The sequence below is a fragment of the Ostrea edulis genome, chromosome 1 (assembly GCF_947568905.1).
Source record: "Ostrea edulis chromosome 1, xbOstEdul1.1, whole genome shotgun sequence".
Classification (NCBI taxonomy): Eukaryota; Metazoa; Mollusca; class Bivalvia; order Ostreida; family Ostreidae; genus Ostrea; species Ostrea edulis.
Window position 1 is genome coordinate 8,416,874 of NC_079164.1, and position 288,358 is coordinate 8,705,231.

At 36.8% G+C, this 288,358-nt stretch overlaps 4 protein-coding genes and 5 long non-coding RNA genes across 23 annotated transcripts in view; 7 read left to right on the forward strand and 2 right to left on the reverse strand.

Moving 5' to 3' along the window:
- The window catches only part of LOC125664200 (uncharacterized), a 92,396-nt gene extending 82,054 nt beyond the window's left edge, over positions 1-10,342 (forward strand). For all 6 annotated transcript variants that reach the window (XM_048896805.2, XM_048896804.2, XM_056152573.1 and 3 more), the window contains 3 exons: positions 813-1,009; positions 4,916-5,131; positions 5,236-10,342. In XM_048896805.2, the coding sequence (XP_048752762.2) occupies positions 813-1,009; positions 4,916-5,131; positions 5,236-6,070 (1,248 nt within the window). In that variant the 3' untranslated portion in view covers positions 6,071-10,342. The remainder of the gene's footprint in view (positions 1-812; positions 1,010-4,915; positions 5,132-5,235) is intronic.
- Positions 10,343-25,080: 14,738 nt separating this feature from the next.
- Positions 25,081-117,805, forward strand: LOC125664204 (arginine-glutamic acid dipeptide repeats protein-like). 8 transcript variants are annotated; one of them, XM_056152575.1, is made up of 26 exons: positions 25,081-25,232; positions 31,400-31,480; positions 37,945-38,073; positions 39,042-39,252; positions 41,829-41,899; positions 50,876-50,981; positions 76,737-76,833; positions 77,689-77,842; positions 81,223-81,356; positions 81,757-81,856; positions 82,193-82,291; positions 87,736-87,816; positions 100,334-100,463; positions 103,654-103,752; positions 106,526-106,722; positions 107,366-107,500; positions 108,461-108,634; positions 110,629-111,692; positions 111,902-112,061; positions 112,184-112,352; positions 113,283-113,394; positions 113,481-113,608; positions 113,889-114,092; positions 114,377-114,709; positions 116,144-116,322; positions 116,523-117,805. In XM_056152575.1, exons 3-26 carry the CDS (start codon positions 37,957-37,959, stop codon positions 116,607-116,609), a joined length of 4,341 nt encoding a protein of 1,446 aa, XP_056008550.1. In that variant the 5' UTR covers positions 25,081-25,232; positions 31,400-31,480; positions 37,945-37,956; the 3' UTR covers positions 116,610-117,805. The 8 variants fall into 8 exon arrangements, with proteins under 8 accessions (XP_056008550.1, XP_056008555.1, XP_056008556.1 ...); XM_056152580.1 differs by having other exon boundaries at positions 116,144-116,316; XM_056152581.1 differs by lacking the exon at positions 114,377-114,709 and adding an exon at positions 114,758-114,940.
- A 3,859-nt stretch (positions 117,806-121,664) lies between these two features.
- LOC130051189 (uncharacterized) lies at positions 121,665-127,455 on the forward strand. Its single transcript, XR_008799555.1, has 3 exons — positions 121,665-123,105; positions 126,481-126,607; positions 127,260-127,455. It is a non-coding gene; the product is annotated as an uncharacterized LOC130051189 (long non-coding RNA).
- Positions 127,456-127,992: 537 nt separating this feature from the next.
- LOC125664239 (uncharacterized) lies at positions 127,993-142,682 on the reverse strand. 3 transcript variants are annotated; one of them, XR_008799554.1, is made up of 5 exons: positions 142,541-142,676; positions 140,286-140,535; positions 135,343-139,973; positions 132,350-134,852; positions 127,993-128,170 (listed from the first exon to the last, which is right to left on the reverse strand). It is a non-coding gene; the product is annotated as an uncharacterized LOC125664239 (long non-coding RNA). The 3 variants fall into 3 exon arrangements; XR_008799553.1 differs by having other exon boundaries at positions 132,350-132,447; positions 134,748-134,852; positions 135,343-140,535; XR_008799552.1 differs by having other exon boundaries at positions 135,343-140,535; positions 142,541-142,682.
- A 23,665-nt stretch (positions 142,683-166,347) lies between these two features.
- On the forward strand, positions 166,348-206,206 carry LOC125664210 (neprilysin-1-like). Its single transcript, XM_048896888.2, has 21 exons — positions 166,348-167,429; positions 181,832-181,876; positions 184,246-184,407; positions 184,788-184,871; positions 185,703-185,908; positions 187,862-188,041; positions 188,357-188,443; positions 189,972-190,096; positions 190,195-190,297; positions 190,772-190,891; positions 193,745-193,843; positions 194,004-194,081; positions 194,942-195,042; positions 195,742-195,800; positions 196,864-196,915; positions 197,149-197,216; positions 197,590-197,720; positions 202,877-202,942; positions 203,058-203,153; positions 203,989-204,065; positions 205,095-206,206. The coding sequence occupies exons 1-21, from the start codon at positions 167,174-167,176 to the stop codon at positions 205,192-205,194; spliced, it is 2,295 nt and encodes a 764-aa protein (XP_048752845.1). The 5' UTR covers positions 166,348-167,173; the 3' UTR covers positions 205,195-206,206.
- A 28,369-nt stretch (positions 206,207-234,575) lies between these two features.
- On the forward strand, positions 234,576-249,397 carry LOC130051188 (uncharacterized). Its single transcript, XR_008799551.1, has 3 exons — positions 234,576-235,137; positions 243,232-243,280; positions 248,245-249,397. It is a non-coding gene; the product is annotated as an uncharacterized LOC130051188 (long non-coding RNA).
- Positions 249,398-256,778: 7,381 nt separating this feature from the next.
- LOC125664234 (uncharacterized) lies at positions 256,779-260,558 on the forward strand. Its single transcript, XR_008799561.1, has 2 exons — positions 256,779-256,930; positions 257,256-260,558. It is a non-coding gene; the product is annotated as an uncharacterized LOC125664234 (long non-coding RNA).
- A 14,915-nt stretch (positions 260,559-275,473) lies between these two features.
- On the forward strand, positions 275,474-279,161 carry LOC125664226 (E3 ubiquitin-protein ligase TRIM71-like). Its single transcript, XM_056152589.1, has 2 exons — positions 275,474-275,703; positions 276,010-279,161. Exon 2 carries the CDS (start codon positions 276,039-276,041, stop codon positions 277,692-277,694), a length of 1,656 nt encoding a protein of 551 aa, XP_056008564.1. The 5' UTR covers positions 275,474-275,703; positions 276,010-276,038; the 3' UTR covers positions 277,695-279,161.
- Positions 279,162-279,489: 328 nt separating this feature from the next.
- Positions 279,490-288,358, reverse strand: part of LOC125664232 (uncharacterized) — a 14,021-nt gene continuing 5,152 nt past the window's right edge. Inside the window, exons 3-5 of the long non-coding RNA XR_008799560.1 lie at positions 287,048-287,225; positions 285,751-285,913; positions 279,490-283,432 (exon numbers count right to left, since the gene is read on the reverse strand). This is a non-coding gene — a long non-coding RNA (uncharacterized LOC125664232). The remainder of the gene's footprint in view (positions 283,433-285,750; positions 285,914-287,047; positions 287,226-288,358) is intronic.

Here is a 288,358-nt window from a genome sequence, read left to right on the forward strand (position 1 = left end):
GGGGGGTCAACGTTTTATATGGAGATATATAGGATAAATCTGGAATAATCTACTTCTCAAAAACAGCTGGGCCATGATATCTCCACCTCCAGGTAGCTCAGATTCAAGTCTGTTAATATTGTGGCACCAAAGGATAGGATGGGGCCACAATCGGGATCAGAGCTTTCCATGGGAATATAGAGGAAAAATCTTATTAAGATATTTTCCTCTCCATGAGAGCAGGGCCATGATTACTCATACATGTATTAAAATGCAAATATCCCCAGACAGTTTCAGATTCAAGTTTGTTGAAATTGTGGGTAGGATTGAGCCACAATAAGGGATCAAAGTTGTACATGGAAATATATAGGAAAAAGTATTTAAAGTCGTCTTAACAACATCAGGCCCATAATTAGTCGTATAAAGCATCCCATCCACAGGTAGTGCAGATTCATGTTTGTTCAAATCATGACCCCATGGGGGTAGGGTGGGGCCACAAGGGGATCAAAGTTTTATTTGAGCTGAACAGCAGAGCCTATGTGAATCAGGTGAGCGATGTGCTCCATGGGCCTCTTGCAATTACATCCGATTGTAAAGGCATACTATAAGGAATCTACTGGCATACTATAAGGAATCTACTGGCATACTATAAGGAATTCTACTGGCATACTATAAGGAATCTATTGGCATACTATAAGGAATCTATTGGCATACTATAAGGAATTCTACTGGAATACTATAAGGAATTCTGCTGAATGTGGTGCTTTTGATTTATTCAACAATTGTAGATATCTTTTTTTAAAAAATGAAATCATGCCATGTTTTCATTTCAGGATAGCCTGCAGTGCACTTTGGAGAAGAAATTCATCATGGAACAAAAGTGCTACCTATTCACCCGAAAAAGTTACAAATATAAATATAGAATCGAGTTTGCTTGTTGGCAACAGGTAAACATGGAAACGGCTAAAGTTCGCAGAATTCTCCGAAGGCCATTGTTTGTGTCTCTCTCTGATGTGGAATTAAAGTCATTGTGAGTTACTGTTCTAATTTACTTTCCTATAAATAGACTCACTAGACAATCATTGTGAGTTGCTGTTCTAATTTACTTTCCTATAAATAGACAATCATTGTGAGTTACTGTTCTAATTTACTTTCCTATAAAGACAATCATTGTGAGTTACTGTTATAATTATCTCGCCTATAGACAAACTCACTAGACAATCATTGTGAGTTATTTCTTCTAATTCACACTCCTATAAATAGACAATCATTGTGAGTTACTGTTCTAATTTACTTTCCTATAAATAGACAATCATTATGAGTTACTGTTCTAATTCACACTCCTATAAATAGACAATCATTGTGAGTTACTCTTCTAGTTTACTTTCCTATAAATAGACAATCATTGTGAGTTACTGTTCTAATTTACTTTCCTATAAATAGACAATCATTGTGAGTTACTCTTCTAGTTTACTTTCCTATAAATAGACAATCATTGTGAGTTACTCTTCTAATTTACTTTCCTATAAATAGACAATCATTGTGAGTTACTCTTCTAATTTACACTCCTATAAATAGACTCACTAGACAATCATTGTGAGTTATTTCTTCTAATTTACACTCCTATGAATAGACAATCATTGTGAGTTACTGTTATAATTCTCTCTCCTATAGACAAATTCACTTGACAATCATTATGAGTGTCTTGTTATACACTCGTCAATAGACAGGGTATATTATGGTACAGCGATGTCTGTCCGTCCGTGTATTTTGGGTTTTCTGTTTCTAATTTCATTTCTGTGTCATATATCAAGCTGAAACTTGTTGTTTAGCTTCTTTTGGATCACTCTAGATCATGTTGCAATTTTTATCTATTTTTCGACCTCTTTTAGGAGTTTTACTCCTTTATTAGGGCCCCGCATGAAATGCGGGAAGCCCTATAGTAATCACATTATCCGTCCGTCCGTCTGTCCGTCAACACTTTCTTTGTGACACGATAACTCAAACAGTTTTTATCGTACAGTTTTCAAATTTTGTACAGAAATAATGTACAATAAGAGGAAGAAGCCTATAGATTTTGGGGTCATGTCACTTTGTCTGTCTGTATATGTGTCATTATCTTTGATATTATGAACACTTTCTTTGTGAAACGATAACTCAAACAGTTTTCATTGTACAGTTTTCAAATTTTGTACAGAAATACTTTACAATAAGAGGAAGACACCTATAGATTTTGGGGTCATGTCACTTTGTCTGTCTGTATGTGTGTCATTATCTTTGTTATTATGAACACTTTCTTTGTGAAACGATAACTCAAACAGTTTTCATTGTACAGTTTTCAAATTTTGTACAGAAATACTTTACAATAAGAGGAAGATACCTATAGATTTTGAAGTCATGTCACTTTGTCTGTCTGTTTGAATGTCATCATCTTTCTTATTATGACCGTATTTATTTACCACTGTCTAAGGGAGATAATTCAATTTGAATTATGATATGCATTGTATTGATATATAGAAAATTTTCAAGAAATAACTCTACAACAATGTGTATGTGTATATATTTGGTTTTTTTAATGTGATATAAAAAATGCTTGATGTTACATGTATATTGAATTAAAACACGTCATTCCCAGTCAACAACTTTCGATCGGGATCGGAATGCGAAATAAAATTTCTTATACCCGGTTGCAAAGTGAAACTGCTTCATGCTTCAAGTTATTGAATTATGTAGTAATTGCACGTTACACATTAGAGAACTGTTCCTTTTAATAAAGAAAGTCACAAAATAGATACAAAATGAGTGTACTTTATTCATTACTGTTACCAAGCTTTCGTCGGCGAAAATCTCGAAATGGCGTGTTTCACTGCGCTTGTTGACGGTAAGCACAGGGGCATCTTATCCGCTCTGTTCTCTATCACACATATATAAATACATTTGAGTGTATTTATATATGTGTGATAGAGAACAGAGCGGATAAGATGCCCCTGTGCGGTAAGGTCCACATTTTCTACGCGAGTATTTTGATATTTGCTCATGAATTTTTTGCGCATACATGGTATGTCTCGGCTAGGAATAATGGAAACTTTCTCACTTATGTATGTAAAGACATATTAATCTCTATTTTTAAAAATGTAGAACACTTTTATCAAATGACAATGTGTTTGAAAACGCTTAGAGCCCCGATGTCAGAATTTCCTTTTCCAAGACATCAATATGTCAAATTCATAATCCTTTTCGAATAGGATGTACCATATTTTGCACCAGTTATCCATTTTGAATCCTCTATTAGAATGGGATTTTGTTACACTCTGTTGTGTTTGAGTGGATGTCATGAGTGTGTGTCAAACAGAAGTAATTTAAATTGCATAAGTCTCTCATAAATATGCTTCAGCATCATGATGCCTTTTTCACAAATTGGCATTCCAATGTATCTTTATATATTATTAATTCTAACATATATACCAGCTCCATCTGTCTGTCTTTCTGTAAACTTTTCACAATTTCGACTTCTTCTCCAGAGCCAATGGGCCAATTTCAACAAACTTGGCCAAAAGCATCCTAGGGTGAAGGGCTTTCAAGTTTGTTCAAATAAAGGGCCATTGCCCCCTTCAAAGGGGAGATAATCGCAAAAATAGGGTGGGGTCATTTAAAAATCTTCTCAAGAACCACTAAGCAAGAAGAGCTGAAATTTACATGAAATCTTCCTTACATAGTGCAGATTCAAGGGTAGGATGGGGCCACAATAGGGGATCAAAGGTTTACATACTAATATTTTAAGGAAAATCTTCTTCTTAAGAACCACTGGGCTAGGAAAGTACAAATTTACATGAAAGCTTCCTGATATAGTACAGATTTAAGTTTGTTTAAATCATGGTCCCGGGGGTAGGATGGGACCACAATAGGGGATCAAAGTTTTACATGCAAATATATAGGGAGAAAATCTTTAAAAATCTTCTTCTCAAGAACCACTTGACTAGGAAAGTACAAATTGACATGAAAGGTTCCTGACATAGTGCAGATTCAAGTTTGTTAAAATCATGGTGTCCAGGGGTAGGATGGGGCCACAATAGGGGATCAAAATTTTACATACAAATATATAGGGAAAATCATTAAAAATCTTCTGAGGATTCACTGGGCCAGAAAAGTTTACATTTACATGAAAGCTTCTTGACATGATGCAGATTCAAGTTTGTTCAAATCATTGCCCCCAGGGGTAGGATGGGACCACAGTAGGGAATCAAAGTTTTACATTCTAATATATAGGGAAAATCTTTGAAAATCTTCTTCCCAAGAGCTAATGGACCAAAGAAGTTTACATTTACATGAAAGTTTCCTGACATAGTGCAGATTCAAGTTTGTAAAAATCATGTCCCCCAGGGGTAGGTTGGGGCCACAATAGGGACCAAAGTTTTAAATGCGAATGTATATGGAAAATCTTTAGATATTGGCCAAGGTGACTCAGGTGAGCTATGTGGCCCATGGGCCTCTTGTTAGGATATTTTATATTAAATAAAGAACAGTTCAGAAGATAGGGTATTTTTAGATAACTTGAAGATATGCATAGTGTAACAATTTTGAATTTTCTATACTGAGAGGTTGTTGAACTTGGTGAAAGTTGGGGAAATATTTTACTCACAGAACTGTTTGGTTTGTCTATATCTACCTTCTGTCACAGATTTTAAACTAGGACCTTTTATTCATACAATGTCACAGCCTGATGACTGATACTACCAGAAGCAAAGTTCTACAAATTATCGCTTCAGAAAAATGTCCTATGAATGCATTATCAGGGGCGTATTCTGTACCATTTCCAGTACTCTTATTTATATCATGTAGCAAGTTCAAATTCTTCAGATGCACAATTTAAAGGTAAAAATAGAATGACAAACGAGCTTTAAATCTTCTCTTGATTGTTGTTGTACTCATCTTCCAGTCCCCCAATCCTAGAAGTGCCTGGAACAAGCGCGACTCCCCCTGCCTGGGCTCCGTGGGACTTGGCACATGACTTTGAGTTGGTGGATCTGGAGGAGGCTAGTAAGGAATATGGAGAGGTGAAGACCTCATTCTTTGCGACACTTAGAGAGGACAATTTCCAGATCTGCAACATTTATCGTATTCAGAATCTGGCTCTCTGGAATGAATATAAAATGTAAGTGCACTTCAACATCAGGAACTGTCCAAATAGTCACTTTGAAGTTACTTTTCCTTGATTTGGGGATTTTCATAATTGTACTTATTGTTTTTTGATTGAAGGAAGAAGTCGAACATGGAGAGAGTTGGGAATGTTAATGAGAGATGTCTCTTTCATGGCACGGACTCCATTGATACATGTTATGGTATATGTACCAACAATTTCGACTTTCGTTTGAGTGGGAAGAATGCGACTATGTACGGCAAAGGGTCGTACTTTGCCGTCACTTCAAAATACAGCAATTGCTACACCAGAGGGCCAATGCGCTTGATGTTGAAAGCCAAAGTTTTGATTGGTTGCTCTACGAAAGGAGAGAAGGACTTTGTGTGTCCCCCCAACATACCCGGGGAAGGTCACAAGCGATACGATTCCTGTGTAGATGACACTATCGATCCTAAAGTATTTGTCGTGTTTGACAGAAACCAGAGTTATCCCGAGCATTTGATAGCTTATAGGGAGAGGGATGATGAGCTTCTAAACTCTGCTCCCGATCATGCACCTGTTGCACAACCTATGAGCAGGCCGGTTTCTTTGGGTGCGACTGCTGGGAGTTCAAAGCCAGTGTCTGCTAATGCACATCCTGGTAATGTCCAGGCATTTTCTAGTAGTGCCCAGGCTTATCCCAGCTACCCTCAGACTAGCAGAACTCACAGTAGTGCCCAGGCTTCTCCCAGCTACCCTCAGACTAGCAGGACTCACAGTAGTGCTGCTGCTGCAGATTTGTCCAGTGTACAACAGGTGTACAACAATCCTTACCTGTCCTCACCCACAACTCCTCCGTCAGACTTACCTGCTCCACCGGAATCTCGGGGTTTGTCTTACCGGACCTCCTCTGGACGTGTGCAGAGAATGTCCTATCCAGAAAGGAAGAAGGAGGAATCCTGCAGCATCCAATAGACACGTTTCTGATGCAGGAAATCATATTGTCTGCAAAATATTAACAATCAAATTCCATTTCCGATCAGCAGGTCACCTCACTTTGCAGAAGTCCTCTGTGGAATAACTTTGAGTGTGGGATGGGTTTTTTTCTGTAGCAGCTGGTTTTTTTTTACTGGTTACAGCTGAATGGTTTGTGTGATTTTGTCCCTGAATTTGCGAATCATAGATGTTTACAGCTTTTTCAAAAAAAAAATTCATCATTGATTTTTGCAATCCAATCCCTAAAAGATAGCTATTTATAATCTGTGTTTCCAATTCTGCGTTTGCATTATACATATCTATACCTATATGTATCGATATATATATTTTGTGATTGTAATTTTTGTGGATTATTCCTATCCACAAAATTACACAAAAATGGACAACCACAGAAAATAGCCATTATACGGTATACCAATATCAGCAAACTTCCAACACTAATCAAATAGGCTCTGCTGATTCTGCTGAAACAAATCATTTGTGGGTGATTGGTCATTTACTCCATATAGTCAAACAAAGGGATAAGAGTGCACCAGGCACAGAAAAATTTGTTTGGTTATAATTGTAATTCATTATGCAAACCATGGTGAATGAAAGTTAATTTGCTATAAACAGTTGATTCACTATGAGAGTGTGTACTGTAACTGTGTTTGACTGTATTCTCTATTTAATTTTGCTTCTTGTAATCTGGCAATGAAATATTTTTGCTTTGTATCACATTTTTGGTTGGATTGGCTGGAGAGGGTTTCCGGTTCATTTTCTGATTTTGTGATTCATGAATTGGTTTGCTGATCAGAATCTAAAACACACTGTTGAAATATATTCACAGGATACTTGTATGTGTAATTCTCTGCCTATATGTTACATAGATACAGGGAACTGGTGAAGAAGTCTCTGTGCTGTGGATAGAGAGATATATGATAAGACAGACCCCCAAAAAGCTGTTGTTGGTTTTTTTAAAAATCAATCAGAGCTTCGCAAAGTCAATGTCGACAGAGACTGAGGTGGTCTATTGCATTTGTACATGTAGTTGTCCTTTGTCAACATTTAAACATAAGCAACTTCTCAGCAAGTACATGGCCATGTTTTCAATAAGGTATGAAACATCTTTAGGTAATGGGAAACTAAAAGTTTTGAATGTCATTGTCACTACACCCCTGGGGCCAGAGGAGTTGGGATAAAACCTTAGATAAACCTGCACTTGGGGACATCAGGAAGACAGACTGTGTAAATAGTCATAATGAGAAAGAATTCCTCTACCAATATTGTGAGATTCAGGTTCCTGGGTCAGGGGTTCTAGTGCTAGGGTTGTGCATTATGGCTAACATTCTGAAAATTTGTTTTTTCATAAAAAATATCTCGCTCCTGACTCCTGGAAATTAGGTACATAATGATAGGGAAGAGAGGAGCCGTTTCCAAAATTGGAAATTCATTACCTTCGGGGCCAGGGTGCTAGGGCAGGGCAGGGGTCAAAATCTGAAAAAGATTGTATGTACCTGTCTACCAAAATTGTGAAATCCCCTACCCCTGGGCAAAGAGTTCAGGCTTAAGAGCAGGGCTCAAATGGGTATATAGTGAAAATGCATTTAATTTTCAATGTAGGGTTTAGTTTTAATAACTTGCACATTGTGTAATGTATATCTTGTGTCCATGGTAATGAGAAGCATGTAGCTGTCCACCAAATTTATAAAATTCCATTCCCCTGGGCAAGGGGTTCATAGTAAGGGTTGGTCTTAAATGGGTATATAGGGAATATTACTGTGTATTGTGAATAAATACATCATGCATGGTTATGAAGTTTTTAAAATTCTCACGAACCCTGGACTAATTCCTGAGGCCTCGGAGAGTGGCAGTGAAAATACAGTACATGATTTTCAAAATAGTCTTTTACTCTTGGACATTGAAAAACCAGAATCTGGAAGGCTAAGGATAATTTATTTTCATTTTTTAAAAGTAATTAAGACCTTTGATTAAGCTGGCTATTGAGGAGTTATTGCATGTTACTTAGATGAGTGTTACGGTCCTTCAACCTCAAGTATTGTGTCTGGTTACTACGGACTGGCAGTGGAGGGTCGGATCGGATTGTAGTTTGTTTCAATTTTTCCTGAATTGTATACATGCTTTGAATATGACGGAGACTATTGTTTTGGTCCTATAGGTACTATTGACCACTTACATTTCACGATACCTTGTGATCGCGTGGATACAATGATGCATATATTCGCGAGACGTAACTTCCAAAAATCATTATTAATTGCTGAACTCTTCTATATGTAAGAGTTCATTTGCAAGAACTAAATTTTCACAAATGGCTAGTTCTGCGAAGTAAATAATGTTCTTGCGAAGAAAATGACTGTGATATACTGCATGAAATGATTCGTATTTGGGCAGCAGGTTTTCATTTGCAGACTTGAATTACTAGAGTATTTGACCAGTATTTCAGTCTGACATAGCGTACAGTATTTACCCTCTGACCCTCTGATGTGTGACTTAATAATGTTACTAATCTGATGAACTGTTAATTCCTGATAGGATTAAATGTGACACTGATTTCCAGTGATGTTGATGAGGTCATTTTGTTATACCGGTAAATTAGAATTTGTCATTAATTGATATGGAAGTGGGAGTTAATGGTGTTTTAACCTCCCAGAGAAAGACGTGAGTCTGTAAATAGACTTCTGTCATGCTGGGGTAGACTCCTCCCACACCGGGGTAGACTCCTCCCACACTGGGGTAGACTCCTCCCACACTGAGGTAGACTCCTCCCACACTGAGGTAGATTCCTCCCACGCTAGGGTAGACTCCTCCCACGCTGGGGTAGACTCTTCCCACACTGGGGCAGACTCTTGTGATGCAAGGGTATCGCAGACACGGCAGATATAGAAAATGATAACCATGAAAGAGTATGTCAGTATTCACAAATGAATCAACCAATTAAAAGCTGTGTTCTTTGGATATGGGAACCTTTGCTTTTATATCACCCTGTGACCTAGTTAATCAACCAATGAAAAACTGTTCTTATAATGGATATTGGAACTACCTAATGAATCAACCAATTAAAAGCTCTGTTTAAATATTGAATTCCAAGAGCTGGTTTGTCTGATCAGGGACTATGGGTGTGGTACCTTGTCTTCTATCTGACTACTGGGAATTTTTTTAATTGTAGTGTACATTTTTTTACATATTGGATTTTTCCCCGGATGGGTCCTGTGTGGAACTTTATGGTTTGGAAAGTATTGACAGAGATATTAATACTCCAAATAGGAAGTGAAATGCAGGTAATTTAACTTGTCGGGATTTAGCATTACAACTTCACCTGTAGGAATTAATATCAAAGTGCTGTTACAACTTCACCTATAGGAATTAATATCAAAGTGCTGTTACATTTGGTGCTTATTTCTCTTTGCTTGCTGTAAAACTATAGCATGTGCTGGGTGCTGGTAAATCATGATTTTACTTTTAACCAAGTAATATTGCATGTTCAGTAACGCTGATTTCACTAAACGTGCAAGATTTTTTTTCTCCTTCTTTCTTAAAGATGGAATATCTTAACAGAACAATTATCAAAAGTTTACCTTTTGTCATAGGTGATTTTTAGAATATTAAGAATTTATGGAAATTAGTGTTTGGTTTTTTAAAAAATACAAGCAAAAAATATTTTTTCTAAGAAAGTTTTTAAAGAATGCAAAAAATTCTTTTTGAATCTTAATAATCTTATAGTTTTAGTCCTAGCTGTTAGAAGAAAATTTTAAAACTCATATATGAGTAAGTTTCAGTGCATTGAATTTTTTTTTAAAGAATTTAGATTTAGGGGCCGAGTGCATTGTATATGCTTGACTTATTTAGATTAGGGGCCCTGAGTGCATTGTATATGCTTGACTTATTTAGATTAGGGGCCCTGTGTGCATTGTATATGCTTGACTTATTTCTTTGAGATCAATGCGTTGTAGGAGGTGGGTTTTATTTTAATCAGACTGAGAGCTGTGGTAACCTGGTGAAGAAATTAAAGTTTTACACGTATTATGTACTGTAAAAGTGGTTATTCACACACACACACACAGACACCCCACCCCCCCACCCCCCACCCCCCCACGCATGTAGATAACCACTATAAATTTACAGTATTGCTGTTAACAACACTCCTTTAGTCCTTACCATTGTTTTGATTTTTTGTTTAATTTGGTGTTGCTTTTTATTGTAATGCATTTAAAATTCATTGTTTGATTCAATAAAAACTTAATTCCAAATCAATTGTCTTCTACTAATTCTTGTGTACTGGTCCTGAGTTCTTGTGACCATATAAAAAAGTTTTCTGCAGAATACTAAAAGTCTGTCTCGCATCAGGTTGTAATGGAGTGCACAGTTGTTGCTTCACTTCAGGACTCGCAGGGTCGCTCAAAGCCTTGGTTGAATTTAACCACTGGTGTTTCCCTAACCATTGCTGTACTTTAGGAACAGAATGGTTTCACTTTATTTTTTATATGCGGGTCAAAGAGGGCATGTATTACGATATGGCTATGTCCGTTCATCTGTCCGGACCTTGTAGACAAAATGAACTGTAAGCTCCAGGATCTTACAACTTGGTACATTTGATCAAAGTTCAAGGTCGTAGTATCACTTAACAGAAAAACCTTATAGGCAGGATACTGTGGACCAAACCATAAGGTCCAGGATTTACAACTTGATACATTTGATCACTGTGATGAGAGAAAGATGTACTATTGTTTCTCAAGGTTGTAGTTTCACTTATTAAGAAAACCTTGTGAGTAGGATACAGACCGAACTGAAAGCTCCAGGATCTTACAACTTGGTACATTTGATCACCATGATAAGAGGAAGATGAAGTTTGTCACGGTCATAGTATCAGTTAATAGGAAAACGGACCAATTTATTGGGGCTGGGACCGTCAAACTTGGTACACATACTCCTCATGCCAATTGGAGGATGTCTTTTGTTCTTCCGAGGTCAAAGTCATAGTATCGTGTAGTAGGACAGACCGAACCGTTGGGGCTAGGATCGTCAAACTTGGTACACATACACCTTATGAAAAGTGGAGGATGCCTATCTTGGTATCACTTGGTTGGAATTTTAAACCCCGTTTTCGTTACATATACAGATATTGCCCTAAAATTTAGTCACAAGCTTCCTTTTGGAGGAATATAAGAACAGTTTGCATTTCAGCTGGATTGGTGCAACATGACCTACTTTAGTGGTAAAAGTAGGTCGACTACTTTTCCAGATTTTTTCGTTAAGAATGCAGGTATTGTCCTTAAAATTTTGTCACAGCCTCCTTCTCGGAGAAATATATAATCAGTTCACATATCAACTCGATTGGTGCATAATGACCTACTCTTGGGCTTAAAGTAGGTCAAATAGTTGTCTGGACTTTTTCTCATCATGGATACAGATATTGCACTGAAGGTCTAAAGGACCTATGTTGTACCATTTGCTGAAGGACTAACATATGTACACTGTATATTGTACCATTTGCGGTCAAAGCCTATTGGCTGCCCTAAGTTATATTATTTTTGGCTGTAAAGCCTATTGGCTGCCCTAAGTTATATTATTTTTGGAATTAAAGCCTATTGGCTGCCCTAAGTTAATATATTATTTTTGAAGTTATTTTCTTTCATTTAGATAAGAATTGTTGCACTGATGTAAAATATGAGACGAATTGAAAAGATGACATATTTATCTACCTCCCTGTCTTCATCAAATGTTTAACAATTAACTGAAGAACACATTCTTAAAATCAGTAAAACAGAATGTCGTATCTCGAGTTGGAACTTCATGAACACTGGATTTTTGGTACTATAACTTTGGAATTAGGCTTAATTGTTTTTGCTCCTGAAAATAAAGTCGTCATGTCTGTCTGTCCATCCTAGCTTATACCTCCTAAGCCTTTCATCAGAAATTGATCACAAATGTTCTTTAAGACAAGGACTTGTGGACCAAGGTTATTTTGGAAAGGTCAAGGTCACTCAACCTTATAAAAGTTCCTTATTTCAAGTTTTTGATAATAAAATGTCTCCATCTCCTAAACCCCTTATCAGATTATGATCACAAATATTTCTTGGGACAGGGGACTTTTGTACCAATGTCATTTTGGAAAGGTCAAGGTCACTCTGAAGATAAAGCTTATAGAAGGAACAAGTTCCTAAAACAATTCAACAGTTTTTAAACAGGCATTGATCATATATCACACAAATAGGTAATAGGTTAATGGCTTTCAGACAAAGGTCACTCAAGGTCATGTTCTCAAGGTCACTCACAACATACCTTGTATATCAAAAAACCTTCATTTCAACAATTGATCTCTTGTTGACCAATGTTTCTAAAGGATATTTTGGAAAGGTCAAAATGAATCGGAACATATACCTTGCATGAGAAAAAATTCCTTTATTTCAACATTTGAACCCGGGCCCCTGTAATTTCTAGTCAGTTGCTCTACCAACTGAGCTATCTGGCCACTGGTAATCGAACCCTGCTGACTGCTACATTCCTCCCTCTTTAATATCTTCATACCTTTGAGGATATAAACCCTTGGACTGTTACACACTACCCAGCATGCAGATGCATGTGAGCTTCATTTTTAGCCGAGTTGCAAAGAAGTTGAACTCGGCTATTGGTTTGGTGATGCGGGCGGTTGGGCGTCAACAATTGGTTTCCGGATGATAACTCAACAAGTTTACAATCTAATCAAATGAAACTTTGATATATTGTTGGGTACCGGGTAAGGACGATCCCTATTGATTTTGGAGGAAATTGGTCAAAGGTCAAGGTCACAGTGACCGAAAATAGAATGAAAATTTCAGAAAAATTTGGTTTCCGGATAATAACTCAGAAAGTTTAAATCCGAATCAAATGAAACTTTGATATATTGATAGGTACCAGGTAAGGAAGACCCCTATTGATTTTGGAGAAAAAAAAGGTCAAGGTCACAGTGACCGAAAATAGAATGAAAATTTCAGAAAAATTTGGTTTCTGGATGATAACTCAGGAAGTTTAAATCCGAATCAAATGAAACTTTGATATATTGTTGGATACCAGGTAAGGAAGATCCCTATTGATTTTGGAGGAAAATGGTCAAAGGTCAAGGTCACAGTGATCGAAAATAGAATGAAACTTTCAGAAAAATTTGGTTTCCGGATGATAACTAAGTTTAAATCTGAATCAAATGATACTTAACGATATTGTTATGTACCAGGTAAGGAAGACCCCTTTTGATTTTGGAGAAAATAAATCAAAGTTTAAGGTCATAGTGACCGAAAATAGATTTAAAATTACAAAAAAATTGGTTTCAGGAGGATAACTCAAAAAAAAAATTAATTTAAATCAAATGAAACTTGGATATATTGTTGGATACCAGCAAACCAAGGCCCCTATTTAATTTTGGAGAAAAAAGGTCAAGGTCACAGTGACCGAAAATAGATTGAAAACAAATATGGTTTCTGGACAGTAACTCGAAAAGTTTAAAACTGAAATTAGTTCTTCACAATTATAAATATGCCACATCATTCCCAACTTTACAATGTATCCCATGCAGCTCGGCTCATACACCCCTGGGTGCATATATTGATTTTTCAATTACCCCATCCCTGTTTCTGATCTACGGAAGCTGATAAGTGCCAGGTTATAGAATTGATATTCATTTATCTGGTGGCCGCCACTTAATCTATGTGGCAGCCGCCACTTAATTTAACTGGCAGACGCCACTTAATTTACACATAGTGGCTCCCAAGATTTAGAATGTATTGTATTGTTTATTGGCTTTAAGCCTTACGGCTCATCAGCATAATACATATTCAATTACAAAGTATAAACAAAAAAGATGTATACAGTGTGAAAAGTGGAGGGAATGTTAGAGGATGGACATACATGAAGAGAGTTATAAGTCAAGTTTACATAAAAAAGAAACCAACAAAAACCAGCATATACATTAAACATATAAAAATAACAGAAAATTAATGTATCAAAAAACCTTCATTTCAACAAAGTCATGTCAAAAAAGTGGAGGGTCAGCTCCCTGGTTCTACATGCCTAATATGTTGGTATATTAAGTATAAACATGAAGATTTGCTCTTGCACGAAACTGTCAACATTTGATATTTTGAACATTTATATAACTTTGTAAATTAACAGCACAATCGAAAAACAACAATGCTCTTAATTGTATATCACATATTTACTATGTATTGGAGAGGGAGATTACAGGGATTGCACCCCTTTCATTTTGAGATAGAGGATTTGAATAACTGGAGGCCGCCAGTAAAATTAAGTGGCGGCCGCTACATGAATTAAGTAGCGACCACAGATAATAAGTGGTGACCGCCAATTAAATCAAGTGGCGGCCGCCACATAAATTAAGTGGCAGCCGCCAGTTAAATGAATATTAATTCTATGTACCCTGGCACCTATCAGCTTCCGTACTGATCACTGTCCAGCCGTAAACTTTTACCGTTCTCGACTTCTCCAGAACTACAGGGCCACATGCAGTACACACAAACTTGCCACAAAGCATGCTGGATAAAGAGGATTCAGGTTTCTTCAAATGAAGTGCCACACCCTGTTTGAAGTAATTTCAATCAATCTTGACACAAATCATTCTGGAGTAATTCAAAAAGAGATTCAAGTTTGTCAAAGAAGGGCCATGCCTGCTTCAAGGGGGAGATAATCAAGAAAAGGCAAAAATAGGATGAGTTCATTTAAAATCTTCTCAAGAACAACTGCATGCATGGGCCAGAAAAGCTGAAATCTATTTGTAAACTATGAACATAGAGTAGACTGAAGTTTCTTCAATCATGTCCCCTGGGGGTAGGGTGGGGCCACAATAGAGATTCAAAGTTTTATATGCTGATATATTGGAGAATCTTCAAAAATCTTCTCAAGAACCACTGGGCCAGAAAAGTTTAAAATTACACAAGATATATAAATATTATGAATTCTGTCAAAGCTTACACCAGACAATGGGCTAAATATGAAATAGAAGAACTCGATACATTGTCAGTATAAGAGGAATAATACAATCCCATAGACACATCAAAACAAAAGTATGTACCATCTATACTTCTGTGAGTAGTAAACCAGAATTTTTAAAAGAAACCTCGTTATCACAAACTGGATGGGACAGAGAAAAAACTTTGAGATATCTGAGAATTGAAATATCAAAGGTAAAATACTGAAAGAATAAGTGGTTGGGACTTCCGAATCACTTCGACATATTCACGGTATTCGATATATTAGTGGTCGAGATACCAAACTAGCGTATTTTTACTATTATCAGTATTCTCTTACCTTTTCATGCAGCTATAATGGTATTCAGAAACCTTGTCTCGGGTTTTTTCGTGACAGAAATATATCAACATCCCACCTTCCGTTTGTTGTAGGTGTTGAGGTTAAAATGATGCAGTTGAACGGCGAGAAGAAACTGAGCACCAAATAGCGATGCATTTAATCCAAGAATCATCAGTAGACTTAGAATGACCGTTCTTTTCAGTTGGTAGTTGCTCTTTCAATAAGATTTCTCAGCGGAGTGCAAATTTTTTCAAAGTGTTGCCGGCTGAATTTTACACCGTATTCATCTCTTATGATCAGTGATATGACATTTTAAAAAAGACGGTTTCGAAATTTGTTTATTTAGTTTAATAATTTATCAAAAATACACCTGAAATACATGTATCATTAAAAATACAAGGAAGGGGAATGGGACTTAAAGTCCTGTACACATGCACCTATGCATTTTTAAAATAGATCAAGATATAAGGCTCACGGCGGGTGTGACCGGTCGACAGGGGATGCTTACTCCTCCTAGGTGCCTGATCCAACCTCTGATATGTACAGGACACCGTGCTTACCCAACTCTTAATTTTGTATTCTTTTTAAGAGTTATGAAATTGGTCACTGTTTGTTATCTTCACCCTTTCACATGTGCAAAATTAAGACCACGTGGCTTTTTTGTAGATTGAATAAATTGCAGTTATTTTACTGTCATTTGTTGATGCTTACAAGGTTATGTACCTCGATATTTTCCTAATTGATTTGTATATAAAGCTAGAGAAATTGGATTTCAAATTTTAAGTAAGATCATAAACAATTTTAAAGATAAAGGATAAATAAATGTTTGAGGTTTAAGTACAAATTCTTGCACTTTAAGCAATGAGAAATTGTTTAGTTGTGTAAGTCATGTCATCTTTAAGAGGAATTGTAGAAAATATTAAAAAAATTAGCATAAAACCCAAGAATTATAAAGTTATGTGTGAAGTTTTTCAAACATGATCTTGTGCTAGAATATTTTTGTAGTGACCTATGTTGACAAAAATGAGCAATTTTAAGAGCATATAATATGTTGGAGTTGTAAAATACAATCCAAACAAGGTGTTAACTTACCAGTGTTTATATAGAAGTTATGAGATTGATCACTATATTCGTTATCTTTCACACGTATGTAGACATAAATATGCACGTTGATTGTTATAGAGACACAACATATGTTTATGCATAAGGTTTTTGTTTTACTTTTGAGTGTACCTCTGTGGGTTTTTTTTATTTTGAATAATTCTTAATCCCAGAAGCATCTGGTGCAAATCTACATAAAATCAACTCCCATCAGTACTTTCAGTTCTTTGATATTCTTACGAAGCAGAATTTATGCAAAAGCGTCTGCATGAGTGGAAAATATCTCTTACTTTGGCCTTCAGCTCAACATTTAGGTATATTTACAACGATTCTGTTAACAATAATCATTTTCATTCATTTGTTGATTAGATATATCCCAGTAAACTCGAAATATTTTAGACACTGAGTCTTCCGCATCTGCTTCGTACTATGGTATTTTATTGAACGGTAAACTCACAACTCATTCTTATGACAAACGGGATGACTTCATCTTCCCCATCAATTTTTCCTATTTGTATAGCAATATTCTATTATCGCCTGTGTATGGCGTTTTTGTCTCTCAATGATTCGATACACAAGAGGTTGTTCTGCGTATGATCAGTTTTTCAATCGAGGCAGGCTACTGACAAGTATGTGTTACAGGGGTTTCAACAGTCTCGTTCAAGGTCAGCATTTCGCAAATTCTATGGTCGTTATAACGACCTAGTTTGCCGATTTAACCTGCCATTGGGTCGCTGTCTAACGTGCTTCATACCGATTGTTATCTTCACTTTTCATGTTCGAACTTGTTGCCAGCGACAAATGAGAAAATAATTGCTAAGCAGCTTTTTGCATCAGAAGGGGGGGGGGGTTGCACACATGGGCATAACTGTTCGTTATCTTCACTTTTCATGTTAGAACTTGATGCATAGCTGCTTATATACGAGGGATGTTCGATATGTAATGTGTATTGTACGATATCTCAAAAGCATTCGACTCAAATAGTGAAATGAACATTACATCCCTTCAAAGTATTCTCCGCGGTTTGAAATACATAATTTCAATGTCTGAATCCATTTCTAAAATGTGTCACGGTACGCTGATTTAGGTATACCCCTGAGGCACTGACTGGTGGCTGAGCCAAGGGCTTGTCGGAACTTGTAAGGACAACCAGATAAGAACTTTTTAAGTTTTGGAAAAAGAAAAAGTCGCATGTGGCTAGATCTGGAGAGTTTGGTGGGTGTGGCAAGACGGTAACCTTCTCCGACATCAAAAATTGCTTCACAATCTCAGATGTATGTAATGGAGCATTATCATGCAGTAGACGAACGCGCCTAAATCCTGACACAGGGCGTCGTTTATGATAATATTTCTTTCAGAGCTTTTTTAGTATAATATCTCGGTAATACCAACCTGTAACACTTTTGCCATTCGGCACCAGAATTTGTACTGCTATACCATCACATGAGAAGAATATGCAATAAAGAACCTTCTTTGTGCTTATGGTTCCTTTGGCAACTACAGGCCTTCTACTGTGTTTAATATAGCCATACTTTTTTCCAATTTTTCTTACTGGTTCGAAATAGTGAACCCATGTTTTGTCACCTGTAACAATGTTTGCAAATTGTCTTTGATTTGAATGTGGGAAACATTTTGAGCAATTGCTTAGCGGTTTGTACTCGTACCCGTTTTTGGTCTTTTGTCAATAAATGCGGTATCCACCTGACAGAAATCTTTCGTACTTTCAAAATACGCTTCAAAATGAAATGCACCCGCGATAGCGATATGCCAACAGCTTTGGCAATATCACGAATCGTGTATCTGCCATCACTTTCAATTATTTCCCTGACTTTTGAGACATTTGCCTTGCCTGTTACAGTCGCAAGTCTGCCAGATTTTGCTGCATCTTTGACGGACTCTGTCAGTCAGAAATTTCTTTCTCCACATAAGAACTGTCTCATATGATACATTATCAGACCCATAAACTTCCCCCAATTCAGTAAAAATCTACATTACCAAACGACCGAGTTTTGTGTGAACTTTTATATAATATTCTCATCCGTTTCCCAACCATTTTTACAACAGTGGTCAAAGACTGGCTCTATTGAAATGACTATAAGTCTAACACTATGTGGAGCTGAAGGCTCTTGTTTACCATTCGAAAGGCATTGAATAGAGCTATTCAAGAGTATCATCATCCATGAAATCGTGCAGAGCATTATCGCGATGTGGTACAATCCAGCACGCCATGGTGTGCACTAGTGTTTTACCGGTAATCAGAAGACGTCGATCGTTGACCCAAAAAGCTACCGATTTTGATCATCGATTATTTTTTCCATAATCGATCATCGGATGTATATACACTTCTTATAGAGTGCATCCTGGAATTAGCCTGTTTCTGCTTCTCTGAAGCTTGCAATCTAAACCTGAACAAGTTAAAAATCATACATAGGCGTGACCCTCACAGGGAAATTCAAACTGTTTTTAGTGAGTTTATGTTTGGTTCAAAGAAACCCAGAATTATAAATCCTCAGAAAAGCATCACCAAAGATGTTGAATATTTGAACTCTTCTTCACAAGTACTGTCAAGAAACAAATTATTTGTACTTGAGCTGTAGTTGCTAGAATCTACACATATGTTACACTATATTTATTTTTTCTATAAATATGAGATAGCATGTATGTATTTTTATGTATGATATGGTTAATAGCCCAAAAAAAAGAATAACACACACACACACACACACACACAAATTGTGAGAAAAAGGAAGGAGTGGGAGTGTCCCCCCCCCCCCCCCCCCCACTTAAATTCAAAAATGGGGGTTTACGTATATTCAAGAGACAATTTTGCAAAATATCTCTGGTCAACTATGATAAAATATGGGTTTTTTGTTGTTGTTAACTTTAGATATAATTCTAAATGTTTTTAAAGAAAAACTGGCATGTAAACAATTTAGATTTTGAGAATTTTTCAATATTGCGATATTCTGTGATTTTTTTCTGAAGGATGTGAGCAGATTAAACAGCAATTGTGTATGTTTTCAATTGAATATCTTTAAATATTCTCTCAGTAAATGAATAGCAATTGGTTTTTATATATTATAAGCTTAATATGATGTGCTTTGGTGCATATTTTTAATAAAACATGAGATCATGTATTCTTGTGTTAAAATTTGGCTTTTGCATTTGGGGGTATATGTGCTCTGTAGCACATAGTATAAAAATAAACCCGCAAAGATATGTCTAATATTGGTTTTTTAGCTAGTTTATGAGTTGTTAAAGTTATTGAAATGAAATTTTTTTTTGATTGACAGAAATTTCTAATCGTATTCACCTACCATGTGTAAATCTATACATATGTAAATGAAAACAAAGATAAAAAAAAAACCTCATGAAATACTTTGTTAAGATTATGCTTTTTGAAATGAAAACATGTATTCTGATTATAATCGGTAAAATCGCATTGAAATCCGCAACCGATGATCGATTATGAAAATTATCCGATGTCCCATCATTCGGTCAAGAAAGAAGAAAGAAAAGAAAAATACACGAAGGAACTGATTAATTAAGCAGTTTGTGACTAATATCCACTAAATAATTAAATTATTGAATGATTGAACTTGCCTAACAGCATAAGTTTATTCAAACTGGCATTTGTCGACTCTACGCGTAGACTTTATCCACATAAAACGCTTAAACCCTGAGACCCTGTCCCCGTTTTCCCCTGGACTCACGGGAGCTTCAGACGGACACAGACCCTCTGCCCTTTTGTGTGTATTTCGTTCTAGTAGCCCCTGACATGGAGAGGTATTTATGTAGGTTGAAAAAAGAGGCTCAAAAGTTGGAGAAGGCAGCGGCCTCCTCCGCCTCCATGTAATTTACGGCCCTGCATTTTGGCAACAAGATAAATTGACAACTCTTTGGGGGATTTTCTGCGGGATCCGCATCTACGTAGCGTATGTGGTGGACAGATTACATCCATTTAATACATTGGTCATTATAGTCTATCAGATGTTGGTTTGATTCTTAAAGGACACATCTCGTGTTTTCAAAGTATACAGAATTATATGCATTTTGTCTTCCTTATGCTTATAAAAATTAATTGTAATAGTTTGTTCACTGAAGTATTGCGATAATTAGCCACAATATGGACTTAAATCTAAGCCCCGATTTCAAAAAGCCTAGTTAATTAGATAGGTAGTCACGTGGTACAGTGACGTCATATGCGACCTTCGTCGATCAACTTGTTGTAATAGTAGTGTTAGATATTTTTTAAAACTCGGGTTTTAGGGGCCTAATTTATTTACCATGGATAACATTTATTTCGATGTTGACAAAGAACAAGGTACGGTTGTATACATAAAAAGGCCCAAAAAATTTCTCTCTATAAAATGTGTCTGGAATTAACCTTAATCAGCGTTTTAAGAAAGTAAAATAAATGCCAGGTATACTATGTCAACAAAATCAGAATGATAGTTTTAAATGGATAGCATTATGACATCATGAATAAGACATTTCCCGCCTTTTTCTCAAAATAAGCCCGAAAACTGTCAAATGTCATACAAATTATTGCTCAGGAAAAGATGTGCGCATTTGTCGAGCAAAATGAAAATGATATATATTGTGTATTATTTTGAGATGAAAAACATGCTTCAATATGAATTTGCTCGACGCATGCGCTGTATGTTTTCTAAAAGGAAAACCACCTGAATTTGTGGATATTTTCATTGAAAATGGCATTTTTGCAATTTTATGCCAACTTCAAGCTCTCGTCATATGACACAAGTCATTTTGCTGATCAAACTGAGTGAATTTTGGGTTTGCTAAACTACTCCTTAATTGAATGCCAGGATTTGAGCTCCAAGTCAAATCATCAATATTTTGGGCCAGATGACTGTAGAAACTGTACCTACTTCTTTCCCGAGTCTTATATCTTTTAGCCACCAGTGCATACAAATAGCGACCCAAATGTAGCGAGGAAAGCGAGTATGAAATCTGCATAAATTTGCGAGTAAATATAATGTTTACATGGGATCACTGTCTAAACACTATTTGGTAATGCCATTTCTGTAAACAACTGTAATTAGCGTTGTTGCTTTTCTAAAATAAACAGAGCAATTATTATTAAATTTATTTTTGGAGAAGTTAGATAGGCCTAAATTATAATACGATTACGTAGGGCCTACATGTAGCATTGACAACTAGGCCTACCGTCAAGGGTGCATTTCGGGGAAAAAAATATAATAAAAATGATCAAAGTTATTGTGAAAATCACAATACTTTTAAATTATTTTATTCAAGCTCAATTTTATTAATCATTATTTTTTGTTATCTACACATTGTTACTTAGGAAGTGGGAGCGCGGGGTGCTGTTGTTGTAAACACGTACGCGTTCCTTTAAAAAAAAAAATGAAAGCATTATAATTCAATTCAAAGTTGGGAAATATCATATTTTATTATTTATAATTGAAAGTTCTATTATCTTTTATCTTTAAATTTCTTTTTTAAAACTACCAGTTGGTAGACACTGCTAGCAAAGTTTTGCCTATATGGTGTTACAAGGTGAAGGTCAGTTGGTGCGAGTGTGTATTGAACTTGAGAGCAGAACGGAAAGCATATGCGGTAGGCCTATATGTAACAGTGCGAAGCTTCGATAGAACCATTTTCTCGCAGTTTATATACGTCTTTGTCCAAGAGCTTGTTTGAAAAAGTATAGGGACAAATTCTACTGGGTTTTTTTTTATGGCAAAGTCGTTGTGCCAACAAAAAATATTCACGTCTTGTCCCTCATACCTTCCTTCGAAAATTGAAAAAAACACAGTCCAAATCATCTCTACTGACAGCAAGTACACCCTTAAACGGCACACAACACCCCAATGCAGTGTTATTTACAAGCCGTTAATGTGATAATTGTTTGTTTGTCAATTAAATCTAATCTGTTTATGAAATGACTAACAAATGTTTTCAAATCTTCTCGCTCGAGGTCGCATATGACGTCACAGATAATGGCGCGTAAAATATCGAAGAAAATATGCATATCGCAAGATTTGAATTTCATCGCAATCAAACTCGAAAACTACGCAAACTGTTTCTTTTAAAACACATGTAAAGTAGTTTTAGGCATGAAATGAATTAATTTTGCTGAAAAAATTAAAAAGTTTAAAAACACGAGATGTGTCCTTTAATGAAAGTCCTAATTACATCCCGTGGGGATCCGGGTTAAATTAGAATAGATCCTCAGTACCCCACCCCGGGGATCCAGGTTAGAATAGATCCTCAGTACCCCACCCCCGGGGATCCAGGTTTGAATAGATTCTCAGTACCCCACCCCCGGGGATCCAGGTTAGAATAGATTGATCCTCAGTACCCCTTGCTTGTCGTAAGAGGCGACTAAATGGGACGGTCCCTCGGATGAGACCGCAAAAACCGTGGTCCCGTGTCACAGCAGGTGTGGCACGATAAAGATCCCTCCCCGCTCAAAAGCCGTAAGCGTCGAGCATAGGACTAAATTTTGCGTCCCTTCACCGGCAATAGGTGACGTCTTCATATGAGTGAAATATTCTCGAGAGGGACGTTAAACGATATTCAATCAATCAATCCTAATTTCATCTCTCCATAACACTTTATGTCGACTATGGCATGTCAAACGTTGCAATATTTGATCTTTTCCAATATTTGTATTGCATGTTTTCTGTTTGCATTATATAATTCTTCATTTGTGTTGTATAATTTCAGTTTGTATTGTATAATTTCAGTTTGTATTGTATAATTTCAATTTGTATTGTATAATTTTCCATTTGTGTTATATACGTTTTCATTTGTATTCTATATTTTTGATTTGTGTTGTATATTTTTTCATCCATATTGTACATGGAAAAATGGAAAAGATCAAATGTTGCAACGTTTGACATGCCATAGTCGAGAACATGCCTGCTATTTCTCTGTTTTGTGAATTGCTTTTATGCCTAAAATGAGGAGTTGCAATATACAAAACAAAAACGAAATATCATTCACTGATATCTGAAATTAGTCATTATGTAAAGTTCTAAGTCTACACGATAAACGTGCACGTGTAATAAACGGCTGCATGTATGTACTTACTGCAATCCTTGAATTATAACAACTTTTTATTATTATATGGATGGAGCGACAGCATGATCCATGCGTAGAACATTAATTAGCGCTTCATGAAAAGTATACTGGCGCGAATAATTGCAGTCCATACTCTCATGTATTTTCAAAAACGATGAAATCTATATTTTATATACATGTATGTATTTACTTTCTTTTCTGTCAAAATTTCTATCCATTAAAACAGACTTACTATATCTATCAAAATCCAGTGTCCAGCTAATCAGTATAAAGATACTGAGGACAAAAAGATTGTAAATACTGCAGTTTGTTAGCAATCATGGGCACTGGGGGGTAGGGCGGAGCCACAATAGGGAAATAATGTTTATAGAGTTCTACTAGGGTCTTAAGATAGATGCCCCAGTTCTAATAGATTATGCATTCGTTCTGTTAGGCCTAATATTCCTTACACAGGGCCGTAAATTACATGGAGGCGGAGGAGGCAGCTGCCTCCTCCAACTTTTGAGCCAAAAAAAAATTAAAATTTAAAGTTCATTAGAATTTATGTTGTTTCCAATAACTAAGAACATGATACCTCCCTTAAAAAGCATTCCAAATCTTTCTTTTAGAATGAGTTAGTCAAGTAACATCTTAGAAGGCCCTAGAATCAAGGATTTTGCACGAAACGTGTTCAGTGTGCACAAAATGTGCTCAGCGTCTGGGGGCCTGGGCGGCCCCCAGACACCCGCCTAATTTCCTTCCTCCTCCAAATTGAAGGTTAATTTACGGCCCTGAAAATGATCATGATCTCAGGCGCTTATGTCCTAATGTGAACAGTGGGTAAATAAACTGACCATGGGGTAGATCTAGTTGGTTTATATATGGCCCGTAATTTTTACCCGCGAGTTGCAGCGTAAAAAAAAGTTTATTTTCATTTCGTATCTAGTTCGCTATATCTATTTATGAATCTACATGCATCAAACTCATTTGCATGCGCCTGTAGCCATATATAATGTGATTTATTCTTTATTTTTGTTTCATTTTTTACCCACATAGGACAAGGGGCACTGTACAAGTAAACATGAAAGGTAAAAGAAAATACTGTTCTTCTGTAGGTCCATTGCATTTTGAACATGTAGCTTTGATGGAAACTCAGAAAGTAATGTGGTGGAAAGTTTTCATCACGGCCATAAATTGACATTCAGCGATTACTTTAATTCGTTGTCCGGTATTGACATGAAAACTACAAAAAAAAATATGTTCCAATGAGAAATTGTGGGATATTAAATATTTGTAAAATACAAGTTTACACGAACTTGATCCAGATGTTGAGTTCGGACCGTGATGTTCTCTACAATTTGAGAAATCCTTCTTTTTGTTGTAATTGTACAAACATTGTGAAATTGTGCTATATTGCATCTTTCTTAGGGAGAAACCTCACAGGGAGCAGGGAATGGACTACCCCTTACAAAAAGTTCTGGATCCGCGCATGGAAGATAATTTTCTTCGTTCCTATGAATTTCCATAGTACGAGTTATCGCACTTGGCGCTCTCGCTCCCCACCGGTTTCATGACAGGAAGCTGACACAAATGGCGGAAATTTAAATTCGAGAATTTCTTTGTTTGTATTTCACCACTTTTAGTATCACAGTGTCTGAAGTAGAAAATATCCCGGATGTCAAAAGGGGAGAAATAGGTAACTATTCTACACCAAATCTTTTGTGTATTTGTGCAGTAGTATTTTGTTGTGTTTCCCGTAATATTTTTATCTGACGACTTCCGACATGCTTGGTTGAAGAGGGTGCATTTTGACACGACCTCGTAACGCCACGTGCGTATTGACTCGTGAACAGGCTCTTTTTTTAATAGGGTTTGTTTACAAGCGTTTAGGAATTACTATCTATTAAATTACAGGTAGGTGGTTTACAATTTGGAGTATGGAAATGAACGATAGATCTGATACACAAACCTGTTTACATTTTACAAACAACGACTCACTGGTTAGTTCCAACTAGCCATTTTTACTAACCCCAGAATGTATACTATAACAGGCCTTTCATGAGTCATATCTGGATGGAATTTTTAGCCAGGTTTGAGGAAAAGTTTATTTGATATTTGTAATTGGTTAAGTTGATCTTGTTCTGGTGCTTTCAATACTAGTATCTAACAGTGAGCTAATTATAAATGGTTGCACGGACCTTTGACTTGCCTGTCCTCCCACTCCTAGGATAACCATGCGTGTTTATTAGTCTATGTTTATCATTGTGTGTTTAAACACATAGTTCTAGGGTCAGTAGGAAAGATATCTGCCCGATCTCCACTAATATAAAATTCAAGTAGCTACATTCAGAGAGGCACTAGGCAAAGTCATGTTGTTTTTTCTCTCTCATATGAATTCCATTGTTTCTCCAAATGAACTCATATGGAGGAAGCGATGACTGGAATACCTGCACTTGTGAATTATGGATAAGATATGCTTAAAAGGCATTTAAAAAAAACTGTTGAATCAGGGATATTTATTTTGAGTTGGTTGAGTGAGGGCAAACAAATAACTTTTTTGATCTGAACTTGGGGTATAACACTAATTTTATGTGTCGGAGTTCTGCAGCTGTTAGTTCTGGCCCAAGGTATGGGACCTGCTCAGTTTAATGTAACAATGGTAGACCAGCTTGTAGGTTGAAATTTTAAAAAATGAAATAATCTCTGAAGTGTCTATAATCAGGATGTCACCTTTTCATATAATTTAATTTCAGTTTTAATGCATGCATTTGACTTGTTGTCATCAATTTGGATCCTGCAATGTGGAATATTCCAAATTTTTCACTTGATATAAATCCATACCCATCACCACATGATGTTCGAAGCTGTGTTATTGATATATTCATCTGAAAGATTTCAGGAAATTTCAGTTTTGTTTCACCTCCCCAACCCCTCTTTTCTTTGGTTCCAAACAAAATTTCTTGACCTTGTTTTTTATTCCTCCTTGTGAAACACAATAACTTGGACTTTATCTGGGAAGGATGTATACAGTGTGTTTGTGTTATGGGGGTATTACAGAAGTATGGGATAATTTACATTATCTGCTCAGCTGGTTACAAGCTGATCACACATGTGTCCCTGTTTTGATCAAGAAATAAATTAATTGCCGGCAAGCCAAAATAATGTCTGATATTTTAAGCCATGTACTAAAATTTACTTGGTCGAAGTTGAAAGAATTGCAGCTTATCAGTCAAGGTGAGAAATAATGAGGAATTGGTATTGATTGACATAATCACCCGAGTGCAACTGACTATGAAGTGGTTGCCTTGTGTGTTTCGACTTAACATGACCTCTTGGCTATGTGCAGGTTTTGAAAATTGGTCAGATATTAAATTTTTTTAAAAGAAACATGAAAGGTTTCAACACAAAGCTCAAAATCTCCTAAATCATAAGGATATGTATGTGTCCTTTAGTACATGAACTCAATTCATCAGTTGCGCTACTCTTTACTGTTTCCATATAAGGAGAAGGGGGAGGAGGCGCAATATACCAGTGAATTAAACTTTGGATGTTAAAATAAACTCTACTTGTAAAAAGCACTTGATAATGACTACAGTACCCGCAACGTTATTCTTGACATGATAAACGATAGAACACGATACATGCACGATAGGATAGGATACACGCACGATACGATAGGATACACGCACGATACGATAGGATACACGATAAACCTGATAAACGCAAAACCTGATAAACGATCTTCACGATAGACCTGATAAACGCAAAACACGATAAACGATCTTCACGATAAACGGAAAACCTGATAGAAATGTTGTAAATTTAGAAACGGTTTAGACGGAACGAAATTTTGATACCTACAACATAATTACATTATGTTTACATTATGTTGATAATAATATTGAAGGATTTCAATGTTCATTATATACCTACATTACGGACAACGCGGATTTCTTGTTTCCCGCGTTCTCGCGATGGGAAAAAATCTAACGCGGTAATCTATAGGTAACTCCGCATAAAACCGCATTCTCATCGTGGGATGACTATCAGCTACCTGTCCCCGTCGCGGTAACATTTGTTTAAAACATTGATCGGTTTTGTACCATATAATTTCTTTAATCCATGGTCGTACGTTTTTTTTTTTTTTTGTTTTTTTTTTTTCTAATGCCATCACAGCTAAAATTTAAAAAAAAATAATAAAATATATACGGCATTGAATTCATTATTTGATATCTATATGAATTTTATCAGCCAATGATTCTAAAACTTATATTGTCACCTAATGTTTAATATATAGATTATACAGGGAATTAACTAAATGTAATATAATGTAGTGATATCATGCTTCAGTAGCTCTCTTATGCTAATGTATATTACCTTGAGTATGAAATAAAACCAAGTAATATTGTGTGTGTAGCGAGGAGGGGGTTATTTTGCATCAAGCTCTAAGTTCACGGCTCATTCAACATCTCAAGTTATTTTCATAACGACCGCTTTAAAAAAAAAATCAACCGCACTACACCTGTTAGATATTTTTACACTATGATTGATAATTGATAGTCATAAGTAATTGGAACATATTTATTTGAATTGATATTTTGTTAACAAAACATAAATAAACTGTTTAAAAAACATAAACAAAACCCGGCTTGTTTTAAATTCGCAATTTTGAAACGCTTAGTGTGTAAAAAAAAATTCAAGTAATCATCAAAACCAACATAAATTTCCAGTATCTAACCGTACGAGTATTGGTACATGTGTACATGTACAAGGTATAAAAAAAAAAAAAAAAACAACGATGACAGCGGAATCGTGCCCAGTTGAGCAGAATTTTGGGGGATGCAACACCCTTGCCCCCTTTTAAAACTTAATCTTCTAAATGTGTGAAATACAATGTCCCTGAGAATGTTAGCTGTCAAAACACGGGTGGTACACAAAGTCAGATATAAGGACGCGCACAAGTTCAGCAGTTGCTATGTAAGTAGCATACACGTGAAGAAGAAAAATCGGAAGAAAAAGAACCATTATCAAAATATACATGTATGTGATAAACAATGTAATTTACTGATTTTTCCTTTCAAATCGGAACTCCCTATTTTTCTGTTAGTGTTAATTACAAATAACTGTTTCTAGACAAACAAATGTTTATGAACTTCAGAAGAAGGAGCTTTCAGATTTACTGTGCTCGGTTTACTGTCCTACTTTCCAGACTACTTAGAATTAAATTGTGATAAATTTTCACTCTCTCTGGACAGACAAATAGCTCTTCTTCTGCCTTAAAATCGACAACTTTATGTTCTCCTTCAAATATACCGTCTTTCCTCGATTCCTAAAAATAGCTTCTTTAACAAAACGAATAAAGGTTTCGGAAAGTATCGTACTTTTTCATTAGATTTTATATACGATCCCGATAATTTCCGAAGCTACACGATAAACGATTTTCACGATAAACGGAAAACCTGATACACGCAAAACACGATACACGATAGACCTGATAAACGCAAAACACGATAGAAAACGGAAAACCTGATACACGATAGGATAGGATACACGCACGATACGATAGGATACACGCACGATACGATAGGATACACGCACGATATAGCACGATAGGAATGTCAAGAATAACGTTGCGGGTAGCTGGTTACAAGCTGATCACACATGTGTCCCTGTTTTGATCAAGAAATAAATTAATTGCCGGCAAGCCAAAATAATGTCTGATATTTTAAGCCATGTACTAAAATTTACTTGGTCGAAGTTGAAAGAATTGCAGCTTATCAGTCAAGGTGAGAAATAATGAGGAATTGGTATTGATTGACATAATCACCCGAGTGCAACTGACTATGAAGTGGTTGCCTTGTGTGTTTCGACTTAACATGACCTCTTGGCTATGTGCAGGTTTTGAAAATTGGTCAGATATTAAATTTTTTTAAAAGAAACATGAAAGGTTTCAACACAAAGCTCAAAATCTCCTAAATCATAAGGATATGTATGTGTCCTTTAGTACATGAACTCAATTCATCAGTTGCGCTACTCTTTACTGTTTCCATATAAGGAGAAGGGGGAGGAGGCGCAATATACCAGTGAATTAAACTTTGGATGTTAAAATAAACTCTACTTGTAAAAAGCACTTGATAATGACTAACAGGATATAGCACAGAATTTACGTGAGGAATGATTAATGGTGATAACGGCAGTTTTAGTGTATGATAACTGTTGGGACTGGGATCCAAAGGAAACGGAAAATTTCAAATTGTCTGTGAGCATCAAGAAGCAGCGGTTTTATAAACTTATTTTAGTACGTTAAAGATGGTCAATAATCGACTGATGAAATGAATTTCTGAATTTTATCTCTTTAAATCTCTCACTCCATATTAGATATATTATGTAAAACGGATTCAGTTCGTAAGCTTAAGTTTATCATTCTGATGGTTCACTGAGAACACTAACAGTATTCGGAGCAGCGGGCTGCATGGCCATCTTCGATCAGGGCACCATGTCTGTAAAAATAAGTTTCGTCCCTTACCGGAAGTTTTTCCCGGCTGGTATAAAAATCTATTGTGTATCTCTGGGTCTTCAGTGACTGATATTCGATGGTCAGTAATAATCGGCCCATCACTAGTATTATGGAAAAGTAGCATATTGGAATAAAATTTAAAGAATTTCAGGATTATTCATGATCACGACTTAACAATTAGAATACTATGACTATGTCTACATACAACTCGTAAAATATTCATTAATTTTAATTGTGCACAATAGGGCTGGGACGATTCAGGGTTAGCTCGATTAGGTTCGGTTTCGATTCAGAACAGCACGGTTCAGTTATTTTCGATTCTGTTCATGTTAGGTCCAATTTATCTACTGACAGCACAAAAATTAACAATTTTAATGAGTAGCATATTTGATTTGATTTTATTCAAGTTATATAACTTTATGTCGTCATTTGTAAACATCATATATATCTATTTATAATGACATTTTATAACTTTGATAGAAAAAAGAAAACATTGACAGTCTATTAAAATTTGTTACATTAATGTGCTGGATAAGTTTTGGATTATTAAACAAATCTATAGTGAATCTAAAATGTATATGATATTGTTTTCATTGATATGTAAAAATTCAACAATTCTATCAATTGAGTCTTTTGAAATCTTTCCTTTATTGATTTACTTCTCTCATATTAACTGTCAAATCTGTGTCATTACTTACGGTGTTGATTTCACTCCACCACTGACAGAAATGCTAAATGACATGTAAAGATTAACTGCAATGATCTTACGGACCATATTCTGTTGGTATCTGAGTGGTGAAAATGCTAACTTTCAACACAGTAATGATTTAAATCTCTGATGCATAAAAAAACACATGTTCTGCACATCACTTGGACGCCATATTTGTTGTTTTGGTGTATGTAAAATCTAAACCGAACCGAAATCCGGAATTTGTCATCGGTGCATCGAATCGAATGGTATGAATCGTGGTGCACCGCACAGCCCTAGTGCACAAACATTTCATAGCGAGCTTGCTCAAATTTATAGATGTAAAACTTTTTGTATTTTGTGGGGCAGGTTTTTATAATCTGTTCTTTTACTGGAAAATAAAGTTTGACAGTCTAATTTTTAACATCAGCAGTCCTTTACAACATGATGGTGGATGAGTAAAAATTACAGGTCTATTAATTTTTTTCATAGAAAAACTTAGCTGTGCCACACCTTAACAAGATGTGCAATAAGACAAGCATTAATTTGTGTGAGACAAGGCATAGGAATGACTTTATTGATCATTATGCATGTAGAAAAGCTTGTAGATTTGTTTAACTGTTATTTACGGGCATGATGAGTTTGAATCTCCTTTCAGTAATGATACAGAAAAGAGGAGGAGGTTTCGTACAGTTAGCCATATAGAAAGCTATCGGGAACCAAACCCAGTTTTTAAAAGGTAAGATTAAAGAATCGGTGAGACCAAGAATAAAAGTATCGATATTAAAGAATCGGTAAGACCAAGCAGGGCTTGAAACTAACTTTTTATGTCACAAGTCCAGCCGGACTGATGGGGTATAATTTCAACCAGTCCGCAGAAAAATTTACCAGTCCAACAGTTTTCCAGAAATAATTAAACATATTTCGTTAATGTTATTAAAATGAAATTTAACTCAATATGCCTCAGACAGTATTGTAACATTTAAAGTTGGGATTTATATTTACGAACCAGATTCGTCTAAATATTTACAGATCGAAGAATGCCAAATGTGTGTATAAAATTTCATAAGTATATTTTCCAATATGATGCTTTAGAAAATTAACCAGTCCCATTGGACTGAATAAAACAAATGTATGTCAGTCCGCCAGACTTTTAACCAGTAACAGACTGACGGGCATATATTAATTTCGAGCCCTGCCAAGAATAAAAGTATCGACATTAAAGAATCGGTGAGACCAAGAATAAAAGTATCGACATTAAAGAATCGGTGAGACCAAGAATAAAAGTATCGACATTAAAGAATCGGTGAGACCAAGAATAAAAGTATCGACGTTAAAGAATCGGTGAGACCAAGAATAAAAGTATCGACATTAAAGAATCGGTGAGACCAAGAATAAAAGTATCGACATTAAAGAATCGGTGAGACCAAGAATAAAAATATCAACAATGTCATTACTTTAGTTGTCTTTAGTTTGCGTACACCTGGTGATAGTTAATGCATCAGCGTGTGCAGGTGTTGTATCTGTGCTGCTTTGTTTGAGAATGGAGATGCAGGTATCTCATCATAGTGTTTCAGGACTTCCAGCAGGGCTTGTACTCTCAAAAAGTCAAGTAACATGAATTCCAAAGCAAGCTTTAGAAACTAGGGGTTTTACTTCAAAATGTCAAGAAATATGAAATCCAAAACAGGCATTAAAAACTCTATGAAATTTTGAACTTTGATAAAAAAAAAAATTGCGAGCTCTGTTCTGTGGTGTTTATTATTTTACATGAACAAGTTTAGTGATAAAGCTTATTTGTGACATTGGTGGTTGTATGCTGTCTGTGAAAATTAGCCCGGGCAAAGGCTTTCGAGCAGGGAGGGATCTTTATCGTGCCACACCTGCTGTGACACTGGATTTCGGTTTTTGCAGTCTCATCCGAAGGACCGTCCCATTTAGTCGCCCCTCTTACGACAAGCAAGGGGTACTGAGGACCTAGTCTACCTGATGTGCTGTAGTTGTGAACAGTTCTTACATGAATCTTGATAAATATTGTTAAGGCTTAGAATTCTGACAGAAATAAAAGTAGAATGTAAATATAAGAAATAAATTTCATTTTTGAAAATTTATTCATGAGAGTATAAACTGTGATGTCTCACGCTCCCATACTTTATGAAGCACTTTAACCAACTCAAACATGCTTCACAAAGTACATGTATCTCAGCATGAAGCGTCACAATTCATACCCTCATGTATTTCAAAAATGAAAATTTCTTTCTTTAATTTCATCTAAATAGGTTGGATATACAGTTTGATTTAGCACTTGTCATGTATATCCAGTGTATTTATGCCCTTGTAATTGGAAATTCGGGGGGGGGGGGGGGGGGGATATAGGTTTTGGTCCATTTGTGTTTCTGTCCGCAAAAACTTCAACCTTAGTCATGGAATGGTTTGTGATATAGCTTTCAGATCCAGTGTATTCCCTTTTTGTGATTGCTTTGCTGCCATGCGGTGGCATCAGTGTTTTACAAACACTTCTTGTTTTTGATCTGATGCTTTGTATTTGTTTCATGTCCACAGGAAGCTATCAATACAAACGTCTGTCACCCTTATTATTTCATAGGTAGACAGTTCTTATTGAGAGCATCCTGTTTACAGGGAAGAAACAAAACACTTATTCCGATCTTTACGAAACAATTCTTGCACAATATCATATATACTCATCACACATAGACGTAAATTTTACTTGCTAATCCACAGAACCTGATGGAGAGTGTTGGCCACGACTCAGATTTATGTATATGATGACACTCATTTATAAAACACGATAGATAATGGTTCAATTCCACAAAACTATGTACTTGTTTTTATATTGATTTTTTGATGGAGTTTTCTCCTCGGTAGAATAGAAAAATCCATGAAAAAAATCACCAATATTCTGAACATCAACAAGTTCCTAGTTTTTTCATTAAGTTGTGACAAATCCTCAGAATCGTCTAAGAATCACATAAAAGATCTACTTTTAAATTTGTTTTATTCACTACGCGTAATGCACACCCTGTGACATATTTATGGACAATGCGATGGACGAACTATCAACATTTTGCACGGTTCTACATTATTGAAACTGAAAATCATTTTCTCATATACAGTTGAACTTTGTTATCTGGAACACTGATATCTCAAATACCATGGATATGTCGAAGTGATTCAGAAGTCCCAACCACTTCTTCTTTAAGTATTTTACCCTTGATATCTCAAATCCTTGTATATCTCAGAAGTTTTTTCTCGACCCTATTGAGTTTGAGACAACAAAGGTTTATTTTTCTTTCATTTTAGCGTAGATATTTAAAATACTAGCAGCCTGGGATATCCGAATGAAAGCTCGGTATTTTCACTGTCATTGATTGTTACGTCACAGTGGAAAATGTCAAAAACCGATGCTTGTTGTTTTTCAAATGTTGAATAACAAAACAAAGTGCTGTCACTAAAACAAGATAACATTGTATTTGACAAGGTAAATACTATAGAAAATGTAAATAGAACAAATGTGTAACAAGATCCATTCAATATGCCGGTGTGAACAGAGTCGAGGTATATATCATCTCATAAACTTTTCAAAAAATTTAAACTTAATTTTCCTCATAGTAATTAACATACTATCAAAGGAATGGGCGTGATGTCACACTCGATGCAGACCACACCCACTCCTTGGGTAGGAGCCTTGAAGCGTACTACGACTATACTACACCAAATGAACTATTCCGTTCTCAACTAGAATCATTTCATTCCCACACCAAACCGTATTCCATTTTCAGACCAAACAGTTCCATTCTCAACTAAAATCGTTTATTCTCGATAAAGCATTTGCACCCTCAAACTTTTTGTTCCCTCATGGTCATTCGGAACTCACCTAGTATTATTAAGTCATTATAGATCAACATAGTTTTTTGGAAGAAGACAAAATAAATTGCTTTGATGAAAAGAACAGAAAAATTAGTTCGGTGTAAAAAAAATTCTGAATCAGTCATAAAAGGGTTTTGAAACAAATAGAATTAAAATTTTATGCTTAGTAGGGCTGAAACGATTCACCGAAATATCAAATGAATGTGCATGTACATCGGGCTCGACTTGTATGTATCATTTTTACATGCATGAAGGACAAAATATCATTTATCGTTACACTTGCAGTGCTCGAAATTAACATATGCCCATCAGTCTGTGACTGGTTAAAAGTTTGGCAGACTGACAGACATTTGTTTTAGTCTGTCCGATGGTACTGGTCAATTTTCTAAAATGTCATACTGGAAAATATACTTATGAATCTTAAACAAGCATTTGGCACTCCTCTGTAGATATCAGGCAAAACCAATTAGTAAACATAAATCTCACATAAGTGTTACAATATTGTATGAGGCATATTGAGTTAAATTACATATTTCATTTTGATAACATTAACGAAAAATGTTAAATTACTTCTGGAAAACTCTGGTGGACTGGTAAAATTTTCAGTGTACTGGTTGAAATTATACCCCATCAGTCTTACCGGACTGGTGACATAAGACCAAATGAAATATGTGTAGTTCTAGTTACACTCCATGAAAATTAGGGTAGGTAAGTAGGGATTTTATTTCATTTTTATGCCCCCCAGATCGAAGATCGGGGGGCATATTGTTTTTGTCCTGTCTGTCATTCTGTAAATCTGTAATTCTGTCATTCTGTCTGAAACTTTAACCTTGCTAATAACTTTTGAACAATAAGTGATAGAGCTTTGATATTTCACATGAGTATTCCTTGTGACAAGACCTTTCCTTGGGTACCAACATTTTTGACCCCTTGACCTTGGAGTTTGACCTACTTTTTGAAAACTTTAACCTTGCTAATAACTTTTGAACAATAAGTGATAGAGCTTTGATATTTCACATGAGTATTCCTTGTGACAAGACTTTTCCGTGGGTACCAACAATTTTGACCCCGTGACCTTGACCTTGGAGTTTGACTTACTTTTTGAAAACTTTAACCTTGCTAATAACTTTTGAACAGTAAGTGATAAAGCTTTGATATTTCACACAAGTGTTCCATGTGACAAGACCTTTCCGTGGGTACCAATATTTTTGACCATGTGACCTTGACCTTGGAGTATTACCTACTTTTTATGCCTCCGAGATCGAAGATCGGGGGGCATATTGTTTTTGTCCTGTCTGTAATTCTGTCATTCTGTCTGAAACTTTAACCTTGCTAATAACTTTTGAATAATAAGTGATAGAGCTTTGATAGTTCACATGAGTATTCCTTGTGACAAGACCTTTCCATGGGTACGAACATTTTTGACCCTGTGACCTTGACATTGGAATTTGGCCTACTTTTTGAAAACTTTAACCTTGCTAAGAACTTTTGAGTGATAGAGCTTTGATATTTCACATGAATGTTCCTTGTGACAAGACCTTTCCGTTGGTATTAAACCTTTTGACCTTGACATTTAACTTACTTTTAATTTTTTTTTTACATTGGTCATAACTTCTAAATGGTAAATATTGGAGTTTTCATATTATACATGAGCATTTCTTTTGACAAGATCTTTCTACTGGTACCAAGATATTTGTCATTGTGACCTTGGCCATCTTTGGAATTGGCCATTATCGGGGGCATTTGTGTTTCATAAACACATCTTGTTTTAATTTATTTTTTTAATGATAGATTTTAGATGGAAACACAATTTTCTTTTACTTTCACTTCTTTGCATGTACCATTTATATATACATGTATAGTGTGATATATACCTATCCAAATGGTAGGGATCACCCTAGTTTTGACAATTCCTATATACTATATATATTTCAAATAAATAAATAAGTACAGAAAAAAAAAATTGGTGCATTTGCCAAAGTCATGTTTTTTTAACATGAAAGTAGAAAATGATATTTCAACCAGAGTACCAAGCCTTTCCAAGTTTTTAAATCTATCCAACTTTTTTAAAAATAAGGAGGTTGATCGCTCAGTATATTCAAACAACCTGAAATTTGCACTATTGTTTATGTAAACACTCTTTAGTTCTAGCTAAGTCACTTTCTGTCTAATGTTAGGTGGCCTGTAGTAAGTGTTTACAGCTTAGCATTTTAGCGGTATCTATTTGGCTATGAATGAACTTACAGTCAAGCTTCACATGAAGGAAAATGGGTCAAAAACCTGTATGTTTAGTGGTTTATATTATGCACCCCTTCTCATAAAAGAAAATCTTGAAAAAAGTGTGCATTATATTCAGCAAAATACGGTAACTGATTTTTGAAATAGTCAAAAAAAAAGTTTAGGATCGGGGGTAAAAACTAGAGACGGTCAGGTAACTAGAACCACACATATTTTTTTATTTGGCCTAAAATGTTAGTTTCAAGCCCTGAGTCTTGTGTAGTAGTATGCTTCAGGGTCAGAAATGTGATTAGTACTCAGAATATTAGGAAATAACCCATTACTAATTAACTTAGCTATGCAAATGAATCATATTATTTATAGATAAATCACAAAAAACATTGATAGGAACACCTCATAGCCAAGTAATAGCAAACTGGTGTTGTCTTCTTCATGTTTAAATAGTATCACTTGATGTATATTGACTCGCTCAATCATAAACTTCACAGGAGATGATTTAAGCTGATAAACACTGGTAGAATGATAAAGTGAAGTCAGTATTATGTGTTGTAATCAGTAGTGTTGTCCACAGACAGACAGACTGAGGGAGATATCACATGACATAATTTTGTTTAGCTTTTCTATCGTGTAGAGATTTCTCGTTATTTTTCTTTTTACATCGGATTAGATTGCACAGATATGATTCAGAATATGTGGTAATTGTTTAAGCCAAATACACAGGGACAATGACTACTAAACAAACTGAATTATTCATTATATTACCTTGATAGACCTGACCTGTGCATTGTCGTTCTTTTTCGTTTTTCAGGTAAGCTTATTGTTGACTATTTTCAGATTTGTAAAAACTTATATTTTGTGGTAACTAACATCCTTCATGTGTTTTACATGTAACTACATCTATAACACATCATTTAAAGAGAAGCAGGAAGTAGGATCATTGCCAACATTAAAATCATAACTGTTTAATCTGAAGCAGATATTGGATGTGACATTAATATTGAATGTGGAAAATATAATTATTTGACTGTTTTTTATAGAAGTATTCTTTGTGAGAGACAAACTATTATCGATTTGTAGTGCCTGAAGAAGATGAAGGAAAAACTGGAACGAATTGGCATTGGCAAATGCAGGGGACGAACCCACAGTCCTAAACCACGCAAACCGGCAACAAACTTCAGTGTCAGTCCAACTGTCAAGGAGTTTCAGGTAGTGTATTTCTAGTCATGTTTAGCAATCCTGCAACCCTAGTCATGTTTAGCAATCCGGCAACCCTAGTTATGTTAAACAAACTGGCAACCCAAGTGATGTTTAGCAAACCAGCAACCCTGCAACCCTAATCATGTTTAGCAATCCGGCAACCCTAGTCATGTTTATCAAACCGGCAACCCTGCAACCTAGTCGTGTTTAGTAAACTGGCAACCCTGCAACCTAGTCATGTTTAATAAACTGGCAACCCAAATCATGTTTAGCAAACTGGCAACACTAGTCATGTTTAGCAAACCATTGAGCCTAGTCATGTTTAGCAAACTGGCAATCCTAATCATGTTTAGCAAACTGGCAACCGTACATACATGTTTAGCAAACAGGTAACCCAAATCATGTTTAGCAAACTGGCAACCCTAATCATGTTTAGCAAACCAGCTATCCTAGTCATGTTTAGTAAACTGGCAACCCTATTGTAGTAGTCATGTTTAGCAAACAGAATGTAAAATAATGAATGAGAATGGTGCTCCATGATTGGTGCTGTTGTGAGGGAATTAATCAGTTTACGGTGGCCATTTTGTTGTTTGTTACGTATTTGAAAACAGGTAGGTGTTTAATACATGTACATCGGTCTCTGAGAAAACCGCGATACCTAGGTTTGTCATGGAATATCTTGTACGTGTACCAATTAGTGATAAAAAGCATGAATTATTATGGAGATGTTAGAGTACAGAATAATGAACAATTTAATTATGCTAATGATATTGTCTAATTAAAAGAGGTATTATAATGAAGATGCTTTGCATTAATTAATATTCTAGTAAGTCTTATTGTCAGTTTATCATGTGCTGTGTATTGATAAAGCGATCTGTCACACCTGATTTATCACCAAGGTATATTCTGCTAATTGTGACATTTCCACTAGGCTATCTGATCTGACATTTTTAACTATTGTACTTATAACAATGAAGGAGATGAAAATCAAAAGTGAAGAGGAAGAGGAGATAGAAGAGAGGAAGAGCGATGATGCAGCTCCTTCACTGCCTCAACCCTCCCCAGTAGTGATCCCCATCAGAAAGGGCCGCAAAGGATCCAAGTGGCAGGCTTCGGGGTTCATCACCAAAGTGGGGGACCAGATCTCCTCCTACACTGCAGAGAGTGGAGTTACATACAGACATGGAGGTTGGTATCTGTTGTTTTTAGAATGATGGGCAGTTTTCCCACAATTAAGGTCTTATTCCCACAGTTTAATGTTATACACGGACACGGAGGTGGATGTCTGTTGTCTTAAGGAATGAAATAAATTTTACTTATTTTATACAAAATTAAGCCCGAAAGCTTAATTCCAATGGGATCCTTTGATGCACAAATGTTGGCACTGATGGGGGGGGGGGGGGGGGGGGGGTGTCGGTATGTGGGAGGAAACTGGAGCACCCGGAGGAAACCCATGTCTCTGAGCTGGCAAGTACCATACCCTCTCACATACAACCACTGCCAATCATGGGAAGTGTACTCGGGTCGCAGTAGTGAGAAGCAAGAGCGCTACCCAGGCAACCATAAGCTAACATAAACTGTGTTTGATATTATTTGATGAATAATTCTAGAGAAAATATGAATATGACGTTGACCAATATTGCTGTAGTAAAAAAATGGAAACAGAACAGTCGAATTTATTGTGACATCATTCCTAGGACGTCATATAGCGGGACTAAACGGCAACTTTGTACGATATGAAGATAAAGGGAAATGAACCAATAAAATTGTGTGTTACAAGTAAAATTAAATCATTTTAATATGGAGACAGTGATTGGGAAGGCCAATATGGCCTATGGGACTATGGACCCACGGTTCAAGTTTTCAATGGGCCATTTTCAGATTTAATGGGCCATCAACATCAACAAAATATGAATGACCATTTTCAATAAATAGCAAATGTGCAGTGGAACATTATTGTTTTAATTGAAACTCTGAACCATGACCACAATCTTTTACATGGCCCTTGAAAATGATTCTACTTTTTTTCAATGTCCCCTTCTCAACCGTATCATTGCTTTTCTTGGCATTGGTTTTTGAAGACGGTCTCTCGTTTGTTTTTTTTTCATTATTTTTTTTTTTTTCACTTTCTGTCAATTCTATATCTGTCCTTGGACTTTCGAAGCTTAAACGCTAAAGTATAAGCATGAGAAGACGTGATGAGATGTGATGTAAGAGGAAATAGTTTATTGGTTATCTATTTTGATTTGTATTGCTTCAACCAATGAGATTCGGTGTATCAGAATACGTAGGAATTAAAAATGAAAATACAAAAAATAAGTAAGTCGTACTCAATTCATTCTAGAGAGAAAAAAGCGTAAGTTACAATCGATAATGAATGCGCACTTTGGTGCATTGATTAGATAATTTAATGCGCCAATTTTCACCTGAATGGAACTATGGCGCAGGGCGCATGGCCTTCCCAATCACTGTGGAGAGCAGTTTTTCCCACAATTAAGGATCTTGTTACCATAGTTCATTGCATTAGAAGGATGGCACTGAACGTAAGCCAGTATAGATATTTTGTAGGGCTGAAACGATACGCCCCCTTCACGATACAGTACATATTGCAATACTTTCAATACAATACAATTTACAGAAGAAACCAATAATAACATTGAAGAAAAATTTAATTACCAAGATTAACAATCATAATTTCAAAAGCAAAATGTTTCCAAATTGCCAACGCCTGTTGGCTCCGTAGTTTTAACTGATAAAGTACATTATTATTCTCGTAGGACTCAAGGCAAACAAGTCTGAACGTTATTCGACGCTATTTTGTCCCTCATGCAGATAGAAGTAATAAGTATAGGCCGAGCCTGATGTGTTTTACTGAACCAGATTGTAATAAACGTATCGAACCGAAAATCGAGGCAATGATTGGAACATTGAATTGAGCATTTATATTGAACAGTATCGATATTTCGATGAATTGTTTCAGCCCTAATATTTTGTGCATCAGAATCTCGCTTTAAAGTCTATTAAATTCATAGATAATCATAAAGACACATATTAATGCAGAATGGTGGTCGGCTTCTTCGTTAAATCGTAAGAGGTGCACGTCTTCAGCTTTAACAATTATTGTGTTGTATGTTGTGTTTTAAAGTATTTTGTAAAAGTCATTGTTACCATGATTACAAGATTTTATATATTACATATTTAACTTAGTCTACAGGGTTATTTTCGCCCCTTGTTATACCCCCCCGCAACAAGTCCGTCCGTCTGTAGACGCAATGGTTTCCGGACTCTAAAGCATTATCCTTTCCACCTACAGTCACCATATCATACATATGGACTACCCATGGGATGAAGATGTTCCCTATCGATTTTGGGGTCAAAAGGTCAAAGGTCACGCGCACTGGACATCGAAGTAGCAATATGGTTCGGTTTGTCATGCCACTTGTTTTTTACACTCAGAAAAGAGGTAGTTTATACCTATTACCAACACCCTTTGGGAGATTGGGGTAAGCGGGGGGTATTCTTAGTGAGCATTGCTCACAGTACCTCTTGTTTTTTTTACCCTTCTACACTGGCAAACTGTCTCACCCTATTTTGAATTTACATAGACAGTTGTGTGACAAGATGGGGAACTGTCTGGTATATATTCGTAAGATTTTAGATTTACCCACTGACAACAAAGGCGAAAATAAAATGGTGTCAAATATTTCCCTGTGTCTTGCAATATAAAGCTATTTATGTACACTGACTGTGTGTCACTTTTGCAGACACGGTGTACTTGGAGAATCCCAGGATTGACAACCCGTATTATGTGTGCAGCATCAAGGAGTTCAGACTGGTAGGTAGAAGTTGGAAAACAGAAATGAAATACTCGGGAAATGCTCATTCTTTCTGAGGTCAGTTTTACCTGATGCAGTGTGATCTTTTTTCACCAAACAACGAGAACTTCCAGTCGGAGTTTACCCCAGAACAATAGGTGTGATTAAATTTACACCCATGGATAACTGTGTGGCATTGATCCAACAACAAAATATTATTTTGTTGTTCATGTAGTTTTTGAATTGCAGTCAAAATAAGTACCTAATAATCATTAGACTTCTCGTGAACCTAGTTTTTTGTTTGTCGTCTTTGTTCCGGCTGTAAACTTTTCATGTTTTTTTCAGCTTCTTCCCATAGAGCCATTTTTAACTAGACTTACGCAAAGTATCCTTGCAATGTTTTGGTTTTTTTTTGTACCTGTGGGAATTGTACCATTGCCCATTACTTTCTATTTAGAGGATGTGTAGAAATTAGTTTCATATTATGAGCCCTGAATTACGATTTCATAGTGGTTTGTTTTTTGGCATTTGTAAGCCTCAAATTTTTGAAAAAATGGTTGTATTGGGAATGGCACTGTTTATCAGAAAAAAGTCGCTGCCTTAGGAAAAGGGAAGTCAGGTTTGTGCCAATGAAAGGCCATGTCCAAAGTAAAAATGAGGTGGTGTTTTGAAAGTACCACTGAGCCAGAGCAGCCAAATTTGTATGAAAGCTTGTGTGAGCCATGTGGCTTTTGTGGGCCACAGGAGTTTAAAGATTATATAAGACAAGAACCTGCTCCTGAGAACCACAAGTATGAAGTTTGTCTAATTAAGGTGTCCTCATGTGGTGTAGATTCATGTCTGTTTACATCTCACTCCCGGGATCAGGAAGGGTTTCTTAATACCATCACCCCTGGACTTGCTCAATCCATCACCCCAGGGATAGGATAAGCTTGCTCATACCGTTACTCCCAGGGCCAGGATGGGGTTTCATTTTTACATAGAAATATAAAATTTGTCTGTTTGACCTCTCCTAACCGACTGACAAAAAAAAAAGAAAAAGAGCCAGGCTGAAAATTTTTTAGCCTCCGAGAAACAATAAATATTTTTAACATTTAGCCTCCGAGAAACAATAAATATTTTTAACATTTAGCCTCCGAGAAACAATAAATATTTTTAACATTCTGGAATCTTTTAATCCCTTTGACACCAGTTTTAATCTCACATCTGCCGCTACTTAATCATTAATACGCTTAACTTGTATGAGACTGCATAATGAGAGATGTCTTGGTGATTGACACTCTAAATACAAAATGGTTGATGATCACAACAAGCCCTATGCCAGCAAAACAATGCTGGATTCAATAAAGTTTGAAAGTGTAGCATTATTAAAAAGTTAATTTTAAAAAAAGATTTTCTTCTACCTATCCATACTTTGTTGGGAGAAAGCAAGCAAAAAAGTTTTTTAAAGGTGGCCCAGTAATTTTTTTTTGAAAATCTTTATTCTCAAGAACCACAAAGATACAATTCGCTAATTCGTTAGTTTGTTAATTGTATATACAGACATCCTCATGTAGTGTAAATTCCAATTTGTTGACACCATGACGTTTGGTGGCTAGGCATGGGACACCAGAGGGGTTTAAACTTCATATAAGGAATATGTATAGTAAAAGAACCACAGGGAATAATAAATCGTATTAATATAGTATACTCATGCAGTCTAGAATCAAGTGCTGTCCACACCATTGCCCATGGGGCCAGGATTGTGTCAGAATGAGTTTCAATTTTTAGGTAGGAATATGATTATATTGATTTTGTTCACTCCATGATCATGACCCTTGAGGTCTGGAAGGGGGTCAGAAGAGGAGTTTAAAGAACTGTACATACATGTACTGTCAACCACTTTTATTTGGAAAGACTTTATTTTGTGATTTACAAATGATGAATTAGTTTGCGGTGAGAAATTTTCATGTGGAAGGCATGAAAGGACTGTTTCATGGTGAGAAATATTCACAACAACAAGGTTCTTGTAATTGTCACGAAAATTTCTTGCATGCGAATAAATGTTGTTTACAGTTTAGAAAAATTCTTCTTAAGAACAATAAGAAAATAATCTGTCAAATTCTGAACGCATCACCAAGTAGTGTGGATGATGTTTGCTTCATCGGGGGCCAGGGTTGGTCCACAATACACTTCTACAGTTCCATATTCACAAAGGAAAATAAAGTAAAATTACAAAATGTATGCAAGCAACCATGTGTATATCTTCATAAGTCATAGTCCGGGGTTCACTCTATTCTGTAATGAATTACCTTCTCCTGTATTAAAAAAATCCGGGGTCACCTTTCAGCCAATGAAGTGGGTTGTTTTTAGGTCACCTGAGTCACTCAAGTGACCTATTGCTATATGTTTTTATCCATCGTTGTTTGTCATGCATTAGTCATAGACATTTAAACATTTTCAGTTTCTCTTTTTGGAATCATTGAACCAATCTCATCCAATTTTGGTATACAAGATTTATGGAAGAAGGGAAACAAAAATTCTGAATTCCCTGTTGCCTTCCACCCTGGAGAATGATGGGTTTGACCAAAACCATCAAAATTAATGTCATCTTCAAAAATATTCCTTACTCCTGGACATCAAGCAGTCAAATTGTTAGCATAATTATAATGAGCAATGAGCCCTTTTACCAAACAGTGAAATTCATGGGTTCAGGGTTCACGCCCTGGGGTACAACTAAGTTGGTCATATATTAAATATGCTTTGCATTTTAAAAATCTTTTTCTTTTCTTTTGGCCATCTAGGAGGCAAACTGTTGGCATGAATATAATGGGCATTGAGCTTGTACCATGACTGAAATTCACGACCCCAGGGTTCAGGTACCAAAGTGGTGCTAGAGTGGTTATGTACATTATGTATTAAGAATGTAAGAGAAAATCTTCTTTACTGCTGAACATCAAGTAGATAAACTATTTGTATAATGAGCAGTGTGAACTTTGCTACCCCAGGGTTTAGGGTTCAGGTCCCAGGGTGGGGCTTAACTGATCATATGTTGAAAAGGTAGTCTATTTTAGAAAATCTTTACTCCCAAACATCAATCAGACAAACAGTTTGCATGATTATCTATAGTAAGCAATAGCCATCTATGAAAACCATTAAAATTCATTTGCCCTTTTAGAACTCATATAGAAAATTAGCATTTCACTGATTAGGGTGGGGCTGTATGGATTGTATCATTAGGGTGGGGCTGTATGGATTGTATCATTAGGGTGGTGGGGCTGTATGAATTGTGTCATTAGGGTGGGACTGTATGGATTGTATCATTAGGGTGGTGGGGCTGTATGAATTGTATCATTAGGGTGGGGCTGTATGGATTGTATCATTAGGGTGGGGCTGTATGGATTGTATCATTAGGGTGGGGGGATGTATGGATTGTATCATTAGGGTGGGGCTGTATGAATTGTATCATTAGGGTGGGGCTGTATGGATTGTATCATTAGGGTGGTGGGGCTGTATGGATTGTATCATTAGGGTGGTGGGGCTGTATGGATTGCATCATTAGGGTGGGGCTGTATGGATTGCATCATTAGGGTGGGGCTGTATGGATTGCATCATTAGGGTGGTGGGGCAGTATGGATTGCATCATTAGGGTGGGGCTGTATGGATTGCATCATTAGGGTGGGGCTGTATGGATTGCATCATTAGGGTGGTGGGGCTGTATGGATTGCATCATTAGGGTGGTGGGGCTGTATGGATTGCATCATTAGGGTGGTGGGGCTGTATGGATTGTATCATTAGGGTTGTGGGTCTGTATGAATTGTATCATTAGGGTGGGGCTGTATGGATTGCATCATTAGGGTGGGGCTATATGGATTGTATCATTAGGGTGTTGGGGCTGTATGGATTGTATCATTAGGGTGGGGCTGTATGGATTGTATCATTAGGGTGGGATTGTATCATTAGGATGGTGGGGCTGTATGGATTGTATCATTAGGGTGGGGCTGTATGGATTGTATCATTAGGGTGGGGCTGTATGGATTGTATCATTAGGGTGGTGGGGCTGTATGGATTGTATCATTAGGGTGGTGGGGCTGTATGGATTGTATCATTAGGGTGGGGCTGTATGGATTGTATCATTAGGGTGGTGGGGCTGTATGGATTGTATCATTAGGGTGGGACTGTATGGATTGAATATCACATACGTGATACTGTATTGGGCATGCTCTCTTTTATGAAATGAAAGTAGATTTAGTCTTCTATAGTTTTTAAATTCTGAGTTTTATGTTATTATACACAGTCCTGAGGACATGCAGTTTAAAAGATGCACCATCGATAGACTCCACTTGTGATAGTCAGGTGACTGTTAAGGGGTTATTGTTACATAGTATGATTTTTCAAGAAAGTAATTTTCCCCAAGATCCATGAGGGGTTCAGTATATACAATGAATAGCATATATATATATGTCTGTCTGTTTACATGGTTATAGATCTTAATATGGCTTAAAGTTTACATATTAAGATAGATAGGACATTTTTCTTTTTAAAAATCTTCTTATAGACAACCACTAGGATTAAATTTCACAAAATATGTAAGGTTAAATTTTTTTAAAAAAAAGAATCGATAACTCTTTAATAATTATGTTTGAACCAGAAAGACAGAAGATGTCATATTGTATGTATTCATTTTCTACTGTAGATTTAAGATAAGGTTAACAGCATGGCCTGTGTTCCCACCCACCCACCCTTCCATTGCCACCACTACACACAACCACCACCACTACACACACAGACACACACACACACACAACTGCCACCCCCACTATACACACACCCCCACCCTACTGCCACCACTACACACACCCACCCTACCGCCACCACTACACACACACCCTACCGCCACCACTACACACACAGAGAGACACACACAACCACCACCACCACTACACACACACACACAGACACACACACACATACACACAACTACCACCACCACTACACACAGACACACACACATACACACAACTACCACCACCACTACACACACACACCCTACCGCCACCACTACACACAGAGAGACACAACCACCACTACACACACACACCCTACCACCACCACTACACACACACGGACATACACACAACCACCACCACCACTACACACATACAGACACACACACACACACAACCACCACTACACACACAGACACACACACAAACACCACCACCACTACACACATACAGACACAGACACAACTGCCACCACCACTACACACACACACACCCACCCTACTGCCACCACTACACACACCCACCCTACCGCCACCACTACACACACACCCTACCGCCACCACTACACACACAGAGAGACACACACACACACAACCACCACCACCACTACACACAGACACACACACACACACACATACACACACATACACAAAATTACCACCACCACTACACACACAGACACACACACATACACACAACTACCACCACCACTACACACACACACCCTACCGCCACCACTACACACACAGACACAACCACCACCACCACTACACACACACACCCTACCACCACCACTACACACACACGGACATACACACAACCACCACCACCACTACACACATACAGACACACACACACACAACCACCACTACACACACAGACACACACTCACACACACAAACACCACCACCACTACACACATACAGACACAGACACACACACAACTGCCACCACCACTACACACACACACACCCACCCTACTGCCACCACTACACACACCCACCCTACTGCCACCACTACACACACCCACCCTACCGCCACCACTACACACACACCCTACCGCCACCACTACACGCACACACACACACACACAACCACTACACAGACACGCACACACACACACAACCACCACTACACACACAGAGAGACACACTCGCACACACAACCGCCACCACCACTACACACACACACAGAGACACACACACAAGCACACATGCACACCTCTTTGGGCCCGGGAGGGTATATAATGTATATGATTTAGTGAGCAATGTGGACCGTGATCTTCTTGGTTTTTACTACCTAGATAAAGGTAATGCAGTTCTGGAAAACTTGTCCGATGTGATAAAATGCAGGGGCATGAGAAGTGTCTTCTATACATGACTAAATGGAGTTTGCTTCAACTTCACTGTTTACTTAATGTGTAATACTTTCTACACTCCATCCATGCCCAGAGCATGATATATATATATATATATATACCAGATTTTTTTTATTTTGGTTAGCTTTTTTTGTTAAATTGTCAGAATTGTTTGGAATTTGTCGAGATTAGACTTTTAATGTCTTTTGTGAATACCTGGAGTGGTGTAAAGCACGACAAAACAACTCATACATCACACAATATAGATAATCAATACACCGCTCTGACACACTTTATTAAATCGTGTGATTTATGGCCCAAAAATCAGGCTGAATTAATACTGAACATTGTTAGGGAATGAATGTGTGATGAGAGAGGAAAAAATTATGCTTTTAAATACGTTGTGGTTGAAACAGTTTTAAATGCAAAATCAGAGACCTTGTTATGATAAGCAGAGAGCATATGTGTAGTAGGTGATTTGAAAGAATCTAGAATTCAATTTTTGAGGTTAAGAAAAACGAGGCAAAGTGAGGGTGTTTGAATTCTGCGTTATAAATTTTGTCGATAATCTTACTTCTAGTAATCTACTGATACTTATAAAATTAGCACAGTTACCCCCCTTTTGACACTGATGGCTTGAAGGGATTATCTTCTTGTTATTAGCTTAGATAAAAAAAATTCTAGCAGTCTGTATTCTGTATTGCTTGAATTAAATCGTGGTCTGTTAGAGGTGACTCTATCCAGCACTTAACAATCTACATGGCTGGGATATAAATTGTGGTCAGGAAGACTCCATTTTATCCAGCACCAGTCTGTCAGGGTGAAGTGATGATCAGAGCTTTCTATCCAGCACCAGTCTGTCAGGGTGAAGTGATGATCAGAGCTTTCTATCCAGCACCAGTCTGTCAGGGTGAAGTGATGATCAGAGCTTTCTATCCAGCACCAGTCTGTCAGGGTGAAGTGATGATCAGAGCTTTCTATCCAGCACCTGTCTGTCAGGGTGGAGTGATGATCAGAGCTTTCTATTTACCATGATTTTGCATCGTATCTTCACCATGGTGAAATGCAACAGCTAATGAAATTCAAGGTCATATATAATGTCAATGTCAATCACAGGTGACATATTAATCGCTGTAATGTATATTTTTGTTGTTTTTCATTTGTCACATTTGATTTGAAAACAACATCAAATTATGTAGATGTGGAAGGCAGTGGGAGTGTGTCATGGCTTTTCTGTGTTTAAGTAGTATAGAGGCCAGAACTCACATGTCGCCCTAGTAGTACAGACCAGAAATCACATGTCGCCCTAGTAGTGCAGAGACCAGAAATCACGTCGCCCTAGTAGTAGAGACCAGAAATCACATGTCGCCCAAGTAGTAGAGACCAGAAATCACATGTTGCCCTAGTAGTACAGAGACCAGAAATCACATGTCGCCCTAGTAGTAGAGACCAGAAATCACATCTCGCCCTAGTAGTACAGAGACCAGAAATCACATGTCGCCCTAGTAGTAGAGACCAGAAATCACATGTCGCCCAAGTAGTAGAGACCAGAAATCACATGTCGCCCTAGTAGTACAGAGACCAGAAATCACATGTCGCCCTAGTAGTAGAGACCAGAAATCACATCTCGCCCTAGCAGTACAGAGGCCAGAAATCACATCTCGCCCTAGTATTGGCAGCACATGGCAATGGTAGACTGTAATCTTAAAAGTTATGTACAGTATTTAACCCTTTATAATATATTTTATATGGACTTCTCCAACTTTAGAATGTTTTCTATGCTAACAAAAAAGTCTTATGTAAACTTTCTGTAGTTTTTTGATGTGGAAGAATAAAATGCCAATGTAAACTTTGTTAATGTTGTTTGTGTTATAAAAATGCAAATGATGTTTACTCACTAATTATTAGATACACAAAACACCGCTTTAGATTAAAGGCATTTGTGTATAATCCCTTTTTCTGCACAATTGTGCAAATATAAGTGGTGATATAATAATTACTAATTGAATTTATATTTATGTTATTAAAATCGTGATGATAAAAGATTATTCCTTCAACAGTGCTATCTTAAAGTGTTAATTACTGATTAATTGCCGGCAGCGCTATCTCAATGATGTGCATTAATACTTGACTGATTTTCAATCGCGAGGGTTTAATGAAGATCAGGCAGCAAGACTTAATATCACATTCTGTCCATTGTAGCAGACTGACGTAGCCATTTATCACCAAGCATCAATATTTTATGCTTGCGTGCTAAACAGCGGGGTTTTATTACACGGAGCAGGCATTTGCCATTGCCAGATAGGTTTACCTGAGAATTCAACACTGGTTTAAATCAATAGGGGTTTAGGTAGAGATGATATTGCAGGCCCTGTACTTATCCCCAGGGAAGGTTGAACTTCACAATCCTGTGTGCCTAATACTTTCTAACTGAGTTATTTTCTTTGAATCCTATTAGTCGTACATTAATAAAGATTTACACATTTGATGAAGTGACATCAGATTTTTAGAAGCTTGACATCTTTAGTCGTTTTGATTTAGGATTTTGTTTGCTTTTTGCCAGGCGTCGTAGATATGGGTTAGAGTAAATCAGAACAAGATCTGTGTAGTGAGGCAGACGTGGTAACAAGTCATGTTCAGTTTTGATTATCTTAGGCCATCGCCGACATTGATCTTTATCCTAAAAGCAAATGCCTATAATTTTTCTACACTAGCAGTACATTATTGACTCTATTATGAAAAGGCAATGGGAAATGACTTCTTTCTGAATGCATAATATTCTGTATAACTAGATAATGATTGGGTGAGAGTCGGTTAAAAGCCATAGAAACTTGCTAAGCGTTGTCATTGAAAACTAAGGCCTTTTATTGTAGACAAAGAAAGATACTTTGGTGGTGACGATCAAGTGGTACTTCAGGTCGTCAGAAGTTCCGTACAGTGTCTACCAACTCCTAGTACAAGACAGACACACAGAGAACAGTGAGTATTGTATAGACAAACTGTAGACAGTGTCTACTAACTTCTAGTACAAAACAGACACACAGAGAACAGTGAGTATTGTATAGACAAACTGTAGACAGTGTCTACCAACTCCTAGTTCTAGACACACAGAGAACAGTGAGTATTGTATAGACAAACTGTAGACAGTGTCTACCAACTCCTAGTACAAGTCAGATACACAGAGAACAGTGAGTATTGTATAGACAAACTGTAGACAGTGTCTACTAACTCCTAGTACAAGACAGACACACAGAGAACAGTGAGTATTGTATAGACAAACTGTAGACAGTGTCTACTAACTCCTAGTACAAGACAGACACACAGAGAACAGTGAGTATTGTATAGACAAACTGTAGACAGTGTCTAACAACTCCTAGTTCTAGACAGACACACATTGTAGAAATTTTGTCATCTACCAGTTTTAGCTGAGTCCAATACATGATGTGAAACGGGGTGTAAATTTTATGGTTGGTGTGGAAAGGTTGATGACACTAACAAGCCGAGTGCAGCACACTCAGTATGACCTGTAGTAAGTAGAAGTATGATATATAGTACATTGAAAAATGGTTATGCAATAATTTTAGATGCTGCATCTTTTTGTGATATTGTTTAAAAAATCCCCACTCATTGTATTTACCTAGTACCATCTGTCCAGCTATCAGTGTAAGTGAGACACTGCGATAGATTTGTTTGTTGGCTGGTATTGATTGGCGTTGTATTTTTAAAGAATTACTGTGTTACAATATGAAGACAAATCAGTGACATTTGAAGTAGCTCTTAAATGATTGTATTGAAGTCGTGGAATATTCCAACAACGAGAATAATTCTGTATCGGATATTAAAGCATTAGCTAGACTCCACGCGGTGTTATGAAGCAGTGCGATAATTGATCATTGCTAATGTACCACTAACATTTCCTCCGTTCAATTTTGTCTTCGAGAATCGGTAACAAAAACACAGGCCTGTGAAAATGTAGAAGTTATCCCGAGTTATCCTTGCAGTGTGCTCGTCTTTGTAATGGTTTGCTATCGTCTTGGCTGATGGGACTTCAGCTCCGATTTTGTCCCATGGAGATTAAAAATTGATTATGCTTTTGTTGGCTGTCAATTTGCTAAAAACTGACGTCTGTTTAATTTTGTTTGCAATTGGAGGCTGGTACTAAAGTTTGAGGGGGTTGTTGTTATCAGATATTGCTGAATTTTTCTCCAGATTTTTCTGAAATTTCTGCAGTTGATCGTCATTTTTGAGAGGGAGAAAATGTGTGTTTTTTGTGCAGTTGTAAATGCAGCATGTTAATGGCTGTTTGACAAATTGTTTTGATCGTAGGAACAAAAATCTGAGGTTTTGAAAAATGTTTTAAGAATAATGTATATTCGTAAAGTGGCAGCCATTAAACAAATTTTAAAAAAAGAATAACATGATAGACTTTTAAATTTGAGTCCACATAAAAGCTTAAAGTCCTCATATATCACAATTATTTGCAAATTTTGTGTTGTTATAGACACAAGGAATTAAAACATGAATGGAGTTGGATATAATTGCCATTATAAAGTTGTCAGGCCTTCCATTGGACTCGGGACAACACAGGCAGCGTTGGTGAAATACCGTCAGAATATTCATGGAATGCATGTATAGTGGCAAGCAAGAAATCGACTCCGTTTGGGTAGTTCTATTGATTCACTAAACACTGTACTTCAAATTTGATGTGTACAAAAGATATCAAGTTGTATATACTCCAAATGAAAAATGTTCCCCACCTGCACCGGTTGTCTGTTTTATTAATATTGCACAGATATATTTGGTTTGGGTCGGAGCTGGAATGCTAGCTAGGCCAGGCTTGAGTATGATATCTTCGTTACATTTGAAATTAAGCCCAGGTAAACAGAAAATAAAAATCTGCTAAGCTGATAATTTCCTCCATTAAAGATTGAATTTCATTCACTACCGAGTCTCTCGCTTGTTCACACCAGCCATGTTTTAAGGTGGTTCTAATTCCAGTGTGGCCTTTAGCGTTATTCCCCTGAAGGCATTGTACCAAATTAGAAATCTTTCTCCTTGTACAATTCACTGAACAGGGTTATTATATGGAGTAGGGGAGTGAATGAACAGACCAATATTGATGTATCAATTAAATCATATGGTTATTGTATTTTTAGTGAGTTAATCACTCTCTGTTGAGGGTCTCCAGCTCCCAGGAACAAAAGTGTGTATCTAATGTAATCTCTGCTGTTCCGCAGAATGCTAATTCAATCAGCTCGGACATGTTTTGAATAGCTGTATTGAGAAAGAGCAATTCGCAGAGATTAATGCATGTTTAACATGCTGCCTAAAATCTAATCAATGAATTTAATGTTTGCCTTGTGATAATTTGTCACAAATATGGTTACAGGATTTAGTAGGTTGTCTGAATCTGCAAACAAATAGAAAATCTCCGGGAACGGGTGGTGTGGAAGCATACACCTTATAAAGGTAAATTGATATCGTGCCACTAGAAGGTTACCGGTCTTTTCACTGGTTTATTGTTTGTACAGCGTTCTCAGTGTGAGTATACAACCACAGACAGAGACCCATACTCGAAAACAGAAAGAGGGGAGGGGTACTTCATTATATAAAGTAGCAATAGACAATATGATTGCCAGAATTTATCATCCTCATCTGACAGAAAAGAAGGTCATTGTAGCTTCAGCAATTTCAGTCTGATCATTTTTTTATTTGGATTGTCAGTATATCATCAAGAGGTCATGTGATACCAACCCTGAATTCCCCCACCCTCACCCCTACCCAACAACAACAAAATGGTCGACCCTGAATTCCCCCACCCTCACCCCTACCCAACAACAACAAAATGGTCGACCCTGAATTCCCCCACCCTCACCCCTACCCAACAACAACAAAATGGTCGACCCTGAATTCCCCCACCCTCACCCCTACCCAACAACAACAAAATGGTCAACCCTGAATTCCCCCACCCTCACCCCTACCCAACAACAACAAAATGGTCGACCCTGAATTCCCCCACCCTCACCCCTACCCAACAACAACAACAAAATGGTCGGTGATGCACAACATGAGTGCATGTTGAATCAGTTGTCTCGATACTCACTGAAGTAGTGGATGTGTACTACGTGTCGGACGTAGGTAGATTACGTACAGGGCGATATTAATGTGGGCGTAGTATTTATCATGTCGCCCTGTAAGGTTGGACTAGTTACAATGTTCACACTATGCTAAGTCTATGAAACAGATACATTATGTATCAGTGGTTCTCATAAGAGTGGTTTCTGTGCTACACCAATAACAACCGTTTTTTTTTAAATAAAAGAAAAATGAAAGCAGGAACATAAATTAAAAGGTACCAACTGAGAGTATCCAAGCTATACATGTAGATTACTGTTATAATTCACCGTAGCTGTGTAAAACTCTGTGATGGGAGTATTTCTGTTTTGAATAAAAATTCTTCAATATGAAATGTATTCAAACATTATAGGGATTTTTTCTGAACACAGAACCTGCTGCAGGTTTAAATGGATTCAGACATGTTCATTACCAACATTTAATTTGGGTTAAAATGAAATTTGAAAAAGATGATATATTCAATACCAAGGGCAAGTGTGCAAAGCATGGGGTATTAGGGGGGTGGGGTGGGGGTGTACTTTACCACCATAATGTAGACTTTTGTCTTTCTGACATGTGTGGGGTTGTTTCATCTTCGCAAGCCAAGTGTCCGATTCGCTTACTCTCATCTAGATGAGAGTAAGCGAATCGGACACTTGGCTTGCGAAGATGGGGTTGTTTGTAAATGCAGTTTTTGCTATGTTTAAAACTTTGTTTATGGGGGATTGATGAATATGCAGATGGAGGGGGGGGGGGATGACACTGTTTGCATAAAGAACATTTACATCTCTCCTGTTCCAGGGGGAGACATTGTTTTTGTACTTGCTGTCAGTCTGTCTGTCACAGAATCTTGTGAATGCTTATCCGATTCTCTTGAAACTTTGTACACTACTTCATTGCATAATGTCAGAATAGGATCCAATTTTTATCCTTAAAATTATAGTGAATCAAAGAGGAGTGTTTTATAGTTTTCTTCATGTACAAGAGTATGTTCACTTTCCTACTGGTACTTCAGCGTAACGGTCGTTATTTTTGTATCATAATCAACACTGACATTGGCCACATCATTGTTGAATCTTTTTCTCCATCTGTGTTCTTAATGCATAAAGTGCAGTTAATAATGGCTATGTTCCTGCTCATGCTTTGTCCGCCACACCATGCAATACATTAAGGGGAAGAGGTTGTAATTTGGAGTACTTTCAATTTTGGGAGCTGGAGAGACATTTGCTTAATGCTTTGTTGCAAATGAAGATCATTGATCAATGTCCATCAAAAGTTTCAGTGTTATTGTGTCACTGTAATAAATGTCAAGGTTATTAGCATTATGGGGATATAAAGAAATGGCAGCATGGTGTAATATGTATAGTTGACAGGGATTACCCTTTCTTCTCAATGTTCTTATAGCCTTACAAAACAATGTAGACATATTTTCCTTGTATTTATATTTCGTAAGCAGGTCGCAGTAGCTCAATGGTGGGCATTTGCTTCGTAACTGGGAGGTCGTGAGTTTGAGCCCCACATGTGCCAATGCTGCTGCAAACCTAAGATGTAAAACATAAGTAGTGATTGCTCCTTCGCCAATCGCTCAGTATTTAGAAGTGAGAATCACGGATCTTTTGGATATGACCTTAAAAAACGGAGGTCCCGTGTCGCAGCAGGTGTTGGCATGCTAAAGAACCCTCGCTACTATGGCCCTGAATGTTAAGCATAGGTCTTAATTTGTTGTGCTTCACCTACGGCTGGTAACATTTCAATATGATTGAAAAATTCTCGTTGGGACATAAAACAAACAATTGTAAGTAGGTTATATGCCATGTTGAAAAGTCCTAAGTTTTCATTGAAAAATAAAAATATAATGAAACGGAACATGTTACTATTGACAGAACTACTAGTTAATTTAGATAGTGTGCATTAGGAATATAATTTCTAAGAAAAAGTAAAAATTATTATATCTCAAGCAATTCACGCAGATTCATGATTAAATCTTCCATTTTCCCATCAAATCTGTGTTCAGAGCCGCGGTAACTGATCAGAAAGTTAATATTAAAAGCATTAGTAGGAACACAGCCTCATCTCAGACTGGCCTGAAGTTATAAAGTCAATATGGAAATAACATACAATATTACCAGGCAGCCAAGGCATGGCTATTTGTAGAGATGAAATAATAGGCTCTTCCTATTCAGATGGGATCCCCACAGCGCTTCTATCTTCCTGTGACAGTTTGCTTTTATTGATGTTAAATATGCTGCTTGTCCTATCTCACGGTTATCGGGACATTATGGTTGACAGGAGCTAATCCTTACTAGATCCTTTTCCATGGCTCTACAGGGGTCTAATTATCAGACACAGGATGCTAAGGAGTAGTAACTATTGTAACACAGGAGTAAAACCAGTCCCAGACCTGTTAGTATTACTAACTATTGTAACACAGGAGTAAAACCAGTCCCAGACCTGTTAGTATTACTATAACTACTGTAACATGATCTGATGGGTATTAAACTGGAGTCTGCATGCAGAGGAGAACTGATTTAAATACAGTCAAAACTGCCATAGCGACCCACTGTATTAAGCGACTTACTGTCGTATGTGACCATAAAAAGTTCACCCCAAGATGTTACTCTATATATTGTACCTGTATTAAACGACCACCTGTCTGACGCGACCAACGACCATGATTTTTACAACCTTTTCGTGTATTTTCACGAAATTTTACCTCTATTTAACGACTGTACATTTTTCGATTATGTACAACGTGATTACTACTTTTGATTTCGGTTGAGCCGACTATTCTGGGAATTATCACCCCTAACACTTTCGTTTTCAAACACACGACTATTCTGGGAATTATCGCCCCTAACACTTTCGTTTTCAAACACACGACTATTCTGGGAATTATCGCCCCTAACACTTTCGTTTTAATACGCACAGTTTGGCGGTGATGTTGTTTAGTCGGCCCTCAGAATAAATTATTATACCCAAGCTGTCAACATTCAGTGTCGTGTGTGGTTAATTGATAAAACCCGAGTTGTTGTTTATTTAACAAAATCAAGGATCAGGGAATCAAGGCCGGTGTATTTGAAGGTGTGAATTTCGACAAACTTTAAGAAGTGCTGAGTAGACTAGATCGGAAATGAAAATCTACCACTTGTTATGTTATACCATTATGTTCAACAGAGTAAAAATTTTGTCCAATTGTGATATAAATCAGGTAAATATTATACATAGGACTGAAATTTTAAACGGAGTATTCGCAGTTTTTCTGCATGAGATACTCTCGGTTTCCAGAATAATGACCGGCACTAGCGGCTCACTTCGACATGCCCCGAGTATTTGACACGTCCGAGTTCAAGAAAGTTGCCTGCATTAGTTCTAAGCTTAAAAGATTTGCTGTACATGTACAATGGATATTGTAATTTATTTAATGTTTCTCAAATTGAATAACATATTTCCAGCATGTATTGTACAAAAGGAAACGCAACACTTCACCATTTGCTTTCTTACCACAAGCATTGCATTTTTTAGTTACACTGTGCAAGTAGGCTATGCATAAATACACATTGTATTCTAGATTTTTAACTACAGTGTATTATTAATTTTATTTTACAACTATTAAAACCGTACTTGATATTCTTAATGATAAATTCCAAATACATGTAGTCATTTTCTCCATTGTACAAATTATTTGTGAAATTTTATCCATTAAATGCGGAAAATAGGCAACCTGTATTAAGAGACCACCTGTCATATGTGACCTTTTTTCCATTCTCCGTTGGACGGTCTCTTAATACAGGTTTGACTGTATCTAAAATCCTCATTTTTTTTAAAGGAGCTATAAAATTTCCTTTTATTTAATTACATGTGTATTAAAAGACCTAAGTTCCAGCAAATTACTTTTTAAAGGAACCAAATCAACAAGTATGAATTTTATTTCCCAAGATTCTGACATCTTAGTTTGTGTGCTCTGTTTAAACAAAGGACACATGCATGTATTTCATTTGAAGAATGAGTGGGGGAAAAGTCAATAGATTTAAATCAGAGTAGGAACTCCTGATGTATTGGGTGAGTTTTGATCTATCACATAGGCACTTTCTCGAGTGCCTGAGACATGCTTTCATCAATTCATCGTTTCTATGACCACAGGATTGCTAATTAGGTCAAAGGTTTAAGTGCAAATAGAAAGTGAATAAGAAACATTAAAATTGCTGAAAAGCAAAGATGTGAAATACAGAGTACTAATAGAAAAAATACAAACCCATGATTGGTCAATATAGAAACATACAATTCCATGATTGGTCAATAGAAACATACAAACCCATGATTGGTCAGTAGAAACATACAAACCCATGATTGGTCAATGTAGAAACATACAAACCCATGATTGGTCAATAGAAACATACAAACCCATGATTGGTCAATAGAAACATACAAACCCATGATTGGTCAATAGAAACACACAGCCCCATGTTTACACACAGGGAATGGTCAATGTGTGTGTAATGTTTGTATTTGGAGTAATTCAGAGCTGATAGATGTATTATTAGACCATAAGGAAGGACATTGTAATTAAATACAACTTATTGACACACTGTCTGTCTGCTGTGTGTTTTCTGCTGGTACTTAAAGCATGAGTACATCCATTGATACATAAAAAAGATTGTTACAGGAGTATGTAATAGTTGAGGTGGGAGGGGCTGCTAGTATTAATTAGTAGATTATCATCCAGGGTCAGCAAAAAGTATGGGGCGGGTGGGAGGATTTAATTTTTTTATTTTTATTTTCTGAGAAAAAGGTTAAAGACAAACGAGGTTTTTTTTCCCCACAGATCCACATCATTTAATGGCAGATGGATATCAATCTATGCTATTTTCACACAGTAATTCCAGGTTAAGCTTTAAGGATATAACAGAAATATACCTAACTTCTTCAAGATTTACGTCTGTAAGAATGCGAGAAATTAAGAAAACCATATAAATCTACTTTCTTCAGGCGACTTTTCACGTTCCTATACCGGAAATGTGAACAAGAAGTGTAAATACCAGAGTCGGACATGAAAATATTCCGGAAATCGCAAGTTTCGCAAAATAAAAAAATTTGGGGTGGGCCAATTTTTGATGGGCGGGCGGGGATGATAATCTATCAATTAAGTTGAATTGGCCTAATCCAGGGTTTGTAGAAGTTTCTAGCGGTTCTTTTTGATGAAAGTTCAAGGTCACTGATTGACATGGTAAAATATATTTCAAAAACTTAGAGGCAATACTTGTGTGAGCAAGTTGTAATGTTGAAGGATTATAGAATAGGCTAGAGATTGTGCCCCTTTCTAAGGTCATTTAGAGAAGTTTAAGGTTAGATTGTTAAAAGATATTTTTTTATTTAGCCATTACTTTATGATGTCTTAAGGGACAATAGAGATCCATAGATCTGTGTGTGTGTGTGTGTATAATATCTTCATGAATTAAACTTTACTATTAATATCACAGTTATTATAAAACCGATCTTATAAAAGAAGAAATGGACTAATGGTTGATGGGACGCGATGATTGATGTGACTTGGATCACTTGTACAGGGGGAATTCTTACAGTGAAATGTAAAACACACTGTTAGATAAGGAGGCAATCAGACCATATTATCCCTCCGTATTCAAGGGCATCTGATGGCATTCAGCAGTAACACAGGTAATACAGGCATCGCAGTCAATAAGTGAATTTATTACTGATATTGAGCAGTGCCCAGAAATTCGTGTTTCCTCCCAGAGTGATGCAAAGAGCCAACATCCTCTTGTGAACAGGGCTGACTGTTAAAAGTGATATTGAAATTGCCTGTGGCTGCTAGAAGCTGCTTTTCGGAAGTTGCATTCTTCGGCTGCGTTTATTCCTGTTCTGACTTTTGTGAATATCTCCACTGAGCGGTGAGAGCTATCGGCTAGTGCTGGAAGATAAACTTGTTATGTATGGTGAGGCTTGACACTTGTCTGGTCTTTTAATCTTCAGTGTGAATTATAGGACTTGTTCTCCCGGGGATTCCTCTGGGAACTCCCATATTGAAACATTATAGTGCTACACTGACAGCAATAATGTCACCTTTTGTGAAGATTTCTCTGGTGATAAAATTTCTCCGGACCAGACGGAGGGAGTGAGGGGGGTAAGTGGACTTTCTTAAAATGACCGGAGTAGTGGAATTATCTCTACTCAATTCTCGTGGTCTGTGTGTTAAAGCAAAATATGCTGCTTGTGTATATAGAGAATCTGATGGTTTACATGAAAAGGGAAGTCTGGGATGATTAATTAAAAAGTCATTGTAAACGGTAAAAAACAATTACTGGATACATCAGTGATAAATCTTGTGCATGTTGACTGGTGATTTACGCACCTGCAGGAAGGCAGGTCCTGCTTCTATGAAGACACAGAAAAGCGAGAAACTTTTCAAGTCGATGAAAATAAAGGCACAGGGCTGGTTTAATGGGGCAAATTTTTAGGTTGAAGTTGTGCTGTGATGATCTGGCTGTTTTAACAGGATGAATGTTATTAAATCGTGAAGTGTAACATGTTGAGAATGCTTGGAGATGCAGATAAAGATATATAAAAGCCGCAGCTTGAAAAAACTCCCCAAGTATATCTGCAGATTTTTCACCCAGGGGAGAAAAAAATGCTTTTGTTTTAATTGCATATCTGAAAAACTAGAATTTGGCAGTAAATGTTCAGCATGCCTCCCCATGCCTTATCTTAGGAGGTTTAAAGTTATGTTCAAGTTGTTAGGATCATGCTATACATTTATGTAAGGATACGATTACAGAATTTGAAAGGCTATTTTTCTATGTCTTGATGATGTGTGGAGGTAGTCACAAGGTGTTAATAAATAATTTGTAAAGCAGAAAGAGGAGGAAAAATCCGTGATTGATCAAAGGAAGCTGTTTTTAATCACAAGCGTTCTCCTCTAACAAGAGCAGTTAGTGGTGTTTTGTTAATTTGTACCAATGTTGGCCCCAATGATTCGCAGTTCTGCAGTAGGCTGGCAGTCTCTGGTAAAAAGAAAATATTGATGAGAATGGAAATTGCCTTGTTTGGAGAGTTCAGGATGATGATGGAATTGATTTTTTTCCCTCTCTGTTGTGATGGAACTATTGAAGAGGTTTTATATAATGGCCCTGTGTGTCAAAAAGGAAAACAGGAATCAGCTTTCAATTATAAATTAACACCCCGTCATTGATGTTAAATTGACATTGAAGTCTTGGATGTTAGACCAGGAGTGTGTCATCCTGATTTATTCTGGGGCTGCTTGTCTCTGTTTTTATTTACTCATGAATAAATGATGATACATTTTTGTACAAAATTTAGAGGTTTAAAAAGTTTTTATTACATTTTAAAGATGCCCTTGATCAGGTGCTGTTATAATTTCAGCAGTTATATGTCGACATAAAATCGGATGATAAGGAAGATATTCATGGTAGGAAATGGTTTTTATCCTAAGTCCTTGCTAAAGTAATTAGAAAGCTTAAAAAAATGAAGATTGTAAAGGCAGTAGCAATATATCAGCTTTAGTTGTGTGAAGAATTAGACATTGATATGAGGGGCTGAGTGATCGAGGCATGTTAGACCATACACACAAACATTGGGGATCTGCAGTGAATTACTCGCTTAATCCCAGAATTCCTGAAGCTCCGAGGAGGCTTCTATCCTGTTCCCAGCGCTGATTGTCACTTCACAAAATCAATTTGACTTCAAAGCATGTTCATTTCATTACCTTGCAGAATAATTATGCAGCCCCACGGCAAGGTAATATGTTATTGGAACTGTTAATGATCTTAGAAATTAAATTTCCTACTTGTGTTTGTGAAGGAGATTTTGTGCTGACAGAGAGAATGATTAAGAGTGGAAGTTTTTGTTTGGGAGATTGTAGTAAATGTATAATAAATGAAACCGTGCAACTGGGTAATGATAACCACATGTGAATATGTATTGGCTGCAAACGATGCATGTGCAGGTGACAAATGACCTCTTTTGACCTTGTTTGACCTTTATACTCCCCTGGGCTTGTGTATGGGACCACCTGTTACCTGGTTATGCAAGACATCAGGTATTATCAGCAAAAGGTGATGTATTGTGTTTCAAAGTTTTGTTGACGAGCTCTGCCACCATCTATTGATCATGCACATGCTGCATTGTTCCGTTTGCTTGCACATATCAGTTTAGGACCAGCTGTCTAACTGCTACAATTTTTGTATGGATGAGGGACTCGTTTATCTTTATATTGTTATTTATGATGTGATTTTCTCCATCCCCATCGCTGGTCTCTGCCCTATTGCTGATAAATCAGTATAATATTGAAAGTATCATACTCCTTTAAGACTGGAAAGAGTGGAAATCTGTAAAAATATAGGGATACTTTTTAAAGAGTGACCTGTATTGTGTGCAGCCCAGATTCTACTTGATAGATTGCCATTAAATGGTTGACAGTCAGGAGTGACAGCTCCTTTGGGATTTGGTTAGCATATCCCATAGTTCATTTGTGTAGGCAATGATTGGTTGGTTATATTAATGCATACCAGGACAGATTGATATTCATTAATGAAGCATAACTGTCAAGCAGACCCAACATGGTGACTGGTGGATCACTAGCTACTATCATCAGCTGGGTGACAAAAATGGCTTCCTGAGGCACTTGTCAACACCCCTCCATAAAGTTATTCCCTATCTATTCTGAGTAAAAACGTTTCTTTGTCCTCCAGGACTTTGTGACTGTAAGAGTGGCTTCCTGGGCACTTGTCAACACCCCTCTAAAATATATTGTCAAACTATATAAAGTCAAACCTTGTTATCTCAAACTCGATGGGACCAAGAAAAACTTTGAGATATTTGAGGATTCGAGATATACTAGGGTTAAAATATATAAAGAATAAGTGGTTGGAACTTCCGAATCACTTTGACTTATCTGTGGTATTCGAGATACCGAATTTCAGCTATTCCTTGAGTGACAGCCATTATACTCTATTTACATTTCCAATGTTTCTGTCTTTGATGTAGTTACCAATAGCCATTTCCTCATGAATGTGATGCAGGTGTGAACAATGTATGTAGGAATCTTGATAAATATTGTCCGTCTATTTTAACTGCTGGGAATTCCGACAGAAATGAAAGTAGAATGTAAATGTAACAAGTATATATAATTTTTTTAAATACACAAGGTTTTGAACTGCAGACTGCTTCACACCAGACAGCATATTAATTTTCACGAATCGCTAACACGTTTCATGGAGTATGCTGGCATGAAGCATCACAGTTCATCCCCCCACATATTTTCAAAGCTGATATTTATTTCTTAAATATGCTGTAATTTGTTGTATGAAATTTCAGAAAAATTGAAAGACTGGAGGACATATTGACTGACAATGTGTGTGTGTTATAATGCAGTTAATTTATATGTGAGTGTTATATATTATTATATACCCCTGTAAAACAATCGGTGTGATGAATTTAATCCTGTTTATGACGTTGACATTTTTCGGTGACATTCAGATTGATATTCATGTCATTAAAGTTTTAGAGAGGACATTATTTCTAATCGATTGATAAAGGGGCAGGCTACAGGAACTGGAGGGATGCTCCTTATCTAATTATAGACAGAGGAGGAATGAAGTTTTTAATCACATTTAGAGGTTTCTAATTTTTCTTTGATAATTTCACCAGTTAGTTTAAGATGTTCCCAAATACTAATTGAGCTAAGCTTGCAGAGAAATGGAAAGGAGATAAAAATATTGGAGCTTGAAAAGTTGAAATATAATTTACAAACATTAATTAGTTGTGTTTTTATCATGCGTATTCTAAACTTGAAATTTAAGTTAAGATTGAATAACGAGACCTCCATTTCTTTATTGGGTTACTGTGCATCTGACTGCCGATCTCCAGGCCTGGAGGTTATAAAACTTTTTTGAGCACGTTTTCATGCTCAAACTCGAACTCTGTGCTCTAAATCATACTCATACTCAAAAGTGAAGGCTATGAAACTTTTATAAAATTATTCTCATACTCAATAGGAGTACATGCTCAAGAGTCTTCGTGTATGCTCGGAGCTTGCTCTGAGTTGTACTCAAAACAAACAAGGTTGAGTTTGAGTGTATGAGTATGGTAAAAGTTTTATAACCTCCAGGCCAGATCAGAAGATTAGAGTGCCGGGAGAATTTGACTTTGTTCTCATGCTTTTTCTTAGAAATTGCAATGTTTTGTTAAATGATGTTAATTTCTAATTTCCAATTATTAGTGTATCTTGTATTTACAATTGAAAGAATTATGGTGACCATGTTTTCTCTCACATATAAGCAAAAGTGTACAGTAATTAATTTTAGAAAAAAAGGATACATGTACTTAAACAATGGAATAGTACTTACATCAATTTTGAAATCACAAATATTTCGGGGTGCTATAATGATTTTTGTACACGTACTGGAATACACAAAACGTCTGTTTGTATAAATTACATAGCTTATAAATATAGGTATGTTATTTGTTAATGGGTTCGATCCCAACAAGTGAAATGTTGTCCGTTGACATACTGATTGTTGCATGCACGCGGTGACAATATAATGATCTGAAGAATTGATATATTGGATTTTCCTTGTATAATTTAAATTTGGTGAACAGTACAGTGGTTGAATTTTTGCTGTCGATTTTGAAATAGGTAAGTAATACTGATAAGACATGTTATACTTTGTACATCCAATCACAATTCAGTATTAAAAATTGAAAATAACCAAAAACATCATTTAAAGGTAATATATAGGTCTGACAAATATTCGATAATGTGTCTATAATCGTTCAAGGGCAGTGGAAAGTCTGAATAATCAATTTATCAATCACATATATGTATATCAAGAGAGAAAAAAATCTACTTATAGGTATGATATTAGTTGTTATTGGTATGCATAAGTTTTATTGGCCAATCTAACAACAATTGCAGAAATATTACTAGCTCTATCACAGTCGTGCGAGCATTTTCTTATCTGTGTGATTGTACCGCTTGTACCATTATGTTAATCATATGACTTTTGATGTTTTTCTTCCATTTCCCTACCAGATAGTGTAATCTCAAGTGTTTTGTTTTTTTTTAAATTCTAAGTCCCGATTTTGAGATCAGCTTTTGAAATCTACAAAAATGATATGAAGTGCATTAAAAATTAATGAAAATCTTTGACAAGGTGTTATTCTAGAAAGAGATGTTGCAAATCATTTTTCATTGCATACGTCTTTGTTGACATAATCCAGCTCAGAATGACAATTGACAAAGACAAGCCCCATCATGGACAATAACGGCTAGAGCTGTTTAAATATCATTTTCTTCAGTCATTTATATTTTTATGCCAAGTCGAACAAAAGCCACCATGTGGTGAGAAATCAAATATTTACTGAGCTTTCCATTAGAGTATTAAAACCTTCAAGCCCTTCGTATTTAGAAAGCCCCAAACGCAGAGAAGCTTCACTAAAGCAATCTATGTGGACTGCACATCAATATTAACGTGGAAAATTTCAGGTATGATAAGAAAAGTTTTCCTTGTTGAAATTTTCAGTCATTATGTTAGTGTTGCGGGTGATTTCGTGTTCTCTTGTTCTGAAGTGTTGTCGGGTATAAAATCTGTAAGTGTCTCCTGTATTGAATTATTGTATTGACTTGTTATCTTCAGTATTGACCGATTGTCTTGTGTATTGACTTCTAGTCAAATGTATTAATCTGATGTTACCTATAGGGCGTGTCGGATTCTCCCAATCTCTGCCAGTCTCTTTGTGAAATGTTGCCGGGTTTTTTCTTTACAAGACCTAATGTCTGATCACTATCAAGTTTGATATTCCTGTCGTGAACAAATGAGTGTAAATGAAAAAAAATCTTTTCCTCTGCATGACTGTTCTGAAATTTATTTACACATTCAGCACATCCACTCATTATTAACATATCCACTCATTATTAACTTTTTGTCGAGTTTGCTGACTGATTCAGCACTTAATTGATAGATAATTTGGAGTCCTCCAAGTTTTCATGAATTGCAGAGATTTTACTGGTCTCATAGTGATCTAATACTTCTGTGGATTTGTACGGCCTTTGTACATCAAAAACATCATAAGTTGACTATTTCATTCAAGCCTACGTTTTGTCTACTTAACGACGAGTGTTTAGATTGAACTGTTGGGCATTTCAGGTTGAGAGCAGGGGCTGTATACATGTAATGCATCATAGAATGTCGGTAAAAAGCTCTTATGCTAATGTGTAGTTATATTTCAGAAAGCTTGCCATGCGTTTTTGTAAGGCTAAGATAACTCGAGACCAGAGAAAACTAATTTAGGTTTCACACACTATAATGAGGCATAAAATACAGGTACCAAAAAAAAATACAGGTATTAAAAAACTGGTGCATTTATTCTGTCATAAAATACAGGTACAAAAAAAAATACAGGTATTAAAAAACTGGTGCATTTATTCTGTCATGAAGTACAGGTACTGGATAACAGGTTCATTTATTCGTCACATAATTATTTTTTCTTTTAAATCTGAGTTATTGTCGTGAGTTCTATTTGCAGTTATATGGACTCCTTTTTTTTTCATCATTGTGTAGTGACATCGAGGAGAAAATAGACCGATAGACAAGATTGGTTTGGATTTATATCAGGGAATGTTGTTCTATTGCAATATCCATGAAATATTCATGGTTTGGTAAATGTCAATGAATGGTTTTCTATCAGCCATTCGACAGAGGTGGTGGATCAATTTCAACAACTTGCTGCCTTCATCAACATCTTTGGGGCAATACGCTTAGAATTGGGATAATGTCTGTATTGATCATGTATGCGGGACTGAAAAGTAAAAGAATAGAATCTATGGAGCCACCAAGATTATTCACTTGGAAGAGAGTAGAATAGCTATCTAGGAGTCGGTTTTTTTGTCTTGTTGTGTATTAATTTTTATAAAAATCTGGTTCTTCATATATTTAAGGCCTCTTACAACTAGTTTTGAATTGGTAATTGATGTTTGTTCAGAATGCGAAATTAAAAGGCTCACAAGCAAGTGAGGGTGGATGCAAACTCCATACATGTCATGTTTGATGATTGGAGTATGATTTTGTGAATTTGATACCTGATAGATGTTAACATTGTCTCTATGTGCTGCCTGTGTGATTGCTCTTAATTCTCCCCGTGTAAATGTTGATGGCTCTAATGATATTGCATGTGGGTATTGATTACTGGAGGAAAAGGTTTGTAGAATTGCAAATGATCACCCTTCAGGATGCTAATTAGAAGTGAAACAGATACTTTTGATTAAGAATTTAGGAAAGTTGTCAGGTTTTGTTTTATGTGGGATTGATTGTTACAGGATGAATTTAATCAGCTGCTTGTCGTGTTTACTACTGTGTAATTAGTGTGTGTGTGTGTGATGTGTAATATTTATATATATTTCAAGTGCACTGAGTATTAATATTTATCAATAGTTCAAATGCGTGCAAGGTTGATATTACAGGTGTTCATGTAATATGTCAGGTGTGTAAGGATGAATTTCAGGTGTGATAGTGCAAGGATTACATGTAAGGTGTGCAGGTGTAGGGGTGTATGTCAGGTGTGTAGGGGTGTATGTCAGGTTTGCTTAATATTGACTTTCAGGTGTGTAGGGTTGATATTTCAGGTGTTTAGAATCTCATCTGTTTGCTTAATATTGACTTTCAGGTGTGTAGGGTTGATATTTCAGGTGTTTAGAATCTCATCTTTCAGGTGTGTAGGGTTGATATTTCAGGTGTGTAGAATCTCATCTTTCAGGTGTGTAGGGTTGATATTCAGGCATGTAGGATCTCATCTTTCAGGTGTGTAGGGTTGATATTTCAGGCATGTAGGATCTCATCTTTCAGGTGTGTAGGGTTGATATTCAGGGGTGTAGGATCTCATCTTTCAGGTTTATAGGAGTGATATTTCAGGTGCATAGGATCTCATCTCTCAGGTGTGTAAGAGTGATATTTCGGGTGTTTAGGGTGTGTAGGGATTATGTTTCAGGTGTGCAGAGCTAATATTCTGACATGGAAAAAATCAAGTGATAGCATGCTTGTGTGTACTAACTAAATCTTGCATTTTACACAGCTGATTGAAAGAGCAGAAAGTGAAATTGATAAGAGGTGCCCAGTCTATTAAACACACAAGAGATCCTGGGAGCTGGGAGCATATTGATTGGACTGGTGTCAGGGGCTTAGGCATGCATCTCTCTGTGTAATTGTGGCAATAATACTAGAAACCAGTGGTCACAGGTTTATGCTCATATGAGCAGATCAATACTGTAATCGCCAAAGTGATTGGCTCATGCTGATCAATCATCACTAGTGCCGTCTACAGAAGTCATGTGTACAACAACGCTGCTCCCACAACTGGTGTAGGTTTAATTCCAGCCCATGTTTTTGTTTGTTTGTTTGTTTGTTTTGAATTGATGTGTTAAGAGAGATCCTATTTCGTTAAGATTCGGCCTCTCATGACTTGACTTGGCTAATTTGTCTTGTGAAGAGAATGTATATGAAAATCAATATCTGTTATTAACAGGTTATTTATTCTGAGTAGGATAACCACATATCATCAGCAGGCCAACAGATTTTTGGGATTAAATGAATACAAAACACATTGATTTTATGAGCAAACAAAAGGAAGAAGTTGTTTTTAATTCAGAGTAAAGAATTAAATCACCAGCCTATGTCTCGTAACATTGGAATACTCCGGAGAAGACTAACTAAGTATCTTGTCACAACAGGCAAATATTACTTTGTACAGGTAAATCTCGTTAACAATTCATGCCACAGGTGAAGTGTTTGATCCTCAGGTAGGGTTTGTGATAGGCCAGGTATTTAATGACAATATTATGCTTGTTGGTCTTTGTTTAGTCGCGATATAAGCGTGGTTATGGGCCGTCGATTAATACTGGATATTACCGAGTCTTTTACACTTCATTTCCACATAAACTTTTGTATCTGTTTCTTTTTTTTAAAGTGAGATTAGGACATTTGCTGGGAGTAGATTAAGTGATTGATTAGGTAAATTTGTATGTGAATATCTTATGAGTGTAGGCTGGCGAATTGATTGTAGTCAGTACACAACCAGACTGCTTGTGAAACAGTGGTGTGTGAAATATTTATGTAGGGAATTTTCAGCTGGTGGTTTATGGAATGCTATTTTCACTGATTGCCTGGTGTAAAGAACAGCAAAACTACTTGGGCTAGAGTGGAGACACAGAGATTTTTCCTTGTTTCAGTCAGGGTGAAAAGTGTTTGCTAAGGAAACAGTTAAACAGATGATAATTACAACAGACGACCCGGGGACATATTTAACATGAGGAATTATTATCTGTGAGACACGAAAAGGACAAGTGAGTGCTGTCGTGTTTTAATTTCGTTAATCTGTCTTGTCATTCAAAAAATAGATGTCATCTGTCAGGTAGGTGAATATCAGGAGGAGCGCAACCTTCAATCTGTTTGTAGCAGATTTATAGGGAGGAACGCAATCTGCAGATCTAGGGTGGAATCCATGGGCAGAGGTGGGAGGGGTCAGATCCAGGGGTCTCTCCCCTCCCCATGAAATTTTTATATTACATGTTTTTAAAAATACTATGAAGACTAAAATTTCCATATCAGTATGTGTATTGATACATAATTAAATGCAGAAGAAATCTATACCAGATAAAATAAAAAACACTCTTAATTCAGTCTTGCGAGGGTTTTAGGAATATGAGATAATGTAATTGATAATCTCTTTGCATGTATGAAAGCTATTTTATTATTTTATTGGCAGTTAGTAACAAAGTCATATTGCTAAAAGGCTAGGTGATTACACATTAAATTTGCATACACTTTAGGGCAGATAACCTTCAAAGTATAATTCTTTGTTGGATCATTAAGGGGGAACAGAAAAGTGATGGCATGCTCCACTTAGAACAGTTAATTGTGGTATGCTGGGCGCTAAGATTAAATGGAGATAAGAGAAGTAAATGTAACAACCAAAGACAGTGTGGGGGATATATTTCTTACTGTCCCTACATCATTTTACCTTATCTAAAGTTTTATGGTAGAGCCAGGGATTTGAACAGAGCTGAGTGTCCTGTAAATTAAAAGACAAAATGACACTCGGAAAGAATGCTTGTTACGTGTACTATAATTATTGTGAAAGATCTTTCTCTGCCAAGGATAGTTTCGTCTGCCAATGAAAATACCTATTCTGTATACCACACACCTACAGCTTGTGCATGCGTTTAGTGTGGCACGATGAAGAGCAAAGAAAAATGTGGAGACATTGCCTCTTAGACACTGGGATTATACACTAGAGGTTCACTATACAATTTTATTCTCCTTAAACATATTTGAAATTACATTCATAATTTGCATACACTCCAAAAAAAAAAAAATTAAAATTATTTGCATAGCAATTAGAATTATATACATGAAGTTATTAAAACTTTAAGCTGAATTTAATTTCTGTTGTTCTCTTGTATTTTAAGTAATTATGGCTAATTCCTTAGTAATCCACAGACTTCTTGTATTCATTGAGATTTGTGAAACTTTGTGTCTTAATTGTTTCACACTTGAAATAGCAAACACCTCCTGCAGGATTGTGTTCGGCCATTGGCGTTGTAATCGTTTACTCAAAAGTGGAAATTGGATATTTCCTCTCCCGTATTGACTTATTTTTGTACTTCTTAATCTTCTGACAAAACCATTTGCTTGTCGAATATTTCCAAGTAGCTCTTCTTAAGAACTACAGATGTCATGTGTAGAGAGATTTAATTCTTCCCTCGTTTTCTGTAGTGCATTAAACGCGTCAATTCATCACATCCATTCACTGTGAATGAAACACAAGTGTTCGAAATTGATTTGTCAACTTGTATATATATATAAACCTCCCTTGAGAAGGGTATTGAAGGCCTGACTTTGGATGTTTGAAAACCAGACACACTTCAAGATGAAGTAGAATTTTAGGGAGGGGTTCATTATGGGAGATGTCGGATCTTAAAAATCTTGAGGTTTTAAAAATTTGTAAAGACTGTATAAAACTTATCAAGGCAAACATTTCATAAATAAAAAATAAAAAAAAGATTTACTGGGTATCTTGTGGAGAATAATATTGTGAAGATCATATTGTACTCAAAGGCAAGAAAATGTTTGATATTGAGAAGTTGATTGTGGTAACCTTTAATAAAAAGTCACTCCAAGGAGTCAGTTTCACTTGTCAGTTCCATTGTCAAGATCCCTCAATAAGAGCTAGTGTGGGGGTCATAAAATTCTTGTTGTTCCGCTGCCGGTTTACCTTTAATTCTTCTCTACAGATCATCTGATTGCGATCATGTCCTAATATGGTTAAAGGCTATTAAATGGATATTTGCTGAATTTAAACAGTGTTATTTGTCTCTATTTATTCAGGCAGGAGAAAAGGCTAGCATTGATTCCTGTTTGTTTAAATATTGATATGAGAGATTCAGTGGTTAGCTGCCTGTGACAGCCAAGAATCTGTTAACCCTCCCATGCATTGATTTATTGGTTATTAGTAGGGTGAGAGGTCAAGGGTCAGTTAGTTTTTCATGTCCCTGTAGATTAATGCTGCAGATAAACTTGATGTGTGAAGACCTGGATAGTACAAGTTTATAGGGAGGACCCGCTGTTGTGTTGTAGGAAATATCAAAAAGTTTTTGGGGCCTTCTTGTGACAAGGTTACTGTCACCTGTCGACTGTAGTGCGCTTACCTGAGACATTTTTACCTGTCTCTACAGTCCTGTTGGGGTGTGCACAGTGTATCGTGTGTGTATCTTGTGTCTGCTTAATGGAGAGTGTATGTAGCAGGATTACTAGCAGTTTTTTGTTGGTGTGTGTTTCTTAAAAGATTGTGTTTGGAAAATATACATTTAGGATTAGCATGTGACTCATAGAAGCAGATAAAGGAATTGGGCTTTATTGTTACACAGTCAGTTAGCAGGTAAGGCTCTCCTCTTGTGATTGATTTAAGCAACAGAAGATTTAATGTCTTATTTAATGGATAAGATATTTTTTTGTCTGGTCCCTAGGTTATCGGACTATTGACTGAACTTTTGTAGGGTTATCACAGCAGGTAGATTGTGATGTGTAAACTGCTAGCCGATTACTTGATCTATAAAGTATAAGAGAAGCAGTGTCATTGACAGATGCGGACAACTTACTGTGTATAATTAGCCATTACTGGCGGCCATTAACTGTGTAGGCCCATAATCAATTTCACTGCTTCACTCATTTCAGGAGAGAGAGAAAGGCCATACACAAATCATACATGCTTATCGGTAATCACCTGCTACCGTAAAAAAATCTCAATATATCCTAATTATTTCCACTGATTTTACGAGTTTTAGCAAGTTATAAATTGATAAAGGAAGAATACAGATCGAGTGCACCTGCGGAACCTGCATGAAGATGGAGCGATTTTCCATGTTCACTCAAGTTTATAAAATATTCTCCTCCTGGTGATGGACGTATTATTTGTGTGTGCATCGGGCTCATTACCATAAGAAAAATACTCCAGACCTCGAGCCAGGGCAATTTATATTAAAAGAGTGAATGGTATTAGATAGATTTTTCCTGGTGTGGAGCTCTACGACACAGTCAGTCGCCTTTTTGGTTGTTTATTATCTGACATGCTCCTGAGTCTGATACAAGCTGTGCACAATATGTGTGTGTGCAGTGCATGAATGGCAGGAGGGAGCTAGAAAAAAACATTCAACTGATGTTGACTTCAAACTAGAACAAGAGTGATAACATGGCAATGTGTGTGTGCTGTAATTGCACTAAATAATTGGATTTCAATTAGAGGTGCCCCACAGGGAGGATGGTAAAGCTGTAACAAATATATTTAGATTAGGAGGGGTGAAAAAAGAAATTTTGGCTGAGTTTTGTTGTGCAGGTTTAGTGGTAGATGATTTAATTCTGATAAGATAATCCTGTGAGTATTAACAGAAACAATTTAACTACCTGTGTAAATAGTTACACCTGTGAGAAAACTGATGTCTGCTGGGGATATTCTGTCTATCTCTGACCGACTCAGCAGGTAAATGATATATTACACTGAGATAAATTTATCATCAGATCTTCCAGGGGACATGGCTGTTCTGTTAAAATATCCCAGGGGACAACCACTGCTCTAAGTATTCTGTTATAATAGGGAGCCTGATGTTCATTCTGTGAGAAAAAAAAAACCCCTGTATGCTGTGAACTAAAAAAAAAACTGTCAAATAATTAATTTACACTCATTTGGAAAGATACTAATTGACTGCATCCTGATGTTGTGGGATAATGTGATGCAAGTTTTTTTTTTATCTGGGATTGCAAGAGAACATTTATTTCTCTCAGAGGATGGCTACATTAAGAAACTTGGCATTGCTTTTCAAAGCAATGTGATTACTGCATCAAGATATCCTCTGCACACACAGATAAAATTGGCACAATTTGTAAGATTTAACCTAGGTGTCAGATATATATCTATCTGCAAGTATTATTTAATATTATTTTGAAAGAAAATTGCTATGTCAGGGTGACATTTTGTTAAACTGAGTCGAGAGAATTGACAATAAATTAAACGTATCCCCTGTATATACTCTTAGGGAGGTGAAGAAGGGTTTCTCTCCTAATCAGTGTATGAGATATCTGGGTGAGCATATTTGATAAACACAGTGTTTCTCAGAGGGTTTCTCGGAGCGTAAGGAATTGAATTTCCGTCTAATTTTTGTGTCTCGGACAGGGTTTCATTACCTGGGTGCTCTCATTGTACTAACATTGTTTTACGTGCTTTTAAATACATCAAATTTATTTTTTGACTGTTAAAAGGACCTTTTTTTGTAATTTGTACTAGCATTATAATCTAATCTGTGTATTTGAAATTTAATCTGTGTGAAATTGACATGGGGAAAGATAAACTGTTATTTAAATTAGGCAAGTTAAATCTCCAGTATTGAAAGAGCATGATATTCATCAGGTAGGGTATAAAAGCCTACAATGATCTGTCAAATAGCATTAAAGCTGAACGATATTGGGGGAATTGATTTTTAATAAGCCTGAGTAAAAGTCAATTTTTCTGTTCGTGTCATTAGAGAACTTCAACAAATTTAATTTTTAGAATGCGCATGAGATGTGCATGGGTACAGGTGGTGGTGGGGGGAGGGGGCTCCATGCAGGACTCTGAGATGAATGATATTTTTATATTGAACAGTTTTACTTGAAATTATATAGTACAATATACAAATTTCCTTTACGAATTAGTTATAAACAGGCTGTGGCCCTGTGTAAAAAAACATGGCAAGATAGAATTGGCAATGAAAGTGACAGGGATAGATATACATAAAAGTGTCTATTATGTTACATTAGAGAAAGTTATTGACCCAATCAGTAGGACATGAACCTCAATACATCCTGATTGTTTGTGTGTGTGGAGCCAAAATGTGTCTCCCCATCTTTTTATACCCCCCACAAACAAAATAGGAATGTCCATCCGTTTGTTGATGTCTGCCCATCTGTTGCATTTTGTTAGAATATTTGTCCATCTTCTTTCCATATTTTGTTCAAAGGCTGACCATGACCAGAAAATGTGTTATGACCCAAAGCAAGGTCATTTGGTCAATTTCAACATTATTGGTAAAGATCGAGTTTTTAAATTTTGTCCAGGACATTTTTTGTAATGGAGCGACATTAGGAAGTTCGTACTGAATTAAAATCGAGATTAATTGCCTATAATCAGAGGCTGTGTCATGACCTGGTACCGGTCATTTGGACAAGATTAGGGTCGCAGGTTGAATACCGCCCTAGTTTAGATAAGTACTAATGGGTGGGGGGTATTAGTCCTGTTTGGACAGCTTCAATTGAAACTAGACCTCATTCCAGTTGTGTTGGTGAGCCAGGTGAATATAAAACTTAGCTAATTTAGGGAGAGACTGAAGGAAGTTTTATTAGACTGAATTTAGGGAGAGACTGGAGGAAGTTTTGTTAAGCTGTGATCTTGGAATAATGCAGTAAGTTTTATGTCTTTAAGAATTAAGCATTGAAAGCTTCTGAAGGAAGAGGTAGGGGTTTGTCCCATGTCATGAGCTTTATTTGATAGAAGATTGTCCCACCTCTCTGGTTTTAATGGAAGAGTCAAATGTTTATCTCATCACATTGACAAGGGTCAAAGAAAGAGATGAAGGCTGAGAGTTTGATGAAGGCTTGTTTCATATTGAGTGTTCAGTAGAAGAGGTGAAGGCTTGATACAAAAGATGGATGACTAATTACCTACATTATATGTACATATTTCTGTTTTGGTTAGTGTATGAAGATATTTGTATTTTTATCCAGCAGGGCAGTTTGTATGATTCATTTAAAACTGTTCGTCTTCCAGGAATAGTTTCTAAAGTGTTCAGTTTGGACAGCCAGTTTGATTTTGTCAAAATTATTCAGAGGGTATTTACTTCTGACAAATTGTCCTTTTGATTATTGCTTGGGTCAAAATATGCATTTTTTCAATTTGTGTTTTCTCACTTTCTCATTTTAATTTTCTAACTCCAATTGTCAAATTCAAATTCCGTCATTTTTGCTGGTTTGCTCACTTGTTTGGGAAAATCATAAGTTTCAAATATTAAGTTTGCAGTTTTATAAAATAATGGATATACTGCTGGTAATCTAGACAGGTGAAAAATTATTTTCAAAATGTTGCCTGAATAATGCTGAACAGAGTCGCTGTTGCAACACTTTTTAAACATTAAATACTGGATTGTAGTCGTGTTTACCTGTGATGAAATTTGTGATTGATGGTAAAATGAGAGTACTTATTGTTGACAGGTGGTAAAGTGAAAGTACTTAATGAAAAATTTGATTGGAAAGTTTTGTTTGAATGCTGGAATTTGACAAATCACTATAATAATGAACTGAATCATATACCTGTGCACAGAAGAGAGTTCTTTTATGATACCCATTCATTGGTGTGTTTTTTTTAAAGCATAATATTCCTAGGATTTTAGATGGACAAATAATTCAAATTCTGTTGTTGAAATTCATAATTATTTTTACTGTGTACTGCGTAGTCTCAAGAGCATCTTAAACCGAGAAAAACCGCCTCTGCTTTCAATAGCCTCTCATCTATATGTAGTTCAAACGGCTTACTGTAATAAATTCATATATGTATATTTATATGTGTGCTGCATTTCCAGGATATCACGAGAGAGCTCTCCCCTTGAGAGTGTTATAGCTGTGTTTTAACTTGAGCGATGTGAAATTTTAAACATGATGAGATGATTACCAGGAATATACACATGAAATAAGGAAGCTTTTAAGGTGTTGAGAGTCATATATTGTGTAACTGTCTGTAGCCAGGAAAACACTTGTGAATGTGTGATCCACAGGCAAGGCCAGATCTCCTGTTGTAGTGAGTGGATCAGTTCCTGTTACCATCAACACACGACTCGCTCGGACTGTGTAACATTGGGGTTTACTGATACATTTTAATCACAGGATTTTAAAAAAAAAACCAACTTTTGGAGGGTTAAACAAAACACACTATTACTCTAGGAAATAGTGGACTGAAATTGACAGTGTAATCCTGTACTTCAGTGAATTATTTGTGGAATATTTGTAAATGTTGCAGGCACTGGACGGGATTCAGCTTTGAATGATCCAAAGATCAAGAGCAGAGAACTCTTTATCTCCAACGCGTCGGACACCTACCCTGTTAAGGCACTAAGGTATTTGTTTTCATCTTAATACTTCAATATTGTCAATGAGGGATCAATATTGTGTGTGTGTGAGAAAGTTAATTTCCCATTCAAAAGCTTCCCTGTACGGATGAAATGAGATTTTCCAGATTTTTTATCATAGATGTACTATCATGTTTTAAGTGTTTGTGAGTGCCAGAGATGAAGTTCGTCAGTGTGGAAGTTGTGATAGTCTTGTAGTATTTCTGTATAAGTCATAATGTGAGTATTGAGAATAAAACTGGCTTATGTATACTGCTCCTTACTATTACCACTGACTCGACAGTGGTTATCACAAGTTGTCGTATACTGAGAGTCACAAAATGCCATGTCCTCAACAACTTACACTCACAAAAACCAATATACATCTATAGCTATACAGAGAGATAAGCCATGTCAGTGCTTTAAAGTCTATCATATTAAATGATTTCTTCTTGTTTTTTTGTTTTGTTTTTTTTTGTTAACAGTGCACCAGTTAATTAAGGAATCCTTTGTGGGTAATTTTGTGTGCACTGCCAAGAACACGCAGAAATCTAAGGAATTTACAATAGCTTGAGAAGAAAAATGTGATCCATTACATTGATATATTACATACTTCACGGGTAACACATGACACATGATTGAAAGATCATCGGAGTCGGTTGTTATTAAATGACTGCCGTTGAGAATGGAACTGGATTTGTGATCTTGTGCTTTTTACCTATTAAATTCTAATTGATTCTCCGTGTGAAGGTGTTTTGTGTAGGCAAATATAATAAAAGAGAAAATTTAACTACATATAATTGATGACAGAAAAATTGAAAAAAAGATTTTAAAAATACATTGACTGTACTTTTGTGATTGTAGAGGAAAGTGTAGGGTTGAACACTTCCAAGACATCTACTCTGCGAAGAACTTCAAGCCAAAAGAGGACACCTTCTTCTATGTGTTAGAGTATAATCCCAAAACCAAAAGACTGGCCACCACGCAGGGTGAAATTCGTGTGGGTCCGAGCCACCAGGTGAGCAAATTTACCTGTTGACAGTTTATTAACACCTGCATACCAGAGCAGGTATTGGGTTTCGTGTGTCAGAGTAAGACATATTTTAAAGCTATATCCTTTTATCTTATTCTCTCTCTCATTTCCTCACCATTTTGAAAAGAAAAAAAAATCTTTGGTATGATGAGCTTGCGAGTTTGTTGTATGCATGATACCATTTGGTAACAGGGCAGTTTTCAGAATTTGCCTGAGCATGTGGGGATAGATATTTAATACACAAAACATTTTTTGACAAGGTAATGATTTTTTTCCAGGATCATGCTATCAGATGCTAGATAAAACTATCGCTGACGATACTTCGCTTGATATCAAACACATGATTCACTTGATAATGAGATGATACTCAAGTTTTTGGGTGGTAAAAAGGTATAGGCTTGTAATTGATATTTTTTGAAATGGGAAGTTTAGTACGGTGGAAGCAAATTATACCTGTAGGTAGAGACAACTCATCTCTATACTTTTCTGAAAAGATGAGAGGAGATAAATTCCACAAGATAAACAAAAAGCATGTATTGCCATGCATGAGAGGAGATAGCAGTTATTTGGGGGAGCACTATCGACTTTCTGAGCATTTATACAAGTTTTCTCAATTACCTGCTCAGAGCAGATTATACAAATTCATGTTAAAAGCTAATCAGGGGAGTGTCAATTTTCAAACCAACCTTGTAAATTGGCCAATTCCAGGTTTATGATTTTTTTCTTGAGTTAGATGAATGCCATAACAAATGGTAATTGAAGTCAGTACTGAAATAATGGATATTGCTGCTGTTGGATTGACAAGGGGAAGTCATTTACAGCACCTTGGGTCACTTTCACTATAGACCAAATTTCCACCATTGTGGCAGATAAGTGGGTGTAAATTTTGTTGACTGTAATTTCACTCTTTGTCATGGGTCTGCTCTACAGCGGAATACACAAAAGTGTGACATGGATAGGTCACATTGTGAATGGGGTCTAGGAGAACCGAGTTCCTTGTCCGATTCTTGTCTTCTTGTAGAGCTTGCCAACACATGAAATGTCCTGTAAAAATCAGATTGGTCATTGTGAACAATAATAGCCTGCCTAAATAGCAAAAACGAAAAGATGCAGTGGAAAAAAAGTGACAATTCAATGTTTTTCTTGGCATTTTTACAAACCTTTTATTAATAATTGTAGAAGTTTGCATGAATCTTTTCATGTGAGTTAACTATTCATTTACTTGAGGTTAACGCTTAGCGTGACTGATTCTGTGTAGCCGTATATTTGCTTTATCTAAGGAATGTCTAACAAGATTTTTTGTCTGCATGGTGCTTTACTTTTATAGAAATCTCTTAAAAGTTACGAGAGTCTGTATGGCTTATGGAGATATAAGCCCAGTATTTTATTGATGTAATAAATGATTTATTAGGGTGTTGATTTTATGAAAATTGCATTTAATACTTCAACGCGGCTTTAATGATAAGGGTTCTTCCCATACCAAGACGGCAAACATTAAATCCAACTAAAATGAACATCTTAATTCCATAAAGGTGTTATTTTAAAAGTAAAAGGAAACCACTTTGGGCCACCTCTAAGACTCATGGATTGATTTCCAAGCATTGAGAAAATGTTCATAATCAAATATCACCTGAGCGTTTTGTCAACTTTGAAGTATCTTTTGAAATGTGTGATTTGGATTGGGCTCCCAGCGTTTGATGTATGGATAGGGCAAGTGACGTGATTATCAGGGGGGACAGACAGGGGTATCCTGGGGGACCCTCTGGCAAATCAAAGTCAAGATGTTTACAAGTTTGTCAGATAAGACACCAGCTTCTGATTTTTAAGCCTAGAGATTATGTAAACCTTTTTATGGTGGTGTTGGAATATTTGTCAAAATGTCACTGTATTTGATCGGTCCAGACACAGAATTAAGTATCACTAGGAAGAGAAATGAAATGATTGCTGTAGCTCTCGTCTGATAGGTACAAATAAAGAGTGATAAATTCCCCACTATCTCCTTCCTCCTACTGCGAGCATCTGGTACAGCGGAGCACAGCAACTTATACAAGTTGATAGCTTTTTCCTCCTATAGATTTCATTTCCATGTAGAACGGCAAGATAAGCTGATAAAACGGACAAATGTAGACTTTGTTTTATGATGCATTATTTCAGCTGCAGCATGGTATTGATTCTCTCTCCCCCCTCTCCCTCCCCACATCAAGATTAGTGGGCAATTTGTATCAAAATGTCAATTGATACATTGATGAGTGTCCATTTTGTCATTATTATTATTTCATTCAGTTGATACATGAAATACATTTCCCTGAGTCAAAGGTTATAGAAATTGTTGTAACAGGATTGTAAATACATTCTCGAATCGTAAATTTCATAATCTCAGTCTTAGATATGATTATTACCAACCTCCCTGTGTGCTCGTGTGCATGAAATATTCAATACCGGCTTTGATGAGCTTTGTCTGTCATCACTGTTATTGGATAATACACTAATATTTCTCCAGAACCACTGTTCCAATACCGGCCAGCTACACACAGAGAATCATTATAATTAGCTATAAGGATGCAAGTTTTTTATTTAAAGTGTCACCTCCCCCCTTTCAAAAGGAGATAATTGGAAATTATCATTATGGTTGTTTTTTTTAAGATAATAATTTTCTCGGTAATATTACTGAACTAAAAATGTCAAAGCTAGCTTCAAAGTGTCATTATGTATTTCATATTCAAGTTTGTTCAAAACAGGGCTGGGGCAGTGCCTTTTTTTTTCAAATCAGCAGAGTTAATACCAGTACTGGGGCGGGGCTGTTACAGTAGTGTAAAGTTTTACATAGAGATACAAGAGAAACTTCTTTAATTAAAAAGAGTTCTTCCCTGAAGCCTTAAGGGTACAGTTTCTCAAATTGATATGTAAACATCCTAATGCAGTGTCCAAAACATGACTCCTGAGGTCAGTGTAGGGTCACAATACTGAAAAGTCTTAAGGTTTGCATAAAGATATTTCTTCATAAGAAGCTCAAGGGTACTATTTGTCAAATTAATATACAACCATTGTCATGTAGTGTAGAGTCATTTGTTCAAGCCTAGGCTTCCTGTGGTTATAGCAGGCCACCATAGGGGTTTGAAGTGCTGAACTTTTTTCTTTATTTCTCTGAGGAAGATGCTTTGAGCTGACATTGTGGCTATGAGGCTCCTGTTTGTACATCTTCATTTTGATTAGAAGGGACTTTGTATTGAACATGTTATTTGGCGTCCTGTAACTTTAATACATTTTTTTGTGGATTTGGTTTTGATAATGTCTGCAGATACTTGATCAAAGTTTTGCTTCCTCATTTCAAATCAGAAGTCCTTCATTCTGTATTCTGTTTACAGGCTCGGCTGCCAGAATTCAGGCGAGATGTTCCTCCGAGCCAAATGCCGGAGAATCCGGAGCGATGGGAGGAGCTCCGGTGGCGGCCGTTTTCTGTCGGGGACGGGGACTTGATGATGTACCTCAGGGCAGCAAGGTAGGAAACAGATACCATGCAGGATTAATATGAAAACTTTCCCTATCTCAATCTGATTCCCAAATCCTAATACAAGGAATCCATGCAGATCTGATTTCAAGAAAAGTTGTCTTTTATAGATTGGGCATATCTTTCGTACAAATACTCGGGAGGTAAAAATATTATTTGTTCTGCAACATGCAAATGAACAGCAGTGAAATGATAATGGATGAAATTGATTGGGGTTGGGAATTGTGCTGAAAACAGACTGAACATTTTTCATATGAAGAAAAAACCTTTATCAATGAGATAAAGAATGTAACTGAAGAAGCTGTAAATGACAGGTCTTATGCTGAGTGCTGAGAGAGTTAATTGAAGTAGTTCACATCATGAGCTGATGAGACGGTATTGAATTTTGTAGAAGTGTGGCAGCATTTGCAGGGATGTGTGATGGGGGGTCAACAGAAGATGGCTGTCAGGCAGCCTCAATGGATGAAACAACCATCAATGCCATGGATACGGTTTGTTGTTTAATCACACAACTTTGAGGTTCACAATGACAAATTCTAGCTACTTTACAAGATTACTCTGACAAAAATTGAATTACTGGTGTGAAAACTTAACACATGACAGATAGGCCCATGCCAATGTTTTGAGGAGTATTTTTGGAGCAGTTTGGCAGATGTATTTTCAAGTTACAATACCAGAAATATACAACGTTCACATCTTGTGTATTAGACAATGATATTGCCAGAAAATGATGAAGCAGAAGAGAGCAGTAATGAATTTTTAATGTATGGTGCCTGACATGCTATACCTTATACAATAAATGTGTACAGGAGAATTTTCATTAACAGCTTCATCGTTGTAATTACGATCATGGAAAGGCGCTACAAGCACTGGTCAAGTCTCCGGCCCTCCGCAGCATCGAGAAGAAGTGGACAGAGGATGAACTGGTCAGTACTATTAGAATTTCGTGTTTCTTAAGATGTAACTACAAGATATGGCCAGCTAGTTTGGAAGCAGAAATGCACAACTTTTTTGTATTCATTTATGTGAATTCATATCCCACAATAGCAATTTATGTCTCCAAGAAATGCAATATTCATGCAGTGTCCTTTTCATTTAGAAAAGTATATTTAGTGGAAATTACCTACACACATGCAAAATTACCTACACACATGCAAACTTACACACATGCAAACTTACACACATGCAAACTTACACACATGCAAACTTACACACATGCAAACTTACACACATAGATTAGATGAGATACATAAAGATGAAGTTGATACAGAGTAGATGAGATACATAAAGATGAAGTTGATACAGAGTAGATGAGATACACAAAGATGAAGTTGATACAGATTAGATGAGATACACAAAGATGAAGTTGATACAGATTAGATGAGATACATAAAGATGAAGTTGGTATAGATTAGATGAGATACACAAAGATGAAGTTGATACAGATTAGATGAGATACACAAAGATGAAGTTGATACAGATTAGATGAGATACATAAAGATGAAGTTGGTATAGATTAGATGAGATACACAAAGATGAAGTTGATACAGAGTAGATGAGATACACAAAGATGAAGTTGATACAGAGTAGATGAGATACACAAAGATGAAGTTGATACAGAGTAGATGAGATACATAAAGATGAAGTTGGTACATATTAGTTTTAATAGATAAATGTGAAGTTGATCAGATTAGTTGAGATAGATAAAGATAAAGTTGATCAGATTAGGTGAGAGAGATAAAGATCAATAAACAGTAACAGCAAAATTAATGTGGCAGAATATCTTAGAACAACAATGTTTTATAAATTTTCGTGGGTTTATCGGTATTTCATTAATATACAAGTTTGTGGACAACTAACATTTATTCGTTTACCGTAATTGAAGGCTCTACTTCATTGATCATTGCATTTTGTGGTCCTACTCCAGCATGAACACAAGGGGAACAATTTTCGTGTTCAGTGAATAATGATGAAACCACAGTCTTGTATATTAATTTGAAATTAAAGAATGTAAAGATGGTAATAGGACACCTCCCTTAAGACATTGATAGATTAATGGTATAAATGACAGGGACTACATTCGTGAAAGTAAACCAAGAAATGGGAAGAATTGCAGGTAATGCCTTTAGGAAGCTCACTAGAAGGATTCAAGCATGATGAATTGCTGAAAAAGAGAGGATTTAGTGTCATCTTACAGATGTGTTGAACAGGGTTAGAACTGCTCAAATTCTGCTTTCTTTTGGGGAGGCATTTTTGTTTTATTTTCAAGTTGAACGGAATTTAGAAATGCCAGGATGGATCCAGATTTTTTTTTTTTTAAGTAGGGGAGTTGTCAAATGTATACTTTTTCTGCTCAGAAGGGGTGCATGGGTGGGTGTGGGTGGGGGGGAGGGGGGGACCCAAAGTGGGAAAAGATGACCATTTTTGTAAGAAATGTTCAACTAAAAGGGTGAGGGGGTACCTCCCTCATATAGACCTGTCACTAGAATGATATGAAGTATATGCCTGATAATGATTATGACTTCCATCATCAAATGTAGGTGCATGTGTGTTTCTGTGTGTATGTGTGAGAGCACTTTAGAAGTATAGCTTTAATTGTCCTCATCTGATTCAGTATCGGACATTTGAGTAGGTACCAGTCCGATATTATACAGATCTCTCATGACTACGACTCAAGAGTGCCATGTATGGGTAAAATTTTGTTGCACTTCACCTAAATAAAGTTGGTGACGTCATTCATTCACAACACAACATACAAACAAAATATTGGAGTAGGTAGATGAGCAAAATCTTATTCGATTTAAATTGGCAGTTTACATTCAGCAGTTACTGCAAATGGGATCTAAACCCATCGTCTCAAGGCACGGTCCGGAGTTCGCATATAGCTCTCTCCTACGAAATGGGAGAGGATCGTACATATTGGCCGTGGTTTTTGACGATCTAAAACTGGTCAGAGCAAAATGCGAAGGAATCGGGATCGTTAGTTTAGTCATCTGGGCAAACAACTTTTTCGTTTTTGAATTGCATTTTTTATAGATACTCAGGTGAAAATAAAAATTGGAAACATAAAATCCAGGTCAATGTGTGATCTAGTTTATTTGTTAAATGAAGGCTTCCAATTCCATTGATTTATAACGTGACTTCCAGTCCAGCACATGTAGAGGGCACTTGGATTTGTCTACAGTTCAGTGTTTTTATCTCTTCCGCTTATTTGATGTAAAAGATCCAAAAATACGGCACACAATTTGAGGCTTAAGTAAATATTGCTGGTTTTCTTGTCAGAAAAAAAGGTTGTTTGAAAGAGATTTATTCTGTAGAGAAACATGGACAGAAAACAGATTCCCAGATGCCAGGGGCACCCAGCAAAGAAACAAACAGAGGAGATAAACTGGCCCGTCCCTCAATCTAACTCTGCCACTTATTCTGTTTATCCTTTTTTCTGTTGCTTTTTTCCATTTTTCTCAGTTTTCAAAACAAATTGAATCTGCGTGTATGAGTTTACCAGTGTGATTAATCCGTAGCTGGAGAGATATTTCTTCTGTTGGATGCAGAAGCCAGCGGCAAGCAAATACTGGACAATAAAACCGGAGGGTTTTCAGCCTTCTTTAATTGACATTTTTCTTCTTGTCAGAACTGGGAATCTTAAGCTCCTAAAGTGAAATGATAAACCAAATGCTTTGTCTGTCAAATAAAAATAAGTGGCCCAAGCAATTTTATTAGATTGCCAAGGTTTTTTTTAGGTCCTCGGATATACCACTTCAGATTCACAGGTATTGTGACAGTAATTTAAATTCTAAGGTTTCTTAAACTTTCCTATAGTGGTTCAGAGTAGACTTATATACCCCTTAAGACACCCTTTTGTACCATTATATTCTAGGCCATGTTTTCTCTTGAATGATTAAGTGGAGGCAAGGTGGGAAAATGTGTGTATGAAAGCTATCGGCTCTGCTTTCGCTCATAAAACGCAGGAAATCTAATAGATTTGCCTTCCCATCTTTCACTGCAAATCAATAAAGATCCCAGTCAGTGACTTTAAAAACCAATTAGGATCATGTAAATTATGGATTTTATTCATTTCCCATTACAATTATGTCTTTAGAACATGCAAATTTAGCAAGCTGACTGCATTTCCGATCTGGGCTTTCATTAGTTAAATTTTCACAGATTCAATTTGATTGTTTGTGATGAAGCGGACTTATTAAGTTAGACATCATGATTCATAAGAAGAACAAAAAAAATTGTTTTTTGATATTTGCTCTGTTGTGGAGGAACTTTTATAGAATATTTTCCCCTGTACTGCTGAATTGAGATCAGATCAGCCCTGTTACCATATCTACCAAATGAACACCCATGCTCACGAGTTCCCCCTTGAGATGGGTTTCCATCTGTGAATGAGTAAGCTCCCTTTCTCCCCCCTAAGTATTTCTGTATACAGTGGGAAATCAGAGTTTTTCTGTGTTTCGTTTCTTAGACTTAATAAATTGATTGTGTGTGGATATATGGTGGCTTTGTTGCATTGATTTAATGTATCTTAATCATCTGGGGCTCATATCAGGGTGAATATAGTAGAAACCGTGGCAAAGACATTCCAACTGGAGATATTTTTAATTGGACATTGAAATTTAACACCATCTTTCTCATCTATATATACAAAACGTACTCTTTCTGCTATTGATTTTAGTTGTTTCATTCCAATGGAACAGTAGATTTTACTTGATATTACCAGATGAAAATTACATACATTTTTATTACTGATAGTGAAATGTTTCAAATTGTAAAGTGTTTCACTGCTAGACCAGTGGCACTTCTGTTTCATGTAATTAAAAAAGAAAGAGGCTGTTCAGTTGTTGGATGGTTTCTGCTGATTTTTATTTGGATTGTTTCCTAGGACACTCCGATATTCTTTAATTGGAGTAATTCATTGTATAAGCAGCACTTGAATTTTCAATCAATTAAAATGTCAGCCATTCTAAACTTCAGTTTTCTTCATCAATATTTCCTGCGTTTTTTAATCAGTGATTAGAACATGAAAATCTCCTGCTAACATTGTGTCAATTTAAATAGAAAATTATTCCAGAGTGTGCTCTGTGTAGATGTCATTTTGTACGCTTTTATAAACACTCCACAAGTCTATAATTGATCAGATTCACTGAATGTCAATATGGGACCCCACTCTTTTTTTAATGTCAGTTCCTTGGGTATTCATACCTTTAATCTGAAAAGCATAAAGCAACATGATTAATGTCTTGAAATATGTGTTCCTATTGGTTTTCTCCTGTGAATAATGAAACCTGTTTATTTAATTTTCTCTGTAGTTCACAACAATAAAGAAAATACACAGAGAGAAAAGGGTCCTTATAAATGGTCAAAGCATATAACTTGCGCTAGTAGGGATAAAATATTCACTATGAACATGATGAAAATGCCCTGCGTAGGATTTTGAAAATTGAAGGCGTATTTTAAATTAATTGTTGACATTAAAATTTTGATGAATTGCACACTATCAGAAAAGGCTGTTTGGGAGAGGGGGGGGGGTAAATGAAATTATTTTTTATTATAAGATATTTATAGTTATAAAAGCAGATTATTTCATGGCCTTAAAAAACAGGATTAATGCATGGGACGTGATATTGAAGGTAACACAACAAGGCTTGATTTCTGAAAGTGTAATTCCAAGGATTTGAGGCACTTAATCTGTCTATATCCTGATCTAGATAGGATAATAGGCAGCTAGACAGTTTGGTGTTTAATAGCTACAAATAGGGATTAGCAGTATTAGAACACTTGATGTTAGCTTGGTTCTTTAGATAAATAAGGTAATTAGAAGTGACTTATCAAAAACCGTCTGGGTGAATGTTTGGTACAAGTTTTCTTCGGTTGTTGACAATGTATAGTGTTTTCTTTAACATTGCCAATTACTTGATGTAATGTTTAGTAAAGGCAAGATAATTTGTACACATTAAGGCACGACATGCCCTGTAACAGAAAACTGCCCCCTACAGTTTTCTGATGACCCCAGTGGAGGTAGAGGGCTGGATTGGTGTAGATTACTTTCTGTCCACCTGTCTCAATATTAATAAAACAACCATCTCATATTTACCGGTAACTTATAGATTCCATATAAATAGTATTTACATAGGTTACACGGTAACACATGCTTTTTGATGTAAAAACAAAATGCTGGTTTATTCGCACATGGAGGTGTCGATAACAGGATTAAGGCAGTACCCTAACAGATCAATGTAATATGATTAAACACCATGAACAAATATATTCTGTTTATTGAGAAAGTATTCTGTTGACACTGGTAAACATGTGAAATGCTTATTTGATATCAGTATGTATATAATATGTAGTTTACTATTTACAGAAACGTTTTGTGAAAGGTCTCAGAACACATGGAAAAGATTTCTTCAAAATCCGAAAAGATCTCTTACCAGGAAAAGAAACAGTGAGTACACTTTCATTGATTGACACACGGGAATATTAGGATAATGGGGGCTGATAAGAGGGGGGTAGGGCTATTATATTGACCGAGGGAAATACAGGTGCACTTGAATCGACTGACTGGAGGGAAGACCCCATCTAATTTATTTTCTTATATCAACCTCTTCATATTGGATTGGGGTATATGATGTTCTTTTGCTCTCCGTTTGAAAGCCTCGAACATGTAAATGTTTCAACATCACGCATGTGTTCCAGTGTGTGTGTGTGTGTGTGGTCAATTTGCCACTTAATCAATGTCAGATTTCAATAATGTTGAATACAGTTTGCTCAGGAACATATCTACGTGTTATATATCACATATAATCACAGAGTTTGCTTGGAAATGTCTACGTGCTGTATATACAAAGCTGCTCAAAAAGGAAAGCGAATTAGCATACGAAGCACCACTTCAATATTTGATTTGACGTGTATTTAGTATAGATTTTCCTGAATTTTTTTTATTAGATTACCCTAGATGACGTTTGTTTTTCCTAGTGTTTACATATAGTTCTAATGTGGTTTTACATATTATTTATCCTTTTGCAAGAAATTGCTATTTGAATTATCAATGAGCAATAAGATGACTGACAGATTTAGATTGTACGCTGTGTATCCTGTGTATGATTGTACATACGTAGATATCAACTTCGTAGAGAATTGGTACTTCAGTGTTTATATCTGAACTGCTAGTGGGAAATGACACCCTTGAAGTCCCGTCTCTCTTTCCTGTCTTTGTTAGATACAGAGTTTTAGAATATATACTGTGATGTACATATACGATACAAACTGCTTTATCCCATCACTGGTCATGTGATCAAGACATTTCTATATCATGTAACAAATTGCCCATCACATAAACAAGTCCCTTCTAACAATGATAACCATGCTTCCTTTGTCAGTCTGATGGCAGAAGCAAATGAACTTGCTAATTCAATACACTCAGTTGAACACTGGGAAATAGTTTATTATGAAATTGCATGGTGGTAGAAAATGCTAAATATTTGATAGCGGTTCCCAGATTTCTGCTGATCAGATAACCATTAATGAAGAATGATGTTGCTGTTTCAAGCAAGTAAAAAAAAAGAAGTGTTCATTTGTTCATTGTTAATGATTCTATGTATATTTAATCTGGTGGCCCTCAGGTAGATCTCCCTGGAAAAGTTTGAGATGATTTTGCCTGATGGGCTCGTATTAACTGTTAAGATATCCTCATGCATATTGATGAGATTGGTGGTGGGCTGTTGAAAATCATTTATTAGACAAAATACAATGTGCTTCTTGAGATTTTTTCCTCAATTATAATCTCTAAAGGATTACAATAGTTTGATGTTTTTTGAAATGTGTTGGTAGTTCATTTTATTTGTGATAAAGGCGAAATTTTCATCAACAAATGGTATACAGCTCGATTCTCACTTCAGTCTAGCTATCAGCTTCATTTTCAGATCAAGTAACCACCTACACTGTTACAATGATTGAAAAGTTTGAACTCCCCTCTACAAAATAAACCCAGTGGATTATTTCTACATCTGCCAGCAGTGGGGAACTGCTGGTAATTGCTCCATCATGCTGGCACACGGTGCCAGCTTACAAATATATCAACATGTTAAATATATATATAAAATTCACTTTCACAAATTAAACTTGTCTCTGCATTGTTTGCCGGCTTGATCCATGTGTTCAGTTTGTTTGTCTGAATTGGAAAATCAAAAGCTGCATGCAATTCTCTCACATCCTGTAAGGATGCTGAAAATCAAAGCAGCTTCTGTAGCGGGCAGAATTCTTCTGCTGTGAATTTTATGCTGTTTGATGTTGTGTTTTTCTTGTGTTTGGCAGATAAGACATGCTGAATGAATTCACACTATCAACGATTTGAAGATTTACAAATTTCTCTTACACAGCCTTGTATATGAAGAAAAAAAAAAAAACCATTGCATGCCATCTACGTTACTATCAGTTGTTAAGGTTTTGTTCAGAAATTTATAAGAAACATTTATAAAAGGTCGAAATATTCATGGGAAGTATCCAGAGGTCATCAGAATAAACTGTCAACTGTAGACTGAACGAGGTGCTTATCTGGTAGTGGTGATCAGAGCACTCTGTCAATGTTATGTTTTAAGGCATCTTTAGTTACACTTGTATCGTCACCCCTGCCCTGGTATACCACTGTGTTATCGGACTCGCCATTGTATGCATGTTAGGAAGTCAACGCTTCACTGCCGTTCTTTTTAGAGGATTTTAATGTGAACAATTATGACAGAATTGTAGCCCGCACTGATCTTATTTGCTAAACAGCCAGAAATAATAGATCAATACTAGCCTACATAAAAAAAAATCTTGTCTTGTGAAGTGACAGAACAAGGCAAAATGTCTGTAAGTAACGAACTGAATCTGGGAAAGCTATGCATATTAACTGTAAGCAGAAAACATGAGTGATTTACACTCTTTTTGAATGGGGGTGGTATTGCTTTAAACAGAAAAATATAAACCTTCACAATTTGTTGTCACTATTCTGTCGTCATTATGATGGGTCTCAGTTTGCTGGTTTTTGTGGATCATTTTCTGTGGTTAATTGAAGCAGTGTCTCTTAGGCCAATTTAACTTAATTAGTAGATTAGCATCCGGGGTCACACAAAAAATGGGGCAGGTGGGAGGATTTTATTTTTTAATTTTTGTTTCCAGAGAGGAAAATAATAATGACAAAAGGCATCACACAAAGTGTTAATCAAATTAACATTCAAAGAATCCTTGGTAGAAGATATAAAACCAACATTCTGTGACTTTAATCATTCACTCATGTCACTGGGAAGCAAATTTGTTTGAAATCGTAAATTTTGCGAAAATAACAAAAATCGGGGTAGGCCCTTGTTTGAGGGGCGGGTGGGGATGATAATCTATCAATTAATTTTAATTGGCTTGGGTTTTTGAAATATAAAAATTAATTGAGACTTACTGATTGACTGTTATTATATTCTACTGAGTTTCAAGAATATCACGTTTGAATCACACTGTTTTCTGAAGTTATTATTTTTCATCCAGCACATTGTAACACTTGTATCTCTGTGTGCCTGTAGTCTGGTCAGCACGTTTTTCAGCATCTTGATCCACCCTGACCTCTGTTAAATGTTTGGTGATTCGACTATTCCCTAAAATCTTATCTTTTAAAGGGACTGGTTCACGATTTTTGATAAAAATATTTTTCATTTTTGATGTTAAACATTAGAAATATAGCTCATTTAATGTTGACAGCCAAAATTTTGACTTTCTGAATGCAAGAATAAAAGTAATATATTAGCCTTAAATACGTGTTATGTAAACAAAGATTCGAGGTTTTTTTTATGTAAACAAACAAATAAGTGAACTATTGATTTTGTAATATAATGCATCTTAATTTTGCATAGTCACAAATTTTAACTTTTAGATGACACAGTTCACCCCAAAAATGCTTGGAATGTGAAAGATATAATAATACTTAGATCGATATCCATTTCTTTTGAAAATTTCGTAAGCAATAGCATACTGCAATCTTTGTTTACAAAACAAATAATAAACTCTCTAAAATGAGCTTCTGTGAGTGTGATGATGTATCACCTTAATTTTCATGTGAAATCTTTCGAACACGTTAGACAGTAGATTTTGATCATTAAAAGTGAAAAACAAAATTTTGGGTAAAATCGTGAATCAGTCCCTTTAAAATCTGACGTGTGTATCAGAAATTGTATTTTTCTCATTGTTATATAAAGGTACAATTAAAGAATTGTTTTCCCTCAATTCAACAGAATGTTAGCACCGTAAAGATATTGGTGTAAGGGGAATAACTCTTGTACTGGGAATTCCAATGGAGAACAGCATTCTAAAGTGTTGCATACTCTCTCCACCAGTGTAAACACGATCTGATATCAGCACATGAGCTAATACAAGGCAGTGCCTACACATGACAGATAATCTTATTTACTGAGTGAGGGTTATCACAGGTATACCAGTTGACAAGCCATTTACAGGTATTATCTTTATCTCCCAGTACTGTTAACATTATCAAAAGTTTTAGTGTCGTTAGATTCTTGTTAAAATATCGGTGTTCTTCATACAAATACATCCATCTTTACCGTCATCAGGTGTACGGCCAGATATACTTGTCTGATCAGCTAGAGATTTGTTGTCAGTGAAAAATCAATCGATGCCTTTCACTTAATTCTGTAGGGTTGTCTGGGTAGTGGTGCTCAGCTATTTCATTATTTTCTTATCTAAATCCCTCGTCATTCTAACGCTGCAGAGGGGTTTTTTGTGCTCAGTTTAAAACACTTGCAACACTATGTTCAGGATATGTATAAGCTTTGTCTTGGGAGCATTGTTTCGTTTCGGGTTTCAGAGCTGACACAAAGCCAGGCCGGATTTACTACATATTCCACAAGTTTAGCAGGCTGATTTCAAGATTAATACACATTTAGATATTGAGGTGGAAGACAGTGCTTCAGAATTTTTTTTTTTAATGAGACACATGGGAATCAATCTCGGACAGAAAGTATAGAAATCCAGAACTTTGTTAGTTTTGACAGATTTGAGTGATTAATTACAACGCCTCACTATGACATCTCTGTAATTTGATACACAAGATTTGTCATGGCAACAAATGATGCATTTATTTGGTTTGTGTAGTATCGCTTTTTTGTGCATTTATTTATTAGTGTAAAATTGTATTTTTTTTTTGGTGCTGAAAATCATACAATAGTGTGAATAGATCAAGCGTGGTACATTTACGTCCTTGATAAACTTGACGATTTGAAATGCTTGTCTATGTAGAGTTATTCATAAGTATTCCTGGAAATTAATAATGCAGAATTTGCATAACTGAATGATATGCAGCTTGATTTAGCTGATTTATATTGACTGAGTAATGGAAATTATTTTGTTATTTTGACATACGTTAAACAAGGAGAGCCACAAACTGGAGTATCCACTTGTAACTTGTTTATAAATCCACCATCAATTCCGATGCATTTTATGTCCGCGTTCTCCACAAATCAACTCTGTTGTCAGGGAATGAATGTCAGGTTTTAATTTCAAGTCGAGACTATACAATTTGATACTTTTCAATGAACTGTTGATAGAGTTTGGGACTGGTGACTGGAGGTAACGATAAATCTGATTTTCCTGTGTTCTGTGTAAGACATTATGTTAAATACGCGGCTGTGATGTTGGTGTTTTCCTCTAGGTGACATTTATTTAATGGGCTGTGGTAAGTTATGTGATGTATGTCATATAGTAGTCGTGTTTATTAATTATGATATTACACCTAATGTGTTGAGAATTATGGAATTGTCTGATTGTAAAAAAAACTTTTTTGTAGCTGATTAGTAGGAAATCGGCACACTCAACTTTATGTGGGTCAGACTTTGGTACAAAAGTCAGTTCTATGTTATTGTTTCAAAGGATGAATTATTGACTGAGAGGTTATTGTGTTGTAGTTATAAACCCAGGCGAGAGAAAGTAGTAAACTGCAAGATGATAATTTACGAACCCCAAAAAATCAATTCCTTTTCCTTTGAATGATGAAGCGACCTGTAAACACTGTTTTTGACTTGAGCTGAATTTATATGGTTTAACATTGAATCTTAAGCGCCGTGAATCAAGTGTGTAGACAGCAGAGATGGGCTTCCGCTTTCTTTGGCCTCTGTTATTAAACCATTATGGAGGGCTTCCTTTTGTGGAAGAGTGAAAAGACGGCAAATAAACGGATGATTATAAGGGATCATCTATTTCTATACGTGATCCACCCCACTGAAATTTATTGCTCTTCAGTACAAAGACTGAGAAGAAATGAAGGCACATTGTCACATCTCACTCCAGCCCCACAATGTGCTGCGGTTTGGACTTAATTTGCGTGGAGTTGGAAAACGGAATTAACATAATCAATAATACTTTCCTGTCTCAATTTGTTGTACATTGGGGGAAAATTACAAAAATGACATAGCCTCTTTGTGCTGGTTTCTGCATGGTATAAGCCGACTGAAGGGACCAAATGGTAGTGATGATGAAGCTCTGCATCACAGCGGTCCTAGTGTACCTGTCACGAGACAATCCCACTGCTGCTGGGCGACACCTGCATGCATGCAGCCGAGTGTGTGCTACCACTCTCTATTCAAACAGCACACATTGCATCATTTTAGTGGATTTAATTATCCAGCCAGATCAACAGAATTTCATTGTTGACTATTGTCAACAACAGCTGTTCAGACTTGTATGTTCACTGGAAAAAAACAAATTCGCTGTCTGCCGGTTCACAGTTGATTGGGCATTATTTTTCTAGTTGAACTGCATGACACTGGTTTGTGGGATGGATGATGCATCAGAAATTCCTGGGGCTTAGATAGTACCAACAGTAAAAGGTGAAGGGTCCACTTCACTCCTAATTATAGAGCTGTACCAGCACCAGGGTACAGTGAGCTGATCATCAAAGCCCCAGTCAGATAAATGGGAGAAAATTATAGATGGCTTGATCTTGTGTTGGTGAGATAACCACTCTTGTCATATCTTCTCGTATTAGCAAGATACTTGTAAAGAAATTAGATTGCCACGGGAGGGAGAGGAGACCAGCCAGCCAGCCGTCTCAGGGAAGATAACTACTCTAGATTTACCAGCGTGGTGAGGAATTCTACCCCATGAATATCTCCAACACAAGAAGGCTATCTGCTGTCCATGTCTGATGACTTTTAATTGTCAAATATAGTGGCTATACCCTGTCATTTTTAACTGGGGGCTACCTTTTCATGTTTTACTCAACAAATTCGTGGTGAAAATGAGTAATTAAGAAAACAAACTTGTATACCCAATGCAGTCTTCTTTTTACTGCAGTTCAAGTTTTCTATTTCCCCATCAGACCAAAACCATGAAATGAATATGATCTTGCTTGTTTTTTTTGTGTCCCTTTGAGAATTTTTCACTCATATTGAGACGTCACCAGCTGAAGATAAATAACACAGATTTCCAAGGGGAGATAATACAGAAATAATGCAATTTTGGAAGAGTGTTAAACATTAAATCTTCTTCTCGGGGGCTATTCGCTGAATAGGTCAAACTAATTGCAAATATCCTCATATAGCATACATTGATACTTTTCAAAACCTTGACCTTAAGGCCAGGGCCACAATTGTTCAAATTTTACTTCGTAAATTTCCAATAAACTTCTTCACAAGATCCACAAGACAACAGTTTATCAAACTGATATGCAATCCTCTGCACGCTGTGTAGATTCCAGGCTGCTTAAACTCATTAGATCTCCAGGCCAGATGAGGTGCAGTTGTCAGTGATGCATATAAATTTATAGTAACAAAAAAGCATGGGGGGAAAATCAAAGTAGAAATTTTCATGTAATTATGGAAGCATGATATAAGAAAAAAGTTCAGGTGTGCTCAAAACATGGGTCTCTTTTTTATAAGCCCCAATTACAAATGTGTGACTGCAAACGATAACTTAAGACATTGATAAAATATACAAATTAAAAAATACATATCTCATTAACATGAAATTCATTGGAATCATGCCGATGGGGCTCCTGGTTAGAATAGGTCCTCAGCACTCCTTGCTTGTCGTAAGAGGCGACTAAATGTGAAGATAAGACCGCAAAAACTTTGGCACCATGTCACAGTAGTTGTGGCATGATAGAGATCCCTCCATGCTCAAATTAAGGCCGTAAACGCCAAACATAGGGCCAGATTTTGCAGCCCTTCGCCAGCAATGGTGACATATGATTCCATATGAGTGAAAAATTCTCGGACTGGGCGTTAAACTAAATACAATCAATCAATCATTGGAATCATCCTGGAAAACCAGCATTATAGTTCTGCAATGTTTGTGAAATAAAATCACAAAGTTTCTTAATTGTCATTGAATTTTGCTATGTTCTGAAATCATTACGTTTGCAGTGTCCTCAATGGGAGCCTAGTCTAACAGCATCTATTATTATAAAGGTGAACATTAGTAAAACTAACCCAGAACTCTGACAGTTTGCACAATATTGGTTTGAAAAGTTCTGAGCAGCCAATGGAGACGAGCTAAGACACAAGATTCTGAAAACCTGGCCATTTTAATATTGGGATAACAAATCTGACAACTGCACTGCATATTTTCTGCAACTTAAACCCATTATTTGTCAAATAATGTAATGTCTAACATTTATAATCATTAAGGCCATGACAAATATGTTTGTTAGCATTATAATGCAATTTTATAATGCATTTTATGTATACTAAATAAGAGTAAAAAAAAATCAGCAATACTTTAATTGTATGCTGTGACGTGTTGATGTGAATAACACTTCATTTTCTGAAAATTTTACAGTTTATCACATGTCCCATACAAAAAGATTAATGTTTTTTAAATCGGAAAGAAATTGTTAAATTGTTCAGTGTAATAGACATTTCCTTCTCTCTGTATTAGTTTTTGTGCTTTTGGAAGACACCTCTCTGGATAAATAAATAAATCCAAATTCACTGATCTTATTCACCTTAATTAATTGTACAATGCTTCAATATACCTGTATTTGAAACTTATACATACAATAATATTGGTTGTTTTTAGTGTCAAATTTCATACAAACATTAGTCCCGCTAATATCCTTGGACCAGTTCAAATACCACTGTAATATAAACACAAACAAATATTAACTTGATATAAAGCTCAATAGCTATGATTGTGTTCATCAAAGTCTCTGTATAAATATCTTCACTTATTACTAATAAGATTAAAGACCAAACAATCTTAGCGTCACCCAAAAGTAGTTGACAAAACGTTCCTCTGCATTGAGAAGTTAAATACAGCCCATGCTGTAGAAAACTTGGTCTTTTATACACGGTTAATAGCTTTCCCTTCTCCTAGTCAGCTGAATGTTTAAACGGAGGCTCGGCTAGCAAAGAGGCAGCCATATTGGATTTTGTGCTTGACATCCACTTGGTATGTGTTTTGGGTTGTTGTGCATTGTTTCAAGGCATTTAAACATTCATCTCATGTTGCAAAAGTAAGTATTGATGAGCATGTTTGAATTTGATGTAAGGTATATGTGTTTTCTGAAGATTTGTCAACTGATACAAAGAAAACAACATGTAAATTTAGAAATCCACAGTGAGGCCAGAACAAGCAAGGAGCAGACGATCCAGATCATTTGTGTTAAAATTGGCCACAACTATGTCCAAAGTTTTCATCTTGTGACATGTATTCAAGTCATCTGTCATTTTGTGGCCAGGAGCACACAATATGATCAGAGGAAAAGGAATTTGTCAGATCCATTAAATGTTTTATTACATGTTTAAAGGTTTCACTCATGCAGGTATGATGAAGGAGCACAATTAAAGGGGTGGTAGTGTTATCGGAGTGATGTATCAACAAAAGGCAACTTAGAAGCTTTGTTTTATTTCAATTTCATGGGCATGGTCACTATACATATTGTAAATTAGATATTGAATTTTCAGAGTCCTGTATTTAGCTGTCAGGGAGGTAGGGAAAAGATGATATGCACTGTCATTGGTAAACAGGGTTTTGTATTTTAGTGCTATAGGTTGGATTGCGTTATGTGTTGACAAAAATTGTGATACTATTTGTCCCAGCTGTGATTGTTAATTATAGGATTATTTATATTTTGTGTGACATTTTAGATAAACAGTTGAAGGTTAACACTCCTAAATATGCACTTTTAAATTTCCTGTACATCACGAAAAGTTTGCATCATGCCAAAATCTGTAAATTATAGCTAATAATATGCTCCGGCATTCCTGTCAGCTACATTTAATACGTAACAAGTTTTCTGTAAATAATATGAACACCAAAAATTGTTTCCAGTGTTACTCACTGTCTTTAAATCATCTACAAGGAAGTGAATGTAACACAACATGATCTCAATATTAAACATTCTGGTGATGCCGTGGTATTGAACATTCTGGTGATACCGTGGTATTGAACATTCTGGTGATACCGTGGTATTGAACATTCTGGTGATGCCGTGGTATTAAACATTCTGGTGATGCCGTGGTATTAAACATTCTGGTGATGCCATGGTATTGAACATTCTGGTGATGCCGTGGTATTGAACATTCTGGTGATGCCATGGTATTGAACATTCTGGTGATGCCGTGGTATTGAACATTCTGGTGATTCCGTGGTATTGAACATTCTGGTGATGTGGCGGGGTGGTGAAGTGGCGGCTTCCAGGGTTGTTTCTATGTCATAATTCCAAGTGGAACTGGTGAGGTGTTGCTTTACAGGGATTTGTTCACACTAATCAAGTGAGACAGAGTTTCCATCAGTCTAACTAAAACCAGTCCCTACTATTTCTCTGTGTTATAGCAGATCGAGTTTCCATCAGTCTTAACTAAAACCAGTCCCTACTATTTCTCTGTGTTATAGCAGAGTTTCCATCAGTCTTAACTAAAACCAGTCCCTACTATTTCTCTGTGTTATAGCAGAGTTTCCATCAGTCTTAACTAAAACCAGTCCCTACTATTTCTCTGTGTTCTAGTAGTGTTACTAATGCAGTGAAATAGTATGGGCTGGTCTTAAGTCTGCACCCTCAAACATGTAAAACCATTCATATACCCTTTTACATGTAAAATTGTTAGAATTTCCACATACTCTCAGACATGTAAAATGGAGTTTCCATGTACCTTCTACTACTACATGGGGGGGGGGGGGTTGGGGGGGGGGGGGGGGGGGGGTTAAGTCGCAGTGTGGTATCTTTGGACATTTGACCTCATGTAGTTTGTAACATAAAACTTTTTGTGAGAAATGACATTTTATAGGAAAAATATTGATACATATTCAATGAAAACAAAGATACTTATTAAAACAAATAAAATAATGATACATATTTGATAAAGTCTTAAAAATAAAACAGCTGGGTAACTTGGGATGTTTTATTTCTACAAGTTATCTGCCCTTGCTAATTTTGTGACTCCCTGGCAGTTAGTTCTGGTCTGCTGCAAACTAGTAGCTCACCAATTATATGCTGATAAATAGGTGAAACCGTAGCAATTTGTTGGGTCATTAAAGTCAACAGTGTAGCCCCATTGATTAAGACGAAGTGGTGCTATGTGTATGTAGATGGTTAAGTCACCCTTCATTCTGAGCCAGGGAATTTCACCTTTGGCTGAGATGCAAGATCATAATCATCTCAGTTGTCTGCAGGTTCTCTCTACTGTTGCTAAACACCCCCCTTCCCCTCCCTCATTGATAATAGACCATTTTGTTTTTAAAAAATGGTTATTACATACAGTTCTAATTTAACAAAATAATAGGCAGTTCCACTGGTCACTGACTTCTTTTTTCTCCATGTTAACTGATCATGCACGCACATCTCCATAATGAAATGTATTGTTTTTGATGCAGTACGAAATAGATACTTATCATTTGATAAACGGAGGAAGAGGACTCCGAATTTGTACAAAATGAATGCAGGAGCTATTGACGTTCCAGCGTTGTCTCGGTGTAGGTTGTACAAATATATGCTATGAAATTCTCTAAACACAGAACGATATCAAATTAAATACAATTATAGTATATACAACGAAATTTTCACTTAGTTTTATCTAAATGAATGATTGAAATGTAAGAATTTTGAATTTGCTTTTCTATCATACAAGATTTCAGAGGAAGGATGGAGAAGAATTTGGTTTTGCCTCAGTAATTTCATTGATTGTCAATATGTCATGAATTTCATATCTCTGTTGATAAAACTATCGTAGAACATTACACCAACTTATTATTCATATGAAACATTTTGTTTTTCTACCAGTAGGGAAACTTGTTAATAATGGTAATTTTACAGTCTTGAAAGAGGTAGTCAAATACATAATTGTGAAAATGTTGGCAAATGTAGACCACACATAAGTGTTCTCCTTGGTGAATCCCGATTTTTATGGGAAAGATTTATACCAATATGGTTTTTTGGTTCACAATTTGTAGGCAGTGGAGTGTTTGTGCTTAAGCAGGTGTTAAGAACATCACCAGGAACACTCTGGACAAATGCATATATAAATCAGATAAAAGCTATATAAATTATATGTAGATGTCCTTTTGTGATTGTAACAGGTGTCTGCTGAGCTTAACAGCACAGGATATGTGTCATCTTATTATCATTTATCAGCTGTGATTCCTGCTTTATGGCCTCTATTCCTCTTTATAGACTGATCTTTCAGAATAAAACAAAAATATTTTTTTCGACTCCAGTTTATTTCTCTGTGTGGCCGGGACTTGTAAAAGGTTACATCCTCTCTAGTGTCTACTGGGGTTTCGTGTTTATTATATATGGAATTCAATGAAAATTTGCATGTAAGTTTTAAAGTAGTTTACTATGTCGTTTTATTTGGAGCTATTGGCACAGAGTGTCAAGATAGGCCCATGTTACAGACACAGCAAACGGTGGATCTACTCACTGAGGAATCGTTGTACTTTCAGGGGGAATTAATTGAGTACTGATTTAGGAATCATTGTACTTTCAGGGGGAATTAATTGAGTACTACTACTTCTGGAAGAAAACTCCAGCAGCTGCCAGCAATCGGCCACATCGGCGTCACAGGCGACCTCCATACAAGAGAAATACAAGATCTACGAGACCACCTTCAAGTGGAGGTTAGTAAAATCTACAGATCTCAGTAAACACATACATCACCTCGGTAAACACATACATCACCTCAGTAAACACATACATCACCTTAAGAGGAGGTGGATGAATCCACAGACCACCTCAGTAAACACATACATCACCTTAAGAGGAGGTGGATGAATCCACAGACCACCTCAGTAAACACATACATCACCTTAAGAGGAGGTGGATGAATCTACAGATTGCCTCAGTAAACACATACATCACCTTAAGAGGAGGTGGATGAATCCACAGACCACCTCAGTAAACACATACATCACCTTAAGAGGAGGTGGATGAATCCACAGATCACCTCTAGTGGAGGCAAGTAACTCCACTAGACCACCTCAAGTGGAGTTAAACCACAGTAACACTACTTGTATAATAACGTAACATTTTGAGTGTACTGTACCAAAATAGTAGTCGGGGTTAAACAAAAAGTGCACGACCTGAAGGTGAACTCTTTGAACTCTCGTGTTTTTTTTTATATAACTAGTATTGATGAACGGTATTACTCCCAATGCCAAATATTATAAATTTTCAGGCTAAAAAATGCCCAGTAACAAACCGATATGACTTTGTAATTTGAGGCCTGTAATTTCATTGTATGTATAATTTATCTAATTTCTTCACTCTCTCTTAATGTTGTACATTCCTAACATGTAAACGATGAATACTTGTTTCTTTGTTATTCCTTGATAAATAGCTTACTCCGTGTTAATATTAGAATAAATGCCATTTGTTGATATGAAAGAAAATTCCCAATTCTATTTTGACACCATTTTTCTCAACTGAATGGGTATGGGTACCAGTCTCCTTTGGTAGATGAAGAAACCCTGGTTGATAATTGGAAACAGCAGGGACGAGAGCAATAGTGCTATAAGATGATTGCTGTTGTGTTGGGTGGCAGGCACAACACGGAAATAGTCAAGATGTAGGAATACGTCCACAATGTCTCTGTAGATTCAGCTTCTCACTTTGGAATTAGTCAGAACATCACTCCATAGAGATGAGAGGTATCAAATAACCCTAGGCGTCTTATTTAATGTTATCCAGGTATTGTGCTGACTATTGAATTCACAACTTGAACTGACATAGTTGGGTTGAATTTTTCTGTTCTGCTGGCGACTTGTCTGAATCTTGCATGATGTACATATTGATATTTTCACCAGTCCAGACAATGAAATGTACAGTCACCTTCTGGAAGGAATTTTGGACGGACAAAACCTTTGGTCCAGCTGTTAAGGAAAATTCTGATACAAACCAATGTTTTGTGAGGTTCTGTCTCAGTATTATGTCGCCCTAATGGACGGAAGTTGTATGTTGCTAAACAGTGTTAAAATCCATTCCATCAAGAATCCTTAGGCTTCTAAAAAGCAGTGCTACAGCTTGTGCACTGTTCAAACAGCCCAAATTCCTCCTATCTCTATGACTTGCACAAACAAAAGTGGACACAAACCACTAGAAAACTCGAGTAGAGCTATTCCTGTACCGGACATCACATTCATTTTAGATTTTTTAAAAGTACTTAATGCACATTTGTATGAAAATTGTGAAGTTTGCTTTTGCATTGAATATTCTGGGAATTTCCTCGTGCTAGAATATTTAAGCTAATGGTTTTATTTAAAGCATGATGATAGAAGAGTACTTGCTTCCTTATGTTAAACTCGTTGAAGTACTCCATGTACCATAAAACGTTTATGATCTAAGATTACATTGACAAAGACTACAGTAGGATTACTATGTAAATGCACACCTCTACTCTAGAGACGGAAGAAACGAGGTATACCTTATGAAGAAGTCACTTCAGTGTTAGAGCAAGTCGAGTTGGTATTCTTAAAACTTGTGTCTTAAAGATATACATGGTGTAATAGCAGATTCTTGGTAATGTTTATCCAACTTAGAGGGTACATATCAGACTTTTACATAATTGAAATATGTCAACAGATGTGCAGCGTGCCTTGTTGTGAAAAATAATAATCAAGCAGCTGTTTAACATAGGATCTCACACTTCAGTGATAGAAGGAATTATGGGTAATGTTGCTACTCCTGCAATGCATGATGGGTAAGGATATTCCCACTAAAATCTATGGTACATGACCAAAGGAGCATAAATGTCTAGCAAAAGGTGTAAAAGTTATCTGTGAGACAGAAACTTTAACTGCTAACAGAGAGATTGCTTTGTAATCAAGATATCCAATTTCTTTTATTGTGTACTTATATGGTTATAAATCTTTACAAGTGCAGCATGAAATAACATTCTAGAGGATCAGCTATCACCTAGACAGGAGGGTCGGCCGACTTACACTGTTAATGATCACAAAACTCACCCGTTCTAAACATTCCTCTTCCAAGCTACAAAACAAATTCTCCACACAAGGGGAGGATTTTGCTTTTTAACATAATCTCAAGGCACGTACATTCATCATATTTCTTACATTATTTTAGGGGACGTCCTCTCTCATTAGTCAAACCTCTGATGTTGATTTTGTTTTTCCTCTGTCAAAGCAGAAGTAGGCAGTGAATGGTGAAATAATTGAATTCTTTTTTTGTATGGTGTTGAAAGTTCTTGTTCTCTGTGCGAGATGTGCATCAAAGCAAGCCCCGTGATGTGGTAATTCATTACGGTATTGATTTGCCAGCATATCAAGTAACCATTCCCTCAAAGCCACTGCATTTATTAAGCAATACTACACCAATAAGACACAACACCTAATACATTATAATTATCCCTGTATCTTTTGTGATGTGTGATGTAAAAAGCCCAATCTTCGGAACGGCTGTCGCTTTTGATACCTTTTCCTCTGCTGGTGCCGATGGTAAATTGGTGCAAGGGTAATTTCTGATGCTCCAGTAAATGCCATATTGATCAAAGGAAGCTTTATAATTTGTTGTAAGTGTATTGTTTTAATAATTTATTTCTTTTGAGTACATAAGGGAATGAAATTGCTAGCATCTATCGCATATCAAAATGCTGAGGGGCCGTGTCCACTGCATCTAAGGAAAATCACTTTTTACTGAGCTCTGTGAAAAGAACAGCTGTATTAAGCTCAGACATGTGAGATTTGAGCTGGTTAAGAAATATTTCTTTTTGATGTTTATTTAATTTATTCTGTGCCAAGTCAATTTAATTTCAAATGATTTTGATGTTGATAGATTTTTATAATTTTTTTTCAGTTGAACAAAGCTCTGCCAGTGAGTGTTCGGATGATTCGGATGACAGCGGTGGTAGTCGGGACCTCAACAGATACACATGTAGACACTGCCTAACGACAGGTCAGATATCTCTACACTTACATTCACAAACGTTCTACTGCCTAACGACAGGTCAGATATCTCTACACTTACATTCACAAACGTTCTACTGCCTAACGACAGGTCAGATATCTGTACACTTACATTCACAAACGTTCTACTGCCTAACGACAGGTCAGATATCTCTACACTTACATTCACAAACGTTCTACTGCCTAACGACAGGTCAGATATCTCTACACTTACATTCACAAACGTTCTACTGCCTAACGACAGGTCAGATATCTCTACACTTACATTCACAAACGTTCTACTGCCTAACGACAGGTCAGATATCTGTACACTTACATTCACAAACGTTCTACTGCCTAACGACAGGTCAGATATCTCTACACTTACATTCACAAACGTTCTACTGCCTAACGACAGGTCAGATATCTCTACACTTACATTCACAACATTTATAAACATCCTCCTGCCTTACTTCCGGTCAGATATCTATACTATACACTTTCACAACATTTACAGGGAAAACATTCTATTACCTAATTACAGGGCAAAACTGTCTTCTGCTTTACTACAAGGCAAAACTTTCTCCTGCTTTACTACAAGGCAAAACTTTCTCCTGCCTTACAACTATAGGGCAAAACTTTCTCCTGCTTTATTACAGGGCAAAACTTTCTTGTGGTTTACAGAGTGGATGAAGTATGCACGGGACTATAACTGTAATAAGATATGAATCATCAGAATGCTTACTATAGTACCTCGTTATTGCTTTTGAGTGAAGAGTCCAGTTGGCAGGGCAACATCTGTTTCAACTGTGTACATGAAATGATACAAACAAAATCCCTATCAAGACGACAGCTAGTATAAATTCTGAATGATTTTAGCTTTATTTGATAGATCATGGCAAAGTTTATTTGATAGAGCATGGCAAAGTTTATTTGATAGAAATGACTTGTGTTTATCCAAGTTAAGAGGCGATTATCACAGAAATGTCTGTTGATCTCCCCGCCTGCATTCATCTGCTAAATTACGTTTATTTTAAAGTCATGATAAATTAAATTAATCCAGATTTTGTTTTGTAAAATAAAAAAAAACGGAGAGAAATATCTAGATAGAAAATGAGTACTGTCCAGATTGGTTGATTCTTGATGAAATATGATGCATCATGCTTCAAATTAGCCATCTGGATCAGTAATGCAGTCTGGATTGTTAAGGGAAATAGCATGCAATAATCGGTTCCCAAAGAATTTTGTTTAGAAAACTAAGCATCAGGATTGTCCTGTACAACTAGCCAAAACCTGTTTTTGTGTCCACCAGCATGACGTTTTGTCACAGGGAACATTGTAAACACGAGTGTGGGTTCACTATTGTGTTATAACAGGTGCACAAATCAGCATTATGTTGCACACCATGCAAACTGATCCTTGTTCTGTAAAGAGAAGATATCAAACCAAGGTCATGAGATTTCCTTCCTTACACAGGTGCATTTCAGTGACCTGTGGTCTGTGCTTCATGTGTAGTCTTGAATTACAGGTGAACACTACCGTCGTCTGCTCCGTGTACATGGAGTAGTCTCAGTGACAGGAGAGAGAACCATTAAGCCTGTCCTTGTGGAGGCTAGCACTTCTTAATGCTGAAAACATTGTTAAGAGCACATTAGGATATGCTTTGGTATGTTGGAACAGGTGCGGAGGGTCTATAATCAATAGAATACCTCCAGGCTTGCAACAAAAGGATTTACCTTCTCCAGTGCTGGTTGTCCTTGGGGTCTGCATTTTTTGCCAGTGAAATGAGTGATGACTTGGAAGTCACAGGTCAAATTCAAACACACCGGTAGGTAGCCACCGAACCCTGTAAAAGCACAAGGGGACAATAGAGTTGGTAGTTTACATTTCATGTTTTATAAGATTTACTTCATATCCTGTGGACATTGTGAAACAAGGAGTGGGAAATCTCTGGGTGTAATTGTCGTTGCCTCTCAGTGGGGATTGTAAACACCATGATCAGAAAGTTTTTACACCCTGCTTCTGAGTGTTGGAGTGCATGCTGGGATAGTGTTATTTTTACACTTAATCTGTCAGTTGTCAGCAAAGTCACTGATGTGGAACTGATTGAAGCTTTACTGCACCTCAAGCGAAGAGTAACTGATTATACACATGAAGGAAATTGATAACCGACAGTTTTTACTAGGAATTTAAACTCTTAACTTTGTATTAATGATTTTGAGCTGACTGATAGCATGGGTTTAGATAGTGAGCAGATCAAATGAAGTAGTCTTTATTGCACAGAAATTACCATCACAAAAGCTTCTTGTGATGTTGCTGTGCCATGTTTTATGTGCTCTGTGAGGTGCGAGATCTATAAAGAGCCTGCCTAGAAGAGATGGAGTTATTAAAGACAGTTGATGCGGACTTTTATTTCTGCCTCAGCTTTCCCATGTGTGTGGTAGACTGTTGCAAGGCTATATGCACATTAATGTTGAGATATCAATTATTGTGGATTCTGCAAGTTTCTAGGTATATAAATCTCTAATGACGCCATGGATCCACTATCACTTTTCTTGATGCTTAGACTTCAGAAGTATGGATTAATATATCGTCTTTTTCATTGGAATAGATACATGATATTTATGATCTTTTTGTGCACTGGATTATGGCTTTTCTTTAGGAATATTTTGATGCATGTGTCGAGAATGATCAATATATACCCTTTTTTTCTGGATAATAATCGTCTTGTTTTATAGAGTTACCGACGGCTCCATCATTGAATTATTTTGATAATCTTATAGACTCCAAGGATTGGCATCATGCAGGAAAAGACAAGAGTCTTCGCTGCACACAGTGTCGCCTCTACTACAAGCGACACGGAGAGGAGCGCCCCCTAGAGAGCCCTGAAGATCCACCCTTCCTCTTTAAGCCAGTTAAAGAGGAAGTAGATGCTTTGGGAGGTCGCCACAATATGCGAACAAGACAATCCAGGGACTCAGTGAGTACCGAGAGAATTTGTCGGGGGGGGGGGGTGAGAATTCGTCAGAGGTCTGATGATGTCGGGGGGGGGGGGGGGGGGGGGGGGGGGGTTGACATTTTACATTAAAGAGAAAGCTAGAAATCACAAGAGTATTGAAATCAAATCTATTGTAATGTATTATTTCACATTTTGGATACAGATTATAACATGCACATGAGCACAGCACTTCAAAGCACTCTTATCCCCCAAGTGCCTCAAATAATATTTATTCCCATGCAACCCCGATTAATGGTATTTTTGAGAATGCAGATATAGTGGGAGGTTTTCTTCAGTGATTTTTATAGGTTTTATGGAAAGTGTTTGCAATGGTTAGAAAAAAAATAAAGAGAATTTTTTTTTCATTCAAGAGAAGTTTTATGCTTCCAAGTCGGAGGTGGTGGTAGGGGAACAAAATGTCAACATCCTCAACCTTGGCCAATGTCAAAAGCCTTGATAGGAATTTACCACCTCCTGAGAATATTGTGTTTTACATACAATTGATTTTCTAACTGTTATCATCTGTACAATGATGTGTTTTCAGATATAAGATTGATTGCCCACAATTCCAAGCAAATAATAAATAGCGTGTAACAAGTTGCTGAAAGTAGATTTTTAATTCCAGGGAAAAGGAAATAATAAAAAGAAAGAGAGTAACGGTGTGGACACTGAGGACAATCGGAAGACCCCCAAATCTCCCAGCAGCAGCAGTAGCTGTAGCACCAGCAGCTCCGACAAGGACATCAAGCCAGAAATCAAGGTCAGTGCTCGTCCGCAGCAGTGGTACGATTTGTTTCTGTGCCACACCATATGTTCACAGTATCACAGGATTGCTCTATTTACATACAGTTGTTGGTTTTTTATTCTCTAAAGTACTGAGATGTAGGGCTGAGTCCTTTAGAACTGTACATTATAATTGTGGACTGTAAAATCCGTTCTCTATATAGTGATTCCACTTCCGGAAATTGTTCAATAAATTTCACTGTTTACGAATCTTATTTTCCGGAATGGTTTTGACTTTGAATTTCACATAGCGGTCAGTATTTCGTCATTGTATTCTTCTCGTTGATTGGTTGAATTATTACGATATTGCTTAATAAGCAGACTGTACACTGACTGTAAACGTGGGCTTTACAAAAACATCTGTAAAAGTAGTACAAAGAGATGACAGTAATGTGTAAGGCCATTGACAAGGTCCAGCTTTTGAAGAACCTTTTAGTCAAGTGTTGATAGTTTGCATAGGACCTTTACCCACAGATTTACTATTAGCATTTTTATAAAGTTTGAATCCTCAAAATTGGTTCACAATTCATTTTCGGAAAAGCTTAGTCAAAATATCCATTTTCAGCCATGGACCTTTAGGCCCCCTGACCCCCTGGTCCCAAGACCTGAGAATAGACTTGAGTCAAAAATTTTATTACTTATATCTTGAGATTTATCTAGCACAGATGTTTATAAAACTGCAGGGTTATAATATAAATTCAAATGCAAACATATAATGAAAATTTTATTTGTTTATGAAAAATATTTCAAAAGTTAGCTGGATTTGAAATTTAGACTTATGAATATTCTCAGTTTACGATCTTGAGGCCAGATCTAGGGGCACTGCCCCTAAATGCCCTGCTGGAGGAGTACCCCCAGACGGGGGCCCCCTTTCACCTTTTCTACCTTTCTGTAGAATCATGTCTGTATACAATACTTTACTGCATTGTAATTACAGAAAGAGGAACCAAAGTCAAAAGGAAAGAAACGTCAAGCCAACTCTGACAGTGACGACAAGTCGACTAAAAAGAAACGAGCAGAGGACCGGTCCGACTCAGAGTCAATATCCGACAGTAGCAGTGGTAGTAGTCTGGAGGACCTCAGTAATGAAGGAGATGTAGACAATAATCAGGTAGGGCCTCAGTAATGGTGTAGACAATCAGGTAGGGCAGTGTTTTCCATTCATTTCATTTGAACAGGCCCATTTAGAATTGTAACAGGCCGGGGGGGGGGGGAGGGGGTATGGAAATTTTGGAAAATTAGACGCAAAATCCTGCATTCTGAGGCATTTCAGGGGGCAAAATGACCCTTGTTCATATGCCACTTTTTAACCTACATTTTTTAATATATACCAAAGGGTTGAACATTTTTACCTCAGACAAATTAGTCACAGTGGTGTTAAATACACACCTTTGCGATGTTTTGACTGGAAGAAATCATGTAATGTATTCGTTCGACGCTTCATTATTTTTCACTGCCATGTGTTTCTCACGCGCAAGGTGAGAGTTTAAAATATCGTCCAATCAAAATCGTCGTTTCAAAAAGCTCTCGATAAAAACATAAACAAGGAAGAAATATGAAAGATATTTATAGCCAACCAATACACCTATCAACACTTCGCCGCGAATTACATCCCTTTGCGGGGTCAGCCAAAGGTCAATCGGTGAAAAACCAAGTTTACCTTCTTTACCTTACCAAATGTAAGATTTTATTACTTTGAATTTTAGCCAATTACCAAGTTTTCATACAAGTTAATGGGTTGCCCCAATCTGGGGCATATTGTAGTTGACTGCAATTGATGGAAAAATAACAGATGTCAAAGCTACAGATAGGAAAATTACAAAGGCCAACGTAGGGAAATACGATTTTTATCCGGGAGATGGCGGACAAGGGACGTAACTTTCGCGAAGTGTTGATACGTGTATTGCTACCGCATACATTCTTTGCAAAGATCGATCGTGTAAATCAACATCACTGAAATTGACAACATATTATTTTTTGATTTTTTATATTTGAACCGGCCAGAAAATCGTTTGAAACGGTCAATTTGGCCGGCGGCCGGTTCTTAGGGAAAACACTGTTAATTGCGATGTTTTGACTGGAAGAAATCATGTAATGTATTCGTTCGACGCTTCATTATTTTTCACTGCCATGTGCTTCTCACGCGCAAGGTGAGAGTTTAAAATATCGTCCAATCAAAATCGCCGTTTCAAAAAGCTCTCGATAAAAACATAAACAAGGAAGAAATATGAAAGATATTTATAGCCAACCAATTGCTACCGCATACATTCTTTGCAAAGATCAATCATGTAAATCAACATCACTGAAATTGACAACATATTATTTTTTGATTTTTTATATTTGAACCGGCCAGAAAATCGTTTGAAACGGTCAATTTGGCCGGCGGCCGGTTCTTAGGGAAAACACTGTAGGGCCTCAGTAATGATGTAGACAATCAGGTAGGACCTCAGTAATGATGTAGACAATCAGGTAGGACCTCAGTAATGATGTAGACAATCAGGTAGGGGCCTCAGTAATGATGTAGACAATCAGGTAGGGGCCTCAGTAATGATGTAGACAATCAGGTAGGGGCCTCAGTAATGATGTAGACAATCAGGTAGGGCCTCAGTAATGATGTAGACAATCAGGTAGTGGCCTCAGTAATGATGTAGACAATCAGGTAGGACCTCAGTAATGATGTAGACAATCAGGTAGGGGCCTCAGTAATGATGATGTATTAATGAGGCCTAGGCATCATTATGACATAGAGGAATATGGTGTGACAATAGTATGCTTATTAAGTTAGAGAGACAGAGCTAGTCAGGGCCACAATCCTGGCAGCGGTCATGTGAAATAGATAAGGCACTACTGTTGTAATAGATTAGGTCTGGGTATTGAAATACTGAGAAAAAATGAAAAACAGAAGGCTAGTGAGAGAAAGGAGAACATTTTCGACTTTGTTATCAAGATATTGGAAATGTTTATATTAATTTGAATTTAGAATATTTACGTTGTCAAGAAAATAAGTGTATGGATGTGTAATTCACACATACAAAGTATTGATAGAACACATCAAGAATCTCCTGTAATGTTCGGTGCCTAATGATTTTATTTCCTTTGTTACAGGATGATTTGAGCTCTTCGTCTCCTCCCAGCACACCTAGGTCTGTGGACACTGAAGTGAAAACTCATCAGTCCTCCAAACCTTCATCTTACAATGACAGTACTCAAACCAGAGCCATTGTCCACCCTGAACCTGTGATTCCCTCCTCTAGTCCCACATCACCCTCCTCCAAATCCCTCACCTCCACCCCTCCCATCACCCAGCACCTCACCAAAACTAAAACACCATTGTCCCTTCCCTTAAAACCATTCTGTTCCCATCCAGACCCCATACATGTGAATTCAAACTCGTTCTCTCACTCAGTATTTACTTCTGTGAATTCCTTGTCCTCATCCGATAGCCCAGCCTCACTCTCTACTGCCACATCTGTGACTTCATCATCGTCTGCCATTCGTCCCGAACCAACCCTGCATTCACCAAAGGTTGGCAATCACAAGCTGGAGTCATCCAGTCAACCAGTCTTACATAAACCAGCATTTTTGGCCAATCAGGAGCCAACCACTTCACTGTCTGTCCCAGATCTAAAGTTCTCTTCAAACTCTAGCTTTGCTCCTGTATCAGGGTTGCCATATCTAGAACAGCAGACGACACTGGCCCCTACTCTTGTGACTCCAGTTTATCAAAATGCTATCAGCTCTTCTGGTTTGAGAGACTTGACTACAATTAAGAAAGAAAGAGTGACACCACCCCCACAGGAAAGCCTTCCGGGCGTGTGCTTCAAAACCAAAGACAACATTGAGTCAGACAATCGAAAGAAAGCAGACATTAACTTTGATCTCAGTCATGTGAAAACTGAACCTTCATTAGACTTATCCATAGGGTCGAAGCAGTTTCCATCTGTGTCGGAATTGTCTGGACTTAACAAACCGTCAACGGAACGGCGGAGTGCTGAAGCGACAGGAACAAGTCACGTGGAGGCCAAGTCCGAGAAATCACCAGAGATTGATATGGATGATGCCGACAGTGATAGAGAAGGAGGTGTGGTCACCAGAGACCCCACCCCAGAACCACCCCCTTCACAGTGTAATGTGGAGGTACTTACTGGCAGCAAGGAATCAAAGTACCGGTAATTACATCAGTTAAACTCGTTACTTTAATTTTCACTGTAAACCAGAACTGCAGTGACTTTCAAATAAATTAAACTAGGTGAAAATGGACAAAATGGGTATCAATATTATCAATATTCGGAGTGAATTTTAAGCTATATTAAGTAGAGAAATAAATAATAGTGATAAATCATCATGGAAAATGAAAACAACTTTTTATTCGTTTCAGGTTAATGAAAGTTTGGGACAGAGGTTCCAATATATGTTCCCGATGTGATATTGTACTGAAAGCTTTACCAGAGTCTAAACTGGCCCAGAAGCAGAAAAGTAGTGCACCTGTGGCCCCCAACCCTCCCCAGCAGACCCCACCAGTCAAGGTCGAGGAAAAGGTACCAGTTGACTGTTGTCTAGTTGTATGGTTCTTACAAAGTACTACATAGATTGGGATTATTTTTCATTTGGTTTTATGGAGGAATATAATATTAAGAATTATTTCATGTTTGTCTTGAAGAAAAAACCCGAGACTCCGCCCCCAAACTCTACAGCTGACGCCCAGATTACGAGCAGTCTGATCAATGTGCCACAGCACTACGAGAGGCAGACGACCCCCAGGTCTTATCCAGACACACCAGCCTTAAGGCAGCTTAGTGAATACGCCAAGAAACCCACCATAAGCATGGGTAAGTGTAGGGTATGGGTAAGTGTAGGGTGTGGGTAAGTGTAGGGTATGGGTAGGTGTAGGGTATGGGTAAGTGTAGGGTATGGGTAAGTGTAGTGTATGGGTATGGGTAAGTGTAGGGTATGGGTAAGTGTAGGGTATGGGTAAGTGTAGTGTATGGGTAAGTGTAGTGTATGGGTAAGTGTAGTGTATGGGTAAGTGTAGGGTATGGGTAAGTGTAGGGTGTGGGTAAGTGTAGTGTATGGGTAAGTGTAGTGTATGGGTAAGTGTAGGGTGTGGGTAAGTGTAGGGTGTGGGTAAGTGTAGTGTATGGGTATGGGTAAGTGTAGGGTGTGGGTAAGTGTAGTGTATGGGTAAGTGTAGTGTAGGGGTGTGGGTAAGTGTAGTGTATGGGTAAGTGTAGTGTAGGGGTATGGGTAAGTGTAGTGTATGGGTAAGTGTAGTGTAGGGTATGGGTAAGTGTAGGGTGTGGGTAAGTGTAGGGTATGGGTAAGTGTAGTGTATGGGTAAGTGTAGGGTGTGGGTAAGTGTAGTGTATGGTTATGGGTAAGTGTAGGGTGTGGGTAAGTGTAGTGTATGGGTAAGTGTAGGGTGTGGGTAAGTGTAGTGTATGGGTAAGTGTAGTGTAGGGGTATGGGTAGGTGTAGGATGTGGGTAAGTGTAGTGTATGGTTATGGGTAAGTGTAGGGTGTGGTTAAGTGTAGTGTATGGGTATGGGTAAGTGTAGGGTGTGGGTAAGTGTAGTGTTTGGGTAAGGGTATGGGATGCAATACAAGGTCATTTATTTCTTTGGTGATGAATCCATGTGAAACTAGGGAACCACTCTGCGCATACAGAGCTTTAAATCTTAGGTCTGTGTTGTGATTTTTCTGCGCGTACAGAGCTTTAAAATCTTAGGCCTGTGTTGTGATTTTTCTCCCTTGTTTCGTAGGTGGTGAGCCTTCACCAATGTCCCATCCTGGACCTTATGGACCCTACCATCCTGGGATGGATCACCTGCTGAATTACAGAATACCCATGTACCCCCCGGGCTCCAGGGAAAGGTTTGTACTAAATAGAAATGGCAAGAAACAATTTTCCATGTGACAGCTGGAGTTCAGTGGAATAACGATTACATTATGTTTTACAGGTTGGAGCTGGAGCTTGAGAGAGACAAACGAGAAAGAGATGCACGGGAGAGAGAGATTCGAGAACGCGAGATCAGAGAAATGGAGATGAGGGAGAAAATGAAACAGGACTTGGAAATGAAACCTCCAGGTAGGCTACCATTGTATACTAGGAGACTAGAACTTCACACAGGACCAGGCCTGAATCTAAATTTGGGAGGTAGGGGTGGGGTTGTTCGAGAAAAAATGCACAAACTCTCAGTTTTTTGGAAAGTACAAAGCTTCTGCCATTGTGCTTGTTGAAATGAATTTTAGTATATTCTCCATCTAGTAAAAGTGATAGGCCAGAAACAGAAAACAATATATTTATCTAAACCACAATCTGCGTGCACAGCTTTAATGATTTCCACCCTTTATGACTCCATCAATAGGGCTGGAGCGATTACTGCCTCCGCATGGATTAAATCCCATGGATCCCCAGTGGTTAGAATTCCAGAGGAGATACGGAAATTATCCCCCAGCGGCACTCGGACACCCTGGTGGTCCCTCGGGGTCTCACATACCAGGGGTGTACCCGCCCAGCAGCATTGCCAGTGACCTGATGCAGAGGGAGAGAGAAAGGCTGGAGAGACTGGGTAATCCATCATGTGCTTATTGAGTGATTGTTATACAACATAACAAATATTTCTAGATTTACACAACTTTATAGTTTGATTTGAAATTTATACAATTTTTAATGTTATTTTGTACCGTGGATGTTTTATGTTTGTATGTAGATGAACCTTTCAGTACCAGCTCCTTGTTAAGACTGACATCTGTTGTTACTTATGTTTGTATGTAGATGAACCTTTCAGAGCCAGCTCCTTGTTAAGACTGACATATCTTGACATCTGTTGTTATATTACTATGTTGAATTTAGGAGTACCCCCGGGTCCCCATTTTCCACCGGAACTTTTTCAATATGGATCTGCAGCAGTTGCTGAGCGATTATCTGCAGAGCGTCTCCACGCCGAGCGAATGGCTCTGTCGGCGGACCCGTTGGTCCGACTGCAGATGGCTAGCCTGGGACTGCCGACTCCTCCGGTGGGACCAGGGCCACCTGGTGCCCATACTCACACTCATTCACACTCACACACGCATCTACACCTACATCCAGGGGAGACCAACGCTGGAGGTGGCCCTCCTCCTCCCCCGTCACCTTTCCACCCCATAGGGGGACCCCCTCCTTCCCTTCTGACTCCGTTTGGTCCAGGTAAGAATTGCATTCACTTCTACTGATGTAAAACCATTTCCATTGCAGATATTCTGCGTAGTGATCAAATGACTGGAAGAATGATATACCAAATTTGTACGCAACGTCTCACTAATGAACAAATCTACATGCAGAGGGTAACAAATGAGTGTATCCTCCGCTCCAAACACGAATGGGGGGCAGGCGGAATTATCGACCCCGCCGCCTCACAATTGGTTTATCAGTTTAATAGTAAGTTTTCATTTGATAAGAATAAAAAAAAATTCAAAAATCAGTGCTCGAAGAAAAATATCAGACATGCATTTAATGAGCCAATTAAAAATTTTACAGTCTAATTGAGTTCTTGCTTGTTGTTTTTGATTTGGTTGGTAGAAATAAATTGCTTTCTTTTGTTATGTTACACTTTTAGTTTTAAGTTATTTTTGAGGAAAAGCATTATTTAAAAAAAAAAGCTTGAGACTACTGTATACAAAAAGCAATTTTTTACTTGTGCTCTCTTACAGCTAGCTGTTTTGAATTTAATACATAGAACTTTGTAGAAAGTGTTTTAGACTTCTAGCACTGACGTTTGACTTGCTTGTTGTGGCTAGACATTTTTGCTTAAATTGTAGATGTTAAGTTGTAGATTGATTGTACTATTTGATACCATTAATATAATTTTTTTATATGCAAGTTTTTAAATGGCTCATTAAATGTCTTTTAATTTAGAAAGAACATTTGAGAGTGTCAAAATTAAGAAACAGAAGCCTTTGATCCATAGTTGCTGTACAAATTATGGAATATAATTCATTCAGTCCCAAGTCTGTAGAAATCTTATCAAAAGACGTTTGAAAAGGAGGTAGGCATGCGGATCGCATGAATTCGCTTCCCTGCCCCTTTATTAATTTTTCTATGTCAGGTAGGGGTTAATTTTCCACGGTTGTACAGGCGAGACTTCAATCTATTCATATATTGAAAAATAAGAGTTTGTTATTTTGTTCAAAACAATTAATATTTATACCACCCCAGCTCATGATCCAGAAAGTTCTAAATGATTATACTATCGATCAAAACATTTGATCAGAGGTCGGTGCGCATGTGACGAATTGGTTGAAAGCCTACATAGTGGGCATATTTTGTGCAGTAATTCAAGAATTGGGATTGATGATGAAAATTATGTTATCAGTATACAAAGGTCAGTTGAAGAACGATGAGAGATGGCAGTCATCTTGAATCTTAATGATGACTGTGGGTCCTTTACACATAATCAGTGATTTTGAAGTCTGGGAAATTGTACAAGGCCAAATTATGCAATTTATGAACCTAGCTAGCTCTGGAACAATAATCTTTTCTTGAATGGAAAAATAAGACACAAGATTTATTCGTTTGTATGATGTTGATAAGTCCTAACATTGTTGTCTGATTTCAGATCTAATCCATTCTTTTCTTCTGCAGGAGCCGACCCTCTAGCTGTGAGTGCATCTTCGGGCACACCTGCAGGGCACCTCCCCTCTTTACCTCCCGGTCTCCCTCCCCATGCGGGGCTTTTGTCCCGAGGGGAGCAGGAAATGTTACAGAGCGAGTTTTACAGGAGAGCCGCCTACGCAGACCCAGGACTGGCCCATCAGGTAAAGGCAAGGCATTGAACCAATCCAAAATTTTAATGTCCTATACTTTTGAGTTTGAATTTTTGTAATATTCTACTCATTTTATAGTTTAAATCAAATTAAAAGTTTGGAAAAAATCAAATTCTTATTTGCTCCCAGATTGTTGATGGGTTATTTCCCTTTGTTTATATTTTCATAATTTCATTTGTTTCGTGTACAATTTTCAGCTATCAGCACAAGCTGCTCAACATGAAGCAATTCAGAGACAGCTGGCGATGGAACGGGAGAGGTTCGGACACATGCCACCGCACTGAAGACTCGGTAGCCAGCAGTGTGAGGAGCTGAAGACTCGGTAGCCAGCAGTGTGAGGAACTGAAGATTTTTGGCACTTGGTTCAGTGAAATACAATCAAAGAAGAGCAGATGGATTCAGGATCCGCGACTCTAGAGAGATTGAATCGTTGGTTAGATTCGTGTCAAACCAAATGGTGAACACAGTATTTTATATTGGAGTGTCTTCACTCGGTGTCTAATCAGTTCTGTGTACATTTTGTGATACTAGGATCTCAGAACATTTTAAACCATGGACAGCCCTGACAGACTGCAACTGGTTTTATTGTGCAACAGAGTCCAATTTTTTGCAATCTTCTAGTTATTTTCTCTGTGAAGGCAGCTGAATATGGATTCAATGACATACAATCAGCAAATATATTCCCAGATGTTACATGCTGTTATTTCCCCCGCAAACCATTAACTGTCAAGCTGTGAAATATCTGTATACTCAGACTTAATGAGACATATTCTATGAAGCATTCCGATAAAAAGTGCTATGTTAGAATCCATAGAAATCCACTGTGTATATATGTACATTTGTGATATATCTGCCATTTAAGTAACTTGTTCAGCTGGATCGGTTTTTTATATTTTAAATTATGATAGTTAGAGAGAGGGCACAGATTGGTTTTACAGTTTACAACGCATGCCTCTGTTTGCATCGGTAGACTAGAGGAACACCCATTGGAATGACACTAACAGAATGAGACTGAATATTTTTTAAGAACTTTGAATGTTGGCGTCAGTCTCAAAGACACAGACAAATTTGAATGAAAGTTTTTTTTTTTATATATAAAATTAGAATTGCACAATGCATGCGATTTTACTAGATGAATGCTTTATTCAGTGTACACCAAAACACTGTGTTGGGATGCATGAATGGAGCTGACTGTAACAGGAGGTGTAACATTAATTGAATGGCAATAATTTATCATGCAACGCTGCAAGAGGCTGTAGCGTAACAGTCGTTGTGGACTTCGCTGGTGAAGTGAAGACATATTGCTGAGAAACCATTGTTGTCAGAAGAGTCCATTTTTATGTCATTTTTTTGTATTACTTGTATCTTGTGTGTGTGTGTGTCATAAATATATTATTATAAAGTATTGAAATTCAATGAAAAGATGAAAAAATAATAAAATTAGATGTCCTTCGGAACGAGGGAATAAAATATACAGTGATGTGTGTGTTGTGAATATTATCTTCAGACATGGAAGGAAATACTGTTGACAGAGCATCCATGACGGACTCCAAACGTTGTTTCCTAGTTGTCTGTATTCTGACAACATATCAAAAGAACTTATTCTGAGATAGTATGCTTTATAGACAACACAACAAAAGAACTTATTCTGAGATAGTATGCTTTATAGACAACACATCAAAAGAACTTATTCTGAGATAGTATGCTTTACTGACAACACAACAAAGAACTTATTCTGAGATAGTATGCTTTATAGACAACATAACAAAAGAACTTATTCTGAGATAGTATGCTTTATAGACAACACAACAAAAGAACTTATTCTGAGATAGTATGCTTTATAGACAACACAACAAAGAACTTATTCTGAGATAGTATGCTTTATAGACCACACAACAAAAGAACTTATTCTGAGATAGTATGCTTTATAGACCTCACAACAAAAGAACTTATTCTGAGATAGTATGCTTTATTGACAACATATCAAAAGAACTTATTCTGAGATGGTATGCTTTATTGACAACATATCAAAAGGACTTATTCTGAGATAGTATGCTTTATTGACAACATATCAAAAGGACTTATTCTGAGATAGTATGCTTTATAGACAACACATCAAAAGAACTTATTCTGAGATAGTATGCTTTATAGACAACACAAGAAAGAACTTATTCTGAGATAGTATGCTTTATAGACAACACAACAAAAGAACTTATTCTGAGATAGTATGCTTTACTGACAACACAACAAAGAACTTATTCTGAGATAGTATGCTTTATAGTACCTTTTTGTGACTTACACCTGTATAAACTATTTGGCATACAGCGCACTTGTACTCGAAATAGTTTACTGAAGAGAGAAGAGTTGCCTCCCTTTTGATAGATGGTTTGGCGTTTTATGCCACGCCCGATTCTAAACCAGTATCAGCCATAATATGGAATCGGTCTGATTATCAATACAGTAGAGCACAGTACAGGTGACAGTGGTGAAAATCATACCGTTTTATTTCAGTAAAAGGGTGCTATCGGGATGTAGGAACTTAGAAATTGAATGAAAATATTCAATATGATGTAATATCCTTAGTTTTTGCCAAAAAGTGACAATTTTGAAGAATATGTTGCTTCAGAAAATATAAAGTGCTCACTTGCCAACATCTCAAGCTTTCATATTTTATACACTGCAGCATTGATATACCTCGCAATGAAACGTGATCCCAATTTTTCTCAATAATCCAAAATGTAAAATTTCAAGAAGAAAAGGAGAGGCTCACGGGCCTTATCGGTCACCTGAGTTCTAGTGAAAAAGTATCACTTCTCCCACAGTCTATGAAATCTAGAAAAAAAATTCCTGTTCTGAATATCTAAGCTAAATTTTAACATTCAGCAAAAGCATAAAACAAGACATGTTCTTACAACTGCAATGCCCTCGTAAGTGCATACACTGATGAAGGCTTTACATAATATAATAATAGGTGTATTAACAACAAAACAGGGCAAAGGATACCGGTATACCCTCTTAATTTATGGGAAAGAAAGGTCAATTTTACATTTGTTCACGAGGACAGAACCATATCACAAAAGAATAAAGTGTTTTTAAATGAATATACTGGAACGGCAAGATTAATGTCCTCTTCCACTTATACACCCCGGTGATTGAAGTAACAATTTTAAAAATACAACTGTAACCGAATGTTTACCCAGGTTAGAATGTATATTTGCACCTTTTACTATTTTGCCACTACATACTTCTGGACAATACACTGTACATGTAAACCTTTAACTGACGGTATTATATATGTATATACTACTGCATGGACTACATCATTGGAAATTGACCGAAAAGAAATTGTATGTACTCATTTTATTTATTTTTGCCTTTTTAAAGCAAAATTTTCTGACGAAAAAAAAGGGGATCCCAACCCCACCACTGGTACAAATATTTCAAGAATCAAAAGGATACAATTTGTCTAATTACACGAAAGTATCCTCCTGCAGCACGATTGCATTTCTATAGTATCATTCCACGACTCTGAAGCCGGACTAGGTCCATGTCAGGGTTTTGAGGATTTGCTTTGTGTATCCGTATGATGAATTGATATTTCTTAACTAAAACTGGATTTAACGTCCCGGACTGGAGTTGGCATACTTCAGAGATTTAAAAAAAAAAAAGTCCTATAGGGGAATGTTTTAGAATCTTTAAAATGAAAGCATGACAATTACAGTTTGTGAAAATTAAATATGCAGGCACCCTGAGATTATATGCATTTAGTAATGCAATGTTTGCTCATTGCTGAATAACTAATACTGTTGCAGTTAGATATCTTATAACAGTAGAGAGGCTCGGGCGATTTTCGTCTTGGTGTTAATTAGCTTGCAAACGTAGTTTGAAAGTAATGAGAACGTTTTCACTCCTTTCCAGCTGTATCGTAACAGAATCATTTTTAACAGTGTGTATGAAAATAATTTGAGTCTTTTTCAAATGTGTACTATTATGTTCCGCCGGAGTCAATGTAGCTTGATTCCTCGTGTCCTGTCTCTAATGCTGTAAATGTATCCTAGTAGGCTTACGTTTATATATGAATATTCGTGAACAGAAGTAAGAAAAAGACCCCCACCCCAAAATAAACAAAAACCCCATCTAAGTTCAGATTCGACTCAGATGCTGCATCCGCTAATTCATAAGATGAACTCTAGCCGCTCTAAGACATCCAGTACTTGAAATGATTCAATGTTTCTCTTCACGAATATCCAAGTCTGTTGAAGTATTATACCACGACTGAAACTGAAGGTAAAACGTTCAGGGAAAAAACCCAACAACTGGGGTAAAAACATTCAAAATGGCCTCTAAGTGAGGAAATAATTCAAAATTGTCATGCAATATTTCTATTTTCTTTAAAAATCTTCCTCATCATCAGAGACACCGATTAAGTTGTGTTCCAAAGAATGCTCGAAGGAAAATACGGCTTCGTGATTTGCACATCTAATTTTTCTGAATGCTGTCAAACAACAAAGCTACAATTTGTCATTACAACAGCAATGGACGAAGTCACGGCTGTATAAAATTATCAAAATTTAATAATACACCGTGGAATGGACGAAGTCACGGCTGTATAAAATTATCAAAATAATACACCGTGGAATGGACGAAGCCACGGCTGTATAAAATTATCAAAATAATACACCGTGGAATGGACGAAGCCACGGCTGTATAAAATTATCAAAATAATACACCGTGGAATGGACGATGTCACGGCTGTATAAAATTATCAAAAATAAGACATAGTGAAATGGAGGAAGCCACTATCAAATTAACACACCGTGGATGAACCAATCCGTGGCTGTATGAAATTATCAAAATAAGACACCACCTCTGGTGTGTCCAGGGGCCCGTGTTTGCCCAACTATTTATTTTGTATTGCTTATAGAAGTTATGAGATTGATAAGACATAGTGGCTGTATAAAATTATCAAAATAATACACCGTGGAATGGACGAAGCCACGGCTGTATAATAATATCGTTATCTTCACCTTGCATAGTGGAATGGAGGAAGCCGCCACTGTATAGAATGATCAAGTTAACACACCGTGGAATGGAGGAAGCCGCCACTGTATAGAATGATCAAGTTAACACACCGTGGAATGGAGGAAGCCGCCACTGTATAGAATGATCAGGTTAACACACCGTGGAATGGAGGAAGCCGCCACTGTATAGAATGATCAAGTTAACACACCGTGGAATGGAGGAAGCCGCCACTGTATAGAATGATCAGGTTAACACACCGTGGAATGGAGGAAGCCGCCACTGGATAGAATGATCAGGTTAACACACCGTGGAATGGAGGAAGCCGCCACTGTATAGAATGATCAAGTTAACACACCGTGGAATGGAGGAAGCCGCCACTGTATAGAATGATCAAGTTAACACACCGTGGAATGGAGGAAGCCGCCACTGTATAGAATGATCAGGTTAACACACCGTGGAATGGAGCACAGTTCTATCACGTTGTTGTTTTCATTTACATACATGTAGTGGTTTGGTTTGATTGATTGTACATTATTTAACGTCCCTCTCAAGAAGTTTTCACTCATATGGAAACTTCATCATTGACGGTGAAGGGCTGCAAAATTTTAGGTCTAGGTGCTTGGCGCTTACGACCTTTTGAACATCTTTATCGTGCTACACCTGCTGTGACACAGGGCCTCGGTTTTTACGGTCTCATCCGAAGGACCGTCCCATTTAGTCGCTTCTTACGACAAGCAAGGGGTACTAAGGACCTATTATAACCCGGATCCCACCGGGTTTGGTCTGCATTTTATTGATAAGTAAGTAAATTTTATTCAATGTCTGTGTACAATACAAACAACAGGAGCTCTACAGAGCTCACTAACCGACTACCGGGCACCACAGACAAACTTAAATACTAATTATCACAAAGGTAAACATGCAGAACACATTTACCTGCGTACCACATGTATATAAATAAACATTTTCAAAAGTTAAAAATTAAATACAAATCAACAGAAGCATTTTAAACCACAGCAGTAAGATTGTTAGGAAGCACTACAGCGGTGATTACCCCCAAAAAATTAGGGGGGGGGGGGGGAGAGATAATAATGAAATAAAAAATCCACACAAAATAAATAGCAGTTTACTTGAAAGTTTATTTAATATTATAATTACATACATCGATACAACCTGAGGGATCAGACACGAGTTAAGTATTTAGGTTTAGATTCCATTCAGAATAGCTAAATTCTTACCAGAACCCTGATGCTGATTTTATCAGCGATGATTGAAAGCACCTTTCACACATGGAATGGGTTAATGAAAACTAGGAGTGAATGAATCGACATTACATGCACGTTGAAGTAAATAAAATAATAAGATATCACACTGTGTTCAAGTTCATTTGAGTTGTGACCCCTGGGGTCAGATAGAGAGTGAGGCCTACTGTAGAAGTCTTCCTTTCTGGTGGCTACAAATTTTGTCGATGTTGAATAAATTCACCAGAGTTACTCCTCTTAGAATATAAGCATACTTATTCGCCGTGGATCGCTGTCAAGCTGATGTTGTCTTACATGGACTATAAGTATCCAGTAGTCACGTGGTGCTCGCTTCGCCATCCGGAGGTCCCTGGTTCGAATCTCGATCTGCGTCAAACTAAGACTTTATGTACACGGCTACCCATGTCCTAAATCATAATGTATCGGTTATGCAAGAAAATTCGTTTGAAGTGTTTCCGGTTATGAGTTAAAAGAGAACAACACGCCGCTTCGACAGGTAGGTAAATCTGAGTTTTTCTTGTTTATGATAATTTAACCACTGTTGGCGAAAATCGGGGAATGTAGTCAGCTGTAGAAATGATTAAAGTACACGAAATAACCACAATTACCCATATCTAAAGCGGCAAGACGACACGAGATGATTTTCCGAGAGCAGAAGGAGGTTGAATTTTGAAAAATTCTCACAACTCTCGATTGTCAGGGTCAATATCGGCTCAATCAGCTAACCAGTCGAAATAAGTTGACCACTCTAGGGACGATTTGTGCAAGTTAAAATTAAAATATTCTACTTTTTTGGGAGTTGAACTATGTTCAATCTCCCTGGGTCATCACGCACTTTTCTGCGCAGTAATTTGTATTGATTTGTATAGTGGTCGTCAGCGGGGGTTCTGTGTCAGCTGATTTACTCCTAGGTAAATCAACATAAACTTTTATAAACATCCGCCATTAAATAATCCATGTAACTTTTCTGAATTAATCTAATTTTGATAATTGACATGTAAATAAATGCAATGATATTGTATTCAAATCAATTTGAATACAAGATTTCGATCAAATTGATACTGATATACATAGAAAAATAAAAGATAAGGTTGAAAATTGTCGTTTGTAGCGCAGCGTCACCTATAAACATTGATAGGGAAACGAACGACAACTGCACACAAGCCCTATTGACACCGTGGCGCGAAATATCGAATATGGTGCGAAACCTCAGAAAATTTACAAGAAATAACTCTACAACATTGTGTATGTGTATATATTTGGTGGTTTTTAATGTGATATAAAAAATGCTTGATGTTACATGTAGATTGAATTAAAACACGTCATTCCCAGTCAACAACTTTCGATTGGGATCGGAATACGAAATAAAATTTCTTATATCCGGTGGCAAAGTGAAACTGCTTCATGCTTCAAGTTATTGAATTACGTAGTAATTGCACGTTACACATTAGAGAACTGTTCCTTTTAATAAAGAAAGTCACGAAATAGATACAAAATGAGTGTACCTTATTCATTACTGTTACCGAGCTTTCGTCGACTACAATATCGAAATGCCGTGTTTCGCTGCGCTTGATGACGGTAAGGTCCACATTTTCTACGTGAGTAGTGTGATATTTGTTTATGAATTTTTTGCGCATACATGGTATGTCTCGGCTAGGAATAATGGAAACTTTCTCACCTATGTATGTAAAGACATATTAATCTCTATTTTTAAAAATGTAGAACACTTTTATCAAATGACAATGTTTGAAAACGCTTAGAGCCCCGATGTCAGAATTTCCTTTTCCAAGACATCAATATGTCAAATTCATTATCCTTTTTGAATAGTATGTACCATATTTTGTACCAGTTATCCATTTTGAATCCCCTATTACAATGGGATTTTGCTGCACTCTGTAATGTTTGAGTGGATGTCATGAGTGTGTGTCAAACATAAATTTTAAGAGCATGGCCGGGATAAGGTGCTGCCATGTATTACTTCACTATCAAAGTTTAACCCAGTTGCCACAATGTTGAATTTATGCTGCAAAAAGGATTGGAAATTGCTCTGGTCAAAACACATTGTTTATTTGTCTACAGATGAAAGAGACATGAGGATTCTCCCTCACAAACTGAAAAAAAAAAATAGTTATGGATCTTGTACATGTATAGTTTATTAATCACTATAGATTTCCAGCATCACAAGTCTGATTCCACTATATGCTTTCCATACTGTCAGGTTCATTCACCCCCTGTTTGAGCCACAGTATAATATCCCAAATACCTTGGCAATAAATAACATTATTTGACTAGTGTTTCATTTTTAGCGGAGTTGCGATGAAGTCGAATTCGGCTTATGATCTGATGAAGTACCTTTGGGCGGGCAGGCGGGCACGCATCAACATTTCATTTCCGCACCATAGCTCTTGAGCAAATTATAGGATCTCATTCAAACTTAGATGGACTGTCACCCTCAGTAAGATGAGGAAGCCTATCGATTCTGGGGTCACTAGGTCAAAGGTCAAGGTCACTGGCTATAAATAGACTGAAATTTGGAGAAAATTTTGTTTTCCGCACCATAGCTCTTGAACGAATTATAGGATCTCAATCAAACTTAGATCGATTAAGTAAGACAAGAAGCCTATCGATTCCGGGGTCACAAGGTCAAAGTCACAGTGGCTAGAAATAGACTGAAATTTGGAGAAAATTTTGTTTTCTGCACTATAATTTTTTAACAAATTGTAGGATCTCAATTAAACTTAGATGGATTATCGCCCTTGATGAGACAAAGAAGCCTATTGATTTTGGTCAAGGGTTAAAGGTCAAGGTCACAAAGGATTTAAGTCGGCTGAAATTTATGTACGCAAAATTTTGCTCCCTGCTTGATAATTCTTGAAAACTTTTCTGCCGGTTCCCTCTATGCCCATTCCTTGCGCAACTCGGCTTGTGCATTTCCGATGCCCGACAATTTTTAATTTTTTTGCATTTCATTTATTTTGAGTTATTATACAATTATTTACCATTCCATTGATCCTCTACAGGACTGTAGTATACTCAGGTGACAGTTTAGCATATTGGACTACCTTTTCAAGTAATGAATCCTTAGAATTAGCTATAACTAGGATTAAACTTGAATGTATATATACAGGGGGAAAACTTCTTCATAACTGCAAGGCATTGATAACCATACTGATTTGAATGTTTGGGTCATAATATGTGGTCACATTTTTCATGAGAATATAAAGGGGTGAAATTCTAGAAAACAACAACACGACTTCAGTTACTCGAGGAGCGTTGTGGCCCATGGGCCTTCCATTATCCATGTTTGCTGTTGTAACGCTTTGAAAAACAACAACAGTTGATTTGTATCTAAAATCATGATAATATTCAGTCATTTATCCCCCTATCCTTCCAGTACTATCTTTTCTAACTGAATTTCCACAATGTTCAACTCCCACGAGTACTTTAAGTACTTTGATTGATGTTGGTGTTTGTATTTTGCCAAAATTTCTATCCAAACGGGTCAGGTAATGCTTTAGGGGATAAGTTATGATTTAATGGATTGGATAAGATTTAGAGGAAAATTTGGTTAATACACACCCCGCTGATAGATACAGTAGTATTACGCACCTGAATGAGTTTGTATTACGTGACGTAATTTAGATTAGTATGTAGATTCTGGATCCGCAATAACTTAGAAGTTATTGAAATCATTTTTTTTATTTGTAACGAAGGTATATGAAAAATATTAGTCGTGTTAGGGAGAAAAAGATTGATACTGTTTTCGATTTGCGAATTCACCTCTATTCTTTTCCATGCAAAAAAATATATAAGCTGTAGATATTTTTCTTCAATGTACATGCATTGTACTCGTATATGTATATTTATTCAGGAACATATTCACAAAAACTAAATAAAGATGTTGCTTATCTCTGGATCAAGGCTAGACGCAGATAGTATGTCAACTGTATGTATAGTAGGTGCAGAGAATTGAAGAAGATAGAGTGTATTATTCTAAGGTGTGTATAAGCAACTTATTTATGACTATGTAGAAAATTAACGGATTATGTAAATGTCGAATACTTATGCATGACGTTTAATTGTCAAATACTTAGGTAACGCTTATGCTTTCTTGATGAAAGGTGAAGATAACGAACAGTGACCAATCTCATAACTCATATAAGCAATACAAAATAGAGAGTTGGGCAAACACGGACCCCTGGACACACCAGAGGTGGGATTAGGTGCCTAGGAGGAGTAAGCATCCCCCGTCAATCGGCTACACCCGCCGTGAGCCCCACATCCCGACCAGGCAAACGGAGTTATCCGAAGCCAAAATCAGTGTGCCAAGAACGGTCCACCAATCGCTACATGATGTTGCACAGAATATGTTGTTACTTTGCATTTTCTGGTCTAGGACTTTACTTCAAATTCAGAACACCAAATGTTAAAGTCTATAAGGAATTACTTCATATTAGGATATAGAAATATATTGATTTCCTAGTAAAATGGTTAAGGGGCCATAGTCAGATTCCCTGGGGGGTGGGGTGATACACTATATACATGTAGGTGTCGATCTTGTGTCAAGTTACTCTTTAGGATGAATTTATAAGCATGGAAGCTATCATGATATGGTCTTGTGATTATGATAACGTTTTCTCTACTTCACAGGGACCATTTAGACAGAGTTTGCCTCCAAAAAATGTATTTACCGAATGCACCAAATCGACATGCCAGAGAACAACCTATCAGGCAACATGATGGTTACAGAATAAACGACTCTAAGCTGTTGCAGCCGCAGAGACTTGGACTAAACTTTGATTACATGTCAGAATCTAATGTGTAATAAAAATACTAGATAATTTTGAGCGTGGTACAATAATTACTAAACTAACAAAAATGGACATTCGGAATACTCCTCATCTGACCAATAATATCAAATTAGTTGTTGTCACCATTTGGCGTCTTTTGTCCGCTGACTAAATTCCACATGAGAACCACTGAATGAAAATTAACCAAACGGGGTAGAGTTTCTCAAGAATTGCTGTTTCCCTAAATCAGATTCGTTAAGATGATTGTGAGAGTAGATGCCCTACAAAACCTACTTCTTTCTGAAAAATTATAAAACATTGTTATAAAACAAAGCAAACGTTTTCTCTCTAAACTGTTATTAAGAAAGGTATCTGCAATTTGATACCGGTTTTTTTCTATGCAAAGAAATAACAGCCCGTAAAACATGTTGACACAAGCATCACTCGAAACATCCGTGTATACAAAGCGAAGTGTCTTACCTACTGTAACGTTTGCTTTGAAATGTTTTAGAAGAGAGCTTTAGAAGGGACAAATCTCGGATTGTAAAATGCAGATAAATCAGAACGGAAGTAGGTATAACCAGAGACCATACTCAAGTAATCTCTCTTTAATGTTAAATACCAAACAAAAACAACAAAAGCAAAACAAGTAAGTGACCGATGTCACTAAAGCTATGTTGAATTTTCATATGCAAAGTCAGTTTCCCTTTTTAATGGATGGTAAAATTTGTCGCATCCTTTATATTCACACCTGTGTTGAGTTCTTTCCATCTGTAAAATACAAAATAGAATAAATAGTGTATGTTGTATTGGGATGGAAATGAAAACACTCAATGAATCTTTGAATAGGAACAGCTGAAGTTAGCGGTAAAAAAAACTTTAGTATCAGTACTTGTATTTTTTCCACAGGCACCTGAAGTATGGGTATTACTCCCCCCCCCCCCCCTTGATAATTCTTGTAGGGGGAGGGGGTTCCAATAATTTCTCTGAAATGTGTGAATTCCCGGTCTATCTCATGTAAGCTTTAGAGATTGGCCTTCTACCGGTATAATAAAATACGTATAAAACACAGGCACTTGTTTCATACATGAGTCCCCCCTCCTTAATAATACCACATACACTTGCTTCATACATGAGTCCCCCCTCCTTAATAATACCATAGACACTTGTTTCACAGGCACTTGTTTCATACATCATGAGTCCCCCTCCTTATTAAGGAGGGGGACTGTGTATGAAACAAGTGCCTGTGGTATTATTAAGGAGGGGGGACTCGTGTATGAAACAAGTGCCTGTGGTATAAAAAGAGAAATTATTGCCACAAAACAATTATCATAAAGGGGATGGGGGGGGGGGGGGGTAGTAATATCCATACGTCAGGTGCCTGTGTTTTTTGTAGAAAATCGGTCTAAGAAGTAATTGACAAACAGTGTTCTCCGCACACAAAAACTTTGCTTAATAAACAGACACGTTACACGAAAAACTACTTGGTTTTCAAATGTTTCCGGTACCAAGTAATATAAACTAGTCGCATGACGGTTGGTTTCTTAATAAACCAGATCATTGAAAATAGCAAAAAAATTGGACACTACAAGTTGCTTCCCTTTTGTAATAACAAAAGATGCAGCAGGTGTGTATTATCGCAATTCACCTTTGAATTAGAACGCTTTGGCCGATATAGTATTGCGTTGTGTGACAACACAATTGAATCTGTTTGTAATATACAATTGCGAAATGCAACAGAAACTCATTGGTCCATATACATTATAAGTCCGCCCAAATTCCCTTATACGGGAGTAGTCAGCATTTGAAAACATGACGGCCAGATGCTAGATGAAAAAAAAAAACTTCAAAGGAAGAAAGAGAAAAAGTTGTATTCTTGTGTTGTTGTTTCATAAATTTAATATAAAAAAATTCCTACTGTAACATATTTTCCTACTATACTTGTGTCCAAACATACCTTCAAATATTTATTAAAGCCCCATACGACCCCAAAACTCGATCACAGCTTTTGATGATTTCGTTCGTAGACGTAGCCATGTTAGGTAGCCAGTCAATTCGAATCCCGGTTCATTTCCATATTGGCACATATTTAGCGTCTAGATGTGTACTAATACCCCACAAATAGTTTAGCTAAATTGTTTAAATAATATACAACCCCAGTCCTATATTAAATGATAAAATTCAAATAGCTAAACTCACGGCAGTGCGACTTTCATTAGTCATGGGCGGCCGCGCCGGCCGGTCTCCATCTAATGTCCTTATGTAGCATTTTCGTTCATCTAGAGTTTATTTTACCTTTACAAAAACTGGTACAAAAATGTTTTAATTTCTATTAATTATTCGTGTTGATAATAAATGAAGAGCGAATACATAACTTACAACCGATTTTATGAATAGATACCAATAGCAAGAGTTCGAATTGACCGACTACCTAACATGGCTACGTCAACAAACGAAATCATTTGAAGCTGCGAGTTTTCGGGTGGTGTGTGGCTTTAATGAATATTTGAAGGTATGTTTGGACGCAAGTATATAGTAGGAAAATATGTTAAGATTTTTTTATATTGAGTTTATGAGACAGCAACACAAGAATACACCGATTTCAGGCCTCAACCGTCCGCAGCTTTTTGTGACCCGTAATTCAAAGGTTTTTATAAGAGGTGGATCTTTTCAGAGAGCTATGTACAGTTCTCCAGCTACACTGAATCCGCTCGAGAAAGTGGGCGGCCAATGAAAACTCTTGCTGTATTACATCAAACATGTCATTCAAATTGTTCAATCGTCTCATTCAATTGTGTCGTCACACAACGCAATACTATATCGGGTAAAGCTTTCTAATTCAAAGGTGAATTGCGATAACCAAATTTTCCTCTAAATCTTAACCAATCCATTAAATCATAACTTATCCCCTAAAGCATTACCTGACCCGTTTGGATAGAAATTTTGGCAAAATACAAACACCAACATCAAAAACGTAGAATATTTTAAGTTTAACTTGCACAAATCGTCCCTAGAGTGGTCAACTTATTTCGACTGGTTAGCTGATTGAGCCGATATTGACCCTGACAATCGAGAGCTGTGAGAAATTTTCAAAATTCAACCTCCTTCGGCTCTCGGAAAATCATCTCGTGTCGTCTTGCCGCTTTAGATATGGGTAATTGTGGTTATTTCGTGTACATTAATCATTCCTACAGCTGACTACATTCCCCGATTTTCGCCAACAGTGGTTAAATTATCATAAACAAGAAAAACTCAGATCTACCTACCTGTCGAAGCGGCATGTTGTTCTCTTTTAACTCATAACCGGAAACACTTCAAACGAATTTTCTTGCATAACCGATACATTATGATTTAGGACATGGGTAGCCGTGATGTAGTGACTATTCCTTCACAAAGCGCCTGGCATTAAAAGTTTCTTTCGGATATGAACACAGGTTCTGTGTCACAGTATACGAGATCAGGAGAGGAACTGGGAAAGAGTTGCCGAAGACCGAGGGCAACATTTTTCCAGGTTGTCTTCCCTACCGGGAGACAACAATTGAATGGTGACCAAGAAGTCATGCATTAAGTGTTGTATTACCTATATTAGTCTTTAACTCGGTAATAAAAAAATTTCTATGAAATCAGTACTTCTTGACAATTATCTGAATCATTGATGTTAATTTAATACCATATCTCTCTCTCTCTCTCTCTCTCTCTCTCTCTCTCTCTCTCTCTCTCTCTCTCTCTCCCATTCAATAATACACGTCTATTGTATGGCTTCTTGGGCACTAGTCAACTGCCATCCTAAGGTAGAGCAGAAGACCTGGAAAACTTGCTGAAGACCGAGGGCATCATTTTCGCGATGGCGAGTTAACGTGACGCCGTGTTGCGTGATCTAGTGTGGTGTGTGATAGCGCGGCGGCGTGGTGTTATGATATCGCGGCGGCGTGGTGTTGTGATAGCGCGGCGGTGTGGTGTTGTGATAGTGCGGCGGTGTGGTGTTGTGATAACGCGGCGGCGTGGTGTTGTGATAGCGCGGCGGTGTGGTGTTGTGATAGTGCGGCGGTGTGGTGTTGTGATAGTGCGGCGGCGTGGTGTTGTGATAGCGCGGCGGTGTGGTGTTGTGATAGTGCGGCGGTGTGGTGTTGTGATAGCGCGGCGGTGTGGTGTTGTGATAGCGCGGCGGTGTGGTGTTGTGATAGTGCGGCGGCGTGGTGTTGTGATAGCGCGGCGGCGTGGTGTTGTGATAGCGCGGCGGTGTGGTGTTATGATAGCGCGGCGGCGTGGTGTTGTGATAGCGCGGCGGTATGGTGTTGTGATAGTGCGGCGGCGTGGTGTTGTGATAGCGCGGCGGCGTGGTGTTGTGATAGTGCGGCGGCGTGGTGTTGTGATAGCGCGGCGGCGTGGTGTTGTGATAGTGCGGCGGCGTGGTGTTGTGATAGTGCGGCGGTATGGTGTTGTGATAGTGCGGCGGCGTGGTGTTGTGATAGCGCGGCGGCGTGGTGTTGTGATAGTGCGGCGGCGTGGTGTTGTGATAGCGCGGCGGCGTGGTGTTGTGATAGTGCGGCGGCGTGGTGTTGTGATAGCGCGGCGGCGTGGTGTTGTGATAGCGCGGCGGTGTGGTGTTATGATAGCGCGGCGGCGTGGTGTTGTGATAGCGCGGCGGTATGGTGTTGTGATAGTGCGGCGGTGTGGTGTTGTGATAGCGCGGCGGCGTGGTGTTGTGATAGCGCGGCGGCACAGGGGCCAAGCCCGTTTTGGGCCCGAACTCTGTGATACCATAAATATAGAAAGGGCTGTAACTCTGACTCAGATTATAAAAATAACCACTCGCTTCAAATGCCTATAAAATCTTTAACTAGGTGCGCTGTGCGTAATTTGTCGTTTTCGTTGCATAGATTAATGTTTGAACTACTTCAGTGCCAAATTCTTAAAATAACAAAAATATACGTCATCCTTCTATTTCACCTGTGTATTTTCACTAGGACATTTACCGGTCCAGGTCACGGAGTCGTTTCTCGCCTGTGACAGCAGCGAAATTCAAACTAGTGTGGAATATTTCGGACCTGTCAATTAAAATTTCACATTAATTATACCCTACTTACTTCCTCATACTTTAATAATGTTCTCTACATTCGCCGTATCCAGGTCGCTTATTTTACAAAAACATCAGAAAATAACCCAGACTAAACTGAGAACAATATCACATTATTGTATGTCTTTTTGATTAGTTTGTACATTAGAAGTTTTAATTAAGATTTTCAATACCATCCACTCAGTTACAAACTACATAGTCTAGAACAAATGGCACGAAGAATACACTTTCCGACATTCATATAAACCATTTAACCGTATTCACCACTTCGAATAAAGTTCTAACCCGAATTGAGAGGTAAAACAATTATCATCACCAAATACTTTCACTGGGGTTTGACCTTGAGGAGCGTCAGAAGGATACAAGGTCATGAATTTATTGCTTTCATTCAGAATCCCATAAAGATTTGGGTCTTGGATTTTGCCATTTTCATTAGATCAGATGCTGCCTGACGTGTTTCATGCCGATTGTTAGGCCGTTCTTTACACACTGATTTTGACTACGTATTACTCAGTTTATCTGATCAAGAGATAGGGCTCACGGCGGGTGTAGCCGGTCAAATGTTTACTCCGCCTAGGCACCTGATCTCACCTCTGATATATCCAGGCGTCCGTGTTTGCCTAACTCTCTATTTTGTATTTCTTATAGGAGTTATAAACTGATCACTGTTCGATATATTCAGCTTTTCTTGGCTAACATACATCTAATACTTCACCATGACTATACATGTCAGTGCCTCCCACCATTCATACAGTGTTACCTCGGTATATCGCCACCCCCGCATACCACCGTCGAAATGTGTAGATCGGATTTCCATACACGCTAAAAAACCCGATATAATGCCAACCTCGCCTATCGCCATCCCCCACCAGGCACAGAAGGTCAAATTGCCTTTCTAAATCCCCCCGATAACAATGCCAGCGACCCAGCGATGCATAATTGTTCTGCTCCGGTGAATCAGAGCGAAACTAAATTTAGTACGTGTCGTGAAAACAGGTAAGCATAGGTAATTGCGATAATAACTTGAACATGCTCAATTAAAAATTGTCTCTGAAATTGTCCAGTAGTATCGCCTACGCATGAACAACTGAGAAATGAAGCCACTTCTGCCAATGTTCGTTTGCACACTATCCAAATCTCTATTCGATGAGACTTGCTTTGAACTGCTGTAAAGTTTGTGTATCATGTGACTTTTGTGTGTATTTATGTGTGTGGCGTCATATTTCTGTGTTCCAGAAAAAAGTTGCAGCCATTACACGTGTGTTTGTCAACCACTAAACTCATTCAGTCATCGTAGAACCTACCATGCCACAAATGAAACTATGGTAGATATACTTACGTGTTTTGCAAATGCACAATCGCAGAATATGCATTTTATAGCAAAGTTTTAGGAGGTAAAGCAAAACAATTCCATGCATTTACATATCGTGTCATATGTTGACGGCAATAAAAGGACGATAATGTATTAATTGATCAACCCCATTTTTTCCCCAAATCAATGAAGTAAAATGACCAAACTGTTTATAATGCCACCCTCGATATAACGCCACAATAGGCTGGGACAACTGCTGGCGATATAACGAGGTGACACTGTATATACTAATACACCGTAGTAACAATTTCACTATGTATTTTTTTGAAAAATGTACTCTGAAGTTGTCAGTCATCGTGAATTGTCACTTGCATTTTGATCAATAAACACAATATAATCTAACAGATATAAATGAAATTCTATCAATGTTATAAACACAAAAAGTATATTGAAAATGTGAAACACTAAAGAAGATGACGTAGCGGAAGACGTGAACACTATGCAATTTAAAAATTAGTGACACCCCCCCCCCTCTCGAGAACTCTCATAGTGAACACACAGTGATACATGTACGCTCTGTTTTGTGAATGGTCATTCACGCGTAGCTGCAACCAATCATAACGTTTGTTACAAATTGTAGTAATTAAAAATGGCTGCGCCGATATCCAGAGAAGATTTGTCGCATTGTGGTAGTCAACTACAACACACCACATACCCACACAAACACACAGACGTGTTACATTTGGCGACACATTTTTCATAGATCATGCTAGTATATGTGCCATTTTTGTATCACACAAATGAACAAGCTCCATAAAATCAATATCGATTTGGTAAAAAAAAGTGGACTGTTTGAGAAATGAAAAGACAGAGATCGTGAGGGTTTTGCAAGGAAAACACAAACGGATTACTAAAAACTCCGACCGGTAAGAAGAGAATTATAATTCACTCCCTAGTACCCAGGAAGAGCAGAAAATCATTATCTGCGACACTCCAGCACAGTTAAACCGACTCGAGCTCGGACTGGTCCATACACACCCACCATCTTCATGGATACTGTAAATCTGAAATCAGACAACAATAAACAAAACAAAACAAAAAACAAAAAAAAGTGAGGACAAAACTGGTGAAAGATCGTTAACTTAGTGAGCTTGTCAGAGGCTTAATTTAAACATATTTGATTGAGAAACTCAACAGGATTGGGCAACATGCATAGCCTATGTAGGCCCTCTACCAAATACAAAGGTCAAGTACAAAGGTATGATATAAAGGTATAAAAAGGATTTGTTTTGAAGATTTAACAATATTGTAATGAGGTTTTTATGAAAATAGTTAATAAGAGATTTGTTGAAGAGGCTTAATGGTGCATAATGCAGAAAACAGGACAGCTCAGAGTATACATAAGTCCACATTCTGCATATTATGAAAGAACTTAAAACTTTGGGATTTTAACACCAACAAGAAACTCTTCTTTGCTTCGGGGGTAGATAGTCAAAATTTTGCAATCTTCAGCTTTGAAAAAGGGAACAATTTAAAAAATAAAGTTATGGGCACCTTTATTTCATCAGAGAATGTCAAATGGTGGCCAACAACACAACCATAGATACTGCTGTAGCTTCCGGTTCCCAGCATGTTATTGGCCTACTATAGAACGTGATGAAGCCCTTGATGCGGTACGCTAGTGAAATGAGTACATAAATAACAAAACTCAAAAAGTACGCATTGCTTCACATGACATCTTTTTACCTTTAGTTGGGTTGTCAGTTATTGTACCATGTAACGAAATAATTCTGTGTTCATAAATGAAAGGCTTCAAGCTATACATACACTTTAGATATATTACGTGTATTTGAATTCTATACGAGTTATTCAAATCCAACATCAATCTATTATTTTCCCCAGAAAAGTTTGTTATCTTTTATAAAATATCCATACTTGTAATATATTTTAACCATGTATATTTGTACTACATGTACATATGAAATATCTTGATCACAATCTCACTAAATTACAAAATCAATAACAAGAAAGAAATGCTAAAAGACAGCCAGCACCTTAATGTTTGGAGTCAATGTGTGAAATATTGCAAGTGATTGTGGCTAGCGAAGATGCGATATCTGTATCGCCTAAACTTATATACCCAGTAAGCAATTATCAGAATCAATTTTTTTTCAAAACAGTTCAAAACAAACTTCTAAATAAAGGGGGAAAATGTCCTCTTTAATTTTTCGAAATTATTGATAAAATATTGTTATTTATTAGACAAACTATATTCACAATCATTCTTTTACATTTCAAACTTCAATGAACAATGACTGATCATTTAAAAACAATGAACAATGGCTGATCATTTAAACTTCAATGAACAATGGCTGATCATTTAAAATTACCGCTTGGAATATGACGAGCTCCTCGTCACTCATTCCCTTTTACCAAAAAATGAGGGGGACCCCCCTAGCTAGCCCCCTCCCCGGTTCCTACCCCTATGACGTATTTGTATGATAAATAAATATGCAACTGAAGCTCGTTAACCTCAAAATACGATTGAAATTAAGACGGGGGGGGGGGGGTGTTGAGGGGTGTTATCTGTTCATCAAGTCTATGGATATCCCTGTTCCTGACTTTAAAAAAACACCATAGCAAATTTTGTTCATTTTTAAAATAATGAAATTAGTTTTTAGATGAAAAAAACATTTCTAACAACACGTACCCGCATTCCTTTGTACATTTTGTTTTATATTTTACATGATATATTTGATTGGTGTGACTATGCTTCTAAACTTTATAAATGAAACCTTCAACATCTAATCTAAAAGATAAAGCAGTACTCCCGTTTAGATAGACAATAAAAGGAAATGTGTTCTCCGCATCATAAATAATCATTTAGATATGCATGTATGGCTATAATGAACTCATCGTTCATTAGGGAGGGGTGTCTGGTATCAGGTGGCTGTGTTTATACGATGTACGAGATGATGTACGAGATCTCGCTTATTCATAGGTTTTCGCGATCAGTTATTCGAATTACAATGTCGTCAGAAAATGAAGTGCATTAATTAAATAAATGCAAATAGGAGAGGGCTCCATTCATTGGGTGTATAGAAGGGCGGTATTTCAAAAACACAGTCCCAATACTTTCTATCAATATTTTTATAAACAAAGAAATAATATATCGCTTAAAAAAATATTTTTAGGTGTTTTTTTTGTATCCAAAATTAGATTTAACACGGAAGTATATAAATATATATAAATGAAATCTAATTAAGATCAGCTATTCTCTACCCGTTACACTGGAGAAGGTTGTAAAAGATTTTAATTAAGGTTGCTAAAGACTCCATACTGTCTGGTATTCCTTGCCTTGTCCTTTTCTACATCTCCCTCTACATGATCTACATTACGAGAACGTGAAAATGACTATATGTATCCACAATACTGATCTTCAAAATAAACTGTAGTACGGTGTCCTCAGAGTTTTTGTCATTACCGTAATCCGTTCAATAATATAGGCCTATTTTGTGTCATCTACAATATAACATGGCTGTTGATTTGGGGAAAGTTTTGTGCTTTCAAATTCCTTATGAATAATCATGACCTTGGTGTTCTTGAGAAGAGGGATTTTGAAAAAAAAAACATCCTGTAGATTCATCTGTAAAATTTTGACCCCCTAATGTGGCTCCATCCTATCCCCCAGGGCCATGATTTGACCCCCTAATGTGGCCCCATCCTATCCCCCAGGGCCATGATTTGACCCCCTAATGTGGCTCCATCCTATCCCCCAGGGCCATGATTTGAACAATTTTGAGTCTACACTACGTCAGAAAGGTTTCACATAAGATTCTTTTTTTTCTAGCCCAGTAGTTCTTGAGGAGATTCTTAAATGATCCCCCCTTATTTTGACCTTTTCTCGATTATATCCCCATTGGAAGGGGATACGGCCCTTCATTTGAACAAACTTGAATCCCCTTCACCCACTGTACAAAGTTTGGCTGAAATTGGGCCAGTGGTTCTAGAGAAGAAGTCGAAAATGTGTAACGTTTACAGACAGACGGACTACAGGTGACCAGAAGGTGCGCTAGTAATGGCTATATATAAAAAAAATGACCAATCGGCTTCAGCCTAAAGACATCACAGGGAGAGTTTACAAATTCCAAGGGAGCCAGACTCGTCCCCGATATATATATTTTCATACACATATTTTCATTGTAAGCTGTACTCCTCGAAACATTTGTATATACATACTATATAGCACACAACATATATTTATTGTAAGCTGGCCTCCAAATTAAATATGTACCTATAGCCACTGCAATGAAATGAAAATAAAGTGTTGGTAAATAGTGTAATTTTTAGTAATATTGATGAGCTGTTATTGATAAATGAAATATAAGCAATATACGAAAATATTCCTATCTTGTGATCAGTCATCCCCAAAATTAAGTTACTACGCAAAAATACTCTACAGCTGATATAAAAAAAATACTCTACACTTGATATGTAAAATACTCTACAGCTGATATAAAAAAATACTCTACAGCTGATATAAAAAAAACAACTCTACAGCTGATATATAAAATACTCTACAGCTGATATTAAAAAAAATACTCTACAGCTGATAAAAAAAATACTCTACAGCTGATATAAAAAAAAAAATACTCTACAGCTGATATAAAAAATGTTAGGATTCCCCCAAAATACTCTACAGCTGATATAAAAAAAAAGTTAGAATTCCCCAAAAATACTCTACAGCTGATATAAAATAATACTCTACAGCTGATATATAAAAAAAATATTACTCTACAGCTGATATAAAAAAAAATACTCTACAGCTGATATAAAAAAAATGTTAGAATTCCCCAAAAATACTCTACAGCTGATTAAAAAAATGTTAGAATTTCCCCAAAATACGCTACAGCTGATATAAATTTTTTTTTAGAATTCCCCATCGACAATATCTACGAAGAAAAACATTCGTTATTGTTTTGCATGACAGTCATGAAGAACGGAAAGTTGGTTTGGATTTCAAATTCTAAGTTTGATATTTTGATAATAATAATAATAAGACTTCTTTCTGGATGGCCATGATTTCATTTTCGGTTTTTCTATTTTACATATCAACCACACGTTGTCCAGTTTTAGATTTTTCTTTCTAAATCTGCTAATAAACAAATTATAATCATAAAATGCATGTACTACTGAGTACATCTTGCATAAATTATGTTCCGTATAATTACCTCGTGTATTGAGTGATAAATACCTTGATATGAACTTTACAATTATTGGCAATGTTTGATAAATCAGATTACTCCGCTTATTCGTTCGTCAGCATTTTTTCACCATATTTTGATTGACATTGTTTTTCTTGACTTCTGTTGCTTTAGGAAATGAATTAGACTTACAGAAATATTTAAACCGGTAGAGTTCGACTAAATAATATGATAGCTTTACAGAAATATTTAAACCGGTAGTGCTCGTCCAAATAATATGAAAGCTTTACAGAAATATTTAAACCGGTAGTGCTCAACTAAATATTATGAAAGCTTCACAGAAATATTTAAATCGGTAGAGTTCGACTAAAACATATGAAAGCTTCACAGAAATAGGTGTCTATGTCTGTGTTTTTAAATCCCTGTAAATGATGTTTTATTGTTTAGATGTGTAACAGCATTTGGCAATCGAGTAATGCTGGAGGAAAGTTAACAAACATAATTTCAATATATATATATATTTGTTATTGCTTTTGAAATATTACTAGTACTTGCCGTCTGAATTCAATACCAAGGGGAAGTCCCTCTATCCGAGGCCTTCCCTAGTCAATCTTCTGTGTCTGTCCAACAAACGGGTCTCCCTGTTTTGGGTTTCCCCTGTTTTGGGTCTCCTAATTTGATCCCACTTGTCTGTTTCAAAATTTAATTTGATTTAATAAGTTATTCAAAACAACACTACCAATAAAACTGTTGTTGGTTTTACGTACTACAACTTTTATTTTAATCTGCAGGTACTGACATTTTGATCCTTAGAATGTTTGGACAGATTGAAGTGTATTTGAGGTGTGCCCCTCCCCCTTCCATACATTTCTGGATGCGCCCAGCTCGACAGTAGTGGGAGTAAGAGAGACCAGCTTAAATCCCAATCATGTACTCTTAATATATCGTTTTTTCTCTGTGGTACTCTTCGATCGAATTCACCTTGAATCAATGATATAAACTTAGACAATCCAAAGTTTTCTGTTCTATGGCGAATTACAAATGGTATGTTCTTCTTGAATTCTAATGCGTATGAAGTCGGTGTGTTTGTTCGTGGAATACGACCAATCGCCAAGAATCATTCATCCTTATGTTTGTAGGAGTGCTCTGAACAATTAAAGATTTTTCTGTTAATGCTGATGCAAGTAAATGAATATAGGAGTTTTCAAAAGTATAATAATGAACGCGCAAGCGTGAAAGAAAGAGAAGTAACTCCTGAGACTTTGATTGGCACAACAAGAACTGCTGCATTACCTTATTTTTCATACAATCCCATTTGTAATTTGCCCAGTTTTTACCGGTCCATCGCCGGTAATGGTGACGTCTCTATGAGTGAAAACTTCTCGAGAGATACGTTTATACACAATATGCAACCAATATACAACCTTCCAAATAGATCCTTCTTCCGGTTCCCAACTTCCTGCATTTGATCCATTTCTTCATTGCTCGTCCAGTTGGATTTTGCAGTCGATTTGTGTAATGTTGCTGTTTTTCATACCTTAAACTACAAAACGAACACGGTCAGCAAGGACCCGTGAGGGTTATCAGAGGAAAGTGATATTCAGAAATGGCCTATTAGCACTTCAATTTTGATAACAGGTTTCAAAACAGATCAAATTAAGGTATTGCATTGTACAGGATGTCTGAAACAATTTACTGTTATAGAGTTATATATAGTTTTTTTTTGAAAAAGATGCTTTATGAATTATTTACAGGTTAAGAATCCCAATTTAAAAAAGTCTAACATAGGAAATTCAGACATCGGGGGAGGGGGGGGGGAGGGGTCTAAGCGTTTTCAAACACATTTGATAGAAATGTTCTACATTTTTAAAAATAGAAATCTATAGAATATGTCTTGACATACATGTGCATGGGTGAGGCAGTTTCCCTTATTCCTGAGACATACCATATGTACGCTAGGATAATTCATAAGCAAATATCAAAAGACTCGCGTAGAAAATGTGGACTTTTCCGTCAACAAGCAGTGAAACACGCCATTCAAAGATTTTCACCGATTATTTTACCGTAGTCATACTCAAACTCAGCCATGTTTGTTTTGAGTACAACTCTGAGCAAGCTCCAAAGCATGCCATACTCGAAAAATCTTGAGCATGCTCTACATTTGAGTGAAAGGTGAAGATAATGAACAGTGATCAATCTCATAACTCTTATATGCAATACAAAATAGAGAGTTGGGCAAACACGGGCACCTGGATATACTAGAGGTGGGATAAGGTGCCTAAGAGGAGTAAGCATCCCCTGTCGACCGGTCACACTCGCCGTGAGCCCTTTATCTTGGTCAGGTAAACGGAGTTATCCGTAGTCAAAATCAGTGTACCATGAACGGCCTAACAATCGGTATGAAACACGTCAGACAGCATTTGACCCAATGATAAGTGAGTGTCAGAATAATTTTATAAAAGTTTTATAACCTTCACTTTTGAGTATGAGTACGATTTAGAGCACGGAGTTCGAGTTCGACTACGAAAACGTGCTCAAATTTTTTTTATACCTCCAGGCCTGGCCTGCGAATTTGAAAATATTTTCAGCTGAGAAAAATTCTTAATTCTGAGAATGAAAGTCTGAGAATTTCAATGTTTGATTGTTAAAACGTAAGGTTTTCAACAGAAAATAAATACTGTTTTTATTAGGCATGTATAGCTTTAAAGTGGCTACTTGTGAAATTAATTCTGAATGCCTGTTTCATATGCTAATAAAAATGAAACACGAGGAGCACATCTCGATATGGATTATTACAAACGTGCACGCACACGTGTTTACATTAACTGCCAAGTCTTAGATCGACTTGAGAAGATAAACAAGTGCTAAGGTATTTATTTCAACATTAGGAAAGTTGCGATCGATCCATCATTGGAGATTCTGTCACAGAATCCAGATTTGCAATAAAAAGCAATTAAGCCATAACAAAGAAAATGTACAACAAACAAAGGTTTACAATGAACACAGACATAATGAAAGGAACAAAATCAAACGAAAGAGGACATAAAAAATCCTATCATTTGACATATCAATATACAGTAGGACCTCGTTAATTCGGACACTGCCTTCCAGAATCGTCCGAATAAATGAAGCGCCGGATACTGAATTAAATCTGTTAGAGCTTCATATAAACAATGTGTTTACTTCATCGATGTTAATAATCATTTAGTAGTCAATACGCATTTAGTAGTCAATAATCATTCAGTATTCAATAATCATTTAGTAGTCAATAATCAATTAGTAGGCAATAATCATTTAGTAGTCAATAATCATTTAGTAGACAATAATCATTTAGTAATCATTCAGAAATAATCATTTAGTAGCCAATAATCATTTAGTAGGCAATAATCATTTAGTAGGCAATAATAATTTAGTAGTCAATAATAATTTAGTAGTCAATAATCATTTAGAAGTCAATAATCATTTAGTAGTCAATAATCATTTAGAAGCCAAAGGCAATTTAACAAGTAATAAGATTGATTTACAATTAAAGCAAACTATTAACTTACGGTAGTTGAACAATAAATCTAACACACAGAAATTATAATCCAAAAATTGTAGTTCCCAGTGTAATAATCCAAATATCATGTAGAGTGTCTAACCAGAACTTTTTCTTATCAGGAGAATTTCAGTGTATCTTGAAAGACAATGATGCAACCATTACGTAATCTTTCTTCTTATAATAGCACGAGGCTCTAAAACAATCTGTCACACAATGAAATAAACATCACGTTCTAGAACTATCCAGGTCAACTGAGTGCATATAGTATTATACATGTACACAAGAACTTTAAAGTAAACTGATAGAAATCTTCGTTTGCTGAGGGTAAGGGCGAAATTGATCACTAGATTGATACTGATAGTTTTTCTTATTGTCATTTTTAATTTGGTGTTGTTGTTGTATTTATTCATTAATATCATTATTTTTAGAATAGTACACGCCCAAATCCGGGTAAGAATAGGTCCTCAGTACCCCCTTGCTTGTCGTAAGAGGCGACTAAATGGGGCGGTCCTTCGGATGAGACCGCAAAAATTGAGGCCCCGTGTCCCAGCAGGTGTGGCACGATAAAGATCCCTTCCTGCTAAAAGGTCGTTTACAAGCCTAAATTTTGGAGTTCTTGAACAATTCAACAATAAACAATATACAACCAACCAATCCAATGTCTTTAATATAGCTGCATGACATATAGGGTAATAGGGCAGTATGGTCATTTCACAGATATAAATATGTAACAAATAAAAATGTTCCAGCCTAGACCAAGAGTGCAATTTCAACCATAAAATCTAATATAATTTTGAGACCATTTTCATTATAGAAAACCATTGCAGAAATGTCAAAATAAGTGATTGTAAGACACTTTTAGCACAGAAAAGCCAGGTGATTGATAGCAAGAGTGATATTTACATGTAATTATATTCATTAATTATTCCATCTTCTCCAGTATTTGATTTTTAGGAATTTTGATAAAGGCTTTTTTCCTGCTAGAGCCCGTGTTTATAATTATTTTATTTATTCCTTTAAATTAGGCAATATCATCGATTTGAAAATTATTAAAACCTATAATTCAATATGATGTTTATCCAGCTTGTTTACATATAACCAATTTTAGAAAGATCATTTTGTATGATATTAATTTGATCTACTGGATAATCAGAGTCATGCGGTAATTAATTGAAAATGAAATTAATTATAAGAAGTACATGTATTTCAAAGTTGCACGAGATATGCAGATGTTAGTAGATTAACTTTGATCAAATGACAAACTTGCACGTCATTCTGAATGCAACTTAAAAAAATGGAAAAGATTTTAAAATTTATTTTCAATTGAAAACCCCTACATATTATTATACTACGATATAATCTGAATTACTATTGCAATGAAAGAGAAAATGAATGTTTCTTTCTGTTGTACAGCCAAAGCTAAAGAGAAGGTAGACTTCATTAAAGGGACATAAACACGATTTGAGCTGAACATTTTCAAATTTGATTTTTTGATTTTTAATGTTTAAACTGCTTAACCAAGGTATTACAAATAATGATTAGCAAAAATTTGAATATCAGTAGTCAAGGTACATGGGAGATACAGAGGTCACACGTACTTGTTATGCAAACAAGGCTCGTGCCATGTTTTTCTTTACATAGGTTAAATAAACTAATAAAAGTTTCGTTTAAGGAAGTTAGCTCCTGAGCTTTTGAGTACAACTGCACAGGATGCTACAACCAAGTATATACTGGTTCAATATTGATCCCATTGGTGCAAACATATTACACATTTATTGCTGAACCCTATCCAGTTGAACATTTTTGTGTCAATTCAAATTTTGAAAGGGTTTGGCAGGGACTATATTTTGTGGCGGAAGGATTCATTAATCAAAAAGTTCTAATTCTGCATGATATCACAGTTTTTGTTTCATCCAATGTATCGTCTATTTTTATACCCCTATACATGTATTTCAGTTTTATAATTTATGATACAGGTAGTTGAGACTTGAAACTAATTCAAATGTTGTAATTTATTAACTTGGTTGATAGATTTTTCCAAACAGAACATCGATTCTTAAAAAAGTTTAAATTAATTTACTCAAAATTTTGTATAAAAATTCAGTATTTTCACCAATAATTCAAAAATTTGATCTCCAACGCCCACTTTTTAAAGTTGAATTTTAAATTGTAAGACCAGACCTTGAAAATTGTGTAAAATTTAAAAAAATTGACATTACTCCTAATATATGAATTTTAATACCATGAAGTTTTTCGTATATCAAGTGCAAAAAGGTCATTATTTATTCCCATTACTAGTATTGATTTTTTTTATCTGTAGCGTTAGAAGACATGATTATGTATCTATTTTATGTAATGATTGATTTGTGTTGCTTATGTTGTGTTGAGACCAACAGAAAAATCAAGTTTAACTGAATAAACTCTAAGTGCAAAAAGGCCATGTTTAAAACACTATAGCTCAATAACAAGCGTTGCGACCCCAGTTTTTCTTTTTAATTTCCTAATTCTCCTTCAATGTAGAAATACAAAATAAACTTCTAAAAAATTGACATTACTCCAAATATCAGGTGCGAATCTCTTTAAAGCAGATTTTCTCAATTCATAAGTGAATTCTTAACACAATCAAATATTTTCTAGTGTTTGGCACATCTCATTTTGTTTTAAACACGCTATTTTCTATTAAACAGTCTAATGTAAACAAAACATGGCACGAGACTTGTTTACAAAGAATTGCAAGTGCTGTGTCTCACTTATAACTCAACAACTGATATTCAAATTTTGGTTGACTATTAGGAAATACTTTAGTTAAGCATTGTAAACAATAAATATGGAAAAATAAAATAAAATAAAATTTGATAATTTTCAGCTCAAATCGTGTCCATGCCCCTTTAAAAGATCTGTGCGATAGACTGCTGGTGGCCCAGTACCTCGTTCCTTGACATCTGAAGAAGAGGCACTGCTTATCCACTGGGGGAAAGGTCAGTTGTTACTGGGTTTGATTGAAGGGGGTGGGGGTGGGTGGGGTGGTGACACTGATAGTAGGAATGTTGCATTTATTATATCTTATACATCTTGTATGTCAGAGCTTACATGGTTATATCTGCATTTTACACACATTTATCTCTATACACAACATTGTGGTACATGGTGCGAACAAGATTGCTACATGTAGCCATGTCCCCCACCGCCGCAAAAAAAAAAAAAAGTTAAAGCACAAACGTCCCACAACTCCTGTAAACGTTGTCGAATCAAAATGACGGCACAATATGATCAACTACACATGGTGACTAACAATCCTACAAAATATGAAGAAGAAAAATCCTTTGAGCGGTTTCTGAGGAGTTGCGTCCACAAAGTGAAGTGGGACGGACGGACGGACGAACGGACACCGGTATTTCTATGTCCCCTTCCGCTTTGCGGTGGGGGACAAAAAATAATGACCGCGATGTATATAGAAATTGTGGAATTATGACGTCAACTTCGGTTATGGGTTTCTGACAAAGGAAGTTAAATGTCAACCATTATTTATCATTATACATGTGTGATGCGCAATCAATAGTAAATGTATGAAAACAGAAATATATATTAATGAATGAACATATGCATATAGAAAGCAAAGAATCCACTCATAGACTAATACAGGTTTTATTGGCAAACTCGATCGTTAGAATGACCATAGAATTTACGAAATGCTTACTATAAATGAGACTGTTGAAATCTCTGTAATATCAACTTGTTTGTCACGTGGCCAGCCTCGAATTAAAAAAAATGATTATACGCAGGACAAGTTCTTGCGTATCGAATAAGTTGAGTTACATAAACAACATATGCACAATGATAATAAATTCAATTGAATTGTTTTTCTTCTTTACATTGAATTAAATTTGATAATGTTCAAGACCAAGTTTTGCATTAATGGACAACAAACTTACTATTCCGTGGGTCTTGTCATTACGGGTGTTCAGGTAGCGCTATCGCTTCTCACCGCTGCGACCCGAGTTCGATCCCCGCAAATATCCGTGCATCAAAAGGCCCCATTGGAAATAAACTTTCCAGCTTGCATGGGTTATCCTTGGTATTTATGTCTGTATGTCTGTATATACCGAATAAACATTTAATTTTTTACCGAAACGTTTCTCTCGTGCATGATATTGAAACATTTGTGTAACCTATCTATCCGTTTAATTCGTTTAGTGATCTAACTTCAGCAAGTATGCACTTTATCTAAACTATCCTAAAATTTATTTCACAAAATCTAATACAACCGATTCCTTGTCGTAACGCAATGTGTAAGAATTTATCAATCTTAATTTCAAAAGTAAATCTTTTCAAAACAAAATGCCCAAAAAATAGAAACTAAATAAATATGTTCTGATATCTGTTTCGGAAATTACTTCTTTATCAGAAGGGAGGGATCCATACTCAAATAAATATTTTATTTCTTCGAAGCAGTTACTACACACACCTGATATACAATCTAGAATATATCACTCAACAGCACGAAATACTTACTGGAATTCAGAGACCGTGGATAACAAATTGCGGGATTTTTATAGAATGACCCAAAATCCCTTACCCCCGAGTCTGACATTGGAAATATTTTGGTATTTGCTTCACAGAGGATAAAATATTAGGACGGAGGATTGGTTCAAATTTTAAAACATCCTTAATTGAAGGCATCTAAGCTTGATCAGAAAGCGTTTGGTGTGTAGACATTGCTCGACATATTTTAGGACCTATCAATTGCAAGATTTACACCAGAGCTGACAAACCAACAAAAAGTGACGTCACAGCGAGTGGAAGTTGTAGAGCTGTCAAGTCAGCATAACCACGCGGTGAGATGTCACCAGGGGCTCATTTCACAAAAAATTTAGACGTAACCTATGCCGACTAGCCAATTAACGCCAGGAAATAGTATAACCTAAATTACATTTCATAAGGCAGGGATGAGTCTAAATGTGAATGTATTTGTCTACAAGACAAGCCCTTGACAACCACGGGAGATTCGTGGTCGCATACCAATGCTTTTTTGTGGTAGATTACTATTTTAAAACAAGAGTACCGCAAACAATACAATGTACGTCCATCGGACAGTGAAATTCAACCTGGAAGCATATCATGCACTTTGAATTGATACAATACACATTCTGAATAGAAAAACCTTAATGTGGGTCGTGGTGCACCAATCCATCTGACATGTGAACTGATTATATGTATTTCTCTGAGAGGGAGGTTATGACAAAATGTCGGTGCAATATCTATGATGATAAAGTCCAGGAAACCATTTGATCTACTTTTAGCCCAAAAGTAGGTCATGGTGCACGAATTCAGTTGAAATGTTTGAAATGTGAACTGATTATTTATTTCTCTGAGAGGGAAGTTGTGACAAAATTTCAGAGCAATAACTGACCATACTGGAAAAAAAATCAGGAAAACTGTTTGACCTACTTCTACCCCCATAAGTAGGTCATAGTGCACCAATCCAGCTGAAATGCTAACTACGCTTGTATTCCTCCGAAAGGTAGCCTTTGACTAAATATCAGGGCAATATCTGTATTCCTAATGAAAACCCCCCTGGAAAACTGTTTGACCTATTTTTATCCCAAAAAAGGTTAAGGATGGACCAATCAAGCTGTAGTGCAAACTGAACTTGTATTCCTCTAAGAGGAAGCCTTTGACTAAATATCAGGGCAATATCTGTATCCGTAATTTAAAAAAGCCCGGAAAACTGTTTGACCTATTTTTAGCCCCAAAATAGGTCAAAGATGGACCAATCCAGCTGAAGTGCAAACTAAACTTCTATTTCTCCGAGAAGAAGTCTTTGACTAAATATCAGGGCAATATACAGTTGTATGTATCCGTAATAAAATTAAAAAAAAAAAGCCCGGAAAACTATTTGACCTATTTTTTGGACGGATCAATCCAACTGAAATGCAAACTGAACTTGTATTCTTCTGAGAGGAAGCTTATGTGTAAATTTCATGGAAATATCTGGATCTGTAACGAAATAAGTTCGTAAAACTGTTTGACCTACTTATAGTCCTAAAGTAGTTCAAGGACAGACCAATCCAGCTAAAATGCAAGCTCACTCTAAGACCTATTGAGGAAAAAATTGTAACCTAATTTCAAAGTCGTACATGCATCTGATACTGAAAAAAGTCCGGAAGACATGACCTCAGACGGACGGAGAGCCAGCCACTCAGACAGACGACGGTAAACGCCATAACATATTACGTTCCGTCTAATGACGGGCGGCTAAAAATACTTGAAAAATTGTATATATAAAAACCTTCATTTCAACAGTTACTGATCATTGCCATTCGTCACATGAAGTAGTTCATTGGTTAGATGAAAAAGGAAGATAACGAACAGTGATCAATCTCATAACTCCTATAGGCCTAAGGAATACAAAATAGGGAGTTGAGCAAATATGGATCCCTTGGCATATCAGGTCAGGGGTGGGATCAGGTGCCCAGGAGGAGTAAGCGTTTAATGCAGTTAGGGCATCTTACTGATATTCTAGTTTAAATTGTTTGGTGCATCATACGATATGACCTAGTTAAAAACAAAATTCAGACACCAAAATCAATATATGACCCCGAGAGATGCAGAGGTCAAGGTCGAGATTCAAACAGGTCAGACAAAGATAGCATAGAGCCTGGCAAAAGCCGAAGTCAAGGCAAAACGTACAAATCAAATGTAGAAATTAAGTCGCTAAAAGTCTCAGCTGCAAGGGGTTTGCACTTTCAGTTAGGTTTCCGCTACCAATTAGGTGGGGGTCCATTCATTCATTGTATATTGTTTAACGTCCCTATCGAGAATGTTTCACTCATATGGAGACGTAACCATTGCTGGTGAGGGGCTGCAAATTTTAGACTTATGTTCAGCGTTTACAGCCTTTAAGCTCGGGGGGGGGGGATCTTTCTCGCGCCACAACTACTGTGACACGGGACCTCGGTTTTTGCGTTGTGGTGGAACGGAGGGTATACTTGGGACTTGAATTTTATGATCGACTCCAGTCCACATTGTATGGTATATATGGGGCTCACGTCGGGTATGGCCCGTCGACAGGGGATACTTACTTCTTCTGGGCACCTGATCCCAACTCTGGCATATCCAAGGGTCCGTGTTTGCCCAACTCTATTTTGAATTGCTTAAAGGAGTTATGTGATTGATCACTCTTCATTATTTTCACCTTTCATTTTAGATTATTTGATTGATTGTATTTTGTTTAACCTCCCTGTTAAGACTTTTTCACTCATGGAGACGTCACCGATACCAGTGAAAGGCTTCAGGTTTAGGCCTATGCTCGATGCTTACGCCCATTGAGCAATGAGGGTTATTTAGCGTGCCACACCTACTGTGACACGGGACATCCGTTTTTAAGATCATCTTCGAGGATCCGTGACATTCACACCTGATGCTGAGCGTTTGGCGATGGAACTGTCACTACCTGTTTTACCGACTTAGGTTTGTCGCGGCCGGAATTCGAACCCCGGCATTCCGCATGCGGGGTGAACGCTCTAAATACCTCTCAACCATCGCGGGGGTTCTTTCATATTAGAATATTTAATTGCCTTATTGGGAAAACATGAGAATGGTTGGAAATGTCAGGGTGGTGGATAATGGAGCCCCCAACCTCACACACTCTACTTTGAATAGAAGAGTTTGGTCGTTGTGTAGCCTTTTCCATGGCCATTTGTATTGGGTGTGCATCGCGAGGTAAATATGGGCCAATATAACAACCCATCTTATCTGTAAATGAGAAAATACTTGTTTTAGATTATGAATGGATTGATTTATTGCCAATCTTTACTACTATTATTCAAATCATTAGTGCCACAATGAATAGACACGGCGGTAGTGGAAGGACGTACTTGCCGTAGGTATTTCGCTTGTCATTCGCCTTGTTCAGTTTGAGTCTTCCATAACTCTGCCACCACAATGGAATGTTTAACCTGTTGAGATTTGTCCCACCAGGTTTAAATATAGATGGTTGTATGCTGTTCGAAAGTTTTTCACTCATATGGAGACGACATCATTGTCGGTGAAGGGCTGCAAAAGTTAGGTGTATGCTCGGCGTTTACGGCCTTTGAGCAGGGAGGGATCTTTATCGTGCCACACCTGCTGTGACACAGGGCCTCGGTTTTCTTGGTCTCATCCGAAGGACCGCCTCATTCAGTCGCCTCTAACAACAAGCAAGGGGTACTGGGGGCCTATTCTAACCCGGATCCTAAATATCGACTGTTAATGGTCATATTTTATGACACCCAAATGATCTGCTCACGTGAAATGGAATACGAACCAGTGGAATTTTTTGTTTGTTATATCAGGAATACTTCTATCTTTTGTCTCAGTAATGGGTGTCAATAAATACGCATGTGTATGATAAAATATTGGAATCATGCTTGTACCTGCAAGATTATTTATAGTTAGCTTTTTCATTGTGATAGTGTCAGATCGTGTGGCGAACTTAGCACATTGTTTGAAAATCTTATCACTTCATAAAAGGTTCACTCTCAATGCTATTGTCATGCTTTGGATTAGAAATTATTGAAGATCGTGTTTTTAAAGTTAATTCTAAATGACTTTCGTGATTTTTCCCCACTGTAGCTTTAAGTGTGTGCGCCTTTGATGAACACACTGATAAGGCACTCGGGGAAGTGCGCCTTTGATGAACATACTGATAAGGCACTCGGGGAAGTGCGCCTTTGATGAACATACTGATAAGGCACTCGGGGAAGTGCGCCTTTTATGAACATACTGATAAGGCACTCGGGGAAGTGCGCCTTTGATGAACATACTGATAAGGCACTCGGGGGAAAATTTAACATTGCGTATATATACACATAACTACATGCATAAGTTTATGTACCCACACGCCATGTACAAAATTGATATTCATTTAATTCAAATTAAAATGTATCTCCTTCAGCTGATTTTAAGACTTTTGGAGAGAGTCCACTAAACTTTTCAAATAAAAATCATACCGCTAATGTTAAGTAAAGCTGATATATGATGGGTTATTTAATCATTCTCAGTATAGCCTTCTTGCTCGTGACGTTTTATTACTTAAACGTTAAGATGGCGCAACGTTGACTATACTGTATTTACATGTGTATTATACATAAGGAAAGCTTCGTACGAACATACGATAATCATTTTATACACAGGGAATGCTTACTCCTCCTAGGTACCTGATCCCACCTCTGGTGTGTCCAGGGGTCCGTGTATGCCCAACTCTCTGTTTTGTATTGCTTATAGGAGTTATGCAATCTAATTAAAATCAGACTTCTTAGATCCGCGCCGTATACTCTGCGTAAGTAGTGATTGTGAGCGTATTCTAGGATCTGATTTTAATTAGATTGAGGAGTTATGAAATTGAGCACTGTGCGTTATCTTCACCTTTCATAAACATACACCCTATGAAAGAATGTTAAGGAATATTATTTGATTTGGACATGGGGCCGAATTAGGCTCCAAACGTACCGCGTCCTTTAGCCTTATGGATGACACCCAGAGCTGCAGCAGTTATGGTTCTTGATACATGTCAGCGCACACCGTGACATGGGACTTCATTTACTCATTCTCTATCCAGAGTTCCGTGCGCTACGAGCACTACACGCCCTCTGGGAGAGAATGGCATTTACTAAGGATCCGTAACTTTCATTTTTTTAAATAATGCCGGGCGTTTGGCAGAAACAGCGACTACCTATAAAAGTGTTAAGCTTGACGCGGCGCCTAACAAGTATATAAAATTGATAATACCTACATGTAGCTGCGAAGCGAGCCCTCAAACCACCAGGTTTTACGATCACTCCGCCACATGGTAGTCGAGGTCTAATTTGTATTTGATCACTTTCAGGAAGATTAGTTCATATATATATATATATATATATATATCCATTCATTATATCAGTGTTCCATTCTTGTTAACAATGCAGATTTCGGGGTGTTTTTTTTTTTTTTTGTTTTTTTTGTAGCGTGCACGTGCAGTGTGTGATATTTGTTTATATATATGTATATATATATATGTCTCTCGATAAAGACGCGGAATGCAAAATTTGCAAAATAATCAACAACAGTGTCGTGGCCATTTCAGTGCTTTTGTAATTTAGGTTCGCTTGAGCTTACTTTCCTATCAGTTCCGATGTAAATGGTGCTAAAATAGTAAAATTACCATGCTTTATAGATTTGCATCGAAAGGTTCACCAAGAGAAGTCACTATAATGGAAACATACTTAATGATTTCAGATATCGATTTCTGCCTTTGATACACCCTGGCGTTTTGTAAAATACTTCCTCATGGTTGCCAGTAAAATCTTCTGAAAGAAAAGCATACTGGTTTTTGTCGTACGTTTATTTTACTTCCGATAGTTTCGTCCTAATGTGCCGGAGTAGCATCTGCTGAAGATTCGGTGCTCAATAGCTCATCAATTTGGAGGGAAATTCACACATGTACCGTCATATTTCAGACGCTGAAACATTTATTCAGGAGTTCATTTCATTCATGGACTATCATATATAGAAAGTTCCGGTATAGTTGCTTAACAAATACCAATTTCTCCTAACAGAACTTGTTTTCTATTAAGTACTGAGCATGAAATATGAAGTCACTCAAAAATGAAGGTTTTTTTGTTGTTGTTTTTTTGTTTTTTTATAGTTTTGCAAAATATGCAGAACAGAGATGGTTTTGTGTGCGGATTTTCAAGTATAACAATTATTGTGCACAAGGGTTCACCATCACAGTTTAACTTTAACATCGACATTAAAATTTATGTAAAAGTAGTGGTTGTGCTTACATGTGTGCCTATAATTCTCAAAACTATAATATCGAAACACCAGAATTTTGAAAGAGGTATAGCGCACTCGGTATGCACTTTCGCCTACAAAAGTACTTTTTTCCTGAATATCATTTTTTTTTTTACAAATATTCTACTATACAATGTCAGTTTGTACTTGTGTTTACCCAAATTACTCAATAAAGATATCTATATGTTGATAGTATCTTTATTTGATATGCATAAACATCACCGGGATTATACAGTTATAGAGTATATAGTAGATGTAACGTAATGGGCCGAAAAAATTGCCAACTATTGCAAAAGGTCATCCTAAACCAGAAATAAAACACTGAAATTGTTTTACTTGAGTATGACTGTACATAAGTCCATTTGAGGAAATTTGGTTTAAGGTGGCCCTCTTGTTGAAAACGGCTAAAACATTATTTAATTATTAAAAATCGTTCTCAAAATTTACCTTGAGATTTAGCAGCCTGTCAAACGTAAAACCTTTAAACTTACATGTCTGGGTGGTCTAGTGGTTTAGGTGCTCGGTAATCTTACAATTACAGCATACATTCCGAGTTCAAGTCCGATATTTTCTCAATCTATTTTTTCTTTGGGTCTTTCATTTGAGGGGTGGGGTATAAATGTGATACCGGGTTACAAATATTAGTCATTTTCATCATAATTTCGCAAGTTACGACTCAAAGTAAAGGAATTTATTCTGAGATCACTGTAGTTCCGTTTGTTTACACTAACCTATTCCTGTGTGCTCAGGATTTTCAAACCGTAATGTGGGTGACGAAAAGCTAAACAAATACTACAAGAAGGGGAGCACAAATCCACAGCATGGAATAAGTAAAGATAGGTCAAGGGAGGAAAATAATTGTTATACAGTTTGACTTCTCAAAAGTGAATATAAAAACTAATGTAGCAACTGTCATATGATATTTAGGCAAAGCATAACACTCGAATTATCAACTAAAGGCAAATGAACTGATAGAATCTATTAAAGGTGCTGTAGCCAATTCAGAAAAAGACAGTGAGCTAAGTAATATGTAAAAGGGTTGTTGTGTGATGTGAATGCAAATATTGTACTGTTCATCATTCCACATAGATTCCGTGGGGATCCGGGTTAGAATAGAGCCTCAGTACCCTTGCTTGTCGTAAGAGGCGACTAAATGGGGCGGTCCTTCGGATGAGACCGCAAAAAGTGAGGCCCCGTATCGCAGCAGGTGTGGTATGATAAAGATTCCTCCCTGCTCAAAGGCCATAAGCGCTGAGCATAGGCCTAAATTTTGTAGCCCTTCACCGGCAGTGGTGACGTCTCCATATAAGTGAAATACTATAGTATTCTCGAGAGGGACTTAAAACAATATTCAATCAATCATTCCACATAGGAACATTGTTTATTGATTTTAGAACGACTCATATAAATGTCAGTAATGCTAAACTGCAACAGTTATTTATCTTGGTTAACGAAACATTAAAAACGTTGGCCTATATTTAAAAATGACCGGTGTTTTCCTTTTAGAGTTCTGAGTCGGCCGTTTCGTCAGCAAAAGCGCAAAAGCTCTGTTTCATCACTGCTGTGGGATCAAAATTGTATTTATTTATCTGCAATTAAAAGATCTACAATGTTGTAGTTTATAACGATACAGTCATTTTGATACATTGCATTTGTAGCAAAATTAACATGCAGGGTCGTGAAACAGTCAGAATTATTAACATGCAGGGTCGTGAAACATTCAGAATTATTAACCGGTGATTAACAGGCAGAGTCGTGAAACATTCAGAATTATTAATCGGTGATTAACAGGCAGGGTCGTGAAACAGTCAGAATTAATAACCGGTGATTAGTGTACATGTAAGTGCTACTGAGAAACTAAGAAGCAGAAAATGGTTAAATACTCTACTAATTAACAATTAGATATTTATAACTGTATTTTACAATGGAATCTCTCAGATCTATCGACACACCATTTCTAGTATTTCTGGGGACAGTTTTATAATAAACACAATTTGTTCACATACCAGTGCTCTCTGGCGTGTTTCATGCCGGTTTTTTGGGCCGTTGACTGCAGGTTTGTGTGGACGGGATGTAAGGCTCACGGCGAGTGTGGCCGGTCGGCGGTGATGCTTGTTCCTCCTGAACACTTGATCCCACCTCTCGTGTGCTCAGGGTACGCGTTCACCTTTTCTTGGTTTTGTGGGAGATGTGAGATTGGTCCCTGTGTGTTGCGTTCACTTCGTACATGCATGATTCATTCAATTTTCCTTAGGTTATACTTTTGAAAAATTTCATTTCATTTTTTCACTGAAACCATTCATACAATGATACATGAGGTATATTATATAATTTTACGACTATATTAACAATATTGCCAAGGGTACAAGTATATAAATAGTACATGTACATTTGTGTTCATTAACACCAGCTTACTTTTGAAACGAAAAACGATATGCGAGATTGATCACTTTTCGATATCTTCACATTTTGTTCATAGAGTAAAATTCAAGCAATACATATTTGTACATTTAAAACAAGTCAAAGGGAAAGGAACCCTAACCACATTGTTGCTTTTATGAATAAAGTATTACTTACTGATATCGTTAATGACAGTCTTTCACAACAAAAATCCTTGCTTAACGATTAAATCGATATTAAACTATCATATATTTTAAATTACCCGCCACTAAGAGAGCGGATATTGAAGCTTAATTTATGACGTCACATCGTCGGTTCCGGTTTATTTCATCAACAACACTGAAAACAAGACAAGTCACGAACAGTTAAGTTTGGAGCCGTATAGATTTGAGCCCGTTTCTTTCGCAAGAGGGAATTGAGAAAAGCCGTTCATTCGAGTCGCATACCTGGAAGACGGTACACGTTTCTTCCTACAAATTGTCCGAACCTCAATTGTCATCACACAAATGATGGATCCACAGTTTACGTAGTCTTTTTTTTTTCCAGATAACTTGGTTCAATCAGGAATTTCGAGAGAAAAATTCACATCTCCCCTTCGCATTAGTGCAATTAACAGCTTGACAGGAAGGCATCAACTTATTTATTCTTAAAATTTATCACATGTACATCTTAGAACCCCATCAAAACCGGAACAGACGGTGTGGCGGCAAAATAATTGATTTTTGTGGTCTTGAATACAAAAGAGTTCCACATCATGACAACGTCTATAGATGGCGAGAGTTTCAAATTTTAACGTTTTCAAATTTGTACTAGGCCATATATCAACAGAATAGTATGACAAAATTTTATCATATAATTAATCATATCATTTATCATGTACATTTTTTTTGGGTTGCCTTCCCCTTTATCTAGACAAATGGGAAGACATTCAGTGTTTCATGATTATACCAAATAGTTAATTAAGTAGTTCAAGTTAGAACTCTCCACACAAAGAGTTAATTAAGTAGCTCAAGTTAGAACTCTCCACACAAAGAGTTAATTAAGTAGCTCAAGTTAGAACTCTCCACACAAAGAGTTAATTAAGTAGCTCAAGTTAGAACTCTCCTCACAAAGAGTTAATTAAGTAGCTCAAGTTAGAACTCTCCACACAAAGAGTTAATTAAATAGCTCAAGTTAGAACTCTCCTCACAAAGAGTTAATTAAGTAGCTCAAGTTAGAACTCTCCACACAAAGAGTTAATTAAGTAGCTCAAGTTAGAACTCTCCTCACAAAGAGTAAATTAAGTAGCTCAAGTTAGAACTCTCCACACAAAGATTTAATTAAGTAGCTCAAGTTAGAACTCTCCACACAAAGAGTTAATTAAGTAGCTCAAGTTAGAACTCTCCACACAAAGAGTTATTTAAGTAGCTCAAGTTAGAACTCTCCACACAAAGAGTTAATTAAGTAGCTCAAGTTAGAACTCTCCACACAAAGAGTTAATTAAGTAGCTCAAGTTAGAACTCTCCACACAAAGAGTTAATTAAGTAGCTCAAGTTAGAACTCTCCACACAAAGAGTTAAAGAGGTAATTTAAAAATAGCGCAAGTTAGAACTCTCCACACAAAGAGTTGATTAAGTATCTCAAGTTAGAACTCTCCTCATAAAGAGTTAATTAAATAGCTCAAGTTAGAACTCTCCACACAAGCGAGTAAGAAAATTTGGTTCTATCGTCTATGACGTCATGACCTATCTGTTAGTAATATTCAGTAGGGCGCTCCGTTGATCTGGCCAGTGTTATACACAATCTTGATCTTCATGACATTAGCCGGGAATGATAGCGCATATACACGTGTCGATCGTGGCAGCCTAGTGCTTAGGGTGCTAGCTTCGCCTCCAGAAAGTCTGAACTTCGATTTTCGGAGCAGCATCAAACCTAAGACATTTAACAGAGGTAGTCACCGTTCCTTCGCTAAAAACGGATGTTCCGTGTCGCAGTAGGCGTGACACGCTAAAGAACCCTACTGCTCAATGGCCATAAGCGCCGAGCATAGGCCTAAATTTGAAGCCCTTCACCGGTATTGGGTAACGTCGTCATATGAGTGAACATTCTGGAGAGGGACGTTAAACAATAAACAATCAATCAATCTGTTTGTATAATTTTATACGTGTCATTTGATAATATGAATTTTTAAAAACGCTAATTGCTTTGAAACATGGCAAGGTATTAGTTTAATTTATATATTTTTAAAAAAGCAAACGTAAATGATGGGATAAACAATAAACTGTAATCCAATTTCAATGAAAAAGTGAAGATAACGAATAGTGATCAATCTCATGATTCCTATAAAAAATATAGAATTACGAGCACGGCAAATATGGACCACTGCCACATCAGAGATGGGATCAGGTGGCTAGGAGGAGTAAGCAATCGACCAATCACACCCGCCATGATCCCTAAAACGGAGTAATCCATAGTCAAAATCAGCATGTAAAGAACGGCCTAACAATCGGTATGAAACATGTCAGACAACATTCAATGTAGTGCCATGTTGTATTTGTGAAATAGATCGTTACAACCTATTTGTTAATAGCCATCATCGATTTCAAAACTGATCATACGCTGACCATGCTCGTGCGTATAGAATCAGTTGAGCGATGGAGAAACTGAAGTAATTCCGTTTGTCATTAAGATATGTTGTTAGTTTGCCGTTAACATCTATGTTTAATAACATATCCAGTACTCTTTTTGATAAATGTATTTCCGGTTGTTGCACGCAAGTAATAACCAAGCCATAACTTTACGTGGAGTAGAAGAAATTCGCAAGACAAATATGGTAACTATATTTTTATATTTCCTTTATTCAACGAGTTGGTGCGGTGTGTGCATTATCCAAGCACACGGTTGTCTATGGAATCCGGATAGGGCCACGTAGTTCACTATCGCACCATCGAGGTTTAGGTCGATGGTGCAATGACGCAATAATGCGATGACGATGGTGTGATGGCGATGACGATGGCGCGATGATGCGATAACGATGGAGCGATGGCGATGATGCGATAACGCGATACCGCTGGCACAATGACGATGTAGCGTTATCGCATCATCGCCATCGTTCCATCGCAGTATTGCACTATCGTTATCGCATTATCCCGCCATCGTCATGATCGCATTATAGCGTCATCGTCATCGCATTATCGCGTCATCGCACCATCGACCCAAACCTCGATGGTGCGATGGTGAACTACGTGGCCCTATCCGGATTTCATACTAAACAATGCAATTTCCCGTATTTTCTAAATCTGTCGGAGATGAGCGACTTCAAAGTCGATATCTATCTCTAAAGGGCAGCGAAATACGCATTGCAGGGGTGGTCTACTCATATTTTCTATCATGTTAAACTTCACTTTCGATACAATATTTTGATAAATGGCTAGGCTCCGTAGTTCTAACTAAGATTAAAGCTTCACAGCTCGACACTTAGTGTCGCTGTTGCTAAGTGAATCATTGCGCGGCTCAGTAGACTTGTATTTTTCCGAGTTTATGTACATTTTGATAAACGAAGGTTAACATCTTTGTCTCTTGCATCAAATTATAAGGAATGACTTTAATTCTGGGGCAAGTTATACGAGTATAACCTGGTTTGGGTCAGTTTACGCTTTTTTTATAATCGGCTTCGCGGATTATAAAGCGTAAACTGACCCAAACCAGGTTATACTCGTATAACTTTTTTTATAATCCGCTTCGCGGATTATAAAAAAGCGTAAACTGACCCAAACCAGGTTATACTCGTATAACTTGCCCCAGAATTAAAGTCATTCCTTAATTACATTGTACTTGAGAAATAATTCCTCTGTAGGAATTCCCCTTCACTATTATAATCACCCAATTAACCTATCTACAAAAAAAGCACAATTAAATAATCGGAAGGAGATCTGAAGTTACCACAAATAATAATTCTTACAAGAAAATAGCAGACTATAAACGAATGCTATTAAATTATTCATAACTTCTTTCAGAAATAAATTTTAAATGGTCTAATAAAAAAATACAGAAGTTAAAACTGACGACGAGAAAAAAGGTAAGAGTCTGCGCAATACACCAAAAGGAGTAATTCCTCGCACGATCCAAACGTGAAAAAACAGAGAAAATACAAAATCTGCACACGTGCTTAACACAGACAATTTGTTATTGAAATAAACTCCCAATGTTGTCCTTTTATAGGCAAGCAAGTGTTAGGGTCAACCATAATAAACATTCGTTTATCAACTAGACACGATCTTTCTGCGAACAACGAGTAGGTCTTCTGTCTGATTCTGTACTGACTGGTTGCGTTGACTCGGTGATAGAGCGTTCGCTTCTTTAACGGGAGGTCGCGAGTTCGAGCCCCGCTCGTGTCATGGCCGCGTCAATCGGACGACGTAAAGATAGGAAGTAATTGCCGCCTCGCCAAACGTTCGGTATTAAGAAGTGAGAATTAGATATAATCTTAAAAGCAGTGTTACGGTAGGCGTTGACACGTTTATGATATCATTTATATTACTATATGATACTTTCATTATGAGTTACAGATACTGTCAACTACAAAATATCTAAAAATCAAAAACATTCATAGATTCATTAATTTTCAATGACCCATGAAATCACTACCTTAAGGTCATATCCGAAAGACCCCTGTTTCTCACTTCGAAATGCCGAACGCTTGGCGAAGGAGAATCCCTATCCATTTTTTTCTTTACGCTGGTATAGGTTACTTTCGAAAATTCATTGCGCATGTCTAGCTTGCTTCCGGGCCCTCAGTGCGCATGTCTTGTTATGAAAGTTCAACCATTCTGTGAGCATAGGTTGTTATGTGAAAGACCATACATGCGCAGAGACTCTCCTTCCGGTTTCAACCAAAGGCAGTTCGATCGCACTTTGGTTCAACTCTAGTTACTAAATTTTATGATCGATAGACCTAAGTATTTGAACAAGAGGCCCATGGACCACACCTGGCACAATTGAACAAACTTAAATTCACACCACCTGAAAATGCAAATCAATGTGACTAATCATGGCCCTGCTCGTTTTAAGAATAAGAGATTTTTAAAGATGCTTCCCTATATATTCACATATAAAACTTTGATCCCTTATTGTGGCCCCATCCTACCCCCAGTGGTCATGATTTGAACTAATTCAGTTTACACTACCTGGAAGTGATTGCATATTAATGAAATCCCGTGTGGATCCGGGTTAGAATAAGTCCTCAGTACCCAACCCCCGGGGATCCGGGTTAGAATAAGTCCTCATTATCCCATGATTGACGTAAGAAGCGACTAAATGGGGTGGTCCGTTCGATGAGACTGCAAAAACCGAGGCCTCCCTTGTCGCAACAGGTGTGGCACAATCTCTCTCTCTCTCTCTCTCTCTGCTAAAAGGCCGTAAGCGCTGAGCATAGGCCTAAATGTTGCAGTCCTTCGCCGGCAATGATGATGTCTCCATATGAGTGTAAAATTCTCGATCAGAACGTTAAAGAATATTCAATCAATGATTCAGTATATTAATGAAAGTTGGGGATAACGGATTGATATCCTATAAGAAATGCAAAATGAAGAGTTGGGTAAACACGAACCCCTGGACTTATCAGAGGTGGGATCAGGTGCCTAGGAGAAGGAGGAGTAAGCATCTACAGCCGACCAGTTACACCCACCATGAGCCCTATGACTAATCATGACCCTGTTGTTATTGAAACGCTTTCTCCTACGTACTCGAATGTAAGACTTTGATCCCTTTATTGTGGCCCCACTTTAATCCCCAGGGGTCATGATACGAATAAACTTGAATCTGCTCTATGTCAGGAATCTTTCATGTAAATTAAAAATTTAATGGTCCAATTCTTGATTAGAAAATCTTTAAATATTTTGTTTATATACTTTGATCCCTTATTATGCCATGCCCCCCCCCCCCCCCGAAACCATGGTATGAACAAACTTGAATCTACACTATGTCAGGAAACTTTTATGCAATTGTCAACTTTTCTGACCCAGTGGTTCTGGAAAAAGACTTTCAAATGATTTGTTGCCTTTACTTAATTATCTTACCTTTGAAGAGGAATGACTTCTTCATTTAAATAAACTTGAATCCCTTTCAACCAAGGAAGTCTGATTGAATATAGGCCATCGGTTTTGGAGAAGTCGAAAAAGTTAAGTCTACAGACGGACGCGAGACAAAATTTAATCAGAAATGCTCACTTGAGCTTTTCGATCATGTAAGCTAGAACTGTCTAAAATTGTTGTTGCTCTCTGACTACATAGCTTTGGCCAGTTTTTGCAGAGTCTGGGGCCGTGGTTGTCTCTGGCTACAAAGCTTGGGTCAGTTTTTGCAGAGTCTGGGGCTGTGGTTGTCTCTGGCTACAAAGCTTGGGTCAGTTTTTGCAGAGTCTGGGGCCGTGGTTGTCTCTGGCTACAAAGCTTGGGTCAGTTTTTGCAGAGTCTGGGGCTGTGGTTGTCTCTGGCTACATAGCTTGGGCCAGTTTTCGCAGAATCTGGGGCTGTGGTAGTCTCTGGCGAATGCGCCTATCCAGTTTGTCCATTGCATGTTCGATAGATTTCAAATCTGGTGATTTGGATGGTCAAGGAAGAACCTGGATATCGAGTGTGCAGGACATGACGTGTTAGACGAGCAGTATGTGGTCTGGCGTTGTCATGCAGGAATACTGCTCCAGGATGCTGTATAATTGGAACCACATGTTACTGTATGACTTCATCAATAGACCATTGGGCCGTAACCTGTATGTGAACTAATGCTGTCCTGCGTGTATAGGGTATTGCTGCCCACATCACAATACTCCCAAACCCGTTAAGCTGCATGGATGCAATTTTTCTCGAAACGTTAAATTTGCAGCCTCCACACACAGGCACTTGACGATCTAGATATCTATAATAAAAAAAATGTCTTCCTGTAAACATAATGTTCAATTGAATATTATGTTTACAGGAAGACAATTTTTTATTATAGATATTTAAAACGTCAAGTGCCTGTGCCCCCACGCTCTTCCACCAGGCCTCTGCAGTAAACTTCGAGATACTAGATACCTCGCTGAACCAAACTGTCCGCCAGCGATGCTGCAGCCATATCCTAGGAATCTGAGACCAATGAAGTCGGTTCCGGTGAGGTGTAGTCGGAACAATGTCACGAACAGGACTGCGAACTGTGGTCGATTGAGAATCCATGGAAAGGAAGATCTGTAAATGGGGTTGCTGTAGACCGCTGACAAAGATGAAGCAATCGGCTGAAAAGGTCCTGTGCTGCTGACATCAAGCATTTCCTATGACGATCATTTGTTGAACCATTTCGTTGATGTCTGCTTCAAAGGTGAGATATGGCGCTTTATGCAAACGTTGAAATACCTTGCAAATTATGATTATGAAAGGTGAAGATAACGAACAGTGATCAATCTCATAACTCCTATAAGCAATGCAAAATAGATAGTTGGGCAAACACGGACCCCTGGACACACCAGAGGTGGGATCAGGTGCCTAGGAGGAGTAAGCATTCCCTGTCGACCGGTCACATCCGCCGTGAGCCCTATATCCTGATGATTATGTAAGTAAATTAAATAATTCAACACATGGAATTTAAATATTGATAATGATTTTTCAATTATGTTTATTATGAAGAAATCTTTGTATATAGTTACGAGAATATCAGCAACACTACAACACGCGGTGGTCTAGAGGTAGAGCGTCGGGGTTCGAATCCCGCGGCTGCAACAAACCAAAGTCGTTAAAACAGGTATTGACAGTTCCATCGTTAAACGCTTGGCATCAGGTGTGAATGTCACGGGTCTTCGGATATGACCTTAAAAACGGATGTCCCGTATCACAGTAAGTGTGGCACGCTAAAGAACCCTCACTGCTCAATGGCTGTAAGCTCCGAATAAGGCCTAAAATTGAAGCCCTTCACTGGTATTGATGACGTCTCCATGTGAGTGAAAAATGTTAAACAAGATACAATGAATCAACCATTTGTTGGAGAGGTGCTGATATCATGTGTTGGAGTGATGCTGATATCATATGTTGTAGTAATGCTGATATCACATGTTGTAGTGATGCTGATATCATGTGTTGCAGTGGTGCTGATATCATGTTGTAGTGGTACTGATATCATGTCTTGGAGTGGTGCTGCTGTCATGTGTTGTAGTGATGCTGATATTATGTTGGGGTGGTGCTGGTATCATATGTTGTAGTGATGCTGATATCATGTGCTGTAGTGATGCTGATATCATGTATTGGAGTGCTGCTGATATCATGTGTTATAGTGACGCTGATATCACGCGTTATAGTGGTGCTGATATCATGTGTTGCAGTGGTGCTGGTGTCATGTGTTGTAGTGGTGCTGATATCATGTGTTATAGTGCTGCTGATATCACGTGTTATAGTGATGCTGATATCATGTGTTGTAGTGATGCTGATATCATGTGTTATAGTGCTGCTGATATCATGTGTTGTAGTGATGCTGATATCATGTGTTGTAGTGATGCTGATATCATGTGTTATAGTGCTGCTGATATCATGTGTTATAGTGACGCTGATATCACGCGTTATAGTGGTGCTGATATCATGTGTTGCAGTGGTGCTGGTGTCATGTGTTGTAGTGGTGCTGATATCATGTGTTGTAGTGATGCTGATATCATGTGTTATAGTGCTGCTGATATCACGTGTATCATGTGTTGTAGTGATGTTGATATCATGTGTTGTAGTGATGCTGATATCATGTGTTGTAGTGATGCTGATATCATGTGCTGTAGTGGTGCTGATATCATGTGCTGTAGTGGTGCTGATATCATGTGTTATAGTGCTGCTGATATCATGTGTTGTAGTGATGCTGATATCATGTGTTGTAGTGATGCTGATATCATGTATTGGAGTGATGCTGATATCATGTGTTGTAGTGGTGCTGATATCATGTGTTGTAGTGATGCTGATAGCACGTGTTATAGTGGTGCTGATATCATGTGTTGTAGTGATGCTGATATCACGTGTTGTAGTGCTGCTGATAGCACGTGTTATAGTGGTGCTGATATCATGTGTTGTAGTGATGCTGATATCATGTGTTGTAGTGATGCTGATATCATGTGTTATAGTGGTACTGATATCATGTGTTGTAGTGATGCTGATATCATGTGTTGTAGTGCTGCTGATATCATGTGTTGTAGTGATGCTGATATCATGTGTTGTAGTGCTGCTGATATCATATGTTGTAGTGATGCTGATTTTATATGTTGGAGAGGTTTGGGGCTTGTAAAGGAATCTCATATCGCTCCCATTTCCAGTTAATGAATAGAGATGTAAATGTATTTTGTCATTGGTATAATTTTACTATAAATTTGTTTCTCTGAAAAACGTCGTATGCATACAAGTGGATTTTTTATCGGCAAACGCATACACAATTAGGATGTCACGTAGACCTATTACTTATCACGGACACACTAGTTTCGGGTTCAATGACATTGTGTTTGTTACATGAGAAGATATATACTCGGTTATATAATGAAAACATATTACACCCTTATTCTATCACATTACAGATAATTTTCTCCTCCGTCGTGGGTAATAATTTCACTTCGTGAAAAATATTCTGGACTATTGTCAGATATAGGTTATAATAATTGCACGACAAAAGATAATGAACAGTGTTCCTACAATCCACAAGGCGGTTGATACTTTCCAAGACTATTGCCCTTTCGCAAAAGAATCTCGGGAGTTTTCCATCCACGTACTAGTACTTGGTTACTGCCGTATATATCGTTAATGACGCTAAATCCGCTAGTTGTCTCCCTAAAAAATTCTACTTTACAGAACACCTTTCGATTGACTATTTATTTGAACAGCCAGTAAAGTAGTTCTAGCCTTTGGTAGAATTCGTAGTCTTTTAAATACATATGTACATCTTAAATAGAGGTGTAAAAAGAAATATTTCTGAATCACACATTTCAATTTGGAAGAAAATGCGTGGATGTTGAATAATAATAGTAGAAGCAAATATCTTGTCATCTGTTCTGGCTGCACTTAATTTTAGGATAAAAATCCAAAACACTAGATAGGAGCGTAACCTAGGATGAGTATTTCTGAAGGCATGACTAAAATAAGAAACACACTGCTTTGTAATAAAGAAAATATAACAGACGGAATTTCAAAAACCCCAACCAAAACAAACCCAGAATGTCTTTCTTACCAAACGTAATACCGTGTTCTGACAGCTAAATAATTCAATTTTTATGTGTTTAAAGTGAAACATCCTAATATTTTGGCACGGGTTCGTGATCCGGTATATGGCCACGATGCAAGAAGTTTTTACATGAAACAATAATTTACTCAATGAAAGTTATTTTTTTTTTATGAAAGTATATTATCAAAAAGTAGATAAGAAACAGGTCTGGTTAATTAAAATAAAACAAAATATGCGATAAAGTTGATGAAATACATTTTTATCATAAAAATACTACATTAACTGAATGAAGCGTGGCCACATAAATCTGCACGGGGTCGTTGTATATAGAAACCCTCTCTGTTATGTTGCGTAGTCATCTTAAATTTGTTAATAGCGAAATTCATTCATCTGTCACTCAGTTGTGCATTTATCATGGAAATGTCTACTGCGAATTTGGACCTAATGGCACGGGAGAGCTGACAGAACGCTTTTAGCTTCCCGCCTTATCTCTCCTCTTATGGTACTTTCCTGCGCTGCAATTTAAAAATCTCTCAGTGAAAACACAACTTACTATTCATTTCCAATCGATCGCGTAATGTGACGTTCTTTCGGAGATTTCATGTCGAATAAAACTAAAACTTATTGGAGCAAGAAAACAGGGTACTCTTAGGAAACTAGCAAAGAAGCGGTGATATTTCAACAACCATTGCTGTCAACCCGTCTGTGCCAATGGGAACTCGAGAAGTTTTCACCATTTAATTTCCGTGCTTGCATCTTGACAATTCCCTCTGTAGCGTAAAGGTGATCATCAATTCAACATTTACCTGAGACGTAGGCATTGATTACTCGTGGTGGAGTCTTCTCATCAACGTCCAATATCTACGCAGTGCTACAAACAATCTTATACCATGCGCTGCACTATTCTGAAAAGTACGCAGGAGCACGCTGACTTTGGAATACACTAGAGACGGTCGGCTTAACGCCCCAACTTAACCGCTTGCTATCGATGTGGTTGGACTTGCTGTTCATTTTCATTAATTTCAAATTCAGTGAGGGACGACTCAGGTCGTTCCTGTCAGTTTCGCATATAAACATTCTTGTTAATCGCTGATGATTGTCATTATGAATTTAGGAAGTTGGTTTAGCATATTTAATCGTCCCTAGAGTTAAAAATTTGGAATATCGCGCAATAAATGTCGCGAAAATTTGTAGTATTTGAATAGGACGTCGGATTCAGTTGTAGTTCCAATTTTATGAAGGAATGGAGCACTCCAAAGATTTTAATTGTAATGGAGCAGTTAAACACATCCCCGAGGAACGCGCACCTTGTTTAGAATCGAACATGAAAAATAAGAGGAATTCTGTGGAAAAAGTGGATGTGACAGTACATTTATATAACAATGCGGGGTGTTCAGGACTGTGGACTCCAAGGGAAAAATACTTGACTGTTGTTTGTATATTGCTGTTCTGTGCTTGTATTGCATTTATCGCTGTGGCATTCATCAGAGACCACCAAGGTAGGTTTTACATCCAAAGAAAGATATATATTTCAGTACCTTAGTATGCTCAGTTTACTTCCTGTTAAAATGGTGGGTTACATTTTCGAAAATGAAATGCCCCCTCCCCCAACAGCTATTAGAGAATTTTGTTGCTGTGTTAAAAAAGATGGTTATGCAACCTTGCTACAGACTTATGGAAACGATCATTAAAAGCGTTTTGTAATATTGTTTGGCTATTTTCACAGTTTCTGAATAAAATGTGTATGTACTACATATTTGAAATGACAAATTCTATAATGTGCAGGTCAACTGATTCTTACTATAGGCTTCATTTCATAGCGATTACAGCAAAAAGAAAACTGCAGCGAATATAACGATCTTACACGGGAGCGCTCGTTCGTGGGACACGCATATCTACAGTTCCATTATCGAGGGCAAGATAAGAATATGATGGAAAAATGTCACGTTTTACGACAGTACAGAATCAACATGTCACGTTAATCGGCATCAGAGCATTCTACTCCGCGTAACCGTGTCCAAGTATTCAAGAGAAGAAAAAAATCCTCAGATAGTTGTATACCCGTATTCAGATTTCTTAAGAACCTCTTTCTACATATCTATTACATTTTGATTCAAAAGAAAATGAAGAATAAATTTGCTAGATCCTCAGAATACATTCTGCTATGGTACTGTCGGATAACGTAACAATAGCGTTGGACTGTCGAACAATTAACAGTTCAAGGAATATCGGTCGGTGTATGTGACACTATTACATTTTATTAGCATTAACCTGTTTTGGAGTAGTTTTCCCGTGCTAAACACCGTGTTATGTTAGAAAATGTGATTACGACTAAGATTGTAAAACGAAATGAAGTTTGCGTATTTTTTCTATGTTCTGTGAATCGTTCTGTTCATGGACGCAAGTCACGCTCAGATACGGAACGAGAGGGTAAATTCATAGAATGTATCAAAGAATGTTTTTAAAAAAGCTTTTACCAGGTGTATTGATTTTAAATGATGAGAAAAACACTTTAAATCGTGCAAAATAGGAATTGTGACAAAATTAAATATTACTTGAGGTGAGGAAATCTTTCTTTAAGGTAATTTATGCCAATCGTTTAATGATTGCATGCGTGCTCTGGTGAAAAGTTTCCTTTTTGGTGACATCTGTTGCGATATGCTAATGATCTAATAATTCAACATTTTTCGGTAACATGAAACAAACATTTCTCAGACTGGGCCAATCGATTGGACGTGTAAATCCCATATAAAGTTTATCTTCTGGTTTGATGTTACACACTTAAATAGAAAGTTTGTCATTCTCCTGGGAACTAGGGGTAATTTTTGAATGCAATCGTTTAATGCCTGTTAGTTTGCAGATTTAAATGTATACAAATTGGATGTGTATCCTTAGCTTTGTGTGTTAAGACATCGGATGTGTCTGGATGCACTACAGGCATGCAGCTAATTGGCTCAGAATGAAGTATCCATCTTCTAAATTCTTTATGCTTAAAAGCCTTATCAAATGATTTTAAAAAAGTTTAGTATTAAATATTTAGAACGTTTAAACCATCGTTCAGTCATATGCGCGAATGTGATTTTTATGTAACGATGACAATGCACTTTAATATCTTCCCAGTTAGACGTGGGTAAGTAATATTTTACTCTGTGCACAAATTAAAGGTGGATGACTAAGACAGATGGCTTACGTGACCAAGTTACCAACACAGACCATTTCATTACATTTTATGCTCGTGTATATCTATACATGTAATGTACATATAGATAGATAGTATCACGTATCTAGGTCACCTAAGTCGCTCCGGTGACCTATTGCTATTTGTTTTTGTACGTCTTCTTCGTCCGTCGTGCATCGGTCGTAATTTTTAAAAAAATCTTTTCTTGGAACGGCTGAACTAATGTCAACCAATTTTGATATATAACATCTAAAAGGGGAACAACGATTGGGATTTTCGGGGACCCTGCATCCCTGGGGCCTGAGGGGTGTGACACCACACAGTCAAACTATTAGCATGATCGTAATAAGGAATAATCCCCCGACCAAATCTGTGAAACAAATGACCCCGGGGTAGAGCTAAGTCGGTCATACATTGAAAATGAATCATGTCTTAGAAAATCGTCTTTACTTCTGGACATCAAGCAGTCAAACTGTTGGCATGGTTATAATGAGCAATGAGTCTTATACCAAAATCTGTAAAATTCATGACCCCAGCGTTCAGGGGTCAGGGTGACACTAGATTGGTTATATACATTATGTATTGAAAATGCAAGAGAAAATCTTCTTCACTGCTGGACATCGTGTTTGTGGATTATGATGAGCATTGTGACATTTACAACCTCTGGGTTCAGGTGGCAGGGTGGGGCTTAGTTAATTAATCATATGTCGAAAATTCAATATAATTTAAAAAATGCCCCACCCCCTGGACATCACACAGGTAAACTGTTTGCATGATCACCTATAATGAGTTATGAGCCCTCTTTGAAAACCGTATGAAAATAATTTGCCATTTTAAAATTTAAATTACATAATTATAGAAAATTGTGTTTCGCTGAGATGTGAAAGAATTCTAAATTCTCAAATGAGTTATTATATCAATAAACAGCATATTTATCACCAATATACATTATGTTTATCATCTCGTACAATTATTAAACAAAGTATGCAAAAGCACACAGGTAAAAATTGATTTCTAAAGAATGAAAAATGTGCACACTCAGATGACGTTAAAACCCATGAGCCTCTTGTTCTAATTATTGACTGACTGATTTACATGAATATTTATGAATATTATCAGATGATTACTATTTCGTATTTCTCTATTATCAATTATCATTCATATGTCGATTCCGTATATCCCAACCACCGTGGTGGCCTAGAGGTTAGAGCGTTCGCCCCGCAAGCGGAATGCCGGGGTTCGAATCCCGGCCGCGACAGACCTAAGTCGGTAAAACAGGTAGTGACAGTTCCATCGCCAAACGCTCGGGATCAGGTGTGAATGTCACGGGTCCTCGGAGATGACCTTAAAAACGGATGCCCCGTGTCACAGTAGGTGTGGCACGCTAAAGAACCCTCACTGCTCAATGGCCGTAAGCACCGAGCAAACGCCTAAATTTGAAGCCCTTCACCGGTCTAGGTGACGTCTCCATATGAGGGAAAAATTCTCGAAAGAGACTTTAAACAAGATACAATCAACCACTTAATCTATATGTTCCAGTGAACTCAAAATAAAATACTCCAGAACCTCCCACATCCGTTTCGTACCGAGATATTTTATTAAACATAGATGCTAACGGCAAACTGACAACTCATCTTAATGACAACGGGATGACTTCAGCTTCTCCATCGACAACTTCTCATGTTCATGTAGCAATATTCCACTATCACCTGCTTATGGTGTCTATGTCTCTCAACTGATTCGATACACAAGAGCTTGTTCTGAGTATGATCAGTTTTTGCTACTGACAAATAAGTTGATGTTACAGGGGTTTCAACAGTCTCGTTTAAAGTCAGCATTTCGCAAATTCTAAATATCATAACAATCTATTAAGCTAATAAACCTGTCATTGGGTCAAATGCTGTCTGACTGTTTCATACCGATTTTTAAGCCGTTCTTAGCACACTGATTTTGACTACGGATAACTCCGTTTACCTAATCAAGATATAGGGCTCACGGTGGGTGTGACCGGTCAACAGGGAATGCTTACTCCTCCTAGGCACCTGATCGCGCCTACAGTATGTCCAGAAGTCCGTGTTTGCCCAACTCTTTAATTTGTATTCCTTATAGGAGTTCTGAGGTTGATCACCTTTCGTTATTCCACCTTTTCATCAATTAACTTTAAACTTGTATTCATATTTTACGTATATTTAAGGAATAAATGTCAGTTTTGAAAATACACGAAGATAAAAATTTCCACACACACGCCGACATACTTCCTGAGGCACATGCTTACATTCTACTTTCATTTCTGTCGGAATTCCGATTAAAATAGACATACTATAACGAGATTCATATCCGCATTATTGACAACTGCATCGCTTTTATAAGGAAATGGCTATCCACACAACTTGTAAAGATAGCAATGGCAAAAAACATTGGAAATGCAAATATTTAATTCTATTTGATCTTCGAGTATGAAATTGATTCAATTGGACAAATGCAGTATTAAGTCTTCAGCGATCAATGACTTTCTGTAGTGTAAATCTATAAACGTTGTCATTCTTCAAATGGACTATCACACTTGTTTTTTCACAATCAAAAATGATATGTCTGATGAAAGATTTAGTTTCGTTATAAAACAAATGACTTCAAAAAAGAGTTCATTGTAAAACGCGGTGCATCAATATCCTCATCATATTAGAGTTAAAGCTGGTGCCATTAGAAGGCAACTATGTCGTCATGGAAATCCAGCGGGATTTGGCGGAAATATTCCAGAGGTCTTTGACTTCCGCTTTCTTTGTAGTCAGGTGAAGCAAACAGACCAAACCATGTTTTTCTCTTTTCACCTAATGATACATCAATGAATTAATCCCGAGCTTGATTTCATTTTACTGGTAATAAGTGTCGCCTGGGTTGATTATTAGATTACGCATTCTCAGGTTTACACCGGACCGGAAACTGATCTCCGAGTGTAACTGTTGACATCGATCCCGATATCCTTTCCCTAATGGCGCCTTTGTTTACAAACATATTTTTCTAAGAGTGGGGTCTGGTTGGTAGGGCGCTCGGTTCGCGACCTTGAGACACGGGTTAGAATTTTTATCCCTGCGCCGCGTCAATTCCCAGACGTCTGACATATACGAAGTGACTGTTCCTTCGCGGAGCGCCTGGTAGTCAGGCTTATTGCGGTAATGCGGAGGCCCCGTGTCGCGGTAGTCAGGCTTATTACGGTAATGCGGAGGCCCCGTGTCGCGGTAGTCAGTCTTATTACGGTAATGCGGAGGCCCTGTGTCGAGGTAGGCGTTGGTACGATAAAAAAAATCCTCCCTGCTACGGTCTTGAGCATCATGTACAGGTCAATATTTGTGGCACTTCACCTACAGTTGGTGACGTATCAACTTCATTGTAAAGGTCTTGCTTGGGTTGGTTGCTTGTATATTGTGTAACATTTCTCTCGAGAATTTCTCACTCATGTGGAACGTAAAACAATAATAAAAGAAGACTGGGTATAATCATACCTGACTCCTTTAAATCGAATCTGCACACTGAAGCCAAACACAGCGAAAACAAAACAATAAACGCCCATTTAGGGTGAACAACACACTCGGAATCGGATATGGATGGAAAGTGGAGGATCTGTACAGTAATGTTTTGAAAATCAAAAATTCCAAGTTTACCTCCTTTAATTAAAAATGCAGATTTAGTAAAACGTCGAAACCCCTGATTAAGTTGGCATAAAAAGTTTGTTTTCTAATCTGAAGTTCGTGCGTTCGAATCTAGCAGGGGTTTTAATTTTCTTTCAGATTACGAGTACCTATATATTTTTATCTGTCCGTCTGCCTGCAAAAACTTTAACCTTGGCCATAACTTTTACGTGGATGTTGATAGGGCTCTCATATTTCACATGTGTATTTCTTTCTTTAGGTATCAACGTTTTTAATCTTTTGACCTTGGGGTTCGATCTACCTGTGAAAAAAACTCTTAACCTTGACCATTAATAATTTTGCAGCTATACAGAGGCATCAGTGTTTCACAAACACAACTTGATATGAAAATGAAATTGTCACTTTTAAGGATGTGGCAGACACACCTAGTGCTGTTATCATGAGCATGGAGTGTGGTGTTCAGCATCCAGGACGAAGCTAAATGGGTCATGTAGAGAAAATATGTTTTATCTTTAAAAATAATATTCTTTGCTCCAGAACACGTAATAGATTAACCAGAGTTATAATTATAATGAATATTGGATCTTTACCAAACTCATGAATCTGGTGACACCTGAATGTAGTGCCCAGGGCTCACATTATTACTCTGAATATTTACATTTGTCTTTGATATCGTTACATATTGTAACCATGAACGCGCTGTAGATATAAACAATGCTGGTATCATGATAAATATAGTACATCTATTTTTATAGCTGGGAATTCCGGCAGAAATGAAAGTAGAATGTAAATTTCAGTTTTGGTAACACGTGAGGGTATGAGCTGCTACACGTCATGCCAGCCTACTTTTCTGAAGCTCTAACTCTTTATAAAAAATGAAATTCTGTTGTTCTCCTGAACATTTAACAGAAAAACTAGGAATATAATTACAAGGCCTGCAAAATGTGTGTTTTATTTTACCTGTCCTCATTTTGGATGAACTGCATGAAACATCACACACACCGTTGCACAATTCTACAATGTACGAAATGATATACATACCGTATTTTACAAATTATTTTGATCCAAGAGTCAGGAAATTTGAATAAAGTGTGTTGGGCCGTATCTCCATGCATGCCGTTTTGAAATGTTTATTTGATAATTACCGAAGTAATGTTGTATTTTTGAACGCTTATTAGAAGTGTGTAGGGGTTTGTACGTGTGGTAGGTACTTATTAGAAGTGTGTAGGGGTTTGTACGTGTGGTAGGTACTTATTAGAAGTGTGTAGGGGTTTGTACGTGTGGTAGGTACTTATTAGAAGTGTGTAGGGGTTTGTACGTGTGGTAGGTACTTATTAGAAGTGTGTAGGGGTTTGTACGTGTGGTAGGTACTTATTAGAAGTGTGTAGGGGTTTGTACGTGTGGTAGGTACTCATTAGAAGTGTGTAGGGGTTTGTACGTGTGGTAGGTACTTATTAGAAGTGTGTAGGGGTTTGTACGTGTGGTAGGTACTTATTAGAAGTGTGTAGGGGTTTGTACGTGTGGTAGGTACTTATTAGAAGTGTGTAGGGGTTTGTACGTGTGGTAGGTACTTATTAGAAGTGTGTAGGGGTTTGTACGTGTGGTAGGTACTTATTAGAAGTGTGTAGGGGTTTGTACGTGTGGTAGGTACTTATTAGAAGTGTGTAGGGGTTTGTACGTGTGGTAGGTACTTATTAGAAGTGTGTAGGGGTTTGTACGTGTGGTAGGTACTTATTAGAAGTGTGTAGGGGTTTGTACGTGTGGTAGGTACTTATTAGAAGTGTGTAGGGGTTTGTACGTGTGGTAGGTACTTATTAGAAGTGTGTAGGGGTTTGTACGTGTGGTAGGTACTTATTAGAAGTGTGTAGGGGTTTGTACGTGTGGTAGGTACTCATTCTAAGTGTGTAGGGGTTTGTACGTGTGGTAGGTACTTATTAGAAGTGTGTAGGGGTTTGTACGTGTGGTAGGTACTCATTCTAGGTGCTACATGTAAAAGAGTAGTACGGGGCATAAATTAGTCAATCACAATTAAATGATTTTATCAGGTAAAATAGAATCGTACCGTGTTGGTTGTGATTAGTTTATGTTGATATATGAAGGACACTGGTACATTTTATCGCTATCATCATGCTATTCTATGTGAAAGTATTATTATCAATTATTTCACAGCCTGTTCTTGTAGATTAAGCAAAAACTATCGGTTAATAGGCTTATTACTTGCATTGCTTTTTTGTGTTTCTCCCTATCTCTACAAACGGTAATCTCCACTTATGTCCGTTGTGTATGGCCGTACGGTGTGTTCGCTTCTGTCCGTTGTGTATAGCCATACGATATACAGTAACAAATTTCCACTTATGTCCGTTGTGTATAGCCGTACGGTGCGTTTGATATACAGGAACACTTCTGTCCGCTGTGTATGGCCGTACGGTGCGTTCGCTTCTGTCCGTTGTGTATGGCCGTATGGTGCGTTCGATATACAGGAACAAATCTCCACTTCTGTCCGTTGTGTATAGGCCATACGGTGCGTTCGATATACAGAAACAAATCTCCACTTCTGTCCGTTGTGTATGGCCGTACGGTGCGTTCGATATTCAGGTGTATAGGCAATACGGTGTGTTCGATATATTGTAACAATGAAACTGGTGAACCTTTAGTTGAACCTTCAAAAGAGGCTAACCCTACATGCCATCCCCACCCCCGATATTCCTTTAACGTTTTACATTGACTTAATTGGTGTGAAAGTGCCATACAAACTTTTAAGTAGGGGAATTATAATGAGGGAAAAAAATCATATGCTACATTTTTAATAGAAGAAACAATTTTGAACAATGTGATCGAGTGCAAAGAAAGCGGTTTATCAAACCGAAAACTTATCGACGAGAAGTCGTTTGGCAATCCCTCCCTCCCAATCTTTACGAGAATTTAACACTGAGCAAATAGTCGACAGGAATCGATGATTTTAATTCGGAGAAGCCGTCCTCAGACATAAATTAATGATGTGGTCCGGCACCACGAACACCAGGTGGCAGTTCCCGATACTTATCACTTCCCGCGCTCCGTAAATCATTTCCAATATACCGGCACGGAGTCGGCTCACATTATATACAACGGTTTTGTTTGATTTTGATGCTGGTAGAAACTTGCTGGGAATGGATTTGATGTGTTGTCCGTTTTCTACGTCCCTTATCCTTTTATTTCATGGGTTGATATAATGCTTATCTAATTTTTGTTTGCTTAGGGCAATATCTTTATTTTAGAATATTTACATTTCCACTGTTTGTTGCTTTTGGTATCTTTACAAATTGCAATGCTAACCATTTCCTCATGAATGCGCTACAGATGTGAACAGTGCGCGTATGAATCTAGTATGTAGATCTAGTCCGGCTATTTTAATGGCTGGAAATTCCAACAGAAATGAAAGTAGAATATAAATTTTAAAAAAATCATTTATTATGAAGTAGTTATGAATTAGCGCTTCATGAAACATGCTGGCGTGAAGCGTTGTGCAGCACAGTATGCTTAGACATGAAATATCATTCTGATTTCAAATGAGCTTGTAAACTGACGATTGGTGTAGGGCTCACGGTGAGTGTGGTCAGCCTGAGATGTCACCTAATCCTACCTCTGGTGTGTCCAGGGGGCCTGTGTTGTTTGCCTTCACAGTCGCATTTTGATTTATTTATCTAACGAAGTCTGACTAATGAAGTATTCATTAAAGCACGGAATCGTTGAGAGAGAGAGAGAGAGAGAGAGAGAGAGAGAGAGAGAGAGAGAGAGAGAGAGAGCAGTTTGATCTCGACGAGAGAGAGAGAGAGAGAGAGTATGCACTGTATCAAATTCTATAACTGATATGATATATGGAAACTATTTTCCCGCGGCGCGTTTACAGTGCAGCAGCACCCCCTTTTTCGTTATTATGAGGTATTATATATATCTTAAACCCTAACAACTGATTAATGTCCCCTCAAAGTGGCAGTGTAACACTGCCTGCGCAGAGTATGAAATGAAGGCCATTTATGTTTCTTCAGATCGATAACAATATTTCAGAAGCAGGCGATTATTAATTAGCCATTACTACAAATTATTATCAATGCGTTTTGACGTCTACGGTGACAAGTAATTAGCGCAGACCGTATCGCCGTATACCCAAAACAGACGAGGAATACAGAGCGTGTTGCTGAATGAAAAAGGATGGCATGATCGCCGAACCTTTTCTAGATAAAAAAAAAGATGTTAATTATGCTTCTTTCTGATCAATAAAGTTTACAATCACAATCAATTTTTCAGTCTGTTTTTTATATGCATTATCATGCAATAGTACCAATATTGACATTTTCGCAGAAGTAACAATATGTGCTAAAATCATTTTTGTTTTGATGTAAAAAAAAAAAAAAAAAAAAAAAGTACTTTGATGTTGCAACCATTTATTTATTCATGAAAATGAGAACAGTCCCTGCGTCTAATGAAGGGAGGGTTACTTTCAGGTGTACAGTTCACGCACTGTTCCTACTCATGCGATATTAGAATGAACTCTTTTTTTTCTTCTTTTTTTATATTTTTACCAAAGTGCATTTCGTTTTGATGTTATTGTACGCTAGATTAATGATACGGTTTACTTTTAATTTCTTGTGCGATACACTACCTTCATTAATTCCTCATTTTGGGGGATGAAAGGCGAAGATAACGAACAGTGATCAATCTCATAACTCCTATAAGCAATACAAAACAGAGAGTTGGGCAAACACGGACCCCTGGACACATCAGAGGTGGGATCAGGTGCCTAGGAGGAGTTAGCATCCCCTGTCGACCCGTCACACCCGCCGTTAGCTCTATATCTTGATCAGGTAAACGGAGTTATCCGTAGTCAAAATCAATGTGCCATATACTGAAATTTTTTGAATAGCATACCACGTAGAGAGGCAGATTCTTGACTGAGACATGGAATGCACAACCTGAATCTATATTACTTATCTGCCTGGAGACTGTAACCAGAGCTGAAATTCAAGCAAATGCTCCCCGTATCATCTTCAAAATCTTTCTTTTTTTCCTCGTATGTGTACGATATCGTCCCTACATGTGATACACGTGATATCTGATATCATCCCTACATGTGATACACGCGATATCTGATATCCCTACATGTGATACACGCGATATCTGATATCATCCCTACATGTGATACACGCGATATCTGATATCGTCCCTACATGTGATACACGTGATATCTGATATCATCCCTACATGTGATACACGTGATATCTGATATCATCCCTACATGTGATACACGCGATATCTGATATCATCCCTACATGTGATACACGCGATATCTGATATCGTCATTACATGTGATATACGCGATATCTGATATCGTCCCTACATGTGATACACGTGATATCTGATATCGTCACTACATGTGATACACGCGATATCTGATATCGTCCCTACATGTGATACACGTGATATCTGATATCATCCCTACATGTGATACACGTGATATCTGATATCATCCCTACATGTGATACACGCGATATCTGATATCGTCATTACATGTGATATACGCGATATCTGATATCGTCCCTACATGTGATACACGCGATATCTGATATCGTCCCTACATGTGATACACGTGATATCTGATATCATCCCTACATGTGATACACGCGATATCTGATATCGTCCCTACATGTGATATACGCGATATCTGATATCGTCCCTACATCGTATATGTAACATATCAAACATATCATATACTTTATACCCTATATGTTCCGATTGTTATGGTATTTGTACATTGTGTGTATATGTACATATATATTATATCTTCTACATCGTATATCTGATATATCTCTTATATTGTATATGTAGGATATCTCTTCTGTATTGTATATGTAGGATATCTATGATATCTCTTCTGTATTGTATATGTAGGGTATTTGATATATCTTCTGTATAGTATATGTGGGATATCTATGATACCTGTATAGTATATGTAGGATATCTGATATATCTTCTGTATTGTATATGTAGGATATCTATGATATCTGTATTGTATATGTAGGATATCTATGATATCTGTATTGTATATGTAAGATATCTGATATATCTTCTGTATAGTATATGTAGGATATCTGATATATCTTCTGTATTGTATATGTAGGATATCTATGATACCTGTATTGTATATGAATGATGTCTATGATCTCAGAATCTCTCCTCCATCGTATCTGTATAATATCTATGATAACGCTCGTCAACCGTATACAGTGCTCCCTCGATAGATTGCCAACTTTTGTTTCAGACGAATTTGGGTAATAAAGCGGGGTGGCAATATAACGAATTCACCCTTACGGACAATTCACTGAACAATCAATAGAAATTCAATACCATACCGTTATGTGGACTCCATTAAATTATCTTGAGTTCATTTCTGCAATTATTAGTAATCAACTCTGCCACCTGAATGCCTTGTCCAAACTGTCACACTTCCCTGGACCGCTATCAAATGCAGGTGTGATTACCGATGGGTGTTAGGTAATTGACATTATTATCGAGGGTAAACCCTATAAAATTTGACCATTTGTTTGTGAAAATCAGTGGCAAGTGGCATTATGCGGGGTTTACATTATAACACGGGTGTTAACATGGGAGGAAATCCGTTCTTTAGGATTTCAGGCAATAAGCATTATAACGGGGGTGGGGGGGTGGGCAATATATCGAGGAACACTGTATGTAGATGGCAGAGACAGTTCTTTTGGTTCTGAAACATGTGGGTAGAAGGTATACATCAAAGTCAGATTATGACAGACTAATGAAAAATCATATTCCCCTTTTATGTCAATATTTGCATTTCATATTGGTGTAGTTAATAGATTATGACCCTAAATTACATGTAATCTATACATACTGGTGCTGGTGTACAAAACATGCTCTGAGCAGGTGCCCTTTTCTCGCTTTAATTTTCTCTCATCTGGGCTAATCCGCACCACCCCCACAGTACCGTGCGAGGGGATTTAGACACTGTGCACAATCAAGAACCCTGTCTTCCCTTCTTGAATATCTACCTTTCATATGGGGCCATTTACCTTCCCTCTTAGCTACATCCCATGCATGTCTTCAACAACTAACCACGTGTCTTAGTTTCGTATTTGCACCCATCTTCCGGGTATATGCTAGGAATCGTGGTGACGCCTACATGTTGCATATAAACTTTTTCATTAAGCATTCAGCTACACTTGACATGTATCCTAAAATTATTGTATACATTTTTATACATGTATTATCACTTCAAATATGGGGTATTTCTATTTTTGACGAATACCGGGCCTATAGTGCGAAAAGTGTCCCCTGTCGGTCCTATAGTGCGATAGTGTCCCCTGCTACCTGTATGTTATATTCGGCTTTGCAGTCTATAAATAGGTCGTTTGAAGAAGATCTAGTGAATCTGAGATGATTGTTTCCTTGTCCTCCTGTTTATTGTCAGACAAGCGTTTTGAATGTAGACCAATTTCCTTTCCCTGTGGACGGGTTATTGCTGATCTTTCGAGGTTAATCCTTGATGTGTGTTGTTTCATTTGACACAAGGGGGATCTCCGTCTAATTGCATTCCTTCCTGGTCTTAGCTTATTGTCATTTTAATCTCACGCAAACCTATTTGACAGAATTGATTCTATATTCTATCACACTTCGTGACCTTGAACCAGTTTGTTTTTGCATAATTCTAGTACAAGCTTAACATTTTCTTTGGAGATATCATATTTTATTTAAAGAAGAAGAAAAAAGAAGAGTAGCTGCCTAAAAATTGAAATAGCAATTTAGATAGAAATTAGATATAATTTTTGGTAAAAACATGTTTGTTTTCATGAATGTAGAAATTTATGAAATAGTATTATATCTGTAAATTGTATTTAAATGCATCTTTTGAATTATTCTGAAAACGTCCACGAACCTAATAAACCGGCAGTCACTAAGGAGTTCGTATCAAAGAGCTTAATTCATGTCATTCATTTAAAAATATTCAGTACGGTTATAAAAAAAATTCAAAAAGCTGTTGCCTTAAATATTCGACGTATTTGAAATGGATTGAAATGAATTCCTAGAAAATGACGTTGAAATCATTAAAATTAAACATTGTAATTTGATAAATAAAAACCCCGTACACCTTCGTAATGGATGCTTACCTGTCTATGAAGGCGTAAGCCTTCCCTGCATAAATATTCATTAAAGTATGTTATCATCGAATAATTAATAATGGCAAATAACAACTGCTTTATGCAAAGCTTGAATATTTTTTAAAAGCCTTTAACATAGGTGCAGCAAAAAATAAAATGAAACAACTAAAACAAAAATTAACTCGGGCCATTAATTGAACCCCAAACGTTATGTCATTTCTTCAGTTTCCCTGTGCTATTCGATTGATCATGTTCACAACATAGACGACTAGAATACTTGTAAGACATTGGGATCTGCACGAGGAAGTGTGGCGGTATCTGTGACGTCACAGAAAAGAGAAACATACATTTACATTACAGACAGAGCAGCACGTGACAATGAAACAGACACTCTCCACGGATTGCGTGTTCCTCCGCCACTTATCAATTGCCTTGATAGTATTCACTTTCTCATATGAAACTTTTATGGATTGTTGTTTTGTTTTTTTATCTAGGAGGTCTGGGGTGTCAAGCTGTCAAACAGAACTTTAAGCTAGACAGACACCCAATCTGGTTCATAGCACTTCTTTGTCGATTTAATTCCTTGTTTACCATAGTCACGGACTGTATCATCTCGATTTCTTCTGCTCATTAACATAGAAAATATTGAAAATTATTTATGCAATTCGGAGATTTATTCTCAAATGTAAGACACGCTTTAATAGTTCATGACTGTTTTTATAACATTAAAATTGATTTATGAGTGCCGAAGGTCGGGGTCTCTGATCATGTACAGGACCCAGGAAGTCATGGAACTTTGACAGTTGTTACCGTCTCAAAGTTATCCACGTGCCTCCTTAATTCATTGTCAATCAGAATCACGAAATGGTTCGACCTACTGTCAATAATTGTCTATCTTTTTTTTGTAGATACGACATCAAATGTTTGTTTAACCAAAGATTGCATTGAAACCGGTAAGTAATCCAACATTTTTCAGGAGCCTGAAACCATTGGTATATTCAACCTCAGATAAATAATTGATATAAAACGCCAGTCAAGAAAAATGGGTAAATGTTTGGACTTTTTGGAATTACTCTCATACACCTGTAGACCGAAATAAATGCATTGAATGATATTACGTCTTGGAAATCTGTTCTGAATTGAGACAATCATATCCAATACATGGACTGCCCAACAAATTAATATCAATCAAAGAAAAATCTCGAACATTCTCAAAATATGATCTCAGTTCAGGACAACCAGGCCATAAAGAATTTAAACACGGAATATATATATTGAATAGCAGGACAAATATTGCAGACTGTCGTACACATTTCCAGAATTCTTGGAATTCCAAAACACGGTGATCGACATTAAAAGTGTTAAGAAGGTCGTCTCTGAAACGGCAAAACGTTTAGAGGGCATGCGCATAATTAACTTGTAGAATTCTAATAGTATTGGCGGCCATGCTATATTATAGGACAACGATCCTGATTTTATTGCGATTATTAGATAAGAACTCTGCTTCCTGGATAACGATTTTTAGCTCACTTGATCCGAAATCGTCCGTCGTGTGTTTGTAATTTTTCACATTCAGAATAACTGCAAATTTCAACCAGAGTTGGTATACATCTTGGTTGGGTAAAAGGGGTTCAAGCTATTCAGTTGAAGGACCATACTTAAGTGATAGTAAAAGCATAATTGGGTGCTCAACAAAAAGGTCCATATGTCGTATACTTAAGCTCAGCAGTTTAACTTCCGGTGTAGAACGTCTATTGATATCACTGCTACAACGACACAAAAATGAATCATTGATGCATATTTAGTTTGCCAATTAATAATGTCTATTTGATTCTTGATAAGAGTTACTACTTGCACCTATTATGGCTCTGTCCGGTTCGTGGAATTCTGTTTTGAACATGCTTGTAATTCAATTACACATATTTGTCTGCATATCAATTTGACACAATGTACTCTTGGCGATATTTATGTAGAGCTTTAAACCCAAATCCATGACCCCGCGGTGAAGGATTGAAGCTTTTCCTATGATATATTCCTATGTTAAACGGCAAATCCTATTGTTGGTTAAGGCCCCTCGTTTGAACAAACACATATCCCCTTTACCCACGAATACTTTGTAAAACGCTTGTTTTTAATTGACCAAATGATTCCTGAGAATTTGGTCGAGAATCTTACGGTAATAGTTTACAATACACCGCGAAAAATTCTCTATTATTATGTTTTTACGTGAAGTGAACTAAATATTGTTTACAGAACAATTGAAACAGAAGATGTACGACCGGTCTATAGAGGATGCCGATTCCTCCTATGCACCCAATCCCGCCTCTGACATACCCACGGGCCCACGTTTGCCCTATTTTTTATGGGGTTTATGAGATTGACCACTGCTCGTTATCTTCATTTATCAATATCCAAAATGCTGTCTGATTTGTTTCATACAAATTGTCAGGCCGTTCTTGGCACACTGATTTTGACTACGGATAATTCCTTTTACCTGATCAAGATGTAGGGCTCACAGCGGGTGCGACCGGTCGCCAGGGGATGGTTACTCCTCCTAGGCATCTAATCCCAGCTCTGGTATATCCAGGGGTCTGTGTTTGCCCAACTCTCTGTTTTGTATTGCTTATAGGAGTTATGAAATTGATCACTGTTCATTATCTTCACCTTTCATAAGGCAACTTCCGTATATAGATACATGTATTGTAAATATTACATTTTTGTCAGATTGTGACCTTTTTGTGAAAAACCAAAAGGGTACAACTTGTCATATCAGTGTGCAAGTATCCTCATGTGGTGTAGATTCGCATCTGTTTATACCACGAGTCTGGTGCCTAGGAATGTCTGCTTTTAGAGTTAATGCTATACATTGGAATTTGTAGAAAAATTCTTCAGAATTAAGTTGCAAGCATAGTTATATAGCGTATATTCTTTGTTCACTGAGCGCGATCCTTGGAGCCAGGGTGAGGCCACAGTAAATGTGAAGGTAAGCGTTGTGGCCCATGGACCGCCTGTTTTTATACCAGTCATGAAAAATGATGGTAATGTCGTGACCTTGATGTCTCGGAAGCACAACATCTATTTACCTGTCATTTACTTCCGAGGAATCATAATCCGGAACAATATCAATTCCAAACAGTTCAGAACGGGGTTTTCTCTTTGATCATTACTTCGTCATTGTGTAGTTCCGTCGGCATAAATCTTAATTAGGACATGTCAGCGCAAAAAGGCTCAAAACAACGGTAATGTTTTGGTCTTTTAATCAACTATAATAGACCAACTAAGCTATAACATACACAGGTCTGTTTTCTTTTTTTGCCAACAGCTTCGCAGCTTCTGGAGTCTATGGACCCAGCCACAGATCCCTGTCAAGACTTCTATCAATACGCCTGTGGCAACTGGAACAAAAAACACATCATTCCGGACGATCGGCCAAGTTTTAATACGTTTGAGAAGCTTCACGACGATTTACAAATCAAACTCAGGAGTGAGTGCAGTTCTCCATCATAATGTCAGTCTGCTTATTTTGATTGTAGACGACTTTTGAGCGATTTTTTCTGGTCTACTGAATATATTGAACTATTTTTCTTAAAAGTAAATTCTGAGAAAATACAAATTACGTCTCATATAGCGAGAAAGTAATTATTTGGGAAACAGAAAAATAAATCTATATTATGTTGATTTCGCAAAAAATAAATCTACGTGAAGATTTTCAGATAGACGGTAATGTACTGAAAGAATTTTGTAATGAAGATACATTCCAAGCTTTTCAATAATTGTAAAAGTCAAATCCTGAAATAAGTTTTTCAATTACACTCGGCATGGTGAATCTCCCGGATTAGTACTGTGTTGTCTCTTTGTGGGTAGGTTTATTAGAGGAGGGAGCACGAGACTACGACAGCGTCGTGACATCAAAGGCCAAGCGCTTATACCGATCCTGCGTCAACACGAGTAAGTGCTAATCACCACTGATTAACGGGGGGACTCACGGGAAGGCTGCCACTGACATTTAATGAAACAGAAGCAGCGAAATATTAGAGAAATTATCATCTTGTAAGATAATGGTTCACGATGTTGCACTATCTCGTCCAAATTCTGTCATCAATACTCAAAAAGACATGTAAAAATAGAGGTAAAGGCCACTCTTTCTAGCAGTATTGCTTGACTTACAATCTTTTACCCTAGTGTGAAATATTTCTGAAATTAATTGTATTAAATTAGACTCGGTGGGTGATATTTCACAGTTAATCCTAGTAAAGTCAGCCTTCCACGGAGAACTTCCGTCAGCGGGATCCGATAATCTTCAGGAACGGTATCGTACAGAGCGTTGCTGTTAACAAGGAAACTTAATGGATTTGTCAATGAGAAAAAAAAATCAGAGTTTTAAAAATTTATTATGCAAGCATTCATCTTTTTTGCACCAAAAAAATACAAAAAACCCCGATAGAATAGGTAATGATGTTTACTCAAAAATACATGTATGCACCTATGAATATTAGATTATATTTTGAAATTCCGAAATGAGTTTCGAATTTAAATAGGCGACAGCAAATGGTAAAGAAGTTTGATTACGTACCTATTACAATATCAAAATGCGCAAACACAAACATATAGGCTATTATATTAGAGATATGTTTATTTTCAAGGAAAATTCTCAGATTATTTTGATTAATTTAATGTAACAATCATCTACCGTGTTATCGGTCTCTGCTATTGATAGATGACTGAGACATTTAATAAGGATCTCTGCTGTGAAGAGCTTTCTTACAATCTTAAACGTAGGTAGAATAGAAGCGGTGGGCGACGTTCCCCTGCGTCGAGTGATTGCCTTGCTTGGGGGCTGGCCAGTGGTGGAGAAAACCTGGAATGGGGACCATTTTCTGATTGAAGATGTTTTGGGCATAGTGAGGGCCAACTTTACCAGCAGCACCATCCTGTTCTGTTCTGTGGCGGCAGACGATAAAAATTCCTCATCCAACATTATACAGGTTAACATAATTTTGTGCAGTTAATTTCAGTTCTAAATGAATATGTTCAACAATACAGGTTAAGAACCTAGCATGTGGGAAAATTCACCTTATACATGCACATAAATTGTGTGAGACCGAGATATAAAAAAAAAACCCGGTGCCGACTGAATTACCATAATGCGTTATGTAATCCCTAGATTATTTGTATCATGTAGAGATGTATGGCACGACAGCTCAAGGTGTCAAAAAACGTACTTTTGTATTAAACTGACAGAGCCTCGGTTCTTTCTACAACAATTTCATCGCTGATGGAGTATTATATTCTCTGGTTATATAAGCTTCTTATAAGGCTGAACAACGTGCGAACTTGAAGAAAGGTAGATTAAAGGTGTAGTAGTCTTATTTGAGAGATAGGAGATTGATTTTTGAAACGGCAAAGGAAAATAGTGTACACATATAATTTTTTTTATAAACTATTAAATAATCTAAAGAACAGAAAACACTAATATGCCGGTATTGGCACTATTGTCCCCCGCTGCAACGCAGAAGGGGACATAAGAACATCGGTGTCCGTCCGTCCCACTTGAGTTTATCATATTGCACGACCATCTTCATTCTACAAATGTTACAGGAGTTATGGAACTTTGTTGAATTTGTGCATGCCGCACTATAGGTACACTGTGGACGCAACTCCGACGAAACCGCTCAACAGATTTAGTTAAAATTTATCGCTGAATATATAACTTAATATTGATTACACAGATTTAGTTAAAATTTATCGCGGAATATATAACTTAATATTGGTTACACAGATTTAGTTAAAATTTATCGCTGAATATATAACTTAATATTGATTACACAGATTTAGTTAAAATTTATCGCGGAATATATAACTTAATATTGATTACACAGATTTAGTTAAAATTTATTGCTGAATATATAACTTAATATTGATTACACAGATTTAGTTAAAATTTATCGCTGAATATATAACTTAATATTGATTACACAGATTTAGTTAAAATTTATCGCTGAATATATAACTTAATATTGATTACACAGATTTAGTTAAAATTTATCGCTGAATATATAACTTAATATTGATTACACAGATTTAGTTAAAATTTATCGCTGAATATATAACTTAATATTGATTACACAGATTTAGTTAAAATTTATCGCTGAATATATAACTTAATATTGATTACACAGATTTAGTTAAAATTTTGTAGGGTAGATGGTCACTCATACTGTATGGTCATTTTGATTCGACACATTTTGCAGGAGTTATGGGACATTTTTGAATTTGCACATGCTACATTATAGGACTAGCTACATTGTAGGAACTGCTGTACAAATTTTGTTCCAAGTTTGCAGGATTGTAATCACAATATGTAGTTGATATTATTACACCGCGATTTCGAATCGACAAATTTTCGATTACATTGCGGTAATATCGGCATGTTCTCGATTTAACACTTTCTACGATATCGTTTCATTGTTTCATAAGTGTACATCGCGGTGGCTCAGTGGTAACAGTGTTTGCTTCGTAAGAGGGATGTTGTGAGTTTGAGTCCCGCTTGTTCCATTACGGCGTCAAACCGAAGACGTAAAGATGGGTAGAGATGTATCTCTCATCAAACGCTCGGCAATTAGAAATGAGCGTCACGAGTCTTTCGGAAATGACCTTAAAACGGAGGTCCCGTATGATGGAGAATATTGGTATGTTAAAGAGACCTGTTGCTACGACCTTCAGCGCTATAAGCTTGTATCTAAATTTGTGGTACTTCACCTAGAATAGATGATGTCTCAATACGAGTGAAAAACATTCGATGTAACTCTTTATATTCAGAAATATTACATGTAGGTGCGAGTATGGCCGAATTTTATAGTTAATTACTGGCCAGTTCTGCAAATGTTCGTGTAAATACCTGGTAAAATTAATGGCTAGCATACTTGCATCTTCTGCAGATAGACCAGCCGGACTTTGGGATGCCGAGTCGCGAATATTACCTTCATGATCCGGGATCCGATTACATCCGGGCCTATCTACAATATATGATAGACACCGCAATTCTTCTTGGGGCCAATCCGACGGATGCCGAGAGAGAAATGAAACAAGTGTTTCAGTTTGAGACGAAAATCGCCAATGTAAGTATCGAGCATTAATACTCTTTACGAAATTTCATGATGAAAGGTAGTTCATGCTTTCATGGAATATTGTATGCACGTATTCATACTCACTGCTGATTAATCACAATCAGAAAACGAAAGTCTGGATTTCATTTCAAGCATTGGTAGCTGTGACAACGAGTCTTTAAAGAATCTTTAGTGCCAGTGTTTACTACGTGAGATACGTACACAAAAGAACTTTGGTTGTAACTCAGGAGGAATCGTCCAATTATTGTTTCTTAATCACGGCTTCATTAAGTAAAGGTTTCTAACTTCTTCGTCCGTGTAATGTAGATAACCAAGCCGTCGTCAGAGAGACACGACACAGGCGCCATCTACAATAAAATGTCCATCGGAGACCTGCAGAGAGATGTTCCCAAAGTAAGTTCACTGTTAGAATGAAAAATCGAAAAAAAAAATAACACCCCAAAAACCCTGCTGTTTCCTGAGATAATCTAAAATATTGCTCCGTTCCTTTTTAAAGCCGTTTTCTAATACTATTGTTGTTGTCATCAATCGCATCGTCCATTCTCTTAACAGTGGGGAATTATTCGCAATCATTGTTAGTTCAATTCCAAGTCTAACTATACTTCATGTGATATCGTTGTTTCAAACACATCCGCTGATGGCTTGCCACTATTGCACTACAGGAAATGTATTTTGTCCAACATGGTCAAAGACATTTCTATCATCCTGTTGTTTGTATATATAAGATAATTTCATTTATTAATTGGATGGGTTGTCCAAAAGCAAAAACCTTATAAAAACGATAAAAAAGCAGAGGTCGCGGCTTTTCTGCTTCGTCATCTTTACGTAATTTTCGTTCGGAGTCTCGCATAATTTACACTCGTGCTACATTGCCCTGTAATATATCGGTAAACATACTGCACACAATTAAGATTTTCTCTCCACAACACTTCAATTTACAAAATGATCTTACCGAGATTTTATTTCATTAATCAAATGCGAATCTGTTTCATCTACATGGAATCGATCGTTGGTTCTTTATTCAACCTAGTTCGCTTTTCAATTACTTCCTTGGATAAATACAGGATTATCAGTTTTGAGTATATGAAAGCCCAAAAATACAATACTGCATCTGAGGCTCTATATTTTGATTAGCAAACACTTTTATGGGTTTTAAGTAGGCTCTCAGAATTATACGTCTTCTTATTTAAACACAACTCCAATGATTACTATATCACTATGCCTTTAATCCAAGCTATGGGAATGGTGAAAAGTTTTATCTTAATGAAATAGGTGACGTTTAGGCAAGTATTTTAGAACATGATGAGAGAACTGAAGTTAAGTGCAGGGAGGACCAGTTTGACCATACTGTACTTTACCGTCAGAAACCACAATGAATTATATATTTCTGAATCAAGAAACTATTACAAAGCGGCAACTCTCTCATTTAATTTTCATTACATTCCTTCTTCAACAGGAGATACTTGCTCCTCTTAGGCACCCGATCTCACCTTTGGTATACCCTAGGGTTCGTTTTTGCTCTACGCTTAATTTTATAGTCTTTATCACACTGATTTTGACAACCGATTACTCCGTTTACCTAATCAAGATATAGGACTCACGGCAGGTGTGACCGGTCGACAGGGGATGCTTACTCCTCCTAGACACCTGATCCCAACTCTGGTGTGTCCAGGGGTCTGTGTTTGTCTGATCCCACCTCTGGTGTGTCCAGGGGTCCGTGTTTGTCTGATCCCACCTCTGGTGTGTCCAGGGGTCCGTGTTTGTCTGATCTCACCTCTGGTGTGTCCAGGGGTCCCTGTTTTCCAACTCTCTACTTTGTATTTCTTAAAGGAAATTTCTCCTTCCGCCATTCTATATATTTTGTACTAATCGTCCGTTAGAGTTTAGTTTCTAATCGAAAAACGTTTTTCCTTTGTTTTAGTTTCAGTGGTTACAGTATTTTTCAAAGTTCCTGCCTTTTAAACTGAGCCACAATGAAAATCTCGTTTCATTTGCACCCGAGTACATGAGAGATATGTCCGAGTTGTTGGCCGTCACAGACAAAAGGTAGATACATTGCTTAATTTGAAAGCGTCGTATCGCATTGTTTGTGAAATAATAAACACAGAAGTATTACTCTGCTTTGTAACATATTCGGTTTACAGAATCATTGCCAATTATGTAGTGTGGCGAGTTGTATTGGAATTCCTGCCGGATTTACCGGAAGTTTATCAGAAAGTTCGCCGAGAATACAGAGCCAAGTCTCAGGTAGGATATTTTTTCGTATTTTATGTTGATGATGAAAAAGGTGACGGAAAAGTAGTGGAAGTAAATTAATTCATAATCCTCGTCTATATGAATGAAAAAGTCAAACATAAGAGTTCTCTAACATCGAGATAATAACCGTACGGGGATAAAAACGTTGAAATCGTTATGTAATATATGACAAAGAGATGTTAAGGTTTGTTTCATAAAATCGAATATTTATTAGTAATTTATCCCCAATCTTTGTGTAACTTTTACAGGATACGCATTATGTGTTCATTCCTTTGCATATACCATTATTTATGATGCTTTTACGTGCTCGTGTGTGAGATATTGACGTTCTGTTATATAGAAAGAGAAGACGTAAGCCTGTTGCACAAGCCTGTTCTCTTTTATTCGAATACTTATCAAACTAACGATCTAATAAATCGTGTGATCATGAAATAGAACTGACAAATTATCATATACAATCGTTAGGGAATAACGAGAGACAAGCCACGGTGGCAGAAATGTGTGGAATTAACCAATGAAGAAATGGGCATGGCAGTAGGGGCTATGTTTATCCGGGAAAACTTTCGGAAAGAAAGCAAAGATGCTGTGAGTAATTTCCCCAGATGGGGAATGTTTTATACTTCTGTCTTTTGCTTTCTTGTATGTGAGATGCTAAGATTCTTGTTTAAAAGGAGATGATGCAACATCTATATACTTGATACGCAAAAGAAACACAACCACAATTAAACGTCAGTAGTTTTTAATATATCAATAGTTTATTGTTAGAAGTTTTTAATTGCAAGGTATGATACACACTCACAGACAATTCACATTTGATCTCGGTCACACTACGCATTCTTGTGTCCGCGATACATTTACACATACCTGATAGGGGATGCTTACTCCTCCTAGTCACCTGATCCCACCTCAGGTGTGTCCAGGGGTCCGTCTTTGCCCAATTTTCTATTTTGTATTGCTTGTAGGAGTTATGAGATTGATCACCGTTCGTTATCTTTGCCTTTCATGTAGCTCGTACATGGCTTCACACGACAGCATTTGTGTGTCTCAGGTTTGTTTGTTATCAGGTATCTGGTTTCCTTCTTATATTGCGGGAAATACCTAGGCTACCAAACTATTTACGTAGAGAACAGTACAGTTACTATTGGATGGAAACATACAAAACGCCATGGCAGGAGCTCTGAATGTTCACAAAAACTCAATATCTCGTCTGTATAAATGCCTTAGACTTCATGGGAACTGCTGACTGTCCTCGAACTGGCTGACCGAAATTACGACGCCTCGTCACGATTGTTTTATAAGATTCAGTACATGCGCAACCGATTTAGAACTTCACAAAAAACCTGCAAATGAGACACTAGGGACACATGATCTACGAATAAACCGAGCTTCCCCTATCCAATGGCATCAAACAGAGTCGTGTTACAGTAGGGATTCCTTTTAATCATCTATCAACCTGACGACAAACTCCAATGGTTACGAGAACATTTTTCAAATGTGTTTCCTATCTAAAAATAACACCGTATACTCTTCTCTGGCGAGTCGAAATACACGCGTTACCGCTGAGATGGGTGTTGGAGTGTTGTTCGACGCTACTGTGAACCGTTATACCGATATTTGCAATGTGTAATGTGACGGGTCTTGTGGTAGTATTGTTATGGTGTTGGGCGGAACCTGTAGTAGATTCGAAACCCGTGTGGTTGTCATTGAAAGGAATTTGATAGCTCAACGCTACATTAATACTGTTTTGGAGCCGTTTGTCCGCCAACCCAGCTACGTTTTCAACAACAATGCCCGATGTCAAGTGACCCAACAAGCAATTGACTATATTCACAATATTGACACGTTACCTTGTCCCCTACAGTTCCGGTGTCTCGCTGATAGAGCATACATGTATATGGGAGATGCCTGTTTGTGTATTCTTACGAACAGAATCTGCATGAATAGAAAAAATCCATTACTATGGCATTCAACCTGATATATAGATATATCGAAGACGTTTTATCTGTTAACAATTCTCACTTTCATTCATACGTAAATTCGATATCTCCTAGTAACATCGGAATAAAAGACACCACAGAATCTTCCATATCTGCTTCATATATGGATATTTTTATTGAATACATGTTAACGGCAAACTACTAAATCGACATTATGCCAAACAGGATGATTCCAGCTTCTCCATCGAAAACTTCCCATATTTATGTAGCAATATTCCATTTTCACCTGTATATAGTGTTTATATCTCTAACTGATTTGATACGCGGGAGCATGGTCTGCATTTTAAATCGAAGCAGGCGACTGGTAAATAAGTTGATGTTACTGGGGTTTTGAGAGTTTCGATTAAAGTCAGCATTTCGCAAATTCTGTGGTTGTTAATGCAACCTGTCATCAGGTCGAATGCTGTCTGACGTATTCCATACGAATTGTTATGCTATTCTTTATATACGAGTTTGACTACGGACTACTCCGACTCTACATTGGCACAAATGAACCGTATAACGACTCTACATAGACACAAATGAACCGTATAACGACTCTACATAGACACAAATGAACCGTATAACGACTCTACATAGACACAAATGAACCGTATAACGAACTCTACATAGACACAAATGAACCGTATAACGACTCTACATGGGCACAAATGAACCGTATAACGACTCTACATAGACACAAATGAACCGTATAACGACTCTACATAGACACAAATGAACCGTATAACGAACTCTACATAGACACAAATGAACCGTATAACGAACTCTACATAGACACAAATGAACCGTATAACGACTCTACATAGACACAAATGAACCGTATAACGACTCTACATAGACACAAATGAACCGTATAACGAACTCTACATAGACACAAATGAACCGTATAACGACTCTACATGGGCACAAATGAACCGTATAACGACTCTACATAGACACAAATGAACCGTATAACGACTCTACATAGACACAAATGAACCGTATAACGAACTCTACATAGACACAAATGAACCGTATAACGAACTCTACATAGACACAAATGAACCGTATAACGAACTCTAGGCATCATAGAGTTCGAGCAATAAGATGCTAACTCGGACCATATTCGTTATTAAAGTAGGACAATATCAGTGGCTTCCGTCTGTTCAGCCTTGACATCATTTGCCCCAGTGATGGTTAATAACAGTAAGCTTCCTAAGTTATCCAATGGAATAGGACTGTATATCGTCTGTTAGATGTAAAACTTAAACAACATTTAAATGAAATAAAACAAAACCACATTGCCGAACATTGGAAGTTTCTTTTGCGGGGCGGTATATGTTTTGTTCATTACCTTATAAGTGCTCATAAATGTTGGTAAAGTATCATCTATCACAAAGTGCCTATAGACAGTGTACAGTTATCATGTGTTGAGATCAAGGTGTTGTTACATTGATTATAGGCACTGAATATGATCCACAATCTGAGAGAGGCGTTTAATGAACTATTAAATGAAAACGACTGGATGGACGAGTCAACTCGTAAAGTGGCAAGAGTAAAGGTAAGTGTATCAAATTAAGTCTAGTGCTACCTCATCCATCTAAACATGCTGTCGGAAAAATATATTCTGCAATCTCAACAAGCGGAATACAAGATAGTGTAAATTCCCAGACCGTTTCATTGACAGGTCTTTCTTACTTGTCTCTGCTTTTCCTTTGTAGGCATATGCTATGAATGAAAGAATTGGCTATCCTGAATTTATCAAAAACGTATCTAAACTGAATACCAAATACGAAAAAGTAAGTATTTTCTCACATAGAATTTACATTAAAAGGAATTTAAACGAACTGCTCAGATGATGAAATGCTTGCCATATTCTAAATATTCTATAGGAATGAGAATAGTAGTGGAACACTTTACACGGGTTTATCACAAGTTCCCCAAGTCGTTACCTTCCTGACGTCTCCATATGAGTGAGACGTTACGCAAGATACAATCGTTACCTTCCTCCTTTACACCGAGTCTTAGAAGGAGATTCACAAGTGAAGAATATAACTCCTTATTCATGCTTTTATATACATGTCTGATTATAGAACGTGGGTTTATATACATGTCTGATTATAGAACGTGGGTTTATATACATGTCTGATTATAGAACGTGGGGTATTTGGGACTTGAATACACAAAAGGACTATGTTTAATTGGCCCAAACGATTTCAAAATTTTGTATTGAACACTCGATGCAAATGATGTTGAGAAAGGGATATGTGTTATTCAGAGTGAAGAGAATGAAGTAGTATAGTAGAGAACACTGAAGGAAAGGAGATGAATGAGAGTGAAAACGATGTGAGGAGACAATTAATTACATTCTGTTTGAAACTGAAATAGAAATATATTTTAAATACAGACAAACCTCGTTATCTCGAACTCGATGGGACCGAGAAAAAACTTCGATATACCGGTATCCGAAAATTGTCCTTCGAAATTTCGTAGCATGGAAACAAACATCAAAGTTGTTCGTCTTAATCACTATTCAATATCTGATATAAATTCCTTCTCATTTTTACCCTTTATCCATTGTCGTATATATTTTGATATCAAGCAAGTATGTGATTGATTAAAAGGACAACTTATGTATATTTTCCTTTTATTTCGAAAGCTTCATGTTGGCTCGGAATACTTGTCTAATCTTCTAAATATCAAACGGTTTGAAGTGGCGTCTGCAATGATGAAACTTCGCAAAGCTGTGGACAAAGATCAGTAAGTGTAGTGTGTAAAATGTCTGTAGATAAAGATAAGTAAGTTTGATGTGTAAAATGTCTGTAGACAAATGTCAGTAAGTGTAAAGTGTAAAATGTCTGTAGATAAAGATAAGTAAGTTTAATTGATAAAGATCTATCTGTAGTTAAGTAACAGTAAATCTGTAGAGAAAGGTCATTACATCGCATCATGAGATGACCAGTCTAATGTCTCAAAGAGCTACGGACAAACATCAACAAATCTAACGTGTCATAGAGCTATGGAGTCTAGCGCGCCAAATTCTTGTTTTAAAGATCTGTTACGTTATTACATGTTGCTTACGTCATAATTCTGTAAAAGAGACTTGGCATACGTACTCGATATATGTAAATGCTGAACGTTCATAGTTTGATGTAGTTTATAGATACCTTAATTCTAGAGCTGAGATACGGTAAAACTGTACTTTATATTTTCGACTCATATTCGCGGAATGGTGTTAAATTTAAATTCGGGCCATTTTGCAGGTGTTATATTAAATGATATACTAGTATGCGTAGTTCAAAATCTATGAAAAGTTGTGAAATAGGCTTTCTACCAGTGTCCTTCATCTACCGAGGCCTATCGTCATGTGAAGAACCAATAAACGATTTTAATCGAACTGGGAGGGATTTCAATCTCAACATCTAATTCTTACTACTGACAGTTGTATTTCGTTTTCAGATGGGAACAAGATCCTGCAGTTGTCAACGCATTTTACAATCCCAATACTAATGACATTGGTAAATATATATTCAATTGATGCACAGATCTAGAATATTTCTCCAAGGGTTACATCTGGTTTTTCTGGGTTTCACATACATTAGAGTGTGCATAAAAAGTAAGCAAATAAATGTTATGTGATATTATCTAAGATGTCGAAATACCCAGATCCGCGCATGCTTTTAATGGTGTTCTTTATATATATAGAAAGAACATCATTAACTGTCTTCTAAATCTCTTTAAGAAATTGGTATTTTTAAGTACAGCAACTACAGAACATATTAACAAAATCTCTGATTGATAAAGAACACGCGATAAATGTCGTATATCATATTAACTGGATGTTTGATGACCGGCTGAATATATTTGTTGTCTGGTTTCTGTTCTTGCTATGCTTTATTATTGTTAACACTATTTCTTATGTATTGGATATATACGGTTCTCTATTGAAAACTATCAGACAGTTTGAGGCTTGTTAGAGCTAAAACCGTCAGATGTTTATTTTCATTCAGAACTGTAATGAGGCATGAAAGGTGAAGATAACGAAAATAGATCAATCTCATAACTCCTATAAGGAATACAAAATAGAGAGTTGGGCAAACACTGACCCCATGACATACCAGGGGTGGGATCAGGTGCCCTGTCGACCGCTTACATCCGCCCGCCGTGAGCTCTATGTCTTGATCATGTAAACGGAGTAATCCGTAGTCAAAGTCAGTGTGCCAAGAACAGCCTAACAATCGGTATGAAACACGTCAGGCAGCATTTGACCCATTGTTAGGTTGTATTGCCAAATTAGATCATTACAACGACCATAGAATTTGCAAAATGCTGACTTTGAACGAGACTGTTGAACTCCTGTAACATATAGCATACTTAAAACATCATTTCCTGATTTACCTGACACAGTATGATTTTGAAGGATATCAGTACTGAGAGTCTGATTTTACAATTATTATCAGACTTGTCAAGAATATCGGATGTCCAAAGGTTAATTCTGAGACCGAAGGAACAAAGGAATGACGTGATAACAATGTTTTAAGACACATAGACAATTTGTTTCAGTTTTTTTTCTCTTTATAGTATTTCCTGCTGGTATATTACAACCCCCGTTCTACAGTGATAGATATCCAAAGTGAGTACAATTCACTGAAGTATTGTTTGGAGTAGTAACGTGTCTAATAGTCGCTTGATCACAACTAATAGGAAATTAATGTGTACAACGACACAGTCGTTGTTTTCGGAGTCTGTTAATAACTATTTACCATAAACATACAAATAAGAGTTCTGAACAAGTTATGGTTATACATTTGAATTGACATCAATCTGTTTTACCCTCCGTTTTGTAACTGTTATTGGTTTTGGCAGGTCGTTAAACTATGGCGGGATAGGTGTTGTCATAGGGCATGAGATCACGCACGGATTCGATGATAAAGGTATTTAACTCTTGCTATAAATTACAGAGGCTTATTGTCGGAAAACCCACCATGTGAATGTATCACTGTAAACCTAAGATGTTTTTAAAGTGCTTGATATCTTAATAGAAAACAAATTCAGTAGGCTAGATTATATAAATCTTTTTAAAAGTGCAATATAACTTTGGAGAAACATGTACCATTTACTGTGATTTACCAATTTTCATGGTGTGGCCCAAGTAAAATGTCCATACGTGAATTTGTAGGCAGCTAACCTTTTACGTTATCGTGATTTTGTTTATCCACGAAAACAACGAAAATTTGTTCAAATGTACCTAAATGTGTTCTATGATTTTACAATCGTGTGAAAACTGGTACATCATTTTACAAACAGGTCGACAGTACGATATAACTGGAAACCTGAAGCAGTGGTGGAAAAATGAAACAATCGACGCCTTCAGACACAGAGCACAATGCATGATAGACCAATATTCCAGCTACAAACTGGAGCAGATAGGACTCAATGTGTGTTTGTAGTATTTATAGTGGTTTGCTTTACATCTTATTAAGAATCTTTCACTAAGATAGATACGTCACATGCTAATGGAAATGCTTACAACTTTATACCCATGCATGGCGCTCAGTATTTACCTATGCGTATCTTTACTGTGATGTGTGACCTCGGTCTTCATGGTCTTCGACGAAAGACCGGCGATGTTCTCTTTTAATGCCGAGTACTTATTAAGGGAAGTAATTTAATTTAAACATATAACTTTGAGAAACTCAATAGGATCGGGCAACAGGCATAGCCTATGTAGGTCATCTCCCAAATACGAAGGTCAAGTACAAAGGTATGATTGATAAACAGGGTTCTTGAAGATATAACTATACTGTAGTGGGGTTTACTCGAAAATAATAAAGAAGAGTTTTACTGAATTTTGCTAGGAAATGATTTTTTATAGATCAACATGTTCTACACATACACTTACAACATCCCCCCTACAGTCACACACATACATACTCGTATATACATATCATATAGATCAATACTAATATAGATCAATTCAGCCCATTGGAAGAAAAAAGGAAATAAAAAATGATTTTAAAAAAGTGCTAAAATTAACATGTACAGAAACGCTTAGAGGATTTAATGTAGTTATGAACATAGTTGTTTACATCTGATTAAGAACCTTTCACTAATATGGAAATGACACAAGCTATTAGAAAATGCTGCAGCTTATCATGGGAAGTCTTTACGACTTGAGTGTTTTCCTCAACATAAAATGCTCCTATATTACATCAAAGTATCAAAGCTTTAACCATAATAAAGCAAAGTTCTTAATGTTTATTTTGTTGGTGTGTGGTGGACTTTAATAAAATAAATTGTCCGTTACGTCATGAAATTTATCTAAAATTGAGTAGATCAAGTATTAAGTATAGCGAAATATCCCATGAATAAGTGAAACTAACGAACAGTGATCAATCTCATAAAACCTATAAAAGGATATCTGGATAAACCAGAAGTGGGATCAGGTGGGATCAGTAAGCACCCCCTCCAGTAGCACCCTTTATCTTGAGGAAAACGGAGTAATCCGTAATCAAATTCACTACTTAATTGGTATGCAATATGTCGGACAGCAATCGATCGAGTTAGGTTGTATTGAAAAATCAGATCATTATAATAATTTCGCGGGTTCATCATGGCAATCTTTGTTGAGATAAAACAATGTGATGGCATGATTAAAACAAGTGTATCACTAAGTATATGTATTTAATTCAGATTGTATTTTCAATATCATACAAGTTTCAATCATACATAAAATAAACCAATTAAAAGCTTCTACATGTGGTGGCCTTCAACTCGACATTTAGATATATCGACGACGTTTTACCTATTGACAATAATCAATTTCATTCATATGTCGATTCTATACATCCCAGTGAACTCGAAAAAAAGACACCACAGAGTCCTCGACATCTGCTTCGTGCTTAAATATTTTATTGAAAATAGATATCATCGGAAAACTAACAACTCAACTTTATGACAAACGGGATGATTTAAGCTTCTCTATCGCCAACTTCCCTATTCATGTAGCAATATTCCTTTTATCACCTTTATTTGGTGTTTATATTTCTCAAATGATTCGTTGCACAAAAGCTTGTTCTACCTTTCAATTTGGTCAAAGCTTACCTCATTCAAATAAGCAGAGGCCAAAAACCTAGGTTTACTTAATACTTTTGAAGCAAAAAATTGTAATCTGTGGGCCTGTGAAGAAGATTTATGAACAATTTGGCTACCCTGCTTGATTTGTTTTCATTGTTTGGTAATTTCAAAGCAAAAAATAGGGAAAAATACCTGCTTTTTAACATTGGGAATGGGGCCTTATTTCGGTCCCCTACAGATCCTTAAAAAATCCCTGATACATGTATATATAGCGCTAAATATTTTTGTTTAGATTTGAACCAAACCAGAGAAAACGTATTGATCGCGGTCAAAATTAACAGTCTAGAAATTCCTAAAAGAATCATACTGTTGCTAATCTTATACCAGTTTACATCAATGTTCTCTGTGACTACCTGTTTAGCTCACCTGAGCTGAAAGTGAGCTTTTATGAACGCCTGTTGTCCGTCGTCTGTCTGTCTGTCTGCCAGTAAACTTTTACATTTTTGACTTCTTCTCCATAACCACTGGGCCAATTTCACGTAAACTTGGTACAAATAATTCTTGGATAAAAGGGTTTACAAGTTTCCTTAAATGAAGTGCCTTGCCCCCTTTAAACGGGAGATAATCACAAAAATATGTTTTTTTTAATTGAGGGAGGCTACTGACAAACAAGTTGATGTTACAGGAGGTTCAGAATCTCGCAAATTCTATGGTCGTTATAGCGATCTAGTAATGATGTCCGAGGTGTTTCATACCTATTGTTAGGCCGTTCTTGACACACCTATTCTGACTACGGAATACTCCGTTTACCTGATTACAATAAAGGGCTGACGACGTGTCTGACCTGTCGACAGGGGATGCTTACTCCTCCTAGGCACCTGACCCAACTCTGGTATATCCAGGGGTCCGTGCTTGCCAAACTCTCTATATTTATTTCTTATATGCATTATGAAATTGATCACTGCTCGTTATCTTCACCTTATCACGCAGCTACTAAGATTGAATGAAATACGAAATCCTCTACTGCTGTCGTGTAATATGTTTTTGATCAATGAAAAAGTGAAGATAACAAAGAGTGATCGATCCTATAATCAATATGAAAGTAAACTGATTACGTCATAACTATACATGATGTGACGATGACAAATGTGCAGAATTTGTTAAATGTGTCATGTAAATAGCTATAGGATGTGGACTATTTAAGATAAATGTAATTATCATTGAATATACAGATGTGAAGCATTGAGCAATTCTCGATATTATATGAGATTGATCACTGTTCGTTATCCTCACCTTTCACTCTACAGCCCAGTAGCTAAGTACTTCGTTACTAGCTTGAAAATACGGATGTATATTTAATTGCTGTTATAAAATTTAGAAATTCATTTCAAAATTAAGGATTATCTCCCTCATGCATAGCTCTTATCCTTGCACGAATTTGGCTCCACTTTTTTGGCACGCTGTTTTTGGCTATAATAGCTCTAAAACTTCATAGTTATTTCGGATTTCAAACATTTGGGTTGAGCATTACTGAAGAGACATTATTTTTCGAAATGCGCATCTGGTGCATCAAAATTGGTACCGTATAAGTTTTACATTATGAAGATTTGCTAATTTCATTAGTTTCAACGGAAACAAAAGATTGTGCTTAGCATGTCGGTTCGATTTTCAACTGTCATACACTGAGAGTAACACACGCCGTATACTTACACACCGGGGGAAGGATGCATTGTAATAAACTAACGTGCAGGGACAGTGCTGCTAGAAGCTTCTGTTGAGAAAACTAAAAAAAAAAGAAGAAACTCGAGAGCATCAGTGTAAATTGGAATAACTGAGATGATTTTGTGTTCAGGTGTTTAATAATTGTTTCTCATTTAGAGCGGTAGGATTATAGCACCACTTCCAATAAACTGTGGGTGTTTTACCGTTTTTATTGCAAGTTAGATCGTTTAAACCGTGAGGTAGAGTTATACTTTTTCATTTTCTGTTAAGGTACATTCGTGATCTATTTATAACAGCCATGTGATGCCATCATACCAAAGCGCCTATTTGTCATGTTGTTATGATACAACATGTTCTCATGTAAACAACCAAAGTAGTTTTAGAAGCGTAGTACGTAGCTCCATTTGTTTATGACAAATTTCAACGACTCTGTCATATACATACACAGATGGAGTATGATAAGCCTTAACATACCTGTATTGCGAAATGCTAACTTTAAACGAAACTGTATGGAGTAAATAAACATTATCAGAGCCTTTTACAGTAAACATTTTATACTTATTGTATAGTATTGTACTATAGAGATGTTAGGGATAAAGTTGAATATATTTGACAAGATTATAAAGGGGCAAGGACACAATTGAGCTGAACGTTTTGTTTTTCCATTTGTATTGTTTACAATGCTTAACTAAAGTATTTCTGATGGTCAACCAAAATTTTAATATCAATTTTCGAGTTGCAAGCGAGATACAGCACTCACAATTCTTTGTTACGGGATGTAAACAAGGCTCGTACCAGGTTTTTGGTTACATATGGATTGCTTAATATAGGATTAAACATTCTTTTTGAATAATTTATCGATGTGTAAACTCATGGACATTTTACTCACAAACTGAATAAAAGTGCGAAGCACTTTTATGTTAAGTTTGTGAGTAAAATGTCCAGAGTTTACACATCGATAAATTCTTTTAAAAGAATGTTTGATTTTTATAATTCCAATTCGTTCCCTGCATTATCAACTTCAATAATTTGAATACTTTCCCCGCATTATGTTGTTTCTTTTCAAGCGCGTATGTATACATAGCGTTTTTGGATTTATTGATGTGTAAATTCTCGTTTAGATTGATCTTTGTCCAATCAAAACAATTGTAATAAATAACATTGGAATTATTAGATAATAACGTGTGTAAAACAAAATTATTTGTGCTAAACACTACAAACTGTTTAATTGTGGTCAGAATTATCTTGTAAATTGAAAACTCTGCTTTAAACGAACTTTTACTAGTATATTTAACATATGTAAACAAAAACGTGGCATGAGCCTTGTTTATATAACAAAGAATTGTGAGCTCTGTATTTTTCATATACCTCGACAACTGACATTCAAATTTTTGTCGACCATTAGAAATGCCTTAGTTAAGCATTCTAAACATTAAAAATGGAAAAAGAAAATTTGTAAATTTTCAGTTCAAATCGTGTCCATGCCCCTTCAACAGATATCATATCTATGAATTTTATTTCCTTCAAAGATACTTTGTTTGGTGCAAGGAATTTATGTTAGCTTATTTGATCTTGTTACATGTGTATATATCAATTCAAAAAGGAAATGAAAGAAATCATTGTCTCACACGACTACATCAAACCATCACAGACAGGCTTCTTTTTATTTCCAACTCTAAGAGACCGCCATATCTCCAATATATTTTAAAGTTTGTTATTGTTTAGTTTCATCTTGTAGATTACTTTCTAGTTAGAAATATTGAGCTGATAATCATAATCGTAATGCTTTTCCTAGATTGATGGGAAAAATACACAAGGAGAAAACATTGCCGACAATGGAGGACTCAAGCAAGCTTATCGGGTAATTACATGTACAGTTTAATTATACAAAGATGAATTATTCTGATCGAGTTTTCGATATATCACAAAAATTCCTAAAGAAGGACAATTTATCATGTGAAGTCCTCTTTCTGTAGGCGTACATGCAATGGTTAGAAAAGTATGGTCCCGAGAAAGATCTACCAGGTATTGGGCTGTCCCACAAACAGTTGTTTTTCCTTAACTACGCACAGGTAAGTAGTCCGTTATACATTTAGAAATGATAATTTAATAAATCAAACTTTCAGTGTAAGTCATTGATTTTTTATGTCTCTGTAGGTGAGTAAATCTCAAAGGAATCGAATTCAATAAATATGTTTAGAACTGATACGATATTTCATAATGTTTATGAAAAAGTGACGTTAACGAACAGTAACTAATCTCATAAATCCTATAAAGAATTCAAAATTAAGAGTACTAAGGGCAAACGCGGACCCCTGGATATAGCAAAAGTGGGATTAGGTGTCTATAAGGAATAAACATTCCCTTTTGAACGGGTACACCCGCCATGAATCCTTTATCTTGATCAGGCAAACGGAGTGATCCGTAGTCAAAATCATAATGCAAAGAACGGTCTATGAATTGGTATGCTTACTTCTCCTAGGCACCTGATCCCACCTCTGGTGTGTCCAGGGGTCCGTGTTTGCCCAACTATCTATTTTGTATTGCTTGTAGGAGTTATGAGATTGATCAGTGTTCGTTATCTTCACCTTGCATGAAACACATCAGTAAGCATTCGACATAACGACAGGTTGTATCTACAGACTACATCATTATAGCGACCATCAAATTTGCTAAATGCTTACTTTAAATAATACTGTTGAAACTTCAGTACCATCAATTTTCATATCAGTAGCCTGCCTCTATTTTGAAAATTAATCATATGCAGAATATGCTTTATCGTAGCGTATCGAATCAGTTATATTGGACTTTGTACTCAGTAAACATGTAATGCGATCCCCTTCACAATATGTTAGAATAGTTTGTATATGGTGTCCTGTACGGTGGCAAATGTATTGTTCTTATCAGATATGGTGTGGAAGTATGCGAGACGAAGAAGCGTTAGAGAAAATAAGAACTAGTGTTCACAGTCCAGGTTCAATAAGGTAAGACCAGTGACTGGATTCAATAAGGCAAGACCAGTAACTCCAGTTTAGGAAGGTAAGATATGATTATTGGAATCAATGTGCAATGGAATCACGCATTGTAGTTACAAGAGGGATAATTCTTGTGTGTTTGAGTCACTTAATATTAAATCCGTAGAACAGTCATACGAAAAACAATTAATTCTCTAGGTGTTTCAGAACAATCAATTAATTCTCTAGGCGTTTCAGAACAATCAATTAATTCTACAGGTGTTTCAGAACAATCTATTAATTCTATAGGTGTTTCAGAACAAAATGGTACTCAGTTTGCAAATCAAAGAAGAAAGCCAGTTCAATTGTAACATATAGCGCCATTTTTTATGACTTTAGGAGCAGCGATATGCCAAACATATGCATATCCTTCAAATTCTCATTCAATCGAGGTGAATTGATGTAATCATAGAATGGATAGTTTGCGACAAACCGTATGATGTTGATTACGTTAGAATTTTATTACGTAGGTCAGACACATACGTAACACAGAGTAAGTCTGATAAATATGTAACACAAAATAGCGCAGATAAAAGTGTAACACAAAATAGCACAAATAAATATGTAACACAAAATATCTCAGTTAAATGTGTAACACAAATAGCTCAGATAAAAGTGTAACACAAAATAGCGTAGATAATGTGTACACAAAATAGCGCAGATAAATGTGTAGCACAAAATAGCACAGATAAATAGCGCAGATAAATGTGTAACACAAACTTGTGCAAATAAATGTGTAACACAAAATAGCGCAGATAAATATGTAACACAAAATCGCGCAGATAAATGTGTACACAAAATAGCGCAGATAAAAGTGTAAAGTAAAATAGCTCAGATGCAAGTTTAACAGAACGTAAGAGACATTAATAAATCTTTGTATATGCCAGTAAAAATATGCATTAATTAATTTATAATTTATCTTCTCAAATTAACAGTATATCCACCTTTTCTCCAAATTTGCATGTTTTTGAATAAAAGAACATTTTGTTTCTTTTATAGGGTTTTAGGACCTCTCTCCAATTCCTATGATTTTTCGGAAGCATTTCGATGTCCGCTTGGCAGTCGCATGAACCCAGAGAAGAAGTGTCACATTTGGTGATCTGAAAAAGCAACTACACTCCTCCCATATCCCTTACAAATGGGAAAAGAATTAATTCGATGCCAAGCTTGTTTTGATGAAAAGCAAACGCAAATGGCACAACACTACGAGATTTGGAAAGCAATAAAACAAAGGCAATCATTATGCTTTGTTCATTTTGTGAAGCATTTCCAGATTAAATATCAAATACCGTGGTAATTTGATAGCACATTATGCTTTCAAGCAATGAGATTAAAATGCAATATATTTTATGGTACCCTAACTATGTTGATGATGATGAGTAAATACATTATGTCATTCAATTACATTTGTACAAAGTCATAAGCATAATCTGTGTTTAATCAATCTTCTGTAAATTTTATGTATCTAATCGTACTTTTTACATAATGTTGGCAATGTACAGAGAATTAAGATATCTTTTCCGTGTAGCTACTTCCATGAAATTTAACACTACATGTCACTATTGGATATTGAAAAGTCGGACATCTGCATCTTTAGAAACCCATTTAGACCAGTTTGATTCCTCTTTCATTGATTTCACTAGGATAAATTGTAAACTTATTCAATACCAACCGTCGAAGTTTTCTTTAAAAAAAACACCTTTTTATCATATTCGAGGTTTGGTTATCATTTCAATGAAGTTTCCCCCGTTTAATATTTTCCTCACACCTATCCCAGCCAATGATGCACAAAATGAAAAAAGAAAATAATTCATGTCAATGAATAAATTTTCCACTAGTTCCTGGAAAGTTGTTTAGGTGTTATTTCTGTGAAGAATGGTACATTAGTCATTGGTAGACAGTGTTTTCTCGATATCATTGACAATATTATCGTTAGAGTCTAAGCTGATACAACCTGATATCTAATGATAATGAAAACTTGTTTATTGTTATAAGCCTTCATTAATTGTTGATATTGCATTCATTGTTTTCACCTGTTCTTTTTATATGTTAGTACAATATAGTAACTTTGCATGTATGTACACATTTTGTAAATAAAATGTAAAGTTAAATCTTCGACGTTCTTTTGCATGCGACAGTTCTGTTGTTCGTAAAAGCCATTTTAATACCATGCGTTGCGAAAAAGATGTAAAAGGTGAAGATGACGAACAGTGATGTGCAATTTTAAAGATTTAATTTCTATATTCCTATTTATCTGTGGAGAAATTACTTTCTTTGTCTGTGACTACTGTACTGTAGGACGTTTGACGAACAATCGCTATCTAGTGAACGACCCAGATGAGCAGATAACGAACAGTGATCATTCTCAATAACCCTATAAAGAATGCAAAATTAAGAGAAGCGCAAACACGGACCTCTGAACATACATGTACCAGGGGTGGGGTTAGGCATCCCGTGGTGACCATACCCACCGTGAGCCCTATATCGCGATCCTGTAAACTGAATAATCCGTAGTCAAATGTGTGTGAATGAGTATGAAATCCGTCAGACAACATTCGACCAAGTTGTTTATTTTATGTCTTGTTGAGATTTCCCCCCACTCAGATTTAGACGTCACCAGCTGTAGGTGAAATACATTCAATCCGGTAATGACTTGTATTTGCAGAAATAACGACACAGAATGTGGGAAATTCTGACTTGAAACAAGACTGTTGAACTCCTGTAGAATCAACCTATAAGTCAGTAGCGAGACACGATTTAAAAATTGATTATATTCAGAACATGCTCTTTTGTATCGAATCAGTTGAGAAACTTAAACACCATATGCATGTTATAATATAATATTCTACATGAATGTGGGAAGTTAGCGATGGAGAAGCTGAATTCATACTCGCTTGTCATAAAGTTGTAGTTTTTTGGCCATTGTTGACATATATGTTCAAATTAATAATACTAATATGAAGCTCATATGAAAGACTATCTTATTTATTTTTTTTTCGAAATGGTTCATGCCGATAACTTCTCAAAGCAAACGCTCTACCCCTTATCCACGAGAAATCTCGCTTGATAAAGGAGCATGGTGAAATTTACAGAAAGGTGAAAATAACGAACAGTGATCAATCTCATGAAAGGTGAAGATAACGAACAGTGATCAATCTCATAACTCCTATAAGCAATACAAAATAGAGAGTTGGGCAAACACGGATCCCTGGGCATACCAGAGGTGGGATCAGGTGCCTAAGAGGAGTAAGCCTCCTCTGTCAACCAGTCACACCCGCCGTGAGCCCTATATCCTGATCAGGTAAACGGAGTTGTCCGTAGTCAAAATAAAATCAGTGTGCCAAGAAAGGTCTAACAATTGGTATGAAACACGTCAGACAGCATTTGACCCAATGATAGGTTGTATTGACAAACTAGATCGTTATAACGACCATACGATTTACAAAGTGCTGACTTTAATCGAGACTGTTGAAACCCCTGTACCATCAACTTGATTGTCAGTAGTTTACCTCGATTTAAGAACTGGCCATACGCAGAACAAGCACTTGTGTATCGAATCAGTTGAGAGATATGAACACCATATGCAGGTGATAATGGAATATTGCTACATAAATATGGGAAGTTGACGATAGAGAAGCTGAAATCATCCCTGTGTCATACAGTTGAGTTGTCAGTTTGCCGTTAATTTCAACTTTCAATAAAATATCTAAGTATGAAGCAGAAGTGGACGACTCTGTGGTGTCTTTTATTTCGAGCTCACAGGGATATATCGTATCAACATATGAATGAAAGTTATTGTTAATAGACAAAAGGTCGTCGATATATCTAAATGTCGAATTTAAGGCCACGGGAAGATATTCGTTATTCTCACGTACATGTAAAAGTTTATGAATAAATTTTGCTTCATATGAATATAAACTTAGGTCAGCTAACAAAGGAGCACAATTCGTGCCCATGGAAATGCCAACAGACTGTTTGAAGACCCGATTACGAAAGACCACGAAGATATCGTACATGAGGAAACTCCATCATATTTTTTTTTTTAAATTTCAACTTCAGAGTACGTGTGCGTGGAATCAGAGTGATGTTTAAGAAAGTAATTTTTTGGGTGACTGATCAATAGATATGAATCTTTGCATTTTTGTTGAAGAAGCAACTGTCTATGATGTCAAAAAGTCTAGTCTTTAATTTATTGTGAGGAATTGGTCGTGTAAAGTGTTGAAAAGTCATAGGTTTTGATGTTATTGGTTTGGGAAAAGTTTTGCGATTTCAAGTTCACTAATAGTTTTAGAATCCACTTCTGGCATATGTAGTTGCACAGTACGTTTGAAGTTTCTCCTTCACAGCTGTTAATATTTTCGTGAGGAGCAAAGATAAGGGCTTGGTAGAGCACTTACTGGATCCAGTAATGTATCTTTGTTTGTAATGGTTTTTATGTAGGAATCCAGTATAGGTACGGTAGCTCATACTCATTCGACAAATTGACTGGGATATTAAATGTGTCTAAATCTGAAACATGGTTTTGAAGAATTACTCCCAGAAGGAATACAACATAAAAAGTTGGACAAACACAGACCCCTGGATATATCAGCGGAGGGATCAGGTCCCTAGGAGCAATAAGCATCCCCTGTAGACCTTTCACATCCGCCGTGAGACCAATACATAAATTCTATGGTCGTTACAATGATTCAGCTTGTCAATACAACCTATCATTGGGTCAAATGCTGTTTGCCAGGTTTCATACCGATTGTTAGGCCGTCTTGGCATACTGATTTTAACTACGGATAACTCCGTTTATCTGATCAAGATATAGGGCTCACAGCGGGTTTGACAGGTCGACAGGGGATGCTTACTCCTCCTACGCCCCTTATCCCACCTCTGGTGTGTCCAGGGGTCAGTGTGTGACCAACTCTATATTTTGTATTGCTTATAGGAGTTATGAGACGTATCAATGTTCGTTATCTTCGCTTTTCTATATTGTTAAATGAATAGAGTGATATGTTCATAGAAATATTTTAATTACTTAGAGCTGACTGACGAATGATACTTTCAGTTCATGCCTCCAGATTTGTGCATAATATGGCAACATTTAAACACAACGTTAGCCCTCCAAATTATCTGAATTCGTGCACGCTGTCCACATACTGAAATTCATAATAGCGAGCGAAGCTCGCGTCACGAAGAGCATGCTCCAATGATTACGCAATTGAGTCACGTGCTTTGCTCTTCATCAGCTGAAAAATGAGGGGGATTACCCATAATGCTTCCGGGAAAATGTCATCATCACTACGGGATACCTCATTGACCACTCCGTATATAAAACAAATAAATAGTTTGGAAAGTACCACACATGATTTTGAATTCCAGACAAGTTTTGTTGTGATGATTGCTTGATTTGAAAGAAAAACAATCACAGCTAATGATGACGTCACAATGCACTGTTTGCATCAGTCGCGTTATATTTCCCGCGTTAAATGAATTGCCTCAGACAAGTTGTGTTGTAAGATGTTATAGGTCATCGCTCGCCTCAACGGTCACACCGTAAACGTATTAGTTTAATACTTCACCCTCGCTCCTTACTATTCTAATTTTGCTTTCAGTTTATCCGGAAGTCTATTGTTAACTCGTACATAAAATTACAGTTTTTAAATATTGTAATGACGCAATATCTTAAAACTATTTCGCCAATTTACCTCCTCTTACTTAATGATCCTTAGTACAAGGGCTCTCTTTAAATTTTGCCCAAAGCTGTGACGGACACTCACATGTACAAGCACATTAGCAACTAGTTGCACAAGGGGATAAAAAGGGATGCCTTTTATCACGAACTGGAGTAACACCTGTTGAATTATAATGACATCGAACCCGATCTAAAGATGAGCGATCAGGTAGCGCTTGAGATGTTCTATATGTTTTAGTAGGCGGTTTTGATGTTTTAAACTACATGTATTTAGTCAAATAAAAAACCCAAAACGTAAAACATCCTTGAGTCTCAAATCACTTTGGATTTGAGTGTGCAGTCTAACTCTATACAGTGATGGCGGACTGGGTAGTTTTGTAGGCGTTAGTAGCTAGATTCAATATTTTGAATTATTCAATCATATAATGGGTCGAGGCCTCTGCTGGTGGACTGTTAGTCCCCGAGGGTCTCTACAGCCCAGTAGCTAAGTACTTCGTTACTAGCTTGAAAATACGGATGTATATTTAATTACTGTTATAAAATTTAGAAATTCATTTCAAAATTAAGGATTATCTCCCTAATGCATAGCTCTTATCCTTGCACGAATTTGGCTCCACTTTTTTGGCACGCTGTTTTTAGCTATATTTAGCTCTAAAGCTTCATAGTTATTTCGGATTTCAAACATTTCGGTTGAGCATCACTGAAGAGATATTATTTGTCGAAATGCGCATCTGGTGCATCAAAATTGGTACCGTATAAGTTTTACATAATAAAAACAGTTATTGAAATCCTCTCGATCAATACGATGATTTGGCTACCCTCAAAATCCAATATTCATCTCTTCCTCCGAGCACGGTGAATAGTTTAAATCTCTGGTTGCTAAATCATCATATAGACCGAGAAAATGTCAATTATTGTGTGGCTAAAACGATTAGTTGTCACTGCTTAGAATCTCTATGCATACATGTAAATGAGTCAGGATAGTTTGCATGTTTTTTCATTAAATTCATGTAAAACCAGATCAATTCATAAATCAAAATTAGATGGTAGCTCCGCTCACGCGAGTTGTTTACACAACGTGGCGATCTTTATGAGTAGATCTGACATCTAATTATGCCTCGTTCACACGGATGCGCATTAAATTTTACTTCTCATCAAATTTGATGCGAAGTAAAATAATGCGCATTAAATTAATTCGAATTAAATAGCGTTCACACGGCGGTAATATTTAATGCGAAGTAAACTAATGCGCATTAAATTCGTATGCATCTCTATTAAAGGGTGCGCGAAATAAATTAAAGAATAGACTATGTTATTATTTTTGTAGATATTTTAATGAATTTTGTGTAGATACAGAATTCTTTGTTCAAAACGCTATATAGGCCTACATGTAGTATACTTCATGTTTACAATTTAGGCCTACATACATAATTCTGATCTACACATAAGGAGTTTTTTGTCGTGTTTATTTATATGTTCCCAAGAAATTACTTGTTATTTCCTCCGACAACCAGCATTCAATCTAGACAATATATTGTTTCTTCATGGGTCCAATTTTAAAACTTCGGAACGTCTTTTTCACCATTCCGCTGACTACTGTTATGACGTAATTTTTAATTACTAATACGTATTATAAGTCTACTATGACGTCATATGGTATAAAAATTAACAATGAGCGGCATATGTTTTAAAAAATGTAAAAAAGAAAATCATAATATGATTACGGTGTGACCGTTGGGGCGAGCGCAGCATATCTGAATACATTTTCAAAAAATTTATATTGAAAACAAAGAAAACTGATCTGGTTCACTGTCAATACGTAGGATTACTGTCTTGCTCTTCTCGCCAATGTCGGAACCAGTTTAGCGGGAAATGCAACGAGCGTGTTGTGACGTAGCCTGGTAGCTGTGACGTGACTGTTTACATTTCTTTAGACAATATTTTAAAAAGAAAAAGAAAGGGGGAAGAATATGATTGTCATCCTTTCCTTTCAAATAAGAAAGGTTTGTAATACTTCAAAGATTTTTTTTATTATTATTTTACGAATCGAACCATCCGCCATTTTGTACGAGGGACTTCTGGGATTGGCGTCAAAAAAAAATTCTTGTTAGAGGTTGAGATTTAGCTCGGATTATTTCCCGCGCTCTAGTCATTAGAGCTCGCAGTACGAGCCAGCGCTCCGCGCTGGCTCGCTGCGCTCCCTATTATCACTATTTTAAAACATTGTTGTCGTATTTAAAAACAATTCCTTCCACATGTATTACTCAGTATGCCTATGCAGAACACAGATTTACGTCTGACATTATCTAATGACATGCTGTTTGTACATGTTTTTAGTGATTATTATCATTTTGCTTAGTTTTTCGTACAAAACTAACATTAATATATATAGCTGACCATGGGTATGATGCATGTGACCCAAATTGGCCATTACGCATGCGTCTACATTTAATAGGAATTAGCTTCACTTAGCGTTCACACGGAGCTAATGCGAAGTAAATTTAATTCGCATTAAATCGCGACGTCAATTTTAATTCGAAGTAAACTAATGCGCATTAAAATCTCCGTGTGAACGCGGTTCAGATTTAATTCGCATTAACTTACGTTTAATGCGAATTAAACTCTTCGTGTGAACGAGGCATTAATATATATAATTAAATTGTGTTAAAGGGACTGATTCACGATTATCCCCCAAATTTTGTTTTTCACTTTAAATGATCAAAATCTACAGTCTAATGTGTTTAGAAGGTTTCACAAAAGAATTAAGGTTATTCATCATGACAGAAGTTCCTTATAGAGAGTTTAATATTTGTTTTGAAAACAACGATTGAGATGTGTTATTGTTTATGAAGTTTTCAAAATAAATGGATATTGATCCAAGTTTATTATATACATGTATATCACATCTCAAGTATACTTTAGATAAAATGTGTCATATAAAAGTTAAAATTTGTGATTGTACTAAATGAAGATGCTTTAAATTACAAAATGATTTGTTTGTTTACGTAAAAAGACTCGAGTTTTTGTTTACAAAACACAGAATCAAAGCTAACATATTGCTCTTATCCTTGCATTCTGACGGTCTAAAGTTTGGTTGTCAATATAAAATGAGTTATATCTCTAATTTGTAACATCAAAAATGAAAAATATTTCTTTCGAAAAACGTGAACAAGTCCCTTTAAAATGAGAGCTTGATTATAACACATTAACTAGTATATTGTGTTTCTGATTCTTTGCACTCTAGATCTGAGTTAGGATTTCTGATACATCATATTCAAATATACGTAGCGAGCTAGGTATTTTGGTCACTCTATACATCACCCCGATCCAAAGAGCCGAGAGTGGAAAATTTGTCAGTGACACAACACTCAAAGTATAGCTACTGAATTTTTTTTTTAACTTTTAACCACAAAACGTGAAATATCTAATATCAGTGTCGGTTGGTTAGTTGGAATTTTTCGTTCATATGGAGACGTCACCATTGCTGGCGAAGGGCTGCAGAATTTAGGCCTATGCTTGGCGCTTACGGCCTTTGAGCAGGGAAGGATATTTATCGTGCCACACCTGCTGTGACATGGGGCTATGCGTTTTGTAGTCTCATTAAAAAATCCAGTGGGGATCCGGATTCTCCATGGGATGTATAATAACATTATGGGACGACCTGGGATATACCTTCTTTGTGAATTTTGGGCAGCAGATAAAATTGTTCCGGTCAGCATTTAATTGGACAAAGTGTCTCAAAGTACCCCATCGTTTTCGTATTTCTTTTCTGGGAAGTCTTGGAAAGTGTCAGTAATTATCAGAACTTATCACTACCGACAGCACAGTAACTGTAATTATCATTTATCAGCAACAATGACACTCGGGTATTTTTACCCATTCAGTACTGAGGTGTCGTATACACGTAGTAGTCGAACGTTATCAAGTGTACTTCATAGTAGAAAATGAGAACCCGTCGTTATCAATGACGTGTTTGGAAATTTTGCAGAGATGTCTTGTCATTTTCTAGCGCATGCTCTACCCAAGCAGGTCAAAAAGCTAGGTATGTTAGGGAGCAAAAAATTGAATACATAAGATGTCCACAATATGCCATTGTCAGAACACATTAATTTTTCCTTGCGTCTCTTGTCCTTTTCTGGGAAGCGTTAATTAAATATAGCGTTATTTCTAACAAGCTAGGATAAATAGCGTACCTACATGTAGCTCTTTCGCACGATGGACGCTAAGCGTATGAAATTTTATCAGTCTATTTAGTACATATATGTAGGAAGTTAATAACAGTTTGCAAACTCAGATACATTCTTACTTTCTAATTTCCAAAAACATCAACTTAAAATGTTTTGACGTTGCAGATAAAGGAAAATACAGAATTGAAGAGAATTCCCATAACAGGTGCAACGTTAACAGAAATCGGTATTGATACGAGCGAAGCACGTATTCTGACAAAGCTAAAAAAGCAATCAAAGCCTGAACGCAGCCACACCACCGAGTAAGCAGTGTCAAACATTCCAGAAGGCACAGAGCTAGTCAAAAACAAACAGACGACAGTTACGAAGCTTGCAGGTTCGTCTAAATTAGGTTGAATAGTAGCTAAGGGAAGTAAAACATACTCAGTTGTTTGATAATTCGGACGACAATAACAAGATTTATCGAACCCAATAAGGACAGAAAAGAAAGCCAAAGAGGACACATTTTTCAAGAGCGAAAAATGACAGATGCATTTCTCACTACAAGAAGCCAGTCGCAGAACGCATTTCCCGTATGGAAAACGTACGTGTACAAACAGGCCAGACAAATGCTATGGCGGTGGGGTAGAAATAAAGAACCTGCTACAATTTTGAACGAATTTGAAAATAATAGACCTTCCAAATGTGATAACAATTACGTCTTCTTGGTCAATTTATTGGGAAAATGGGCGCGAAAAAGCATTGTTCCATTGATCGATAGGTTACAGAATTCTTTTCAAAACTAAACCATTGTCGGTAATATTATCCAACAACAGATCAGCATTTTATAAAGGATTTGTTATAAAAAAAAAAACAACATTTAGAGATTTCACTGAAGAAGGGGCTGTATTTTAGAGATATGTAACAGAACTACACTCATCAATACACTGGTGGTAGCGAGAAACAGAAACGACAAGGCACGCTTAGGTCTCGACTGCAGACGTATAAATCCACATTTACACAAATTTAATTTGTCGAATGACAACGAGAAACTCCGTATCGGAACTACGGTTTGTAATTCAACTAAACACGGAAGTCAGCAAACTTGGACATCACGATGTTTGAAAGCCATGACGGGGTTTAGAAAAGTATATTAGACATTAAATCAATGGGGGGAAAATTTGTTCCTGTTGCTTTACACGTTGATAGCAGCAAACCTCATCGGCAAAATATTGTTATTATGAAATTGTAAATACGTGCTCAGAAATAGTATTCAAATCATTCATACAGAGGATGAAGTTTATTCTCATAGCTATATAACAGTGTAGAGAAGATACACACGTAGAAAACTGAAAATCAGGCAGTAGCAATCTCTGTGTGACCTCTGGTGTGTCCAAGGGTCCTTGTGTGCCCTATTCTTCATTTTGTATCCTTTATAGAAATTATGAGATCGATCACTGTTCGTTTTCTTCATCTTTATAGAAATTATGAGATTGATCACTGTTCGTTTTCTTCAATTTTTCATAAAACAGTTTGCAAATTCTTACAAGTTGATTATTGTATGTTGCATTGAAAGATGTTTCAATTTCAGAACATTTGAATTTGATTGATAAAAGATCGGTCAATACGCACTTCTTGAATTCATTATAGAAGCATCGGTACTTTTAATATCGGAACCATTATTTAGTCTCCAATTCCGTCGCGATTTGAATATTTAGTATGCCCAACGACATCTCATTTTCTGCGTTAACTTACCAACTTTTCATTAAACAAGTACACGTAACTATCGGATATAGTGAGTTTAGCGTCGTTTGTGAAGGTAGATCGTCCCGATCGGAGAAAACATTTATCTTCATATTTGTGCAAAATTTCTTGGTTAGCAAGAAAAGCAGTTTTGACCAAATTCCAAAATCATAAAAAGGCGGGGGTTATACTTAAGTACATGAGTTCTGTTCATCGGTTCACCCTTACATTTACACTACCGCTCACCACTGTTTAAAAAAAGTGACCAGCTGAATATATTCGATTTTTGCATGTATAAATAGCGTACACTGTACATGTATGTCATATTAACGCGATAAGTATGTTACATGTTAAAAGCAGGGGGTGTCTTGTTACGTGTACGTGACTGGATGCATACATGATTGATTGACTATGTCTTATTTAACGTCCCTCTCGAGAATTTTTCACTCATATGGAGACGTCACCAATACCGGTGAAGGGCTTCAGATTTAGGCCTATGCTCGGTGCTTACGGCCATTGAGCAGTGTGGGTTCTTTAGCGTGCCACACCTACTGTGACACGGGAAATCCGTTTTGAAGATCGTGACATTCGCACCTGATGCCGAGTGTTTGGCGATGGACCTGTCACTACCTTTTCTAACGACTCAGGTTTGTCATGGCCGGGATTCGAACCCCAACCGTTCGCATGCGGGGCGAACGCCATTGATGCATATGATGTAATTACCTATTATATCATTTCATAGCGGCCGGTTGTTATAATGATTTGAGAAAATCTCTCTGAGTAAATATTCACACAATGTAGAGGAAGTGAATAGTACTGCAATTTATTTATTGTGTGTGTGTGTGCGTGTGTGTTATCCTCCGCTACAGAATATCTTAATCCAGTATTTCATGTTTTTGGTACTAGGTATTCTCTTGCGACATTCTGAAAAATAATCCTCAAACCAGGCAGATATTTTTGTATCAGAATTCAAAACTGGAAATTTGTTTTTAATTATTATATTTGTAAGTTTGCAATTACATAAAAATCATGAACACTACAAATTTTAATTCTAGGATTACATTTGCAGTCACGAGTAAAGAGGGAAGTTAGTGGTGTTCCTTAAACAACAGTCTTAATGCTCACATGTCTAACGTCATCTGCACACAAAAAGTGCAAATACCACCAAAATATCTAGTTTCAGAAGAAGTTCATTATTGAACGTGACGGTAGTGAAATTCCTGCAAAATCTGTGCAATATATACAACCTATTATTGGATCTTAATGCGTCTTATTTCACTGTAAATTCTACAATGCTTTGGATAAAATAGATACAAAACATGCGACTTAGATTATCCTATGGAATTTCCCCCCGTGAAATCGCTTCAAGATTCGACACAAAGATTAGCTGCAAAACCCGTGCGCAGAAAGGATCCAGCTGAAAAAAACAATGCTGTAGAGTTTATGTGCATCGTATAAAGACACTGACGATGTTTTTATTTTATAGCATTTGTCTACGATATTGTTAAAATTGCAAGATGTTTGCAATTTAACGAAATAAGATCTCTAAACTGTAACTAATATTCTGGTTGAAGAATTCTGACGTTATATGTGTTTACAATGCAATATTTGTTTTTGTTACACAGTACTATAAATGAAAAGGTGAATATACATATATACATCTATTGTCGTTCATATCAAAGAACAAGTATAAATGATGTCACGTTTGATTCACTTTTGCCTTACCTCAACAGACAATGAGGTCCACATCATATTCGTACAAAATTTTACCCTGTTCCATTGAGAGTTTTACATACGTTATTTCAAGAAGCCACAGATAGTCTATACTCGGATTTTTCAACACCTGAATATAGACTAAACTTTATGATTATGGATGTTGCCAATCACAGACTCTTTAAACCACCACGGGCCCTTCCAAATCATGCCGCCAGTTCCTTAAGCTCAAATTTACAAACAAAGGAATAGATGCCGTCAACATAAGCAACATTCGTCGTCATGAAAGGGTTCAGTCGTGTATTCCAACTTATTTCAAGTTTAAGTCTACAGCCTGTATTTCCTACAAATATACTTCTACTATTGCATCCAAACGTTTTAATTATAAACAAACTTTGCAGTGCCTATATATAGACCATCTTAAACTTAATCCACCTGCATGTTCTTTTTCTTTATCTTCTTTCAATATATTCCAGCTAGACATGTCAATACTGGTGATGTTGATATAGTTGAAAATGAGGACCTCAAATCACTTCAGTTTTAGACACATTTAATATCCCAGTTAATGGGTCGAATGAATACGAGTTACCGTACCTATACTGGATTTCTAAATTACATAAAAATCTTTACAAACAAGGATACATTGCTGGATCCCAGTAAGTGCTCTACCAAGCCCCTATCTTTGCTCCTCACGAAAATATTAACAGCTGTGAAGGAGAAACTTCAAACTTGTTGTGCAACTACATATGCCAGAAGTGGTGTTAATCAAATGTAGATTCTAAAAAATTCTAAAGAAGTTTTAGTAAACTTGAAATCACAAAACTTTTCCCAAATCAATAACATCAAAACCTATGACTTTTCAACACTTTACACGACCATTCCGCACGATAAATTAAAGACTAGACTTTTTGACATCATAGACAGTTGCTTCTTCAACAAAAATGGAAAACGCAAATATTCACATCTAGTGATCAGTCATCCAAGAAATTACTTTGTTAAACACCACTTTGATTCCACGCACAAGTACTTTGAAGTTAACTCTGAAGTTGAAATAAAAAATATGCTAGAGTTCCTCATTGACAATATTTTCGTGGTCTTAGGTCATCAGGTCTTCCAACAGTCTGTTGGAATTCCCATGGGCACCAATTGTGCTCCTTTGTTAGCTGACCTGTTTTTTATATTTAGTGTCGTCCATTGATTGATGATTTCCGCCACACTTCAGTTTTCTGGTGGCGCCCAGCTTTATTGGTGGAAGAGAGAACCCAGATACAATGTACCTGGGAAGAGACCACCGACCTTCCGAAAGTAAACTGGGAAACTTTCCTTTCTCACTTACCGGCACGAGCGAGATTCGAACCCGCGCCGGCGCGACAGAGGTGAGAGGCCGTGTGATTTTGAGCGCGATGCTTTAACCACTCGGCCACGGAGGTATACTGGGCCTCCTCAAGATCTAAAGAATGCCTTATTAATTGACTGTTGTTGCTATCAAAACACCTCTTTCGGGTCCCTCCAGACCACAGTCTCTGCAGATGTCACTCCACCTGAGATATATTGTTAAACGTTTGAATGACAGGTGGTTTACTATTTGGGGGTGTTAACTTAAAAAGGGGTCTTTAAGATATTTTATTGAAAGTAGACATTAATTAATGGCAAACTAACAACTTAATTGTATGACACATGGGGTGATATCAACTTCTTCATCGTCAACTTCCCATATTTATGTAGCAATATTCCATCATCACCTGCATATGGTGTTTATATCTCTAAACTGATTCGATACGCAAGAGGTTATTCTGTGTATGGTCAGTTTTTAAATCGAGGGAAACTAATGACAAACAAGTTGATGGTCGTTATAACGATCTAGTTTGCCAATACAACCCATCATTGGGTCAAATGCTTTCTGGCGTGTTTCATACCGATTGTTAGACCGTTCTTGGCACACTGATTTTGATACCTGATCAGGAGATAGGGCTCACGGCGGATGTGACCGGTAGACAGGATATGCTTACTCCTCCTAGGCATCTGATCCCACCTCTGGTGTGTTCAGGGGTCCGTGTTTGCCCAACTATCTATTTTGTATTGCTTATAGGAATTATGAGATTGATCACTGTTCGTTATCTTCACGTTTCATCTAAATGTCATCAATGAAATATATCCAATTAAGAGGTTTACCGGTACGTTTTTCTGGTGAATAATTTAGGCGGCTATGTTCTAGTGTTGGCATAAGATTGTGGTATTTAAGTTGCCATAGTCGTGCCTCTAATTTGCAGGTAGTGTTCACTATTGAACATGAAGTAGGTGAACTTGATGACATGTTCATGAAGCTGATTGAGTGATTCAGTTGGAGGACATTGACTTACCCTATTATTCCATACCACTTTAGAAGCCTTGTAAAGTGAAGTGACATCCATGGTAACAAGGAGGGTATGGTCTGGCAGGCCCGATGTACGTGTTTTAGTAAGGTAACAGCCGTGTCCTTCGGGTATGACAATAAATCCTCTACAAGGTGACGGAGATGGTTGGTTGGTTGAATATTTTTTGACGTCCTACTCGAAAATTTTTCACTCATGGAGACGTCATTATTGTCGGTGAAGGGCTGCAAAATTTAGGCCTATAATCTGCGCTTATGTCCATTGAGCAAGAAGGGATCTTTATCGTGTCACACCTGCTGTGACACGGGACCTTGGTTTTTGCCGTCTCATCTGAAGGATCGTTCCATCTCGTTGCCTCTTACGACAAGCAAGGGGTACAGAGGACCTATTCTGACCCGGACCCTCACGCGATTTGATTGAGATGTAAATATAAATCAATGATTTTCGGGTTTTTTTCCTTAGGATGTTCAATGGTACTGACTACAGGGCGGTCTGCCATGTTTTCGCGATGCATTTTAGACAGCAAGTAAATTGTCCTAGACTACAGTCATTGCGACAAATCATTATAAAAACATTGTCACCCATCTCACCCTTGTACATGGGTGGGTGTAATGTCCTGATAAGTGTAATGACCTGATTGACCTGATGGGGTATAAAGTAATATTATTAAGGAAATAAACGTTGTATTAAAATAATTTTTGTTTCTTATATCTTGTTTTATCATTCTTTATGATATTAGAAAAGAAGAAATTACAAGAAGTTATTTTAATACCCTTTTTATTGCATTTAGCAAAAGCGAAGGGTGTAATGTCCTGATAATTAGTGTAATGTCCTGATGAAGTATTTTACCAATCTGAGCTGTAATGTTAAGTGTATATATTTATTTTTTGTAGTCATTATTTTGTATGAATAGTTATATTTAATATGTTGTAAAACATAATTATTAAATGTTGTTTAAACGAGTATTATAACGAGTTTTCTTCCGCGGTGGTGTAATGTCCTGATGAAGAATGACCTGATGAGATTTTCTGCGGTGTAATGTCCTGATGAAGATTGACCTGATAAGACGTGTCGTATAGCTTTATTACTTATTATTATTAACAAGTTGATTTGAAAGTTATATGAAAGACGTAGTATTTATATATCGATTATTTCTAAAGTTTTCATAAAGATTATTTTAATTTCAGCATTTTGAAAGGAGTATATTTGCTATTCCAAAAATTGGTATATTGAAATTATTTGTTTGTGCGTCGCATGCAATATTTTAGGTCATACTTTTCATTTATTATTTCTAACGTTTATCTTAATTATTTATTCATTCATCCAATTCTAGGCTATGTTGGGCATACAAAATTCAAGAAGAAAAAAATCAAGATAAGTACACAATCACAACAATATATGTTATGACATACACATGTACGATGCATGACAATATAAGATATATATAATTTACGAATTATACCGGAGTTATAGATGTTTTTATCGTATGAACAGTGTTTATTATTATTCAAGTTCTTCTTTTGAAAATATTAATGAACAAGAGGCCCAGGGGCCTTATAGGTCACCTGAGTATCATGTAACAACCTTCCAATGTTTGAATTAGGTTTGTGTTTAAATATAAGAATTTTACTTTTGGATGGAAGAAACATTGAATAGCTATGTGGTCATGAAGTACATGTGTCATTTTTATGTTCAATCAATGATCCTTTTTAAAAAAACCTAGGTCTGAGACATCATAAAGAAAAGGGTTATTTACTCCTTAGATAAAACCAATATAAGAAGATTTTCAAAGAATTTCTACATTTTCACTATATGACCAATAGAGCCCCACCCTAACACGAGAACCCCTGCCCCAGGGGCCATGAATTTCACAATTTTGGTAGAGGGCTCAACGCTCATTATAATTATGCCCACAGTTTGGCTTCTTGATGTCCAGGAGTAAAGAAGAAGATTTTTTAAAATTACACTCATTTTGATGGTTTTTGCCCCACCCCTCAGGCCCCAGGGTTGCAGGGACCACGAATTTCACAATTTTTGTTGCTCTCCACCCACAGATGCTATATGCCAAAATTGGTTGAAATTGGTTCAGGGGTTTCAGAGAAGAAGCTGAAAATGTTCAAATGTTAACGCACGACGAACGACGACGGACAAAAACAGATAGCAATAGGTCACCTGAATGATTCAGGTGACCTAAAAATTATCAAGTAAAACGTTGTAATATTATACAAATCTTGCTTCATATTCGATAATCTTGATATTTGAATTCGATAATCTTGATATTTATATGCGAAAATTTTGATTTATATTTGACAATCTTGTTCAATTTTTCAAATATAAATAACAAGATTATCGAATATAAATCAAGATATGTATATAACTGCAATATTAACTGCAATTTGTTATCTGTATTTGACGTGATAGTTTAAATTATTTTTGATGTTACCGAATTCTTTACTACCATTCATACTTTAACTTCAGCGATTAAAGATGTGTCTTTGATATTCTGAAAATTAAGTGCTAAATTGAAATTAATTTGTTTTTACATCGCGGTATTTCAGCCTTGAAGTCGAAATAAGCCAGGTATACGGTAGTTACTCACAATTACCAAATTATTTAGTTTAATTGCGTCACTTGGACTATCGGGATTGGATACTTTATTTTCCTTTATCAACTTCTCCAAATTATAAGTATGCAAAATCATTGAATGCCAATTCTGTATGGTTCCAATTTGGAAATCCATGCATAATAAAATAGTTTTTGTTTAATTTCATTCTACACACAAGCAGAAATTGAAACATTATTTTTTAAAAAGTTTTTTGACCTCTTACATGTTTTTGGTCAATGTTTTTTCCAGCTACATTAACATATGAATGTACATATTTATTTGATATATAATTCAGGAAACAAATGTTTTGTCCAATGTTTCATTTCGCTCAGTACTATCACTATCTAAATTATGCAATCAACATATCATTATTAACATTAAACAAATCTATCCTTTAATTTGAGTTTATCAATAATACTTGTAACAGTTTTTATCAGGTCATTACACCTCTGCAAATTTAAAATAACAAATTTAAGTTAATTTATAAATCTTCGAATTTTTTTTTTTTAAATATCATTTCAAAAAATTAATGTTTATGAAAATATTCAATATAAAAACAAATAACGCCGAAAGAATCTTTGTCTACTATAAAAACAGCACATCAGGACATTACTCTATAACCCTCTATCGTGTCATCAGGTCATTCCGATATCAGGACATTACACCCTAGGTTTAGTTGAAATCTAAAATAATAAAAAATAACCGGGTATTATTAAAAACAATAATTGAATATCATAAGATATATACCAACTCATATACATAAATGATTTGGGTGCATAAAACATCGTAGAAATATATCATTTTTGTAGAAATGTCCCATCAGGACATTACACTAAATATCAGGTCATTACACCCCTCGGGTTTGAAAATTATGAATTATAATGCATTAAGACGCATATAATTTTTTGAAATCATTATCATATGAAAGAAAGGTGTATATTTAATCAGAACAAATCTTAAAATATCATTTTTGTGATATATACTTCAACGGAGATTGAATTATACCCCATCAGGTCAATCAGGTCATTACACTTATCAGGTCATTACACCGACCCCTTGTACATTTTGTGGATGGTTTTTAACTCCTTGGTTGGGTCAAACCTTGACTTTAAATAAAAGCGTTCGTCTGAGAGCTATCAATGAGCCCTTGTTAAGAGCTTATATTTGTTCATAACAAAACCAGTATAAACCTTTTCTGCCTTTTTAATGACAATGTTCTCCCAGTTTTTCAATGTTTGCTAATCTTCTTTGAGGAGGTTATCTCGGGTGAAAAGTGGTACTAAAAGGATGTTGTCGATTCTTCCGTAAACTCTCCACTCAGGTGTCAATCAAGTACAGATGTACTACACAACAAAGTGTTTTGAATGGACTGGGGTTAGGGTTGGACTAAAATCAGGGATCAAATTTTACATAATAATCAAATACGGAGTAAAATCTTTCAAATCTTAAAAACGATCTTCTTAAGAACAGCTAAATCGTGCTAGTCATGTTGGCATTGCTTTACCCCCATGTTGTGTAGATATCTAGTTAAGCCATAACCCCACGGAGCTAGGTTGGGTCGTACGGGATCAACATTTATCATGGGGTTGAAGAAGGTAAAGATCTTCTAAAAAATCTTCTAAAGAATAGCAGGACCAAAAGCGACCCAGGTGAGATTTGTGGCCCATGGGTCTCTTGTTAAGCACACCAGTTTATAATTTCAAAGTAACTGATTCACTTCTGTAGTAACATTCAGGTTGGTTGAAATAATCTTAATTAAACTGGGATACCTTCATGTAAGTTTCATTTTAATACTGTGATCAGTTTACATTCAATAGAACTGAAATGCAATTATTCAATCACATTATACACAAACACCACGGAGGAATTCTTCACAGTTTCCGGTTTTACAATGTAACTGTTACTAGTTCTTCGTACCGAATCAGCTCTGGAATATTTCATGATTGATATCAAAGTCCATGGCTTTCATACAAACCCCATAGAGACACAAAAACAAGAAATGAGATTATTTTCATTCAGCTTGTTTATGATACGCCGCTCGTTTTCCCCTAGACTCCAACAGAGTTGCTGCGATTTTTGGAATTAATGTAATTGTTTAGTCTCTTGGCAGACGCATGGCACGCGACTGGAATACAGCGATCCAGGCAAGCCATGTATAACAGACATGTAACAGGAAATATATTGATATTGGGTACGACACTAGCCTATCAACCATCAAATCAAAATTCTCTCACTGCATCTCAAAAGCTTTCAAACATGATATCTCAGCATCCCAAATATCTACTGAATCTGTCGATTGAAGCAGTATTGATGCAAATTACTAGGATTTGATTTATATAATAATCCAAATAATTGCTGTGGTTCCATCTCGATTCCGCTGTGATTTGATGTCTATTGGTTTTCTTTGGCGATGTGTAGGGGAAACTACAAAAGCTGTCAACACGGGCAACTTCCCGCGTCGGGAGCTCACCTGGTGCAGGTTTACTGTCAACATCAGTGATGCATCACTTTTTGTCATTCCATTTTCTCCTTTGATCATTAAACAGCTTTCTGGACATTCTTTAATGAGACATAAAAAAAAACAAAAAGGATATTCATTTCACGTGTCTGACATCAAAGACATCACGTACATAAGAATTCTGTCGTTATAGTCTGCAAAGGGTATCCGTATACATACTGAGTATAAATCACCAGAGGAAACAGACAACGCTCGTAAACTTGAGATTTCTTTTACAGTTAGGGATCAAGAATGTTTCTTTATTAGGAATATTCAATCGCCAGGGAGTTTAAAAGAACATTAAAATGAATATTGAGGAATTAATCTGTAGGTAGCGGGGGTTCATATGATAATTCTATTTTAAAGCGTTCGTTTTCAACTAAACGTAACAAAAGTCTTACTCCACAATAGGTTCGCACGGTTCTACTACAGAATTACGCCCGAATAAAAAACTGACATCTGATAGAGTCAATGTGCTGAATCAAAGACGTGATTTAAACATTCACCTTAAATAGCAGCCGCAGGTTACACGCCATAACCTATACGGTATATGATCGCATTCATGCACAGTAAGCATTCTATTGACAATCTGAATTTCTACAAATTAGAAAACAAAGCAAAGATTTACATAGCAGACGTAGAACTAGGGGACATCGGGGGTGGGGTGTCTTTCCTCGGACTTCTTTTGTTGATTTTCTGGTGGAAAGTTATTTTCAGTGCAATGTGAGATATATGGGCTGATTGTCCACCCCAATTTTAAATGTTATGAATGTGTGCTTGAACTGATTAATTAAACCATTGTAGTGAAAGACGTGCCTGCTACTTTGTACATTTATACCAGAAACAAACTTATTTTCATGAATGGAAAGGTGCAGATAACGAACAGTAATCAATCTCATAACTCCTGTAAGGAATACCAAATTAGGAGTTGGACAACCACGGACCCATGTATACATCAGGGGTAGGATCAGGTGCACAATACATGTAGGAGTATAGGTATCCCTTGTCGGTCACACCCGCTGCGGGGGGCCTCCGTGGCCGAGTGGTTAAAGCATCGCGCTCAAAATCACACGGCCTCTCACCTCTGGTCGGCGCGGGTTCGACTCCCACTCGTGCCGGTAAGTGAGAAAGTTTCACAGTTTACTTTCGGAAGGTCGGAGGTCTATTCCCAGGTACGTTGTATCTGAGTTCTCTCTTTCACCAATAAAAACTGGGAGCCACCATATAACTGAAAAATTGCTGGTGTGTCGAAAAACATCAAAACAACAACACACCCGCTGTGAGTGGTATGTCTTGATCGGATAAATGGAGAAATCCGTAGTTAAAATCAGTGTGTAAAGAAAGGCCTACATGTAACAATTGGTATGAAATATATCAGACAGCATTTGACCCAATTATAAGTAATATTGGCAAACTAGACCGTTATAACGATCATAGAATTTGCGAAATGCTGACTATGAGTTCAGAGTTCGTGGGACAGATATTTCAGATTTCATCATCACTGGCCATTAGTTGGTGTTAATATATTGTTCATCGAAATGGCAGGGCCGTAAATTACATGGAGGCGAGGCGGAGGAGGCAGCTGCCTCCTCCAACTTTTGAGCCAAAAAAAAAAATAAAATTTAAAGTTCATTAGAATTTATGTTGTTTCCAATAACTAAGAACATGATACCTCCCTTAAAAAGCATTCCAAATCTTTCTTTTAGAATGAGTTAGTCAAGTAACATCTTAGAAGGCCCTAGAATCAAGGATTTTGCACGAAACGTGTTCAGTGTGCACAAAATGTGCTCAGCGTCTGGGGACCTGGGCGGCCCCCAGACCCCCGCCTAATTTCCTGCCTCCTCCAAATTGAAGGTTAATTTACGGCCCTGAATGGTGGTTAAATATTAACACTGTACCACCCCACCCACTAATTATGAATGTACATTACGAAGACAGGTGTCATGAGAATTGTATCTACGTCTTAATCATGAATAATGAAATCATTGTGCGGAAGAGCGAAATGTCCGTTGGATTTACATTTAAAATTGGGGTTCCTTTCCAGTTCATGTCACACCCACTAAAGGGTTCTGTTATTTACTGAAATAGGGGTCCCTGACTAATGATGGGTGAAAGCTTCAATTCCTAAGAGCATCGATTGGAATAAAGGGAAGCGAACCAGTCCAATGTACAAATGGTGCTTAATAAATCACGTGATTTTTGTTCCTCGACTTCTTATACAAAGCACAACAAAGAAGAAATCAAGCAGCATAAATGAAATATATACAGAAAGTTTCATAGTAAATTTATACGATGCTGAACAGTCAGTATTTGCCTATTCATTCATGTGTATGAAAGGTGAAGATAACGAAGTGATCAATCTCATAACTCCTATGAGCAATACAAAATAGAGAGTTGGGCAAACACGGACCCCTGGACAAACTAGAGGTGGGATCAGGTGCCAAGGTTTAGTAAGCATCCCCTGTCGACCGGTCACACCCACCGTGAGCTCTATATCCTGATCAGGTAAACGGAGTTATCCGTAGTTAAAAACGATCTAACAATCGGTATGAGACACGTCAGACAGCATTTGACCCAATGATAGGTTGTATTGACTAACTATATCTTTATAACGACCATAGAATATGCGAAATGCTGACTTTAAACGAAACTGTTGAAAGCCCTATAACATCAATTTGATTAATTATATTATCTATGTGTTGTCTAATTATTCATGTGTATTGGTTCATAAGTAATCAAAAATTCTTAAATTGTAAATTCTTCAATGAAGCAAACAATATATTCTGGTAACTTGGGGTATTCTAAAAACGTTTAAAGTTTGCAAATAATACTTTGTGGATCCGGGTTAGAATAGGTCCTCAGTACCCCTTCCTTGTCGTAAGAGGCGACTAAATGGGGTGGTCCTTCGGATGAGACCGCGAACACAGAGGCTCTGTGTCACAGCAGATGTGGCACGATAAAGATCCCTTCCTGCTCAAAAGCCGTAGGTGCTGAGCATAGGCCTAAATATTGCAGCCCTTCACCGGCATTTGATTGAATATTGTTTAAGTCCATCTCGAGAATTTTTCACTCATATGGATGCGTCATCACCACCGGTGAAGGACTGCAAAATGTAGGCCTATGCTCGGCGCTTACGGCCTTATTCTAACCCGATATCCACGGGGTTGACCATCAATATTAATGGATAATTTCTCGCTCATATGGAGACGTTATCCCTGTCAATGGTGACGTCTCCATTTGAGCGAAAAATTCTCGAGAGGGGCGTTAAACAATATACAATTAAACCAATCTTTTGAATCCACTGAAAAGGAAGGATTTTATACCCTTACTGAATTTTCACTATATGAATATAAATCGACATGTTTTGCTAAATTCCCTGTAAATCATCGTATAATGACTGGTTCCCTGTAAATCATCGTATGATGACTGATTCCCTGCCCAAGGTGCGTAAGTTCGGTAAGCTGATATACACCTATCTGGGACACCTTCAGGTAGCAAACTTCATTTCATCTTAAGAAAAGTTCTAATAAGTTCCGAATGAGACCGCAAAAAGCGAGGCCCCGTGTCATAGGAGGTGTATCACGATAAAGATCCCTCCCTACTCAAAGGACGTAAGTGCTGAGCATAGGCCTAAATATTGCAGCCCTCAAAACTCATGGTCTTTTATATACCGTTAGAAATGTGTCATAAAGTGGTGAAAAGTATACTGTGGCATAAAAAAGGTGTAGCACTGTGTTCTATCATTAAAAGATATAACGTTATGGAATATAATACCTTGTCAGTCATATTTAACTTTTAGGGATAAATGATTAATAACAGTTGCATTTTGAATTTGCCGAATTAACCCAATGTAATGAAAATCAGATCCTAAGATATGCTAACAATTACTTCTTACGCAGAGTATACGGCGCGGATCCAAGAAGTCTGATTTTATTTAGATTGCGAATTAACCGTTCTCTCTCGATGTCAGAACTAAAATACAATTAACACAACCACAAGTCCAGCACGATTCCCGGATCTAGCCGTAACTAGCCCATTCACCCTTATCGGAACAGGTCTGGGATATTTCGTGATGGACATCAAAGTCCACGACTTTCATACAAACCCCACCGAGAGCAATAAGATTATCTCCATTTTGTTTATGATATGCCTCTTGTTTTCCCCTAATCTCCAACAGAGTTACTACGATTTTTGGAATTAATGTAATTGTTTAGTCTCTTGGCAGACGCATGGCACGCGACTGGAATACAGCGATCCAGGCAAGCCCTGTATAACAGACATATAACTGAAATATAGTGATATTGAGTACGACTATACTGCGTTAAGAGAAACCAGACATAATGCTTCCTCTGAAATCTTCAGAGCTAATATAGAATTCAGCAGCTTTCTTCTATTGCTTAGAATTAAGGATACTGTTTTGATAAATAACAAGACAACATATAAACTCGTAAGAAGAACTCTCTGAATTAACACTATTACTGTAGGTCTGATACGAAAAAAGTACTTTTGTGGTTTTCATGCTAAATGTCTTTTCATTGTCAAATGAAACTATACCTGAGAAATTTGAAAAGAGGAGGCTATGTACAACAATAATTTGAACTGAAAACTTCAAATTCACTTTATTCCGTAAAACAAATGTCGTTTTAGTAGCAAATGATCTGGTTTCTTAACGCTGCTGGATTCAAGCTCACAATCTACGAGGGCGAGTCAATAAGTAACCAGCCTATCCCATTTCCGATTGACCGAGACGGTCACGGTTTCCGTGCCTTGTTTTGATACATGTGTTATACCTGGGTACAAAATTGCACGCGTATCGAGTCATTTTTTAACATGTTTAATAAGATATTGAATAGTGATGCAAAGGCATGCCTTTCATCTAAAGTTGAATACCGTGCTATAATTCGGTACTTGTACTTAAAAGGTAAAACAGGCAAGGAAATACACGGCGAGTTAGCCGATGTTTATGGGTCTTCTCCACCATCTTATGTACAGGTTAAATTCTGGGTGGGGGAATTCAAACGTGGTAGAACGTCTTTAGAAGATGAAGCCAGGTATGGATACTCATTAGATGCCACCGACGATAAAATGTGGAAGAAAGTACGGGGTCTGGTATACTCTTACAGGCGAATTCAGGTAGAAGAAATAGCACAGACATTAGACATTTCACATTGTAGCGTTTCAACAATCTTACATGATCGTTTAGGTATGCGTAAGCTGACAGCCCGTTGGGTCCCTAAATCCCTTAGCGATGAGCAAATGGCAACCAGAACATCAGTATGCAGTCCCTTGTTAAAGCGTTTTAGGTCAAACGATGATTTTCTTTTGCGTCTGGTGACTGTAGATGAGACTTAGGTTCATTATTATGAGCCAGAGAATAAAGCTCTCGAGTCGTCAGTGGGTAGGGCCTGGGTCCCCCAGGCCAAAGAAGTTCAAGACGCAACCATCTGCTGGCAAAGTGATGGTCACAGTATTTTGGGAAGCAAAAGGCGTTATTATGTTGAACTTTTTACTCAAAAGAAGTACAATAACTGGAGTGTACTATGCAAACTTACTAGACCAGCTGAGAACGACATGCGTGAAAAACGTCGAGGTAAATTCTCTAAAGGTGTTTTGCTGCAACAGGACAACCCGAGAGTCCACACTTGCAAAGTTGCAATGGATGCTGTAGAACGAAACGGGTATGAATTAATACTACATCCTGCCTATTCGCCTGACCTAGCTCCTAGCGACTTCTTCCTATTCCCAAACTTGTAAAGGATATCCGTTGACGTCATTTCCGGTCTGACGAAGAAGTCGTGGCGGCAGTTGAGGAGTGGGTCAATGGAAAGAACCCTGACGTTTTCAGTTCTAGGCTGATGGCACTTAAACACCGTTGGTCTAATTGCATCAAACGATAGAACATTTACATCGTAAAAGAAGAGGTGGATCTCAATCGGAAATAAGTTAGGCTGGTTACTTATTGACTCTCCCTCGCACACTTAATCAGTTGACACGAAAACCTACTGAGCTACACAACTAGTCAATCAAACCTAAAACTCCAGAGGTCCGTATTTGCCCTTTTCTTCACTTTTTATGCTTTATAGGATTTATGAGATTGACCACTTCACTTGTTTTACTTGGAACGGGGTAGGTTCACGATCAACATTAATGACATATAATGTGCATCTAATCTTCTCCTTTGATACCTGATCATTAAACAGGTTTCTCGACATTCTTTGATAAGACATAAGAAAAAAGAAGCTGGGTTGTTTATTCTATGTTAGTAGTTTCTAATGACAGTAAAGCGTTTTACAGGTAAATAGCTAACACTACACTGTTCATCAGTTGTTATGTTTTGGAACTCCATCTCCGCCGAAATATATTCCGCTAAAAGCATTCGTAAACCCATGAGCTAGAAATTCGCGAAAGTTTACAACCGCGAAAAAAAACCCCACAACGCAATAAGGTATATATTTCACGTTTCTGACATCAATGGTATCACATGCTTAAAAGTTCTATCGGTGTATTTATACATAACATATACAGAATGAAATGAATCAGAGAACGTTTTAAAACTCGGGATTTCTTTTACAATTAGGGACCTACAGAATCAATGTTCCTTTATCGGGAATATTCAATCGTCATATTCTCTATCACAACATAATCACGGAGACAGCGTTATGTCTAAGCTACAGGTGATGGCATTTTATAAGATATTTCTAATTTGAATCGTTGAATTATTCTACAAAAGGGTTCCCACCACACGGTTCAGCGATATTCACGCCTGAAGGAAGAGCGCCTCTGAACTAATCAAACTACAAACCGACAAACAATATCCCAAATGAAAGCTTCGCCGATAATATATTACCGATAGAGTGAATGTGCTGAATCAAAGACAAGAATTTGGACATAGGTGAACAAAGTTCATTGAATTCTGATAGAATAGTTACAGCAGGTTGTATAAGCTGAGAAGGAATAGACACCATGCAGATTAAACAACGTACATTCCGATTTACTACATACATAGAATGCAAGGATTCAATATACAATAATTAGGTCGGATGCTGTCTGACGCGTTTCATACCAAGCATTAGGTCGTTCTGTACATACTGATTTTGACTACGGATTACTCCGTTTACCTGATCAAGATAAAAGGCTCACGGCAGGTGTGACTGTTCAACTTGAGATGCTCCTGCTAGGCACCTGATCCCACCTCTGTTGTGTCTAAGAGACCGTGCTTGTCCTTATCCATGTTTTGTATGAGACTGTTCACTGTTATCTTTACTTTTCTCATCTACATGTATGTAGATGTGTAGATATGCCAGAATCCAACTGATTTTCATGAAAAGTTTCCATAAGTCAGCTTTCACCTGCCAGACAGTGGCACTTACCATCAGTTTATGTTTAGTTGGTCAAATTTTATCACTGGAACACCCCCTCCTGTCCCCGATTCATACAGGTATGCAAAAAAACCCAAAAAACCCAAAAAAAACCAACAACAAACAAACAAACAAAAACCCAACCAAAAACCCAACGGCTATCATGATTAGTGCTGCATATACTATGTGTCCCGATGTAGCTATGTGCAAAAGTGGAACAGCGCGTTTCTTAAAACGCGCTATCACACAACACGCCGTCGCACTAATACACAACACGCTGTCGCGCTATCACACAACACGCTGTCGCGCTATCACACAACACGCTGTCGCGTTATCACACAACACGCCGTCGCACTATCACACAACACGCTGTCGCGCTATCACACAACACGCCGTTGCACTATCACACAACACGCCGTCGCACTATCACACAACACGCCGTTGCACTATCACACAACACGCTAATACACAATAATAACACACAATTCTCAAATCATTGTGCCGGAGAACGAAGTGTCCCCTAGATTTGGGATTTCTTTCCAGTTGACGTCAAACCCACTAAAGGGTTCTGTTAAGTGCTGAAATGAGGATCCCTGACGAATGATGGGTGCAGGAGCAGCGAATGGAATGAAAGACATCAAATCATTTCAATGAACAACCTTGCCTGTATTTCAATGTCGGTACTGAATAAATCACCTGACATTTGTTCCACAGCTGCTCTTCCATAGTATAACAAGGATTTAATCAAGAAAAATAAATATTAATTACACAGTGAATTGCACTGCGCTTAACAAAACCAATATCTGTCTTACAAATTGTTACATATGCATATCTTTTTTGATCATTTATCTGTTAAAAAATGTTAATTTCTCATTAGAAATGATTGAAGCGTGTAGGTGAAAATTTCCAGGGGGGGGGGGGGGGTCTCTTCCTTGTAAACCCTTTGAAGCCTGCTTATTCCTTTGATTCGTTAGATATCGATATTTTTGTAAGTCGCTTGGTGAGCACGTGTTTGATTTCGTTATTGGTGTTTGACAACATCTGTATTGTTTACATGTTATGTTTATGTTACGAATAGAAATCAATATTTGCTTGTTCTCAATATGTGATTGTGCTCCTTTGTTAGCTGACCTGTTTTTATATTCATATGAAGCAGAATTTATTAAAAAACTTCTACGTGAGAAGAAAAAATCCCTTGTTGTGGCCTTCAATTCTACATTTATATATATCGACGACGGTTTGTCTATTAGCAATAATAACTTTCATTTATATGTCGATTCCATATATCCCTGTGAGTTCGAAATAAAAGACACCACAGAGTCATCCACTTCTGCTGCATACTTAGATACTTTTTCGGAAGTAGACATTAACGGCTAACTGACAACTCAACTGTTTGACAAACGGGATGATTTCAGCTTCTCCATCTTCAACTTTCCATATTTATGTACCAATATTCCATTATCACCTGCATATGGTGTTAATATCTCTCAACTGATTCGTTACGTGAAAGCTTGTTGTGTGTATGGTCACTTTTTAAATCGAGGCAGGCTACTGCCAAACAAGTTGATGGCCCAGGGGTTTCAACAGTCTCGATTAAAGTCAGCATTTCGCAAATTCTATGGTCGTTATAACGATCTAGTTTGTCAATACAACCTATCATGGGGTCAAATGCTGTCTGACGTGTTTCATACTGATTGTTAGGCCGTTCTTGGTACACTGATTTTGACTACGGATAACTCCGTTTACCTGATCAGGATATAGGGGTCACGGCGGGTGTGACCGGTTGACAGGGGATGCTTACTCCTCCTAGGCACCTGGTCCCACCTCTGGTATATCCAGGGGTCTGTGTTTGCCCAACTCTCTATTTTGTATTGCTTATAGGAGTTATGAGATTGATCACTGTTCGTTAACTTCACCTTCCATTTATGGGAAAGAACTGTAAATGGGAATCGTGATGGCATTGTGTTGAATCTTCAAATAATTTAACATTGCATCGTCTACAACTAGAAGATTTCAAGTTGAAAAATATCGCAGAATTTACGCCGGATGTTCAGGTTATATGTCGGGTGTTCAGAATATAAACAGAGCATTCAGAATTTACACTGGGTGTTCAGAAATTGGACGAACATGCGAACTATTATCATTGATGCAGGGTAACAAATTCAGTCTGAACTTGATCTTTGATAGTTATTAGCTATTTAAGTGTTTACAAACTTTCTACTACAATCCTTATTCTCCATTTCTTTAAATTCAATTCGTCAATAAAACTCCCGTGATTAATGTCCGTTTCTCTGACCTATTTTAATCAAATACGGAACAAGGCAGAGTTATTGGTTCAGTTAATACAGAGCTATATTTACTGCGCAAGTCTACGTTGCAAGTTTTTGACGAGATTGGTGATTGAAGTGCTTTTCTTTGTCGAAAAGAAATAGCAAAGTGTTTTTGGAACGCTTTATTACTCAGAGAGAGGAAACACACTTTGATCCGTATCTGTTAGAGCGCGATTGCGTACATAACGATTAAACCACGGACAATTCGCATAAGAAATTGGCGAATACTACCATTAACCGCTTTGCTTTTACCGCCCTTCACAAACTATTTTACTTCCGGTGTGTGACCTCGGAATTTTATCAATCCGCCAACCGCTGGGAAGACACAATCGATTCGAAATTATCAAAGTAAGAAGAGAAACACGACCCGTGATCAATAGGACTCTAAATAATGTATCTCTGTCGCATCGTGCTGTTTTTTGCTCAGTTTATTGTGAGATAAACGTGGATATCTAAAGATGCAGTGACGCGCATTTTTTTTCTATGACTTGTTAGCAGACTCTGATGTAAATAAACCATTTTCCCGTGAGTTTCCAAGCAGACAGGGGTGATCTGAGTAAATGTTTACCTTTCTGCAGGTGAGTTTCATATACATCAATTGACTTTCCAAACCTGTTTAGAGTAGACAAATAAATTCACTGTAGGTGATATATCGTGATTTGAAATTGTTGCATACATTGACCCATTAGGATATTTTGGATAAATCCAGCTCTTCTATTTTATTTCCATTTTACAGTTTCGAGTAATATTTTGATATTTATCTGGTTATGATTAGAGAACTGAAATTTGATTCCAATAAATCTGGTTTGACGTTCATCGAGGCTGTTTTGCTATTTAGCGTGACTGGTAATCACGCATCTGAGTGCGCTAGGTGCTAATGTTACATACACCATGCTAGTGGAAAATGTGCGATTGTTTTCACGGAACATTTCATGTCCTTTCGTGAATTTTACCACACTAAAAACTCTCGGTCGCTGGGTTTCATCTTTGTCGATATGAGAATTCTTTGTAGACGCGTATAAACGATTCTGATTTCTTTTGGTTTTCTTTTTCTGAATAACCAGTTAACCACACTGTTCCATCACCACAAAGAATAGAACAAGTCCCTTTTATTCGTAGGACAATTCCACGCTGATGTGTTTCCAATTTGTCATTATCATGGTGTTTATCGACCATTCTTAAGATGCTGATAAAGCCGGGGGAACCCGGGACACGGCTCGTTGGCTGGCCATGCCCAAGAGACGTTTGTGTATCGCATTGTATTTCTATTAAATAGCCAGAGCGTCTAGCGTGGTCTTCACTGACAGTGCACACGCAACGACCATTAGCTGTCTCCCGTGTACCTCGAAGAAGAAAAAAGGAAAACGTTATTACAAACACTTGTTACAGACTATTTGAATGCCGCTGCAACCATACGTAAAGTATTCAACAAACTTAAATGATACACCATCGGGTCGTATTGATTGATGTGTATGAATAGGAAATGTTTATTATATTATTAAAAAAGTCACGATGTTTTTTTTTTTAAAAATATCTGATCTGATCGTTTAGTGTATGACATTTTGTATCGCATACAAGCTCCGTCTATCGAAAATATCAATGCCTAAACTTACACGGCGTGTCTGCCAGCGGATTCCGAAGTTATCGTGATAATGATGCTAATAAATATTTTGCAATGAAAAGGTACAGAAAGTTGTGTAAAAATCCTATTTCCAGATGTGGTCACCATTATCATGTCATTGACATTTATCAACAATCAATAAACTATACAACCATGAGATATTAACACGCGGTTTGTAGTTCTCCGTTCACATCAAGCATCTGAAGCACATATAAGTTTGTTACTACCATTTTTTTTTTAAATTCACTTCTAAATTAAAAAAAATTAAGTGAAGTGTCTCGTGAAAGATTTCGGTGTTGTTGTTTTTTTATGCAACAATCTCCGTGGCATAATACAAGTATAAGCTACGAGCGGTGAATGCAAAACAGGTGCGCGCTGCGGTTTCCTGGAACTACACCAGTTTATGAACATTTTCCAACAATTCTTTACAGAATATTTAGTCTAAAACGATCTTCATCTCCCAGCATATGATCAGATTCGCTGTAGAGCTGTCCGCTGAAATTAATGCATCGTTAGTAAATATATCTAATATTATATATGTCTACATTCATCCGTGGCAGTGAGTGATTTTTGAAGCTTTACAAATATGCTCCCAGGGCAACACCTGGGCTTAGGTCTGCTTTAAGAATAAAGTTTCTAATGCCCGAACTTTCATCCAACATACTGTTTATTACTCCAAATCGACAGCTATATATACTTTTTCCCACTTGCATCAGAATCCCGGATAATGGTATGCTCGTTGGAATAGCTTGACAATTGTGACGAACATGTAATTCATTTGCAACATAGTTTGATTGAGAGATTCAATTTTTGGTATACATACGATAGTTCTCGCAGTCTAATTAGTGTATTGCAGGAGATAGGCACTGTCAGTTTTAGAAAAGTTGAGCGGAGTAGATACGACAACTGCTTTGATACTGTGAATGTGAAGAATTCGCCATTGCTTTCATTTTTGTCAAGCTGTTTGTGGAGGACAAAAGGGTGCTGTAGATTGTATTCCGTTGCCCTAGTGATATTTTGGGAATGGGAATGGTATTAAATTAGAAGATAATGTCAATAATCTATAATGTAATAATATGTTTTTTCCATCATCAGCTCTTACACGCCGCAGAATAGCAGTATATGTGTAAATTCGATAGTTTTAATGTGATATTTCTTCCATCACGGTCAATTCAATCATGTTCTGGATACTGTCTCCTCTGGTCTGCTCGCCTACTTCACGGCCAGACTTCTATTTCATGTTATTTACCAAAGTAAAGACATACGACTGACACGTAAAGTTGACTCAGAATCCCCCCTCCCACTCTGGTGAGCTTTCCAAAGTTCATTCTGCGTCAGCCCCAGCGAACCCAAAGCTTTTTGAAAGGACACAAGACCAATTAATAATAATCTGAAAATAGGCATAAAAAACTTTTAGATTTTAGTTATAATCTGGAATTTTAAAACTTTATAATTACTTTTTGCCATCCGTGCATGTGACAAAAATACTATAGAAATGTGAGCAACCTCTCTCTCTCTCTCTCTCTCTCTCTCTCTCTCTCTCTCTCAACATGCATGGGTTCAACAACTAGATATTTTGCATTTCCAATTACTTCAGCATTGTGAAATGTTCTATGTTTATGTCGATGGATCATTATTGAAATATCTTCCACATGTCTTAGTTTATTTACCAATAGTTCTCACTTTTACCGTGTTGTGAAGGTTCAAGGTCGGACAGAGTTCCCAATACATACACTCACATAATCTACGACATTCATAAGATCATAACACTATGAAGAATCTCCTTTTTAAAGTGAGTATTTCAGAAAGTACGCTATTTTAATGATTGAGATGACATCATTCATGAAATTTTTACTTTAATGTCACAATAAGCAGGTCTTCATTATCCCACAGCTGCCACCATACAATGTCACAAGGGCCCTCCCTGTGATAACACATTAGCTTTATTTGCACTAAATAGAAAATGCTCTAACATGAGCTTGAATTTTACAACACTTGTGTCCTTATTTGATACATATGTAGGAAGCATTGCAAATTATGGATGTGAAGTGTGGGGTGGTCATTCAGCTCCTGATATCGAAAACGTTCACATGGAATTTTTGCAAAAGCATACTGGGTGTGAAAAGTGCTACTCCTAATGTACTGATTTATTGTGAATTGGGTAGATTACCATGGCAATGTGTGAGAAAATTACGAATTTTAAAATATTTGGTTAAAGCTTTTATCAACAAGAAATTGTATCTTGAAATCATATTATGGCTATATGTGTGATGAAATGAGTAGAAAACAAAACTGTAAAAATTGGGTAGTAAATGTTAAAGGTATTTTGTCAAATGTTGGATTGATGAACCTATGGTTAAATCAATGTAATTTGAAGCCACAATACATATTTCGAATTGCTAAGCAATGTGTTTTTTTATATTTGTAAACAAACAATACTTTTTGAAATCACCCTTCCTAAAAATGTAGAATTTATAAACATTTGATTGACTTTTTCACTTTGCAATCCTAAAGAATTCCTATGCAGTATAAAAAGTTTATACATGTATGTAAGTTAAGATTATCGTCTCACTGGTTAGCTATTGAAACCGGTAAATACAAAAATGTTCCTTTAGAAAGACGTTTATGTTTATGTCCTTTATGTACCTTAGATGTAGAATTTCATTTCATATTTTCTTTAATTGTACCTATTACAGTCATTTAAGATTCATTATTTGGAAAAAGTATTATTATATCAGACCCTCTGTCTTTAAATTAATTCAACTTTTATTGACACAGAAGGTAAAGGAATTATGTAACTTGGGTAAATTTATTAAAAATTCCTTTGAAATGAGAAATACCAAGGTACAAGCACAATTTCTATTCTTTCTTGACCTTTATATGATTTTAGATTTATCACATTATATACTATGTCTATAAGCTGTATTTGCTTTTGACTGATAAATAACAACAACACTGGTTGATAAGCCTGTAGCCCTATTTACAAATTTTATTTAGATATATCACAAGTATATATAATTCACAATAAAAAATCACATCCTTTCACTTTGACTGTCAAACTTGATCTCCTCCTCTTTCTTACGAGATACATCCTAATTTAAACCTTTTATTTTTCAAGCAAAACACATACATGTACATTCATCTCTCAAACTCCGATCATTCAAAAGAAAGAAAATATTCGAACCAATTCTCTCTAACTAACATGACACTCCTGGCGAAAGGGCTAAGTGGCCAGCACCGTGCACCTGCTACTTCAAACACACACATACACTTTTTATTTAACAAAAATTGACAAAGAGATATAGCTTTATGACATGATTAGGATTTTTTGAGCTCCGAAATCTTGGAGGTGGGGGTAATTTCGCCTTGAAGCATACCCCAGATCTCTGTAACTATAAGCGATAGATCTCTGAAACTATAAGATAGATCTCTGTAACTATAAGCGATAGATCTCTGTAACTATAAGATAGATCTCTGTAACTATACGCGATAGATCTCTGTAACTATAAAATAGATCTCTGTAACTTTAAGCGATATATTTCTGTAACTATAAGCGATAAATCTCTGTAACTATAAGATAGATCTCTGTAACTATAAGCGATAAATCTCTGTAATTATAAGATCTCTGTAACTATAAGCGATAGATCTCTGTAACTATACGCGATAGATCTCTGTAACTATAAAATAGATCTCTGTAACTTTAAGCGATATATTTCTGTAACTATAAGCGATAAATCTCTGTAACTATAAGATAGATCTCTGTAACTATAAGCGATAAATCTCTGTAATTATAAGATCTCTGTAACTATAAGCGACATATTTCTTTAACTATAAGCGATAGATCTATGTAACTATAAGTGATATATTTCTGTAACTATAAGCTATAGGAATTTGACATTTGATACTTGCCTTGTTTGATTGTCATTGATTAGTGAAGTAATATAAGAATGTCTGTCACACCCTTAAACCAGATAGGGCGTAGTCACGTGATATTCCTTCTGTAAAATCCATGATTAATGATGTCAAAAGAGAATGCATGCATCTTTTAGTGACACATTATACCTTTATGAATTCTGAACATTCACATCTCTTACTCTGTGCATGTGGATATTTATTGTGTGAAGATCACGTGGTATACACCTGATTTAGAGATCCACCATCAGTCTGGCCGTCCGTGACCTTTGTCATAGTATAAGACTTAGATACTTGGCATAGAATTCTTTGTAATTTTGGCATATTATTCCTTGTGAAAAGGTTCCCTGACATACTCTAATTTTAACCAAACTAATTCTGTATCAAATTAAGAATGAATGATACACAAGAGAAATTGATGTGGATTAAAAGTGGAGGATATGTACAACAATATTTGTTATATCCAATTTATTCGGTCCAAACATGCAAATATTTTAGTAGAAAGTAATCTGGAGAAATGAAACCCCTGCTGGACTCGAATCCGCGTTCTACAGTTCAGCAGTCGACACGCTAACCAACTGAGCTACTCAACTAGACAATTAAATCTATAAGTAATTGGCAAATATTGAAGAGATTTATAGTTTTATCCATGTTTTAAAAGGAAGTCGACCATTATGGCAATGTAGTACACCTCCTTAAGGTGTGTATTACATCAGCATTTCAAATTCATTTCTCACTTTCGCTTTCTCTAATCCCCATAAGATGGAGGGGAAACTCTTATGGTGCGTTTTCAAGGTTAAAAAGAGACAAGGTTGTTCTATCAGGATGACACACTATAATTTTAACCAGACTAACTCTCTATCAAATTAAGGAGTGCATTACATCAATTTTTCACTTCCATATATTCTCTATCCCATAAGATGGAGGAAAACTCTTATGATGCGTTTTCAAGGTTAAGTTCTTCTATCACGCCCGACATTACACCACTCATCCAGTAATTGACAGAACGCTAAGCAACCGCGTAGTGGGATATATATCAACATACTCTGCTCCGTAACCGTCTCACGTGTATACCTAAATGTGTATGTTTATTAAAAATTGACCGAGCTGACCCTTTTCCAAGACCATTTCCGTATTAATCTCAGAATATATAATCAATAATGCATTTATTCAGTCCGTGTCGTGTTACCAGGCCGTGATTGCTGGTCAATATGGCGGAGAGGTAATCGGATCAAGCAATCTATTAAGTAGCATATGCATTCTTTCAAGGCTATTTTTCAATAGCATCCACATTGTTTAACGTTAATGACGTTTTCCATTTTCCTACTCCGTTCTAGGTTTTCGGATGCAAATTTGGAACTTTCAATTTTTCTTCTTCATTTTATTGATAATCACGTTCCCTGAAGGGAACTGTGATAGAACAATACACATTTGGTAAAATGATTTGATCCTGAACACATGGGAGTATTATTAAATTGCATAAGTTATAATCTTTAAAAATCTTCCCAAGAACCACTGGGTCAGAAAACTGGAAAATTTCATAACAGCTTCCTGACATAGTGTAGATTCATGCTCGTTAAAATCATGGCTCCCGGGAATAGGATGGGACCTTAATAGGAGATCAAAGTTTTATATGCTGATATAATTCATATATTGCATTTTCTGGTGCATGACCCGACATATACGTGTAGCTTACGGAATCTATGAAACAAGCTCCCGTGGTAGTTGATCTTGCGCTGCAAAGTAAACACCGGGCTACCTGACCTACCCATATATGTAACCTAAATAAGTGTAAACTGCCAGCTTTGTGGTTCATAAGCGTAAACTGCCAGCTTTGTGTTTCATAAGCGTAAACTGCCCCAGACTGATTCCTTAAACATTGTTGTAGTATATAGGAAAGAGGAGAAAATCTATGACTGGACCGGAAATCAAACCCGGGACCCCTGACTGGTCAGGTGCTCTAGCCACTGAGCTACCTAGGCCGATAGCTCTAACTACTACACTATATTGGAAATATCTTTAAATTATCTCTTGAACTATTTAAACTAGGCCTTTCATATTTTGTATATACATTTCTTACGGCATGTGATTTAATGGTATGTGACTTTGACGTGGACGTTTGACCTATTTTTGATCAAACTGTGACCTAATCAATAAGTCCTGAACTATGCAAGGTAGATCTCCATATTATGTATATAGAATTTCTAATGGCAAGACCTTTCAGTTCCTATGATGTCCTTTGGCATTGTGACCTTGAACTCTGCGTTTGACCAACTTTTAAAGAAAACATAACCTATCAATTTTAGGTAGGGCTTTCATATGTTGTATAGAGATTCTTTATGGCAGACATTGTGACCTTGGAGTTTAACCTACTTTAAGAAAATCCTGACCTATCTAATATCTCCTGAACTATTTAAGGTAGGGCTTTCATATTTTGTATAATTAGATTCGTTATGACAAGACCTTGTTATACTTTGGTGTTGATCTTGAACAACGGCAGGGCCAAGGTCAGGTGAGCGATTTGGTCAAATGGCCCGTTCCTTTTTGCGGATTTCAGACTGAAAAAAAGATTATATTTATATTATGACGTTTTATGTTCTATGGATTCTGGTTACAACTCTTAAGAAACATGACAAAGTTTGTCCATTGGAAATCTAGATACTTGAAATTACGTATTGCAGAACCATGAAAATAAAGTTAGGTTTGGGGACAATTTATAAAAAAAAAATTATTACATAAAAAAGAAAATAATTTTCTAGATGGATTACTCCTTCATGGAGAGAGAGAGATGAATGATAGAATTTTTATCATGAGGGAAAAATAGGCAAAATTTTGATTTCTAAACCTATCTGAATCATACAAAGCAAGAGGGAAATGATTAAAACCCAGAAAATGGAAATTCCGTCAATGTGGGCATTGCAATCCGGAATCCCATCATTCTGGTTCAGACAGTATCTTTAACTAATCGTACTTTCGTGCGTATAAAAGTTTGCTTCATTGATTGACTTTTAATCCCGGAGTCTTATCTGCCGACGTCCAAAAAAAGCTATCTAATAGCAGTGATAAAGTGAATTATTTACTCAGTGATAACGAACAATTTATATCGATAGAAATCTATATTTTATTTATTCTCTTTTAGCACGAAAACCTTGAGGCGCGATCGGATCTCGAGGGCTCCAAGCACACAGGTAAGTTCCGGTGCCTTTGATTGCTTAGATTCACTGATATCTAATTTCAGGTGAGAATAAATACCTATCTATGCCCTCTCACAGATGAAGAGCTGTTGTGTTTACTCTCTTGATACTATGGCAACAGCTGTAGAGACAAAACATTATGTTTGTTGTCGGCTAAATTAGCTTTACTTGGAGTACTGCTTGACAATTTGTGTTTCCAAAAAAATTTAATTTTCATTGACAATTTCTGTATTAGGTTTAAAAATGTTTATGTCGGAGATTTCCTTGATCTTGTTCATATAAAACAATATATTGAAGAGTTGAACTGGACGGTACATGTAAGTATCTCGTGATTGCAAATAATGGTTTCCTGTATGATAAAGTATCTCGTAATAAGGAAATTCATTTTAATCAGGAGATGATTTATTCCTAATGCGATAATTTATTCGTAATGATGAGATAATTTTATTCACCATGAGATAATTTATTCGTAATGATGAGATAATTTTATTCGCAATGAGATGATTTATTTGAAATGAGGAGATATTTTATTCGCAATGATGAGATGATGTATTTTTAATGATTAGATAATTTATTTATAATGATGAAATGATTTATTTGTAACGATGAGATAATTTATTTGTAATGATGATATCATGTTATTCACAACGAAAAAATATATTTGTAATGATGAGATAATTTATCCTAATGATGAGATAATTTTATTCACAACGAGATAATTCATTTGTAGTGATGAGATAATTTTATTCGCAATGATGAGATGATTTATTTGTAGTGATGAGATAAATTATTTGTAATGATGAGATAATTAATTCATAATGAGATAATTCATTTGTAGTGATGAGATAATTTATTCGTAATGAGATAATTTATTTGTAATGGTGAGATAATTAATTTGTAATGAGATAATTTATTTGTAATGATGAGATAATTAATTTATAATGAGATAATTCATTTGTAATGATGAGATAATTCATTCGTAATGAGATAATTCATTCGTAATGAGATAACTCATTCGTAATGAGATAATATATCCTTAATGAGATGATTTATTTGTAACGGTGAGATAATTCTTTTGTAATGAGATAATTCATTCGTAATGAGATAATTTATTCGTAATGTAATGATTTATTTGTAATGATGAGATAATTCATTCGTAATGAGATAATTCATTCATAATGCGATAATTCATTGGTAATGATGAGATAATTCATTCGTCACAAGTGGATGATTCATTCATAATGAGATAATTTATTCTTAATGAGGAAATAACTATACATGTAAGTGTACATCCATGCATATGAAGTGCGAGAGCTGGCCTCGCTTTTTCAAAAGAAACTTAAGTCGAAACTTGGACTTAATCTGAGACTTTGCTCAAATAAAATATAGCTAAAACTGAAGTTTGAGATTTTATCGAGAAATCCAAGCCTGTTCTTTTCCCATAATTACGAGATCATCCCTTAAGCTTGCCCCTCCCTTGCTAATGTCTAGTAACATATCTAAGGTCCTCAGTTCGTAAATAATTTTTTCGTGTCGAGTTTTATTATGAAAGTAAAACATTTACGACCATTTTGTCAACAACTGCAAACAGCGTATTATGATAAATCAAATTAATGAAATTTAGTCATATAAAAGGTCTTACTACTAGATTGGAAGGGGAAAAGCAACCGCCGAAAACAAAATCATTTAAAAAATCCAACGGAATCCAGAGATTCACAGGTCGGGTCTAGTCTGAGACAGCGTGTACATTAAAATATTTCGATGATCACGCATTTCAAATTATTGTTCAATCAACGTCTACATAGCGTCTACATAGCGTGTACATAACGTCTACATAGCGTGTACATAACGTCTACATAGCGTCTACATAGCGTCTACATAGCGTCTACATAGCGTCTACATAACGTCTACATAGCGTCTACATAACGTCTACATAGCGTCTACATAATGTTTACATAACGTCTACATAGCGTCTACATAGCGTCTACATAGCGTTTACATAACGTCTACATAGCGTCTACCTAGCGTCTACCTAACGTCTACCTAGCGTCTACATAGCGTCTATATAGCGTCTACATAATGTCTACATAACGTCTACATAGCTTCTACATAACGTCTACATAGCGCTGAAATTGAAGCCTATATGTGCAGCATGCTAATACAAACCGTTGATAGCTGGGTAAGTCATTTAACATCTCCAGGGCTTTGTCATTATTGATTGAAACCTTTCCGTTTTACAGAAACAAATAAGATGCTGTTTGATTTATCAAATATGCATTCTCTTTGTCGACAGTTGCTTTAGGGAATTAATAGACTAAGTAAATTTATGATGCCGCATAATACAAAGCATAAAATATACTGTTACCTCTTTAAAGAGTAACACATTTGACGATGAAATCGATGTACTCTATTGCTACACGGACAGCCTTTCAGCTGGTTGGTTGCCATTGCGATTGTAAAACGAAAGTAGGGTGAAGAAAATTTACGCCCGGTGGTTTAGGTTGTACGTTTTCTATTGGCTTTCTTTATTAGTCAGGATCACTTACAGACGTTCAAAGAAGGCCCTGGCAATAGACGGAAAATTACTATTTATCTAATGTGATTTTCAGGTTTGCAATTAGTGACGAAAATCAGCGTACGGTAAGATGTATTTAACACACGATGTTATTCCGCGGTGTGATTGACTCTTCGATGAACGTGCAAAAGGTCATTAAAGTTGAAGTCATGAAAATCAATCCCAATTTGCTTCTTAATTACATTGATAATAAGCGTTTGATATCTTTAAGCTGAATGAATTAGAAACATCTAAACATGTATATCAAATAATCTTTTCATTAAATGCTGCTTAGCGCTGTTGATGATAGACCACCACTAATCAAAAAGATATAATTTAGCATTGCAGTCACAACGATTTATGATAAGAATAATAGCAATAATGATTTGCGTGTAGAATTTCAGCAGGTACGTGTACTTATATATCAACCGTTACTTGAATATCATATCATACCCGAATCTTTTAGGTGTGTTTTATTAGATATCCATATCATGCACCAAGGTAGCAGGGGACAGTTTCTTTGGTTTTGAAACATGTGGGTAGAGGGTAAACATCAAAGTCAGATTATGACAGACCAATGGAAAATCATATTTCCCTTTTATGTCAATACCTGTATTTCATATTAGTGTAGTTAATAAATTATGACCCTAAATTACATGTAATCTATAAATACTGGTGCTGGTGCACAAAACATGCTCTGAGCAGGTTCCCCTTTTTTGCTTTGATTTTCTCTCAATTGGGCTAATCCGCACCACCCCCACACCATCACAGTACCAAAAATGGGGATTTAGACACTGTGCACAATCAAGAACCCTATCTGCCCTTCTCAAAAATCTACCTCTCATATGGGGCCATCCACCTTCCCTCACAGCTACAGACCTTTTGCTGGACCCTGCATGTTTTCACCGGAATTTCTTCAGCAACTGACCACGTGTCTTAGTTTCGTATTTGCACCCATCTATATGCTAGGAATCATGGTGACACCTACATGTTGTATATCAACATTTTTATTAAGCACTCAGCTACATTTGACATGCATCCTAAAATTATTGTATACATTTTCACACATGTAATATCACTTCAAAAAGTTGACCGGGCCTATAGTGCGAAACTGTCCCCTGCTACCCAAATCACTGCGAAATTTGAACTCTAGATTCTTATTGCAAACAAAACACCTTTTTTATCATTCCGGGAAAAAGCACAAAAATTTATATAAAAGACTTGAAATCTTGTATCACTCTTTCGATTGTGAAATTATACCACGTAAGAGGTGTTTTAACGAGCCATTAAATAAAATTTTAGTGTAATGAGCTACCTTAAAGACTGTGTGTCATTTCCATACGGCACGACGCTTTATGAAATATTTACGTTACGTTGTTAGGCGGAGCGTTATTGACTTTGATTAGAGACGATGGCATGATTAGCCCCCCCCCCCCCTCCTCCCCGGAACAAGTAGATATTCAGTGAAAAACTAGTAAGACACCATTCATCAAAACTTTACCCATGTCTCTCTGTTCTGAACCTACGTGTAAGGTCTCATTTATATTAGCCTGGAGATTACAGCCTGTAAGCTTGGTTGATAAATTACGTGTCTTAATCACAGTGAGAAAGATTAGAGAATTTGAGAGAGAAGAAGAATTACTTTTTCTTTATAGTTCTCACGGCAAGTGATAGTTAAGAATTTCTTACTTTTCCCTAACCTAAATATGAAACTCTCATAACAAAGAAAACACTGAAAATCTTGAATTGTACATAAATTTAAACATTGAATCGGAACCATGTTAAGCACAGTCCTTTTAATTGGAACTCCTTGAAAACGTCATTTTATTACGTCAGCATTTAATACATTTGTTGTCATATTGACCTTGGATACTTTAAAAAAAAGAATCTTTCTAACTGACATGTTTGATGCTTGTATGTATGGTCATGTCGATTCCGTTCATTTCACAACAGTTCGAAGTCTAATACACAACAACTGATAGCAAAACACCTCTAACCTAATCATTATTTCAAAGTAACGTGCATCGCACACGAAGCAATATCTATCACTTTGGTTCTGATGCAGACGAATATAGAGGCACTGAACAATAGTATCGGTTGAAAAATCGTCTGCGATAAATCACTTTTACGTGAGGAGAGTGTATCTGACAATGAAAATCAAATCATACATAAGTAATGGCTGTGGTAACTGTTTCCGGGGAATTACGCATTATTAATCAAGCGGCGCACGTCAAATTAGACGCGCGAAGCTAATGCAACTTGACTGGTATTAAGTTTCGAAGCGAAATTACCTCCTTTACGCCACGTTATAGCTAATTGTGTAAAAATGTGGACGGCTAACAGATTGTTGTGGAGATAGTCGTGTCTTTATTGTAATGAACAGTATGTTTTGTGGTCTTTTCAGATGTCACGTTTCCGGAATGATGTTTCCTGACGGACTATTTGGTGTTAACCTCTTCGTCATGTTAATCTTTCTGTGGATGTTGTCAGTGTCTTTTGCTAATGACGTCATAATCGGTACAGGCACGGGCAATAACCTATCAGATGCAGGGGGTTACTTTGTTAACATAACGGAAGTGACGTCGGTGACGATACCAACAACAAGAATTCCCGAACACAGAAAACTACAAGTGATGTGGGAAAACAGCACGACCTCAAGCATTGCAATTACTTGGAAATTTCTGTCTGACCCTTCCGACAGGAACGATACATTTAAAGGCACACGAGTCGAGTGCTTCTATCAAACTGGGAAATTTATATCTAACAGGCTTCCCCCATGGGTCAATACTTATATATTCACACGCTTGGATGTTGACTCGAGTTATACTATATGCATTAATGCCTATGAAAGAAAATCCTCAGGGACAATCATATATCCCACAATGCAATATTCAAAATGTGTTATTCTGTCAACAATACCCTATGTCCGGCGGGACAGCGTGATTATTTTACTATGCACCATGTCTTATTTCATATTCTTTAGTCTTCTCGGAGTTTCTCAATGGCAACACAAAATACGCGATATAAAAAAGCGACGCAGACGTGGTTTCGTTGCAGTGAAATCACGTGAAGAAAACCAGCCAATCAAAAGACACGAAAATGGACAGAAACTCCAATGCAATAACACGGTATCAGCCATAGAGGAGACAATCCATCGGTGATAAATATTGTGAAAGGCAGCACGTGACAGTAGATTTTTTTCAGTGTAATTATCGGGGTAGAAACTTTACGATGTCTCATGTTGATAATCAAAGCGAGTCATTTAGTAAGAGCATTATCAAATTAACGGATGGAGGAATCATGAATTCATGCAAAGAAGACAGTGATTAGCCATTATGAACCATGGGGAACCTTTTCGTTAAACCTTTGTCATATATAATTTCCATTCTCAATGACCGGGTAGAGCGTGACAGCGTGACGGGAATTACGTCATCATGGAAAGCGAGTTTTTGACTTGCCTAAATGGTCGAGCGGTCTAGCGCTCTGTTCTGTTCATACACTGCTAGGAGGTTATATACATTTTTCCAATGATTAATAAATATCATATAGATCATTCACTAGTGTTGAGAATTTGGTTCTGTTAGGTTGAGTAGCAGTTAAACACGACATCTCTGGATGCACTCTCTGAAATGAAGACCTTCATAATTTACGAGTTCTTTCATATGATTTCAGCAAACAGTCTCGCGGGTTTCCCGGTCCTTTAGAATTGAATATCAAGTAACAACAGCTGCCTGATAAGGAATCCCAACCCTTGATTCTATTGATTAGCAGTCCATCATATTGTAGAAATTGATCATGAAATGTGTTTAAGAAGTAAATAACACATAACGGGACGATAGACAGATATCGCGATATGTACCCAGTTTATCGTGCACCTGAAGATAACGAACGCAGCTCCTGCAGTTCTCAGATTTCTGCCAGTGTTTGAGAATCCTTCTGATAGACTCTCGTATTGAAATATCGCATAGGCTTCATAGATTCAATACATGTGCTTTGCCAACCTGTATCATAAACAAAGTGACATCTTTATGGTGTCAACATATCTATGATCAATGTCTAGAGAATATTGTCTCTGTTGAAGTTGTTACACTTAGAAAAATATATAAATTGAGTAGTGTAGAGTACCTATATATGTATGTATCAAACTGGAACTGTATAATACAAACTTATATTGCATAGTTATATTAGAAAAGAGATATGTAGTTGTTCCAACTGTGATAAGTGTATAAATCTAGTATTCTGCGGCAGCGACAGTTTCTTATAAATAAAACACGTACTTCTCTATCACGTGACTTTAGAAATTACTCAATGTGTAGCCTCATTACCATTACAATCTCCACATGAAGCTCGTCATAATTGTGTTAGTAGCCTTCATAAACCCTATTGCATACACAAGTTCTATATAAACATTATCATCACGTCATTCGAGTTCTATATAAACATTATCATCACGTCATTCGAGTTCTATATAAACATTATCATCACGTCATTCGAGTTCTATATAAACATTATCATCACGTCATTCGAGTTCTATATAAACATTATCATCACGTCATTCGCGATAACCTAGTGTTTAGGGTGCTTGCGTTGCAACCTGCCCTCAAAACCATAAATTGAGAATAGACTTAGTCAAATTTTAAATCACTTATATCTTAAGGTTTATCTAGCACAGATGTTTAATAAAGTGTAGGTTTTTAATACATTCAAATGCAAAGACATTATACTGAAAATTTGTATTTGTTTATGACAAATATTTCAACAGTTAACTGGATTCGAAATTTAGACTGAAGTCTATTCTCAGTTTATGGTCACGAGGCCAGAAGACACCGGCTGGATTCTTGTTTACAGGGCCGTGTCAGACGTAAGACATTTAATGTAGGCAAAGAGTGTTCCTTCAACAAGCACCCGGGATTGAGAATGAAAGTCGTGCGGATATCATCTTATAAAACAACCCTCACGGCTACGACCTTTTTAAGAGCACCATGTCCTTCATATGAGACTGGCGCCGCCCCTACATTAGTAAACAGAGCACCGTGTCCTTCATATGAGACTGGCGCCGCCCCTACATTAGTAAACAGAACACTGTGTCCTTCATATGAGAAATGCGACGCCCCTGCAGTAGTAAACAATTCTCGAATGGGACGTCAAACAACAAGAAACCTTAATATGTCATTCAAAAACAATACATTTTATATTTTAACCAATCAAAAAACTGAATAATGAAAAGGGGAAGATAACTAACATTGATAAATATCAGAATTCCTATGTAAATAAACAAAATTATGAGTAGGGCAAACACGAGCCCCAGGACACACCAGAGGTGGGATCTGGTGCCTAGGAGGAGTAAGCATCCCCTGTTGACCTGTCATACCTGCCGTTGGCCCTATATCGATCAATTAAAGAGAGTAATCCGTAGACAAACTTAGCATAGAAAGAACGGTCTAACAATTGGTATGAAACACACAAGACAGCATTCTACCTAATGACAGGTTGTATTTGCAAATTAGATTCGGTTGAGCATCACTGAAGAGACATTATTTGTCGAAATGCGCATCTGGTGCATTAAAATTGGTACCGTATAAGTTTTACATTATTATCATGGTCAGAGAATTTTCGGAATGCTGACTGTAAACTCTGTAACATCAACTTATTTTTCAGTAGCCTCCCCCGATTTGATAAATCTCATATAACGTTCTCTATAACCCTCCATTGCACTTTTGCGCACGTGATTACAATGACATAATTTGGTACCAAGATTTCGCAAAAGTCAGTTGCTATGCACCTCGATTGTAGCGAACAATGGATCAAAACGAACCAAAGCTTCATTTTAAAGACATTATTGATTTCCATTGTGACGTTATGCATGGTCATATATTCTAAGAGCCCAAGCCTTGCTTCTAGAGACGAGGACTACCATAAGAAAAATTCGAAGAATAAACGAAGTGGACAAAAACTCTATTTCAATTATTATCCATTCAGTCCAAGATATGTATATTCGCAATCTGTAACAACGAAGTAACCGAAGATGGCGGATTTCATGTGTTACCATGAATACAGTTTGATGATAATTTTAAATGTAACCATGCTTTTTAAACATTATGTTTTATCATAGTGATTAATTCCTCAAACAGAAAGCTCCAGCGTATGTGACATCATTTCGACAAAGCGAAAGTGCCAGAGTTAGAAATGGCCACGAGGAACTTTTTAAAAGTTGTTCATCACTTTCGATTTTGTTGTGTTATACATTGTACTTAATTGACACGTGTGACCTGGACAAGATTCTAAGCATTCTATTTTTAGAATGTTTGTCAGTCGACAGGGGATGCTTACTACACTTAGGGACCTTTTATTTGTAGGCACATTTAATGTCTCAGTAAACGGGACAAATGAGTTACCGTATCTATCCTGGATTCCCAAACCTCACAAAACCTTTACACAAACCTTTACTTCTACGCGAGAAGAAAAAATCTCTCGATGTGGCCTTCAATTCGACATTTAGATGTATCGATGACGTTTTGTCTATTAACAATAATAGCTTTCATTCATATGTCGATTTGATATATCCCTGTGAGCTCGACATAAAGGACACTACAGAGTCGTCCACATCTGCTTCTTACTTAGATATTTTATTGAAAGTAGACATTAACGGCAAACTGACAACTCATCTGTATGACAAACGGGATGATTTCAGCTACTCCATCGTCAACTTCCCATATATATGTAGCAATATTCCATTATCACCTGCATATGGTGTTTATATATATCAACTGATTCGATATGCAAGAGCTTGTTCTGCATAGAGTCAGTTTCTAAATCGAAGTAAGCTACTGACAAACAAGCTGATGGTACAGGGGTTTCAACAGTCTCAATTGAAGTCAGCATTTCGCAAATTCTATGGTCGTTATAACGATCTAGTTCGTCAGTACAACTTCGCATTGGGTCAAATGCTGTCTGGCGTGTTTCATACCGATTGTTAAGCCGTTCTTGGCACACTGATGTTGTCTGCGGATAACTCCGTTTACCTGATCAGGATATAGGGTTCACGGCGGGTGTAACCGGTGAACAGGGGATGATTACTCCTCCTAGGCACCTGATCCCATCTCTGGTGTGTCCAGGGGTCCGTGTTTGCCCAACTATCTATTTTGTATTGCTTATAGGAGTTATGAGATTGATCACTGTTCGTTATCTTCACCTTGCATATAGAGATACATAGCTGGATCCCGTAAAAATCCAATCAAGCCCTGAACGTTAGACATATCGTGCCACAACACATGCGTGAAGTGGTGTAAATCATAGGTGTATTTTCATTTAGTACATTTCAAATAACAAAACTTTTCCAAAATCAACAACACAAAAAACGTATGTCTTTTTAACACATTATACCACCATTTCTCACGATAAATTAAAGATGAGGATTTTTGACATAACACACATCTTTTTCAATGGAGCTCGGAGATATTCATCATTAATTACTTTCATAAACTTCCACAAACACCAGTCTGATATCAGGATGCTGGATGATTGACAATATCTACATAGCGTTCGGTGATCAGGTCTTCCAACAACTTAAAACTCCGATAAAGACCTGTTGTTACCGGTATAATAAATACTGGGATGAAGGGTTTCACCTTATTTGCTGTACGAGAAGCAGTTTAGGAGTCTCTTGGATTCAGTCTCTTTCAATTAGTGTTTGTAAATATAGCTGATTCAAACTAGTGTTCTTAACGTTTTAGAATATGTATGAAAGGTGATTTCAAGTTTACTAAAAGCTCTTTAGAATTTTTCAGAAGCTAAGGGTCCGTGTTTGCCCAACTCTCTATTTCATATTGCTTATAGGAGTTACGAGATTGATCACTGTTCGTTATCTTCACCTTTATAGGAGTTATGAGATTGATCACTGTTCGTTATCTTCACCTTTATAGGAGTTATGAGATTGATCACTGTTCGTTATCTTCACCTTTATAGGAGTTATGAGAGTGATCACTGTTCGTTATCTTCACCTTTATAGGAGTTATGAGATTGATCACTGTTCGTTATCTTCACCTTTATAGGAGTTATGAGATTGATCACTGTTCGTTATCTTCACCTTTATAGGAGTTATGAGAGTGATCACTGTTCGTTATCTTCACCTTTATAGGAGTTATGAGAGTGATCACTGTTCGTTATCTTCACCTTTATAGGAGTTATGAGATTGATCACTGTTCGTTATCTTCACCTTTATAGGAGTTATGAGATTGATCACTGTTCGTTATCTTCACCTTTATAGGAGTTACGAGATTGATCACTGTTCGTTATCTTCACCTTTATAGGAGTTACGAGATTGATCATCTTTCATCAGTTGGAAACTTTCATTTAGACTTAACAGGAATGAACAGTGATCAATCTCATAACTCCTATAAGCAATACAAAATAGAGAGTTGAGCAAACACGCCGTGAGCCACACATCCTGATCAAGCAAACGGAGTCATCCTTAGGGGTATATGGAATCGTTAGAGAAATGAAAATGAGCATTCTTAATATATATCTAAATATTGAGTTGAACGCCATAGCAAAATATGTTTTCTTCTCATGTAGAAGTTTATGATTAAATTCTACCTCATAAGAATATAAAAATAGGTCGGCTGATATAAAGGAGCACAATCGCGTCCATGGGATTTCCAACAGACTGTTGGATCACTAAAGACCATGTCTACTAGATATTGTCAATAAGAAACTCCAGCATTTTAAATATCAACTTTAGAGTATTTTACTTGTAAACTGTAGAACCAGAGTGGTGTTTAACTAAGTAATATTCGAATGACTGATGATAAAATACTAATAATTCCGTGTTCCATTTGTATTGAAAAAGGAGCTGTCTATGATGTGTAAAAGCCTAGGAATGGAAGTGTTGAAAAATTGTACGTTTTGATGCTGCTGATTTGGGGAAAGTTTTGTGATTTCAAAAGTACTAAAAGTTAATCGGAATTTTTTAAGTATACACATTTGAGTTATACCCTTTCCCGCTTATATCGTGGTATAATAGTCTGGATTTGCTCGTTCAAAGCAGTTATTATTTCTGTGTATAGGTAGGGATTTGATAGAACATTTACTGGATCCAGCAATGTATTGTGAAGTTTTGGAATCCACCTTAAGTATGGCAACTCATATTTCTTCATCCAATTATTTGAAGATTGTCCTCTTTTGAAAAGAAACTTTGACAATTAAGTTTCATTACCAAATGTGAAATTAAAGCCAAGTTCGTTTAAAATACAGTTGCAATAATGCACCTTACATAGATAGACAATTGAATGTTGTTACAAACTTTATTTTGACTGCTCAGGATATAGGGCTCACGGCGGGTGTGACCGGTCGACAGGGGATGCTTATTCCTCCTAGGCACCTGATACCACCTCTGGTGTGCCCGATACATATTCCTCATATAACCTATCTATTTCTCTCATCACTTCAGGTTAACTAAACACAGAAAGATAGATGGTGTGCACTTTTGTTTTGATGTGCCGTATACGAGATTTCAACATTCCTCTTATATTTTATCCATTCTGACAGGTCTCAAGTTCTTTTCCTATTTAGCTCATCCTTTGGCATCAAATTGAAAAATATGTCGTGTACTACATTTAAATCTAGAATCAAAGTATGTCGTGATTTAAAAAAAAATTGTACCTGCAGTCGAAGTATTTCGCGAGATGCATGGTATACATTATGAAGAAAAAATCAAATAAAATGTGAAATAATCTGATGGATAAATTGTGACCATTGTTAAACATATAACTGCCCATACACCAATTGTCTTTTCTGTACATTCCTGTTTTTGTACGCTGTAAAAAATCCCACCATAGATTCAAAACTACTATGTATTCATTGATACAAGATACATTGGTACCCAAATCTGACCATAATGAGATCCCAGTCTAACTAAAGTCAGTCCCTATTTTTTTTTTTTTTTTTTTACTAACGCAGTAAAATAGGTGAGAGAATATTTTCAACCTTTTTTTCTGTTTGTAAGAGAAAATGAAAAAAAGTTTGGACTTCATGGTTATTTCAATATTTCACCATGGTTTATTTCCTTGCTTAAATAAAACCCATATTCACCGTTTGACATCATTTGGTAATGCTGAAGATTCACGATATCTCAAACATTTTCACTGGTCGCGGTAACTGAGTGGTAGAGCGTTCGCTTCGTAATCAGTGGAATAGGTTGATGTGTTGAAGATAAAACCAGAACGCTGAGTTCTACAAGGACGTGCAGATACCGAGACAGGGTTCACAGAACGAGTTACGTGATCAATATATGACGTAGCAATGATAGGAGTGGTTTCAAAATGTATAGTGACGATGGTATAGATACATGTATTACAATCGGAAGGTCGTGAGTTCGAGTCCCGCTCTTGCCATAGCCGTGTCAAGCCTAAAACGTTATCTTAAGTAGTGATTGCGCCTTCGTCAAACGCTTGGCATTCAGAAGTGAGAATCACGGGACCTTAAAAACGGGGGTCCCGTGTCGCGGCAGGCTTTGACACGATAAAGAACCCTCACTGCTATGACCCAATGAACCTGTGATTGGCGCTTATTTCCATTGAGCAGAGAGGAATCTTCATTGTGCCACACCTGCTGTGACACGGGACCTCAGTTTTCGCGGTCTCATCCGAAGGACTGCCCTATTTAGTCAACTCTTACGATAAGCAAGGGGTACTGATGACCTATTCTAACCCAGATCCCCGTAAATTTTCGAATCAGCTGTGGAAATAAAATCAGACGTATTACATGTATGGCATAACCCCAGAAACTTTGAATTTGATTTTTTTTAAAAACTATACGGACGTCATTTATTCATTTACCATCCTTTTCCCTCACACTGCACGTGACGCACTGGTACAGTTCACGTCCCTAAACGGTTTATGATTGGCTTTAATATTCAGGAAAATATAAAATGAAACACTCGTGATTAGGACAGCCATTAGAATAAATGGGATACGTCATTATTTTATTTTCTACTGTGGTTGCAATGTTTATGTCTGTTTGTGCAACTTCTGATGGGAAGGATACCATCCAAATCTGGGATAAAAGCTTGCGCATAAAAGTAGTTCTCTTTGGTAAGAAAGTACTAACCCTTTGCTTTATAGTCAGTGCCTTCATCAAAAAAAATAAACTAAGTGGGGAATTGGTTTCCTATTGGTGGGCTGATAGCTTTCTCACTTCCTCGGCCTCATGCATTTAAGGCCAAAACGATGGGCTAGAGCGAGAGAGCGAGGATATGAAGATGAAAGAAGACGAAGGGACGACGGAGCGAGCGGTCCAGAATAACACACGCCATATCCCAGCATGTGTCTGCATTATAAAGTTAAATGTTTGCAAGGTATCAAAATCATTGTCATTGCGTACATGGTTCCTATCGTATTTTATTTCTCCTGTTTGTAGAATTAGACTCAGTTCACCAACACGCTGCAGAGAGTATCAATGCCAGCAGTTTTACTGCGAACGCCATGTGTAAGCTGTGTGACACTATACAAAACAGAGACCGGAAACTGGTGTGTCGACGCCATGTGTAATGTGTGTGACACTATACAAAACAGAGACCGGAAACTGGTGTGTCGACGCCATGTGTAATGTGTGTGACACTATACAAAACAGAGACCGGAAACTGGTGTGTCGACGCCATGTGTGACACTATACAAAACAGAGACCGGAAACTGGTGTGTCGACGCCATGTGTGAGCTGTGTGACACTATACAAAACAGAGACCGGAAACTGGTGTGTCGACGCCGTCTTTGTAGTCATGTGAAAATTGTGAACGGCAGATGAATTCTGAAATTCTGAACAAATTAGCATTGCTGTAGATAGACATTGACATAATAGACCGTTACATATATTTGTGTACTATACATTTCATTAACATTCTACTTTCAAACTTGAATCTATTTTCACAAGTTATTGGTCCGTCAGTCATCTCAATGTCACGATTTAAAAAAAATATCTCAGGCACTTCTCCCTTCCTCTCCTAATATTCTGTCACAAGTTACAATTTATGTTTGGGAGTTGTTTTGTTACATATTTTATAGAATGATTAAACAGATTGGAGGCAAGTTCTCTGACTCCTCTCTTTATGATTTGTCATACGTAATGGATACAATAGATACAATAGATAAACAGTTAGTGAAGCAGATAAAATAACATAGCACAAAGTCATTACTTAAATCTACAGGACTCATCTATAAGTTCACGAACGACATCAAAAATACTAGTAGTGGTTTGTAATAAAAAATTTGCATAACCCCATAATAGTAAATATGTATTCATTTAGACCAAATCGATTCCGAATAGTCGATTGGAAAGAACATTTCTATTATTTGTATAATTTCTACAAGCAAAAAAGATTACCACAAGAACAAAGAGTATATTGATGATGTTGTGCTTGTGTAAAGCATTGTGGATCAAACAGTTACTAGTATATCTTAGTTTAGTGTGCATAATATTGGTATAACGTTTATCAAATGAAAGGTACGGTGGCGGATTAGAATCCTTACAAGTTATGAGTACTAGTATATCTTAGTCTAGAGTACATAATATTGGTATAACGTTTATCAAATGAAAGGTACCGTGGCGGATTAGAACCCTTACAAGTTATGCATTGTGAAGGTGACTGAGGTGGCGGATTAGAACCTTACAAGTTATGCATTGTGAAGTTGACTGAGGTGGCGGATTAGAACCTTACAAGTTATGCATTGTGAAGTTGACTGAGGTGGCGGATTAGAACCTTACAAGTTATGCATTGTGAAGTTGACTGAGGTGGCGGATTAGAACCTTACAAGTTATGCATTGTGACGCTGACTGAGGTGGTGGATTAGAACCTTACAAGTTATGCATTGTGAAGTTGACTGAGGTGGCGGATTAGAACCTTACAAGTTATGCATTGTGACGCTGACTGAGGTGGCGGATTAGAACCTTACAAGTTATGCATTGTGAAGTTGACTGAGGTGGCGGATTAGAACCTTACAAGTTATGCATTGTGACGCTGACTGAGGTGGCGGATTAGAACCTTACAAGTTATGCATTGTGAAGTTGACTGAGGTGGCGGATTAGAACCTTACAAGTTATGCATTGTGAAGTTGACTGAGGTGGCGGATTAGAACCTTACAAGTTATGCATTGTGACGCTGACTGAGGTGGTGGATTAGAACCTTACAAGTTATGCATTGTGAAGTTGACTGAGGTGGCGGATTAGAACCTTACAAGTTATGCATTGTGAAGTTGACTGAGGTGGCGGATTAGAACCTTACAAGTTATGCATTGTGACGCTGACTGAGGTGGTGGATTAGAACCTTACAAGTTATGCATTGTGAAGTTGACTGAGGTGGCGGATTAGAACCTTACAAGTTATGCATTGTGACGCTGACTGAGGTGGCGGATTAGAACCTTACAAGTTATGCATTGTGAAGTTGACTGAGGTGGCGGATTAGAACCTTACAAGTTATGCATTGTGACGCTGACTGAGGTGGCGGATTAGAACCTTACAAGTTATGCATTGTGAAGTTTACTGAGGTGGCTTCCCATGCGTCAACATTTAATAAATTCCAACGTTAAACAGCATCTGGTGCCCGTTTTACAAAACAACTTACGACAAAGTCGCAAGTCTTAAATGATATTACACTGTTATTAGTTTAAATGAAGGAATTAAAACGTTTCTGAAACTTAATTTTCAACATTAATTCTTCACTATTTCACTTTGGAGTGAATTATCTCACAATAAGCGGGAAAAATCCAATATGTAAAGTTGGTAGTAATTCTAAGTTCTTTTGTAAAATGCACCCCTGGTACCCAAGATTTGTGAATTATTCTACTACTTGATCAGTCGAAATAATCTGGACAATTTATTCTGCAATATTTACATTCACTGTGTGTATTCTACTTAATTTCTATTGAAATCCATTCTTTGCTACGTGCCCGTACTAGTAGCCAAAACAGTTTAATTATGTAAAATAATGTGTTAAAGGCATAGGGTCTAAGATATTTGTGAAATTTTGTATGTTACAAAAAGGTGGCGAAATTTAAGATCATGACTAGAAAATCACAAAAAGTTCTTCAGAATGTTTACAAACACATTGGATACGATAGTAATAAAAATAATTCCCTGTTCTCATTTGCCTAAACTGGTATCCTGTTGACTTCGCATGTCTTATGTTTGTGTGTAGCCACCAATCAGCGGGGTACCAGTTTAAGATATTGTCCTCCTGACAAAATTTTTATAAAGGGCTAGAACGTCAAAATGATTTCAATTTCAAAGCGCTGCAGCTATAGATAACTCATAATTAATACTACAAATTTGTTTTTTGGAGTTCGTCTTGTAAAATATTGTGATGTCATTTTTTAGATAACAGATAAACTTGTGCTTGGATGTTTGGTTTTTGTTGTTGAAAATTTCAGCTGGGATTTATGAACTTTTTTTTCAGCTGTATAATATGAACTTTTTTTCAGGTTTCTAATATGAACTTTTTTCAGATTTGTAATATGAACTTTTTTCAGCTGTCTAATGTGAACTTGGTAGAGTTCCTTTGGGAATTTACGCTTTAGCTTTGTTTTAGTAGTGAAATATTTTAATAAAACATTATGCGCTGAGAATCTGACAGATAGATTGTTCACCAACTGTGACAGAAATGATATTGTAGAAAAAATAAATTATTTCTTACGTACATATTTTAACTATAAATATATTTTAATGGCCAAAGTTGTGTTGATTTATGTTTAATATCGATTACACTATAATGTTAAAAAAAAGGTAAATACATGGAGCTTTTTGCTTGACGCATGCACTCTGTATTTTCTAATTGTAAAGACACATTTTCGTATTTCTTTTAATTCAAATTAGAAAGTAAGTGATATTATGTGCATTGCATAGAAGAAGATTGTCAGATGATAAATTATTCTTAATATGTATCACATTTGACATTTACACTTTGTTGTTTAGTCCAAGAGCTACATGCACAGCAAACACCCGCAACACCACGGTCTTGGACTTCTGACGTCATAAAATGCACAATTCGCAAGTATGTACCATTACCACCCCACCGCGGGGCGTTAACAAATTAATTACAGAACGATGTCCGAAAAGCCACTGCCCACTAATTAATGTTAACGATAGGTCGTTATCACTGATTCACCTTCAATTAGGTTTATTTTTGGTGACGATCATTTTGTGAAGTTTATTGGTTCCCTAACGGACAAAGCACCTTGTCTGTAAATATAAATCAACCAGGCTGGAAGTTTCTACGCTTTGACGATTGATTTTAAGTTACATTAAGAGAGGGACTTTTCGATGTATTTTTCATTCCTCGATAGAATTCAGTTCGAACCTGTGTGTCAGATGAAAGAGGAAATGCTCTTTACAACCCATAGCTAGATGGATGAATTAAAAAAGCATCAGTTATTCTTTCTTCATTTAATACAGTTTTGAAACGGCCACAAACGGAAATGAAATCATTCGAGGTGAATTGTGGTAGTTGTATAATTGGTTTTAGTTTAGACAGGTATTCAAACACATGGTTACCATGAATGAAAAGAAAGAGTAAATCCATGGCTTACGAGTGTACACACTGTACATACAAGCTGATTAAACATACAACACACTGCACATACAAGCTGACTAAACATACCACACACTGTACATACAAGCTGATTAAACATGCCACACATTGTACATACAAGCTGACTAAACATACCACACACTGTACATACAAGCTGATTAAACATACCACACACTGTACATACAAGCTGAATAACATACCACACATTGTACATACAAGCTGATTAAACATACGACACATTGTACATACAAGCTGACTAAACATACCACACTCTGTACATACAAGCTGACTAAATATACCATACACTGTACATACAAGCTGACTAAACATACCACACACTGTACATACAAGCTGATTAAACATTCCACACACTGTATATACAAGCTGATTAAACATACCACACACTGTACATACAAGCTGACTAAACATACCACATATTGTACATACAAGCTGACTAAACATACCACACACTGTACATACAAGCTGATTAAACATGCCACACATTGTACATACAAGCTGATTAAACATACCACACACTGTACATACAAGCTGTTTAAACATCCAACACATTGTACATATAAGCTGTTTAAACATCCAACATATTGTACATATAAGCTGATTAAACACACGACACATTGTACATACAAGCTGTTTAAACATCCAACACATTGTACATATAAGCTGATTAAACATACCACACATTGTACATACAAGCTGTTTAAACATCCAACACATTGTACATATAAGCTGATTAAACATGCCACACATTGTACATACAAGCTGACTAAACATACCACACATTGTACATACAAGCTGATTAAACATACAACACACTGCACATACAAGCTGACTAAACATACCACACACTGTACATACAAGCTGATTAAACATTCCACACATTGTATATACAAGCTGATTAAACATACGACACATTGTACATACAAGCTGACTAAACATACCACACTCTGTACATACAAGCTGACTAAACATACCACACACTGTATATACAAGCTGATTAAACATTCCACACACTGTATATACAAGTTGATTAAACAAACCACACACTGTACATACAAGCTGATTAAACATACCACACATTGTACATACAAGCTGATTAAACATACCACACTCTGTACATACAAGCTGACTAAACATACCACACACTGTACATACAAGCTGACTAAACATACCACACTCTGTACATACAAGCTGATTAAACATACCACACACTGTACATACAAGCTGATTAAACATACCACACTCTGTACATACAAGCTGATTAAACATACCACACTCTGTACATACAAGCTGATTAAACATACCACACTCTGTACATACAAGCTGATTAAACATACCACACACTGTACATAAAAGCTGACTAAACATACCACACACTGTACATACAAGCTGACTAAACATACTACACTCTGTACATACAAGCTGACTAAACATACAAAACACTACACATACAAGCTGACTAAACATATCACACACTGTACATACAAGCTGACTAAACATACCACACATTGTACATACAAGCTGATTAAACATACAACACACTGTACATACAAGCTGACTAAACATACCACACATTGTACATACAAGCTGACTAAACATACCACACACTGTACATACTAGCTGACTAAACATACAACACACTACACATACAAGCTGACTACACATACCACACATTGTACATACAAGCTGTTTAAACATACCACACATTGTACATACAAGCTGACTAAACATACCACACTATGTACATACAAGCTGACTAAACATACCACACACTGTACATACAAGCTGTTTAAACATCCAACACATTGTACATACAAGCTGATTAAACATGCCACACATTGTACATACAAGCTGATTAAACATTCCACACACTGTATATACAAGCTGATTAAACAAACCACACACTGTACATACAAGCTGACTAAACATACCACACATTGTACATACAAGCTGATTAAACATACCACACACTGTACATACAAGCTGACTAAACCTACCACACTCTGTACATACAAGTTGTTTAAACATGCCACACATTGTACATACAAGCTGATTAAACATTCCACACACTGTACATACAAGCTGATTAAACATACCACACACTGTACATACAAGCTGATTAAACATACCACACACTGTACATACAAGCTGAATAACATACCACACATTGTACATACAAGCTGATTAAACATACGACACATTGTACATACAAGCTGACTAAACATACCACACTCTGTACATAGAAGCTGACTAAACATACCACACACTGTACATACAAGCTGACTAAACATACCACACATTGTACATACAAGCTGATTAAACATTCCACACACTGTACATACAAGCTGATTAAACATACCACACACTGTACATACAAGCTGACTAAACATACCACATATTGTACATACAAGCTGACTAAACATACCACACTCTGTACATACAAGCTGACTAAACATACCACACACTGTACATACAAGCTGATTAAACATGCCACACATTGTACATACAAGCTGATTAAACATACCACACACTGTACATACAAGCTGTTTAAACATCCAACACATTGTACATATAAGCTGTTTAAACATCCAACATATTGTACATATAAGCTGATTAAACACACGACACATTGTACATACAAGCTGTTTAAACATCCAACACATTGTACATATAAGCTGATTAAACATACCACACATTGTACATACAAGCTGATTAAACATTCCACACATTGTATATACAAGCTGATTAAACATACGACACATTGTACATACAAGCTGACTAAACATACCACACTCTGTACATACAAGCTGACTAAACATACCACACACTGTATATACAAGCTGATTAAACATTCCACACACTGTATATACAAGTTGATTAAACAAACCACACACTGTACATACAAGCTGATTAAACATACCACACATTGTACATACAAGCTGATTAAACATACCACACTCTGTACATACAAGCTGACTAAACATACCACACACTGTACATACAAGCTGACTAAACATACCACACTCTGTACATACAAGCTGATTAAACATACTACACACTGTACATACAAGCTGATTAAACATACCACACATTGTACATACAAGCTGACTAAACATACAACACACTGTACATACAAGCTGACTAAGCATACCACACACTGTACATACAAGCTGATTAAACATGCCACACATTGTACATACAAGCTGACTAAACATACCACACACTGTACATACAAGCTGATTAAACATGCCACACATTGTACATACAAGCTGATTAAACATGCCACACACTGTACATACAAGCTGACTAAACATACCACACAATGTACATACAAGCTGATTAAACATACCACACTCTGTACATACAAGCTGACTAAACATACCACACTCTGTACATAGAAGCTGACTAAACATACCACACACTGTACATACAAGCTGATTAAACATACCACACTCTGTACATACAAGCTGACTAAACATACCACACATTGTACATACAAGCTGATTAAACATTCCACACACTGTATATACAAGCTGAATAACATACCACATATTGTACATACAAGCTGATTAAACATACCACACACTGTACATACAAGCTGATTAAACATACCACACACTGTACATACAAGCTGATTAAACATACCACACTCTGTACATACAAGCTGATTAAACATACCACACTCTGTACATACAAGCTGATTAAACATACCACACTCTGTACATACAAGCTGATTAAACATACCACACACTGTACATAAAAGCTGACTAAACATACCACACACTGTACATACAAGCTGACTAAACATACTACACTCTGTACATACAAGCTGACTAAACATACAAAACACTACACATACAAGCTGACTAAACATATCACACACTGTACATACAAGCTGACTAAACATACCACACATTGTACATACAAGCTGATTAAACATACAACACACTGTACATACAAGCTGACTAAACATACCACACATTGTACATACAAGCTGACTAAACATACCACACACTGTACATACTAGCTGACTAAACATACAACACACTACACATACAAGCTGACTACACATACCACACATTGTACATACAAGCTGTTTAAACATACCACACATTGTACATACAAATTGACTAAACATACCACACTATGTACATACAAGCTGACTAAACATACCACACACTGTACATACAAGCTGTTTAAACATCCAACACATTGTACATACAAGCTGATTAAACATGCCACACATTGTACATACAAGCTGATTAAACATTCCACACACTGTATATACAAGCTGATTAAACAAACCACACACTGTACATACAAGCTGACTAAACATACCACACATTGTACATACAAGCTGATTAAACATACCACACACTGTACATACAAGCTGACTAAACCTACCACACTCTGTACATACAAGCTGTTTAAACATGCCACACATTGTACATACAAGCTGATTAAACATTCCACACACTGTACATACAAGCTGATTAAACATACCACACACTGTACATACAAGCTGATTAAACATACCACACACTGTACATACAAGCTGAATAACATACCACACATTGTACATACAAGCTGATTAAACATACGACACATTGTACATACAAGCTGACTAAACATACCACACTCTGTACATAGAAGCTGACTAAACATACCACACACTGTACATACAAGCTGACTAAACATACCACACATTGTACATACAAGCTGATTAAACATTCCACACACTGTACATACAAGCTGATTAAACATACCACACACTGTACATACAAGCTGACTAAACATACCACATATTGTACATACAAGCTGACTAAACATACCACACTCTGTACATACAAGCTGACTAAACATACCACACACTGTACATACAAGCTGATTAAACATGCCACACATTGTACATACAAGCTGATTAAACATACCACACACTGTACATACAAGCTGTTTAAACATCCAACACATTGTACATATAAGCTGTTTAAACATCCAACATATTGTACATATAAGCTGATTAAACACACGACACATTGTACATACAAGCTGTTTAAACATCCAACACATTGTACATATAAGCTGATTAAACATACCACACATTGTACATACAAGCTGTTTAAACATCCAACACATTGTACATATAAGCTGATTAAACATGCCACACATTGTACATACAAGCTGACTAAACATACCACACATTGTACATACAAGCTGATTAAACATACAACACACTGCACATACAAGCTGACTAAACATACCACACACTGTACATACAAGCTGATTAAACATTCCACACATTGTATATACAAGCTGATTAAACATACGACACATTGTACATACAAGCTGACTAAACATACCACACTCTGTACATACAAGCTGACTAAACATACCACACACTGTATATACAAGCTGATTAAACATTCCACACACTGTATATACAAGTTGATTAAACAAACCACACACTGTACATACAAGCTGATTAAACATACCACACATTGTACATACAAGCTGATTAAACATACCACACTCTGTACATACAAGCTGACTAAACATACCACACACTGTACATACAAGCTGACTAAACATACCACACTCTGTACATACAAGCTGATTAAACATACCACACACTGTACATACAAGCTGATTAAACATACCACACATTGTACATACAAGCTGACTAAACATACCACACACTGTACATACAAGCTGACTAAGCATACCACACACTGTACATACAAGCTGATTAAACATGCCACACATTGTACATACAAGCTGACTAAACATACCACACACTGTACATACAAGCTGATTAAACATGCCACACATTGTACATACAAGCTGATTAAACATGCCACACACTGTACATACAAGCTGACTAAACATACCACACAATGTACATACAAGCTGATTAAACATACCACACTCTGTACATACAAGCTGACTAAATATACCACACACTGTACATACAAGCTGACTAAACATACCACACACTGTACATACAAGCTGACTAAGCATACCACACACTGTACATACAAGCTGATTAAACATACCACACTCTGTACATACAAGCTGATTAAACATACCACACTCTGTACATACAAGCTGATTAAACATACCACACACTGTACATACAAGCTGACTAAACATACCACACACTGTACATACAAGCTGACTAAACATACCACACTCTGTACATAGAAGCTGACTAAACATACCACACACTGTACATACAAGCTGACTAAACATACCACACACTGTACATACAAGCTGTTTAAACATCCAACACATTGTACATACAAGCTGATTAAACATGCCACACATTGTACATACAAGCTGATTAAACATTCCACACACTGTATATACAAGCTGATTAAACAAACCACACACTGTACATACAAGCTGACTAAACATACCACACATTGTACATACAAGCTGATTAAACATTCCACACACTGTACATACAAGCTGATTAAACATACCACACACTGTACATACAAGCTGATTAAACATACGACACACTGTACATACAAGCTGAATAACATACCACACATTGTACATACAAGCTGATTAAACATACGACACATTGTACATACAAGCTGACTAAACATACCACACTCTGTACATAGAAGCTGACTAAACATACCACACACTGTACATACAAGCTGATTAAACATACCACACTCTGTACATACAAGCTGATTAAACATACCACACTCTGTACATACAAGCTGACTAAACATACCACACATTGTACATACAAGCTGATTAAACATTCCACACACTGTACATACAAGCTGAATAACATACCACATATTGTACATACAAGCTGATTAAACATACCACACACTGTACATACAAGCTGATTAAACATCCAACACATTGTACATACAAGCTGATTAAACATACCACACATTGTACATACAAGCTGACTAAACATACAACACACTGTACATACAAGCTGATTAAACATACCACACTCTGTACATACAAGCTGACTAAACATACCACACACTGTACATACAAGCTGACTAAAAATACCACACACTGTACATACAAGCTGACTAAACATACCACACACTGTACATACAAGCTGATTAAACATACGACACACTATACATACAAGCTGATTAAACATACTGACACCCTGATACCAAAACCCCAAACCTTGTGATCATTTTAGAATATACAATTTTCATATAGGACAACCTGCCCTTTCTAAATATCCATTTAGTTTCAATTTATTTTAAATAACACTAAAAATGACGTTAATTTACATGTTTTACACATAAACACCATATACAAAATCTGGTCCCGCCCTGGGTTCAGAACCCTTACCCTGGGGATCATGAAATTTACAATTTTGGTAGAGACCTTCCTGCTCTGCATCACTATACATTTAGTTTTTCTTACACATGTGAGGTTGTAGAGAAAATGTTTGAAAACTGGTCAAATGTTGGCAGTTTTTCTCCGCCTTTGCTTCATATAATTAAAATGGTAGCGAAAATGTTCAATGTTAACGCTAGGAGGACGACGCGCGACAACCAATACATGTAACAATAGGTCACCCGAGTTTACTAAGGTGACCTGAAAAATGTTACATAAAAGGATATTCGCTCCCGTGTATGAAAGTCTGAAGATAATTTGACAGAGTATATTGCATTATCAACATACGTTACAAAAAGAATAAGTCTAAGAGGCATAACTCTGTCAATACTAAAGCAGAATCAAGCAAGAAGTTGACCCGGACTCTGGCATGATGTCTATGTATACCAAATCTCAATTGAATATGTACATCAATAGCAGAAATAAGGAAATGAAACTGAATCATGATGGAATGACAGGATGACGACGGAATGACTAAACAGTTAACACCACGTGTCCCAGCCGTTTCATGATGGAAGACAAAAATAGAACATTTGATATAATCTGACGTAGAGCTATCCAAAACCTACAATACGTCACAATCTCAGGAGAATTATCCTCGCCAATCAGCTGTACCGTCACAGTGTCAGGAGAATTATCCTCGTTAATCAGCTGTACCGTCACAGTGTCAGAAGAATTATCCTCGTTAATCAGCTGTACCGTCACAGTCTTGGGAGAATTATCCTCGTTAATCAGCTGTACCGTCACAGTGTCAGGAGAATTATCTTCGTTAATCAGCTGTACCGTCACAGTGTCAGGAGAATTATCTTCGTTAATCAGCTGTACCGTCACAGTGTCGGGAGAATTATCCTCGTTAATCAGCTGTACCGTCACAGTGTCGGGAGAATTATCCTCATCAATCAGTTTTACATTTCCAGTGACCGCTACCCTGCAACAGTTATTCTCACTTAGGTAACAAAGAAATGGCCTCTTTCCACCAATATATTGTGCTTTTAGAACACAATTGTTCGCCAGAAATCCATGTAATCATTCTGAGATTAAATTACATAACCACCCGGCCACGTCCCAACACAAGGCAACTGAAAATGGCAGAAATTTGTTAACCAAATGAAAAGTGCTAGCCTTGCCACAAAGAATACACATAGGAGAGCCCTTTCACTCGCCATTCAAAAGTTATGAGCGAAGTTTTTCGTTGAAATTTGATTGAAACTACAAGGTCAAAGATCATGGTATCAACAGAAGGTCGTGTCATAAAAAAACCTACATACAGAATATGACATTTTGTACCAAAAGAAAACTTCTTGTCATAAGGAATTCACACATAATTATGAGAGGTCTATCAATCCCTGCTAGTATTCAAAAGTTATGAATTACTATAACATAAAGTTTCGAACAGATATTCATGATAAAACACAATACCCCCCTTAGTCATGGTAGCATAAGAAACTGTTTTAAAATGTGTGGTTCTTATTGCACCCCCCTGTTAACTAATATGCATGAGAAAACTTTCACATCCCCCTACACAAGAAGCTTAGGGACAATGCAGGTTCCCTGTTTGATTTTAGATAGAGCCAATCTAGCATTTTACTACATCAACGCAGTACTGAGTGCTTACAACATTAGAAAAATACTCAACGCAAGCTTTGAAAACAGAAATCATCCCAAATTGTCAAAGTTTAGGCAAAAAATATATATTATTGATCGTTTCTTAGACAAAACATTCAAATTTTGATAAAGAAGGCTGATAATTTGTTTTATTGAATTTTACTTGAATGTAGCACGAGTTACTTTTTCCTTCTCATGTACATCTTTCTAAAGAATAAGAAATGAAATTTTCATTTTTGAAAAAAAAAACAACCTTCTCACAATCTAATTAAAATTAGATCTTCCATCCGCTCCCCAGTTTTCGAAAATTAGATCTTCCATCCGCTCCACAGTTTTCGATACGTATCGAAAACTGGGGAGCGGATGGAAGATCTAATTTTAATTAGATTGAACCTTCTCATTACTTACTATTAAATGTACTTTATTATTCTTAAGCACTTTTAAACATAAATAAGTATGCAGTAAATAAATATTTGATAAAACAATATTTATGATTTTATTAAAACCTTCTAAATATTGAGCATTAAATCTATAAGATAATAGTTACCTCAATTACGTTCTTAAACCAATAACAAGAGGCCCATACCCTATGTGCATACAATATATGCTTAGTTTATTTCTATACCAAGTTATTCTATGATATCACATTTATTGACAATAGTAATGCCTTCTAATTTTCCTCAAATGATACAATTACAATGTTCAAACTAATTGATATTAATTATTCTCCTTTAACAAATGTGTATCTTACATGAATTCACGTGAATTTCTTTTTGCGTGAAATTCTTGTCAATCTTTGAACGTGAATTTCATTTGAATCGCTCTTCATGTGCAATTAACATAATAGGAAATGTTACATGCAAAATTGATTCACGAGAAAACTTTGCCTGTGTATGTCATATTATTTTCAAGGTTATCAAACTGATCTAAGTAACTGCAGTTTTATTCACGTAGAAAATTTGCGAGATGATCAGTTGGAATGGACTCATCACATTGGAGGAGTGGATAATGTTACGATCCATTTAATGTTAATGTACCATTTTAAAATCATAAACGGGGGGGGGGGGGGGGGGTGGGGGGGGGGGGGGGGGGGGGTGTAATCTTACAATATCAAATCATACAAAATTGATTCACTTTCAAAGTGCATTCTATTATTTTTCTAATTCTGAGAACCTGATTATTCTTTTGTAGATGTTACCGTTATACAGATCGTCGATATCGGCCTAGGTTGTTCAGTGGTTAAAGCACCTGACAAGTAAAGCAGGGGTCCCGGATTCCATTCCCGGTCCAGCCATATATTTTGTCCTCTCTCCTATATTACACTTACGTTCGGTGCCGTTGACCACCCCTGCACTGCAGGTTATCCTGTCACGGGCGAAAAGAAGCTGGGATGTGTGTCTGCGAGGGCAAAGATAAATTAAAGGAGGGAGGAATGTAGTAATAAGAAGTAAGAAATTTAAAAAGTAATACCGGTATTATAAAATACACTGGTAGAAGGCCAATCTCTAAAGCTTACAAAAAGCGTGAAACGATTACATAAATCATACCGATTGTTAGATCGTTCTGGGCACACTGAGTTTGACTGCGGATAGCTCCGTTTATCTGATCAGGATATAGGGCTTACGGCGGGTGTAACCGGTTGACAGGGGATGCTTACTCCTCCTAGGCACCTAATCCCACCTCTGATGTGTCCAGGGGTCCGTGTTTGCCCAACTATCTATTTTGTATTGTTTATGGGAGTTATGAGATTGATCACTGTTCGTTATATTCACCTTTCATAAATCGAAAGGGAAATGAGATAGACAAAGAATCCACATATTTCAGAGAAATTATATATCGCCGCAAAAAATTAAGCCATCAAAAGGGGGTTGGTTAGCGGCATCCATACTTCAGGTTCCCTTGGAAACAGCTAATGCAACACGTATTGCTCGCTGGCGTAACATTATGCTTTCATGCAGTGATTTATGCTTTAAAAAATTGATTGACGCTTCCAAGTTTTGATATACTATAGTTTTAACGATGCATTGTAAATGTATGTACATGATTGTGTGTATGTACATGTGTGTGCATGTATGTATGTATGCATGTACGTGTGTGTATATATGTTCGTGTATATATGTATATATCTCATCAATCCCATGCACTTACAATTGTAGTTGAATATGCAAATCATAAATGCATGTGCGGTTTATGCACCTAAATGATTCCCCAAGTTTACAAATCTGCAACACTTTGACTGGTAAAAGATTCCACGCACAATACAGGGTAAATATTTTGAATACTGGGATACTTTCCTGATTAAAGATAACTGATCAACACGGGCTACCCGGTTAAGTGTGTCGCGGTCTGTGCAACGAAGTGACGGGTTTACTGTAGTAATACAAATGGAGTTTAAAATCGTTTTGTTTCATGAATTATATGATAATAAAGGGAATTTTATTAATACTTGACTATTTTCGACATCTCAGATCTGCATGCCGTCCTTTATAGATATTAAGAGTAGACCTAGGAAAATAGTCGTCCTAATAGGTACGTTTTTATGCCGAGCATACAAGTCATGTCATAAGTTACAGCTCTATTTTATGTAGCCTATTTGCATTATTCTTGAAGTAAGTGAATGGTATACCTTTTGCTTTGTAACAGATATTTTTATGCCTCTGATGAGATTAAAACCCGGGTCTTTGGCACACGTCCAGCACTCTACCAATAGAGCTAAATGGTTAACCCACTTGTCAGAGCTAGTAGGAATGCCATATCACTGATCCTACCAAAACAATTTTGCTTTATATTCCCCTAAACTTTAATTTCACATGTCAAACTCAATATTTCTCTTTATTCTCTGCCATGTTGAACACGAGATGTCCCCGTTAAAATCAGTAAAATTTTCCTTCACGTCACTGTCGTGTTCAACACTAGTGTCATAAATACACGATTTACAACTCTAGCAACTCGAGTTGTTCAATCCAACGTGCACTAGGACATTCATCTAATATGGCGAATAAGCAGATAAATATGGCGGACACCTAGAATACTATATTTCATTTTCGCTAGCCAAAGGTTTTCGCTCCGGGCGATGATAACGAGATAACCTTCAGAATAATACAGTCAATTTCATTGGTCATGGGCTGGTCACATGGTACAAGTCGAAAGGGACGTTAAACAATATACAATTGATAGGTACCGTAAATTTTTCACTCAATGGATACAAGATGTCCTGTTGAAACTTGTAAAAAATGGGTTTTTTAAATTTATAAAATTAAGGTCTTTATATTTAATTCTTTGTAATACACTGCCCGGATTCTCATATTTCCCGAGTGTGTGGTGTGGTTTTGTACTTCTTGGTTTCAGAGGATTGTTGGTTTCTCTGATTATGTATAAACCTCCTTAATACAAACAACATGTCGTCAATAAATAAATCTCTGCAAGGAAGTCTTCTTTTTTAAATAAAACCTAACGTATTCAGTAAATGACGAAATAAAACTCGAACACGTAAAATAGGATAAGCTCGCAAGCGCGAGTGCAACAGAACTTTAATCACACACGTGTACATGGATATCTGGAAGTTCATTATTCCACTCAACTCAACCTACAACAGAAAAAAAGTTAATCATATTGATATCTACAAATCACGTGTAACGTATTTCATGCTATTCTCTCACCAGAGGGCGCATTACGCATGCTTCTCTGGCACTTTAAAAATAAACAGGTACTTAACCTGTTGTTTACCTGTACACAGGTGAGCAATTTACGGTAAACGCATAACAGGAAAGTAAAGCTTGCGTAATGCACCCTCTGGCGAGATAATGATTTCATGCCCCTACAAGCAATATATGCACTTATAAATTGTTTAAAATTCTTGTCAAGTGAAACATTGCCCCGACTTCCAAATCCTAAAATGAATGGGGGAGGGGGAGGGGGGGGGGGGGGGCTCATCCTTCGACATATATTAATAGTTGGGACTGGTTTGTACCCAATATATCTTTATTTGCATATGAAATTTGCACATAGTGATGATTAGTGGCGGATTTAAGGGGGGCGCTGCCGGTCCCCCCCCCCCTCATTTTTCAAATTTAAGGTAAATCGTGGCATCTTGTTTAGAAAAATGTACTAAAAGATAAAAGAAGCAATTTTTATCACTCCGGGAGAAGTAAACGAAAAAATCTTTTGATTATTGGGAGAACTTAATTTGTTCCAAAAACATTAATAATTTGCGTCATTTTACTAATTTCACCTGATCAAAAATGATAAAGAGTAGTACAGATGACTAAATAGGAGACACATTTCACGCCCTATAAAATCTGTTAAATCCCGGGGCTTCTGGGGGCTTCGCCTCCTGGACCTCCAACAGGGCTTCGCCCTGGACCACTGGGGGCCTCAAGGCAGCCCCCAGACCCCCTGCTTCATAAAGTGGCGCCCCCATAACTGCAATTCCTGGATCCGCCCCCGATTATCAAAATAGTGCAGGAGAGAATTTTACATGCCTGATAAATACGGAACTTTTGATTTTCCCCTGAATGTTTAGAGGTATATGCATGCTTGTATTGTTATAGTGAGTCTAATGTTCTGAAGTGAATTATAATATCATGGTTTACTTTGTATAGGCAACATAACAATCTCAGATGTTTTACATCGGTATAGTAATGCCCTTTTGCGAAATGCCCCGCAAGAGAAGTGAAAGTCACGTTCTTTCAGATATGACCCTGAAAACGGAAGTATCGTGTCATGATGGGCGTTGGCACGATAAAGAACCCTCACTGCTACGCCCCTTACGTGCTGAATTGATATAATTAATATATGAAAAACTATAAACAAAATAAATTCAGATCCAATAGATGTGGTCCAGTTTTACTGAGGTTTTTATTGCAGAGCCAAAATGAGGCCTTACTGAATAACCCCCCCCCCCCCCCCCCCCCCAACGCGTCACCACCACATTTTATTCGTTTGTGTTTGTTCAACACAAAATTATCTGTGTACATGGGGTCGAATTTCAAAATATAAGTAATATATTTTTAAAAAATCATTTCAAGTATTCATTGTATATTTGATTGAAATTTCATTTTTTAATATTTTTTTTTTTATGCAAGGCAATTCAATCTTCTGACGTAAATGTTGACATAGCTGCCTAGCTACCCAACACGAACTAGGTCAAAACAAACTTTAAAACTATTTACACAAGCGACAACAGTAGATAATTTATACTGGCTGACGTGTCGCACAGGTATTTAATCACAGGACTAAACTGGAGGTCGATATAACACAGTGGCCATGTTGGATTTTAAGGTGAGACGAAATGATACGCATTCTAACATTGTAGTGTCATTAATATCGATATTTATGTGAACAATGAGATAAATCTGATCACTTAGATAGTAATTTGTAATCAATGGGACAGATATGCTCACTTTGTTCAAACTTTCAAAAAAATTCGGGGGTGGGGGGTGGGGGGGGGGGTGGGGTATATCGCTACCTCGTACAAACATTTCATTTGAAATATTACATTTATTTATACCATATTGTAATTTTAGCTTGTCAATTGTTTTGACCTGTCAAAATCTTCATTAAATATTTCCTTTCTTTTATTGACAGTAAACTGCTCGTGTGATCCGGCGTCAGAAATGCATCCCCGGCGCAGTGCTCAGGAAGTCCTACTGTGTGACCTCTGTGAAACTGTCCCCCTACAGAGTCATTGTGAACTTTGTAATATAAATTTCTGTGTTAACTGTGTAGGAAAACATCTCTCAGACTCGTCTAAAAGACACAAAGTTGTGCCCTTTTTACACAGAAAGTCTACTCCTAACTACCCGAAATGTCCGAAACACGCGGACAAACATTGTGAACTTTACTGCGAAAAATGCGACATTCCTGTCTGTTCTACCTGCATCACTTCAGGTAAACATAAAGGTCACGATATATCAGATGTTCTGGAAAAACTCAGCGCTAAAACAGAAAGCTTAGAAAAAGATTTAGAGGAACTAGAGAGCAGAATTTATCCCCGATATGAAGAAATGGCGTCCGGTGTCCAAACTGAGAAATCCGAGTTAGAAACGAATTACGGGAAACTGACAACAGCTGCCGACCAACAAGGAGAAGCCTTACACCGGGAGGTCACCGCCATTGTCAACCAGCGGAAATCCGACATCCAGGAGATGAAAAACAAACACCTATCTACCCTGAATAAAAATACAGAAGAAATCACACAGAAAATGGCGGAACTCGAACAAATCATTTCCGACTTGAAATCAATCCTAAAATCAAAAGACGTCTCTCTAACGTCTACTTACAAATCTAGGAATGGCGAGTTCCGACAATTACCTCCGAAAGTCCGAGTCACATTACCGAGTTTATCTCCTCAGAAAATAAACACAGAAAAGCTCCGTGAAATGTTTGGTTCTCTGTTACCATTATCCATTAACACAGAACAAGGCGACACAATGAAGTCAGCAGAAGCTGTATCGTCTCCTCCAGTCAAACCACTGCTTGATGAGCCGCGCGTCACCGCCACCATAGACACTGGGTATGACTATCTATACAGTGTTAGCTGTCTGAGTGAAGATCAAGTCTGGACATGCGGGGACTATAACAAAACCATGAAGCTGCTCAACCTCCAGAGTAAACTACTGACATCAATACAAACCAAGTCAGGGGACACACCGCGGGACATAGCAGTGACACGGGACGGAGATCTTGTTTATACTGATAGTAACAATATAAACCTAATTAAGAATAAACAGATACAGACCGTGATCACACTACAGGGGTGGAGACCTCTCTATGTCTGCTGTACCGCGGCTAACGATCTCCTGGTTACCATGGAGAGTGATGATAGAGAACAATCCAAAGTCGTGCGTTACTCCGGCTCCACAGAGAAACAAAGCATTCAGTTTGATGATCAGGGTCGTCCTCTCTATTCATCTGGTGATGATAAATACCTCAGTGAGAACAAGAACCTGGATATCTGTGTGGCTGACTGTGGAGCTAGTGCAGTAGTGGTGGTCAATCAGTCAGGAAAACTCCGATTTAGATACACTGGTCATCCCTCTAATACCGAGCTATTATTTAAACCATACGGCATCACTACAGACAGCCAGAGTCACATCCTGACAGCAGACTATCACAATCACTGTATCCACATCCTAGATCAGGACGGACAGTTCCTCCGTTACATTCACTGTGATTTAGTCGGTCCATGTGGTTTATGTGTGGACATCAGAGACAACCTCTTTGTGGCTGAGTGTTACACTGCTAAAGTGAGGAAAATCCAATATCTATAAACACAGCGTTAATTATACAGCTCAACAGTGTTAATTACATCTACCAACACAGTGTTAATTACATCTACCAACACAGTGTTAATTACATCAGCTTGTTAATTACACCAGCTTGTAAATTACAATCCTGTGTTAATTACATCCCTGTGTTAATTACATCCCTGTGTTAATTACAGCCCTGTGATTTATGATGTGTACTGTACTTGTGTTTGGTGTTTAAGTCTCTCACTGCTGTTTAGTTATCATATCTGTAATATCACAATTAACGAAACACTGTTAATCTTAGTATACTAATTACTAATTTGACTGTGTTACTAGTTATCTATATACAATCTTTTGTGGACTAATTGGACTGTGTTACTAGTTATCTATATACAATCTTTTGTGGACTAATTGGACTGTGTTACTAGTTATCTATATACAATCTTTTGTGGACTAATTTGACTGTGTTACTAGTTATCTATCTCTATACAATCTTTTGTGGACTAATTGGACTGTGTTACTAGTTATCTATATACAATCTTTTGTGGACTAATTGGACTGTGTTACTAGTTATCTATATACAATCTTTTGTGGACTAATTTGACTGTGTTACTAGTTATCTATATACAATCTTTTGTGGACTAATTGGACTGTGTTACTAGTTATCTATCTCTATACAATCTTTTGTGGACTAATTGGACTGTGTTACTAGTTATCTATATACAATCTTTTGTGGACTAATTGGACTGTGTTACTAGTTATCTATATACAATCTTTTGTGGACTAATTTGACTGTGTTACTAGTTATCTATATACAATCTTTTGTGGACTAATTGGACTGTGTTCTAGTTATCTATCTCTATACAATCTTTTGTAGACTAATTTGACTGTGTTACTAGTTATCTATATACAATCTTTTGTGGATTGATTTGACAGTGTTACTAGTTATCTATCTCTATACAATCTTTTGTGGACTAATTTGACTGTGTTACTAGTTATCTATATACAATCTTTTGTGGACTAATTGGACTGTGTTACTAGTTATCTATTTATAGACAATCTTTGGAGGACTAATTGGACTGTGTTACTAGTTATCTATATACAATCTTTTGTGGACTAATTGGACTGTGTTACTAGTTATCTATCTATATACAATCTTTTGTGGACTAATTTGACTGTGTTACTGGTTATCTATATACAATCTTTTGTGGACTAATTTGACTGTGTTACTAGTTATCTCTATACAATCTTTTGTGGACTAATTCGACTGTGTTACTAGTTATCTATCTCTATACAATCTTTTGTGGACTAATTTGACTGTGTTACTAGTTATCTATATACAATCTTTTGTGGACTAATTAGACTGTGTTACTAGTTATCTATATACAATTTTTTGTGGACTAATTTGACTGTGTTACTGTTTGTTAATCATATATTTCAATATGCGTTTTGATTTTCAATGTATATATTAGATAAACATGACTTAGAGTACAGTCTTACATTATTACTGAGTACTTACTTAGATTTGTAGTACTGTAACAGAGAGTGACCCCAAACATCCAGTCTTCATTACAGCTGTTTACCATCAATAATGTCACAACACTCCGCAGTCCTACAAAATCAACACAAAGTGTAATCTTCTTCCCGCCCTAGTGCCAGAATAAATATACAGAAATTATTTTTGCACATGTCAAACTGCATGGTCAACAATTATCTGTATTTCAGAAACTAGTTATTTTCAAAACGTTCAGTCTATTACAGTGTGCTATATTTACATGTTTATATATATATGTAAATGTAACAGGAAGGAGAAAAGTTATGGCTAGACCAGGAATCAAAACCGAGACCCCTGTATTACTAGTCAGGTGCTCTAATCACCGAGCTCTCCAGATTGATATCCACGGCACAAATAGACAAAATCACACCATTTACTAGTAATTCTGTACTGATATGCTGCACTTGTATTTATAGTAAGAACATTCTATTGCTGATTTTGAGAATCTTATTTTTAATAGCTCACCAGAGCCAAAGTGAGCCTTTCCAATCAAAATTTGTCTATTGTTATTCACTTTTTACATTTTCATCTTCTCCAGAACAACTTGGCCAATTTTAATCAAAACTTGCTATAAATCATCTTTAGATGAAGGGGATTCAAGTTTGTTCAATTAAAGGGCATGTCCTCTTCAAAGGGGAAATAATCAGGAAAAGGCAAAAACAGGGTATGATTTCAGAAAAAGGCAGCCCCACATTTTACAACATCATCACAATACAGTGTTTAAGGAACATACTCATGTATAGGAAGGGACATACTCGTGTTTAGGAAGGGACATATCATGTTTAGGAATTGTCGTGTTTAGGAAGGGGCATACTCATTTTTTCCCCTGTATTTGTGCATTGCATAAAATTTGATCCCTGATTCTAACCCCACCCACATATTTGTCCCGTCCTAACCCTAACAAACTAATGTTTGATTTAGTACGATCCTGTTACTCTTCAAAATAATGTTACCAAATTTTCTACGTATTTTCATGTAAACTGAATCTCTATTTTAGCCCCACCCTTCCCAAAGGGCCATGGTTTGATCAAATATAACTCTGCACTAACACTGGAGTGTCTACATGACTAATAATACCTAATAGTTCTTGAGTACAATATTCTAAAGATTTTTTCAATATCTATTACCATGTAAATGTTGATTGCCTGTTGTGATCTTGAAATACCTTCCAAGACCATGATTAAAACAAGAGGCCCATGGACCACATCGCTCACCTGAGTCACCTTGGCCCATATTTAAAGATTTTCTCTATATATTTGCATGTAAAACTTTGATCCCTATTGTGGCACCAATCTAATCCCGGGGCCATGATTTTTACAAACTTGAATCTGCACTATTGAATCTGCAGGAGCTTTCATGTATATGTAAACATCTTTGGTCCAATGGTTCTTGAGAAGATTTATAAATAATTTCCTTATATATTTGTATGTAAAAGGTTGATCCCCTAATGTGGCTCCATCATACCCCCGGGGGCCATGATTTTAACAAACTTGAATCTGCCATTATGTCAAGAAGCTTTCATGTCAATTTGTAATTTCTTAGCCCAGTGGTTTTTGAGAAGAATTTTTAAAAAAGATTTTCCCTATCATTTATTTGTATGTATATGTAAAATTTGATCCCCTATTGTGGCCCCATCCTACCCCCAGGGGCCTTAATTTTAACAAAATTGAATTTGCACAATGTCAGGAAGCTTTCATGTAAATCTCAATTTTTCAGGCCCAGCGGTTCTTGAGAAGAAAATTTTCCCTATATATTTGCATGTAAAACTTTGATTACTTATTGTGGCCTCGGGGGTAGGATTTTTAAAAATCAAATTTGCACAATGTCAAACAGCTTTCATGTAAATCTCAGCTTTTCTGGCCCTGTGGTTCTTGACAAGAAGCTTTTTAAAGATTTTCCCTATATATTTGCATGTAAAACTTTGATCATTTATTGTGGCCCCATCCTATCCCCGGGCCATGATTTTTAAAAATTCAAATTTGCACAATGTCAAAAGGCTTTCATTTAAATCTCAGCTTTTGTGGCCCTGTGATTTTTGACAAGAAGCTTTTTAAAAAAATTCCCTATATATTTGCGTGTATAATTTTGATCACTTATTATGGCCCCATCCTACCCCTGGGAGCCTTGATTTTAACAAACTTCAATTTGCACTCTTTCAGGAGCTTTCATGTAAATCTTGGTTTTTTATGCCCAGTTGTTCTTGAGAAGATTTTTAAAGATTTTCCCTATATATTTGTATGTAAAACTTTGATCCCCTACTATAGCCCCATCCTACCCCCGGGGGCAAACATTTTAATAAACTTGAATCTGCAATATGTCAGGAAGCTGCCATGTAAATTTCAGCTTTTCTGGTTGTGTGGTTCTTGAAAGGAAAATTTCTAAATGACCCCCACCCTATTTTTGCATTTTTTGTGATTATCTACCCTTTGAAGGGGCATGTCCCTTCATTTGGACAAATTTGAAAGCCCTTTACCCAAAGATGCTTTGTGCTACGTCTGGTTGAAATTGGCTCAGCGGTAAAAAGTTTACAGACAGACGGACAACAGGCGATCAGAAAAGCTCACTTGAGCTTTCAGCTCAGGTGAGCTAAAAACTTAAATCTGAACTACTTAAGGATTATTGCATACTAATCATGGACCTATTGTTCTTGAGAAAAATAGATATCTTAAAGATTTTCCCAAAATATTCCCATGTAAAACAGTGATTTCTTACTCTGGTCCTACCCTACCCCTTGGGTCATGATTTGAGAAAATAAATGAATTTGCATTAGGCAAAATAAATGTGTGTTTACGGTCACCTGACCGGCCCTATATTTTCTTCCCACCCTAAAATTTTCTTTATCGGAAAATATATAATTTTCCGGAAATTTCTTCTCCTTCCAGAATTGAATCCACTATTACTCCACCTCTATAAATATGGCACCATTCCAAAATTACATGGCATTTATAGATATTTCCAAGCAATAGCATGACTTTAATCTATAAAACCCATGGGGATCTGGGTTAGAATTAGCTGCAGAACTGTAGCTCTCTGAAAAAATATTTTGACATAACAGAGCTACAGAGCCACCCCTTATAAAAACCTTCGATTTACGGCGCACAAAAAGCTGCGCACGGTTGAGGCCTTATATCGTTGTATTCTTGAGTTACTGTCTCATAAATTTAATATCAAAAAATTCTTAACATATTTTCCTACTATACTTGTGTCTAAACATACCTTCAAATATTCATTAAAGCCCCACACGACCTGAAAACTCCCAGCTTCAAATGATTTCGTTTGTTGACTAACCTATCAACTAAAGAGTATTGAATGTAAAGTTTGGGGAAATTGCACGAAATAAAACCATCCCCCCTAGCAGCTGGTGAGGTTATTTGACTGTCAAGATGAATAAGTAAACAAATACAGCAAAAACAAAAAATCAACAACAACAAAATCCGACCGACTAACCCTATTTTTTCCAGCAGGTTATCATAGATACACATTTTTTTTTGGCCTTACCCAAGAATGCTTGCATACTAACATAACTAATCGTGGTCTTGCTTTTAAAATTAGTTTTTCATACATAAATATAAAAAATTTTATCACTTAGTGTGGTGGGCAGTGTATAGGAAGAGGCAGTGCCATATGTGAATACTGCCGAAAAATAGCACAAGGCAATAATCATGCAGAGCGCCATGTAGCACACTCGCAAAGTTTTAGTAAAATGCACGCATCCTTTTTCAGTCTGGTGGCCTTATTCTATCCTCTGGAGCCAGAATTCAAACAATTTACAATAAGTCAGGAAAGTTTTACATGACTTACAGAGGTTTCATCGTTTCTAGCTCAGTGGTTCTGGAGAAGATTCTTAAATGACTCTATCCTATTTTTTACCATTTCTTGATTACCTCCCCTTCAAAGAGGGTGAGACCCTTCATTTGATTCATTTTGAATCCTTTACCCAAGGGTGCTCTATATTATTGGGCATAGTGATGGTAGAGAAGTTGAAAATGTGTCAAGTTTACAGACGGATGGACAGACAGACAGGCGGCAGACAAGGGGGGATCAGAGAAGCCCACTCTATTGAGCTAAAAACAGGAAATTTCACTGCTCCATACAAAAGCTTGTCACCAGAAATGGATCACATGATAAGAGAACCTCTTTCTGCTTTTAGGCGATAGGAACTGCTCCTACTGCAGGGTTTCATCGTCTTTTGAGGCCCAGGTAGCTGAAAAACCAAATTAAAAATGAGTACTGGAAATCACCAAAATCAGACAGGTAAATAAAAGTTCGAGCAAATTAAAAATCCTTCATAAATTATGTCAAGAGAATTTTGGAAAGCAAACCAGTTTGTAATGTTTCACGACAAAATATAAACGTCGAGTGACTTATAACCTGAGTATTAATTAAAGGTAGAGGCTTTAATTAGAGGTTAGAAAATCTATAATAATTTTCCTATATTGGTCCTGTCCTAGAGTCTGGCCCTGACAGGGGTAATGAATATTACAATTTAAAGTAGAGAGATTTCCATACACCATAACAAGGCACTTAGTTGGTAAACCCTCCTATACACATTATCCGAACACTCAGGCATACAGACATTGCTGTACCATAATCAGTGCTCGAGCTGGGCTTCGCCATTTTCGCCAATGGCGAATTTTTTTCAAAATTGGCGAAAAAAAATTCAAAGTGGCGAAAATCCCTTTTTGCAATAAATTGTATTTTAAAATCTATCTTGTGATTTCCTTTGTCAGTGACACATTATCGCCAGTTTGTTTATGCAGTCAAAATTTGTTTATTCAGTCAACGCGTGTGACTGGAAATCTCGCGTCGCTCCAGTGCACACAGAGCTGGTCACAAGGCCAGATAATAGCCTCAGGTAATGTATGGCTGCAAAAAAGTCGGTGATTATGTAATAAAGTACATAGGACAGCTATGTACCCTGCTGTGGTCAATTGTTTAACATTTAAAGTCTTATTCATTATTGTGTTATCATTTCCACATTAATGTCAAGAACCGACCAGTAATTAAATTGGCCGTATTATTGTGTATAATGTATATACATCAATTGTTTGTTTTTGCGGCCAAGCTCGTTGATTACAAGATTTTGATTTTGATGTGTTTGATTTTAGTTCGAATATTTCATAAACAATGCGGTCGGTCACCATTGATATGGACATAGCAATTTTAATAAATAATTTTCTTTGAAGTTCAGTGCGCAACAGTATAAAAATGCTAATCTCATAAGACTATGCACCCCATTCTATTTTGACACTAAACTTGTAGCTGCTGACCCTAGTCAGTCTAAATTTCAAAAGATATCTATGTTTGGCTTTACAGTCAACCCCACCTGCTCAAACATCCGATTCTGTCCAAATTGCAAAATCTTCCATACCAAAACGGAAATTTAATAGGGAATGGTTGAGATACGACTCTAAATTGGGCTTGATGTTTTGTGACATCTGCATTTCGGGCAATGTACACAATGTTTTCACTGAGGGGTGTAGCATCATGAAGTTTATATATGATTTATTATCTGAGTTTTGATTTCCATAATAGAATTTATCAAACAAATCAACTTATTATTTCAAAAAGAAGTGTTTAGGTATGATAGCTGGATATGATTAAGTAATGTAACTGATTCAAAATGCTAAAATCAGTGTAATGAATAAAATAATATGATCTAAATAATTGTAAAGCATGAGATTATTTGCGCTGCGCCGCACCCCGAAAAAGTGGCGAAAGGGAATTTTGGTCCAGTGGGAGCACTGACCATAATACGTCCCATCTACAGACAGATATTGCTGTACCATAATACATTCCATCTACAGACAGACATAAAGATATTGCTGTACCATAATATGTCCCATCTACAGACATACAGACATTGCTGTACCATAATACATCCCATCTACAGACAGACAGACATTGCTGTACCATAATACGTCCCATCTACAGACAGACAGACATTGCTGTACCATAATACGTCCCATCTACAGACAGACAGACATTGCTGTACCATAATATGTCCCATATACAGACAGACATAAAGATATTGCTGTACCATAATATGTCCCATCTACAGACATACAGACATTGCTGTACCATAATACATCCCATCTACAGACAGACAGACATTGCTGTACCATAATACGTCCCATCTACAGACAGACAGACATTGCTGTACCATAATATGTCCCATATACAGACAGACATACAGATATTGCTGTACTATAATATGTCCCATCTACAGACAGACATTGCTGTACCATAATACGTCCCATCTACAGACAGACATACAGATATTGCTGTACCATAATATGTCCCATCTACAGACATACATATACAGACATTGCTGTACCATAATATGTCCCATCTACAGACATACAGATATTGCTGTACCATAATATATCCCATCTATAGACATACATACATTACTGTACCATAATGCATCCTATCTAAAGACGGGTATCTAAAAATGTTCAATTGCTAATGTACGACAGACGAAACACGATGATGGATGCAGACCAATAACTACTAGGTCACCTGAGTCACTATAGCTCCTCTTCGTGGATGTCTACACATAAGCCGCCTACAAGATCTCTCCATTGGCTCCTGTCCTGTGTTGTTATCCCTATGATGTTCCATTTGTATCCAGTCTCTACCGTCTCAATGGTTCTTCTCCAAGTACCTGAGTCACTCAGGTGACCTAAAAATGCATTCCTAGAGAGTTAAGTACACGAAATCTACTGTTTACTAGATATTGATTTTAGGAAATACAAATGTCTCCGACTCTCCTCTGCTCCCAATTCCAAATTGGAAGTGCTCCAAATGAAACTCCCTCCTCTTAATCTACTGCATGATATGGAGGAGAAAGCATGAACCAGAACAAAGCCATTATGAACTCCAATAAGCCACATAGGAGAAGTTCACAATCTATTTTACACCCTTCATCCCTCATATCAACTATAAATTTAAGGATTACAATTAGATCCCCCTGTCCCTACAATATGCACATCTGCAAATGGCATTGAAGTATTGTACAAAATGTTAAGTCTATCAGATAAGCCATATGTAGGAGGAGAAGTGTTCACAAGCTATTTTAACATCCCCCATCCCTCCTGGATCCACTATAACTTTTAGGAAAATAACTGGATCCTCCTGTACCGACAATATGCACATCTACAACTGGCAATGAAGCATTGTACAAAGTTTCAAATCTATCAGAAAAAAGCTACTTTACATCCTCCACCCCTCTTAGATCCACTACAACTTTAAGGAAAATAATTGGATCCTCCTGTCCCGACAATATGCACATCTACAACTGGCAATGAAGCATTGTACAAAGTTCCAAATCTATCAGGTAAGCTATATAGGAGGAGAAATGTTCACAAGCTGTTTACATCCTCCACCCCTCTTAGATCCCCTATAACTTTTAGGAAAATAATTGGATCTTCTCGTCCTGACAATATGCATATCTACAAATGGCAATGAAACCTTGTACAAAGTTTCAATTCTGTCCAATAAGCTATATACTCTACAAGGAGAAGCATTCACAAGATTCTGTGACAGACAGACAGACGGACAAAGAGGGGAGACATACATGTAGATATGTAGGTATAGATACCCCGTACATGATTATATGTAAACTGAAACAACACGTGCAGTTATAATTCATATCTCAGACTAATGACCAAATTTACAGCATTCAAACAGCATTATGTAAAATAACATCATTAGCATGTGTTGTATTATAATTCACATAGTCTAAGGGAGGTAACTGTAATACCTGCCTTCATGCTCATTACAGTCTCTACTTAATTATTATGAGAAAAATGAATACTTGTCTGGTTCTTCTTACGGCAAATGTGGACTCCTAACTCCCACTGACTGCAACACTCTACATTGTAGCAATGTTTATCAACGTGTTCAGCCTCCAACAGCAGGTAAGGCCAAATGATGGGCTGGTGAGTTTATGACAATTTCTTCTGTCCATTAATACTCCTCTTTGATACAAGTCCCTAAAAAATTCAGTGACAAGTTATGACCAAAATTGAGAATGTAAATGAGGCTGAAATGATTGAGTCACATGTGATGTCAGCTGTGAATGTCAAGACCCTCAGGAGAAATGTTTACAGCAATGACATGCACAATAACCTTCTGTACTGGGGGGGGGGGGGGGGGGGGGGGGGGGGGGGGGGAGGGGAGGGTCAGCAACACAAACTGACGTGTACTTTTTGATGTTTCGATGAAACTATCACTGCAAAGCACAAAATATTTTTAAGGTAGGGTTTGCGACATTTTGACATGTAGCGAACAAAGTCATGTTGCATATATATCAGTATGTTCATTAGGAATTTATCTTTTAAAAAATGGCTTTTCAAAAAAATTGCCCATGTCATTTTTTGACCAGATGGGCTTATTTTTGTGATGTTTTACATTTTCAGGCTTTTTGTACAAAAGGGAATACTAGTGGTATAAAAACTACTCAAGGCAACTTTATGGGGTAAAAAGCTGGTGGAATTTTTTAAAAGGGTTAAAAGGGTATTATCTATAAGATTATAGTAAATAGTAAAAAAAATGTTATTTTAAAACACAAAAAATAGCATTTTTTATATCTTGAATAAAATTTAAATTGGTTGCCATGGTAACAAAAAATGCATATTGAGCAGCTTTACTAGGTCTACGTCAGAGAAATTTCACTTTAAACATAATATTTGGACCATAAACATTTAAGAAAGCACATAGAATTACTACCCACCGGGCTTTGTTTCCATGGTAACAGATTAAAAAGAATAATTTCATTTATGTGATTTGTCACTTTGTTTTATAATTGTACAACTTTTGAAGAGTGCATTGAGCATTTTCAGGAATAAGATACAATTTCAGCCCAAACATGATAAATGATATTTATATTTAATTGTCAAGTATTGTAGTATCACATTCGAGTTTTTTTCTGAATACAATACAATATTTTCAATATCCCATGGCGGGTTTTCCACGATCCTGCTTCGTCATAAATTCATTGTTACATTATAGCCCGAACCTGTCTTATATATACTATATCTTTGAAATAAATTCCCTCTTCTTGTGCCATTGCTTGATGTTTGTTTACATAGTTGAACATACACCTGTAGTAACCTTCGCGACAATA

Coding starts and splice junctions, on each gene's coding strand:
- LOC125664210 (XM_048896888.2), top strand. CDS start 167,174: ATGGAGCACTCCAAAGATTTTAATTGTAATGGAGCAGTTAAACACATC. Junction 190,298..190,771: donor AATACAGAGCCAAGTCTCAG/GTAGGATATTTT, acceptor TACAATCGTTAG/GGAATAACGAGAGACAAGCC. Junction 203,154..203,988: donor TTTTCCTTAACTACGCACAG/GTAAGTAGTCCG, acceptor TGTTCTTATCAG/ATATGGTGTGGAAGTATGCG.
- LOC125664226 (XM_056152589.1), top strand. CDS start 276,039: ATGCATCCCCGGCGCAGTGCTCAGGAAGTCCTACTGTGTGACCTCTGT.
- LOC125664204 (XM_056152575.1), top strand. CDS start 37,957: ATGAAGGAAAAACTGGAACGAATTGGCATTGGCAAATGCAGGGGACGA. Junction 39,253..41,828: donor AGTTACATACAGACATGGAG/GTTGGTATCTGT, acceptor TCACTTTTGCAG/ACACGGTGTACTTGGAGAAT. Junction 81,857..82,192: donor CCATCAATGCCATGGATACG/GTTTGTTGTTTA, acceptor TTTCATTAACAG/CTTCATCGTTGTAATTACGA.